Source organism: Antechinus flavipes, chromosome 3 (assembly GCF_016432865.1).
Source record: "Antechinus flavipes isolate AdamAnt ecotype Samford, QLD, Australia chromosome 3, AdamAnt_v2, whole genome shotgun sequence".
In the NCBI taxonomy this organism is placed as follows: domain Eukaryota; kingdom Metazoa; phylum Chordata; class Mammalia; order Dasyuromorphia; family Dasyuridae; genus Antechinus; species Antechinus flavipes.
Window position 1 is genome coordinate 70,549,079 of NC_067400.1, and position 288,358 is coordinate 70,837,436.

Below are 288,358 nucleotides of genomic sequence, written 5' to 3' on the forward strand. Positions count from 1 at the left end.
TAGTTTATCTCTCAGACTTGTGGAGGAGAAAGAAATTTATGACCAAAGATGAACTAGAGACCATTACTGATCACAAAATAGAAAATTTTGATTACATCAAATTAAAAAGCCTTTGTACAAACAAAACTAATGCAAACAAGATTAGAAGGGAAGCAACAAACTGGGAAAACATCTTCACAGTTAAAGGTTCTGATAAAGGCCTCATTTCCAAAATATATAGAGAACTGACTCAAATTTATAAGAAATCAAGCCATTCTCCAATTGATAAATGGTCAAAGGATATGAACAGACAATTTTCAGAGGATGAAATTGAAACTATTACCACTCATATGAAAGAGTGTTCCAAATCATTATTGATCAGAGAAATGCAAATTAAGACAACTCTGAGATACCACTACACACCTGTCAGATTGGCTAAGATGACAGGAAAAAATAATGATGAATGTTGGAGGGGATGCGGGAAAACTGGGACACTAATGCATTGTTGGTGGAGTTGTGAACGAATCCAACCATTCTGGAGAGCAATCTGGAATTATGCCCAAAAAATTATTAAATTGTGCCTACCCTTTGATCCAGCAGTGTTTCTATTGGGCTTATATCCCAAAGAAATACTAAAGAAGGGAAAGGGACCTGTATATGCCAAAATGTTTGTAGCAGCCCTATTTGTAGTGGCTAGAAACTGGAAAATGAATGGATGCCCATCAATTGGAGAATGGCTGGGTAAATTGTGGTATATGAATGTTATGGAATATTATTGTTCTGTAAGAAATGACCAGCAGGATGAATACAGAGAGGACTGGCGAGACTTACATGAACTGATGCTAAGTGAAATGAGCAGAACCAGGAGATCATTACACACTTCGACAACGATATTGTATGAGGACATATTTTGATGGAAGTGGATTTCTTTGACAAAGAGACCTAACTGAGTTTCAATTGATAAATGACGGACAAAAGCAGCTACACCCAAAGAAAGAACACTGGGAAACGAATGTGATCTATCTGCATTTTTGTTTTTCTTCCCGGGTTATTTATACCTTCTGAATCCAATTCTCCCTATGCAGCAAGAGAACTGTTCGGTTCTGCAAACATATATTGTATCTAGGATATACTGCAACATATCCAACATATAAAGGACTGCTTGCCATCTAGGGGAGGGGGTGGAGGGAGGGAGGGGAAAAAAATCGGAACAGAAACGAGTGTCAATATAATGTAATTATTAAATAAAAATTAAAAAAAAAAAAAAAAAAAAAAAAGATAAATGACGGACAAAAACAGCTACACCCAAAGAAAGAACACTGGGAAACGAATGTGATCTATCTGCATTTTTGTTTTTCTTCCCGGGTTATTTATACCTTCTGAATCCAATTCTCCCTATGCAGCAAGAGAACTGTTCGGTTCTGCAAACATATATTGTATCTAGGATATACTGCAACATATCCAACATATAAAGGACTGCTTGCCATCTAGGGGAGGGGGTGGAGGGAAGGAGGGGAAAAAAAATTGGAACAGAAACGAGTGCAAAGGATAATGTTGTAAAAAAAAAAAAATTACCCTGGCATGGATTCTGTCAATATAAAGTAATTATTAAATAAAAATTAAAAAAAAAGATATATCATACATAACCAAACTATCTACCTTTCTATCCAATTCTACATACCTATGACTTATTTACCAATAAGTACTTATATGAGTCACAATAATGTATTAAGTATTTACTAAGTATTAGGCTTTGGAAATACGGCATTTGAATTTCTAATGGGAAAGATAATGTGCAAAAAAAAATCATATATATAACACACACGCACACACACTCACACACACACACAACACAAATAGAAATCAATCTTGGGAAGACCTGGAAAGACTTCTTTAAAGGGGTAGGGTGTGAATTTAGTTTGAAGCCAGAAAAGCCATCAGGTAGAGCTAAGGAGTACTCTTCAGGTATAAGGGACTTCCAGTAAAAAGACATGGAAGTAAAAACAGGGCTATATCATTGTAACAGACATAAATGGACCAAAAAGAAGGGAAGGTGCATCTAGTGCTACCAATTTCTAGGACAGTGTTTCTCTTATACCAATGTACAAGCTAAAGGCTATCTCTGTTCTTCATTGTGACATGGATATAATCCTGGGTTCTCAAAGTCATCACAAGGAATCATGAGCTCTGGCAGGTGCAGAAAAGCTTTGAGTCCAGAAGCAAACTATTTCCTGAAAACTAACCTAGCCAAGTTCACAAAGGTTCTTCACTAGAAGTCTGACCATTGAATAACTGTCCCCAGAAACTCTTTTACCAAAGGATGTGAAGGGATGTAATCTACATCTAGCTGGAGTAAACACCCTATTTACATAATAGATCTCAGAAGAATTTAATAATGCTAATAACAAATCCTTTAAAATTAATATGCATGCATCAACAAAAAGCTTAGTTTTTCAAACTCCTTAAATTACTCTCTATTCACATGATTTATATGCATTTTTGCCATTTGCAAAATATGTTTAACATCCTTATTAATTACACTGTTAAAAGTCAGTTAGTCTAATTCCCTTCATTTTGTGGTTGGGGAAAACTGAAATCTAGAGAGATTAAATGACTTGTAAGATCACATGGGTAATAATTTACAGAACCAGGATGTGAACCTGAATTCAATTCTAGGGCTCTTTCTACCATGGCCTACATGCTGCCTCCATTAATCAATTAATCAATAAGCCTTTCATTAATCACTTTCCATGTGCTAGTTATTGCTCATAAATTTGTATATCCCCTCCTTTGGGACTGTCTTGGATCACAATATTGTTGAGAAAAAGTAAGTCATTCACAGGTTTTAATTGAACAGTATTGCTATCACTGTGTACAATGTTCTCCTGATTCTGTTCACTTCACTATGCATCAGTTTGTGAAAGTTATTCCAGATTTTTCTGAAATCTTGTCCATTTCTTACTACTTGTCATTTCTTATAGAACAATAATATTATATTACAACTATACCACAGCTTGGTTAGCCATTTCCCAATTGGAAGCATCCTTTTGATTTCCAATTCTTAGCCACACAAAAAGTGCTTGCTATAAATATTTTTAAACAAATAGGCCTTTTTTTCCTTTTATTTGATCTCTTTATAGTTCCAGCAATGGTATTGCTGGATCAGAGGATATGTACAGTTTGGTTGCCTTTTGGGCATAGTTACAAATTGCTCTCCAAAATGGTTGAATAACTTCATAACTCTGCTAACAATGTATGGGCGTTCCAGTTTTCCCACATCCCCTCCAACATTTACCATTTCTTTTCCTATCATCTTAGTCAATCTGAGAGGTGTGAGGTAGTATCTCAAAATTGTTTTAATTTTCATTTCTCTGAAGTTATCTAGAGAATTTTTTCATATAATTATAGGTAAATTTATTTTTTTTGTCTAAAAACTTCTTTTCATATTTGTGGGCCATTTATCTATTGAAGAAAGACTTGTGGGTTTTTTTCTTTTTTAAATTTGAATTAGTTTTCTATATATTTGAAAAATGAGGCCTCTCGCAAAAGTACTTGTAAAAATTCCCCTCCAGTTTACTACTTTCTTCATAATTTTGATAATAAGTGCAATAACTTAAATTGTATATAACTAAATTTATATAGATATAATCATATAATTTAAATTATCTATTTTATATTTTGTGATGATTTATCTTTTTTGGTCCAAAATTCTTCCCTTACCCATAAATCTGACATAAACTATTCTATACTCGATTAATTTGCTTAAAATATCACATTTTATGTATAAATCATGTTCACATCCCATTTTGACTTTATTTTGGTATGTAGTGTGAGATGTTGTTCTGTACCTACTTTCTGCCATACTGTTTTTTACTTTTACCAGTAGTTTTTGTCAAATAATAAGTTTTAGTTTGAAAAGCTTCGATCTTTGGGTTTATCATATACTATGGTTGTTTACTATAATTTAATCTGTATTCAGTCTATTCCACTGATCCACTCTGCTATTTCTTATCTATACCAGTTTCTTTTAATAATTACCACTTTATAATGCAGTTTGAGATCTTGTACAACTAAACTACCTTCTTACACATTTGTTTTTTGTAGAGGGCTAAAACTCTAAATAGGTGCACTTGAATCAGACAAGGAAGTACTTATGGCTAATTACCTATTTGGTATGAGACAATGACTCTATTAGCATATGTTTGGATAAATGGCTCTTCTCAAGGTTGATGCTGACTGATTGTTTGGTTTTAAAATAATCTAGGCAAGGATGAGAAGGCAGAGGGACAGAGGCCAGAGTCACTTTGCAGCAGGACAAGGAGAAAAGTTGGTAACTTTGAACTTGAGAATCCAGGAGACATCATTGGCACATCTTGTGGCACTTTGTCACTTTCACTTCTCCTCCTAAAGACCAAGGACTTTAATTATCCCAACTCTGGCTGATCCTGAGGCCTTCCAGAGAGTTAGCCCAGACTTTACAATTTTTCACTGATTCACTTGACATCCTTGAGTTTTTATTCTTCCAGATCATTTTTGTTTTTATTTTTCTAGCTCTATAAAATAATTTTTTGACAGTTTGATTTGTATGACACTGGAGAAATTTAAATAGATTTATCCTTTTTGTTATATTGGCTTATCTTATCCATGAACAATTAATATTTTCCCATTTGTTTAGATCTGACTTTATTTGTGTGAATTGTGTTTTATAGTTTTTTTCACATAATTCCTGGATTTGTTTTGGCAGGTAGATTCCTAAGTGTTTTATATCTTCTATAGTTATTTTAAATAGGATTTTTCTATCTCTTGATACTGGATTTTGTTGGTAATATATAGGAGTACTGGTGATTTATATGGGTTGGGCTTGTATCCTGCAACTTTGTTGTTAATTTCAAGTAGTCTGTTATTTGATTGTAGAATTTTCTAGGTATAAAATCATATCATCTGCAAATAGGGATAATTTTGTTTTCTCATTGCCTATTCTAATTCCTTTAACTTTCTTTTTTATTGCTTTTTATTATTAATTATTTATATATTTACATATATAATTTTGTATATAACATAATTAATAAAATATTAATATTTTAATAAAATATTAAATGACAAAAGTAATAATGGGTACCCAATTGTATTGGGAAGGCTTCTAGCTTGTCTCCAATATAGATAATGCTTGCTGATGGCTTTATATAGACATTACTTATCATTTTAAGGGAAGACCCATTTATTTCTAATGCTCTCTAGTGTTTCTAATATAAATGGGTTCTGTATTTTATCAAACCCTGTTCTGTATCTATTGAGACAAGTGTATGATTTCTGTTGGTTTTATTATAGATAAGTTCATTTGTGCTGATAGCTTTTCTAATATTGAAACAGCCTTGCAATCCTGCTAGAAAGCCCACCTAGTCATAGTGTAACTTTGTTATATGTTACTGTAATATCTTTGCCAAAATTTTTATTTAATTTTTTTGCATCAGTATTCATTAGGGAAATTGTTCTGTAATTTAATTTCTCTATTTTGGGTATCAGCACCATATTTATGTTGTAAAATAAATTTGGTAGAATTCCTTCTTCACCTATTTTCCCACATAGTTTATATAGTATTGGAATTCTTCTTTAGATGTCACTTGTGAATCCTTTTGGTACTGGTGATATTTTTCTTAGGAAATTCATTGATGGCCTGTTCAATTTCTTTTTGTAAGACTGGGTTACTTAAATATTTTATTTCTGCTTCTATTAATCTGAGTAATTTATATTTTGTGTAGATATTCACCCATTTCATTTAGATTGTCAAATTCATTGGCAGACAATTGGTCAAAATAGCTCATAACAATTGTCTTAATTTTCTCTTCATAGGTGTTAAGATACTAACAACTTTTCATTTTAACTAGTAATTTGGTATTCTTCTTTCCTTTATAAAATCAAATTAATCAGTGGCTTATCTATTTTATTGTTTTTTTCATAAAACCAACTTCTAGTTTTATTAATTTTTTTAACTTTCACTTTTATTAATTTCTCCTTTGATTTTCAGGATTTCCAATTTGGTTTAATTCATGAGTTTTAATTTGTTCTTTTTCCGGTTCATTGTTATTGTTGTGGCATGCCAACTCATTGATTTGCTTTTTCTCTATATTTTATTGATATAAGAAATTAGAGTGGATAGAACATCAGCCCTAAAGTTAGGAGAACCTACGTTCAAATCAAGGTTCAGACACTTAATATTTCCTAATTGTATGATCCTGGGCAAGTCATTTAACCACAATTGCCTCAGTAAAAAAAAAAACAAAACAAAACAAAACAAAACAAAAAGAAACAAACAAACAAAAAACCTAAAGGCATAAATCTGATATTTTTCATTTTATAAGTCCATATTTTCCTCAGTCCATTGGCTTATCTTTTCCTATATCATAATAATATTTCAACCATATACTGCCTATTATTTTAAATAGTCTAAAACAATATTTAAATGGCTGATATATGGTATAGTTTCCCTATTTTTTCTTTTCATTAAATATATTTTAGTTTTAACTTTGTCTGAGATCACGAATATAACCCTTGCATTTTTAATCTAATACATTCTATTCTGATTTTTATTTTATATTTGTGAACATCTCTTATTTCCTATCTCTCATTTCCCCCATTCTTTCCTCTTACCCTCTTATTTCTATCTGAATTTAGAAAACTTTTATAACCTTCTAGACATAGACACAAACGCATATTCATACATACCCTTATAGACAGAATCAGAGACACAAACATACACACACACACACACACACACACACACACACACACACATTTTCCTCTTTAACCCATTCTAGATGAGAGTAGAGTTCCAGAACTACCAGCCCTCCTCCACCATTTAATTCCTATTGTTAGTTCTCCTTTTCACACCTCATTTGTATAATTACTTTTTTTTTTTTGCGTTTTTTCACACTGTTTTGCTTTTTAAAATCACATCATCTACCCCAATCTTTCTTTTGAACTACCCAATACTAATGATAATCTTAGAAAGACAGTTCACATTTCCATGTATAAAAAATAATGTTTGTCCTTTTTGAGTCCCTTGTAATTTGTCTTTCATATTTACCTTATATTTTTCTTGGATCTTGTATGTCAAATTTTATATTAAGTTCAGATCATTTTGCAACAAAATCCCCAAACTCTGGCAATTCACTGAATGTCCATGTTTTTTGTTCAGGATTAAGCTTATCTTTGCTAGTATGGTATTTTCAGCTGCAAGCCTAGTTTTTTTTTTTTTTTTTTTTTTTTTTTTTTTTTTTTTTTTTTTTTGCTCTTTGATAGATAAATGTTAAGACCTGCAGTCTTTTAATATAACCACTGCTAAATCTTATGTGATTCTAATTGAAGCTCTGCTATATATTTTTTCTCCCTTTTTCTTCTGGCTCGTGAAATTTTCTCCTTGATCTTGAGGTTTTTGACTTTAGTTATCATAGTCCTGCAGGTTTTTCTCATGGGATCTCTTTCAGGTGGTGATCAATGGATTTTTTCCTATTTCTTAACATGTCAGGACAATTTTCTTTAATTACTTTTTGTATTATATCAAGATTCTTTTCTTCATTTGATTGTAGTTTTCAGGGATTCTATTATTTTTATGTTTTCTTTTCTTGATCAGTCTCCTCTATTATTTTCATTCTTTACATTGTTTTATTATTTCTTTGTTTCTTATAACTTCACTGGCTTTCCCTTGCCCTATTCCAATGACTTTCTTCCTTAAGATTCTAGATCTTCAGGGCAATTAGGTGACACAGTGGAAAGAGCACTAGCCCTGAAGTCAGGAGGACCCAAGTTCAAATCTGGTCTCAGACACTTAATACGGTCTACCTGTATGACCCTGGGCAAGTCACTTAACCCCAATTGCCTCACCAAAAAAAAAAAAAAAAAGATTCTGTATCTCCTTTTCCATTGATTGATTTTCTTTTCATAATCTTCTTCTTCTTCTTCTTTTTTTTTTTCTTTTCTGGATTGTTTCCCCTCTCCCCCAATTTTTCTTCAGGCTCTCTAATTTGATTTTGAAAGTTTTTTTTTTTTTTTGAGTTCTTTGATAAATTCTTTTTGGACAAACAACTATTTGAGTAGGAAAGTTCTTTTTTCACTTCAATATCTTCTTCTGAAGATGAACCCCAGTCTTCTCTTTCCCAAAGAAACTTTCGGTGGTTGAATTATTTACCTTTACCTTGTTTTTTAATCTGCAGCAGATTGTTGGCATAATCACCTCTTGCCCTACGGTGTGAGGAATGTTTTCACTGGCCTCAGGTCCTCCTTCAGTTCTCCCCCTCTAGCCTAGAACAAAAACAAAGAACTCTTTCCTCCTATAAGTATCCACAGCCAGAAGCATTCCAGCCCCATTGCTTCGGCACTCACAGGGAATATATGGATTCCCTCTCACTCAGGGTTACCTATTGGCAGCCCAGTTGGGTCTGGCATTCCTCATTAGCAGTGGTTCCCTCATTCTTCTTCTCCTAAGTGCAGGACATCTGGGAGATGAAAGTTCGAGTTGCTCTCCTAAACCAGTTAGCCTTAGGACTTTTTTTGTGTGTGTCAGTGGAGCCAACCTGTTACACTGCCCATGGGTCAAACCTCCAACCTAGTATTTTTCTTTGGATATTCTCAGGTTTTAGCACTCTATGTTTGCCCGTGGTACTATTTTGTTTTGTTTGTGAGGGAAATCTGAAGAACTCATAATTTTTTAATCTATTCCACTATCTTCCAAAAAAATGTTATGTTGAATTTGAGATAGTGGCAGAGCCAAGTAGGAACGTTCAGTGGACAGTTGGACATGCTGAATGAGAACCTAAGAAGAGAAAGAGAAAAAAAAAGAGATTTCAAAAGTCTCCAAGTAACAGGAGGATATTGTTGGGAGAAATCTTCAAATTTAAAGAGTAAGAAGGAAGAGGAGCAAATGAGACAAAATATGTAATAAAAGCTGGATATTTTTCCTTACTTGTAAACTGAGGTGGTTAAAAGTGCTATCTATGGAGCAGAACCAGGAGATCATTATATACTTCGACAACGATATTGTATGAGGACATATTCTGATGGAAGTGGATTTCTTTGACAAAGAGACCTAACTGAGTTTCAATGGATAAATGATGGACAGAAGCAGCTACACCCAAAGAAAGAACACTGGGAAACGAATGTGAACTATCTGCATTTTTGTTTTTCTTCCCGGGTTATTTTTACCTTCTGAATCCAATTCTCCCTGTGCAACAAGAGAACTGTTCAGTTCTGCAAACATATATTGTATCTAGGATATACTACAACATATCTAACATATATAAGACTGCTTGCCATCTAGGGGAGGGGGTGAGGGAGGGAGGGGAAAAAATGGAACAGAAAACGAGTTCAAGGGATAATGTTGTAAAAAAATTACCCTGGCATGGATTCTGTCAATATAAAGTAATTATTAAATAAAATAAAATAAAATATTAAAAAAAAAAAAGCCTGTACTGGCAAAAAAAAAAAAAAAGAAAAAGAAAAAGAAAGAAAGAAAGAAAAGTGCTGTCTATGATCTAAATTCTATGAGTCAGAATGATATACTGGAAACAAGTTTGGAGTCAGGCTCAAATGACACCTCTGATACCTACTGATTTTTGGCAAGTCATCTATCCTTCTGGGCCTCAATTTCCACATTTGTCCAATAAAAGAATTTCTATAAAATGACCTCTCCAGCCTCTTTCTTTGATCATAATATAGTAAAAGCCAAATTTTAGTTTTAAGGAATGAATAATTGAATTGAATAGAAAGATGGGACTGAAAAAAAAAAAAACTCTGGAGAAGCCGTTTTCATTATCAATGGGGGATGAAAATCATATGACAAAGGTATCAAGGATTGAGTGAGAGAAGGGAGATAGAATAGAGGAAGCCTTAAAAATTATTTGTTTTAAGACCTAACTCTGAAGGGAAGGAAAATTAAGATGACATCTAGAAAAGATAGTAAAGTCAAATGAATGTTTTTTAAGATAGGAAAATGACATATTTGGAGACAGAGGGAAACAGAGATGATAAAAATGTAGAGTTTGATGTTGTAAAATAGAGGGATGAATTGAAGGACTAAAATCCCCAAGTTATCAGAAAGGGAAAATTTTAGTTATAGATGAAAAAAAACTTTTTTAAAAAGCAAGAATAGTTACTTGAAACTTTAGAAAATATACAAATTCTGTATTGCTCTTTCAATAAGTTTACATCTGGAGGAGAAATTTCAGTGAGATTCCTTCATCATTTTCCTTTGAGATAAGATTTTCATCATCTTCCTTAGAGATAAGATAGACAGAAGAAGATCAATGCAGAAACAGGTATGTTGAAGTTTAGAAGCTACAAACTAAGAAAGGTCAGGCTGGATGGGCATAATCTCAATAAAGCTAGAGGTATGGGCACACTTCAGGAGGGGGAAGTTTTAGAAAGCTCATAGCTGGGAGTCTCTCAAGGAATTAGAAAGAGATTAACAGAAAGATTACAAAATAGCAGAGAGAAGTGAAGACCTATTTTAAGTGTCTGCAACATAAGTACTAACCAATGCTTATTGGTTGACTTATTGACTATTAGGAACGAAGGCTGCTGTGGCCAACTGAAAATGCAATTTTCTCCAATAATTCTTTGTAGGATGGGGAAAGAAATTAGACAATAGTAAGACTAAAAGGGTAGAACTGTTTGATGAGTGAGGAAAAAGATTGAACAGGACATTGTATACAAATAAGTCATGGCACCATATACATTTCCTTGTCATATAAAATTGTTTTATGAAGGATTAGTGTCTTATATCTTGTAATCAGCAAAACATTCTCTTCCTGGGAGCCAGATTCCCTTCAATGCCAGCAATCATAAATCACTCCTTTACCACATTACCACTTCCAGGTTCTTCACAAATTTCCAAAGAACAATTATATACATTTCAAGAGCTTTAGCCAAAAATTTCCTCTTGGAAGATTCTTGGAGGAAACAAACAAAAAGAAACCTTCACAATCCTCTGTAAATCAATAGGTCCCACTTCTCTCAGTTTGCAAGCAGTTCTTTATTTCAAATCCTGATTGCTTTCTAAGTGAATATGCATCCCTTCTTAAAACTTTATTGAATGGGTCAAAAATGAAGTATTCTCTGTTCCCCCTCCTGGGCCTTTCCCAGCCCTCTTAATTTCAGTACTTTTATTCAGTTGATTATTTCCTGTCTATACTATATATAGCTTGCTTTAAATATGTGTATGTGTTTACACATACATATTTATACATGTATAAAATATGCAATGCAGCTATGCATAGATAGCCGATATGCATATGTGTACATGCATGTGGATTCATGTGAATAATATAGATATACATAGATTTAGCCATATTCTACATGTGTACACACATGTGTGTACACATTACATATATACACACATATACATGTACATACACATTGTTGTGGTTATTTTTTCTTTGTTTTCAAAGAGTAAGGTAACATCAGGGAGATGATGCCATGACGTGCTAGTGAATTGGGTTTAAGTGAGGGAGGATTGTACAAAGTCACCTGCCCCACTTATCCCTCCAGAACCACGAGTCCACTGGCAAGATATAGATCAAGATGACTGGAAATCACCCTGGATGAAATGAGATCTTGGACTTTTTAAACTAAAGTCTTCAACAGATCTCAATTTGAGTGAGGCTGCACCCATTCAGTGATTAAGAATATGAAGCAAAGAATCTCCTCTTTCACATAGTCCAAAAAAACCCTAAATAAATCAATAAATAGGGGAGAGGCCCCTCTATTTCTGGCCAAAGCACAAATGGCTGCTATTTACATTCAAAATGAATCAACCAAGACTGTCTTTTATCTCTTTCTATCCTCAGTGCTTGACTGGTAGTTAGTAGAGATTTAATAAATGTTTATTGAATTGAATAGAATTGAAAGATAAGTTCTGGAGAGAATACTTTGAATGCAGCTGTATCATCAAATATTTTACTATTGTTACTTTTAAAAATTTTATTTGGAAAAAAGAGTAAGAAAAAAATAGAAAAGAAATTTTAAAAATAATAAAGCAAAACAAAAGAGAACATTGTCATGTGCCCAGCAGAAATCCAGGGAGGATTCAAAATATATAACAACAAATTACCAGATCAAGAATATATATATATATATATATATAGGACATTTATGAATATATAATTTCTCCTACGTAGGAAATTATATATTCATGAATGTCCATTTTTTCTTTATTTCCTTGTAAAATGTTCTGTTGTTCTTTGCTGAGCACTTTATTTTTTCCTCCCCTTTTTATCCCCCCTCAAACAAACTACAGTTAAGAAAAGATATATTTATGTAGACATATATATGTCTATATATACACATACATACATACATACACCTCACACATACGTACACAGACATGTTTTTCCTGTTGCTGTTATTCTAATTAAATTCTGTTCCATAATTTTCCTTGTTATTACTTAACCTCCCCGATCCAAAGACTCTTCCCTTGTCTTCTTCCCTCATCCTTTGCTTCCCATCCACTCATCCCTCCCCCCTTATTTCTTTATAGATTTTGAAGGGTGCTATACTCTTCATAGTATATATGTAGTGTTACCTATTGAACTCATTCCTGCTGTAAGTAGGTTTTCAGAACTACAAGCCCTCCCCTCCCAAAGCTTCTATGTCTTTTCTTCCTCTGCAACTCATTTGTATAACATGATTACTATTTTTACCTTAACTCTGCCAATCTTTATTTTGAGCTAACTTATTAGTGATGTGAATGTTAAACATATAGTATACATTTCCCATGTAAAAAAACAAACTATTTGTCCATGTTTAAACAGTTTGTTCATGTTGAGTTCCTTAAAACTGATCTTTTAATTTTGACCCTAATATGTTAAATTTTCTGGTAAGTTAGGGTTTGATAGATAGAAAGTCCTGAAAATTTGCAAGTTTGTTGAATGTCCATTTTTTCTCATTCAAAATTATAAATAATTTTACTGGATGTGATATTTTTGGCCACAGACCTAATTTTTTTGATTGTTGGTAGATATGACTCCAGAACCTGTACTCTTTTATTATAGTTGCTGATAAGTCTTGTGCAATTCTAACTGTAGCTCCAGTGTATTTGATTTTTTTCCCCTTATTTCTTGCAAATTTTTCTTTTTGTCTGGGGGTTTCAAAATTTGGCAATAGTATTTCAGTGTGTTTTCCACAAATTATCTCTTTGAGGTGGTAATTGGTGGATTTTTTTTTTCTATTTGTACTTTCCCCTCATGTTCTATCACTCCAGAACAATTTTCTTGGATTATTTTCTGCATTATTGTGCCACAACTTTCTGGCAGTCTTAATTATTCTTATATTTCCCCTTCTTGATTTGTTCTCCAGATCTATCATTTTTCTTATGTTTCACGTTCTGTTCTATTTTTTTCATTCTTTATAATTTGTTTTGTTATTTCTTGGTCTCTCATAGCTTCACTAACTTCCCTTTGCCTGATTCTAATTTTCAAAAAAATTATTTTCATCTTTGAAACTCTGTACCTCCTTTTCTAGTTGGTTAACTTTTTTTCATAACCTTATTTTTCTTGGATGGTTTTTACTCATTTTTAAATTTTTGCTCAATGTCTCTCATTTGGTTTTTAAATTCTTTTTTTGGGTTCTATGAATTCTTCCTGAGTGGGGAATCATTTCACATTATTCTTTGGGTTAGAAGCTTTTTTTTTGTTGCAGTGTCCTCTTCTGAAGATAAACCCCAATCTTCCCATTTCCACAGTATGTTTCAATGGTGGGATTCTTTCTTCTTTGTTGGTTCATTTTTTTTTAAATAAAGAGATATTAAACACCTCTAATTGTGAGGGGAGGAGGATGGTGATTTTAGCTTCACTTCAGTTCTCCCCTATGACCAGGAACCTAAACCAAATGTTCCCCCCTCCAGCAAGTGCCCACAACTAGCACTGTTCCTGCTCTACTGCCTCTGAATTTATGGTGTGCTAGTTCATTCTCATCCAGGGCTGGTCAGCAACACAGCTGGGCTTGGTGCTCCTAATCAGTTGAGGATTTCTCTGTCTTCCAAGATTCAGACTCCGACTCTATATTCTGTCCAGGAGGTAAAAATATCTGTGGTTCCTGCTGAGGCTCCAGGCACACCTAGCTAGCCCCAGAGGTCCCCCCTTGATGTTTTTGCAGAGCTAGTCCAGAACTGTTTACACTTCATACAGGTTAATCCCCAATGGAAGACTTTCTTTAGATCTTCTGGGGTTATATCAGGAAGACCCCTGTTCTACACCAAGTCTTCTTGATTTTTCACCTCTCTATGTTCACCCTGAGGCGCAGATTTGTTCTATTTGTGAAGGAAATCATGTGAGCTTGAAATTTATCAAGTTATTCTGAGATCTTCCCAGAATTCTAGCTTTAGTGGTTACTTTTATGAAAGCAAATAGATGCAGTTGTCTGCACAAAGTTGTATTCATATAAATGCCAAAGAAAGTGCTTTTTTTTTCCAATTAAATTTTAAAATAAACAACCTGGTGATTTAGAAACCATATTGGTTTTGAAGTCAGAGGACTTGGGTTTAAATTCTGACTAGTCCCCCTGGACAAGACATTTATCCTTTCCTAGTCCCTACTGTCTTATCTTTAAATAAGAGAGTTGGGCTAGATGTCTTCTGAGATTCTAAATCAGTTATCCTGAGAATACTTAAGCCTAAAGTGTTGTTTAAATCTATGATGCTATGAAAAAAAAATTGAAGAAAACAGGTAAAAGAAATAATGAAGGAATGACAATATCACTGTCAATTCAATTTAGCAAATCTTTATTAAACCACAGTTGTTTTCAAGGCACTCTCCTAATCCTGGATTAGCTAGACAAAGAAATAAAATAATTCATGGTCTCAAGACACTTATATTCCTCTGTGGGATCACAATTATACAGAAGTTTATAAACACAAAGTATATATAAAGTAATTTTAAGAGAGAGTGACCACTATCAAATTGGGGAGAGATCAAGAAAGGTCTTGGGCAAGAAATGAGGTTTGACCTGTGCTTGGAAAGAGGGAGGGAGTCTACAAGGTACAGACAAATGGGGCTTGGGAGGACTAAATGGACAAAGGTATCCAATTCACTAATTAGCATAAAATTACATTAAATAATGACTTTGCTAATAATATTTCCATATTTACAAATACTTCCCTAAATTCAGCCTCTAATAAACTGTACCCTACTCTTAAATTTTACAAACCATAGAACAAAAACATAAAGTGATTTTCTAAATCCAGGCTTTGGAGAAGACCATTTCAAGCCAATAAAGATGAGGATTGATCATTCTAGCTTAAAAACCCAAAAGCTGTCCAAAAAAGGAAGTTGAAGAAAATCTAATTGTCTATTTTGGAATTTCTTTTTTTTTTCCCCCCCTTTGGCAGGGCAATTGGGGTTAATTGACTTGCCCAGGGTCACACAGCTAGTAAGTATTCAGAATCTGAAGCTAGATTTGAATACAGGTGCTCTTGACTCAAGGGCTATTGTTATAGCTACTATGTCATCTAACTGCCCCTATTTTAGAATTTCATAAAATTAAGTTTTCCTTTTTTTGTCATGTTGTAATGCCAGAGAAACTGAGGCAAGATAGAGATTAGAGAGTTTTAATATTTCATTTTTGGAGAGTTTAATTGATTTACTGAACAGGACTCTTGTCTCAAAGTATCCAGTGGTGAATGTGAGCATCTCAGGGTTTTTGTTTTTGTTTTTTGTTTTTAATAGGACTGTAGTAAGAAGAGAAACAAAGGCAGGAAGAAAAGAGCGGGAAGTCTCAGGACCATAAATTTGGTTCTAGCAGGATGGGGGGGAAACTATAAATCCTTACTAGGAAGCCAGAGTCAAAATGTCTGAATAAACAGAAGTAAAGATGTCAATTAGGTATCTGAGATAGTCTTATCTTTTGGAATGTTTAGAGAGGGTAGAGCAGCCCTAATGGATGGGAAAAAGGGAGGAGGGGTTGAATGCTGACTCAGGACAATGGAGATATAATTTAGGGAAACTAATGCAGGGAAACTGAGGTAGAACAGTTCAAGGAAGCTATGGCATAACAATGTGTCTTATTCTTCCTCAAAATTCAGTGGGAAGATCAACTTATCATAGACTTTAAAACTGAAAGGAGCCTGACTCAGTGACTGTCTAATCCAATTTGTAGCCTAAAAAAATTCCTACCACTTGAGTATTCATCCAACCTTTCCTTGAAGCTCTCCAAGAAGGAAAGATGTCTTACTTCCTGAGGCAACCCATTCTACTTTTCGATAGATTTTCTTGTTATAATTAACAATTTTCTTGACATCAAGCCTAAATTAGCTTCTGTACAAATTCTGCCAATTGTTCTGTCCTGTGAGGTTGGACAAATCTAATTTTATTTCCATGAGTCCTCTAAAGACCTGATAGCAATTATCATGTCCTCTTTCTGTCCCTTCCCCTAATCTCCTCTTTTCTCTAATTCTAAACATGTTCTTTCAAATAATTCTTACATGGCATAGAATTAATTCTATTCCTCCACCCTACCTCATGGTGATTTGCTCTCCTCTGGATAGTCACAATTTTACTAATATATTTCCTAAATTATGGTGGTCAAAGTGGAACCCAATATTCCAAATGTGGTTTGAACAGATTAGAGTACATTGAGATTATTACATACTTATTCCCAGAATCTGTCATTCTTAATAATTCATTAAGTTTTTTGTTGTTGTTGCCGTATCATTTCATCTATTTTCAACTCTTCTGATGCAATTTGGAGTTTTCTTAGCAAAGATATTGGAGTGAATTGCTATTTCCTTCTCCAGCTCATATTACAGATGAGAAAACTGAGGTAAACAGGGTTAAGTAACTTGTCCAAGATCACACATCTAGCAAATGTCTGAGGCTTTATTTGAATTCAGGAAGATAAGTCTTCTTGACTCTAGAACTGGCAAGTATCCATTGTATCACCTAGCTGCCATTGGTTAGTTGTTTTTTGTCTGTCATGTTATGTAGTTATGGATTCATAGTGAATTGTTATCCAGGGGTATTGCTATATCTTTTTTTTTTGGATTGCCTTCTGGTCACACACTTCCTCTCCACCCCTATTTGGACTTGTGAGCTGATTGTTTGGACTCAACTGTAAGACTTTATATTTATTTCCGTTAAATTTCATCCTACTAGATTCAAAACAATGTTCTAGCCTATAACTATCATCTAATATGTTACCCCTTCCATATTTGCATCACCTACAAACTTAATAAACTTTCAATCCATGTTTTTTTTTTGAGAAATTGATAAAAATGTTAGATAGTAGAGAGCTGGATATAGATTCCTAGATCACTTCACTAAAAGTGTCCTGCCAAGTTGATTCTGAATTATCAATGGCTCTTCCTGAGTTGGGCCATTCAAACAGTTACAAAAACATCGAGCTCCATCTTTCCATAATATATTCTTTTAAATGTCTTACTAAAATCTAGATAAACAATACCTAAAGCATTTATCTTATGGTTCAGTAACTCTGTCAAAAAAAGGAAATAAAGTTACTCTGGCATAACGAGTCTTGGATAAAGTCATGTTGGCTCTTTGCAGCCACCACTTCCTTTTCCAGATATTCAGTAACTACTTTGCTAATCACACATTCTAAAATTTTTCCAAGAACTAAAATCACATTCATTGGCCTATACTTTGCAGATTTTCTTTCTTTTTTTTTTAGAAAGTCACAAAAATTTTCTATTTCTTCAGGCCTGTAAAACCTTTCCCATTTCAAAATCACTGCCTGTTGGTCTTGTACAAGGATAGTGAGGCTTTCCTTTCTTGTTCTCCCTCACTCCACATAGCCAAGCACTTTGCTGAACCTTGTTGTCTCTATATCCACAGTAGGCATCACTTTTGTTCTATTCTCACCACTCACAAGGCCATTAGCTTGATACAAATCCTCATCATCTATTTCATAGACAGTTACAAAAGCCTCTTAATTAGTTTAGCTGGCTTAAGTTTCTTCCCCACTCAAGTCCATATTCTATATAGCCTGCAAAGTTATTTTCCTTAAGCATAGAATCTGGCCATATCACTCCCCTACTCAATATACTTCAGTGGTTCCCTAATCTCCTATTTATCCTTTGGGGGGGGGGTGAGAAAGGGACATTGTAAATATTCAATTGAAATTTGGTTTCTAATTTTCAAGATGACATGACAAATGTCAATTATATTCATTAGAATACATTTCAATTGGGAAAAATAATAAAGCTATAGCTTTTAAAGCTTTTTTAAAAAAAATAATCTCACCTCACAATTCCATTTCCAGACTCATTATACTGTTTATCATTCCTTTTCCTGTATTCTATTGTTCAGTAAAACTGGGCTTATTTTTCTTCATATGAGATACTGTGACAGCCACCTTTAAACTGTCTTCAATGTCAAGAAGGGTTTCTCTTGTCAATTCCTCCTTGTTGAATCCCTTATTTTCTTTAAGAATCAGTTCAAGTTCAACTTACACAAAACTACTCCTGATCCCCAAAGCACTCCCTCCCTAAACTACCTCCTCCTTGATGTAATGAACTGATCCGTATTTTCTTTGTATCCCCTGGACTAAGTGTGTTTCTGTCATATTGTAAGTATTTAATAACGTTGTTGATTAATTTATCAGTTATGTGACATTGAGCAAATCATATAATAGTCTTAGTCCTGAATTTTGTCACCTGTATAATGAGGGGGTTCGAGTAGCATTTCTTCATCTTTAGATCTAGGATCCTATCTATAATTCCTACAGTTTTGGACAGTTCTCTATATCTACAATTTTAGTTTCTGTTTTCCAAAATTTTTGTTTTCCTATTTTTTACATCTCAAAATATAGAGACTAAAGCTATACATGGTACCTCACCAAGATTTTGATCAATCATTACCACAAATAATAGACAGATTAATTTATTCCTTCATATCTTTATGCATGTAAAACACTTATTGGATGCTTTCTGTAAGTAGATGGGTATTCTAAGTAATAGATCAATTAGCAGTATTTATAGGCTATTTATACAGAGTCCATACCCAACATTAAGCACAGGGATAAAATTATGGTCACAAAATACAGACTACATTCCTCTTCCTTTCAAGAATCTTATATTCTAATTAGAGAAATAGCATATATGCATGAAATTATATTAATTATATTAAGGCTAATAATACAAATTAAAATTTTGCAAAAACAAACTGTCTACTAATCCTAATAGCATACTAAATAGAGGAACAGTCCAGTATAGTTAACAAGAGAAGGCTTCCTGGAATAGATAAATTTGTAGCTGAATTTTGAAAACGGCAGGCAATGAATTGCCAGAAAGAATCTGGGAAAGAGAATTCCAAGTAGGAAGGATGGTAAATGGAACATATTCCTGTTAGTACATATAAATTTTATTTTGGAATTTTAAGTGGGATATTAATGACTCATGCTGTTAGTAGCCCAGTGATTTCATCTGTCAGAGTAATATTTCATCTCTTAAAGAAGTAGTATAATCACATTATCTTTCACCTTCTCTTTGATTGACCATTTCTTAATGGGTCAAGGTCACTGTGAATTGTATTCCTATATTTTAAGAGGTTATAGCTTAATACAGCTAGGGTTTCTCTTTACATAGTGATTAAGCTTGAACAATCTGTCATTTAAAAACAACTGAATAAATAGGCCAAAGGACTATATACCAATCTGTGGTACCCTATTAAATATTTTTATCCAAGACTGATCCCTTATAATAGATCTCACTTTTCCTTGTAAACAAATTTCAATTCAACGTGTACCTCACTTTCCTAAATTATTAATTAAACTATTTGGAATAGAATCAAATGTCCTTGTTCAAATAAACATTTTTTCAATGTTATCTGGCATTTTAAAAGGAGAGTAGGAAACCTCTTTATTAAGGGTTAAGTGGTCTAACTGGTCTATGAGTAGGAATTAAAACAAATTAAGCAATCTGTTGTGTTTTCTAGGGAAAATAATATTTTTTTTGTTTCCTATGTCAGCAAAACTTGAGATTTAAAAACTTACAAATATTTAATAAAATTGCAATGCTAATTCTGGGCTAAATCTGTTATTCATGTAGAACTAAAGAAGAGGGTAGTTAGTTCTTGCTAGCAAGGCACACTTCAACTTAGCATCACATGAAGTAGGTCTGAATTCCAGCTTTGACACGTCTTTGCTGTGTGATTTTTGGTACAACACAACTCCTGTGAGGCTCAGTTTCCTCTTGGATAAAATGGTGATAATCATATTTGCACTACATACTTCACAGAGGCCTGATCTGTAAAGGCTTTGTAAAACTCAAAAGGTTACACAAATGTAGTAGATGGGTTCCTGAAAAACTGTAAATTGAATTATATTTTAAGCACACTGTGATATAGTGGACAGATAGCCAGTTTGGGAGCCAAGAAGATATGAGTTCAAATTCTGCTTCTGCTACCTATGGATTATGTGGTCTTGAGTAGGTTCTTTCTCCTGAGTCCAAGCAAATTTTGAAGCCTGTTAGTAGCAGAGAATGTCAGTTTGGATCAGCAGAAGAAATTTCTTCTTCCAGGAGAAGGTGATAGATAGCAGGGAAATTACAGGTCTTTGCTCTATTACTTTAATGTTCAAAGGGAGTTAGCTACTTAAAGGATTCCTAAAATAAATAATTTCAGAGTGAATATCAAAAAACTAATGTGAATAATCAATTAAATTTTCATGCTAATTACTAAAAGTAAGCCTAAAGTCTATGCAAAGTGCCTCATCTAAACATATATAAATGACATGAATTTATGTGATTATAAAATGAATGTCTCCTTTACAATCCTTCTTCATCAACCTTGTTATCTTAAATCCATCTGTTACTAAGAGCACAAGTGTGCTAGAGAATGAGAATGATGTGTCATCTGATGGGATTTCTTGTCCATCTTTAATACAATTGCTTCCCCTGCCTTGGGGATGGAATCTGGTGAGAGTTTTCCATTCAATTTATTAGGAAGGCTTTCCTTTAGCTACCTTGGCACTGTAGGGGATCCAAGGGTACACAGGCTATCACATATCAATCTTTTGTTCAACCCCCAAAACTAAATTAATTCTCTCTCTCTCTCTCTCTCTCTCTCTCTCTCTCTCTCTCTCTCTCTCTCTCTCTCTCTCTCCTCTTCCTCCTCCTCCTCCTCCTCTCGCTCTGTTTGTTTTTGTTTTTGAAATTATGTGTAATAAGAAGTTGGCCCCAAGCAAGAAAGTAGAAAAAAAAAGTATACTATACTTTCATGTTCAGTATTTTAACAGCATTTAGTATAGCACAGTATTATGAAGTTATAGAATTATAAGAAACCTAAATGATTAGTTTAACCCATGAAAAATAATATTGTCTCTCCAGAGTTGTGAAAACAGTCTCATAAAATTCCAGAATGGGTCCTAACCAAATTAAAAGGTAATTGGGAACTGTTAAATATATAATAATATAATACAACAGAGATGTTATTCTATATTTTCTGAGTTAATATGTAGCCCTCAAGGATCCATTTCTAGTTGATTTTGACATCATTGCTTTATGAACCAATCAACCTTCATTAAAGGTAATTAATGTAAAGAAAACCTACTCCTAATAAAGCACTTCATTCTACTTTTAGACATTTTAGAGTTAAGAAGCTTGTCTTTAAATTAATCCTAAATTTGTCCCTTAGCAACTTCTAACATTGTTTTTCTTTTTTACCTCTGGGGCTAAGTAAAGCAGCTCTAATGCTCATTTTATTTTTGTTGAATTATTTTCACTTGTATCTGACTTTATCTTTTTGAGTTTTCTTGGCAAAAATACTGGAATGATTTGTCATTTCATTTTCCAGCTCATTTTACAGATAAAGAAACTGAGGCAAACAGGTTTAGATGATTTGCCCATATTCATACAGTCAGTATCTGAGATCAGATTTGAATTTAGGAATTTGAATATTCCTGAGTCCAGGCCTGATACTCTCTATCCACTGTGCTACCTGGCTGTCTCCAATACCTATTAAAGTCTTTGAAATATTTGTAGACAGCAATCATGTCCACCTAATACAATCTTTCCTTCTCCATGCTAAACACTCCATTCAATCTTGGGTCTTTCACTGTTGTGTGTATCTTCTTTTGGGCATATGCTAGCTTATTAATATCTTCCCTGAAATGTGGAAAATAGAATTGAGCATAACAATCCAGATGTTGCTCTTCAAAATAGAGTACACCTTATTTCTCTTCTACCTTTATTAAAATAATCCAAGATGGTATCTTTCTCAGCTAATATTTAATATTGTTGATAGTAATGAACTTGTGATCCACTAAAACCTCTCATCTTTTTTTCAGATGAACTTCAATGTCTTCCTTATTGGTATAAAAATGGTTTTTTGAACTTATGTGAACAATTTTATACCAATTTTTGTTTTATACTGTAATTTGATATCTGGTAGTACAGGTACTTCTTTCCTTTTTATTTTAATTTCCCCAGATATTCTGGAGTTTGTTCTTCCACGTGAATTTTCTTGATTACTGCCCCGTTCCAAATGCTAAACATGATTTACCCATAATTGGCCATATTGCAGGCTCCTCTATCCTGTGATATTATATAGTAGCCAATTCCCCATTCAGAGAATCAAAATTTATTATGTGTCTTTTGAAACATCTCCCAAAGATTTATATTTTTCATAAGAAATGAAGAAGCAATGTTTACATTTCAACAGTTATTTCTATCTCCCACCACTTTGGTTTATCTGATTTAAAATCTCAACTCCCCTCTCCCCTTATTTTTTTAAAGGGAATCACTACTCTTATCACAATTTTGACACAGAACAGGATATTGAATCAATCTCTTAAACATTAGTGTGAATTAAACCAACATTGTACCTATCTGTTATTACAATGTCAATTACAATTTCAGGCATTTCTAATTATGGAATTTAAAAAATGCTCATTGGAAAGGGATTATAAGCACCAGATAAGGAAAACAGTATGGAAAGCAGAATATTATTTTCTGAAATACCTAAATTCATACTATTTAGACCACCTATTTGTGTCTAGCTTGGTGTGATTTTTTTCTCAAATTCTTAAGTCTTGTATAATTAAATTAAAAAGAGTAGGACTTGATGGGCTAGAGCTAGAAAAGTAGGGGAAATAGAAATAATAGCTGGGAACTCTACTGGAGTAGAAGAAATACAAATAGCTGGGAATTCTACTCTACCCCATCCCATTTGAAAAGAGTTCTCAGGTTAAAAGGGTTAGGAGATTTTATGCTAACTTCTTTGAGAACACTTGAGCATTTAAAAGCCCCACATTTTAAGACTTGGGTCTGTTTCTTTATTGCTTTTGTCTCACAGGGCCCACTCAGATATACAAAAAATAACCAAGAAGATGGCAGTCTATTGTTTTTCATTGGAATAAAATTTAATGGTTTACTTTAAAATGTTAATAATAATTATCTGAATAAATAAACCAAACAAGCCATTTCTTTTAAATTATTGGGCTAACATGCTCCCTTGAGAGGAAAGATCATTTATGGCAGTGATTACATTTGTAATCTGCATATGGCACAATAAATAAATATAAGAAATATCTAATGATTTAATTAGCAGCCCTAAAATACTCATCCTTTGAAATGAAAAAAACCTTGTTTAGTTATTTTTTACGTCATGTCTAATTTTTTGTGATCCATTTTTAAATAGTCTTGGTCATAAATACTCAAGTGGTTTGCCATTTCCTTCTCCAGTTCATTTTACAGATAAGGAAATTGAGGCTAATAAAGTTAAGTGTCTTGTCTAGGGTCATATGCCTAGTGCTTTTGGCCATTTTAACTCTGGTTTTCTTCTCTTTAGACCTAGTGCTCTATCTCCCTGCCAATTAGCTGCCCAGAAGAAAACATCACAATTTTTCAATACCTCCAGTGACACTTTTGAAAACACAATTTCTAAAATCTGAGCAAATGAAAAAATCTGAGTTTTCCAAGCCTTTCCAAAGGGATACTAGATTATAAAATATTAAACTAAGGAAAAAAATAGAGGAAAAGAAAAAAAATGTCAGCAATCTCTCTGGTATCTTTCATCAATCCTAATGGTTTTTTTCTCCTTTATGATTTATACTTATTTGGATAGTAAAACTATATCAAATAGAGTCACTTTTGGTAGTCAGTTTGACTCACAGTTTCTCACTTTGGCATGAGAAATAATTTGTTTCTAGAATATAAGAATTAAATGTGCTGTATTTCAAAACTTTTATTTTCATAGACATTTAAAAAAATAACAGCCTATTATTTGGCTTTGTAGGAATTTCTTTAATAATGTCCACAAATGTTAATTTTCAGAAGATCCTGATTTCCTTACTGTGGGGACTCATTTTATTGATATAAATCACATCCTTTTCACATGTTATCAGATGGTTTTTCTAAATTGCTGTGGAGACCTAACAATTGACTGTGTTTATGATCCAAAGATCCAGGCTAAGTAAGCATGGTGAGGTTCATCATCAGAAGTCTGGTCCTGAGGTAATGAATGTTCTATGAAGTAGCTCATAATTGCTCTTATCTGGATCATGTTATACCTAAAGGGTTGGAGTAATTTGTAACATAACAAAAATTTTTAAAAATCACAAACATAATAAGTACATAATAAGGCTGTTTCTTTATTACCTTGATCTTTTTATATCTTGAACATACCTTAATTGTAGTAAGCTGGGAACTTAAGAGTTAGAAAACCAGGAAATATGTAATGTCACTGTAATTTTTGTTCATGAAGATGAAAGTAGAGATTTCCAAACAGACCTGGTTACCAAAGAATAAGGTATTACACCAGCCGGGTAACAGATCTGTCTGACTCTTTGGGGATAGAGTAAAAACTATGAATAAATGCTATATTTGCCAGCTAAACAGACTAATGAGGGACAGAAAGTCAATTATTGAGGTGCTAGAAGCAAGAGGTTGGTTAAACAGAGTAAAAAGAATAAAATATTATCAGATGGGGGTGAAGGGAACAAGTAAAAAGACAGTGTCTTGAACAATATGACTAATCAATATGTGCTGAAAAGAAATGATGAGATGAGTGTGTCAGTAATATGTTCACTAGGTAATCCAATGGATCAAAAACAATGCTCTTTAAGTCAGGCTAGTGGTAAACAAACAAGCAAAATAAGGTACCACCAATAAAGTAGATATCCAAGTAGATTTCGGTTTGAAAAAAAATTAAATACAAATTTATAACTATGAGTGCAAAAAACATTTTAGCATCCTTTTGAGCCCTGCTATGTGATGGTAGCCTTGCTATCGCTGCTTCTCTGAATGAGCTTCAGCTGTGGACAGCTCCCACTCACCACAAGGATTTCACACATGGTAGGTCTACATATTATATATTCTGGCAAATCCCATCTGATATCATGAAGTGATTCATGGAAACCTTACTAGGCAAAACAATGTTACAATAAGTTAATTTCATAGGAAAGAATGTGATAAATGGCAATAAGCCAAATGGAGTCACAGTAAGGTTTCATTGGAATCTGATTATTATATATTAAAGATGTTAGGACAAAGCTACTCAGGATGTACATTATGTTTCAAGTACACAGAAAAGAGATGTTGAAAGAAATGCTTATGAGTTAAGTTTTGTACAAGGAAAACTACTATAATTTGCAGAAGGGCTCCCTTGCCTGAATCTTTTGGAGTTACTGCTGCAAGACTTCAGAAGCACCAGAAAAGTCTCAGTATAATAACTGTAATTACTGATTTACATTGTGGCTAGTTATGCAACATTTTAAGGATCTGAAACTCTCGTTAAAGAAGAAAAAAGTTGTTACAAAAGAAAAACGGTTTTCAGTGTTTTAATGCTTGAAGGTGGTCTCCTACTGCCATAAAACTTCTGTGTCTGGGATCTGAGTTCCAGTGTTCCAACTGAGGGACAACCCTTCATCCCTAGGCCTGGGAATGAAAGAGCAGCTACATACTTAACCACTAGAGGGAGAAAGTGTGCCTCCAATGACCCCAGAGCCAATGAATCAAAATAATACAATGGACAGCCTTTGAAGGGAACTAAATCAAGCATGAAGCAGCCAGGGGCCAGGACCCCAGTAACATGGCAGCTTTGGGAAATTTTGGATGAATTCTTAAGACTTCAAAATAGAGCCAATCTTAGCATGGAATTAATGGCTTAACTTAGTCTTATATATGTTTTGAATGATCTTATCTGATTTCTCCCTTCTTCCCCATACATTTTACATATATTTCACTATGGAACTAGTTGGGAAAGGAGATTATTTTGTAGTAAAAGGAAAGAAATTAGACTGCAGGGAAAACTTACTGACTTTGAGAGTTCTAGAAACCTAGATTTTTTTTTTAACCAAAAAGATAATGTAGAGCAGTCTTCTTTGCATTTTTGCATATTATTCAGAGGAATTGTTTCCTGCTTTTCTGAAGGATAATTCAAATTTGGTCCAAGGGAATAAATTAGATGAATTGCAAGGGATCTCATTCTACCTTTCACAATATGATTCTAAGATAACTTATTTTTATGTAGGTTACAGCAGAAAACTACTAAAATCTGTCTTACCACCATAAAACTAAGAGGCACTAGATTCCTTAAAACCATAGTAATTTAAAATCATATACAAAGCTGCTTAATTCCTAAATTCAAATATTTATTTTTCCAATAGAAATAATTTTGTTTTTACTATGGTGTTAGACACAACATAAAAATGAAGGTGATTTAAAAAAATAAATACAGTATCTAATCCTTAGGAAATGAACTCCCAAAATTTTTAGAATTTCAGAATTTATATAGCAATATTGTATACAGCATTTTAAAAATCAACCCCAAAGGAAAACTATTAACATGAAGGGGAAAAAGGAATCCAAAGGAAAAAAATTGCTATGTTACAAACCACATATTTCTTTTTCATTATATTGTCTCTTATTCTTTAGCATAGAAAACTATGCTTTTCTGGAATTCTTGACACAGCCTGGTATTCCTACTCCCTCAACATTGATTTTCTCCACAATCTATGATAAAGCATCTCAGAAGTAGTGTTTGGCAGGACTGATAATTTTTTCTGTTTTAAAATCTAAGTCTACATTGTACAGTATTTTCCGTTCCTTTCAATTTCCTTTTTCCTTTAATTATACTGTGATTACATCCCCTCTGTTTACAAATGTGGGTCTGGAAAAAGACTAAATGCTACTATTTGTAGAAAGTACATTTTGCTCTTCTGATTCAAAGTTCTCACCAAAGAAACAGGCTTTGCCTTAACATATTCCATGGGGAATGTGGGGTTTATAATTTCAATGAATAAAACTGGCCAATCACAACCTTTTCTCTCTGATTTTATTGTCGTTCATAATTGGAAAAGCAAACAAACACTATACTTGAAAGGTGAAAAGACTTTGAAAAAGTAGTAAGTAGGCTAAATATCAGACCAGATTCTTTTCTGATCCCATTTCTATTGGTAATCATAAACTTACTTGTGTTCCATGGTTTGAATTTTTGTTTTCTGAAAGCTGAAAGAACTTTATTTTCCAAATAGCCTCAACAAATATATTACTGAACATACACACATGAACATCAATTACAATAATACTACACATTTGGAGCCACCCTGATTTAATGAACAGGAGGCTGGCCTTGGGGTCAGGAAGCCCTGGACTGAAACCCTGCCACTTACACATTACTGGCTACTTGACCATAGGCAAGACATTTAACCTCTCTGTGCCCCTAGGCAACTCTGAGACACTAAAGTTACAGATAAATTGCTATTATGCATCTGGTAGAGGGAGTTCCCACTATGAAAGTTCCCCAAGCTAATGAAATCTCGGAGAGACAAAATGAGATTAAAAAAAAAAAAAATCATACAAAGTATCTAATCTCTCATATATGTATATTACAAACATAAATGGATGTTCCTGGCAAGATACTGATTTTTAAAAATGTACACGTATAACATATTTAGTAACTGGAAGGATTTTAAAAAAAATACTTAAGTAGCTATTACTAGTACACCGTGTTCCTGAAGACAAAAAATAATTTTTAAAAGTCCTTATTTCTTAACTGATTCATAAATCTGAGTTTAAAAGGCAACTTCACAGGGGGCAGAAAGGAACCTCACATCCTTTTAATACTTCTTTCTGTGCTGGAGGAGTAGGACTTGTACCTCGGAGTTTGGGGGTGGAGTGGAGTGGGAGGAGTGACCATCTGGCTGGCCGAATGCCCCCTTGCAGACCAGGGTAGAAATAGGAGTGTTTTGGGGATCAGTTCGAGGTAGGAGAAATCTTGACTGAACTTCATCAACTAAAATGAGTGAGTTTGTGTGTGTGTGTGAAAGAGAGAGAAGGAGAGGGAGAGAGGAAGGGGGAGGGCGGAGGAGAGGGAGAGAGAGAGAGAGAGAGAGAGGAGAGAGAGAGAGAGAGAGAGAGAGAGAGAGAGAGAGAGAGAGAGAGAGAGAGAGAGAGAGAAGGGGAAGAGAGGAAAAGGGAGAGAGGGAAAGAGAGGGAGGAAAAGAGAGGTAGGGAGAGAGAGGGAGAGGAAGTTTAGAAGAGAGAGGGAGAGGGAGAAGAAGAGGAAGAGAGAGAGAAGAGGGAGAAGAAGAGGAAGAGAGAGAGAAGAGAGAGAAGAGAAGAGAAGAGAAGAGAAAGAAGAGAAGAGAAGAGAAGAGAAGAGAAGAGAAGAGAAGAGAAGAGAGGGAGAGAGAAAAGGGGGAGAGAGGAAAAGGAGAGAGGGAAAGAGAGGGAGGGAAAGAGGTAGGGAGAGAGAGGGAGAGGAAGATTAGAAGAGAAAGGGAAAGGGAGAGGGAGGGAGGGAGGAGAGGGGGAGGGGGGAAGAGAGAGAGAGAGAGAGAGAGAGAGAGAGAGAGAGAGAGAGAGAGAGAGAGAGAGAGAGAGAGAGAGAGAGAGAGAATGTGTGAGTGAGTGTGTGTGTTAGGGAGCAGCAGAAGCAGCACTTGTCCTGTAATCGATTGCCGAGTGTGCTGAGCGGCCCCGAGCGCAGACACACACACACGCACACACACACACAGATACCCACTCACCGGGGGCGCGCGCGTACTCTCTCCTCCTGGCTCTCTTTTTCACACTCTCACACACACACAGACAGACACGCTCACGCACGCACGCACGGAGGCACCCTCGCGGCTCCTGCCCGCCTGCCCTCCTCTCCCCTCCCCTCTCCTTGTCCTTCCCCTCCTTCCCGGTGCCCGCCCGCTCGCCCGCCCTGCGCGTCCAGCCGGCGCTGGGGGAGATGGGCTCGGGCTTGGCAGCCGGATCGGTTTCTCGGGGTTTGACCAGCTGTCCCGGGCTCACCCTGCTCCTCGCTGAAGATGGAGGAAGTAAAAACAGGATTACCCTCCGCTCCAGAGCCACTGCCTTAGTTTCCACAGCCCACCGCAGTGCCCCAACACACACTGGCCACCCAGGGACACCCCGAGAGAGACCCACACAGAGACACGAGAGACCCAGACAGAGAGAGATACACAGAGAGAGGGAGGAGAGGACTCACTCACAGTAAACACAAACAAAAGGGGGATGGGATTGCCTCCCTGCGTGTCCTGCTGAGGTAAATCTCGCTCGGCGCTGGCTGGCATGGTGGAGAGAGCGAGGAGGAGGAGGAGGAGGCGAAGGAGGAGGAGGAGGAGGAGGAGGAGGAGAGGAGGAGGAGGAGGAGGAGGAGGAGGAGGAGGAGGAGGAGGAGGCGGCGGCGGCGGCTCGGCCGGATCTGCCCTCACCCGGCCCCGACCGGGGGGCAATGAGCGGAGCCTAAAGCGCGCGGGGGCAGGAGGAGGAGGAGGTGGAGGAGGAGGAGGAGGAGGAGGAGGAGGAGGAGGGTGGCAAAGTTAAGGGTAATTATGCAGCCTCGTCTGCACTCGCCGGCTGCGGGTCCGAGGACTTGTTGCTGTTGGCCAGTGATGAGGAGAGAGATGAAGAGAAGGAGGAGGAAGAAGAAGAGGATGGGGGAGGGGAAGGAGTGAAGCAGGGGGAGGGGAGGAGAGGCTGATTAGTGATAATAATAACAATAATACTTCATTTGCTGGGAAGGGGGGGGGTGATGCTGGTCGGGAGCCCAGCTAGGATGGCTCCCAGGGGTGCGCGGGGGATCGGATGGGAGATGCCTTCTTCTCGATTTTAATTCCTCCTCTCGGATGATCTGTTTCTGGGATGTTAATCGATTAATCAGTTCTCTTCGACTGCTGTCACGGATTGGTGGTGTTTGTTGGTTGGCGTCTGCTCGGTGTTCACTTGCATTTTGCAGCGTGTGTGTGTGTGTGTGTGTGTGTGTGTGTGTGTGTGTGTTGGGGGGGTAGGATAAACTGTAGTCTTGATAGAAGGGGAAGAGCCTGTTGGAATTTATTTTAAAAAATACACACATATAACAACAGCAGCCAACAACCACCTGGCATGACACATGTAAAAAGGCAGCAGCTAAATCACTTTGACAGGTTCTAGTGTCTGAGCGAGAGAAAGAGATGGAATTAAGATTTGTGTGTGTATGTGTGTGTGTGAAAATTTTGCCAAGGGCCAAAAAAACAGTCCTGTGAAGTTGGCCTAGGTCCCTCGCTAGGTTTTGCCTGACTGTCCCTCCCCCCTCCTCCTCCTCCTCGTCCCTTCCCCCCCCCCCTTTTTCTTTCAGTTTTCTTGTCTTAGCTTTTGGTCGATTCTTAAGGAACCGGTGGATCAAGTTTTTTCTCTTCTTGTTAATCGCATTGCTGTAGCACTGACTGACCTCTCTCCCTCCCTCCCTCCCTCCCTCTCTCTTTTTTTTCCTCTTTCCTGAAAGTACATAGTGCCATTCCTGAGTGACTTTTCCTACTAGACCATCCCAAAGGGAGGGGGAGGGGTAGGAGGAGAAGGAGGAGGAGGAGAAGGGGGGGTGTTCCTTCTCTCTCATTTCTTCATTTTGTTTATCAGACGATCTGTTTGCTTGATTTGGGCTCCGAATGACCCACCTGTAAAGTGCCTTCCCTTCTTCCTCGCCTTGAACTCTGCAGGGGGCTTGGCTTGGAGGGGGTAAGGGGCAGTGGGGGGGAGGGGGGGCAAGAAACTTCTTTCTTTCTCCGTTTATCTGTACTCCGACATTGTCATCTCTTCCTTAAGGAGTTAGAAGAAGCTGAGATCTCCCGACAGAGCTGGAAATGGTGATGAATCTTTTTTAGTCAAAGGACAATTTCTTTTGTATGTACATTTCGTTCCTGTGCCTTTCCTTTCCTTTTCTTTTCTTTCTTTCCCTGAGGGTTAACTATTTCACTGATGGGGGATACTTTTCTGTTCCCCCTGACATTTCTAGCTTTTTAATATATGTGTGCCGGGGAGTACTGTTTGAAAAGATAAACTTATGTATTTGTAAAAGATCTGAAGAACCTGCACCCCCTTTAAACTTTATAGATCACTTTCTTTAAAGACCTTATGTAATCAGTTATTTCAAAGAATTTGATAACAGCATTGCAGGTTGAAATACGTACTGAGCTGATAATTTGATCTGACTATACCATAAAGAAAAGTTTTTTTTTTTTGGGGGGGGGAGGAATTAGAAAGGGGGGAAGTGGTTTTGGAGACAAGAAGTGAAGCTGCCTGTTTTCCAGTAAGTAATGGAGAAATTCCAGGAGCCAGGGCTAAATATACTTGGCGATCAATACAGAAATGGCTCATTGTGAATAATTTAGCTGCTGGTGCAGTGAGAGTTTTGAAACTAAAGGCAAAAAGGACCGGAGCCAAAAGGAGAAAAAAAAAAAAGTAAAATTCTCCTATGGACATGTCAGTTCTTTAAACTTTTCCCATTAAAGAATACAGTTAGATTATTGATCTCTTGTTTTCTTTATGTGAAATAAAAGCTAGGGGGTGTCATCTCGTAGGATTTTTTATGTTTCTGGAGCAGGAGACTTATGTTTTATGTTTATAGCATGCATAGGAAAACAATCTCAGAAACTTTTTAAAAAATTACCAAAGGCCACAAGAGGTTATGAATATTCAAAATTTAAGATGTATTAGATATAGCATTCAAATCCATGATCTTTCAGGAAATTAATATTACAACGCACAGGTGCTCGGACAGATCAAGGGGGCGGGCTGAAATGTCAGTACAAGTGAGAAAGTTGGAAAAGTGCTGCATAAATCTGTGAAACAGACTTGGGCACCAAGTTTTTTTTTTTTTTTTTTTTTTTGTTTTGTTTTGTTTTGCTTTGTTTGTGTCTCACACCCCATTCCCCCCTTGATTAGAACATGATGAACCAACTTGCAACAATTGTGAATAGAGCTATCTGTTAACTTTGTCGTCCTCAAACCATAATTTGATTGTAGGAACTAATAAATATTAATATATTTAAGTCCTAGTAAAAACTGGCATGATTGAAGTGTGACTCTCCCAATTAAATTCATTAAACTAGGTAAAGTATTCTGACTTTAAGAGGCATTCTTGCCCTGCTATAGCTTTAGATGCACCCTTATCTTCTCTACCCTATCTCTAGGAGGAATCAGATCATTTGCAGAAAGAGTTCAGTGACTTGCAAATGAGCACATACAGTACACAGTAGTATGTGTCTTGGGCACAGGTTGTTGCAGCAGAGCCAGCAGCAGCAACAGCAATATGGGCTAACTGCTTAGAGCTTCAAATAAGTTAAGCATTTAATGGCAGATAGTGAAAGGAATCATTGTTTTAAGGGTTTACCCTTTTGTTTTGTAGCACTGCACTTTGACTATGGAAACTGAGGCTATTGATGGCTATATAACATGTAAGTACTTATTTTCATTGATTTATTAATTCATTAATCACAATCACCTTGAATTATCTTATATATTTGCTGAATTCATTTGTAGGTATCATTTATAGATTAGGGATCTTAATTTTATTGCCCATCTGGTCATAACTTTATATTGAAGATAAGTCCAGGAAAGAAAAAAAAATGAAACACGAAAACTTTAGGCAAGAGCAGAAAAGAGTAAAGATAGACATTGTTTGGTAGTACAAGCAACTCATTTAGATAACTAGTTTGGTGGAATCAACACTTTTCTGCTATAATTTTATTTCTTTCCTTTTTTATTTTAAATTAAGGAGACAACAGATTATGTGTGTTTACTAGAAATTTTCTTTGGATAAAAGTCTTTTTCCCCTAACTTTCATTCATGTAACGTGAAAAAAGCACATTTAATGTACTTTGGAAAATGATATCTTAGAAAATGCTTACTGTAAACAGTGTAATATCCATTTATTTAAACAAAATATTAAAAAGAGAGGATCTTAGAACTGGAAGGAAATCTTAGAGATCATTTTTGCTAATCCTTTCGGTTTATAGATGAGAAATTATACTGTGTTCCTTTTACTATGGCTTTTAGAAATGTGTGATATTTTCAGTTCACTCTTATCCCCCAAGATGTCTTTTTTTGACTTTCTATGAATTTAGTTCTGTTCTTTTTGGGAAATAAAACCCCCAAAACATAACAAAACAAAACCCAAACCTGTGTTTAAATTTAAAGCTGTGAATACTTAAGTATCCATGAGCAAAAGTTGACAAAATTGAAATGTTATAATTGTATTCTATATGTTAAGAGAGTCTAAAAGATTTTATTTTCGAAAGCAGGTGACAATGAGCTTTCACCTGAAAGGGAACACTCCAATATGGCAATTGACCTCACCTCAAGCACACCCAATGGACAGCATACCTCACCAAGTCACATGACAAGCAGTAAGTCTTCTTTTTAAATGATTCCCCCCCCCCATTTCTCTAGTGGCAGATTTGGATTTGTTGGGTCTGTGGGGTCCGTTTTCTGGCTGTGGTGCACCTACTGCTATAGATTTAGCTAGCTAAAGAAGAGAACAACACAGATTTATTACTGTTCATACTAGTATCTTATTTTAAGCATGAGCTTGCTTACTAGTTTGAACTATCCCAAGGTGGCTTTTGGGAACTGGTGCTTACCTGTATCAGGTAAGAAATACTAGGATTTGCTGATAATTGGTTGCCTTTCCAGATATTTAAGAATAGATTTTGTTGTTGTTGTTGTTAATAGGGGAAAAACGAAACAAAATTTAGAATTTTTTTCCTAGTTAAAACGATATGCATGTTATATTACTTTGTTATAAGTCTGTTCTGTTATTAGGGGAGAATACACCCTCCAGGTATAGGTACCCATATACCTTTATATGTGGTACCTATACGTGTATACATCTACATATTTGTATGTGTATACATATCTATCTACCTACCTAATTATCTATCTATATTTCTTTGAAAGTTCCTTCTACAAAGTCTGGAAAGTGGAGCATAAATGAAAATATGTGGCATTTACTCAATATTCATTTGTTTAATAAAGTGAAAGGGTTTTGTTTTAGAATGTCAAGAGAAGGACTAAGGAAATATGAGAGGATGTATTGGGCTAGCACTAATAGCCAATTTTAGCCAATATTTTTGATAAAGGATCATTCACACTCATATTGTTTTAAGGACTGTTGGAGACTGTACAAAGATTAGTTTGCTTATATTTATTTTCAAAGGCAACATACTTTTATTTATTAAGATCATGGTTTGTTTCTTGATTCTGATGTTTTATCATCGCTTACCAAGTCTAAGTGCTCTATTACTTAGATTCAAAAGTAATTTGAAGTATTTTGTTTCCATGTGCTTTCAGTAAGTGGGTTGTCTTCTTTTATAGGAAAGACATTTTAATTTTTGTAGATAGACAAAGTTGTATAGTTATGCAGAATTTGAAGCAAGGGATATTTATTCTTTCCAACTGATTTCATAAAGAAATTTAACTTATATATTAATCTATTATACATAAACATATTCATACATTTCTTAATATCTAAATGAGTGTATCTGACACTTTATTCTTCCAATTTTCAAACATAACTCAGATTATTGTAAGCCTTTAAAATCTATGGGAAGTTGTGTTATTTTTTTAAACCCTCAGTTGTGTATATACGGCAGTAATATAAAGAATATACTGTACTGAGTGAATATTCTTGTCTCATGTATTTTGCTTTAAATATTCTAACTGCTGTTTGGTAATTTTTACATATTTTATTATATAAGCTTGTTGCTTATATTTTTTGCTTTATTTCCTTATTAATTAATGAAACTTCATAGAAGAATCTAATTACAAAAGGTATTTTAAATTTTCTGTCGTATATCAACACACCAATTCCAGTAAATGAGTGGATAAGTTTGTGCTAAATTCAGATTCAATAGAAATAATATATTTTAGCAGTTTTTTTTTCCTATCTTGATTGTCTGTGTATTTGGAGAAATATACTTATTCTCCAAGGCCTTAGTTTTCTTATCTGTAAAATGTGAGGTCCTGTTTTCTACCTCTAATATCATACTTCAATGGCTTACATTCTCATTATTATATTGTATGTGAGTCTTATAGAAGCAGATTTATTTCTCTTTAACTTTTAAAAAATCATATGCATATTTCCTTCAAAGACTAAAAAGGTATTTTTATATCAAAATTATCATAGTTAACTGTTTAGTCCTTGGATTAAAAAAAACAGTATAAATTTGGATAGATGTTAGCTGTTGGTCCGAGACTCCGGTCAAATTTGGGCCAACCAGTGGTTAGGATCCACAACCACTGGCTGAATTTCAACCGTGAGCTTGTTGTTTAATGTGATTGGTCCCTTCAGTTTTGAATTTCATTTCAGCCTGACATATGCCTAGTTCAAACAAGCATTTTACCTGTCTCTTTTAAGTAAACAGTGCAAAGACCAGACATGATGATTTGAACAAATGAGAGCTGTGCTATTGAAACATTCCAGGTTTTCTCACCCAACAACAGTAAAATTATGTGTTTGGTAAGGAGATTTTTATTTATTAGCCTGTGGCAATTCCATGTTAGAAGAGTTTTTGGCTAGGTCACTGATGTTTTTGGGTTTTATTCCAAAGGGTTGCAGGTTAAAAACATTGGCTCTTACTTCAGAGATGTCTGTTGCATCCTTTATATAGCCTCTATTTACAGTATCTAGGTTACCCACTTAGGTGTTAGATGGAGGAGATACCCATTTTTTCACTGTGTTAAATCTAAGAGAATAATCAGTATTTTAAATTGTCAAGCACATGGTAGCAGAGAAGAACAAAAGCATAGATTATCAACTAGAATGGAAAGTTTAAAATTAGTTATTTTAGTGATTTTGATAAATTTTTTCCCCCAGGTGATTCAAACCTTGACTTTATATGAAAACATTTATGTTTTAGATCTGAATTTCCCCAAGCATTTTTATAGTGTACATCTGGATTGTAATTGTTATTAAATAACAATACCTTATGACCTGTAAAATGCATTTTTAGCTCTCCATCATATTTCTTTATGGTCAACTTATTTTAATGATTTAATTGTGATTTTGTAAAAAGACAATATAATAAGAAAAAGTAGAATTGTTTTGTCCAAATTATCGTGCAATAAGACTGTTTTTCGAAATGGCACAGCCAATACAAAACTACAAGTCAGAGGGAAAAAAATCCACAAGTAATTTTAAAATAGTCAAAATGCAGTTAAAGAATTCTATTCAGCAATTTTAACTCATTAACAAAAGTTAACAAAAATTAAAGTTAACTAAAATTAAATAACTAAAATTATTGTTTAGTAGTCAAGGCACAACATTATCAGTTATAGCTTAGAAAAAGTGGTCAGTGTTACCATAAGGCCACCATGATTTGTTTAATTTTTGGTGTTTAAGTTGAGGAGTGACTACAACTTGCTGCTTAACGATCATGTTTTTTAAAATGGTACGACTATCATTATTTGACAATGCTAGAGGAGATAACAAATGACTGGAAAGAAGAAGTGCTATATTTCCCTGCACCTTTTTTATTTAAAGTACAGTTTAATTCTAAAAATAAGAGCTATTACTGAGTATAACATTTAACAATTAACATTTTCTTGTTTCAACATTATTTCTTTTTAGTATTAGGAAAATCTCTGTGGCAGCAAAAAAAAAAAAAAAATCTTTGATAAGAAGATGGGCACAATTGCCCAGGATCATTAGTGTATACATACTGAGTTTTCTGACACTTTTCAAATGTCATGGATGACAGTATATTCCTTGATGGCTATTGAAAATACACAAATAGTATCTGGAAGTTAGAATCTGAGACAGAAGTCAGCCAAAATTATATAAAAGCAATTTTTTTTTTGTTTTGTTTCTGTCTGTTGGAAGAGGCTGACTTTGTATTCCATCTTGTTTCTGTGTAAATATCTTAAATTTCTGCATAGTAACTTCTGATTTAATATTAAACTGTCCCATTGTGTTACTTATGACATTTTATAGATATGAAAGATTATGATTAATCTTCTTTCTCACAGTTTTCTATTTTTCAAATGAATTCTACATAAGTCTTCTTTATTATTTAGGTTTTCTTAAAATACATATAAAATGTGGGAAGTCGCCTTATTTTATCATTTTAAAAGCTTTCTGTGGTTGAAGAGTTTACCCCATTATTCATCAAATATCTTAATAACCATAAGATATAAGAAAAAAGTTGCTTTCATTTTATAAGCAATTTACCAATAATTAGGTCATTGGATTAAGTTTTGCTTTTACAAAATGCTTCACATTTATTTTTCTTAACTAGTTCTTAGAACATAGGGTCCTCTCTCCCTCTCAAAAAAATTAAAGAAATTAAATAACCTAAATGGCTAGTAACTGAAGGAAAATGTCAAAATGAAAACTTAAAACTTAGGAGTTCCTTTTTTGTTGCTTATACACTTTTTAATAAAAACATTATTATAAATGTGGAAGGACATTAAAATGCTATGATACTAGCAGATTATCCTTTTGCCTTTTTACTATAGTGTACTTTTAAAAAATTGACAGTAGATTTCATTTACTCAACATTTTCTTTTTCCCCAATTTTTAACACCTCCTTCCTTATCTTTCCCTGCCTAAGACAGTAAGCAGATATAAGTTGTACATGTACAATTATTTAAAACATTTCCATATTAGTTACTTTGCATAAGAAGACAAATATAAAATGAAAGAAAGTGAAAAATAGCATGCTTCAGTCTGTATTCAATCAATATTAGTATTTTTGTTGTTGTTGTTCTTGTTTTTTCCTGGAGGCAGATAGCACATGCTTCATTCATCATTAGTCCTTTGGGATTGTCTTGGGTCATTGTTTGCTAAGAATAGCTAAGTTATTCAGAGTTCTTCATTGAGCAATATTGTTATTACTGAGTAAAAAGTTCTCCTAGTTTTATTCACTTTACTGTGCATCAGTTTGTGTAAGTCTTTCCAGGTTTTTCTATAATCAGCCTGCTTGTCATTTCATATAGCACAGTACTATTCCATTACAATCATATACCACAGGTTATTTAACCATTTCCCAATTCCTTTGATATTCATGTCTTAGCCACCACAAAAAAAGAGATGCTATAAGTATTTTTGTGCAAAGAAGTCCTTTTTCCTTTTTTGGATGGCTTTGGGATAGACCTAGTTGTGGTATTACCACAGGATCAAAAGTATGTACAGTTTATAGCTCTTTGGTCTCATGTCCTTTTTTGAGACTGTTTTATAGGACTCACCCGCTCTTCTGAATCTTTTTTCTATATTCTAATTTGGCTGACATACATGCTTAGACTTCATTTGTAACAACCTTGATATTATGCCAAATGTACTAAACAAAAATTATAACCTTAAAATAATTTGGCATTTTTTATTTATGTATGTATAAAAGCACATTAAACAAAATGAAAAGGCTATCTTAAAGTTGTCACAGAAAAGAGTGATAACTTCTATCTAGCCTTTTCAAATCAACAATAACAGAAACAAACCTTTTTTCAGGTAGGAGTAAAAAAAAAAAGCTCTTCAGCCTTTTTTTCCCTTAAAATTTCTTCCTCTGCTTTTTTTTTTGGCAGACTCGAATATAAAGATCTGTGTACTTACAATAAGAATACATATGTGTGTATTATTATTATTATTATCTTAGAAGACAGTTTGCTATCTCCAACTTGTACGTATTTCCCTTCCCTTACTTTTGCTTTTCTAGTTTTGAATAAATGATTGTTATATCTGTTAGATTAAGTTTTATATGATTTTCCAAACAATTTCTAAGTGTATATTTTATGTCTTTTAAAGTTTTAAAAGCTCTAAATGTTTTAAGAATCCTAAAAACAAAATGAATTGTCTCATATATTTTCATTGCCAATTCCAGTATCAACATTGATGCTGTTTAATGATTTGTACCTAATTGAATCCCTGACCTGGGAAGAAGTAATATACATTTGATTTTTTTTTCTTTATATCGAGACAGCAATGTCAAATTTACTTCTTGATTATTTTATTATGCCTTTATGTTGATTAATCTGAGAAAATTATTCAGAGAAATAATGGATATTTATTTCTTATTCTCTCATTTGTAATATGTGTCAACCTCTAAAGTAGGAAAAGAGTTCTCAAAAGGATCATATAGTGATTCTCGGAAATTTATGTTAAAGAATTAAGAAAAATACTACAGCTTTTAAAACTCTTAAGGAAACTTTAGCTAAATAGAATATAAATTAGAATTGAAAGTACCTTTTAAAAAATTTCAGAGACATTGACTTCTGTTATGTGTTTTTTGGACGTATGTGAAGGTTATCTATTCTACCATCAGTGTTCTAAAAATACTGGGCAGTACGAATGGAAAAGGAAAAAATACCCTGGTAGAGTAACCTATCCCATGTTCAGAGCCACTTCTTTCTTAGATCTTTCCCATCTAAAATCTAACCTTATTTGACTTTCCTCTTGATACTTGAAATTCTCTTTCAGTGATCTGTGATAAGTATATATCCAATTGTATATTTGAGGAGAGTAATATATAATATGAAGCTGTCTTAAACCCAATGAAATCTTAAAATACAACAATTGCCCTTAGCATATGATAGTCACATAATGATATTTGTTGAAATTAAAATCATTGAATAATTTATATGGACAATTTCAATTTTTCTCTCTGATATATAATCTTATCTTAAGAGTTCTTAAGTAGATGCACATTTTAACATTTATAAAAATCAATGTTTAATTTAATTGAAGTTTGTTTTTCTCCTTTATTACTTTTTCTTTAATACTAGTGAAATAAACTAGTTTGCTTTTAAAGTTTATGTTAAGTAATTATCACATCACCTGATCAGTGATCTTATTTCTACTGCTCTAACATTCTGTTTCCTTAATTGCACCATTAAAGCTAAATTCTATATTGAGACATGTGAGTGCTGCCTTCATTGAACTCTCTTAGCTTGATGCAACCATTTATACTATTCTCAGAACTCTGGGTAATTTATATGGCTGACTAACTGATTCTGAATAAAAACATAGTAGTATTTTAACATAGTGACATATTTAATGTATTAACTTATCTGGTAACAGTAAGATAATTCATAAACTCATATATGCCATACTGTTCAGCATGGAATCAATCATAATCTAAGCTATATTTCTGCTATGTGTCTTTGCATGTGAATATGCAATTTAAAACCAGTGTGGGAGAACTTCTCAGCTACATATCATTTTATTTCATATTCAGAGGTATAGAATAGAATATTACAAGAACTTCTTTGGAAAACCTGAATAAAATTCTTAAAGATATAATATGTATTACCTGAAATTGATTTGGAACATAGAATGTGCATTCCTTGTGTTTCTTTTAATAATTTATTTATTCAACTGTGCCCCCTGTATAAGTATGTTATATAGATTTAAATCAAACAGCTTTAAGCAAAATATCTGTGATTACCTACACAATCTTAAAATATCTATGTCATTATTTATTATTATTATTATTATTATTATTATTATTATTATTATTTTTGGTCAGGGTCTGTGATTTCTTCAGAGTATCAAACTCCTGGTCAGGAAATTCCCTTTACCAACTCAAATCAGCAACTCTTCTGGAATTTAATAGTTTTTAAAGAATTCTTGGGGTACTAAGAAATTAAAAGACGTCCAGAGTAACACAATCAGTATTTGTTGGAGTCATACAAACTCTAAGGTTAACCTTCTATCTACTAGCTACAACACATTTTCTTATAATTATTTAGAGCCACTTTAAAAAGGTGCTTACCCAGAGCACCTAAAATAGAAAATGCCTAATCTATGGTTTCCTGTCTATATAATTTCAAAATAATGATAAATGGCCTGTTTAGTGATAAAGTAGTAAATAATAAGGGGTGGGGATTATATTTCTATCAGGAAGTCTCAAACAAATCAGGTATTATTATTATAGATCAAAGCTTCTTATATTGTGGGTTGTGACTCTATATGGTATCTCATAATCAAATGTGAGGGTTACAAAATTATGATTTATTGTCAGTAAATTTTGATTGTATACCTATTTTATATGTCTAAATACTTAGGGTCATGTAAAAATTTCTGGAGCAAAAAGGGGTTGCAAATGGAAAAAGTTTAAGAAGTTTTATTATAGATGATACTAAATGAATGTTATAGCTTGGTATAGGTGAAGTAGTAGTAGATTTAGAGTCAGGAGATGTGTTAGGATCTTGGCTCATCTGTGTTATTTTAGGCATGTCACTTTACCTCCTTGTAGCTCAGTTTTTCCTTCAGTAAAATGAGAGAGTCGTATCTAAGGCTACTTCCATCTCTAGGTTCTATGACAACATCTTACATCTATGCTTTGAGCAGTGGTGAATATTAAGAATACAAATGCAAAAATGTAAAAACAATCAGCTGTGTCATGTTCTGTTGGAGAATACAACATGCTAACTGTAGAAAGAACACCAGCTTTGGAGGCAGAAGCTTTGGTTTCTAGTGCCAACACTGCCACTTAAAACCTTTGTAACTGCGTAAGTCACCTAATCTCTCTGAGTCTGTTTCCTCTTTATAATTTGTGAGGTTGCTTCCATCTCTAATTCATGTTCTCATGAGCCTCCTGAGATGGGTATATAGAGAATTTGGCAAGGTGGAAAGAAGTAGTTATTATCAAGAAATGAGAAAGAGCTTCCTGTAGAAGACGACACCTTCACTGATCCTTGGTGGAAGCTAAAACTTCTTGGAGTCAGAGGGAAGGAGAGTGTATTTCAGGCCTGTTGTGGGGAGTGGGGGTTGGGGGACAACTTGTGCAAAAGCTCAGAGAGGAAGTACTTGGAATTCTGAGATCAGGGAATAGCAGTTAAGCTAGTTTGACTTGAATAAAGAGTACCTAAAGGAGAGCAAAGTGAATAAGTTTGTAAAAGTAGTCTGGAGCCAACCAGCTAGTCAATCAGTAAACATTTATTAAGTACCAACTATGTATTAGCCACAGTGCTATTAATTAATATTAATTAATAAAGCTAAAAGTCAAACTCTAAACTCAAGTAGCTCTCAAATAGGGGAGAGAACATGTAAATAGATATGAATAAATGAGCTATGTATAGGTTAAAGTAGGAATAATCAACAAAGGCAAAGCACTAGAATTAAGGGAAATTGAATAGAGACTTAAAGGAAGCCAAGGAAGCCCGTAAGCAGAGATGAGGAAGGAGATCATACTGTGCATGAGGAATAGCTAGTGAAAATGCCTGGACTTAGGAGATGGAGTTCTGTTAGTATAACAGCGAAAAAGCAAATGTCATTAAATCAAAAAGTAAGTGGTGATGCACGCATGTATATGTGTGTAGTGTGTGTGTGTGTGTGTGTGTGTGTGTGTTTTAAAAACTCCGAAAAGATTGTAGACTAGGACAGATAATCAAAGGCTTTGAATTCCAAACGGAGAATTCTGTTTGATTTTGGAGGTAATAGGGAGCTATAAAAGGCTTTAATTGAAAAACTGAGGAGTTGTCTCATCCTAGACAAGTCTTAGAAAACTACTTAGGTTCTTGAGTAGAGGATTGATATGCTCAAGCATGTGGTTTAGGAATATTAATTTGGAAATTATATGGATAATTGATTGGAAAAGAGATAGACTGGAACCAAGTAGCTGGTTTTTACATTAAGGTAAGCAATGCTACATTCCTAAATTAGGTTAGTGAATGTGTGAGTGGAAAGAATAGAAAATGTGTGATTTTGTAGGGTTAGAATCAATAGTACTTAAGAACAAATTGGAAATTGAAGTAGAATAAAAGAAGGAAGAATCAACAGTGATTGAGGTTGTAAACCCAGGAGACGGAGGGGGATGGCAAACATCAACAGAAAAAATTGAAGATAAGGATTGTAATTATTTTTTTCATATCCAAGTGACTTCTTATGATCTGCTTACCATATTTTTTAAATGCCTCTCACTGGATATGCCATAAATTGCCTTCTTGTTCATATATAGTGTGAACTTGATGGGCTTAATGTCCTTTTCAAGTCTTAATATTCTGGGATTCTGATTGAAGATTCATAGAAATATCTCAAAAGTTCTTTATCATCTAGTTTTATTTAACAAATGCTTTAAGTTATTATAAACTTCAATCCAGAATTTACCCAATTGGTTACAAACTTATATTATACTTAAATTGTAACAAACTGAACACAAGTTCAGTTCAGGCACTGAAATTTTTGTTTCTATGAAATCCTGAATTATTGTTGTTATTTAGTTGTTTTTCAGTCATATCTGATCTTTGTGGCCTATTTTATAGTTTTCTTGGCAAAGATACTGGAGTTATTTTACATTTTTAGATCATTTTATGAATGAGTAAATTGAGGCACACTGGGTTAAGTAAATTGCCCAGGGTTATACAGCTAATAAATGTGAGGTCAGATTTGAACTCAGGAAGAACAGTTTTGGCTTTAGGTCCAGTACTGTATTCATTGTGCTACTAGCTGCCTGTGAAATCCTGAATTAGCAGATGCTAATTTAATGTAAAATAATTCATATGGACAATTCTTAGCACTTATTCTTTGCCTTATGTTTTTAAAGCCAGTTTTCTGGTACTCACTTATTTGAAGCTAGTATCAAGAGCATGCGAGATTGAATAATACTTCAATTAGCTTTTCTTTACCATTTTGAGGAGAGATTTAATCACTATAAAATAACATTTTAACAAGTTAACATTTTGTAGATCTTCAAAATCGTCACTTTTATATTGCTATCTTATATAATTGAAGACATACTTTGAAATTAATGACAGTAGCCTTACCTGATTTTGACCAACTTATCAGTTTAAGGGAAGTAATTTGGTAATATTTCAAAGAAGTATGACCTCACATCCCTTTTTCACTATGGAATATTTCTGGAAGGGCCATTTATCAAAGAAATTAAAAGTCCTAACTCCATTTCTATTCTGGTCTCTATAATTAATATCTTAGAAATAGTTTAGTGTGCCATCCATACCACTATGTCATAGGATTCTGGTTCCCACCATTTCTCTATATCAATCATCAATAATCATGTTATCAAGAATCTGTTTTGTATTAAGTACTGTCCTACAAATCCATTAAATGGAGAAATTTCCTACTTTTAAGAAGTTTAAATTATAATAGGTAATACAGGTATGCATGTAAGTAAATACAAAATAAAAAGAAATATATACATTATGCTTAAGGAAGGAGGATACTAGCAATTGGGGCTGAAAACTGTTGTATGTGTTGATTTTAACAGATGGCTGACATATAAGATTGCTATGTTGCAATTAGAAAAATTTTAAAAAAGCAATAAAATTTTATTTGTGTAAGACTAAGAACTAAGAAAATAGTTATGAACTCTATTTCATCTGTCTTTAAACTCTCAGAATATAAATTACTATCTGTCTTTAAAAGCATAACAGAAATGATAGACTTTAAGTTCACTTCTTCAAAGGCAAAAGAACTTATCTTTCTAAACGAATTCTTATAGTATAACAAAACTGTGAGACATAACTTTCTAATTACATTGATTACTAGTCTAATTGACTTGTAGATCAAGAAGATAAAAATAGAAATTTAAGCAATTTGTGCAACAAGTCATCTTATTTTTATGTTTGATTCAATTTAGTAAAACAACCCATGTGATCTACAAGAAGGTAAGAGAGCACTTCAAGAGGAGGGAAGTAATAGTAACATATTTCACAAAAATGTAATCTTCAACTTAGTGCTATATTCTCACTAAAGTTTGATAAATGAATATTTTCTTTTAAGCTAATTTGCCATTCATATTAAATACTTAAAGCCACAATTAATTAATTAGTATTAATAACATACCCTTCCAGTCACCAATATTTTCAGTTTCAATGTATGTTTTTCAGCTTTGTCCATTAATATTTTTAAACCATTATTATAAATTTGATATGGGTAACAAAACCATAAAAGAAGATAAAATTGCAGAAAAGGACATTATCTTATCCCAAATCTTTAACAAGGCAGAATCAAGAGAATTAATAAATAACAGCGTGCAAAGACATTCTCTTGTGTGTCGCTTTCCAGGCTTGCCCAAAGTTCTGGTCATTTTTCCTTTAAAAATATCAACACCAAAAATTTAGCTAGAATTAATGTACATTTTAAAGTTCTGTTTCTGCTCATTTTACGTTATGTCATTCATATATATCTTTACATATTTTCTTTACAATTAATCTTTATTTTTTCTGGCAGTATAGTATTTGAATACATTTATATATAAGGCAATTTCTTAATTGACATGATACTGTTACTTTTTACTTAAAAGGCATATTTTTAGAAAACATATGTAGAATATTTAGATAAATATGTAGAAGTAAAAACCTAAATAATATAAATATAAAAGATTAAGTATTATGTTGAAGGATTAGATTTGCTCTTCATGATTCTTGATAATAGGATGAAGAGAAATCCATGTAAATTGCAAAAAAAAAAAAAAGCCTAACTTCAACTTGATTTAGCTAACCAAATTCAAATGGGCTGCCATAATAAGAAATGAGTTCTCCCTTACTAATCATCTTGAAGCAAAAAGTGAATGATTGATTATCTTTATGTTGTCAGGGATTTTTGTGGGACTAGATGGCTCTTAAGATCTCTTTTAATTTTGATATTCTTTGACTCTATAATGACTTTGAAATACCCATGAGGAGGAATTATTGCAGTCTATGATACTTACAAATAAATCTAGAAAAGTGTTGTTTGTGATCAGCAATTATATCAAAATTTTGCATAAATTTCTCTACTTTTCATATTCATTGATTTTAATTTGCTATAAATCATACCAGTTGAATTTTAAGCTTGATTTTTAAGAAATTCTGCAGATTAATACAATGTGATATGTAGTTAATTTGATTACCAAGCTTAATTAATTTCATCATGTCTTATTGATTAAGATATTATTAAAGTGTTTTTTGGTTTAACTTTTCACAGAATATTGTAGGAATTGTAATTTTAAGATATAAGATTTGAATAATTCATCAATATAAAAATAATACTTAAGTTGCTTCTGTTATCTTCTTTTTTTTAAATAAAATGAACCAAAGGCCATATGATTAATGATGAGGAATGTTATAGAATGAATTATCATTTGAGTTCAATCTAGTTGGACTACATGACCCCTAAGGTTCATTTTAATTTTGTGATTCTGTAATGACTTTAGGAACCTACCTGGAACAATTGTTATAGCCTGCAATACCTACAGAGCAATATGCAGTAATTTTGGTTGTACTGAACAACCTATGCCCTTTATGTTTATCAATTTAATACATTTAAATTTGATTGGTATGTCAGAACCAAATTTCATTAATCCACATTCTTCAACAATTGTTCTTTAATACCTCTCCAGTATAATTATCATACATTGTCATATGTTAAAGGCATATGGATATGAGTCTTATTCCTTTACTCAGTTCAAATCCCATAAAGGTAGAGATTGAGCCTCATATGAACTGTCAAGTTTTGTGATCTGACCACAGTAGTGCTTTAAATAAGTCTTTGTTGACTTCAATTATTTGTGGAAAAACTACTGAAAATGATTAAGAATTACATAGATCACTGGAGATGAAGGAATATTTGTGACAATCTTAATGGGAAGTCTTAAATATTTTAATGGCTTTCCAGTAAGCGTCAGTGGGAGTTGCTTTTTAAATATATTTTATGAATTCTTAAACAAAGGTATAGGAAAAATAGGTAATAGCCAAATTCAAAAGAAAAGGAAGGGATTTTGCTCCAGGTTTTGTGGCAGAATAGTAAAGAAATGAGAAAGTATTTGTAGAGAGAATACTGGGCAAGAAAGGAAAATAAAACCCATGATACTCCATGAGATAGAATCTTAGAGGGAAAAAAGTAGAAAAGGTCTCAGAGTTTGAACAAAGAAAGCAAAAGAAATTGAGAAACAGAGGAAGGGAAGGAGAGAGAGGAAAAAAAGAAAAGAAAATAAGTAAAAGGGGGAAAAAGTTGTAAGAGGCAGAAAGAGGGATACAAAATGCTCTATCTGAACTATAGTGGCAGAGGATAGAACCTGTATGTCTTACTAGATACAAGAGGGAAGAATATCAAGATACTTTAATGGAAAGAACACTTGTTATGTTGAAGCTTGAGAGAAAAAATGGAAGGAAAACCAGTAAGTATTAGGCTAGAGTAGCTGGGGGATATGTTAATCAAAATGCACTGCAGTTATCTTAAAATCTGTGCACTTTTTATAAGAAACTAAATGGTGGTTTTTTTTAGTATATCTAGGAGTAGGTACATTATCTTATTCTTTTATATCCAAGAAAAGAAGTTGAAGAAGGTAACTTGACCTAGGAATAGAGAATGAAAGAGTTCTGGACAGCAGTCACCCAGAGGTTAAGGACTAAAGAAAAGACTGATGTACTAAAAGGAGTGATACTATGTTATACCTGGAAAAATATATTTAGCTGTCACCTATTGGAGAAGTAGGGCTTTAATCTGGAGCAAAATTGATTACCAGTGAAATGTAGATTTCTTCACTATTTGAACCCTTACATTTTCCTATACTGGAATAATAAAGTTTAGTTCTATGTACTAGGTTGCCATGGTCATTCAAAAAACATGAGTATGGTGAACAAACTTTTAAATTGCTGAAATAGTAGAAACACCAGTGTAGAAGAATTAAAGACACTCTTACCAAAATCTTGTAGTAACCTCATATATTTGTAATTCTATGAGTATATGATATGTAGTCATAGAATTATAAAGAAATATAATAGAACTATGTAGACAGATAAGTAAATAGAACTATATTTATAATAGAATTATATATATACATATATATTATATATATACACAATAGAACTTTTCTACCTCAAGAATTTTATAATTCTATGACTATATACATCTATATATTTACACATAGTGAGAGAGACACACACACATATACACACACATAGATAATAAAATTTTTCTATCTGGTCATAAGACAATATTGAAGCAATGTGATTTAGTGAATAGAGAATTGGAGAGTTGACCTCAGAGTGAAAGATGATGATGATGATGATGATGATAATGACGATAAATAATAGCACTTTTAGGTATGCAAAGAAATTAGAGGCAGAATCTCTTAATTTTTGCAAAAACTTTTTGCAGTAGGTCCTATTATTATTCCCATTTTAAAAGGAAAATTAGTTTCCTATACCAGTAAAATTTCATATTTGATCCAAAAACAAAAACAAAGCAAAAAAAAAAAATTCCAACACAATCTACTCTTCTGAAATATAAATGAATAATAGTACACATGTATACAATATGTTTTAAGATTTGCAAAGTAAATTTCCTCACAAAAGTACTGTGAAGTTTAGGTGATAAGAATAGGAAAAGTATGATTTCCTAGGCATAATGCCTTAGAGAGCTGCCTGAGACACTAAAAAATTAAATGACCTGCCCAGGACCATTCAGCCAACATATAGTGAGGCAAAACTTGGAGCCTGATTTTCTTGACTCTGAGAGCAGCTCTCTACCCACTACACTTCACTACCTCAAAGTAGTTGAAGTGTTATTCTCATTTATCCTTACTTTATAGATATTAAGGTACAAAGAGGATGACTTGCCTATGATAAGACAACTAGTAGTGCACTAAGGTATGACATAGAATTGAGTGCTTTTTCCTCTTCATTCCACAGATGCTCTTCTTTGCTTAATGAAAACACTTCATTTACAATCCAAAGATACTGAATTTGTCATAATGTCATTAAGATTGGGTTGAAATTTCCTATTGATTTTTGGCTCAGTATTAATAAGCAAATTAATAATGGGAACAAGAGCAGTTGTGAGACTAATCTTTCACATATTTAAGCTAAACTACTTTTCAGCATTTAAATTAATAATTCTTAGTTTAGGATTTCTAAATTTTATTTTAAAAAATATTTTGGCAAAAATATTTTAAAATAATGGGTTTCCTTTGCAATCCTGTGTTCTTCATTTTTTTGCATTTAAAATTATTATTTTGGGCAGGGGCCTGTAACACAAAACAGATTAAGAATCTCAGATTTAAATAATACTTTGTATTTCTATGAAACTCTTTTTTTTTCAAATCAGAGTTTCACTTATTATGCAAACAGTGCTCTGAAGAAAATTAGGTCTTATCCACTCATTAAAGCAGTCATTGAAGTACCATTATTTAACAATAATTTGTCAGTATTTAGTTTGAATTACTACAAAATGATAAAACTTTATTTTCTTAGCTAAGTTTGGAGAGACTAATCACAAACAGATTGTTATCTGTTTCTGTCTATCATTATCATTAACAGATAATGAATTCTTTGATCATGACTTTTAATAAAATTTTGTAAAAATACAAAATAGCTCTCAATATGGGGGGGGGGCTTTCTTCCTTGGAAATAATGGTGTTAAGACTAGTGGAAAAGTGGATGAGTGGTGCCAAAAATAACATAAACTTAACTGTGTATAAATAGAATTTTTTTTCCATTGTCTTAATACTTCACTGGTGGAAGAAGTAAACTACATCCATGTTACTACAAAGTATAAAAAGAACTAAAGGAAGTTATCCAGTACATATGACACACCTTTAAGGAGAACTCATGGAAAGACATGGATCAAAATGGCACAAAATAGCCTAAAGATAAGATTTAATTTGCAGCAGTAGAGCATACCCACATAGATTGATTCAGCAAAGATATTCCACTGGTTGACCAGCTAACTTTCTCTTCATCTTTTTCCCCTTGTCTTCTCCTAGTAAGAACAGATGAGATGTTTGCCTTTAGCTATAATTTTAAAAATCCACCAGTAATTAAAAATATTTGTTAGCTCTTCTGTGACTTAAAAATTAATGTAACACCAACCAAGTAGTTTGTTAAAGAGCCTTTAATTCTCAACTATAGATAAAAATAAAGCAGCTTTATGGAACTTAAATCAGCTAATATGGAGATAAATCATAGCATTCACAATTTTATTCAGGCAGTATTCATGAGGGATCTGTATCTAGTTTTTTTTTTTTTTTTTTTTTTTTTGGTTATCACCGGTGTTAGTCTAAAACAGACTATAGTTTGTATAATATTTAACATATGGAAGATTGATTTTTAAAAATTATTTTCTTATTTTATATTTTGGTGCTATTTAGACAGGACCTCAAAAGCTTGGTTTTGAAAAATGCTTAGACATGAGACAATTATTAATTCTGTTGTATTCAAATCAATTACCAAAGAAATGAAACTAAAATTACCTAATTAAAGTGAATCACAAATAAACCTGCTTTGTTTGTGAGGGGAATAATTGAAATGGTAATTATGCAGTGATAATGCATTTCTTGTGAAGATGGCAATTTAAAAGCTTTATTTGGTGGCTTTTGTTTGGTGGCAGTACTTGGATGGGAAACTTCTGATTGGCTTCTTTGTCTAACCTTGTTCAGAATGCCTTTTTAGAGTTAACCCTTTTACCAAAATTATCCAGAGGGAACTTTAACATGATTCTAGTGTCTTTCTGGGATTTCTTTAGTTTGAACTTCAGATAACATGCTTCTTATACCATAATTAGTTTTTCTATGATCTACCTGGAATTCTCAGAAATATAAAATAGATCACAAGTATAATCCTTTTTTCTAGTGACTTATGTATATTTTGAGAAATGTATATTATCCCATGAAGTCTTTGTAGTAGAGTGATTATATGTTATGCGTAAGTATACTAGGAATGGAATATTTGGTAAAAAGATATATATATATATATATATATATATATATATATATATATGTATATATATGCATATATACATATATATATAAAAGCATTTTAAACATAAGCAGATAAAATTACATGCACATTAATTTCTGAAGTGTAAGTTTTATTGATCTTGTTCAAGGTAGACAATGCCATGGTTTTGATAAAGTTGAAAAAGCAATGCCTAAAATCAAGTGAAACTTAATATGTGAAACCTTGGTTATTTAGGGTTTGGTAAACCTAGAATAACCTCACTTGGTTTCAGTACTCCAGTTACTCCAGATACTTTAAGAGTGGATCAAAATCCTTAGGGCCTACAATTATCTTGTCTTCTCTAGGTTCTTTTGAATCATTGGAATAGTCCTTTACTCTACAATTTATAATCCTAAAGAATTTCCAGATAGGGGTCTCACATCAAATTTCACCATGTGAAGGACTCAGATATTTTTGTGACAATCAGTAGACAGTTTTTATAAGTCATCTGTTAAAATGTTGATAGACCCAATGATGGGAAGCCGCTTTTTGCTCTTGTAACATATGAGAAGATTATATAACTACATACTTAAGATAGCTTTAAGATTAGGATAGTATTAATGAGAAAAAAAAACAGAGAGAGACAGAGAGACAGAAAGAAAGAGAGAAACAGACACATACACACACACAGATTTTAGAGAAGAGTATGGTATGATGTACAAGGAACAGATTAAAATCTAGAAATACTTGAATTCTGGATCTGCCTGTGACACACACACTGAACACAGTGACTGTGTAATCCTGAGAAAGTCACTTAATCTCTCAGTGTTTTGAATAACTCTCTAATCAATTAATTAACAAGCATCTACTAGGTGCCAGGCACGATACAAAGCACTGGGACACATCAACTGGAGAATGGTTGAGTAAATTGTGGTATGTGAACGTTATGGAATATTATTGTTCTGTAAGGAATGACCAGTAGGATGAATACAGAAAGGACTGGCGAGACTTACATGAACTGATGCTAAGTGAAATGAGCAGAACCAGGAGATCATTATATACCTCAACAACGATACTGTTTGAGGATGTATTCTGATGGAAGTGGATCTCTTCGATAAAGAGACCTAACTCCGTTTCAATTGATCAAAGATGGACAGAAGCAGCTATACCCAAAGAAAGAACACTGGGAAATGAATATAAACTGTTTGCATTTTTGTTTTTTTTCCCGGGTTATTTATACCTTCTGAATCCAATTCTTCCTGTACAACAAGAAAACTGTTTGGTTCAGCACATATATATTGTATCTAGGATATATTGTAACCTATTCAACATGTAAAGGACTGCTTGCCATCTTGGGGAGGGGGTGGAGGGAGGGAGGGGAAAAATGAGAACAGAAGTGAGTGCAAGGGATAATGCTGTAAAAATTACCCTGGCATGGGCTCTTGTCAATAAAAGTTATTAAAATCTCAAAAACAAAAAACAAAACAAAATAAAAAAAAAAAAAACAAAGCACTGGGACAACATGTTCAGAGAATGAAATAAACCCCATTCTTCATTTAATAGGAGAGAGAAGTATACACACATATACACCCACACACATTTATACAGCATATATATATACAGTTTATATACATCCGTACATTTTCTATATATGTGTGTGTCTATATATATATATATATATATATATATATATATATATATATATATATATATATATACTCACAAACACATAGACATACACATAAATATACATACACACACATACACACACACACACATATATATATATAAAGCTAACAAATCCATACACACAAATAGAGATATGCAAAGTGGTTAAATATAAAATGAAATTTGGAAAAGGGGGCACTGGCATTTGAAAGGGAGAATCAATAATAGTTTCATACAAAAGATGGTACAGGAGCTTAAGGAAGAAAAGGACTTCACTGTAAGGGAGAAGTGATTAGGGAATGCAATATAGGTATACAGAGTAGACCGTGCAGAATGATAGAGATGGGAAAGTATGAAGAACAAAGAGAAAGCTAGATTTCAAAGAAGAGTTAGAAGATGACAGTCTAAACTGCTAGTAGGAAATCATCTGGAAGATTTCCATACAAATAAAGTAATAGGTCCAACCCATTGCCTATCTTAACAAATTTTTTTTATCCCCCTTCTTCTAAAATTCTGAAAGTATAGTTATATATTCTATGAAATCTTGTGAAATTTAACTTGCTTGATTTATGGTTTTTTGGATCAAATCTATGCCATATAACTTGGATTCTTAAAAGAAAGTCACTTCCTATAATATATAGCGGAAAAGAAAATACCTCTATCTATATAGTAATGCTAGAAGATTCATGTAGGACTTATATACTTAATGACAGTAGTCCCTGTTAATTTTGATGCAGAAAGAATATCCTTTTAAATAATCATTCTATAATTTTTATTTGTTGTTTTTAGAGTCTTTTTGATTCTGTCTGACTCTTTATGATCCCACTTGGGGTTTTCTTGGAAAAAATACGGGGGTAATTTGCTATGTTCTTCTCCTTCATTTTATAGATGAGGATGCTGAGACAAAATCACTTACCCAGAGTCAAACCGCTAGTAAATATCTGAGTCTGGATTTGAACTCAGCTCTTTCTGACTCCAGGCCTGGTGCTCTATCCACTGTGCCACTAGAATATCATTTTATAATTCTCAGCTATAGTGGCTTAAAGTCAGTTATGTGTCCACATGAAGTTTGGCATCAATATAATGATCCTAGGGAATGAGGATCTATCAGAATGCCTTTGGAGGGACAAACTAATCTAGGTTAGAAATGGCATGTCAGAAGTCTCAGTCTGGTCAGGAGTTGGATTTGGCTTGGGAGTGGTCATTACACTCTCAACATGGATGAGATGGAGAGATGTAGTCTCACAATAAAACCATGCAAAAATAAAACAAAACCAAAAACATAAATACAGAAAAGGAAATAATCCCTTCTCTCAAAGATTTTACATTAATATGGGGATGGGCAGGACAACAGATTCTTAATATAAGAATAAATTGGTGTAAGGAAGTTAAATTCAAATCATTGCAATACAAAAAGACTTCTTGCTCACAGTAGTACTTGAGTGTATCTTTAAGAAAGTGAAAGATGTCAAGAAATAAAATGAGTGTTCATTTGTGGGGGACAGAAAGAAGGTCAGTTTATTGGGATCAGAGATCTCAGGAGGATGAGTACTGAAACTGTTCTGGAACTGGATAGATGGTTGAGTCTAGGTTGCTAGTCATTTTTATCAACAAGCAATAAAGTTCCATTACATTTTAGGGGAGTAACATGATCAAATTTAAGCTTAAGGAAAATCACTTTGAAGCTGTGTGGAAGATGATATTTAGAGTAAGGAGAGAGTAGAGGCAGGGAAACCAAGTAAGAACTGTCTAGGTTCTAGGTTCGTTTCTAGATCAGGATTACTAATTTAGAACTGGAAGGAACCTTGGAAATCATCTTGTTCAAACCACTAATTTCTCAGATGAATAACTGATTCCTAGAGAAGGGAAATAACTTTTCCCAAGTTCACACAATTAATGAGTAAGTGCTGGGATATGAACTCACTGTGTTTTCTGGCTCCACAATGAGCATGCTTTTCACTGAACAATACTACCTCTGATTTGTTGGGAGAATTTGTAGGTGGTAGCAAGGACTAGATTTCAGCTACTGATTGAATCAGAGTTGAGGCAGGGAAAGAGTGGGAGTCTCCATTGTCCCCGTGAAAGAGGGGAAAGAAAAGAATTAGGGCTGATATCAGAAGAATGATGAAATAGTTTCTAGTATCCAGTTAAACACACAGATTCATAAAGAAATATTCCTTTTATTATGTCTGATGTAGCTTGTTCAGTGTTTGTTCGAGGTCTTTTACATTTTCTTCGAATATTCCTATTTTATTTCTTTTCTTGTCTTCTTCTTATTTTCTAGCATCCTAAAATATCTTTCTTCCCCTGACCTTATAGTTGATTTTCCAGTTACCAAGCCCATCTAACTTTCCCTATCTCCTCAGTCCCCTCCCCCATTCCTTCCCAGTTCTCAGGATACCAAATATTGTTGTAAAAATTAATGATACTTTTATGATTGAGTTAGAATTCATGATACATAAACTCATCACAACCCTCTGTGCACTCTTTTAATTCATAAGGACAACACAAACTGTTTTCAAATTTGTACTCCTTTCAAATCTTCAACTCTTATTCCAACCCTGTTCTCAGGGGTGCCCTAATTTTTAGAGAAGATCAGTTATCTTATATGAGATAACTCCCATATTTCCATTTTTTCATGCTTCTAGAATTTTTCTTCTTTCCCTTTATTCATCTTCACCACTTTCTTTCCTTTTCTCAAAGAAAAAATAGTCCCTCTTTTTGTCAGATCATTCCCTTATTGTACCTTTCCTCCATCTTGTTCCCATGTTGTCTAGGGTCGTCTTCTGTATATCCTTTCTTCTTTCAGTCATTCAACAAGCACTTATTAAATATTTATTGAGTTGCAGGTACTGTGCTAAGCAATGGTGACAAAGAAAAAGTGGCGTTCTTCCTATGGAGAGGTGTTTACATTTTAATGGGAGAACATAACACACAAGATATGTACACGATAGCTTTTTTGTGTTGTTTTTTCTATTTCCATCTGTGTCCAGGTTTTTGTGACTTCATTTGGAGTTTTCTTAGTAAAGATACTAGAATGGTTTGCCATTTCGTTCTCAAGCTATTTCTACAGATCAGGAAACTGAGGCAAACTAGGTTAAATGACTTACCTAGAATCTCATAGTTATTAATTGCCCCACAGACCAGCTAGATGCTTATTTTAGAGAAGACATTACCAGCTCAGCTACGACTCAGCTAGGAATGAGAAAGAGCTCCCTTAGAAGGTAATAAGGTGACTTGAGCTGTGAAGGAAGCCGGTGTTTTTACCTACAAAATGTTCCTCCATCCAACATTCCATTTTGCACAGTAATTTCAAAATAATTTTCCTAATGCATGAATATATTCATATTATTGTCCTTCCCATAAACATTAATTGGTTTCTCAATATAATAAACAGATTGGATTCATAGACTCCAAACTCCTTTGACATTCAAGACATGTCATAATTTGTCCCCATTTCCATTTTTAACTTTGGCAATTTATTGGGATACCACTCTTCCCTTTTTCATATCGATTGCTTCAACTAAACTAAGTTATTTTCTATTCCCAGAAAGTATTCCACGTCTTCTTTACTTTATGTTTTTGTTTCTAGCCTTCCTCATGCTTATAATAGCATCCTACACACTCCCATTTAAAATTATGTACATTCTACAAAACCCAGGTTCTATGGAGATTCCTCTGACCCTCTTAGCCAGAAAACATCTCTTTTTTCAGCTTTTATAATACTTAGTCCTACTTTAATCTACATTTACAATCTACAGTATAAAAGATTTATTTGTGAATGTCTTTCCTCTTCCATAGTAAGACTCTTAAAAGGAAGGGACCAAATTTTCCTTATTAATCTTTCTTCCTTCTTTGACATTATAGTGTCTTATCCACAAACATGCAATAGATGTTTATTAAATTAAATGTAGATACATGACTATAAAAATAAATTGGATAAAAATTTTATTTGGCTAGATATCATGTTGTATCATATGAGTTCCTGCATAGTAATCTTAATCTTTCAAAATGTAACCTATTTTGAGACCATGGCTTTATCACTTCCTGTCTTTAATCAACATTACATGTAAATTAGACAATTAATATTTAGCTTCAGGTTTTAAAAAAAACCCTTTTTTCAGTGTCATTATTAAATGTTTCATTCAGTTCTCTTGTTTGGCTTTGACAGTAGTTTGAGAGGCAGCATGTTGTAGATATGTTGACATTTGAGACAGAAAGATTTTGGTACAAAGTCCTGACTATGCCATATAGTGACTGTGTGTCTTTGGCCTTCCTTGATCTCCATGTCCCCAAGCAACTCTCTAAGACACTAATAACAATAGCTAATATTAATCTACACTTTATGCATATTATCTCATTTGATTCTCAAAAAGACCTCTATGAAGTTAAGTGGCATTATCATTTCCATTTTAGAGGTGAGCAAACTGAGACTTGAGTGACTTGCAAAAGCTCATATAGCTAATAAGAACCTCAGAAGGGTTTGAACTAAGATCTTTCTGACTCTACAACTGGCATTCTGATTACTGGTATAATATTTTCTGGCATCCTTGGATGTTAAATGACTTGCTTCGGACAAGGTTATAAAACTGATATGTGTCAGCCATAGGATTTGAATTCAAGACTTTTAGCTCTAAGGCCTGATTTCTTTCATTTACTACATCTTCTTGCCTTTATTTTAAAATGATTTGTATAATTAGCTTAAAAATTTGATATATGTGGTGGTATTTTAATTATTAGTGTATTATTATGATTCTTTAATAGCCTGTTAATTCTTTAATGTAGAAAAATGCTTTATAAATAAAATCATTCTTCTTGGGAATGTCTGTTATATGCTGCAAAGGCAGATGGCTTTTTTTTTTACAAAGAAGTTATTTCATCAAACATGAAAACCATATTTTGTGCAAATTCTTAGAAAACAAAAATGATTTTCATCAATAGAATTTACTGATGATAGACTAAGATCCAAAAAAAAAAAAAAAAGAAAGAAAGAAAATCTATATCTAAGTATGCAAGTTATAGTTCTTAACTTTGTATTTGTTCATCTTTGTCATATAGATGTATACACTTTTTTTTTTCCCCTGAGGCTAATTTTATTTTTTTTTGCTGAGGTAAAGGATTTGCCCAGGGTCACACAAGCTAGGAAGTGTTAGGTGTCTGGGATCACATTTGAACTCAGGTCCTCCTGACTTCAGGGCTAGGGCTCTATCCACTACGCCACCTAGCTGTCCATGTATATACATTTTAAAAAATGTACATATGTGTACTTGAAAAAAGTTTCTCAGAGTGAGAATACTCAAATGAATGAGAAATTTGCATCTAGAAGAATATAATGTCATTTAATTATCATAGTTTGAAAATATGAAAACATGGACGTTTAAATAGTATAGAATTCAGTTGAATAGTTGACATTTATTGTTATTTAATTTATTTTGTTTTTTATTAAATTTATAAATTTATAATATAAAATTTATTAAATTTATAATTTACTAATAAACTTTAAAATTATTCATTGAAGTTTAAATAGTATAGAACTTCAATTCCAGAAAGTAGCACAGAGTAGGCATTTATTAATAAAGGCTTGTTGATCAATTTCCTGAGATATAGGTAGTGCTATAATGTAATTCCTTTTTCTACACAATTGTCAGATCATTGGATAAAACCACCTTGTGGTATAATATTCCATTGTGGGAAAAACAGTTGTTAGAATAATAAAACTATGTCTTCCAAGAAGAGTTTTAAGGAACAAGGAAAGGTCTTGACCTTTCTCCTTCTTTTACTCTTTTGTTAATAATATGCTACAGATTAGAGCTCCTCAGTAGAGTTAAGAAAGGGTTCTAAAATATGGTGGAATAACAAAACAAAATGTCTTTAGGTGTCTTTCTAGATCCCTTCTTACAAACCTTCCATTAGTAAGGAATCTGTGAGTATAATTGCCCATTTTTCTGTTTTTCTTCTTTAATGATTAAGAAAAAGTCCACAAAGACCTGATTGTTTATATCTCTAATTATAATTTATAGATGTAATATGCTGTGGCTGATATAAACCATGTCTAATAATCTTGTTTTAAGTAGTTGCTCACCATTTCATATTGTGGTTGGTACTAGAAAAATAGAACATTGGCCATTTCCTGGAAGATAGCCGTAAGTTTCAATGCAGTCAGAACGCTGTATATACTATGATAGGTTTATAATTATTATCCAAAGATTGATGCTTTTTCAGTGAGTGTAAATTTGTGCAGCAGTAATCCATTAAGAAATCAATAATCATTCCATTCTGATGTGTAGTTCCTATTGAGTGTTATAAATGTACACCCAGACCTAAACCCACTACTTCCCTCCTCCCCCTGAAATCCAGTTGCTGTTGAAAATCAGGGTATTAGGAGAATTTTCTCTTTTCTGCAAGATCTGTTTCTCCTTTCAGTGCTCTTTTTTTGGATAGTTTATTAAGTTATCTTAAAGACTGAAGACTGGCATATTTCTGTATATAAGTGTATATATGTATGTAAATGTAATATATTTATATATGTGTGTGAACATATACATATCTCATTTAGGCAGTAGAGCTTGAGAAATTTGGTGGAATGATATATACTAAGCTACAAAAGTTTTGTGTTCTTTTTAAACTTGTATGTGTAGTTATTTGACCTTGGCCAGTCATTTATGCTTGAATACCTCAGTTTCTTTTTCCTGCAAAATATGGTGAATCCAGCACTTCATGGACATAAGAGATATATTATTTCTTTATTGTCTCTTGCCAACATTATTCTAATGGCACTCATCTTTTTTGCCTTCTTTCTTTCCCTCCTGGCCATGTTATTCCCATGGTCAAACCCAGCTATTCAAGGCCTTTCATGGTCTACCTTTCTAGCCTTAACACTTCTTTCTTCATGCACCATACATTCCATCCAGAACGAATTACTAGCGATTCTCTTCCCTTCTTCTTTAATTGCATCTACCTTCATTCATTCTTGCAAACTATTTCTTATGCTTAGAATGTATTCCTACCACATAACTACCTTCATGTACAATTTATTGAACTTTCTTCATATTTCTTATAGCACTTTGATTAGAATTCTCCCTTGCCCATAACACAGTATATTTTGAATCACAATTGTTTATGTACATGCCTTATTCCTTTAGTAGATTTTTAAGGTCTGGAAGGATAGGGACAGCAGATAACCATTCCCACCCTTAGGCTTATCTATCTACTTGCCTCTGATAACTCCCACATGTGCTGTTAGATTATGAGTACTTTACAGCAGGAGCTGTCTTAATTCCCAATTTCACTTGTACTTAGCACGGTTCTTTGTACATAGTCAATGCTTATTAAGTGCTTCTTCATTCATTCAATCCTTTCAACATTTTCCAATGCTATTCATACACTAAATACTTAAAAATTGTTGATTTTAATTTTATTAGTTGATTAGTACTTTGTATATAATATAATGTAATACTTTAAGGTTTTGCAAAATATTTTTACAAAATATATCATCTCATTTGATCTTGTAGCAACCTTGTGAACTAAAATACTATAATAATATTATGTCTTTTATACAGATGAAGATATGAGGCTTTTAGAGAGGCGAAATGATTTACCCATGGTTACATAACCAGTATATATGAGCTGAATTAAACACCATTTCTTTCCTGAAGGGCATTTAGTGTATAATTATAATATTTCAGAGAGAAAATTGTTTAGCTGTCTATCATGTTTATCCACCCTTCATTCCTTCCAGAAAACATGGGCATGAACACAAATATAAAAGTAGAAACAAAGCAATTCTCCTTTGGAGATGATGGTAAAGGAGAATACAGGACTTTATTTTTTCAGCTAGAACAAAAGGATCTTTATTTTAAAATTATTTTTGACAGACTTGGGTGAATGAAAAAGTTCTTCAGTTGGCTATGTATGGGAATGAGAGAAATTAATAAATAACATTGGTATAACAGATCTCTAAACAGTAATAATGCATTGGCAAAGTGGACTTAACCCAAAATATTACCTTCTGTTTATTTATAGGTGAGAAGTGATTAAATAATGCTAATGTAAATTTTATATTGAGGACACATGAAAATCTTATTTGAGGTTGTTGTTTTTGTTGCTATACAAACTAGGAATCTTTATTCTGAAGAAAAAAAGTTACTGGTTCTTCTCTGTAGCTCAACCCATATAAAGAATTTTGAAATGGGAAATAAGTAAAATAAAAAAAAATTTTTTTCTATCTCCCAGTCCTTTTGTTAGTTGCAAGTAAGGAGAAAATGAAGGGAACAAAATAGATAAAATACCATCAAGTAGAGAAAAACCACTTTCTATGCCACAAATCAAAAGTTAGGAAGGCTTTACTTGAAAATTTCTGTTAGGCTGCCTTCACTACTTAAAAGTTGCTAGGCAAGGTTTGAGGATAGAGAACTACTTATACCTAATCCTATTACTCTTTTACTGCTTTAGCTTTCTCAAGGACAAGGACCAGAAAACCTTCTTGCTTCCTAAGTTAAAGTAGTGATGAGCCCTTGGATCTGTCATCTGATAAGCTTATATACTGGAGCTAGATGTTTGCTGTATATAATATTGTCAAGAAAAGCTGCAAGTTTGGTACGAATTTGTTTATTGCTATACTCTGGAAACCACTAGGTTTGAGCATTTAACTGTACTGCTGTTCTATCAGATGTGAAACTGGCACATAGTGAAGGCTGGAGGAAGGTAAAGATGATGACCTGACTTAAAACCATATATTTTGAGCCCTGTGTAAAGGAGTGTGTGTGAACAATCTAGGGGTGTTCACAGAAGCTAGAGATAGGGTTGTGACCACAAGGCTATGGCATCTATTCCTAGGAACCTCTCTAGACATTTGTATCTCGAAACCCTTTACTATCACATACTTCTCCCCCACACTCTCTTTTAAACATAGAGTAATCCTGGGGTGGACCAAATCAGACTCTCCACTCTTTCCAGAATAGAATAGAACCTCTTCCAGTGATTGGAAACAAGTCTTTTAAAGAGTCCCCAAATGCTTTTGGCTGTTTGTTTATTTTAAGAAGAATGTGGTGAGCTGTCATCCCCCCCCCCCAAGTTGCTTATTTTTGTCAACAGTTTTAATTCTTTTTATCACTGAAAATAATGCCCTTGATTGTTTTTTCTTTTCTTTTCTTTTTTAATTAAGAAACACTAAGGATTTGAATGGAGTTTAAAATGAATAGATTAGATTTTTGTATTTCCTTTTGTAAAACAGAGTTTTGCAGTGTCATCCTTAATGAGTTTCGAAGACTAGCATAATTACTTCTTAGGAATGTTGTTACTGATGGAATGCTTAGCCCATTCCTCCAATCTCCCTCAGATCTCTTGCTCCAACAACAAACTTAAGCAAACAGTGTAGGTGTGACAAACCATTAACCCATTTTGAACTGAGCATATTTAGAAGTGTTACTTTCAGATATTTTATTCATAATTTATCTTGAGACTATTTCCTTTTAAAGTTCAGATGACATTATGGACCAAACAGTACTGCACTTAGAATCCATGCATGTATGGAAAAATAATTTAAAGTATTATTTTAAAATACCACAAGGAATAAAAACTAGAAAGAATTCTCTAGGGGGAAAGTAGGCAAAGCAGTGTGAGTGACCATTTGAAGATCCCAAATCAGTTATTTGTGCTTTAGAGTTAAAAAGACTTATTGATAGACGTCTCAAAAACTCATAAAAGAAAATAAGATCATCTGGTTTCAGGTGTGCAATTGACACATCTACAAGGCTTCTGGCTTTCTACAAGACTCAGTGCTGAAATTCCCCAGGCGTGATCACTAGAATTCAAAAAATAACAAATTAATTTAGAGATCCCTGCAAAGGGCTTCAGAAGCTTCTGAATTTATACTCTCAAGGGTGTAAGCAACATCAGAATTAGCTTACAACTTCCTATTTCTGCTTTATATGAGTGGAAGTTTTACTGCCCTCTCATTAGTTTTACTGTTGTAATTGAGTTTGGAAATATGCCTGGAGGCATTATTTCAATATGTGTACCTTAGGAATCCAGAAGACTTGAATGACTCACTCATACTTAGAGGGAAAAGTGGTTAGCTTGGATTTTGTGTTTGGGCTGTTGACATTGGCTGTAGAGACATCATCAGTATCCTGGGTCAACTTTAACAAAATGTAGGCATGTGCACTTTAGAAGGACTTATTAGTCAAGTATGGCTAGCTTCTGTCAGTCAATGGCTGTTCCTTGGAATATGACTTTTGGCAGATAAAAATTTTCCAGTGAGAAAATCTGCTATATTTCCAAGGTTTGCTCGTAAATTTAAGAACGCCTTTTCAGCACATTTAATCATTTTACTGCAGAAATGATGAGAAGGCAGCACAGTATAGTGAAAAGGGAATAGTGCTTAGAATTTGACCTCCTAGGATCATAAATTTAGAATTGAAAGGGACTTTAGGAGCTATCATCTCACTTCTTCACTTTATAAATGAGGAAACTGAGGCGCATAGATTTAGATTTCAGAGGCAGAACTGAAATTCAAATAAAAATCTGACTTCCAGTTTATCACATCTTTACTGTGATTGGAGTTCAGATCATAGCTGTACCGTCATTTGTCTCTGTTTGGTTGTTTTGTCATGTCTAAGTCTTCATGACCCCATTTGGGGTTTTCTTGGAAAAGATACTAAAGTGGTTTGCCATTTCTTTCTCCAGCTCATTTTGGGAAATGGAGGAAAACGGAATTAGCAACTTGTCCAGGCTCACACAGCTAGGGTACGAGGCTGAGTTTGAAATCTCGTCTTCTGATTTCAGGCCCTGCATTCTATACACTGTTCCACCTAGCTGCTTTGTCTACCTGTGTAATGTAGGCCAAAGAGCTTGATATCTCAGGCTCCAGCTTCAATAAGGGGACTGGACAAGTTATTTTTGTTCTAAATCCTCAGTTTCTAGGATCCTTCCACAAGTGCATATAATGACTAAAATAGGGGCTTATTTTCCAGGTCTGCTGTTTTTCTTTAGGCACTTGTGACATAATCAAGAAATAGGGGTCACAACGTGCCTATGCAAGCATCCATTATTTTGTCAAGAAAGAAACATGTTCTAGTAACTCACAATGTCAGTGATGTCTAGCTCGGTTTTTTGAAGTCTTTTGGTAGCTCTATTTATTTCAAGGGATGTTGTGAAATTATGAGAGAAAAAATCTTCATAGAATTGATTGGATATTTATAATAAATATGACAATAAAAATAGTTATGAATGAAAATCATGGATCAAATAAATGTTAGTCTTTTGAAATCCCCCAATAGATTATAAATTGCTAAGTATTAGTAAAGGAAAAGTGAGTATCCTGTTTATCTTTAAACAAATTTCACCATTGGCTACTGAATCTTTATAGTAATAGTGAACACAGTAGGGTGGTTAGCAATATGCATGACAAACTGAAAACTTTGAAATTTGCATTTTATATTGGTCTCCATGACAATGAATTGAGAAATGAATCTAAGTTTCTCTTCCACTAATTAAAGGAAAAGTTTAATGATAAGATTCATTAGAGAAGGTATTTGAGCAGGAAGGATACATGCAAGACCATACTAACTTTCTTATGTGCTATAGAAAAAGGGTATTATGTTTGTACTTTTCTTCCTCATGTCTAATTTTTTTTATTGTCCCTTTTCTGGTCATTTAAAATATTCTTCTGCTCTGTTTTATAACACATATATAACATTTTTGCATTGTCTACCAAAGATACCTATTTTCTCTCTCTTTAGCTCCACTTTTTTTCAGATGTTCCCTTGGTTTGTTTACCCCAAATAGACATAGGTCCCTGTTTCAGTCAGGGAGGTTATGCATCTGTTGACACTTCAGGAATAATCAGTTTAGATTTCAGCAGTTGATTAGGGCAGCCAAACTGAGAAGCAACTGTTAAACATGGCAGTAAGTGTTACTCTGGAATTTTCTGCATAAAAGGAATATAATTCAGATCATTTTATTGAGAGTGTAGATTCTAAAAGGCCTTGTTTGCTGGTTTTGATAGCATTTAATTGCCTTATTTTTCCCCTTTTGGTACCATGAAGTACTTCACTGTACAATTAATTACCTTCCTGCAGACAAGCATTAGGCATAAGTCAGTGTTTCATACAGCCAAGACATTTTCATTAAGGGCCAGTTAATTTCTATCTGATTATGAAGGTGAGATAAGGAATGCTGGGGAGAAATTCAGGACTATTCTCTGTGACTTGTCGGATCATTTCGCAGTAACTTCAGCTGCTCCTTAAACTACCCCTGGAAGTAAGAAATGTGAATAGTGATACCATGTGGCACCCAAATACAGATTTGCTCCAGATAAGAAGCTGTATCCCTCTGATCTGGAACTGAAAGGAAATAGGAGATGCACATTTCAAATGCAGATACTTACACGGTTGACCCTACACTTTACCAGTAGTCAGAGAGAAATGGAATCAACCATTATAAAACAGATTTATATGGTGGATTTATAACAATTTTGTATATAGAAATCAAGCATTTAGTTGGTACCTATTAAGACACTTGGCTAGATACTCTGAGGGTACAAAACAGTTTAAACAAGTTTATCTTTTAAGTCCCAGACAGTTATCTTAAAGCATAAGACTGTTTTCAGCCTCAGTTTGCTTATGATTTATTTGGATAGAGAAGTTATAAATATTTGAAAAGTTAAATCCCTTTTGAAAACTTAAAAATCCAGACAGCCATACAAGGGACAGTTTAAGAAAATCAGCTTCTTAAGTATAAGATGTTGGTATAAGATAAGGGTTAGGGAGAGGTGACTTGGTTGGATACCAGTTTGTTCCAAAAGTTCTTATGTGTTAGTGGACCATAAGTTCAGTATAGAGCAGTAGTATGATGAGGCAGTCAAGAAAACTAATCTAATATTTAGCTGAAGGAATCTGGAGGCAATAATTGTTCCTTTGAGTTTTGCTCATCCTTATCATGCTTGAAGCAGTTTGCTCAGTTCTGTGCAATATGGCTTTTAGAAGTGGCATTGGTAAGTTGGAGGATGTCCAGAAGAAGGCATCCAGGATGCTGAAGGGGTTCAAGTTAATTCACTATTAGCTTCATTTGAAGAAACTAGGAATGATTTTAGCCTGGAGAAGGGAAGATTTGAGTGGAGGCAGTGGGAAACATGACTACTCTTTTCTAATATTTGAAGGTCTGTCTAAGGAAAGGATATTTATTTTATTCTGTTTGACTTGGGGGAGCAGAAATATGGGCTTTGGGAAGGATGAAAGTTGAAAAGAGGCAAATTTGAGCTTGATGTAAATGAGGAAAAATTCCTGATGATGGGAGTCACATACGAATGAAATAGGATTCCTTAGGAGATACACTTCAAATAAAAAAATGAGAATGACTTACTGTGTATGTATGTCTCTGTGTGTGTGTGTGTGTGTGTGTGTGTGTGTGTGTATGTAGGTGTGTGTCTACAAACACATTTATTACTATTTTAAAAAAATATTATTTGTTATATGAGATGGCTTTTAGAGGGAAAATATACCAGGAGAAATTTTCGCATGTAAAAAAAAAACAATAAAATGTATAAAATTTCAATATATACATATATTTATACACATGCATATATATGTACATATGCACATACATGTATATATCTTTATAACATTTTATTATGATTTTTATATATTGAAATTTATGTAGTTTCCCTTCTGAGAGAACCATCCTATATAATAAATGTATTTTTAGAAATATTAAAAAAATAAGAGAATAAATTGACAAAAAAAAGCAAGCAATACACAGGAAAAGTGTGAAAATATATGTACTATACCATGCCCATAGATCTCACCTTTGCAAAGAAGTGGGATGCAGGGTATTTTCTCATGTCTCTTCTTTGGTACCAGACTTATTTTTTGTTATTTTTCAACTTTCATTTTTTAATTGTTTTATGATTGTTCTTTCCATTTAAATTGCTGTAGTCTTTGTTTATGTTATTTTCTTGGTTCTGTTTACTTCACTGTGAATCAGATCACATAAATCTTTCCATGCTTTATGTTTATCATATTTATTGTTCTTATAATACAGCAATATTTCATTGAGTTGATGTATCACAATTTATTTAGCTATTCTCCAGTTGAAATGTGTCCCACTTGATTTCTTATTCTTTGTTACTATAAAAAAAGTGTTATCATAAATATATTTATGTATATGAGGACTTTGTAATTATCAGGGACTTCCTTAATATGTACTAAGGTGATATAAGCCTCTGAGTGGAATAATGTGCCAAAGGATATGGGACTTTTAGTCACTTATTTGCATAATTCTGAAATTGCTTTCCATAATGGTTGTACCAAACCACAGCTCTACTGACAATGTATGAGTGTGCCCATTTTGCCACAATCCCTCCCACATTGATTTATTCTAATCTTTTGATTTCTTTGTCAAATATATTTTATAAAGGATCTTTTTTTAAGGTATGGGTTAGACTACATGATGTCTGAGATCCCTTTCAATACTGAAATGATATAATTCTGTGATTCCTGGGGAATTCTGGTCCAATCATGTCATTATCTGACTAAGAAAGCGTTAGTGAATCTCTGTTGCCTCTCTAATTGAAATACAAAGTCTTGTTTGACATCCAAAGACCTTTATGATCAGGCTGCAGTCTGCCTTTCCAGACTTATTGCATATTACTTATCTTAATGAACTCTACCTTAGAGCAAACTGGTCTACTTGTTCTTCAGCGTATACAACATTCCATTTCCTGTCTTTGCGCTTTTGTACAGGCTGTCCCAAATTCCTGGCATGTACTTCCTTCTCCTAGTTTGCTTCAAAGCTCAACTCAAGCTGTATATGATCTTTCTTCTGTCCCCTTCCCCACATTATTACCCTCATTGCTTTGTGTTTTTTTTAATGCATTTTGTATTTACCTATATGTTTGTTTAAGTGATTCCCTCTGTTCTTTTTTATAAAATATAAATTTGTTGGGGGCAAGATATGTTTTTAAATTTTTTTTAAATTCTGGATCTACATAGCCTATCATGACACCCCAGCACATAGTAAGCATTTAATAAATGCTTTTTTTCTTGGAGATAGCCAAAACAGTATACAAATAATTAATTGCAAGATTTTATAAATATATTTAATATAGTTAGATTTCTTATAAGAAATTCCTTGTATCAATATAAGCAAAGATTTGGTCCCCAAACCTCAAACCCCAATAATACTTATAATAATTAAAGATAAACTTGTCAGTGTATTACACAACATTTTCTAGTTTCTAATTAACAGGCAAGCACTACTTCCTATGATTTAAGTTTAAATTATAATTAATTGAAAAAATATTAGAGTTCACAACTAGCATATGTTCATTTCAGGCATATGATATATTTAATTTCTCAGTGACAGAAGAAGCTTTCCTATTTGCCACAAAAAGTAATCAATTTAGCTTCAATCTAGTTGTTCAGGCAGAGACTAAGTAAATAAATTATGTGTCATCTTTTTTCTTTATATTCCTAGTGTCTTGTACCATACTCTGCACATAGCCATTTAATAAAGGTTTATTGAGTTGAATAACCACTTGTCTAGGATATAATAGGTTGGTAAATTCTTAAGAGAGAAAGTTGGTCTAGATGACTTTTAAATTTTCTTGTATCTCCAGAATGTGTTGATTCTATAGGTTCATGGAGTTAATTGATAGTCTCTTTTAATACTGAAATCTTTATTGACTATTTCTGCCTTTTTTAACTAAAGGAAAATTAGATGTGACTCTAGATAAATCATTTAACCTCTCTAAGCCTCGATTTCCTCATCTGTATAATGAAGATAAAGATTTTTGCTCTAGGTAGCTTACAGGGTTGCTATGAGCAACATTCTTTATAAGTTTTAAAGTGCTATAGAAATGTAAGCTATATTTAATAATTTCAGATTTCATATTCCAAAGGTAGCAGGAGAATGGAGTTTGAATTCTGATTGGCATTTACTGTCTAGGGAACTCTGGGTTAGAAAATGAAGTATTCTATACCTCAGTTTCTTTATAAAGTGGAGATATTTCAGCATATCCCTCAGGAGCTTGTGATGAAAATATTTTGGTACCCTAAAATACTATGTAACTATTATTATTACCTATTACCATGCAGTTGATATGTGTACCCCTTCTGGAAGTCATAGAGCTGGAAGAGACTTTTGAGATCATCTAGTCTAATCCATTCTGTTCTACATATGAGAAACCTGAAGTTTAGGCAAATTGAGTGACCTGCCCAAAGTCATACAAGTAGCATCAGAAGGGCTTTTTAGTGGTTACTTTTGGCTATTATTCACAAATAATTACTTTTCCAATGACATGGATTTAGGCTTAAGGGAGGGGGACTATTTTAATGGATTCCCTTCATCCCTAAGACTCTTGTAGTTGGGGGAAAAGTGAAGCTAAGCATCTAGGATAGAGATATAGTATGGATAGAGACAGCTGACTTCAAAGCTAGGAAGGCCTAGATTCAAGTCTTGCCTTTGACACATACTGTCTATATCACACTGTACAAGTCATTTAACCTCCAAATGTTATGGGTAACTCGTTAGATTTATAAGGTATAGAGAAGATGCCAGTTAGCATCAGTGAGTTCCCTGTACTAGTGAAATCACAGGTGTTGAGTCTCTCTCTAGCCATATATGTTCTTATTGACTTTATATCTATATAGCCATATCTGTGCATACATGCATGTGTGTGTGCACATGTATAAGCCTTTCACATACAGATAAAATTTTCCACTGGATTATTCTTATTGTGTGGCATTTGGGAGAATGGGGACCCAGAGTCCTTTGCTTTGGGAACTTCTGCTTGGCTGCCTAGCAATTCAAGGAAGCAACCCTTTCGATTTCACACACCCATTGACTTTGCATCTCTTCACAACTAGGTGGACAAGCCATGATTGATTAGGTTGGAGTAAATTTGGTGCCATACACATACCCTTTGGATAGCAAATGCTCCTTTTTGTGACTTCTCCCCTTCAAGCTGGTTCTTGTTGTTCCTTTTAATTTCATTCACCTGTAGGAAGATTGAGGTGGGGATAAGCACTTACCAGTTAGGTCATATTTTCTTTATTCATTGAAGTGAACCTCTGTTATGTACTGGGGCCCTGGCCCTAGGCTGTGAATACTTCTGTGGTCAAAACTTGAACCCCAAGGTTTAGGACGAGAAAATCTTGACACTTTCAATGGCCCTGTGAAGCAGTCTAGTAGGCTACTTTATAAGGAAGCTCTGTGTACTTCCTGACCTCCTGTCTAATCTACAAAGGGAAGAAGTGAACCCAGCTTACATTTTCTGCACTTGATTTTCTCTTTATTGTTCTCCTCTTCTATTTTTTTTTTAAATCTTTGTTTCCATTGGTTTATAATATTAGTTTCTCAAAAACTAATTATTAAGGAGATTTACTTCAACTCAGTAATTAACCCTTCATTATACTGGCTTTTTTTTGCATATAAAATGAGGTAGTAATGGGTCTAGTGCTTATAATACAGGAACCAGACTACTATCAGTTCCAAGCAGAGATCAGCCTTCAGAAAAAAAGAGGTAACTAGCATATTTCATCCAACCTCACTTTTCAGGACCCCTTTTTTTCTTTTGGCATTCCCTCTCTTAATGCTTAATTTATTTTTTTACATCTCACCCAGGTTTCCATTTCCTGGAATGCTTCAAACCCAGATCCAACTTCTAGATGTATTTACTTATTCTAATTGCATTTTACCTTCTCCCTCTTTTCAAAATTTCCCTCTTTTGGGTCTCATAGATCCAGACTGATGAAGAAATTCATCTACCTCGACCTTTACAGGAAATCTCTGAGTGAGAAGGAAATTTCTTACTATTTGTATCTGCAACTGATTTGCCTTTGATCATACCTACTTGTTTGTTCAGATTGGACTTGAACACTGATATATATGAATTTCAAGGCCAACCCTATCTATATCAACAATTCATTTAGGTTAAGGATTTTGGGGCTCAAGTCACCAAATAAACATATTTTAGGATTTAAAAGGGAACTTCAGTGGCTATTTAGTTTAACCCATTCACAAGGGGAGGGGATACAATGTACCTGACAAGTAATCACTTGTTCAGCCATTGCTTAAAGACCTGTAGGGAAGAAGAACCTGCCACCTTTTGGTGTAGCCATTCCCACTTTTATACAGCTCTAATTGTTACAAGTTTTTTTTTTTCCCTAACATCATAATTAATTTGGAGTGTGTGAATCATATACTTTTCTTGCAATCTTCATGAACTTAATTTTTAAAAATTGTTCATTTTTATTTTATTCTTATTAATAATCATTTGTTTTCTCTCTTACCTATAATTTAAAAAAGATAAAAACAAACTTTTGTAACAAATATGAATAGTCAATCAAAAAAAATTCCCACATTGCCATAGATCATCTTGGAATTGCAATATAGATTAGTAGCTCAAGATGAGCAAAATAATACCTTAAGGAAAGCAGAGAAAGGACCAGAAGAAATCAGCAAATGGCTTTTAAGTCATTATAAGGTCATTATTAATAAAAAGTATAAGAGAGAACCAGAAATGAGAACATTTCAAATCACATCTTTTTTCAGTAGGAGTTCTTGGGCTTTTTAGTAAGCTATTTTCATCAGGCAAAGATTTTTACACATTTAGATACATACAGCCAATCTATGTTTATATAACCCATCCAGATATGACAGCAAAATTTAATTCATCTATTTCTAGAATATGTCATTTCCTATATGTACTTTGTGGTAGTTTGAAACTCATCTAAATTATCTGACTCTGAGCAAGCCTCGATTTTCCCATCACTAAAATGGGAACATTACTGGTAGCACTCATCTCACAAAATTGTGAAAAAAAGTTTTATATATATAATACACACATATAAAATGTCTTATAAATCTTAAAACACTATGTAAATGACAATTATTATAAATAGGAGTCATACAATGGAACATCAGAATCACCAACAACCCCCATATCATTCCTGCTGCCATTTCCTGTAGAACTTAGGATCCATCCCCTTATTTTTTGGAGCTCTCAATTCCAAAGCCTTTCTCCTACTTCATTAGTTATCATGGTACTTTATTTGTATTATTATTTAAAAGAACTTGAAGACTGGCATGGGGAGTTGCAATCCATTTACAATTTTTAGATTTTGAAAGTTGCTATGAACAAAATGATTCAATGTATTTTGTATTTAGCTAGGCTGATCTCTCATAAAGGACCTATAGTTTGTCTCCAAGCCCATACTTAGAGCCTTTCCATCTTGATAAGACCTGCCAACACTTGCATTCTGATACCATAGCCTTAAAAAACCTAAGATTACCTCCATTCCTTGAGGGGCATCAGAGTATGACCTTACATACAGAAATGCATCCATATTTTATATGTATCACATATACTTATAGGAAAAAAAGAGATAGCTGGCATGGCAGAGTGGATAGAGAACCATGGTGCTAATGAGTCAAGAACATTCAAGCCTTGTCTCTGTCAGATTTTGGATATTTTCTCTGGTAATTTCTATCTATATCCTTCTATTTGATTGAAGGCTCTTTGAAAGCAAGGCCTATATTCTAGTTCATTGATTTCCTGCCCTAGCACAGTGACATTTATGTAATTTGTACCTATTTAATGAATGTTTGTTGGATTCAATAATTTAGACTTCTTAAATAGCATTTTAAAACTGGATGCTTTGTTAAACTTTTGACAAATGGATTTAAGATTCCTTTCTTCCCCTCCTTCCTTTTTTTCCTCTTTTCCTCCCTTTTTACCTTCTCCTTCTCCTTCCTTCTCCTTTCCAAAATCCATATAATTTGAGTCATAGTGCATTTAGATAAGATATCTCAGTTGGGTTTTCTGTTGTTTGTTTTTTTAGGCAGGAGATCATTCTGATTGATGGGTTTCAGGGTGTGAACAGCAACCTCTTATTATAATTCTGGAGATATGGGTATCTAAAGTTGCCTGGCTTGCTGTAGGGCTGGTTAGCCAGGCAAACAGCTATTATCTTGAGAACTTGTACCAATTAATCTGCTATCCATTAAAAAAAAAAATCTAACTGTAAAAGCATTCATTTTCCCAAGGTGGCAGAGATAGAGATTAAATTCCAATATGAAATCTAGTTCTTAAAATATCCTAAATTATTATAGTTGCATTTGATTGCTAGTAAAGTATTTTATTTAGGTGTAAGCTAAGAAGGGACTAAGAACATCTCAAAATAAGAGAAAAAAGGAGGAGGGTTCTAAGGCTATCAAAATGTCACATTAAATGTGTTAAGTACTAGATTAGATTTTAAAGGCAACATAATGCATGAATAGTTGTAATTTATATTATTCATTATTATGACTATTATTGGTAATTCCACCTTAGCCTGTTGATGAGTTTATTAAGAGTTAGAATTAGGGTAATTTATGTAAGCTCTTGGTATTAACTCACATACATCTCCTTTAACTTCAGAAACTTTTTCCATGTTAAGTTTATGCTGTAGTGCATGGGAAATGCATTATTTCAAAAGAATTCTTTTGGAGAGAGTGATAGATATGAATGCATGCAATGGAAATCTTTGTGCTTCTGGAAGACATAAATGCTAGATACATACTCTCATATTGTTATTTTTTTTCAAAGGAGACATTTACTTCATATAAATAATACCATGTTTTATATTATTTGTAGTTTTACTGCTGAAGTAACATCCTATATTGGCATTTAAAATACACATGAATGATGTAATTTTTGTAAATTCTTATCATGTAAAGAATTCCTATTTAGAATCAATCAGATCAAGAAAATAATTTTGTTTCCAAAAAATGTTGAATATGAGATAAATGACTTATCTGTATAATGAAGGATAAATCCCTTTACTGTCACAGTGTTACAGATAATAGTAGGATATCCATAAGCCATAGTAGCTTTACTTGGAAATCCAAAAGCTGGATATACCTTTTAGAAGAAGAAAGACTAACTTTTTGATAATGCCATGAGCAACAGGCCATTTGTTCCAGTGCTGATGCCATTTAGACCATGTTAATCTAGTGAGCTTTGAAAGTCATTGGGTTTGCTATCCATTATCTACCCAAAGGTTTTTTTTTACTAGAAAATGTGTAATCGTAATTGGTAAATGGATAAAACTGGGCAGCAAGCAGGTTTACTTGAATGATCATACTGCTATTTATTCTAATATAAACTCAAGATATAACATTGCTGAAGTACTTCAAGAAGAAATTGTATAGTAGGAAAAATATTGGATTGGAACTTAGGTGATCTGAATAATAGTTTTGGCTTTATTATTAACAAGCAATGATATTTTATAAAAGTCGCTTGATTTGTTTGGCTCTTAATTTCTTTGTCTATAAAATGAAATAACTAGATGACCCCTTTTTTGTGATTTGGATTAATGAAGATAATGGAAACCCAGTTCCAAATTCCTCTTTCTCTTTTCATTCCCAATGTGCATCTTGATTATTGTACCAAGATGTTGGACTTAGGCAGATTAATTAAGGATTAATTAATTAACTAATGAAGTTAGCTTCATTAAGGCAAAGAACAAATTAATGCCCCCAAGTACCTGTTGCTAATCCTAATGCAAATATGCTAATTTAAGGGTTGATATTCTTCAAGGATGCTGCTAGCTGATGCTGGACAAGTATTATTGGATACAGTTTGGGTGACAATAGTTATCATCAAGCTTTCCTCTACCACTCTCTCCTTATCATTTTCCTGTTGTGTTTCCTTAAAAAAAAAAAAAAAAGAAGAAGAAGAAGAAGAAGAAGAAGAAGAAACCTTAATAGTGGGTTGGGTTGATATAAATTTGGGCTGCTTCAGTTCAGCCATCATTGGTTACAAATGCCGTATTGTGCCAAACAGCATTCTAGGTATGGGGATACGAAGGTCAGATTTAAATGCTCTTGCCCAAATAGATGAATATTTCCCAGAATTCTGTGAACTGAGATCAGCTAGGTAGGTAATAACAATATTTGGAGTTCTGGACCTATAGGCAGAAAGACCAGAGTTCAGATTTGGTTCCATTACTTACTGTGTGACCAAAGCCCACACATTTGCGTGATTCAGTTTTCTCATCTGTAAAAATGGGTATAATAATAACACCTGCCTCCCAGGATTGTTATGAAAATAAAATGAAATCATGTATGTAAACTGCTTTGCAAAACTTATATTAATTCTGTTATTATTATCATCATCATATTATTTTCTAAAAGCCAGAATTTTTTTTTTTTGCTAAATCATAAGCATAACAGATCTCTACTTCACTAACCATTTTCTTAAGAAAATTTGCTTACTAGAGATCATATCAGGAAGTGCAAGGCAATAATTATTCTCTCATTCTTTTATTTCTTTACCTGAGTAGCAGCTACTATTAAGTATTACACAGTGATTCCCTGAGATACTGAGAAATGTAATTTTTTATTACCCTTTCTTCTTACTAGTCTTCAGAAAGAAAAGGTAAACCTTTCATCTGATTGGTTTCAAAGTCTATACAAATATAAATTATTATTGTTGTTGTTGTCTTTTGGGGAAACCTCGTTATGCAGTTCATGTTCTGAACTTTTTATTTAGTTCTAAAATATAGAATTACCATACCTGGCACACAGTTCAGGTTAGGATAACAAAAGTTAACAAAAGCATTTTATTAGAGTCTGAACCAAGAATTTCCTTCTTCCTACATACATGCCTTTACTTAGCAAAGCCCCAGGGATCTTCAGAGATAAACCATAGCATATAGTTTATAACTGAATATTTAAATTGCCAAAAGCATCTTTTGTTTTTACTAACTTTCATTAATTTCTTTTTGGGTGTAAAAATATGAAAATCACTACTGTTATTTAATTCCTTTTACCTATTTAACCCCTGAAAGAATACCTTTCTGTCCCAAGTCACCTCTTCCTTCTTATTGTTTTAGTGAAGGATATTTCTATAAGTATGACTGTTGGTGTTTATAAGAATGCTAGTTTCATCCATATTGACAAATCAGTTGCTATCCTCAGGCATTACTTCATCTACTTGCATTCCCAGGTGCTGCCCTCTTAGTCCAAACCATTTGCCCAGTTTCTGCTTTCCTACTTCCAAACAGAGCCATATTGTAGATTTCCTGTTTTCTTAAAGTATTTCAGTGATGGCATCACTTGTCATTTATGGATCAATAGGAAAAAAAATCCCTATTTCCCAAACCAGACTCCAGCATGTCTCAACAAATAATTTTTTGGAAATATGAGGAAATAAGTGATTGAAGAAATGTCTATAAATTTCTTTATTCAATATATTGGCAATAGTAAGGAAAGGCAATTTTGTATTGCCTGTGGGAAGCAAACATTTCATTAACATATTCAAGGAAAAATATCTAGCCATTTCATTTAATACACAACATTTTCATATTTTTATTCTTATTGAACATATATGTTCTTTCCCTATTAAATAAGCACCAATTTTTAAGAAATATTATTTTAGTAAGATTTAGTTGTCTTTGCCTACCCACCCCCACAAACAAACAAAAACAATAGCAGCAGCAACAAATATTCTAATGAATCTGGTCTGCTTACATATAAAATCTTTATCCTCACCATAATTTCTAGTCCTTCCAACTCTTAATGGAAATTGGAAGGACCCTTTCTATAAATATATTTTTTTCTTTTTAATCTAAACTTTATACGTAACTAATTCTGTTATCTACTTCCTTCTTCAATGGACACTCTTTCCCCTTTATCCTAATACCATTCATTAACTTGGACAAAGTCTAACTTTATGTCTTGGTACCATTTTTTTTTATATTTTCCACACAATTGTCTTTACTAATCTCCTTCTGAGTTTTAATCTCTGATTATTTTTTGCATGTTTTTTCTGATGCTTACAAGTATGCCCAAGATTTCCTATCCTATAAAAAATGCACTTGATCCTATCTCATCCTTAGCTCATAATTTTATATCTCTTTTTCTCATCCAAATCCATGGCAAAAGCCATCTCTACTTATTGTTTTCACTTTGCCTTTCACTCACTTTTTGACCTTTTTGAGTCTCTTTTCTGGCATTATTACTCAATTGAAATTATTCTTTCCAGAATTATCATTGATCTCTTAATTGCATAATTTGATGGCCTTCTCTCAGTCTTCATCCTTTTTGACTTTACTGCAGTATTTGACACAGCTGAACATCCCTTTCTTGTTGATAGTTTATCCTTACTAAGTTTTCCTGACACTGCTCTCTTTGCTTATCTTCCTATTTGTCTCGTCACTACTCATGTTTCTTTGCTGGATCATGATCTGTGGTGTACCTCTTACAGTGGATACCCCTAAAAATATCCCCATCTCTATTTCTGTATGTATGTGCATATATATATATATATATATATATATATACACAAATATATGTATATATGTTAAATATATACATATATATGTGTGTATGTGTATGTGCACACACATATAACCTTTTTTGTGTGTATATATATATATATATATATATATATATATATGTATGTATGTATGTATCCTTGCTTGGTAATTTTATTAGCATCTGTAAATTAAATTATCCTCTCTATTCATATGACTCTCTGGTCTACATGTACATATCCAACCTTAGCCTCTCTTCTGAGCTCCAATCCTAGAGCTAATTCATTCATTTGGCAAATATTCATCAAGGATCTGCCATATTCTAGATGCTGTGCTAGATTTGGGGATACAAAGACAGAAATGAAACAGTCTCTGCCCTCAAGGATCTTGCATGCTATGTTATAAAACATATATGGATGGAGCATCCATTCCATGGAAAAATTATAATCAAAAGCATGGATAGAAAATTGAAATAAATGTGTGGTATAAGTTTTAAACTTAAACTCTCTAGTCTTAAAACTTAGTTGTTGAGAGATGCTGTTTTCTGGCTTGAGATTGGGGATTTTTTTTCTATTGTTGTGCCAATGACAGGTGATGTAGTTTGACTGAAATCATTTAAGAAAACAGGAAGTTTCCAAGATGGCTCTGTTTGGAAGTGGGAGAACAGAACCCAAACAAAGTTTGAATTAAGGAAGGCATAGCCTAGAAATTCAAATATGTGAAGTAATATCTGGAGTAAAAACCACCTTGCTTTCATATACTTCAGAGTGTATGGAAGCAGTTAGTGATTTAACAAGAGTTGGAAGTTAGTTTGAAATATTTAGGATTAGATATTTTTAAATGGATTGTCTTATGAGCATCACAACTCAACCTAACAAGAATTGTTATTCTTCCTAGAAGCTTTTCCCTCTTATTCATTTTTGAGGACCTCATCATTGTTATGCTCAAAGAACTTTCCAAGTTTGGATTTATCCTTCTCCCTTCCCTCGAGATGAACAGATGCCAAGTGCTATCAGCTCTATCTCCATGGAATTTCTCACATCCATTTCATGCTCTGTACTCACAAGGACATCACCCTTTTTCAATAATATTAATAATATATTTTGAAAATGGTGATGCTAATAATATTATTATCTCAATATTAATTATGAATTATAATAGTTCACATTCATATAGTGGCTTAATTTACATTCTTACTTCACTGTATCCTGACAACAACTTGGCTATTCTTCTTCTTCTTTTGTAAATGAGGAAACTGAGGCTGGCAGAAATTAAATGAGCTGATCAGGGCCACATAGTAAGTGTCTAAGGTGAGAATTAGAACTCAGGTCTTCCTGAATCGATTCACTCTCTATTCACTGCACCACTTAGTTTGCTCATGTGTTTAGATCCCAATTGCCTCTTTTTATCAACTATTGCAGGAGCATTTGAACTAGTCTCCTTGTCTGTAGTTTTCTCTCTAATCCAGTATTTACACAGTTGATGAATGATTCTTAAGAAGTCTGATTAAATTACTCTTTAGTTTAAGAAGCTCCAGTAATTCCTCTCTGTCTTTAAAATAAAAGGAAACTTTTATTAAAGCCCACGTATTACTTGGCTTCAGTCTATCTTTGCAAGTTTGTTGAATAATTTCTTTTACATGTTCTATGATCCAACCAAGATGGGTCATATTGCTGTCCCTCCATTCATGACACTCTATCTTCCATCTCCCTGTCATCCATGCCTGAATGTTTTTTTCCCTCACTTCTGCCTCCTGTTGCCCACAGTTTACTTCCAAACTCAACTCAAGGAGTGTTGGAGGCATATTTGAATTTACCTTTCATTTAATTGTCTGTTTGTTGTCTTTTCCCAATAAAATGCTTCTGAAAGTCAGAAACTGTTTTGTTGTTGCTTTTATCTTCAGGCCCTATCTCATTGCCACACATGTAGTGGGTACTTAATAATTGCTTTTTGAACCCAAAGAAATAAAATAAAGAGGTAAAGTACCCCTGTTTATAAAAAATAAATATGCAGCATTATTTGATATAGCAAATAACTAGAAATAAGACGTATCCATTATTGGGAAATGGTTAGGTAAATTAAGGCATATGACTATAATGGAATATTATTTCACCCTAAGATATGATGAAAGGGATAAATCCAGAGAAGATCAAGAAGACCTGTATTAAAAAACTACAATATTGTAATGAAAAAACATCTTTGAAAGACTTCATTCAATGTATTGAAAATCCCTCATTGCAGAAGATGCATAATGAATCAGCCTTAAGATATGGCCAAAGAATAGATCTTTTTTGCTTATCTATACTTATTGAGAGGGGGGAAGTGGAAGGAATTAATAAGGAAGTAAAAAAGAAAAAACCTTTAATGAAATATACCAAAAAACACACAAAAGATAACAGAAGGAAGTTCACAAAGAAATACAGAAAACCAAGACAATAGCGGAATTACCATTTTCAATTCATTGTATATATGTGTATATGTAAAAACAAGTTGATAATTGAGATTTAGGATTTCATAATTTTTTGTACTTAGAATTGATGATGTTTATTGATGGTTGTACCCATTCATTCTGAGTGTTAGACTTGGACTTCGGAAGACCAGCTGCTGCTTTAGGTACTTACAAATGACCCTGACCCAGTCACTTACCTTTCTCAGCCTTAGTTTCAACATGTAATGGATACTTAATAAATGCTTGTTGAACCCAAAGAAATCAAAGAAAGAGGAAAAAGTACCCCATGTATAAAAATAAATTTGCAGCATATGTATTTTTTTGTCTGACTTTATTCACCTTTGCTGGATTTTCTTCTGTTTCCCTGATTTGTCCTGTACCTTCTTTTTCTATACAATCTTAGTGATCTTATCATAGGCCTCAATTTATTATCTTTATGGAGGTGACTGCTAAATTTTTATATCTATCCCTAATCTCTCTTCAATTTCATTGTGGCATTACCCTACATGCTGAAAAACTTGACAGGCATGTCCCATTGGCATTTCAAACTCAATAGGAAAAAAATAGAACTTACTATTTATCTCCATAAACCTGCTTCTCTTTTAAATTTCCTATTCTTATTGAGAACACACATTCTCTTTTTTTGGAGATTGCATTTGTTTTATTTTTTAATTAAATCTTCATTTTTAATGTATAAAAATCAGTTTTTTCTCTCTCCTGTTATTCTCACATTGGGAAAAAAAAAAAAAAAAAAACTCTTGTAACAAATACAAAACCAAATCCCTACATCGACCATGTCCAGAAATTTTATTTTATTCTGTATCCCGAGTCACTCACCATTCTATCAGGAATTATATCATGTTTTATCATTAGAAAAACACCATGATTATATTTTTTTTAAATAAAGATTCAGACTTTGGAGTTATCCTGAAATCTTCCTTATTACCCAACCTGCATCTTCAGTCAGTTGTTCTACTTTATCCATAACCCATTTCTGCTTTTTTCCCCCAGAGACAGTATTCAAATGGAAATTCTCAGCTCCTCTCTGCACTATTGCAATAGCACCTTTGGAAGTCTGCCTCTTTCCAGCTTTTTGCCTCTTTATTCCATCCTGCACATAACTGTCAAAGTATTCTCTAAGGCAGAGTTCTTACCTTGTCACTCCTCCCGCTCATCAAGCTTCATTAGCCGCCTGTTGTCTCTAGAATAAAATGCTTTAGCCTGAAGGTACCTGGTTCCACAGTCTGACACCCACATCTGACTAGTTTTCTAGACCTGTTTCATATTATTCTCCTTCATGTGTTATATGTTTCAGCCAAAATGATCTGCTAGTTGTTCTATTTCTCTTCTGCCATATTCCAAAATCGTGGCTTTGCCTAGCCTTGATACAGGCTGACCTCTCATGCTTGTGATGTACTTCCTCTTTCCTCTATCTCAGGCCCATTAGTTCCTTCAATATTCAACTCAGTGGTTGCTTCCTATGTGAGGCCTCTCTTTATTTTCCCAACTATTATAGTTATTTCTTTCCTTAGACTTAACTTATATTTTTTAAAATGTGTTGCATATTGTTTTTATGGATTGGGTTACCATGGCCAAAGAGGTCATTACCAAGCGACCAGCTTTGTGATTAAGCTAACTCTTTATACTTGGTCTGTTGCCAGTTCTGGTTGTGTTATGTGTGCTGCTCTCTTCCAGTGCCTACAAAATGTATCAAAACGAATGTGTGTTACAGTGGTATTTTGAATTAATTGCTAAATGTATCAAGCACCCTTACTTCTATTTGGGTTTAGCTAGTTCACTCTAACCTGCTTTCACGCTAACAGTTTTATGTTGTCAGAGAGAGACTATCACAACCGCATATATATTCAGACTATTTCATGGCCCTGGGCGCAATGTTGTTGAGAGCAAAATGTATTCCCCTTAATCACACTGCTAATTGAGCCCTTAGTGTGTTTTTTTATTTACACAGTCAGCCACTCACACTAAAGACACTTTGGCACCTTAAAAATAATGAGTGATTTAGTGAGAAAGAAAAAAAGAAATAATAATAATAGTATAGTTAATGTATAAAAGCACGTACATAAATGAAGAAGTAAAACATGAACACATAAACAAACCCTGATCACATTCTTCATATAGTATACTGTGCAGTTGTGGTGAAATGTGCCAAGCATAAGTCAGAACTCCACACTGTAAGCTTCAATAGTATTAGCCCAGGCAGGAACATTTGCTCCACATGAGATTACTTTTCTGCATACTGCCTGACTACTGATCCTCATCACCCCTCATCTGGGGAAATCCTCTTTCTCTGCATTGCCTATAAAAGTGCCTTCAATTAATCATTACCCTTAACTGGCCACTTAACAAGGGTTGCATTTTAAGTGAATAGCAGCTCTCTGTAGGCCACACAGCTGCCAAGTTCATCAGTCTGGCTATCTCCAGCTTCCCCAGTTATTCACCCAGATGTTGATGTTGCACTGTTCAATTAGAATCAAAGTTATCACTAAATACTTGAGGTTCACCCTTGAAGCTGTTCAACAGGACACCAGAGCTGAGTCCCCTCTGCTCTTCCTGTTCAAACTACAGCTGCGGGTAGAGAGCAGCATGCCCTGAATGAGAAGATTCACCTTTTTCCAACTGTGGGGAAGAGATGAAAGATAATAAGCTGCTCCTGGATCTCGTGGCTTGTGAAAGCAGTGTTCTCTCACCAGTCAAGAGGTCTGAGCTGTTTTCTGTGGTCCTCCTGTTGTTTTTAACCCACTTTCTCTGGTTCTTCTTCCTCTGCCACTGTTTTGTGGGATACCCTTGTGCTACAGATGCTTAAATCAGAGCCTTTTCATGCTTGTGAACTTTTTGTAACTCAGAATAAACTTCAAATCTTCAGTGACTCATGCTGCTAAATAAAAATCATCTTTTACTTTAAAATCCAGAATTCCCCAAATTTCCTCTTTCAAATTCAGAGTTGTCCAATGAGATGATCCAAATCTTTTCAATTGTTTAGTAATGAAGAGAACCAGCTACACCCAGCGAAAGAACTATGGGAAATGATGTGGACCACAACATAGCATTTCCACTCCTTCTGTTGCTGTCTGCTTGCATTTTTGTTTTTCTTTTCAGGTTGTTTTTACCTTCTTTCTAAATCTGACTTTTCTTGTGCAGCAAGATAACTGTATAAATGTGTATATACATATTGCATTTAACATATACTTTAACATATTTAACATGTATTAGACTACCTACCCTCTAGGGAAGGGAGGGAGGTGAAGGAGGGGAAAAGTTGGAACAGAAGATTTTGCAAGGGTCAATGCTGAAAAATTACCCATGCATATATTTTGTGTAAAAAAAAAAAAAAGGCTATAATAAAAAAGAACACCCCTCCCCCCCAAAAAAAAATCAGAGTTGTCCTTTTTGGGAGATCTAGATTTCTCAGTGACTAGAATCTAGAATACCTGGGGAGTAAAGATGACTTATCTTTGTGAATTCAAATCCAGCCTTAGACACTTACCCGGAAAAAATCTGAATATAACTTTGTGGGAATGATAGTCTCCTTTTGACAACATAATAGCTTTGTTATCCTGGGAAAGCCATTTAACTCCATGTGTCTCAGTTTTTTCAACTGTAAAATGTGCTAGAGAAGGAAATGGCAATCCCCTCTAGCATCTTTGCTAAGAAAATTCCAAAAGAGATCTTAAAGAGAGAGACACAACTGAGCAACCTCACCACCCTGTTTAGTCAATAAGCCTGTGTATGCAAGTTAATTTTTATCAATTTATTATTTTTGATTCATCAATCAATTCTTGCCTATTGAAATCTGTAATAAGGTACACTTGAAAACACTTGTTTACAGTTATATTTTTCTAGTTTTAAATCATTTAAAAATACATATTTTTCTTTGCCGTCATAACACCAAATTATTCCTACATAAGTAAGACATTCTATGTTAGCAAAGAGACGTAAGACAGTAGTTTTATACTACAGATCATTTTCTCTCCAAAACTGTCTAGCTCTTGTTTGAAAGCTTACATTGTTTCAAACATAGTAAAATGTTAGTTTTATATTAAGACAAAATTCTTTTCCCACTTGTATTGAGTATCAATCCTTTCATCCTTAGTGGCAGCCATATCTAACATTATTTGACAATTAATATGCATTTCTTCCTTTACATAAAAACCTTTTACATCATTAATTGCTTCTTATGTAAAGGACCTTAGGGGAATAATGTATCTTATATCAGTATGATGCCCCCAACCATTCTATTATGGTAGGCCCTGAGAAAACTTGAGCTGTGTATGATCTTTAAAATTCTAGGATCCCCTTCCACATGAAAATGAGGTATACCAATGTAACAGGAAGTCATCTAGATGGCACAGTGAATAATGTGTAGGCCTAGGAGTCAGGAGACCCTGTCAAACATGACCTCAAACATTTAAAAGCTGTGTGTACCTCAGCAATTTTTTTTTTGCCTTAGTTGCCTCATCTATAAAATGAGCTGGAGAAGGAAATGGCGAAACGCTCCAATATTTTTGTTAAGAAAACCAGGTAGAGTTATGGCAAGTTGGATATGACTGAAGTGACTCAATATAACTAAATTTAACTGGAAAAAAAAGATGAAACCATGATATGTTGTAGAGAGAACAAGGGACAAGTAATGGACTAGTTTATGGGGCACACTGTACTTCAGATAGGAGAGTCAGCTGAGGAACAACAACTGTAAGGAGTATGATTTTTCATAACAGACAAGTGACAGTTATGAACTCTACAAAGCCACTGATCCCATTGATTTCCATGTAATGTCAGTGTAGTATTTCTGGGGCTACTTTTGTAGCTCATACTTAAATTGTAGTCCTGGGACCTAGTTGACTATTCCCAAGTCTTCTTAGAGTAACCTGGAGGTTGGATTTCTAGTACTGTGAGTCATAAGTTTGTAGTTCTGTGTTTACCACTAACAGTCAACCATATTTAATTAGGTTTTTAGCAAAGATATTTCCTAAGATAGTAGAGCAACAACAATATCAGTTTTTTTAAAATCCCAGCCAACATGTCTTTTATATTCTTTCACAGACATACATAGAACCCATTGTGAGAGTGTGTTTAATCAAAGCATAAAGATGTTGAAAGATGTGGAGAAAATACACATATACACACATATTTATATGTATGTATGTATGTATGTATATGTATATATAGTAAAGGGGAAAGGGATAATTCACAATTTCTTGTTGGATGAGTAAAAACCCCTTTCTTCCTTTGCAGAATCTTCATGAAGTTCCATTAGATATAATTCTCAGATTGTTTCTGGGGATCAGTGGCTTTGTAGAGCTCATAACTGTCATTTGTTTCTGCTGTGAAAGATCATACTCCCTACAGTTGTTTTTCCTCAGCTGACTGTCCTATCTGAAGTATAGTTTGTCTCATGAACTAACTATTCCTTTCTAGATTCAATGAGAGAAAGTTATAGTATGTACATATGTCAGGTCCTTTATGATGATTGTATTTGATGAACAGATATAAAGTGTTTACAAAACAAAGATCCGACTTCCTCTAGGTTTTTCTTTTAGTAATTGTAAGTTTGAGAAAAACATTTTATCCAGTATTTATGTAAACATCCAGCCAAATAGACCAATTAGTATACTCAGATTCCTATCAATGCAATTATACTAAATACTTTCTATTAATCTTCATTTTTTACATAAACTTTAAATTACAAATTTTTTTGAAATATAGCTATTGTCCTGTGATCCTAACATGTAGCATTAACATTATTATCTGTTTTCACTTTGTTTTGGGATTGTTACATAAAATCCAGAATAGTATTAAAATATTTATGCTACAAAATGCTTCAGGAATGCATGCCTCTTTATAAAGTAGTGTGACCAAAAATATCAGAGTATTCCCCACTGTACCTTATCCATAGGATTGTAAAATAGCAAATAATTTTATTAATAATTAATTTCATTAAACATGAATTATACTATTCTACTGACCTCATTTTCAATACTTATTTGCTCTTGTTTTTATTGCCAGTGCTTATTATTCTGTCTATTAAGTTTTAATATTATCAGTTTAGATACAAAAATATATAAAATGCATAGGCATAATTATTAATTTTTCAGTAAACTTAAAATCAAGATTATAACTTCTTAAAATGCTGACAATTCTTTTAAAAATGAATTTGAAAAAGGACAGTCCCATTAATTCTTATTTCAAAACTTTGTTGTTTTTATCATTTACACTTTGGAATAAAACAGCTTAAAAGTTAGAAAGATATAATAAGAAGCAATTTAGAATTATATCAAATATGTCATGAAACTATGTATAGCTTTTGATACAGTTATCTACTACTAAGCATATACATATCAAAGACAGAAGGAAAGGATCCATAAGTACAAAAAAAAATTGTTGGTTTTTTTTTTTAACTTTATAGCAAAGAATTGGAAGCAAAGAGTATGCCTATCATTTGAGGAATGGTTGAATAAATCATGCTATATAGATTTAATGGAATATTACTGCACCATTAAAAATAAATGAAAAATTCAGACTTAGAAAAACTCAGGAAGATTTGGATGAATTGAACAGGATGAAATGAGAACTGGAACAATTTATAAAATACACACAGTGTTATAAAGGAAAATAACTTTGGAAGACTTAATAACTGATCAATGTAATATGTTGTCAGGACTCTAAAAGGCTGCTAATGAAGTATTCTTCCCATCTGTTGGCAAAGGAATAGTGAAGTATATGTTATTCAATCACTCAGTAAGCATTTAAGTGCCTACCATGTGCCAAGCTCTGGACGGGCACACACACACACACACACACACACACACACACACACATGTGCGCGCACGCAAAAGACAATCTCTGACCTTGTAGAGTGTATAATTTAATATGCAGATGATATGCATTTTCAAACATAACCAATGTATTTCATTAGCTACATTTATTACTTTTGGAAGAGAAAGTTGGTGAGGTGGGAAGAGGGAGGTTAGTGATAATTTTTGTTTGTTTGTTTTGTTTTCTTTTTTGAAAAGGAGAGAAAGGGAAAGACATTTAAAAACACAGAAGAAAGTTCAAAAAGGGACACAGGAAAGTCGTCTTACTACTACAAACTCAAACATATGCTTAAAACACATCAATAAATAATACAGAGTCACCACTCTATAGTGGATAGTAGTCTTGCAGTGTCATGAAGTTTATTTAACATGTTGGCTAATAGCAAGTCTTTTTTAGAGATGAAGCATTAATATCTTTGGCATTGAAAGTAGTGTTTGCCATGTGCATTTTGGTTAGGAATAAATGAAACACAAAGTGTAAAGATTTGTAAATTGAAGTAAAATTTAAGGCAGAACATGGAACCTGTTCCTAGGAACCTGTAATATGAATTGTGAAGATATCATCCCTTAATTTATTTGATTATTCATTTATAGGGCAGCAGTTTTTAAAGATATGTTAGCCTTATATAAACTCCCAAGGGAAACTGACTGGAAAATGTTTAGTGCTATAAATTAAAGTGTCACTTGGAATTTATATCTGCTGATAGCTTGATAGGAACAACTGTTTAGAATTGTCAACAAAATAATCTTCTAAAGCAGAATCTTTGTTTTATACAGAGTAGTTATTGTTGAGCAAAAACTTTTTAAAAGTCCAAAAAATAGGCTGGTTGTGAGAAGATTTTGCTTAGAAGCACAAGCAAACTGAAGGGACATGGCTGTCCTTTTTAAAGAAAAAAATTCAAGGCTATAGAAATCTTGCTGGGGAATCTTATTTGAGGCAAGTCAGAGTTGGCACCTTATGAGCACCCTTGGCACACTGTGGTATCGAGGAGGACTTCTTTTAGGTAAGATAACCCTAGCACTGTAGATTGATGGCTGCTGCAGTGGAATCAGATCTCAGGTCATATCAGTCCAATAGCTCAGTGTGTAGCCCTGCCGACTGGATTTGTGGGGCACTTTCAACAGTTGAGACCTGAATAGTCCTGGGCCAGTCTATGTAAATATGCCAAATGCAGCTCTAGATATGGCAATGGGATAAATACTGGTTAAGTTATTTCAAGTGGGACTCATTTCCTGAACAGTAAAAAGAAGATATTTAAGAATGTGTGAATAGTTCTGAGATGTTGTTATTATTTTTTAAATCCTTCAGATATGAAAACAAGCCCACTTTGGAGTAAGAACATTTCTGAAAATCCTTCCTCTTAATCAAAAATTTAGATTTGTTAGAATAGAATGGTCTTTTCAAAATATACATAATTTTCTGCTATCCCATTTTTTAATGCTGAACTGAGAAAATCCTTAAAACTTTTCCCATCTCTCTGATATTATAATTATACTGTTTTTCTTTTCTCTTGATTCCTGCTGATTTTTATGAGTTTTAGGCCTAGATTCCTAAATCCTTTCATGGATAGTTTTGGATTTTTCTTTACCCTAAGAATGCTTCTTGACCTCATTCCTGACTTCTTCAGCTAATAAACCCAAAATAACTTTCTTGACTGTATGTAATGCTCCAAGATGCTTAGAGTATTTATAGACTTGGATACATATGTGTGTGCTCACAACTCAATTTTACAGACATTTGTTGAGGTTCTGATAGGCTTTAGGTCCCGTTTTAGATTCTTGGAATTCAACAGCTAAAATGAAATAGAAAAACCCTTATCTAATAAGTAAAGACAAATCATATACATTACATAGACATGTTTTTATAAATGTATGTATTTTACTCAGTGTATGAACAAAGGTGTGTTTGTTTAAATGTGAATTATGCATGCATATATGTTCCTTTATAATATAGTTTATTATGTATTCTTCTAACATCTGAGAGATGGGTATATTAGATAGCACTGCATCCATTTTGTTAGTAGAATGATTAAATTTAAGATATTAGTGCTATTAAATGATTTAGAGGCAAGTAATGCTTCAGTGGAAAAAGAGAATATTGTATTTAGCAAGGAGTGAGTTCAAATGCTCACTTTATTATTTACTTCATAGATTACCTGAGACAATTAAACTTCTCTTGATCTTAGTTTCCTCATGTATAAAATCAGGGGGTCAGAGGAGAGGTTCACATGAGATTCTTTCAGCTCTAAATCTTTAGTCCTCTGAGTCTGTGATTTAAACTGTGACCAGGTCTCAGATGGCTTACGCTGTTCTGACCTATATGAATCTAATTTTAAGTGGTTAGTTTGGTCCAAATTCATTAGAACAATTAAGGTTATTCAGATAGGATCATTCCAACAAGGAATTAATGTGGCACAATGGAAAACATTGCTGGGCTGAAACTTAGCAGACCTGAATTCAAATTCTGGCTCTTTTACTTCCTATCTATTTGATCTTTGTTAATATATTTATTGGATAAATTTTGAGTTCTTCCTTAAGAACAGATTAATGATAGTTGTACTAGCTACCTGCCATATATGATTCATTCATTTATTCTCCTGATGTTCATTGATTCTTAGAAGCATGTATTCTACTTGCTAAGAGTGTCTGGCTTGGAATAAGGAAATGTAAGCTGTGCAGTTGATAGAGTACTGCACTTTGAGATAGTAAGCCAAGTTCAAATTCTGTCTCAGATACTTATTAACTGCCTTACCTTGGGCTAACCGTGTCACCCTTCTTTGCTTCAGCATCCATAATTGAAAAAATGAGAATAATAACAACATCTATTTTGGGGGGTTTGGTGAGGATCAAATTAAGTAATAATTAAAAAATGCTTATTTTATTAGCACAGTGCTTGGCACATAGTAAGTTCCATATAAATGCTAAATATTAATATTCTTATTATCGATACCCTTTTTTTTTTTTTTTTATAGATGAGGAAAACCCAACCAAGGAAACTTAAATAACTTGCCCAAAGACACATAAGTTGGTATCAGAGGACAAATTTGAACCCAGGTTCTTGGAGTCTGTAGTGAACATCCCTCCTTTGCACTATGTAGACATACTACTTCTTACAGAAAAATGCTTAATAAAGGCTTGTTGAATTGAATGACTCCTTTTGCCATTCACAGAAAAATAAGTTTACCCCATACATTTCCTCCATGTAGAACATTAAATTCTTTCCCCAATTTTTTTTGCATTAGGTTATGCAAATAATATGAAGTTTTATATAATATAACCTCTTCTTTCATCTGCTATAACTATTGACATACTTTTGAAGGCATATTCACCAAATTTCTTTTTCTTGTTCCTAGGTCTAAATAATTTGAAACTTGCTCTCATTCATTAAATAATTATTAAATATTATATTAATGTATAACTAATATATATTAATCTCATATAATATGTATATGTAATTAATATTACATATTAAACATTTACTATGATTGGCATTGAGGATAAAAACACAAAATAAAACAATTCTTGCTCTCAAGAAGTTTGCATTTCAGTGGTGATGATAGGAAACAACATGTGTATAATATAATGAGAAAGGAAAAAATATGTGCCAAGTAAACACAAAGTAATTTCCAAGGATGGACACTAAAAACCAGGATTAGAAATGCATGTGGGCTTTAAGATGGGTTTAGAAGGATCTCAGGGATCCTGCAAAGGGAAGGTGAGAGAATATATTCAAGGCATAGGGGCAGTTTGTACAAAGGCATAGAGACAGACATGTAGTGTTGCATAAAGAGGACAGCAAATGGGCCAATTTGGTTGGCGTGTGAAGAAGAGTAATGTGCAATAAGGTCGGAAAGTAAAGCTGGAGCCAGATTATTAAGGACATGACTAATTATCGAAATGGAATACAATTTTGGCAGCTGAGTGGATAAGAATAGGCTGCAACGTGGAACCAGTGAGGAATTTTGAAGAACAGGAGTTAAGGATGTTTTCAAATAATGGTATAATTAAAAGAATAAAATGAGCTGCTCATGTGGTAAGAGCTAGTAGTAAAGGGATGCCCAAGGTGGGTGAGCCAGATCCTCCATTGCAACTCGCCAGATACACAAGAGTGTGGAAAAACTCACAACTGGTTGGATAGAGCTCCTGTGGCAAACTTCTGTCAACTAGGGATGAAGGCTTTACATGATGGACCAGGATATATGTGTTGTGATCATTAGAACATCCAAAATGATGAGATAACATCTTTGAATATTTGAGAATAATGAATATGTTGGAAGGAAGAAAAATGAAAGGCAAGAATAATGGTCAGGAGACTAGCACAGAATTTAGTCAAGAGGCAATGAGGACTTGAACTTGTCATCTTGTGATTAAAATAGATTCAAGAATTAATGTATACATAGGATGAACAAGACTCTTGGAAAGAATTATTTTCTTAAGGAATCTCCAAATAACATCGAGATGCTTTGTTTTCAAACCTGCCTTTTCTGCAAAAGACTTTAAGACATTTTAGTGTCAGAAAAAGACATAGTTCCCTCCCCCCCCAAAAACAGCTAGTCATATTGCCTCATAAATTACACATCTTCTCTCCATATTCAAGGAATTTTTTTATATTATTCTTAAGATATTCTATCTTTGAATAATTCTATTGTGAAAACCAAAGAAGAAACAGGAGGAAAAAAAAGGATGTTTTGAATATTAAAGTTCAGATATTTTGTGGGAATTTGAATGTACTCCTTTTCCTAAATGCTTAAGGGATTAAATAGGGGTGAAGAGATATAATTTTTGTTATCAGATGTTACTATGTAGAAATTGATACTCTAATGAATACTTTGTCATGGGGGATTTATGCATTCATTTTCTGCCTCAGATACTCTTTTTAAAAATTCTCCAAAAGACATCCCAAAGTTAAAGCACTACAAAAACTAATTTCAAAACTCTCAAATCATAGTGCAAATGTAACAAAATGACAAAGACTTTTCTAATCCATTTTATTTAAAGTGAACTAAAGCATGCTTTTTATTTTTTTTTTTAAGGATCTGATTTCCATTGGTATAGGTACCCTTATACTTAAATAGGTTGCTTGTCTTTTACCCAAAGAATTTTAAGTATTTTGAACATTATTAAAAATTGTTCAAGAATTGTAATAACTAAAAAAACACATTCCTTTGTGGGCAACTTGGTAATAGGCTTTGGTGAATTAAATTAACTAGACTTTTCTTCAGGTAACAAACATGAATTATGCTACCTGTGCTAGGAAACCTTTCTACATTTGTAGGACCTACCATATTTGTAGTCTATTCTTTGGCTTTTAGGAGTCCAGGATCACAGATAAGGCATCAAGGGAGGCCTTTTGTGGACAGTGGAGTTAAAACAGAATTTTTAAAGTTTTTTAACCAAATACCAGTAAATCAAAGAATAGTTTTGACTGAGTGTTTTTTGTAAAGTAATTGAAGATAAATTGTTTTATAACCACAAGAATCTTTCATGTGCATATTTTAAAAAATTTAAAACACACCATCCTATTTTGATAAGTTTATTAAATGTATATTGTTTATTTATAAAGTTATGTTTATATAAAAATGAACTTTTTCAGTTATAGCACAAAATTACTTAGTTACTTAGTACATAGACTTTTTAAAAATATTGTATAATTTTTCTTCTCTAGTAGTATTCCCCCTAGTGTATTTTTATTGACAGTGATGTCAAGTTCTTTGGGGAACAGTTGGAAAAGAAAACAGCAAGGGAGAAGAGGATTGGATCTTTGGGGACTGTGGGGAAGGAAAGCAGTAGAGGGAATTGGTTTCTATGGGTAGCTCTTGGAAGAAAGATTGTAGTAGGAAGGGAATTAGCTCCTTTGAGGGAGATTTAGGGAATGCAGAGGGGATTAGAGTGAAATCTGGGAGTCATTGGGAGTGAAAATGGCAGTCTGAGAGGGATGAAAAAATCCTTTTGGGTCTCTTTACAGATGATTGTGTGACTTTGGGAATCTACTCCTTAGGGAGAACATTAAGATGAAAGTAGGAGTAAAAATCAGTTTTGCTCTTTGGCTCTACTTAAGTGGGAAGTCCTTGATGTGAGGAGGGATTTTAGTAGATGTGATTACATTACAAACCTTCTGGCTGGGTAAATGTAATTGGTGCTGTGAATGTAGCAAGTTCTGATTTCCTTTTTTTTTTTTTTTTTTTTTTTTTTTAATGGCCTTATCAGAGTATGGGAATGGCTGGAGGCTTTATTGCTATCTCTATGTTGCCTAGTACTCCTGATCTTTTAAGGTGTGACCTTATCAAAGCTGGAATCTAAATGCAAAGTAAAATGCTGGGCAAGCTTGTTCTAGTTAAAGTTCCTGTTACCAGACCATAGCAATGTGGAACAATGGAGACATTACCTGACTTCACTGGATGTAAGCAGTGCCCCTGCTTCCATGGATGGCCTTATCATGATTTTAATGAGCTGAGTAGCATAGTGTACTGTCTATAAAGAAAACCCCTCCCATCACCACTTTTCATATCTTTATGGATATGATTTTGGTAAGAATTAGGAAGAGCTAGAAAATGCAAAGATCATAAAGTCAGGATTTCTTCCTCCCCCAAGAGAATTAAAAATTCCTTTGGCTCTAGAGCCTTGAAGATTAGGGGAGTTAGAATAATGTAGACAGGTCTAGTCAATGATGAATAAGTTTGTTAAGGAACAGGCTAGATTAGTGTAAGTTTGCCTTCAGCTCTGTGGTTTTCAATTGTGATTTATATGTGTTCTTAGTTCCTTGCAAATCAGAAAAAACATTTGAATCAGACAGTAAAATATTTTACTTTTAGTATTATTATTTTTATTATTTTAGATGTAGTCTTGCCAAAGGGATTATCATGACAGGTCTGGCCACATTTTTTTTTTTTTTTGCTAAGTACTGCATCAATTTTAGAAATGATTAATTAGCATACACCATTCTCTGTAATTTCCTTTTCTCCATTGATTCAGAATTTTGACTTGCCTTCATGGTACCATTAAAAAAAAACCAGTAGTCATAAAATTCACCACTTACATGTTGCAAATACACAGGGCATATTACTTCAGAAAATGAAAAGTTTCTGAGTGTGCCATATGACATAATTAACATTACTTTAATACAAAAATTTTCCAAATGAAATTGCTTGTTACTTTTTATATATGTTATCTTTTTCTTTTAATCAACTTAGGGTGATCTTCTATTTTTAAAAAGCAGCAGTTGAATTTTAACTATTAAACCACTGTAAAAACCAGACAATTTGAAGTTCTTTGTTTTAGATTTTTTGGTAATAAAATGTTTTTCAGTTACTATGGCAAAGCTTTTTTTCAAATTGAAGTTCATTACATAAATTATATATTTATATACATGTATACACACACTTTTGTATATATACTTGTCCCTAAATTGTAAATATTTTATATTTTCAAATATGGTTAGTAGAAAGAACTTTAGGTTTCAAATTAGGATGTTGTTTTTAATAATCTTAAAATCAACATTTGCTGCAAGAAATTTTTGACCTTTCAATAGGAAGAGATGGTAATACAGTTTTAAAAAGTATTTTTTTTTCTCTAGAACTTCCCTTTTTCCTCTAAAAATGTTCTAACAATACATTTTTATCTAGTAATTTAAACTTTTTGTCTTTGAAAATCATGTCATATTCTGCTAATCCAATTTCATTTTCTATTCAGAATGTTAATGACTAGAATATTAATAAAACATTTATAGGATTAGATTTTTGTATAGGTTCCTTTACTCTGTTGTTTGTTAGTAAGGATAAGTTGAATGCTAGGGCTCCTACTGTCCAGCTCCATAAACTTCTTCAATCCTTCCCCCTCACTTTTTAGAGATAACTCTAATTTACAACATTAATTCAGGATTTAAACACAGACACACACACACACATTAATTTCTTATTGCAATGACAGACTCTTCTCTAAGACGGTAGATTCTCCAGTGATTTTCTGTAGGTGACTTGCTTCCCACTTTGTTTTTTTGCATGTTCTTGTTGCTGTAATAAAACCTTAGAAATTTCCCTCAGTATGTTTTGCCCTGATTTTACTACAGGACTTAATCTAGACAAACTAAAGAGCGTATCGGTCAGTCCCTATTCACATTACTTTTGTCTGCATTGTAGATTGATTTTCTTTTGGCATAGTAATTGACAAGTTTTTAATTTATTGTTTTCTCATCATTTTATTTTATTTGTTTTCATTATTCCAGTTGTACCTTATATTTATGGGGAGAAAAAAAATTCAATCTGGCCTAAGTGAATCCATTCTTCTCCAGTATCTCTTTTCATTTATTTTTGCATGAATTCCTGGAATTAGTCATGTACCATAATGTACATATCAGCCAAATAGTGAAAATTTAATTTCAGGAACCTTACTTTTTAAATTGTCTTTTCCCACAGCCTTGTGCTTTGTGAGCTCATTACCTTTGCTCCAGCTGGATAAAAGTTGGGCAAACAGACACCTTGACAACTGCCAACACTACCACACCTTGGCCTTCCTAGGTACAGAAAATAATCAATTATTTCTGGGATATACTATCTTTCTCTTTTGTAGACCAACTCAATTCTAAAGTAGTTGAAATATGAAGATCAGTGCAACTCAAAAAAAAAAAAGGGGGATTGTTTTCCATATTTTCCAGTTTCATTAAAAAAAAAAAAAAAAAAAGACAACAAGAGAGCTAACCAGCTGGGTGAGGCAGATCCATGACTACAACATGAAAATTGCTTCCTGTTAGTTTTTATGATCACTGTTCTTTTGAGAGCCTCATAACGGCCAGATTTTAATGTTGGCTCTTTAGAAACCGGGCTGTGCATCAGCTGTCTGAAACTGGCAGGTTTATTTTGTAAACCTAAAGTCAGCATTCTTTCATTTTGTTCCTGATGCAGGTATTTGAATGAGAGCAGGGTGGTCCATAAGCTGGTGGAAAAGATATAAATTGCTGTTAATCATAGTACCAGTGTTGATTACTATACCTCTCCCCAGTAATATCTTGCACCAGTAGTGGCCCCCAAGTTGGAATGTTTCTCCAAATTGATTAAACATGAACTCCCAACTAAAATTTATATTCTGTTGGGCACTAGAATCTTTCCTTAATTAATAACAATTCATTTCCTTTTTGATTTCTGATTTAAACACTATTTCAATTTATATACAAAAGATAGTTTTGTGTGAGAAGATACCTTCTCCTGCTTTTTGTTAGTAAGTCCAAGTCACAAGCATTGATTAATAAGCACTTTGGTAAGTACTGAGCAAAAACATCCCTGCCCTCAAGTGGTTCACCTTCTTTTGAAAGAAATAGCATGTAAGTAACTAAGTACATAAAGTTAGAGACAGGTTTACAGAGGGTGAAAGTCTGTGGATGTGGAACAAGATATAGAATCAGATTTTCAATACCTTGATGAATTTTATTTTTTTTTAATTTAATTTTCTTTAATAATAACTTTGTACCGACAGAATCCATGCCAGGATAATTTTTACACAACATTATCCCTTGCAATCACTTATGTTTCGTTTTTTCCCCTCCCTCTCTCCTCCCCCCCCCCAAGATGGCAAGCAGTCCTATATATGTTAAATATGTTGCAGTATATCCTAGATACAATACTTATTTGCAGAACCGAACAGTTCTCCCGCTGCACAGGGAGAATTGGATTCAGAAGGTAAAAATAACTCGGGAAGAAAATCAAAAATGCAAATAGTTCACATTCATTTTCCAGTATTCCTTCTTTGGGTGTAGCTGTTTCTGTCCATCATTTATCCAATGAAACTCAGTTTTAACAGTTTTATTTTCTTCTTAATTTTTTGTTGTAGTCTGTAACTGTCTTGGATGAGGCAGGGAATGTCCACCTGGTCATATAACAAAAAGGATCAATACAATTATTTAAAAACAAAAACAAAAGATGTTTCTGTGCAATGACAGTTGGTTAACCTCACTTAATTGAATTTGGGTATGGGGAAACGTTTCATACCTTGTACTATTATTTGTATCTCAGAAGCATTCCAATAATTGGCAGCTTCATCAGAGTGCTTCAGAATGAAGTGAATTCTTCTGTATCCTCATGTCCCCAACCCAGACTAAAGGCAAAATAGGGTCAAAGAAAGACATTATTATATTATTTATAACTATGTGGTACATTTTTTAGGTAGGAGATATTTTCAGTTTGACTTGAACTCTATTAGCACACACACACACAAATACACATACACACACACACACAGTTTTCAGGATTTTTTTTTTAATGGAAATTTTGCAATAGACTTTAATTAGAAGTGACTTATTAGCTGATTAGTTGGACTTCATTCAAACATTTTCTCTTTCTCTTCTCTCCTCCCCACCCGTGTTGTTATTACTCTATGGTTTTTCTTTCCTCCTGGGGATAGAGAATACAGAACGTTTTGTTTTCACTACTGTAGAATAGAGGTATATGCTTCTACTGCTGTTGTAGCTTTTGCATGATTTAGCTAAGATCAGTGGAATTTGGAACCTTTTCCATGAATACCAAACGGTAAAAACCTGATGTCACAACCATGGCAAAGATGACAAAGGGGAAAATAATAATGAAAATATTCTTTGGTATATTTTCTTTAAGCAAATTAAATGATAGTTTTATAGGGGAACTTTATTTTTTAATGAATTAATCCCTATTCAGTTGAATGCTTTGCAGAAGTAATGAATATTGACTTTCCTTGGACATTATCTTTGTGACTTTCTCCCATAGCTGTGCTTAAGTAGTGCGAGAGATTCATGTTGCAACACTACGTAGTGAAGCCATCTGAGCTTCCAGGTATGCCAGATTAGATTATCATTACTTGATGACACACTCCACATAGTAACTTAATTGTAAATCTGTTATGTTTCTGTGATTGGCTTGTAGTGCCCAGTTCAGTGAATAACCTATAGAAACAGAACTGGTCAGAACTCCTGTGTTATCTTGTATTGTATATGTATAGAATGCTATAGAATTTTAAAAAAAATAATAGCTTTTTATTTTTCAAAATATATGCAAAGATAGTTTTTAACATCCACCCTTATAAAACCTTGTATTCCATATTTTCTTCTTCTCCCCCTTCCCTACACATGCTATAGAATTTTTAAAAATATTAAATAAAAAAGAACCACTTCTTTGAATTCAGCCTAGGTTGTGCATTTATTTCTGTCTTCTTCTTCTTATTATTATTATATATCAGTGATAATCTATGCTATTATTGTCAGTAAAACTTGTTTTTTAACTTAAAATTGGAATCTCTCTTTAAAAATTTCACAAAACATTTCACAATTTTAACTATATGATTGTTATATCATTTATTATTTCACATATAATTTAAACTATGAGATAATTTATGACTATTTCTTAAGTTGATTCAGAAGTTTTCTATATGGCTATTTTTAAAGTAAAATTAGGTTTATAGTAGAAATAACTTATTTGAATTAGACATAGAAATGTGCCACTATATCTTGTTCTTTAACAAGGTATTTTGTTATATTTAGTTCATAGCTTTTCATATTCTTTAGAATGACTAGATATAACCTCTAGAAATTCTGTAAAGGTTTTTTTGTTTTTTTAAGAAAAGTATAGTTTTTAGTCTTATGGTTTATATAAATTTTGTTTAAAATTTTTTTGAAATATGGTTAGCACTTTTCTTTTTAATCATATAAAAGAATGCTAAAGATGAAAAAAGAGAACCTGTGATGTGTTAATAATTTTAAAGATTGTAGTATCTCCCATGTTTTCTCTGTATATTATCTATGTAATGTTAGTTTCCAATAAAGTAATATTTCAGGTATTTTTTCTTATTCCCCCTTTACTAATTCTATCACATTTTTAGTTTCTTCATTAACCATGGGAGAAAAATAAAGGGAAGAAAGAAAAGGACCCTCAAAACTAATGAAGACTTAGGGTTTAACTTTTTCCTCATTTATATATAACCATAGTCAAATGAACATTCCACCATGTAAGATTTACTGTTTCAGACTGAAGTAATGGTAGTCTGTTCTATACTTCCACTCTGAGATCTACCACTTTGTTGTCTTTGCAAATCACATAATTTCTCTGAGACTCCATTTCTTATGCGTGTGTGACCAAGCAACTGATCTTTAAGGTTCTGTACAGTTTTCTATATTTTGGGATTCAAGGATTCAAAAATAATAGCTATAGTTTTTAACAGCAGCAAACTGATTACATATTGATCTAGATTTAATATAACTGGTAAATCCCAGCTCACGGATTAAGATAGTATTGCTTCTGACTCTCTAACTGGTGTATGATAATTTTTTTGGCTATTTATCAAGGATTAAGTGAAAAATATCCAGGACAGAATAATTGGAACAGGCAATAGATTCCTTGTTTCTCTGTTGCCCTTGAAGGTCCTGGATAATAAAGGGACAAGTGCTTACAAGTGTTGGATTTTGTTGGCTGGATCCAGCTCTAACATAGAGGCGAGAGAGGTCACATTAGTACCCTGGAAGTCTGGGAAAGCTAGAACTGAAGCACCTGAGCCAATCCCAGACAAACTGGTTTAAACCAGGACAAAAACAGAAAATGCTTTGCTTATGAGAATTATTGTATATTGCCTGAGGCAATGGAGTATTTGATTTCCTATTCACCTTTTTTCCTCCCTGCTATCATCAGTTCATGTTTTCTATTGAACAGATTAGTGATGACTTATTTCTCTTAGTGAGACAAACCTATAAATTGTAGATTCTTTCATAGAGCTATTGGGATTTCCCCCTTAAAGTTAACAAAAAAGGGAATAATGGGAAATCGAGGCACATTTTCAAGAACATGGCTGTAGAGCCAATCACTACTACACTCACATGATTAAAATTTATTGAGGAGCATATAAACTTAAATGAGAAGCAATAGCTATCTGAAATTTCCATTTTCACAATAATTATTATGAAAACTAACTTTTATATACCACTTCAATGTTTACCTTAAATTCATTTTCTCATTTGATTACTTACAAAAACCTTGTGGTCCATTTGGAATTATATTTTCTGACTGTCCCTTATAAAGATTATTTGATAACAAGAGATAAGAGTTATAATCTCAGATATTTCGCCTGATTTCTTGTGCAAGCTTTTGTAAATCATTTTACTTTTTTGTATCTATTCATCTTGAAATATATACATATAATGTAGCTTTCGCAACATGTAGGATTTTTCAGTCCAGTAATTTAATTCAACAAACATTCATTGAACATTCTTACCTAGTATCTGTAAGAGCGCATACTAGGAAATGTGTGCATAAGGAGTGGAGTCTATAGAAAGACTAAAAGATGACTTCAAAGAGTTTAAAATCAATTAAAAGGAGAGATTTGTTCCCAATTAACTGCAAAAGTAGGAAGATTAAAAGTGTCATTAGAAAGATACCTAGTACTGTGACAGAGAAGGGCTAATTTACTTAAAATAGGAGATCATGGAAAGCTTCAGAGAAGGTGGCATTTCATTCAACGTATGAAATGATTTGTGCTTATGCACAGTAAGAAGGCATATTGCTTATATTAGTGCTTAAATTACTAAGGTTCTTTTGCTTGATATAATCCAAGTTCTATCATTTCTGAAATGAATGAATGAAAAAAGTATTTTTCATGGGCTTACTTATATGCAAGGATTGTGCTATGTATTAGGAATATAAATACAAAAGCAGACAAATCCCTCCCGCCTCTCAAGAGGTACCAGCCAAGGAATGGTATGTTGATTCAGAAATCAATAGTTTTGATTAATAGTCATATTTGAATATTTTCTTCCAGTATTGATTTGATTTTGGAAAACTGGAAAGAGTATGGAAGAAGGAATAGCTAACTAGATGTTAGGAAATAAAGAGAAGACTGGCTAGATAAACTGAATATACTAAACACAGTGAGGCACATGCCTGTGTCTTCTCCCACCTCCAGATTTCCCTAGTTGAAAAAGTTTTGTTTTCCAGAGCATTGTTTGTGGTCAAATTATACCAGCACAGGATAACTGTCAAGAAGAGGTATGTATCTAAGAAGTGGGAAAAGGGACATTTTCTAATAGAAATGAGCAATAGAAAATAAATATTCAAATCATAATCATATAAACAATAAAGCTAATCCATTTATTACTAATCTAGGTATTAATTGGGCATTGATAACAATTAAACAGTTATGTTTATATTATATTATTTTCCAACTGATTAGTTATCAGCTATTCATTAAAACAATCAAGTACCTTTGAATACCTACTTGTCCAAAGCTAAGCTAGATGCTCTCAGATATAAAAAGTCACAAGACCCAAGTCTGTGTTAAAGAAATGGAGAATGACAAATAAATACATGAGTGGTTCAGATTAAAATGCTGAAATTATATTTGAAAAGATATGTTTCAAATATATATAAATGCAATTTAATAATTAACATTTAATTGCTGTTAGTTCAGTATTTAGTTTTTATATTTTAGCATAAAAATGTTTATCTTGGAGTAATTCAGATGGGTGTTGATGGATATAAGAATATTTGAGATAGAATAGAATTGCCCGAAATATAACAGGTATTTCATAAATGTTTATTGATTTGGTGATTTTACTAAATTCAGTGAAATGCAATTCAAGAAAAATTTGCCAACATAGGGAAATATAGACACAAAGATATGAGTCTTACCCTCATGGAATTACAATCTAGTAGGAGAAATTAAGCAGCAAGTATTTATTTATCCAGAGTCTCAGAGGCTGGATGTTTAAAGATGAAAATGAAATTCTCCCTGTGCTCCCTGTTGGTAGAGACAACATATATGTATATACATTTTAAAAATACAAGAAAGAGGCTAGGGGAATTTGGGGAGAGGGACTTGTAATTAGAGAGATTAGGAAAAGATCTAGGTGGTACCTGAGTTGATCTTCAAAGAAAACTAGAGATTCCAAGAGTTAGAAGTAAGAAGGTAATGTATTCCAGGCTTGGGAAGCAAGCTTGTGAAAGACATTAACAGAAATAGACTGCACTCTCTCCCTTCTTAGTAGTCTGATATTATAAATGGCTGCCACGGGGGGAGTGGGGGGGAAATTATCCTTCAGTGACTGACCTTCTGATGATGAACCTCTGTGCTCTTAATGAGGCTAAGCTTTGAGTAATGGACATACATATGTCCTGTTGCTTGACCTATATTTGCTACCTTTCTAGCTTGAGGGGAATTGCCATTGTTTTGCACTCTGGTGATATAGCTTTTGAGAACTCAGTGTTGCCTTCACATCATGATGAGGTATCAAAGTTAACTTTAGTGGAGAATATAATAAATCGTAATATAATTTAGTGTATAAGAGGTACAGATTAAGGTCTATCAATTTTCAGCAGTGGCAGAAAACTTTTGGCTGGGGATCAGAGAAAGATTCAAAAAGGAAGAGTAATAAAAATAGAGCTTAAATAATTTGTAGATTTCCATAACTGAAGATGGTGATCTATTCTAGGTTTGGAGAATGGTATGAACAAAGACTTGAAGATGAAAAAATCTAGTTCAATATAGTTCATTTCTCTCATTTTACAAACATGAAATAAACCATGGCAAATTAAATAATTTGCCTAAGAGCATGAAATGCTGCAAATGAAAGGAAGAACCAAGATTTGAATCCAAATCTTCTCAGTCTTAACCCAACATTATTTCTACTAAACCACACTGCTTTCCAGGAAGAAGAGGTTGGAAGCTGGGCATGGAGATTCTAGAATGCTATGCTAATCAGAAGAGTTTAGCTTTTATCAGGAAGTGGGCAGTGAGGAGCCATTGCAAAACTCTTTTTAAGTGGTGAAATGCTATCATCAGCATTGCACTGGAAAATGAAATGGTAGATTCTTGGCTTCTTTTTGACTATTTAATAACATTTAAACCTTATTACATAATAAAGAATGATTTCCAAGATTTGAAATTTTTCATGTTCAGAATAGTTATTCTATTAGAAGTTTTCTAAAATCATTTGATTGTAATATTGGTCATTGTAGTGACTTTTTCCAACAGTATTTATCTGGTAATTATATTAAAAAATTGAATTTCTCTGAAGACAAGAAATTTGTTGAAGAGAAAATATTTTTTAAAACCTTATAATTTATTATACTGATTGATTACAAATGTGGTTATTTGCAACTGCTACATGAAATATTACCTTAGTACCATTTTAGCTAACTTAAATATTTTAAATGAGCTTTCTAGGTATGTTAGTTAGTAATTGTATATCATAAAGGATATTGAATTCAGAGATAGATTATCCTGGGTTCAAATTATTGCTCTGCTGATTATTAGCTATTATGACCCTAGGCAAATTACTTAAGGATTCAGAATTGGGGGGGGGGGGGTTGTGTGTGTTTTTTTAATCTGTCCAGTGAAAGAATTAGACTAGAGGATCCCTAAAGTTCCTTTTTCACTTTTGATGAGAAGTTCTTAACCTCTTTCATGTTATAGACTCCTTTAGCAATCTGATGAAGCCTGTGAATACCTCAAAGTGTCTTAAAATATATGACAAAAAGATATGGCATTACAAAGGAAGTCAGTTATATTAAACAAGTAGGCAAATTTTTTCTTCTTCTCTAAATTCATGGATCTTCTGAAACCTGTCCACAAACTCTTTGATAATCTCTTTTCACAAGGCAAATAACTCTTGCTGTATCTACATCAGTGATTGTAATTTTGTTTCAGAGAAATCCTATTATAAAAACATACCAAAAGCCATGGTTGTCCTCTTAATTCTATGTATTGTGTCTAGGTTTGTTATTTAAAGGCAAATATAGTTTCCTTTTTGTTATCAACAAAGAGATGATATTTTAAGAGATTATTTTTTTTCAACCAAGAATTCATACCAGAAAGGAAACACCTCAGATAAGGAGTATTCATAGCTTTTTTTTTTTTCAAAATATAAAATAAAAATTAGCACGTCATCTCCATCAGCAACTCCTTCTCTTTAGGTCAGACTAGTTTTTCAAAGCTTTCAGTATATTTTCTGAATGTTAAGCTAATAGGTGCAGTTTTTGACCGTGGGACTTTTGGAGATCTGGGCCTCAAAATGACCTTTTCCATCATGTAAAATTCAGATCTAGTTTGGAGCAAGATACCCTTCTGTAGCTAACATTTCCTTGGCAAATAATTGCTTACTTTTAAAGGTTTCAATTACTCTTTCTACTCCAGAATTTCTACTCATTTGCTCTATGTACTTCTTCCCAAGTTATTTCTCTTTAATACTGCTTTATAGTTAAAGTGATTGTTGTAACTGAATGATCTTTGTTACTTTGTTAGACTCTTTTAGTGGGATACATAAATTTATATGTAACTCTGTAAGCTATTAAAAGAAAATCAGACAGCATTTCCCCTTCATTCTGTAATGTTTGCATTTTATATCAAATTTCTTCAGATTCCTTAGTGAGCAGAACTCACATTCCCAAATGAACTAGAAGTAGGAAATTAATAACTTATTCTGAGTTTGGCTTCTTACTGGGACACATAAAGAATTTATTATTAACTTAACTCATAAAATATCAAAGTTTAATTTAAAAAAAAAACATCCCAGTGTATTTCTGTCAGTTTTTAATTCAACCAAATTTGATAAATATTCTTTTAGGCAGAACATTTTTAACATGTGTAACCTGTGTGAAAAATGTGTAAAAAATCCTTTGAAAACTGCACAGTGCTATATAGTGCCAAATTTTATTATTATAATTAACGGCAATAAAAATTACTTGTTATGAGAAGCAGATCATAGGAGGCATTGTATGATTTTTCAGAGGCAATCCACCCTGCTATCTTTCCTCTTATCAATGCTGGACCTAGTTCATTATCCATTTGCACTGTCTGTACTCAATGAACTGCCCATGTAAGTGTATGTCACAATCTGAGCAATAGGCATACTTTATCTAGTTGGTGGATCAGGAAACCGCCTGTATTGAGATAATAAAGGAAACCATGGGAGTTAATATGATCATCAAATCATAGCAGTATTAAAATTTTAAAAAGAAAACTAGAACTGAGACTTGAGGAACACCTACTATGGGTATGAAATGGATGAAGATTCCATAAAGGAGACTGAGAAGTAGATAGGTCAGTAGGAGAATCACTAAACTGAGACTGCTATTTCCAGAATGATCAATGAGTTCCTAACAGTCATTTTGATGGCCTATAGTCTTTTATTGATCCTTGTCTTTCTCTATCTCATTTAATACTATTGACCATGTTCTTTTCCTGGATAATTCTTTCCTCTCGGGTTTTCCTGTCTTACCTCCATTTTTAACTCTCCTTTTTTGGCTCATCATTTATATCATGTGTCCTAACTATGGGCATTCCTCAACATCCTGTCCTGGGCCCTCATCCTTCTATACACTCTTTCACATTAATCTTATCAGCTCTTATGGGTATAATTATGATCTTTGATTCATAGGACTCCCAGATATATATATATATATATATCAAGCCCTAGACTCCCCCTACCACACCCTGGACCTACATCAATCACCAATTGCCTGTTGGATATTTCAAACTGAATGCCCTAGAGGCATTTTAATCTGAACATGTCAGATATAATCTTTCCCGTCAATCATTCCCCTCTTTTAAACTTTACTATTTAAATGGGACGTTTCTATTCTTCCTTTTGCCTAATAACTTTGATATTAAACTTTATCTCCTCATTATTCCTCACTCTGTGTTGCCAGATGAGTTGCCAAATCTTGTTGTTCTATCCTCACAATATCTCTAAAATTTAACCCTATCTCTCAACTCATATTATGCTCTCATTAATATAACAGTATTCTAATTTTTTTCTGCGTCAAGTCTCTCTCACTATTGTAGATCATTGTTTACACTGCCATCAGTATAATTTCCCTTAAGTTCAAAAAAGACAATGTGACTACCCTGTGACTAAATTCACATCAGTTGTTTTCATTGCCGCTTTTATAAAATATAAGTTCCCCAGTCTCCCTTGATCTTTCCAGCCTCATTGGACATTATTATTATATCACCCTTATTCTGAAATTCAACCAGACTGCCCTTCTTTTTGTTTTGTAACCCATCACTATTCTTTTTTGCTGACTTTCCTATCTGCCTTATTGTACTCCCTTTTTATTTCCACCTCATTGAGTCTTCTTCTTTACTTAAGATGCAATTCAAGAAAAAGCTTCCATTGCTAGTGTCTTCCCCAACCATTTTGTATTTATTTTGTATTGCATTTTGTACTTAGCTTCTGTTTGTATTTAGTAACTTTATATTTATGTTCTCTGTGTATGTATACACACACATATATAGCTAGATGAGGGTACTAAACTAGATGATTTCTGAGGTTCCTTTTAACTCTGTACTTAGCTTTCAAGATTTGTTATTTACATCTTTTGCCATCTTTGCCAATCCAGTAGATTTTTAATTTTCATTTCTCTTATTAGTGATTCATAACAAAGTTTCTTAAACTGTGTGCTTTAACTCTATATAGCAGAATGTGGAGGTTATAAAGTTATGATTTATTATTAGTAAATGTTTAATTTGTATGCCTATTTTATATACTTATATACCTGGAGTAACCTAAAAATTTCTTAGCAGAAAGGGAATCTTGAGTGGAAAAAGTTTTAAGAACTCCTGATTTAGAACACTTTGTATTATTGTTGATAATTTGCATTTCTTCTTTTGAAAAATTTCTGTTAAATAATTTGATTTTATTGGGGAAATGTCTCTTTTTATTATATATTTGTATTGATTTTCAAAATTCTGCAGAATGACTTCTTAGTTCTCAAATCTTTATCAAAGTTATTTGATATAAAGCTTTTCCCCAATCTTAGCTTCTCTTGTTATTCTGATTTTATTATGTTTGTGTAAAATCTTCTTAGTTTTATGTAATCAACTTTTTTATTGATCTTTAATGAATACCTCTTAACCTTTGTTTGGAAATTATTTCTTTACCATAGGTGTGAAAAGTATCCAACTTAATTCTTCTTTATTTTTTTATAAAATAGCTTTTTTATTTATATAGGAAAGTATCAGAAATGAGAAGGGGAGAGAGATGATGAAAGTGAATGTAGTCTTCTGGAAAAGAGAATAGATATTGAAAATATGTGTTACTTTAGCAAAAAGAAGGGCTATCTTTTAAAAATAATGTCTGTAATTGAGGAAGAGATATTGGGCAATGAAGTCAGAGGAATGTTAAATGAGGAGGAGTTCTTGACAAATGGATTCAGTTTTGTGTGTGTGTGTGTGTATGAAACAGACAAACAGAGAGGCAGATGGGGGGCACAGAGAAACTGAAATTTGTATCAGTTAAATTAATTTCCTACTAAACGTCAACATGTATCAATCAGTTGCAATAGAAGAGACCAAAAATACTTAGATAATGATGATGATAATGATGAAAATGATAGCATTTAAATATTAATTTAAGTATTGCAAATATTTTACATATATTAAACAAACATACATACAACTTTGATTATAGTCAGAGTTGAAATTGATAGCCTGAGAAAATACTAATGGGGAGGAAAGATTAAGGACACAGTGAGGATTCATATAGTTTAGAGGTAAAAAAGACATAGGGAGAGATGAAATGATAAAAGATTTTGATTGGATAAAGGAATTTCAGGAATTCTTAAATATAGAAATGGAACATTTGTGAATAATGACAAGAAGAAGGAATTGGCCATCCTGGTGTAGAGCTAAGGTAATTTGGAGAGGCTTAGAAAAGTGGAGTAGTTTCCTGATCACACAAGTTGTAAGCAACAGAGCTAGGATATAAACCCAGGTACTCTGATCTTGTATCCAGCATTCTTTCTACAGTGCCAGTATTACAAATTTGGGAAACTGGGAGAATGGTGGTTTGCATGAGAGAAGGTTTTAGGTGAAAAAACAGTGATTTCTGCTTTGGGTATTTTGAATTTGATATGTATACCAGCCATCTAGTCCAAGTGGATTTTATTGTTTAATATAATAATAGTTTTTTTTAATTTTTCAAAGAACATGCAAAACTAGTTTTTAACATTAACCCTTGGAAATCCTTGTATTCCAATTTTTTTTCCCCTGCCTCTCCCTCTCCTAGACAGTAAGTAATCTAATATAGGTTAAACATGTGCAGTTCTTCTATACACATTTCCACATCAAATGGATTTTAGAACTGGAGCTCAGGCAAGACACTAAAGAAAAAAATATGTTGTCTCATAGAAATAATAATTAAAGCATAGGAACTGAAGGGGTCACAAAGAAAAGAGAATGAAGAATGAGAAGAGAGCCAAAACAGAACTTTAAGAGACATCCACAGTTAAGTCTCTTTGATGAAGATCAAGCAAAGTATTTGACTGAGAAAGAACAATCAGACTGAAAGAGAACCAGAGAAATTAGTGTCTTAAAGGCCCAGAGTAGCGAAGAGGATACACTATCTATTCTAGGTGATCAACAATAGCAAATTCTGCAGAAGTCATAAAAAATAAAGTTTGAGAAGAAGTATTACCTTGATTTGGTCACTGTGCTGCTATTAATACTTACATTAATGACAAGATGGCATTGCCATTTTAGTTAGCAGTGTCATATTTTTGTCTCATGTTAAGTTTAGTATGGCATTTAAGGCTCTTCCATAGTTTGGTGTGTCACCTTACTTTTTATGCCTTATCTATTATTACATCCCTCCATTTCCTTTATACTTTAGAAAAACAGAAAATTAAATTTCCTTCTACATACTTCATACTTTCCTGCCTTTATACCTATGCTCAAAATATTCTCTGTTTCTAGAATGCCCTTCTCTCTATACTGAATGTGTTAAATTCTTGTCCATTATTTAAATCTCAGCTCACATGTCATCTTTTCTAGGAAGTCTTCCCTCTAATTACTAATGATCCATCTATCCTCATAAAAATAACAATTTGTTTGCATTTCTTTAGTGCTTTTATCATTGTTGTTTGTGTCTTCAAAGACTCTTCTGGACTCCGAATTTTTTAAGCTTGTATCTGGCTTGGCCAAGGTTTCCCACTGCATCTGGAACCATCTCCAGTTCTCCTGATCTACATCTTACCACTGGAACCAGATGGCCCTGTAGGAGAGAATGAGGCTGGTGATTTTGCACAGCCCTTGCTTACTCAAATGCAATTTATTTGCAAGTCATTTCTGTCACCTTCCTGTTACGTTTGAGATTGAAGGGCAAACAACAAGGTTTAGCTTGTGCTATTCAAGTAGTTTTGTACCTAATAAGTACTTAGTGAATTGTAGTTATTTCAAGTTTTTTACTTTGATGAACTATTGTCAAGATAGTCCTCTTTAATCTTATTGCCTTTCCTCTGAGATTATCACACACAGACGCGCACTCACACACACACACACACACACGCAAAACACATATGTATATCTGTATGTGTGTGTGTGTGTATATCTATGTTTTGTTTACATTTTTTTTTGCATGTTTTCTCCCTCATTGGACTATGGAAGTGGGGTCTGTTTTTATTAGTCTGTTTCTGATTTTGGTTTTTTTTTTGGACCCCAGATTTTAGTTAAGTATTTGGCATATAACAGGAATATCATCAATTCTAGTTAATGGATTAAATGACTAATAGTTGTTCATCTTATTCTTATAATTGTTTTAGTATATATAAATACACAAATGTATTGTTATCTATTATATCATTTCACATTTGAAACTCAACATTTTTGCTGGGATCTTTGAGAATCTTTATCTTCCCATTCTTTCTAGTTACTATCCCTCCTAGTTTAAGTATGGTAGAAAAATATTCACCCAAGTTAGTAATAAAATGTGGAATAGAGTGGAAATGAAGATAGCCATGTGGTACATCTCCTACTGCATCAACACTGATCTCTCAATCCTTTTAGTGTATCATGGAATTAACTAAGAACTTAATCAATATTTTATTATTATATGGAACCTATTTACATTATTTTATCATTGATTATCATTCTTTACCTTAATCTCTAAGATATCATAAATTATTTTGTCAGCTGCCTTGCTGAAATCAAGAATTGACAATCTTTATAGCAAGCCCTTCATGAGCTAGTATACTATTCTGGTGGATCCCATTTTCACTGGATCCACTATAGATTGCCATCCCTCTTCATCCTGTATAATTCTTATTAATTTCCCCTAAATACTTCATAGATGGTCCATCCAAATCTATTTATGGTTTTCTCCTTGTTATTTTTTTCTGTTTGTAGAGAGGGAAGTAACAATGTGTGGCCAGAGCCAGGCATCTGGTCTTTCCTATTCTTGATAGATGGACTTTTTCCTTTTCTTTTCATACTTAGGTTCTTGTTGATACTTTTATATTTGTTCTTTATTATAAGCTCTTTTTGTTCTCATTTTATAGACTACTACTCACTACTATCTTTTAATTGTCCTCGTCTGTACATACCAATACTGAGAGAATATTTTCCCCCAAATTGATGGGCTTTTGCTGCACTGAAAACACTGTTCATACCACAGTGGCAATAGCACTGATTCAGCAGTAAGAGGGTATAGGTTCAAGTTCTGTGTCTACTACTTAATACTTATGTGGTGAATCACTTACCCTCTTTAGCCTTAGGCTCCTCATGTATAAAATGTAGAGATTGAACTATGTGGCCTCTAAGGTTCCTTGTAGTTGTCAAGTACTATGATCTTGTGATTTTTTTCAACTCTAATCTGGTCCTAATGCTCTTCCTGCTGTGTTAGCTATCTCCTTCTTCTTATAGGATATAATCTCTTTAAGTACAGGGGCTCATTTTGGTCTTATATTCCTACTTAGCATATAGTGCCTAGAACATAGTAATAGTTGTTGAATAATTTATTTCAAATGCTTGTTGATTGATTTGTCTAGAGAACTGTAATTTATTTCAGATGATCTTTTCTAATTTATTTTTAATTTTTATATAAAGCTTTTTATTTTCAAAACATTTACATAAATAGTTTTCTTTTTTATGTTCCAATAAAACTTTATTTAAAAATGTAAAAGTATTCTGAGCTCTTGAGTTGTACAAAAATAAGTAGCTGAATGGATTTAATCTATGGGTCATAGTTTGCCAAACTTTGCTATAGCCTATCAAGTACTTTTTTTTAAAAATTAAAGCTTTTTTGAAATGAGCAGAACCAGGAGATCATTATATACTTCAACAATGATACTGTATGATGATGTATTCTAATGGAAGTGGATTTCTTCAACAAAGAGATCTAACTCAGTTTCAATTGAGCAAGGATGGACAGAAGCAGCTATACCCAAAGAAAGAACACTGGGAAATGAAAGTAAACTATTTGCATTTTTGTTTTTCTTCCCAGGTTATTTTTTACCTTCTGAATCCAATTCTCCCTGTGCAACAAGAGAACTGTTCGGTTCTGCACACGTATATTGTATCTAGGATATACGGTGACATATTCAACATGTATAGGACTGCTTCCCATCTGGGGGAAGGGATGAAGGGAAGGAGGGGAAAAGTCGGAACAGAAGTGAGTGCAAGGGATAATGTTGTAAAAAAATCACCCAGACATGGGTTCTGTCAATAAAAAGTTATAAAAAAAAATTAAAGCTTTTTATTTACAAAACATATGCATGGGTAATTTTTCAACATTGACCCTTGCAAAATTTTCTGTTCCAAATTTTTCTCTCCTTCCCCTAACTACCTCCCTAGATGGCTGGTAGTCCAATACATGTTAAATATGTTAAAATATATGTTCAATCCAATATATGTATACATAGTTATATAGTTATCTTGCTGCACAAGAAAAATTGGATCTAAAAAGAAAAAAAATCCTGACAAGGAAAACAAAATGCAAACAAACATCAACAGAAGGCATGAAAATGCTATGTTGTGGTTCACACTCAGTTCCCACGGGCCTTTCTCTGGTTGTATTTGACTTTCTTTATCACTGAACAATTGGAACTGGTTTGAAGAAAGCCATGTCCATCAGAATTGATCATCATATAGCCTTGTTGTTGCCATGTATATGATCTCCTGGTTCAGCTCATTTCAGTTAGCATCAATACATGTAAGTCTCTCCAGGCCTCTCTGAAATCATCCTGTTGGTCATTTTCTTACAGTACAATAATATTCCATAACATTCATAAACCATAATTTATTTAGCCATTCTACAATTGATGAGCATCCATTCAGTTTCCAGTTTCTAGCCACTACAAAAAGGGCTGCCCCCAAAATTTTTGCACATGTAGGTTCCTTTCCCTCCTTTAAGATCTCTTTGGGATATAAGCCCAGTAGAAACAAAGGATATGTAAAGTTTGATAACTTTTTGAGCATAGTTCCAAATTGCTCTCCAGATGGTTGGATCCATTCACAGTTCCACCAACAATGTAGCAGTGTCCTAGTTTTCCCACATCCCCTCCAACATTCATCATTACTTAATTTCCTGTCACCTTAGCCATTCTGACAGGTGTCTCAGAGTTGTCTTAATTTACATTTCTCTCATCAATAGTAATTTGGAGCACCTTTTCATATGACTACAAATAGTTTCAATTTCTTCAACTGAAAATTGTTTGTTCATATCACTTGACCATCAATTGGAGAATGGCTTGAATTCTAATAAATTTGAGTTAATTCTCTATATATTTTAGAAATGAGGCCTTTATTAGAACCTTTGAATATAAATGTTTTCCCAGTTTATTGCTTCCCTTCTAATCTTGTCTGCATTAGTTTTGTTTGTATAAAAACTTTTTAACTTAATATACTCAAAATTATCTATTTTGTGATCAATAACAATTTCTGGTTCTTTTTTGATCACAAATTCTTTCTTCTTTCACAGATCTGAGAGGTAAACCATCTTATGTTCTTGTAATTTGTTTATAATATCATTCTTTATGTGTAGATCATGAACCCATTTCGACCTTATCTTGATATATGGTGTTAGGTGTGGATCAGTGCCTAGTTTCTGTCATACTATTTTTCCAGCAGTTTTTGTAAAATACTGAGTTCTTATTCCAAAAGCTGGGGTCTGTGGGTGTGTCAAACACTAGATTTCTATAGTCATTGATTTTTTTTTAGTTGATTCTCTAGGGTTCTCTAAGTATACCATCATATCATCTGCAAAGAATAATAATCTCGATTCCTCATTACCCACTCTAATTCCTTTAATCTCTTTCTCTTTTCTTATTACCAAAGCTAGCATTTCTAATACAATATTGAATAGTAATGGTGATAATGGGCAACCTTGTCTAACCCCTGATCTTATTGGGAATGGTTCCAGTTTATCACCATTACATATGATGCTTGCTGAAGGTTTTAAATAGATGCTACTGACTATTTTAAGGAAAAGTCCATTTATTCCCATGCTCTCTAGTGTTTTTTATAGAAATGGATGTTAGATTTTATCAAATGCTTTTTCTGCATCAATTGAGATAATCATATTTTTGTTATTTTGGTTATTGATATAGCTAATTATGCTAATAGTTTTTCTAATATTGAACCAACCCTGCATTCCTGGTATAAATCCTACTTGGTTGTAGTGTATTATGCTGGGGATAATTTTCTGTAATCTCTTTGCTAATATTTTATTTAAGATTTTTGCATTAGCATTCATTAGAGAGATTGGTCTATAATTTTCTTTCTCTGTTTTTGTTCTACCTGGTTTAGGTATCTGTACCATGTCTGTGTCATAAAAGGAGTTTGGTAGGACTACTTCAATCCCTATTTTTTCAAATAGTTTATTTAGCATTGGAGTTAATTGTTCTTTAAATGTTTGGGGGAATTCACATGTAAATCCATCTGGTCCTGGGGATTTTTCTTAGGGAGTTGATTAATAGCTTGTTCTATTTCTTTTTCTAAAATGTGACTATTTATGTAATTTATTTCCTCTTCTGTTAATCTGGGCAATCTATTTTTGTAGGTATTCTCCATTTCATTTAGGTTGTCAAATTTATTACTACTCTAATTTCCTCTTCATTGGTGGAAAGTTCTCCCTTTTCATAATGATTTGGTTTTCCTCTTGACTTTTTCTAATCAAATTAACTAAAGTTTGGTTATTGGTTTTTTCATAAAACCAACTTTTCATTTTATTTATTAATTTAAAAGTTTTTTATTTTCAATTTTATTAATTTCTCCTTTTCTTTTTGGATTTAAAATTTGGTATTTAATTGAAAGGTTTTAATTTGTTCTTTTTCTAGCTTTTTTATTTACAAGCCCAATTCATTGATTTTCTCTTTCTCTATTTTATGCAAGTAACCACTTTGGCTGCAAACCACAAATTTTAGTATGTTGTCTCATTATTGTCATTCTCTTGGATGCAATTACTAATTGTGACTTTGATTTGCTGTTTCACCCATTCATTCTTTAGGATGAGATTATTTAGTTTCCAATTTTATTGCATCATGATCTCAAAAAAAATGCATTTACTATTTCTGACTTTCTGCATTTGATTTTGAGGGTTTTATGCTCTAATATATGGTCAGTTTTTGTGTAAGTTTCATGAACTGCGGAGAAAAAAGTAAACTCCTTTCTGTATCCATTTACTTTTCTCCAAAGAACTATCATACCTAACTTTTCTAACATTTTGTTTACCCCACCTTCCTTCTTATTTATTTTGAGTTCAATTTATTTCTGAGAGAACAAGATCGAGATCCCCTACTAGTATAGTTTTGCTGTCTATTTCTTCTTGCATCTCTCTTAATTTTTCCTCTGTGATTTTCCATGCTATATTACTTAGTGCATATATGTTTATTATTGATATTGCTTTATTTTCTATGGTACCCTTTAGTAAGATATAGTTTCCTTCCTTATTAAATCTATCTTTGCTTTTACTTGATCTGTCATCAGGATTGCTATCCCTGGGTTTTTTTTTTTCCCCTCAGCTGAAGCATAATATATTATCCTCATGCCCTTTACCTTCACTCTGTATGTATCACTATGCTTCAAATGTATTTCTTGTAAACAACATATTGTAGGATACTGGCTTTTAATCCAGTCTGCAATACGCTTCTGTTTTGGGGAGGAGTTCATTCCATTCACATTCACAGTATATTCTATATTTCCTGGTATCTTATTTAACCTAAATTATGTTTTTCTCTTTCCTATCCTCACATCCCTCCTTCCCAGTATTTTCCTTTTGATGACCACCTCCCTCAAACAGTTCTCCCCCTTTAGAACCTTTCTCCCTTTTTACATCTTTTCCCCTAATTCTTCTGTCTTAACTTCTATTAGTTTTTCCCTTTCTTCCCCCCCCCCTTTCCCTCCTACTTCCATATAAGGTGAGACAAGTTTCTTTATGATACCAAATATGTATGATATTCTCTCTTAGAGCCAAATCTGATGAGAGTAAGATTCACACAATGCTCATCTCCCCTGACTTCTTTCCCTCAATTGTAATAGGTTTTCTTTGCCTCTTCATGGGATATAATTTCCCTTGTTTTACCTTCTTTTTTCTCTAGTTTCTTTTTCATACTATCATAATAAAGTCAAATTATACCCTCAGTCTCTAAGTATACCCATAACAGAAATATAGTTCTCAGGAGTTCTTTCCTTTTTACCTTTTTATGCTTCTTTTGGGTTCTGTGTTTGGAGATCAAATTTTTTGTTCACTTCTGGTCTTTTCATTAGAAATAGGTGAAATTCACTACGTCATTGAATGTCCATCTTCTTCCCTGAAAGATGATGTTCATTTAAGCTGGATAATTTATTCTTGGCTGCAATCCCAGTTCCTTTGCTTTTCGGAATATCATATTCCAGGCTCTTTAAGATGCAAGCTGCTAGGGATTTTTTCAATGGCTATTCTACTTTCTGATTCTAAAATATCAGGGCAGTTTTCTTTTATGATTTCCTGAAGATAATGTCTAGGTTCTTTTTTTCATCATGGCTTTCAGGAAGCCCAATAATCCTTAGATTATTTCTCCTAGATCTGTTTTCCAGGTCAGTTGTTTTTCCTAGGAGATAATTCATATTTTCTTGTATTTTTTTTCATTTTTTTGTTTTTGTTTGACTGATTCTTGAAATCTTATTGAGTCATTTCCATTTATGCAATTCTAATTTTTAATGTATTATTTTCTTCAGATACTTTTTTTTAGCTTCTTTTGCAATTGGCCAATTAATTTTTGTTGTTGTTGTTGTTGTTCATTGCATCCCTTTTCCTTTTTTTTCCATTCCTTCTTGCAATGATCTCATTTCATTTCCCTCTTTTTCTTTTAACTGTCTTTTAAGATCCTTTATGCAATCTTCAAAGAAAGCCTTGTGAAATGGGGACCAGCTCATATCTCTCTTTGGGGCTTCTTCTGGAGTTGTTTTGCCTTTAGAAACCTCAGAATTTGAGGTCTATTCTTTTCTTTCTCCATGAAAGCTATTTATGGTGAGAGCTCTTTTTTTGCTTTTCATTCTTTTTTTTTAAGGCTTGAGGTCTGTTGAATGCAAATAAGTGACAGCTGCTTTAATTTGCCCTGGGGCAGTTCTGCTGATTAATTTTCCTGGGCTGGCTAATGACAGCTAAGTCCCCTGTTCTTCTAGGGCTCAGAGGTTTACAATTTGTCTTTTACAAAAGTCAAATCTGTTAAACCATCTGTTTGCAACCAGGACAGAGTGGTCTAAGAGGCTCACAGAAGATTCCTAGGTGTGTGGAAGCTGCAACACTCTGACTCCTCCACTCCAGCTTCTTGCCCTGGTCTCCCTATGTTGCAGACTGGCTTCAGCAGACTGTCCCCTTGCCTGATTGAAATAGACCTGTTCTGAAGTTCTTCCAAGCTATCTTCTTCTAGAAATGTGTTGCATTCCAGATACTTGTGCATTCTTTGACTTCAAAACCAGTTTAGAGGCTTAATTTGCTGTTAATTTGAGAGGTTAGAGGAAGTTACAGAGAGTCCTATCTGCTCTCCACCATCTTGCGCATAGTGCGTTTTCAACATTCACCCTTGCAAAACCTTGTGTTCCATTTTTTTTTCTCCTTCCCTTCCCTTTACTCCCCTCCCCTAGGTGGCAAGTAATGCCATATATGTTAAACTTGTGCAATTTTTCTATATATCTTTTCACAATTATGCTGCACAAGAAAAAATCAGATCAAAAAGGAAAAAAAAAAGACAAAGAAAACAAAATGCAAACAAACAATAAAAAAGTGAAAATACTGTGTTGTGATTCACCCTCTTTCCTTACAGTGCTCTCTCCGGGGGCAGGTGGCTCTCTCCATCACAAGACCATAGAATTGGCCTAAATCACCTCGCTGTTGAAAAGAGCCATGTCCATCAGAATTGATCATTGTATAATCTTCTTGTTGCTGTGTACAATGTTCTTTTGGTTCTACTCATTTCACTCAATTTATGTAAATCTCTCCAGGCCTCTTGAAATCATCCTGTGGATCATTTCTTATAGAACAATAATATTCTATAACATTCATATACCATAACTTATTCAGCCATTCCCCAACTGATGGGCATCCACTCAGTTTCCAGTTCCTTGCCACTACAAAAATGACTGCTACAAACATTCTGCACATATGGGTCATTTTCCCTTCTTTATGATCTCTTTGGGATATAGGCCCAGTCCAGATACTTCTGAATCAAAGGATATGCACAGTTTGATATCCCTTTCCTCATAGTCCCATATTGATCTCCAGAATGGTTGGATCTGTTCACAACTTCACCAACAATGTATTAGTGTTTCAGTTTTCCCACATCTTCTCCAACATTCATCATTATCCTTTCCTGTCAACTTAGCCAATCTGAGAGGTGTGTAGTGGTACCTAAAAGTTGTCTTAATTTGCATTTCTCTGATCAATAGTGATTTAGAGCATTTTTTTCATATGACTAGAAATGGGTTTAATTTCATCTCAAAATATTCTGTTATATCCTTCAATCATTTATCATTTGGAGAATGGCTTATATTCAGATGATCTCTTTATATTTTTATCATGTCTTTGGCTTTAATTTCTTCTTAATAATGTTTGTTCCTCTTATTTCATTTTGAATGTTGTGCTCCTTAATGAAGAAAACTCTTTCTCCTTATTGATGATCACAATACAATTTTCCCTAAGCCTTCCTTCTTAATCATGTTCTGAATATAATTTTTTTTTAAAAAATTCCTGTTTTCATCATCATTGTTTGTAAGTTATAGCTCTTTTAAGACTTTATCCTGACATTTTTCTTATACTTTTTTTCCTATTGCAGCCACACACTGACTTCTTTAATATCTTCCAAGTTTCTTTGTCATTTCCATCATTCACAATGACACATTTAATTTCCATTCTTCTTTATCCATATTCTATTTTCATTTTTCTGTTCATGGATTTGTATATTTTATTTCCAAGATATTTTTGAAATCTCTTTTCTTAAATGCTAACATATATTTGTGGCTGTTGCCAGATTTCTTTTCCTTCGTTATTTTAAAGATTGAGGTGACATGGTGATTTCCTTTCAAAGTTCTTGTCACCTTCATATTACCAGTCAATTCTTCCTTGGTCAGAATTAAACTCAGAAAAGTAATTCTCTTCAGTTCATCCCATATTTTTTGAACACAACTTTTAGTAGTATAGATTAGAAATGCCAGATCATGGGATCATAGCACTATACCCAGTTTAGAGTAACATGAGATTTCCAATAAATGTTTATATAGTTGAAGTCCATTAACATTACCAAATATCGCCATCTGCATCGAAGTAGCATCAGTAATATCCTTTATCTAGCCAGTCTTTCTCATCCCTGTCTTCATTCTCCTAGGAATCAAATAGACTAGGATTATCAAGTAATTAAAAAGACCAGTATTGAGAAAAGAAGCCTGTCAAAAATGGGACATGATCCTGGCCTTTCAGGTAACATATGCAGAAGTATGGATAGTTAAGAGATTAAAGAACAGTAGATTTCTAAGAGCAAAGGTTTTGAAGGTAGATTGTAAGTTTAGAAATGTTCGTGTATAGAGTAATTAGCACTGCCAAGTAATCGGCCAAGACAGTTTATAATGGCTGGTGTGCTAGACTCACCTCAGCCTCATTTTAGCTTATAGCCACACAACTACACACAGCTCAAAGCATATACTTATAATGATATTTATTTTTTTCCTCCTTTCCTTTTTCCTCATGCAGAATTATGTTTCTTGATTGTCATATGGTTATGTAACATTTTAATGTTTCACCCATTAAATTATATGTTCTTTCCTCATTGTAGATATTGCAAGGTTCATTATTTCTTTTGCTTTATAATGTTGAATTCTATTCTGAATACATGCTTACCTGTTTCTTTGATAAAATCAGTTGTCTTATCATTAGAATGTCTCCTTTACCTCTTAAGAAGCTTGTGCTTCCTCCAGAACATCCCTAAGTTTTTTTGACTTACACAATTAATATCATCTCTGAAACTCTATGCAAACATATATAAAACCATGTTTCTTATTTATAGATAATGTTGTAATTTATATTAATCTGATAATGTCCAAAAATGTCTGAAAAGCAAGCATGATTTTAAACTTGCCCATAAAATTTAATCTGTATCCTTTTCTTTCATCTAAGTAAACAACCATTGTGATTTATTTTTGTTTGATTACATCATCAAAAGCAAGAATTAGGAAGTTTTTCGAACATTGAATAAATACTTTTTATTCAATATACATATGCATATGCCTATTACACTATTTCACTTAGAATCATAGGATTTTAGAGCTAAGAGGAAGAGACCTTAGAAATCTCATCCAGCTTCCTCATTTGACAACCAAGATAATGGAGACTCTAAGATAAGGTCTTAAAAGTCCAAATGAGATTGACTAAAAATGATAAAAGAAAGAAACAGTTGTAGAAGCATTAACAATTCTCTTCCATGTTATGTTAATTTGTCATATACACGATTCACAATTACATCTATAAATGTACTTGGGATAAAATGTCTTAGTTGGACCTCTCACCAAACCTTCTATAGAGCTGTTTTAACCTTCACTATTTTATATGTTTCATGTAGTAAAACTGTTTAGAATAAATGATTGAGTTATTCAATAAATGAAAAAAATCATTAAGTACTTACTAAATGAAGTGCACTGTGCTAATTTGTTGCCATATTGTTTTACAAATGCATTCAGTTTGTTTTCTGAATTCTTCATTTTTGTAATTGCTTTCTACAGTGGTCAGACTTTTGCAGGAATTGAGGAAAATCAAGATCTATATGTTGTGTCTTTATTCCACTTCTTTTTGGGGAGCCATCTATGGTTTATTTGTTTGTTTGTTTGTTTATTAGGAAATAGAGGAGATTGAAACAATTACTGTCATATGTAGTATCATCTTAATTTTTTTCCTTTCTTCTACTCTGATATTGATTTTTGAACTTCATTCCAACCTATTTATTGCATTGAAATCATTTTAAATCAGTAATCATTTCCATTCTCTCTCTTTAGTCAAAATTTTTTCCTTGTTTATTATATACTTACCTATTATACCTTAGGAATGTATTCTGGAAGAAAGTGATCATAATATATGGGGATGATGCTTCTGAGTGGCCTTCAAACTTTTGGCTTTTTTACTTTAATTTCTTAACTTTGAATTACATTTACCAGCATACTTTTCATTATTATCTCTTACCTGCTTTCACACTGAAGTCATTGACCACCAAAGTACAAGTTAACTTGGTTCAGAGGATTTGGTCATGCTCTTTGTAGAATTTTACTACCTTATCATCTATTTCAACAGATGTTGGCACAAAAGCTGCAATTATCTTCATGGTGGTCTTTTTGTTTATGCTCAACATAAAACACACTGCAAATCAAAGTAGTATAGGAATGGGGATTGGACCTGTGATTTTTTTTTTTTTTTTTTTTTTGGTATGGGGAACCCCTAGGTGAGGAAGCTGCTTCTGTCACTTCGTTTGTACTTTCTCGACAACTTATATCCTTAGATTTTTTTTTAAGAGCATAGACATCAAAAGTGGGACCCAGCCCCCATTGGCTAGTAACATTGCAATTAGAATTAGATTAAAATGTAATTGAAAAATATTTAACAAAATAAAAATACAATAAAATACTAGCATTACTTTAAAAAATAGCACAGGGGTCCTTGTATACAGATTAGTGGTTCCTTTATTTATGTTTGATACATTGATCTATCAAAGCATTAAGAATTTAAGTGATTTTCAAAAGATTACTAGTATTTCTCAAAGGAGCTTTAACCTAAAATTAATCTATTCTATATTGTTATTATCTATCTCTAAATTCTAATCATAGAAAGAACAAAACACATACATTTAAACTATTGTTTCTTTTTAAAGTTGATATAAACTAATTAATATATAAATGGTAATTAATATATAAATTATATATATAAAATATATAAATACCATTAAAATATAAGTGATATACTGTGCAAATAGTATATATAAGATATTATATAAATACCCTTCATGTTGAAGGTTACTTAAGTTGATCATTTTTTTTCAAAGAAATATTTTATTGAATTAAGCAAACATTTATTGACATCTTCATTGATTTGATCAAGTTTCAAATTATGTGGCTATTTACAATCTGGTCCAATTGTCTTCACTCCCTTTGGCTCTTTCTCCTCTATAAAATTAGGGAAATAAAATAGATGATATTTAAGGTTCTTCTAGCTCTAAATCCAATTAATTATAAATGTTGGTTACTTTTTAAAATTTAAAACTTGAAGAATTAAAATTTTAATTGTATTTTCATGAAAGAACTTCCTCAGAATTTAATGAGTGGATATTTAACTTCATTAATGTTTTATTGGATACCTACTAAATTAGGTACTGGCAATACAAAATAATAGATTGCCCTTGATTTTAAGAAGGTTTATTCCATTGAGGGAGAGAATATGTACATCTGCAAATAGTATAGTATTATAAAAACAGAAAAGGTAAATTAATTGACTATAGTAACGGAGTACATTAACATTTGGAATTATGAGGAAAAGCACTGTATAGAAAGAGATTTAGGCATGAGGCATAACCAGTGCAAAGATGTAGAGGGGAGAGATGTCCTACCACATTTGAGAAATAGAGTGATGCTTACATTGATTGTACTGCAATGTATGGGAAAGAGAGTAATGCAGGGTGAAGCTGGACAGATGGTTTAGGCCAGCTTTTGGCCTTACAGCCAAACAAGAATTTAATTTAATTTTATAGAAGCTAGGGAGCCACTGGATTTATTGAATTGTGGAACATGGTCATATTTATGTTTAAGGAAAATCATTTTGGTAGCCTTGTGGAGGATGAATTAGAATGGGAAAATCATGAGACCAAGAAATTGTCAATATAAGTGAAAGGTGATGAGAACTTATTTGAATAAGATAGTGGTTGTGTGTAGAGAGAAGCAGTCAGATTTTATAGAGGTAAAAAGGGCAAAATACAGCAATTGATTATGTAGCATTAGATAAAAATGAAGTGAGAACTATGGAGAATGAGAATGAGAAACTCTCAAACCTGAGAGAAGGGAAGGATAGTGAGAACCTAAGAAAAAATAAGGGTTTTGAGAAAACGAATGATGTTTGAGCTGTAGAAATCTCTGAAACATGTACTTTGAAATATCTAATAGGATTAGGGGAGGAAGACTAGAGCTCAGGAGAGAGACAGGGTCTTGACATATAGATTTGAGAGTCATCTACTCTTTGAGAATCAAATTAGTTAATAGCTAAACTAAGTTAATAGCTAAAACTAAAAAAGCTAATAAAGTTTACTAAGAATGAGTGTGATATGGCTATTCAATCTCCCCCCCACCAAAGATCCACTATTGATACCTACTTAACACTATCTTTTGTACAGCATCTATATTTAAAAACATGTAAAAAACCTAATAAAGAAATATAAGAATATAGTGTATGGTAGGGAACATTTTAATCTGGTTTCTATTATTAACATCAAACAAACTTTTAAAAATCTTAGAAAGGCTCTGTAATATTGTTTTTTCTGGTTCCAGATAGACTGATAGAACATAATATTTTATAAAATGAAAATTTCTTGTGAATTGTTCTATTATAAATACATTTTGAATTTATCTGATTCTATAATTTAATTAAACTGAATACTGAGTTGAAAATTTATTTCTTTAAAATTTGATATTCATTCACATTTTCCTGTATTTCTATATAGAAACAGCATCTGTTTATGTGCTTCAGGAAAAATAAATTAATTTGAGTATTTTAGCTTTTAAGCCATGAATTTTGGTGTTGTGGAGTCAGCATTTAAATCAGGAGTTCTTCTTTTTTTCTTTTTGTTATGGACCCATTTGGCAGCTCCATATTTTGCTAATATTACTTAGTTTATAAAATACATCATAATAGAAAGAAATGCTACATTTCAGTTACAGGTAATTTTTCCTAAGTTCCTAAGTTTCTTAAGTTCCTAACATCTAAATAGGGAACCCCCTTCCATGTATTCCAGGTTAAGAACCTCTGATATGGAATGATAGTTGTGGCAGTAGTTAAAGTTCAGCAATAATTATTTACTCTACATCTCATCATTGTAGCTCTGCATTTAGCTTTTAATGATTCCCTTCTCATATTTAAGACCTTCACTACTCTGGTTCCCAGGCTACCTTGATGTCTTTCAAGTAAATATAATCTACTTTTTCCAGTGATCTTGACATCTTCAATTATTGTCAGCTGCCTCCTTAAAGGTAACTAAGAATGGCAAGCTTCTCTTTCTGTTTAAGTAGTAATAAATTAAGTAAGATTGTTGTTGGAAATGATATATTTCTTTTATTGACTGCCTTATATTATCTAGCAGTTTAGCCCAACTTCATTTTTGTCGTCTTCAATGTACAGATTATATTGTGGGTTTCAGGTGTTTTTCTCAGGTCAGTTTCCCTATCATTAATGCTGCAACACCTTTGCTGAGTAGATATCCACTCCCCATCCTTCTTTTATTACACCAATGTGAAACTAGCACTCCTGAATCTTATAAGGTTAGTGAATTAAGTCCGGTTGGGTTTTTATAAATGAATCATAAAAGTGATTTCTGGACTGGAATATAAATTCAGGATATTCTAGGTCAAGTGGCCTTCTACATGTAACTCAGCTTTGAATGGATTCACATTTGAATATGTTAACATGATCACTATCCTTCATGGGCTTTTAAGTTGATCCTGTTAATGGTGTTACTTTCCATGACTACCAGTAAACTTGGCAAGCTAGATGACGTGAGCATTAGTGTTTTCCATATGAAAGCATATGTTGTCAGAAAAATGGCTATTCATAGAACCTAAAATGAGAAAGGAGTTTAGAAATGATCTATTCAAGTTCCCTCATTTTACAGACAAGAAAATTGAAGTCTAAAGAAGAGAATACAATTTATTGCAAGGGACACAGGGAGTAAATGACAAAATGAGAATTGGAATCCTTTATTTTGCAAATTCAAATCCGTTGTGTTTTCTGTGATCCTACTCAAATAGTCAGCATTTTTTATTTTAAAAAACAGAAGTTGAAAACATATGAAAATACATTTTTAAAGAATTAATAAGTAAAATTATTTTTTATTTAACCATAGCCTTTATGAAAAACGATAGTGATAATTTTGAAATCACTAGTTTATGGGCCATTCCACTAAAGAATGAAGACAAATCTAATGGGCAACTAATTAACTGGGTAACAAAGGAGAGAAGAAACCTAATCCAGATGGATTTACAAGTTAAATTTTGGATAAATTATCAGCAAAAGGATTATAAGAATATTTAAAATAATTCACTAATTTACAAGACAAATGCAATGACAATAAAAAAATAAAATAAAATAAAGGAATTCACTATGTCGAAGTTGAATTTCAACCAGGACTGCAAAGAATGTTCAACCAGGAAAGCAATGAACATAATTAATTATATAGACAATATAAAATATACAACAAAGTCATGTTGTTATATCAAGGAACCTTTGAGAAAATGTAATAGTCACTTATGTTTAAAAAAACATAGGATTTGTTAGTAATATGATCAAAAGTATAGTTGTCAGATCAAGAGCTGTACTTATTTACAATGGAGAAACATAGAAGCCACTTCAATAAGTATAAGAGTAAAAGCATGGATACCTCTTCTCTCTTACTATTTGAGTTATTTCTATAAAAGTTATGAAGAACTGTAGTACAAAAGAGAAACTTTTAAGGTATAAGCATTGGCAAAAAAGAGAAAAAATTATGCTCATTTGCAGGTAACATAACAGTTTACATAAATATCAGCAAACCAGTGAAAAACTAATTGAGGCAAGCTATAGTTCCACAAAAGTAGAAGGATACAAAATAAATACACAAAACCAATTGATATTTTAATAATATAGTGCTGAAAAATACAACCTTAAAATATATGAAAACACATGTAAAATACATCAAAGTGGCAAGTGTCTTTTTTATTTTATGAAAAATTTCACCATAAGCAGTAGTAATACTTTTAAAAATCACCAGGAAGAAATGGTAAAGTTCATTGAAAGTAAGTAAAAAATACATAAAATATTTGGTAGTGAAACTACTAAGGCTTTTTCAGGACTTTTATAAACACAATTCCATATCTGTAATTTCACTCTCATCCACAAAATTAGCAAAACTAATAAAAGAAAAAAGTCAACAACAGAGAGACTGTTGAAAGATTTGAAAAGGCAGATACAATAATATACTATTGGTGGAGGAATAAATTGGCTCAACAGTTGTGAAAATAATTGCAGATTGTGAGAAAGTCATGAAATGATTCATCCATTTAATTCAGCAAAGCCTTAATCTTACATTAACAATGAGCTATGCATTAATACTTAGGACAATGACAAAAGGAAATATCCAAAAAATCCCAAAATTTTCATTAATAAAAATAGATGATCCTTGATTTGGCTAAACAACTAGTGTTATAGGAACTTAATGGAATTTTGTTGCATCTTAAGAAATTAAAAACATGAAAAATTGGGAGAAATATAGAGGGACCTGTTTGAACTTAAGAAAATGTAAATATGAGGAATTTGAAGAAATAGAGAAAGCCATGTTTAAGCTGAATGATTAAAAAAAAAGTGGAAACAGGAAAAATATGTGTGCATAAAATACATATTTATTCACTCTTTGTGTAAATACATATGTATTTGTATATGTCTATATAATATGCACACTTTCTTTACAAATAATTAAAATGAAAAGGTATCTGGATTTAGATTAAATTCAGTGAAATCTATCTTGGTCTTTGAAGACAAATGATGAATTAACTAACTTCTCAGAAAAGAAGTGGCAGCTTTTTGAATAACTATCAGAAATAGTTACTATTAGTTCTTTATGTTTAAAGGAGAGTTTCTATGGAGTATTGCCTATTAGGAAATGACCATGATATTAAATCAATAAAGTTTTAAAATAAAATATAATTAAAAAGTGAGAAAAATTCCAGAGATACTAGAAGAAATTATAAAGATAATAATTAAAATGTTGAAAAATCGAACATCAGCAAAGGTTAAGTTAATTGTTATTGTGTTACTTAACGGAGTCTCATAATAATTTTTCAGTTATAATAAGGGAACATGGAGAAAATGTAATCTGCTTTTCATATTCATGATGATAGAATAATAGGAAATAAGATTAAATTTCAGTGAGGAGTTTTGAGATTCAATAGCAAAAAAAGAATATTCTGAAATTTTGTTTTGTTGATTTTGGAAATATATTAGTAAAGGAAATCATGAAATAATCATCTCTACATGTCTTTAAAAATAAAATATAATTCCCTTCCTGGGGTCCTTTACTGCCATCCAATTTTGTAGTTCTACATGAGAAAAAATTTTATGTAGGCATTCTTGCTTCTGCATTATCCTTACATATTCAGTTTTATTATGGGTGGAGGATCCCATACTGAGTATTTTGAAAATTCTGAAATATAAAATTAATTGGTAAATAGTAATTATTTTAATTGTACCCATTATTATGAAAATCACACTGATGAAGCATTGAAGGAATCACCTAACACATGGCATATGTATTAGTATATTAAAATTATCAGGTCAACTCTAGAAATTAAGTACTTTGGTCAGGTTAAATTTAGAATTTAATACCACTTGCTCTTTTATTTTTTTAATAGTTTTGCATGTATATGGTTCATTTATTCTAAAAGGTCCCTCAATTTTTTTTATAGAAACCTCGTATATATAAATTATCTAACAGATATACTATGAAAAATGTAATATGAATTAATAGCAAACGCAAAAATAGTATTGAGGTCTCCAAATCCCTTAAGCCCTATTAAAGTCACTTTGTAACTATGAATTTTACCCACAGTACTTTCTGACATTCACACGATCGCTAGTCTCGCAATCTAGCACAGTTAGTACATTTACATACAGTTCAAATTATTTTTGGTATAGCTCAGTTTTTCTACCAGACTAGACTCCTTAAAAGCTCTGACTGTGCCTTAGTCATTTTTATATTCCCAGAACTCAGCAGTTTTTTGCATGCTTGAGGTGATTGATATAAGTATTTACTAAGTTAAATTGAATTAAATAGCCTACCTACTAAAAAGAACATGAACTTTATGAAAAGGTCTCTTTGCTTGAAATTTCCTTTAGTTCAGAAATGTTGCCTAATGAAAAACTAGGCTAGTAATAAAAAGTATTTGTAGTTGTGTGCTCTCTGCCTAGAAATTCATTCATTTATTGTAAACTTGGTCAAAATTATCTGAAGTGCTACATGAATCCTGACTGTTGTTGTTGTTGTTTTAATTGTATAGGTTTTTAAACTTTAATTTGTATGTCTTCTATTCAAATTTGAAATTTCTTGAAAGTGGGAAGCTTGTTTTAGTGATTTCTTTGTAGCTAAAGCACTTTGAACATATTAAATGCTTAATAAATATTCTGTGAATTGTACATGGATATACCTTGTATCCAAACATTCTTATAAATTGTGCTAAAAGAGATAATATAATAAATCAGTCTAGCAGGACTATTCAGAATAAATTCTTGAATGGATAAATAAATAGTTAGGTATTAGAGAATGTATATATATATATATATACATACACATTATGTATATATTTTACAGAGCTGCTGATTTCATCAGTTTATGAGTTGCTAGTAAAAGCATTTTTCTACCAGTGAAGGTTAGTGCCTCATTGCAACTTGGAGTTTTAGAAAATTTACTTGGAGCACTGAGAAACTAAGAGTCTAAGAGACTTGTCCAGGATCCTACAATTAATGTGTCAGAGGCACATCCCAGTCTTCTTGGTTCCAAATCTAATTCTATATCCACTTCTTTTCATACTATTATTACTCCTCAGTGATTATGATGATAATGTTGTCGACAGTGATGATGATAGATCATGGAACAGCTAAGTTCCATTGTGGATAAAGTCTTACAGTTGAAGTCAGAAAGTTCTTAGTTTAAATCCTGCATTGAAAGCTTATTAGTTATGTGGCCAGGATAAGTTCCCCAATTTCTCAAAGCCTCAGTTTTCTCATAAATAAAATGGTGATAATAATGGCACCCACTTCATTGAGTTGTGAGACTCCACTGAGACCTAAGCAAAGGCTTTGCTAATCATAAAGTATTATTATAATCTGAACTCTATAAAAATATGAGAATGAAATAGTACATAGCATTTTAGATTAGTAAAATGTTTTAAATATTTGATTCCCAGCACAGCCCCATGAGGTAGGGATCCCATTTTACAGATGAAAGGGTCACAGTGCTAATACGTGTAAGGCAGCTTTTTAAGTTAGGCTTCCCTGACTCCAATTCTAGTACTTAGTCCACTATACCAAATTTGCCTTCTTACCCTCAAATTGTCCCCAAATTTGCCCTCAAACTCATGTCCCTAGGTTCCCCATCACTAAGAAATTATATAAAGATGAACCCTATAAGTGAAATGAGCAACCAAGAGATCATTGTACACAGCAACAACAATATTTTATGATGATCAGTTCTGATGGATATGGCTCTTTTCAATAATCAGATAATTGAGGTCAGTTTCAGTGATCTTGTTATGAAGAGAGCTATCTGCACCCAGAGAGAGGACTGTGGGATCTGAGCGTGGACCACAATATAACATTTTCACTATCTTTGTTGTTGTTCACCTGCATTTTGTTTTCTTTCTTTTTTCTTGTGTAGCAAGAGAATTGTATAAATATGTTTTCATATATATTGGATTTAACATACATGTTAACACATATATATTGGATTGCCTGCTATCTAGGGTGGGGAGGAGGGAAGGAGAGGAAAATTTGGAACATAAAGCTATGCAAGAGTAAATGTTGAAAAATTATCATGCATATGTTTTGAAAATAAAAAGCTTTAATAATTAAAAAATAAAGATGAAGCCTATATTAGTATATACATATTTGAAGAAAAAAAGCAAATCAGGAGTTCATTAAACTTTTAAGTGTACTAAATGCTGTAATTAATTTTGGATCTAGAAATATAAAAAGCAAAAATAGTCCATACCCTGAAGGAACTTTTCTTCTAATGGAGAAAAGACCACAAACCAAGGAGAGCAGTGGTGGAGTTAATTCTTTGGTCTAGAATATTAAAGAGATGATGAATGGGGCAATAAAAGAGTAAATTGACACTTCCTATCCAGGAACAATGACAAAGTTGATATGATCATATTTGCGGTTCCAGATTTGGGGAATTGAGGAAGCATAAGGGTATCTAGGATGGGCCAAAGTTCACTATTAAGGAAATGCCTGGTAACATGGAAGAGAAATAAAGCATGGTTTGGGCTTTTCTTAAAATAGTGACCTATCTTACATAGAAATTAATCCAAAAATGGAATCACAGGGCAGGTATTTCTCTAAAATGAGAAGGCAATTGGAGAAGCGATAGAAGAGGTGATAAGAAAGTTGGTAGGGAAATGAAGCAGCAGAGGGACTTCTGAAATAGTACATTAGGAGAGTTACCTTTCAGGAGAGCACTTTACTGCAAATTTCTCTTGGATAGGAAGGCATGTTTTTCATTTTTCTTCACATCTTGGTTTCCAAACTCTTAAAATACATTCCAGGTTTTCAATTTTCTTCAGAAGAAAGGTGCCTAGAATTGGACATAAGAATCCAGATATTTCTTAACTAGGGAACATTATAATAGGACTGTCATCACCACTCTTCCCCTACTTGCCACTTTCTGGACATTATTGTTTTTTCACTTGATGCAACCTAAGAACATGTTGCTCTTTTGGATTCTCTGACCAACTATTATTCAGAGAGAAATTGTGGCCTGGGAAAGACCTTAATTTAAAAAGTCAAACACTGCATCTTTGGTGCTAGTCTTGACTTTTGTTTTGCCATTGGATTTCAGGGATTGGAGGAGAAAACAAGGCTGAGTACTTTGTGCAGCTCTGCCTCATTTAAAATCAATTCACACACGTCAAGACATCAGCATAGTTTTTCCATTAGTTCTCTTCAAAAATGAAAAATGCAATAGCAACAACTCATCTTGAATTTGAAGTTGTCCTATCTTTCCTACTCTTACTTACTTTTTGCAACTTTTTCTGTGTATATTTACTTTTTTATTTAGGTAATTTATTTTTAAAATTAAAGTTTTGGATTTCACATTTTACCTGTTTGGCTTTTATATTACTAGAATAGACTCATTATTTCTAGACTATTGAGATGTTTTTGGTTTGTTTTTGGGGTTTTTTTTTTCCATTCTTACTTTGTTTTACAGTAAGTTGTTAATTTCTATTAACTCTGGTCATCTGAAGATTGGAAAGCGTGACCTCCATCCTTTTATCCAATATCATGGTCCCGACCTGAGATAACATCACTGTAAAGATGTGGAAACCCATCCATCTATGAAGATGGGTGTCTTGTCTAAAATGTATCATTTTAGGGAGTTACACATGGATTTCTTCAACTAAAAAGACAATTTACACACAATTATTTCAAACTACAGAATTTGAAGGATAATAATATGATGTATAAATGCCAGAAATTAAACTGATAATTAAAAAGCTAATTAGAAATATTTTAGTGGAATATTGACTTTACAGATAGAAGTAGCCTTATGTCCAGGCAGAAATAATTGACTATCTGTATGGTTAGAATGAAGTATTTTAAAATAAATTGATTTTATTTTAAATTTGTTTAAATTAATTGATTTAATTAATTTAAAATAAATATTCTGCTTCATATAATCTTAGATTTTGCTAGAACTATGGATATGGTCTAGTTCATCTTCTCAGTAGGATAGTCCTCTATAATGAAATTGACTAGTGCCAATTATGTCAGAATACTACTTATAAACTAGCTGCCTACTGCTTTGCAAGGCACAATCTTCCATTATTGGACACCGGGAAGTGTTAGAGATCCTTATTTACAAAAAGCCAAAATTTATTTCCTTAATAGTGAACTTTGACCCCCTAGATACCTTTATGCTTCCTCAATTCCCCAAATCTGGAACCACAATGCTTCCATGCGTTGGTTGTGATCTTATCTTCTGGGACTATATAGAATAAATCTAATCATTGACAAGGCTAGCTCTTTGATGAACTGTGAAACTAATCAGGTCCAGCTTACTCTTATAGCCCCTATATTTTTTATCATAGTTTGACATCTAGTAACTGAAACAAAGAGTATTAATAGTGGCAGATGCTCAGATTAAAGATTTTAGTGGAAGCCAAGTGGTCCAAGGCTAAGAAGCCATTACCTACATATGTTATGCTCAAAGAGCTTGCATAGGATCCAAGGGTGTATGTTTGTTATTCTGTCTGTCTATTCTTAGATATGAGAAAATTTTTTATTTATCCAGGAAAGACCTTGGTTGGAGTAAAAGCATAGAATAGATTTGTGTGAGGATTTTTGAAGGCTGAATCTGTTCATTGTAAACCTAGAATTTGAGTTCTGGGCCACAATTTTTAAATGGTTCTTAGTGCTGCATTATGATTTTATTCTTTATATACAGGAAATCAAATAATACATTTAAGAAAGTGTCAGTTCTTCTGAAGAAAATTTCACAATGAATGAAAATATTAATTTATATTTGTAGCCCATATTTGGGATTCAACAAGTAGATGCTATAAATTATCATAATATATCATCTACTTCTTGAATTCCAAATATGGGCTACAGATGTAAATATAGATACTATACTTAGTTTCTTTGGTGCTACAAGGATCTGAAATACCCTTTTCCTGTATATAAGAATGAAAGAAAGCAAAAAAAAAATTATAACACAAACATTGTTCTTGTCCATTCTGATGTGAAATGTGACTAATGTGAAATGAGAGTAAAAAGTCTGGGTGGAGCCAGAGCATAGAGGATCTCAAATATTTCATTTTACTGTTGGCATAATTAGGGAGTCACTGATGTTATTGAGTTGGAAAGTTGCATGGTCAGATCTGACTGAGATTTAGGAAGATGATTTTTGCAATTATATAAGAGATGAATCAGAGAAACTATTGGCAGGGAAAATAACTAGGAGAATAATAAAATTATCCATGAGAAAAATAATGAGTGCCCAAATAAAGCTGCTGGCTGTGTAAATAGAGGGAAGAGATTGGAGACATTTTGTAGAATTAGAATTGACAAGATTTATCAGTGGATTCTTTATAGAGGAGAAGAAATGTTAAAAAAAGTAAGAAAAAAAGAAATGAGGAATCAGTGCATATTTGCTTTTTGGGAAGGACTTTGTGAGGGAGGGGGCTTAGATAAGGACAAAATAATGAGCAATAAGTGCATAGACACAAGAAATGGACAGTAAAATCCAACTTGTTGGGAGTAACAGTAAAGACACTGGATTTGCAAGAGAAAAAACTAAATACTGTGAGGATCCTGCATGCTGAAGGACCTTGGACTTAATATAGAAGCTACTATAGATTCCATAGTGAAGGCAACTTAATTATAAAAGTGATGTTTTGAGAAGATGAACTTAGAAGCAATGTACTGATTAAATTAACTAATTTAATGAGACATTGAGTAAATGAGATCAGCTAGATCTCTATACAAGTCAACTAGAATTATATACTTGAAAGTATGAAAACCTGAAATAACATTATAGGCATTGTGAATTAGAAAGAAAGGGGATAAACTCAAACTGCAGGTTAGAGGAAAAAAATGACAGTGCTTATTGGGAAATTTAAAAGCAAAAGGGAATGGGAGAGTCATCAAAATGAACATCCTAAAGTATCTTTGCTAGAAAAGTGTTTAGCTTAAAAATAATGAATTATTAATTCATTTGCTTCTTTCTTAAGTTCTAAGAGTTTGTATAATAGTCTATCTAGTGCAGGGGTCCTCAAACTATGGCCCGCAGGCCAGATGCAGCAGCTGAGGAAGGTTATCCCCCTCACCCAGCTATGAAGTTTCTTTATTTAAAGGCCCACAAAATAAAGTTTTTGTACTATAGTCTGGCCCTCCAACAGTCTGAGGGACAGTGAACAGGTCCCCTATTTAAAAAGTTTGAGGACCCCTGATCTAGTGTATCTCCATCCCCATTTTATAGATAAGGAAACTGAAGCATAGGAATAAAATGAAAATTTATTCTATTTAAATAGAATAAAATTTAAAACTTTTTTTTGATGGGGGGAACTATTATTAAAAAGTTCCAAAGAAAAGAGAATAAAATGTGTTTCTAAACCATAGAGAACATGTTTATGGTCTCTATAGTTGAACAAAAGGAATTACTGAAGAAAGAAATCAGTAGATTTGATTTTGCAAAAATTAAAAAGATATTACTCAGCAAAAAGAAATCTTTGAAAATTAAAAGAAAAAGCATTGTGAAAAATTCTATCAATAAATATGTCAAATCAAGGTCTAACATATGGAATCAATATGAGGATATACAGTTTCCAAGTTGAACAGTTGTCAAAAGGCATAATCAATTTTGAAGGAAGAAATGGAATTTTAATAACCAAAGTGTCCATTGAGACAATTTCAAGTTATCACAACATTTGAATTTGATGGACTTTCACAGAAATGGTAACAGCAATATATTGTTGGTTCTGTAGAACACATGTCATAGAAGGCATGTCTTGAACTAGAGAATGACAATAATAGTAGCCATTTCTAAAACTTTAAATTTCAGAGAAAATTCAAAACAACAGTGAAAGGAAGGTAGTTTCTTCATCTAGACTTTTCTTAACTAATGAATCATACATTTAGACCCTATCTAATCCATGAATTTTTTTTATTATAGCTTTTTATTTACAAGATATGGGTAATTTTTCAGCATTGACAATTGCAGAACCTTTTGTTTCAACTTTTCCCTTCCTTCCCCCTCCCCCTTCCCCCAGATGGTAGGTGGACCAATACATGTTAAATATGTTAAAGTATAAGTTAAAATACTATATATATGCATACATATATGCGTATATATATATGTGTATGTATATACACATACACACACACACACACACACACACACACACACACGTCCAAACAATTATTTTGCTGTGCAAAAAGAGTCGGACTTTGAAATAGTGTACAGTTAGCCTGTGAAGGAAATAAAAAATGCAGGTGGACAAAAATAGAGGGATTGAGAATTCTATGTAGTGGTTCATAGTCATCTCCCAGAGTTCTTTTGCTGGGTATAGCTGGTTCATTACTGCTCTATTGTAATCCATGAATTTTAAATAGAGATGATAAAGCCACAATTAATGGATTTCAGATGATTTTGGAAAGGATCATAAGAGCAAATAACTTTATTAATTCATTTGCTTCTCTCTTAAGTTCTAAGAGTTTGGATAATAGTTTATCTAGTGTATCTCAATCTCCATTTTATAGATAAGGAAACTGAAGCATAGGAAGCATTATAATTTTCAAAATGTCAGAGAGGAAGTGTCAAAGATTATGGTCACCATATTTATAATAATATATTTTAAAATAAGAAATCTTAATAAAATTATTCTAGGATTCAGGTTGTCAAAATATGTAGAAATAATGCATTTTTTTCAATTAATGAAAACTTTCTGGATGTTGATAAACTGATCAGTTTAATGCTTTGTATAAAATACCACCTCTGGATAGCTAATAGTGCTGTATCAAGGAATCCTACCTCTGCTAAATGGATCTCAAGAGACCTAGTTTATTTCCTTGATGTAAGAAAATCAGGAGATGATTTTTACTTAATAAATGGCTTCAAGTAGAGTTTTCTTTTGAACTTATCATTATAGTCATAGCTAAAGTCCCATGTTGCTCTTTGATAATGTATATTTTATATCTGTAATTGAAGTATTTAATTTTTTATAGGTAATAAAAATTTAAAAAGAACTTATATTAAAAGTTGTATTTTAAAAATAAATTTTGTTGATTGTTTTTGCACAACATAAGTTTCCCCCCATTACCCTCCTACTCCTCCTTTTCTCAGAGTCATCCCACATGACAAAAAAAGCTTATGAAAAAGTGAAAAAGAACAAAAACTCAGCAAAACCAGTCAATCCATCAAAAAATAGAAAATATTTATGAAGTCCAACAGCCCTGGACCTTCCATCTATGCATATCATATCTTTTATTTGGGACCATGTTTATAATTTTGCAGCATTCATTTCGGTTGCTTTATGATTTTTTTATTTACGTTTATATTTGCATTCACATAAATCTGTTTCAGTTCACATAAATCTTTCCATGCTTCTTTATATTTAGTGAACTTGTAGTTTTTTAATAGGACAATAATACTCTATTCCATTCATGTATCACAGTTTGTTCAGCCATTCCCCAATCAAGAGAACCTACTTTGCTTCTAGTTCTTTTTTGAAATAGAAAGTACTGTTATTAAGTATTTTGGCATATATGGGGATTTTGTTTTTATCTATGACCATCTCTGAGTTATATACCTCTCAAGGATCTCAACAGTCTAATGAGGGATACAAGAAAACATGGCTAAACAAGTATACAGGATTCACCAGAGGGAAAATGCTAACATTAAGAAAGATGGGAATGGCTTGTTATGGAAATTTAAATTGGACCTGTAGGAAGCCAAGAAGCAGAAATGAGAAGCATTTCAGGCATTGGAGACAGACAGTGAAAATACTTGGAGTTAGAGCAAGGAATATCTTGTTCAGGGCTTAGCAAGGAAGTTGGTATCAGCAGCTTATAAAATATGTGTGGGGATAGAGAGGAAAAAATGTAAGACTGGAAATACAAGAGGGATCAGGTTGTCAAGGGCTTTGAATGCCAAACAAAATTTTCTATTTTCTGTTGAAGATGATAAGGAACCCCTGGATTTTATTGAATAAAGAAGCAATATAGTCAGATTCTCAGTTTAGGAGGATCACTTTGATAGCTAGGTGGATGATGAACTATGGGAGGAAGTGACCAACCAAGAGTAATTTAACTGGTTAGATGTGAGGTAATGAGAACCTGCCTTTGGCACCAGCATAGTGGCAGTGTCAAAGAAGAGAAGGAAATATATACTAGAAATGTTACAAAGGTAAATTTGACATGACTTAGCAACAGATTAGATATTGGAGGCTGAGATGGATAAGAAAGTGAAGAACTAAAGTTGGCAGATTAATTGTAAGTCTGGATGTCTGTGCAATGGTGACTTAAACAGTAATTGGAAAGATAGGAATAGGGGAAGACACAGGCATAAAGATGTAGAGTTCAGTTTTGGACAAGTTGAAATTAAGGAATTTGTGAGATATGCAGTGTTAATAAGAATAATTGTTGTGATTATGGCTTGCATTTATTTAATGTTTCATAATTTACAAAGTTCTCCACAAATATTGTCTTATTTTATCCACACAAACTATCCATTTTTACAGAGGAAGAAATTGAGGCAGAGAAAAGTTAAGTAATTTGCCCAGTGTCACACAACTAGTTTCTAAAGCTGGATTTGAACTCAGGTCTTCCAGTCTTCAGGTCTAGTCCTCTGACCACTTCTACAAAAGGTACCAATTTGGGATGTCTAAAAGGCATTTGGACATGCAAGTCTGGAAGTCAGGGTTAAAAAAGTATATCTGAGAGTCATCAGCATAGAAGTGATAACTGAATCAGTGGAAACTCTTTAGATGATCAAGCAGGAAAAAAAAAGAAGAGGGTTGGTGGGGGTGGGGAGGGAGAGAGAATCTGAAGCTTAAAGTTTAAAAAAATGTAAAAAATTGTTTTACACGTAACTGTGGAAAATAAAATTAGTAAATTAAAAAAAGAAATATAAAAAAATTATATATGGAAAAAAGAAATGATAAAGGAATGATTTCAAAAAATCCTGGGAACACTTGTATGAATCTGATGCAAAATGAAATGAACAGAATCAGGCAAACAATTTATATAATAATGATATTGTAAAGAAAAACAACTTTGAAAGAGTCCGCAACTCTGATCAACACAATTACCAGCCACAATTCCAGAAAACTCAAAATAAAGCATATTCCCAACCTCCTTATAGAGAACTGATGAATTCAGAGTACAAATTAAGGCAAAAGTTTTTGGATGTGATTCATGTGGGAATTTGTTTTGCTTAATTGTACATGTTTGTGACAAGCTTCAATTATTTTGCTTTCTCTTTAAAAAGAGAGAAAGAGAGAAGAGGTGCTGGACAGAGTCTTCGAGGACATCCCTAACTTTAATATAGCATTAAGACCGTAAATTGCCATTTGTAGAATTACATTCTTTTTTTCATTATATTGGCAAAGTCCAGCCATGAACATTGAATATTTCTCCAACTGTTAAAAGTATTCTTTATATTTTAAGTAGGGGTTTTCTGGTAAATGAATCTATACCATCATTTTGCATGCATTAGTAAATAAGTATTCAAATATTTTACACAGTTTGTAAATATTTTCAGTGATAATCCCTTTTAATCATTGCCTTTTGGGTTTGATTTTTATTATTATCAGAAATGCTATTGATTTGTGTGTCCTGATTTTTGGTCTGAGACTTTGCTGGAACTATTAATTTTCTTAATATCTTTGCTAATTTCCCTGGGATTCTCTAAATAAACTATTATATCATCAGCAAATAGGGATAATATTATTTTCACTTAGAGTGTCTGTACATATTTAATTTCTTTCTTGTCTTATTCCTATTGCTAGAATTTCCAGAGAAATATACTATATAATTGAGGTGAGAGAAAGCATATCTGTTTTACTCCTGTGTTTGATAGGAAATCTACTAGTCTATCCCCATTGCATATGCTTATTGCTTTTAGTTTTCAGTAGATATTGTTTTTGATATTAAAAAATATCTCTTACTTTCTAATGTTAAAAACTATTTAAAAACTAGCAATCTTTTGAGTTTTCGTACTTTGGTAGAGACTTTTTCTATATCTATTAAAATCATCATAAGGTTGTATAGATTGTTGTTTTTGTTATAATTAATTATATTGTTTCCCTAATGTGAAACCATCCTTGCAACCCTTCATATAAATCTAAGTTAGTCATATTTAATGATTTCATAGATAAAGTAATGGAGTCTATTTTGTAGGATTTTATTTTAAAATTTTGAATGGATATTCATTAGTGATATTGACCTATAGATTTCTTCCTTGTCTTTGAAACTTTAAGAAAAATACATATTTAGCTTAGTTATAAGAAAAAAATTCAGCTAAATGATTTTTAATGGTGTCATACATCTTTAAATATTTATATAACAATTCATAAATATTTATCTATCATGATAAGCCATGTAATTTTAGAGATTATCAAGACTGTTTTGTACAATACAAGAAGAAATTGAAGTCCTGAGAGAGCAATTGATTTTCCTTTTCCACATAACTAGTTTTGGCAGAGTTAGACTAGAACCCAGGTTTCCTGACTCAATCTTTTTTTTTATTATTATTATTTTCAAATGACTCGGTTTTTTTTTTCCTGCCTCATCCCCTATTCCCACATCCATTGAAAAAGCTCCTGATTCACAGCTTTTACAGTACTAATTTTCTAATTTATCCTCACTAACAGCATCCATGCCCCCACCCCATCCCTCATTTTGTTGTTTCTTATTCAGAACTAGGTGCCCAAAATCTATTTTAGCCCCAAACTGAGAGGTCTTGAAGTTCCTATAGACACATGAAATTCTGGGCAAGTCATATCACCCTGTTTGCCTCAGTTTTCTCATCTGTAAAATGATGCAGAAAAGGAAATGGCAAATCAGTATCTCTGCCAAGAAAACCCCAAATGGGGTCACAAAGAATCAGAAATGATTGAATAACAACTGAACAAAAAAATCCCATGGAGCTCAGATTTCTTTTGGACTTGCCCTACATTTGGACCTGCCTTGGAGTATGAAAGAAGATCCATCACAGAATCTCCAGAGATGTATGTATGAGACATTAAATGCATCTAGTACAATTCATATCTGGGGAAGAAGAACCTTTTAAACCTTTACTCTCATTTGTAGTTCTGTTCCATTAATGGTCATATTTGGAGGAGGGCAAGAAGAAGTTCAGAAATAGAGAGAAAAATAATTTCATGACCTTTGTAAGCTTAGCTAGGGGCTTTGGTCATGGCACATACTTTTTATCTCTGGAGGTCTCTCTTCTCCACGCTCCATGGTTTGGGCAACAGGGATCATAATTTTTAGGAGTCTCTTTATGTTCACCTCCTCTTAGGTCTCAAAGCTACTGATGAAATGATGAAACCAATGGCCAGTGAGTAACCTGGAATCTTGTTCTCTTGCCATACAGAAAATTAAATTTTTTTGACAAGTAAAATTGCATTTCTATAGACTCATGATTTTAATAGAGTATGTATTTTTAAATCAAAGGTGCTCTTTCAGAATATTTAATAGTGCTTCTCTGGATCACTTGCATTAATGTTAAATGGATGTGACTTCTAGCTACCATTTAACTTTGACATTTCACTTCTGTGCTTCTGTTTACTTTTTTTGGTAAAACTAGTAATAGGAATACTTTTACCATCAACCTCAGAGTGCTGGTTTGAGGGATATATTGTAAATCCGAGAAGCCAAAACTTTTCAGTCAACATGTTCAGTCCTCCTGAACAGAGAACACATACGAACCTCAGACACATTTGTTCTAGAAAAAAACCCTGAAATTCTCACTCAACCTAATAATGATCAAGGAGTTCAATGAGAAACTACAGTAAGGGATTTCTTCCCAGAAGAAACTATACCAGAAATCCATGAAGAAAATGAAGAGGGACCATCAGCAAAGCCCACACTAAGGCAGGCCAACAAACAAGGAGCCTGTCAGCATGACTACAGACAGGCCAGAGACAGATGTCTGCAAGAGTGTGTGCAGATGCAGCAAGAGTGGACAGTTTCCCCCCAGAAATGACTTATAGTGACGAGAACTCAAAAGCTATTGGTATTAAAGTAACTGATGTATCATCATATCACTCAGACCGGGGCAGCCCAGGGACTCAGAGGGGTCAAGCATTCTGAACTCCAGTGCAAGAGTTCAGGTGACGTGAGGTAAGAATAAAAAGGACTAAATATCCAAAATAACATCAGGACACTGAGCTTGTCTTGGTGTAAAGTCTTTAATCTGGAACCAAAACAGGAAAGATAACTAAATGAGACAGCCACCAATTCAAAAAAATTATTATAAATCTGGGGGTGACCAAAAATCCAGCCTAGGAAAAAAAGTAACACTATATCAAATACAGTTGGAGACTTAAAGAAAAATATGAATTTTGCTAAAAGGACTACATGAATATTTAGAAAAAATGAAGTATGAGATAAATAAAAACTCCTAAGGAAAGAATTGGAAAGAAGATAAATATTTCAACTGAGAAAGTAACCAATTCTTTAAAACCTAGACTAGACCAGAAAAAAAAAAAAACTAATAAATCATTGAAACAAAAAGATGTTAGTACAAGATCAAATGATTGAAAAATAGGGAAAAATAAGAAATCCAATATTAAAAACAATCAAGCTAGAAACAGAGTCAGGGAGAGAGAACTGAAGAATCATTGGACTTTTGAAAACCATGATTAAAAATATTTATGCATTAGATTTTAGAAAATCATAAATTAAAACTGCCCAGATATATTAAAATCAAAGGGCAAAGTTAAGATAGAATTAGGGAAATCACTCCATGAAAGAAATATTGAGAAAAAAAGTATTAAGTTTGAGATAGCCAAAATCTAGAACTTCATTGTAAAACAAACAAAACAAAACAAAACTTCAGGCATTCAGAAAAAGGAAAGACTTCAAGTACCAAGTAGCTATTTGGGACCACACAAGAACTGGCCACTTTCACTAAAAAATAAGAGGATCTCTTCAATTATACTGTTTCATCAGGCTAAAAAAATATGCTTACAGCCAAGAATGACTTAGCCTGCAAAGTTAAATGTATTCTTACAAGTATCTAGGAAAAGATGTGGAGAAAGAAGCAGCAGATGAAATGCGGGTACATGCACGCGCACACACACACACACACACACACACACACACACACACACACTTACTTTGGTATATAAATACGTCAAACTCAAAAGGGAAACAGGCAGCTAAAGGAAGAATGTTACCAAGGAAAGAATAATCTCAAGTGGGAAAAAATGCTCATTTTCAAAAGGAGGTATTAAAGAGAAAAAAAATAATGAAAAGAACAATTAATGTAAATTAATTAATATAAATTAATATAATTAAAGATATGTCTATCATTTGGAAAATGGTTGAATAAATTGTGATATATGAATGTCATAAAATGTTATTTCATGCAAAAGGATGATTTCAGAAAAGCCTAGGTAGTATGAACTGATGTAGAACAAAGACAGAAACAGAATAATATATACCTGGTTAACGTCATTGTAAAGAAAACTAATTTTGAAAGATTTAAGAATTCTATTCAGTATAGTCCTATTATTCTTGTTTTCTTTTCTTTATCTGTTTTTTTTCAGATTTGCTTTTTTTAAATGTCACATTCAAGATGTCACACATTCTCTTCATTTTTTTTCATTATTTATATTTTGTTTTATTATTTCTTGGTATTATAACTTTATTGGCTTCTCCTTGCCCAATTCTAGTTTTCAAGGAGTCATTTTTTTCCTTAAGACTCTGGATCTCCTTTTCTGGTTGATTTCTTTTCATAATTTTCTTCGATTGTTCTAATTTTCTTTTAGTTTTTCTTCAATCTTTCTCATTTAATTCTTAAAGTCTTTTTTGAGTTCTGTGATTGGGGGGGGGGGTAGATGACCATTTAATGTTACTCTTGGGGTTGGAGAGATACTTCTTTTTTTACTTCATTATACTCTTTTAATGAACCCTAATTTCCCCTATTCCCATACTGATTTTCTATGATTGGTTCTTTCTACTTTGCCTGCTCGTTTTTTTTTTTTAATAAGAAATTGTTAATATAATCACCTGTAGCCCTGGGATGTGGGCATCTGGACTCAGGTCCTCATTCAGTTCTACCCCCTGGACTGGAACGAAAAGCAAGAATTTCACCCTCCTATAAGTGCTTACAGCCAGCAGCTTCCCTGCTCCACTGCTTCTGCAGTCACCAGTTATATTGGTTTCTTCTCACCCAAAGTCACTTCTTAGAAGCACAACTGGGCCTGCCATTCCTTATCAGTAAAGGTTCCCTCAGTCTTCTGGAACTCAGACCCTGACTCCCCAAACTGTCCATGGTTGGGCCAAGTCTGTCTCCTAACCCATCTAGTCCCAGGGGAACTAGCCTGGAAATGTTTACTCTTTACAGGCACCAAACCTCCTTCTGGTATCTTTCTTTGGATTTTCTTGGATTGTCCCAGGAGACTACTGTTCTATTCCAACTTATTTGTTTTTAACTACTCTACATTTTCCTTGAGACACAATTTTGTTTTATTATGGGGGGAAATTTTGAGACCTTGGAATTTTCTGACCTTCATTATCTTTCCAGGATCCTCTCGTATTCTATGCTTTTTTAAAAGTAAATGATGTGAAATGGATATTTATACTTTCCTGTTATAGTTATCTTCTATGTTTTGTTATGAATATGAACATGATATTATAGAATAAAAATAATTTTAAAAATAAAACTTATTAGTGCTTTAGTAATTGGGAATTATTGTTGCTATTTAACATAACTTTGGAGAAAAGATTTTCTCACAGTTAAATGATATGTCACAATTAAAGGCTAAAAATGTCTGTAATAAGAAAGAATAATTAATCTTTTTTAGACTGACATTTATCTTTCTGTGGCAAAAGGCAAATAATTCATTGTAAATAAATTACTATTCTGATTAAAACAATAATATCTTTTGAATTTAGCATGTATATTTCAGAGCATTATTTAAAAATCCCTCCATATTTAGCCTTAGTGATACTTAATATCTGTACAATCTTTTTTTTTTTTTTTTTTGGAGAGAATTACTCACAGCACTTTATTTGTTGCATTCTTAACTATAGAGTGAACAAAAATGATAAATATATTCTCCAAGATGAATTATGTGGTAGGAATATGAAAACAGAGTGGGAAGACCATACTCAGGACACACTTCGTCATGTGTCTTTGTATACTTCTAATATCTAAGAGTGGTAATTTCTGTCATTCTTAAGCAGCTACAAGAGCCTCCGCAATTTTCAGTATATTTTATTCTCAGTGTCTAAAAAGCCTTAGTTTGTCTGGGTCAGGACTGGGACTATAATTTTATTGGTGTAGAGAATTGCCATTGGGAAATTCTCTTTATGAATGCAGATTGGTGTCTGATTTGTAGCTTACAATTATGAAGAATTTCCTGAGGACTGGGAGATTAAGCAGGTTTGCCTGTGGTCGCACAGAGGTGGCTCATGAATCTAAGTTTTCCTGATTTACATGTCCAAATGTCAGTTTAATATTGGATGCTGATTTTTAATTTAATGGATTTTCCTGAATGAATTTTTTTCACAAAGGCTTGATCTTTGATGTCCTAAAATGACATCTCATGTCATGTATGAACCACACCTTTTATTTCTAAATTGTCCTAACTTTTAAATAACGATCTATACATAAATGTATCAAAGATTCTCTCTCTTTTCCTACATTCATTATTTCTACCTATATATATATATCTGATGCTAATTAAATATATAAATATTGTAAAATAAAATGAAAGCTAATATTGATTTGTGCTTTACAACTGTGCAGTTTCCTAACAAAATCTACCCCTCTTCTAAATGTTTCTATTTATGTTGAAGATAGCATTTTCTATCTATTTACTAAGGGTTACAAACAAAAATTATCCTGATTTTTCACTGATTCTCACCCTACTTATCCAATCATTTGCCATTTTTCATCCATTCTATCCCTACAGTATCTCTTACTATTCCTTTTTTTCCTACTTATATAGTACATATGTAAATTAGATTAATTTTCATTTCCTTCTTAGAAATCAGTATTTAGTAATTGAGCATATAGTTGATGTTATTTATACATTTGTGTTTCAAAAGTAAGAATTAGCAAACATTCCATTTTTCTGTTGCCTTTTAGTATTCATATTCCATTTTTGTAAATGGTAGCAATTTAGATGGAGCTCCTCAAAGTCTGTTTTTCATTATTCTACAGTCTGTAATGAAAGTAACTTATACAAGACTTTAATAGCTTAAAACTGTAATAAGACTTTTAGAATACCTGGTGTATGAGAAACACTTTACAAAAGGAATTTAACATCTCTCATATCATTTGAACCTGACAGCAATTATGTTCCCATTTTAAAGATATTAAATAGAATCTATTATATTTTTTCTTTTGATCAGTACTTATTTTTTTGACATTTTCCCCATATTGACAATGACTAGTTATAAGAATCAATTGTTTCCACATTCCTTAATTTGCCATCCTTATCAAAATCATGCCAACTTGGTTTCTGGACTAAGTTCATCTTAGAAACATTACTATTATTTGCCCAAAGCAGGATATTACTATATATATATATATATATATATATATATATATATATATATATATATAATATATATATATATTTTAAAATAACTAAGGAGCTGTTTGTATATATATATATATATAAAATAATTTAAAATAACTAAGGAGCTGTTTGCTTCTATCCTGTACTTGCCAATTAAGTTTTCAGGATCATCAGAGCAAAAATTTCGTTAATGCAAATTAAATTTTCCTTTTTTAGGAATGCTTTGATTTCACTTCAGAAGTGTAATGTTTCTTAATAATTCTTAATTTGGACACCTAGGTTCTTATTAAATTACAAGCACAAAAAACAAATTTCAATTTTTAAACAAGGACATATGTAAAATATTTGTCAAATAATGTATTTTGTTTCTGGCCCCACTGCCAGTTAGTCAGGACAACCAGATTTACACTCAAATAATTAGTTTGGCTGCATTTGCCTGTGAATTCCTATGTGATATGAAATGTTCCATGTTGTCTACAAAGTATCAGAGAAAGTCTATCTTTGGCAATCATTCATTGTCTGCAGTTAATTTAAAATGGTTTAAGAAAAGCTCATTAAAAGTAGGATTATATATGTTATATGTACCCATCATGTATAATACCACATAAAGTTGAATACTGTTTCTTTTTCTTCTTTCTTTCTCTTTTTGCTAATGAATCAATAGTAATTTAACAAAAATTTAATCTGAGAAAGCCGCTCTTTCTTCCTGGATTCTATTTTAAAGCATTAATAAAGCTAGACCTGTGAATAGAAAATTAGCAAAAAAAAAAAAAAAAAAAGAAAAAAGAAAAAAAAGAAAAGAAAAGAAAAGAAAGAAAGAAAGAAAATCTTAGATAAAACAATTTGAAAAAAAAATTGTACCAAGCATTAAATTTAAGTGATTATATCGAAATAAATTTGGAATAGCATCTAAAAGTTTATTCTTTCTGGGAACAAGAGACATATAATTTGTTGCATCATCTTTTAGTTGACTCCTAGAAGAGAAACTTCATAAGCAGATCATGAAATGCCTAGAAGTTTTAAGAAAATACCTTCATTCCCAGAAGCAATGTGCAGGGTTTAGTTCATTGTTGCTGCCTACTAAAAGGTACATGACAGGCATCCGGGATTAGTGGATAGAGAAATGGCCTCATATTTAACTCCCATTTCTAACACAAACTAGCTCTGTCATTCTGAGACAGTTAATCTAACCCTTTCGTGCTCCAGATAACTCTGTCTATACATTGCAGTGCTGATCCCTAGTATCATTAGTCGATAGTTTTCTTCATTAAAAATCCCTAATAGTAATGAAATTAAACTTCTAGTCCCCTCACAAATTAAATGGTGTTATTTAAAAATTGTTTTATCATGTTGAATAAACCCTAATAGTTGAAAATCTTGCAGATTAGAACCATCAATTTAAGTCATTAGCTCTTTGCTCTAATTAGTTGATAATCTAAATATAAACAGATTCCCACATACGGAAATTTTTTTTTTCTTGTCATTGCATAATTTTATTTTTAGTAATGTTATTCAGTTTTAACTTACAAATCTTACAAAAGACTGTTCACATTCTTCAGTAGTAGTAAACAGCTATCTTGTAATATATATGTAGAAAAATAGAAACAGAGGTTTAAATTATTATATTCATAGAGCAACTAAGTGGCACAGTGGATAGAACACCAGTCCTGAAGTCAGGAGTACCTGAGTTCAAATCTGGTCTCAGACACTTAACCACTTCCTAGTTGTGTGACCCTGGGCAAGTCACTTAACCCCAATTGCCTCAGCAAAAAAAAATAGTAAATAAATTAGTATATTCATTTAAGTAATTAACACATTTTAATTAACAAATACTTATTTCTTTTCCATCCTCCAACTTAAAAAAAGAAAAACCTCTTAATAAATATTTGTAGTCAAGCAAAATAAATCCCTATATTTACCATGTTCAAAAATAAATATATGTTTTTTATATGCATTTTGAGTAAATCTTTCTCTGTCTCTGTCTCTTTCTTTCTCTCTCTCTTTTTCTGTCTGTGTCTCAAAGTGGGTATGCTTTATCATCTGGAATTATGGTTGGTCACTGAATTGAACAGAAGTCTTAGGATTTTTTAAATTGCTTTTAAAGTGTTGTTATAAATCTTTCTTTAATTGATGCTGTATTAATTCATAAAAATCTTCTCAGGTTTTTCTAAAACTATTCCTCTTATAATTTCTTTTAGTGAAATTATGTAATATTACATTATTTATTATAATTTCATAAGCTCATTCCCCAGTTAATAGGAATCCTCTTAGTTTACAGTTCTTTGCTTACTTCATAGAGATTTTGTATTTGTTTATAGGAGTCTTTTTTCTTTTCCCTTAATCTTTTTGTTGGTTCCAGCCTTGTAATGATAATGCAAAGTTAAATAATTTTGGCAGTTTAGTAACTTTTGTGACAGTTTCAAATTGTTTTCCTAAATGTATCAGTTTATAGCTCTTTTTAATGTTCCTCCTTTTCCACAATCCCTTCAACAGTTGCCATCTTCCTTTTCTGCTGAGACAGCCAAATCTTATGGATTTGATCAACTGGTAGATTGATCATCAATCTGTTGAGTATCAGTTTATGAACAGAACTGTTTTGATTTATATTTCTTTAATTATTAGTGATTTGGAGTACTTAAATTGTTTTCATTCATTTTATTTTGAACTTAAGAAATAAGAATTTCTATAAGAGAATAAAAAAATCATTTTACATGAAACTGTAAATATTTTGCTGTTCTTTTAAAACATATAATAAAGTTATTATGTAACTTTTTTTATCCCTCCCACATCCTTGAAAAGGCTACCATTAGGCACAAATATATTTTTGTATATACACACATATGCATACGTACATATATATCTAAAAACATTCTATACATACTAATATTTATTAATTTTTTCCTCTTGATGCAGTTAGTATTTTTCCTCACCTATCTTTTATAGTTAATTTGGTTATTTATAATAGTTCAAATAACTTTGTTACTCAAAGCTGTTCTTAAAGTAATATTGCTTTAGTGTGCACAACATTCTCTTTGTTCAGCTCATTTCACTCTGTTATTTCATGCAAGTCTTTCCGTGTTTTTTCTAAGATCATTGAGTTCATCATTTCTCATAGCACAATACTATTCCATCACGATCATATCCCACAACTTATTCAGCTGTTCCCCAATTGAGGGGCATCCCTACAGTTTCCAATTCTTTACCACCACAAAGAGAGTTGCTGTAAATATTTCAGAACATATAGGTTCTTTTTCTTTTACTTTAATCATCTTAGGAAATAGACCTAGTGCTGGTATTGCTAGTTCAAAGGGTATAGGCACTTTAATGACTCTTTAGGCATAATTCCAGATTGCTCTCCAAAATAGTTGGAGCACTTCACAAGAGCACTTTTTCATATCATTGTTGATCCTAATTGTAAATTTAATTTTAGGCAGTTGAAATTAAGTGATTTGCCTAGGGTCACACAGTTCGTATCTGAGACTGGATTTGATCTCAGGTGCTCTTGAATCTAAAGCTGGTTGCAATTTGTAAACATTTAAAAGATGGCTATCAGTGAATATCATTTATCAGGTTACTGGGAGGAAATTTTTCTTTTATTTGTCATATTTTGAATAGAAATGGGCAGGACTTGTAATAAGAAATAACTACTAGTAACATTAAAGGTTTTAAGTTTTAACAAACACTTTGAATTGAATGCAAAAGTTTTATTTGTTTGCTTTTTCTGGAAACCACTGGCATTAATTTGTGCTATTTAGATTATTGCTTTCAAAATTTGCTATGAATTTGAAAAGAAATATCTTGTCCTTTCAGAGATAAGACAATATTATCTACCAAGGGGTTGCAAAACATTGTCAAATCAGTGCAGTAGTCTTAGACACTGGAAATTGAATCAGTGGAGCTAGAATTAATTTTCCAAACTCCCTGGAGTTTTTGTGGTTTAATGAGAGCTCTTTAGACTATTTGGCCTCATTGTTTTTCAGTGTATGTATGATTGTAGGCTTATAGGGCTAGCTGGTTGGATGGAAGTTGTAATTCTGGTTGCAGTACCCTGGTTTGCATTTCATATATTTAGAGCTGGGTACTGTATTTGTAGAAGACAGAAATGAAGGGCAGGCATAGAATACAGTTTTGTGTCATTGTAAAGATATGGTCTATTATATAATATTGTTTCTAAAAACTTGCTTGTTCTTTCTTCCATCCTTTGTCACCTTCCATACATACATAAATTATCATGGAATTTTTGTAAAGAAAGGAAAGAAAACATATATTATAATGTAATGATTACATATGAGACATTTATAATAATGAAAATAAATTTTCATTAAAATTTTAGTAATAAAAAGGTCTATGGTATTTTCTAAGCATTTGGCATTCTTACCTGATTTAATATTTATTAAGAATCTCTTATACCATTTCTACTTCCTCATGCAACATGTATTCAACCATATTAGAACCAATTGTGGTTAGCACCATGGCCATCATGGAGAAATATATTTTCTCTAGAAATCTTGACAGGTCTTTTCCATATTGCATCAATTTGTTGATTTTCTTCCTATGTTATCTTTAAATATCCTAAAGATTATTTGGATTAACTAGACTTTTGGTCAAACTTCACTGTACTTCTTGTGTTTTAAGGCTAAACTGATCATAATCTTTTACCACCTTTCTAAGATTCAACAACAAGATTCTAAGATTCAATCTGCATTCTAAATCAGTGTCGCTTTAGCCACTATATATTTTCACTTGATACAGAGTTTAACTTTTTGCTCATTGAAGCTATTTTTGAACTTATTCTGAGGTCCTCATTGTGACACTTGATGCTCTTTGGGTAAACACTCTTTAAAAATGGGTGGTAGTCTGTGTTCAAAGTTCTTTTATTTATTTTCCAGTTTTTGATGTTAGTAACTTGCTTAAATAAAAACAAATGGGCCTGCCTTATTTGTACAGTTGATGTTTTTATTTCTCTTTTTCTTATTTGGTATTGATTTTTATCCTTTCTCTTATCAGTTGATGATCCAATTGTACACAGATACTTCTATCAGTAATAGTTTGTTTTCTATCTAATAGTGTATAATGGATTTTATTTTTATAATGCTATTCATGTTCACACTTCTGTTCAATAATTGAAATATATGGCAATTGTATAGCACTTTAAGATTTGCCAAGTTTTTTGTATATTTTATTTCATTTGATCCTTATAAATAGTCCTGAAAAGATAGGTGGTACTATTATTCCCATTTTACAGTTAAGAAAACAGACTAATGCTAATTCCTTAAATTAACAATGTCACACAACTATTAAGTGTTTGAAGCAGGATTTTTAAAATTCAGATATTCCTGAGTCCAAGTCTCTCTAGCATCCAAGATGTACATATATATGAGATTTTTTGTATATTTCGCAAGTTTATGGACTCTTTTTATTTCTTAATACTGAATATTTTCTGACACATAGTCTTATTGCCCTTACTTATGTCCACTTTTGTATTGCAGACACCAAATATTAAAGAATGAGTTGAATTTCTTTTAAAAAATCAGTCTTCATGGAATTTCTTTTTTTCATCCTCTGTGATAGATATTGTGTTGTTTCATTTAGCTTTATGGTAGTCCTTTTTTGTCTTTTTTCTTTTTGCTGAGGCAATTGGGGTTAAGTGACTTGCCCAGGGTCACACAGCTAGGAAGTGTTAAGTGTCTGAGACCAAATTTGAACTCAGGTCCTCCTGACTTCAGGGCTGGTGCTCTATCCACTGCATCAACTAGCTGCCCCCCCTTTTGCAAATATTTATCTGTCATAAACCCTACAACATAAGATGAGCTAGTCTCTCATAAAAGAAGTGTCTTTTTCCTTTAGAGGCATGATAAACCACATTTGCCATTTCCTTTATTTGCCTTTGAGAAGAAATTGTTAGCTGTTTTTTCATTCTGCCATATATACCTCTTGTCTTCCAATTTCATTTCTAGTGAAAAATGTCAAAGATTAATATAATTCTGTTCTCCTGCAGTCATTTCTTCATTCACTGGTCCATGAGCAAATCCTTCAAATTTATTATAGTACCAAGAAATATACTAATGTTTATAGACCATTCGAAAATCTTATGCCCTCCTTTTTGATACTCTATCATGTTTATTTCAGGAGAAACTAGCCACACAAGGCTGAGGGTTGGATCATTTTGGATTTTTTGTTATCATATTGGTTACTATAGCCAAAGACAGCCTACTGGTGAGTCTCTCCATGCTTAGCTGCATAAGCCCATGAAAAGCAAACTTTTCAGAACTAGACTCAAAGTTCTAACACTCAAAATGTGTTAAAAACTTCCAAAGCTTACACTTTGCTCTGGCATAGATAAAAGAAAGCAGGATCACTTGCATATTACTAAGAATAATCAGAGTAAGATTTTGTGGAAAGATTTTTTTATCATTTTTTTTAAAAAGCCCATTGATATATGCGACACCATAATGTGAATATCTTAATTCTAATTCTACGATCTATTCACAGCCTCTTACCATGTTATCCAGAGATTTTTTTAAGCTAAATTTTCCATGTTAATTCTAAAGAAATATAAAAACTTTTCCATTGTCCTTTGCCATCCTATTCCCAAACATAAGAATTTAAAAGTATATTTTTTATCATTATCTTAGATTTCAAATTTCTCAAGAATAAGGGGACCCTTCAACATTATTTTCACTTTTTCAAAACATCCAGTACTGTTATTCAATGATATATATGTAGTAAATGATTAATATTGTACATAGGTTGTATTGTATGTATTGAATGAATATAATAGTTATTCTTTGCTAAGTACATGGAATTATAATTAAGCCTAGCTACATACATGAAATGTAGGTTATACCTCTAAAAGCTTATAACCTAGTATGGATTTCATTCTCTAGAATTTATTCCTTATTCACATATCATCTAGGTCATTTTGAGTTGATTTTGACTATATTTAATTTTTTCTGGGCTCAGTGACAGCATTCATTTATTCAACAAAAATTTATTATTATAATTACTTTGTTATGAATAGGAATACCTAATGAGATGAGGCAGCTTAGTTTATTGATTAGAGAATCAGCTTGTGGGAAGTATAGGAAAAAGGAATGATAGATGTCACTTAATATTTAATATTAAAAATCAGTCTAATTATTTAATTTTCATTTTGTACAAATTAAAAGTTACACACTTAGAGAACCAGCAAAATTGAATTCTGTTATGCTATAAAGACCATATGTCTAATCCATGGAAACCACAATTCAAAGAATGGAAAATTTGCATTCTGGACACTATTCACAGTTTTAGTTTCCTTTACCTTAGTCCCGTTGTGCAAACAAATCTCCTTAGTCCCGTCCAGAAGCTGGGATAACACTGCCCCTCATATTCAGCAGTTTATTCATTCAACTTCCTTCATGACAGATACAAAACTAATCTCTCCAGGAAACATTCTCTGTCAATCCTCACAACTCATGGTTTCTCTTTTCACTATATAAGATGCTTTGCAATTACTGCATTCTTTGTATTGTACTCATATTAAATAAAACATTGATTTATAAATGTATTGTATTTTAAAATGTATGTATATATTTATACATTGCTTTAAAAGCTCATGATGGTGGGAGAATCTTCTATCTCTGCTTCTTCATATTTCCTAGGACAGAATTAAGGTGTTCTCTATCATAGATGAATTTACACATCAGTCATTAGTAGGCTTTGTATTTTGTATTTCTAGTAGTGGTGATGATTTTACACTGGTTCATCCACACACTCTCACTTAGTCCTTTTGTGACATATACCTTGTTTTTAAGGCAATTAGCTACCTAGAGATTTGGGGCAGTAGAATCTGGCTAGAGCACAAAAAGGAACTCCTTAGTTCAGGTGGGGATAAAATCAATGCAGTTATCCACAGATAAGTGAGTTTATTAGCTCTAGAAATATGGCCATGAATATAACACACAAAAGGGTCTATAAGTAGTCTTAACTGAATTGTTAATTCTGTGCCATTCTGCTGTGTCATGAAAAAATAGTAGGAAGAATGGCCACTGCTACAAAGCCAGTCTGTACAAAACGTAGAGCATTAAACATCTGAAAGTAGTCTCTGCATAGATTGCTCGAGATCATGAAGTGGAATGGCCTTTGAATGATCCTAGTCTAAAAGCTTGCCAAGAGTGAAAATGCTAGCAGATAACTTTTTTACATAACTAAGCACTACTTCAATAGAAATACACTTCCTCTGGAGTCTGAGGACATAGACTGAATTCTCCCCACTATGATTCTTTCAGTGTCAATTGAGATTTCAGATCCTCAATGAAACTTTCGGAAATTAGGTTCATCTTGGGAGAGGCCCATTTTTTTTTTTTTTGCCTTAGAGTAAAAGGTACTCACTTTTTTGTGTCATGAACCACTTTGTAATCAATTGAAAACCAAGGACTCCTTCTTAGAATACAGTTCTTAAATAAATAAAAATTATATAGAGGGAAAGCTTCAAAAGAAACCAAATACTATGAAATAGTTATCAAAATATAGTTAACAAAAGAAAGAATCTTTTGTGATGAACCTCTTTTCTTAGAGGATAATTTTCAAATTAGAAATACATAAAAAGACTATATTGCTGATCAGTGGAGTTTGTGAATTGATTCTTAAATTCATTTGCAATGTATTCTGGTAACCTAAATTGATACATGAAAGGAATTAGAAGACGCCTGAATGAAGCTGTCAAGGGACTTACTGGAAGCAAATGTTAACATTCTAAAATGAAGTAAGCCTTAATTCTAGAACATATTTATATCACTGACTTGCTATAAATTACACTAAAATGTGGTGCATTGTTAAATTAGGTAACATGGCCTGATGTGAATTAGCTGATCTTTAAACCTGATGAGACATCTTCCTGAAATTTACCATCTTTTTGTCTTTGCGCAGACTCTCACACTCTCCCCCTCTCTCCCAACTCATTCTTTTAATGAACTCTCCTCATTTTAGGCTTTTAGAATCCTTAACTTCCTTTAAGGTTAATCCCAGTTACTTCATCTTTATTAAATCTTTCCTTTTTCTCTTTCCTTCTTTAGAACTCTCTCCATCCTAAAATACTTCACATTTACTTATTTGTAAATATCATTCCCCCAGTACAACAAAAGTATCTTGAAGGCAGATACTTTTTTCAAACTCCCCTCCAACCCCATTTATATCTCCTGCTGCATAGCTATGTGCTGCACCTTGAAATCTAAGCACTGAAAAAAAATTTTAATTGAAAATACAACCATAGGAAAGATATCTAGTCATCACTTGTATACGTTAGTCATAAATTGTTGTTAAATGATCAGAAACTACAAAGAAGAAAGTAAAATGAATGTTAAGTGTGGATTGATTAGATAAGGGTTAGGGAAAAAAGGATCTACTTCCAAGAACATGTTATTAATGTTATATAGGGTAGAGATTTTATATTTTGTTTTAGTTTCAACTTATCCCAGAAGGTGCTTATATTGAAATGTGTTTCAGCATTTGTTTGGTATTAGATGAAATGGATGAAACTCCAAATGTCTGTTCATGTGGGGCAAGACAAAGAAGCTTAGTATGAATTTCTAACTGAATGGTCATCTTGACATTTGGAAACAGTCAGTCTTGTGTCATTATTTCTAGAAAGCCAAAATAGAGAGGAAGAAAGCAATTTAAAAGTTTGTTTAATGGCAGGCTCTCCTTACTGACTGTAGCTTTGAGTAAGTACTATTCTTTTTGGGTATGCTGGACAGGACAGATAGGCTTTGTGAGAATCAATTGTAAGTTAAGTTTTCACTTGTTTTGAAGAACATGATTAAAAAACATGATTAGGTTCCTATACTTAATGCTCTGTGTATTTTCAGGAAGCAAAAATACAAAACTGGGTTGATATGTGTATCCATGTGACGTATGACTGGATTAGCAAAGTCTAGGTAAAGTGCTGAAGAGATCCCTAATGTAGAAGCATTCCCCTCCCTGGAAACCTGCAATTTGCCATAGTCCCAGATGGGGTGGAAACCTTGCAAACAGCAACAAGCCTTAATGATGGGGTGTAGAGTCTGGCAGGAACAGCATTAAAAAAAAAAAGAAAAGAAAAAAAGTCACATAAAGTCATACTATTCTAATAGTGAGTACTTTAACAAGAATCGCTACTTTTGTTTTTAAAGAATTTAGTTTGGAAGACCTAATCTGTAAAAAACACAGGGATCTCTTTATCTTATTTTGTTGTGTCTTCTTCCAGGAAGTTAACCAGTGTTTTGCTGAAATAAATACATAAATAAGGAAGATACATTACTTAGGTTCTTTAAATTAGGTTACTTAACAGCAACATTTAATGTTTGAGATATGTTATAAATATACTTAACCAGAAACTGTATAATATGTAGACATATAAACAGATATCTTTTCTGATAGAATTCAAAATATAAACAGACATAGAAACTTTAAGATTATATACTAGATTAAAATTAAATTAGATACATTTGAGATAAAAATTCAACAAGATGATCTAAAAGTTAAAACTTCCCTCATAATTTGTAATCTATGTGAATGTCTGTTAACTGAATTTAGCATCACACAAATGTAATAGATAATAATATCAGCAATAAAAATATATAATTTTGAAATAGAAATAATAGAAAGGAGGATCATTAGGGAATACTCAGTTCTTAAAACACATTCATTATGCTCTTTTTGGTATTATCTTTAATGCATATTTGGTGACCAGGTGAAATAAAAGGCCTGAGGTTCTCCCTAGATTGTAGCAGTTTTTGTCTTAGTTACCACCAAAAAAGAGATTTTGTCCATTGGAGCCTTTTTGTCAGCTCACTCAGTTCTGTCTCAATAGCCAATATTGACCACTCAATAGCTTATTGACCCTCTATACTAAGCTAACAGGAAACAATGAAGGGTATACTTGTCCATGTTCTGAAATGCAGAAGCAAGAACCCTCACATCGTATCACCCCTTTTCAGAAGCAGATTTTCCTAACTTCTGTGTGAGTTGATATCAGGCAGAGCATATGCTCTAAGGCTGAGATTCTTAAAATTTGGTAGTCTGGTAAATTCTAAAGATTCTTCAGAATCTTTCTTTTAATGCATAAAGTAAAATATATAATATTGCAAAGGAATTTATTTATACTGGGAGACATCAGACTATTTAAAGTACAAGTTCTTGGACCTCAGATTAAGAACTCCATTCTTTGGACTTTGTCCTCATTGGCCAATTCTGTCACAGTAAACAGCATCTTTAAAAAGCCAAAAGTTGTTCTATTATAGAATATAATTGAAAGAATAGCAAGGAAACTAAAAATGGCTGTCAGGTTCAGACTTATGCCTTCAGGAAGTTGTATATCATTTTTATCCCCATTCTACAGGTGAGATAGCCAAGGAAGAAAGTGATGAACTGACTTGCTCATGGCCTTATAATTAATTAAGTGGTAGAAAGAGGACAGAAATCTATTCCTCCTCAAATCCATATAGTACTTTTCCCCATTTTGTACTATGTTGTTTTGGACATACTAAGGAATTAAAGGAAAGTTACATAAAGTTAGTAATCTCAATGAATGAGAATCACAAAAATATCTGAAACAATAAGAAAAAAAGAGACACTAAATGCATACTGGTACAGTGAGAAAAGATACTGATCATGGAGTCTTACCACCTAGATAGCCTCTAAGGTCTATTTCAACCACCAGATCTATACTTTGATGATTGATTAATGCCTTTGAACCATATTTAATAATTTAATAATTGATTTGATATTTTAACTTATCTAACACAATGTTATGTGTATATAATATACATGTTTGGTCTAATAATGATCTCCAAAGACCTATCTCTAATGAATAATTTGAAATTAGATGGTAAGTCAGAGAACACACTGGCTTTTGACACACAAAGAGGTGACCAACATAAGAAGAATTTTCACTTTTGTAGAAAACATATGGTTTGGATCAGTGACTGTTTACTATTTCCTGATAGCATTGATTTATTCCATTAAGGCATTTTAGAAAATGTAGTATGAATGGTATTATGAATTATAATGAAATTAATGAAAAACCCTATACATATGAAAAACAGGATGCAGTAATCAAAAGCCTGACTTTGACAGAAGCCAAAATTGAGATGTCATCAGACATAGAATAAATGTGGGGGAAAAGGTGTTTTTTTTTAGTTACCAATTTTTTTCCCTTTTCATTCTGATGAGAAAGTCAATACATTTATTTTGAAGTATGGCAAGCATTTTGAGTACATTAATAATTTCTTTTCAAATCAATTGCTCCAAAATGTTGCTCTGACTCTAGTAGGTAAGTAGGTGTTCACTATGATCTTCCTCAAAGAACATTAGACACTACAACTACTTGTAGATAAGTATTAGCAAAATAAAGAACAGATATTCTCTTCTCTTTTCTTTCCTTCTGCAACACTTTCTTCTTATTCAGTTGCTTTGCATTTTTTTTCCTTTTCTTTTTCCTGAAAATTAATTTTCATTTTGGTATAATCCCTTATATTTCAGTTGCCTCATTAAGATTTCTTAGTTTATTTCAAAAATAATTTTAATGTCTTCCAAAACCATGGTATTTCTGAAGAAACATTTAGTGGAGTGGAAACCTTGCAAACAGCAAGCCTTAATGGCAGGGTGTAGAGTCTGTCTCCCAAAGCAGAGTATTTCCTTGTCACATAATTATATCTTATCTGTAGTTTTTACTTAACATCCTCTTGAAGTATCTATTGGTACGTTGCATAAAGTGCTGAGCCTGGAGTCAGGAAGCTCTAAGTTCAAATCTAGCTCCATACACATACTAGCTTTCATTTAATTTCTGTCTGTTTCATTTTTGCTGTGCTATAGTCTATGGGATCACAAACATTTGGACAGGACTCTCATTTTCTTTATCCATAAGATAATGATATTTATACCTTGTAGGGTTTTGTGAGGTCAAATGACATATTAGTTTTTAAGAGGTGGTTAGAAGGGTGTCTGGAATATAAATATTTATCCCTTTTTCTTCCCTTTTCCTTTCCCTTCAGGACTAGTTTACAACAATGGACTTTCCAACAAGCACAAGTTTACAAAAGTTTTTTTTTTCTTTTCTTTACAACTCTTTATATAACTTGACTGAAGGCAATTTGTTGCAATCACCAAAAGGCATTTTGATTTTATGTTGGATAATGGCCCAAATTTAGGTGACATGATAATGTTATCACTGAAATGTGTCACCTTTTGGTATCATTCATTGTGTAAGTTTTATGTCTATTCTTGGAATGACTATTGTAGCAATGGTCATATATATATAACATTTCAAGACTTTGACCAAATGGACATGTCACTGAAATTTTAAAGTTAGAAGATCTGGGTTTTAGGTCTAGTTCTAATATTTACCTTTTCTTTGGGTCTCAGTTTTCTTATCTGTAAAATTAAGAGTTTGGATTAATTGAACACTTCAAAACTCTACAGTTCATGAAGTAACTCAGGGAGGTTCCTCATCAGAATAACAGTCCTTTTCTTTTGCTTTGCTTTTGTTTTTTATTTTCTCTCAAGCATTCTCCCACATGTATTTCTTTCACAATTTTTTACATGGGTTTTGTCAGGAACAATGTAAAAGAAAAGGCCTGTTTCAGAAAGATTAAAACATTCGGAATCTTTAAGTATTATATAAAGTTACTCCAATTAGCTCCAATAAAATTGATGCCATCATCCATGATATGCCATCTTGTAGTACTATTCCTTGAACTGAAGTTGTTAGATCAGGCATATCCTAATAGGTAAATATTGAACACTTGATTTTTCCTGCATATTTTTCTTCAGATTTTATTCTTTAAATGTTCCCCCAACTTGATAATATTTTGTTTTTAAAAAATTTTAGTAGCTAAGCTTCATTTATTCTAAATAATTTGGTCTCACTCTCAATCTCCTACATGTATGTGAGCATATCGGCCTTGTTCTTACAGTCCTTTTGCTGTTGAGTCTTTCCCACTTCCCTTTTCTGCCACTTAGAGAAGTAAAATTCTATTTATCCTTCATGAATCTGCCCAAGAACCACCTCTTCCTTTTAGGAAATATTTTCCAACTTTTCCCTCTGAAAATTCTTTGTCCTGAATTTTTGTAAAATATTATTTATGTACTGTATGTAACATTTGTTTTTAACTTGCCATTGACATGTATGATGATTAGAGCACAGAACCTGGATTCCAATCCTATCCCAGATCTCTATTATTAGCTCTGTGATGCTGTGCCAGAATTAACTCTTTAGTACCTCAGTTTTTTTTTCACTATAAAATTAGTCTTTGACTCAGTCACTTTTAATCTCCCTTCTAGCTCTAAAATCTGTGATCCTATGATCTTGTGTTATTAATGATAATTTTTACACAATTTATCCTCCCAACTATATTGCAAGCCTTTTAACAGCAGAGATTATATTATACTTCTTTCTACTCTCATCATTTATCCTTTGGGTGCTCCATATAAAGATAAGATGGTATGTTAATTATTATTTTGGGTTAATCCACTTGTCATGGTTGTTTCATATTGGCTTCTATTTGCTATTACAAAGGCAAGTTTAACTTGGTAATAAATTTCTAATTGATTAACCCTAAATATTTTGGACAATTATTTATTTGATTCTAATAACTAATAAGTAGGGTTTACTAAAAACTTCATAGGAAATGCTTGACCTCCTGTTGCTTTATCCCCTAGCCTTTGTGGGGCATAGAGAACTAAACTTGTCATTCCTGATCTTTGAGGGAGCTCTTGCACTCTGTGCCCCTCAAAAGCACAAAGGAAGGCATAGGAATGATTGATATAGCTTTGACAACAACCAATAACATAATCTTATAACAAAATCTTTCCTCTCTTTCTTGTCCCTGCTGCCTTCTGACAGCACTGACTTTTGTGTTTGGCTAAATGACCCCTAGTTAATTTTAAGGTGGTATAGGCAACTCAGAGAGGTGGATACTTGAAACTAATCTAGAAATTCTATAACTTATACCGCTCATACTAAGGAGGTCATTTCACAATGAAATTTACTTTTTCAAGCCTTCTGCTGTCATGTCAGGAAAGCAATGGGTAAACACAAGTTCAAAGTGAATTGTACTTATAGAAAATAAAATCTACACTTAGAAAATTTATCTTTGTTAGATGGTATGCTTTTAATAGTTATTCTTCTAGATAGGTTTATCATACATTTGTGAATCTAGCCAGTATGGAAGTTTGTTTTATTTGACTGTACATATTTGTTTAAAAGTATTTTGTTTTTCTTCTCCTTTGGAGGGGGAGGGGAATAAATAGGAAAGAAATAGGATTTTCTCCCCTCTCTACAGCTAAAATGGCAGAGTAGAAGATGTCCATCTCCCCAACAACTATTCAAACAAAGATCTAAGGTGTCTGTCTGCCAGACCAAGTAGTAATAAGGAAATTTAAGGAGGAGCCACGATAGAGCTTCTTTCTAGTCTAAGATCAGAAATTCCATGTGTAGGCAAGACACCAAAGCAAGAACAAAGGAACTATGGGGGGCGGGGAGGTGCACAAGGATATTGGACTCAGCCTTGAGTCCAATCCAATAGATATAGGTCTTTCAGAGGAGGTAGGATTACAGAATCATCCTCCTTCTCCCTCAGTCCCCAGCACAGAACATGCAGTGAGAGAAGGAAGCCCAGAGCAGATTGAAGGCTCAGCCTCCAGCCAGGAACAGAGTTTAGGCTAGCTTAACTGGTTGACCAACTTGGGTTTCCTAGAATGGCGTGAGAATTCAGAGCTTGGTCAATGTAATATAGAGTAACCTGGACCTGGTTTGAATTTAGACCAAAGCCAGGAAGTACTGGATATTCCAGAGGGGCTAGTTGGATGGTACAAACCTGTTGGAAATAGCAATCACAAGTTTGTTTTCTTTCCAAGGAAAGTTCACATTGCAGGATGATACTGAGGTAATCTGGAAGGTGAACCTGGAGGATTGTACGGGGTCTTGCTTCTAAAAAAAAGGTGAAACCTGCCCAAAATGAAGAAGAGATGTATTGACTTTATGTCACCTAGTTAGTAAGTATCTGAGATTGATTTGAATTCAGGTCCTCCTGGCTCCAGACCTGGTGCCGTATCCCTAGTATCACTTAGCTGCCCCATGTTTTAGGTATTTTCTATGGGCTGTAATATATACTATTCTGTATCAGACATTCTATGAACACTTTCAAAGAAACTAGTGAACATTTTACTTGCATTTGTGGAGAGCTAAAAACAAATGTGTATTCCAGTTATAATCAGAGATTTCCCAGAAGAAACTCTGGATGCTGGTGAAATGATCAAAGAACTTATGATTGAGATTGTGAAGAAGGACTGATCCTGGTATTGAACTCAAACCATATAAACCTAGAACTTGGGTTCCTGAGCCACTGTTATTATAACTGTCATTATGAATGTACTAATTTAATATATAGTTATTTGTTCCCCTATTTTTCTCCTTATTAATACTGCTTTAAAGTTTCATCTAGTAATTGGATGAGTTAGATGATGTCTCTGAATCAAAAAGAACCTGAGTGTAAATCCTGCCTTTATGTTGCTTAGCTTTCTGAAATAAAACAAAAATCTGACCTTTTCTGATAGTATTAGATATTTACATTTCAGATATTTTTGAAAGTGACAGAAGCACACACACACACACACACACACATATTACAAATTATGCCAACTGGTAGTTGATATCATTAAATTAGAAGGCTGGCTTTTGAAATGACTTTCTTTATGTACCTTTATCCATTCTCTACCTATAGGAAAATTAGAGTCAATTTATGTCATTTTAGTATCTTTGAGAGTTGAGTAGTAAAGTGACCAATGCACACATCTGGATGTAATCTTTTGAAGTATGCTCCTTTCTTTGTGTTGAACAGTTTTCTATCTCATGTTCGCCTCTCTAAGAAGCATCATGTTAGGCATACTGTGGCTCTTTTATCATTGACATCATGTACAAATTTGATAAAAAATAAAGTGAAGTAAATGCCAGTTTCCATAAGAAGCATCTCAACTTTTTAGCTGTTTTTTAATTTAAATTTTGTTTTTAATCTATAGATAAAACAAGCATTTCCATAACATAGTATAATAAAAAATGATTGCACATGAAGCTTCAAATCTACTATGTATAATTTGCTCTTCCTTTAAAATATACAATGAAGTCATCATGTACATTTCTTTTTTTTTTCCCTCTTCCCTCGTTCACGCTATCTACCCACTGTAGAGATAGATAGAAATTTATCTCACTTCCAAAACTTCATAACAACTTCCCGCAAAAGACATAGAGGATTTAATCCTTGCCCTGCCCAGAACTAAAATGCCCATTGGACCAAGAAATCCTAATTGGGGTTGCCTCTATTTTCCCACTCCATATATACTGGGGTTTTATTTTATTATTTAGAGGTCTTCTGAATAGCTTGTACTCTTTCCCCCAGTCCATTCAATTTTGTCATTGTTTCTACAAAGATTTGTGTCACCCAATTCCCCTAATGCTCCATTATCCAATTCTATGACTTTCCAAACAAAATGATTCCTTTGAGTCTGCCTATATGTTTCTTTATTAAAATATAAAACTCTGTGAGGGCAGACACTCTTTTTGCTTTTGTATTTACATTTCCATTCACATTAGGCTTAATGCTGGACACATAATAAACACTTAATAATGAACACATTTTTGTTTATTTTTTTTGTTAGTTAATAATTTTAATCAAGATGAGCTTTTAATTTTTTATTATTTAATGATAATGTGTTTTATCCTCCACAAATGCACCAGAATTTCACTTCTTTCCTTTCACTGCAAGAACTCCAGTTCCACATTTTTGATAGTAATATAATAATAATAATAATACTCACAAATTGGTCAACTGATCAAGGAAATATTCTTCATAATAAAAAATACATATATGTATTCATGTAAGATTAATTTAATTATATCTGGATTTTACCCATCTATAGACTGGAAGATAGGCCTATCCAATTGACAATGGAAACTTTATTCTGAGCTTTAAAATAAAATTAATAATAATGGTGAGCATAACAATAAGAAAAAAATTTTGAAAGCAGAAAAATACAATTGAGTAAAACTATAATTTTTAAATTTAATCAATAGTCCATAAAGAACAAAATTAACTTTCAATGTTTTATCAAAATTTTCTTCAAGATTTTTTGCTAAGTTTTTAAAAACTGATTTGGAGGGCTAAAAAGTAAATTTAAAATATGTTGGCACATTTTAAAAATGATCTTTCTGTGGATTAGGCTTCTGAGACAGACACATACATGCATAATTTTATTGTTTAGGTCACTGTAGAGGTGGGTAGCTAATAGTGCTAATGGGTAAAATGTTGGACCTGGGATCAGAAAGAACTGTGTTCAAATCCCAAGTCAGACTTATAAACTCTATGGGCTAATTATTTTAATATTTTTTCTGCCTCATTTATATCAACTGTAAAATGGGGATAATAATAGTACCTATCTTCCAATAGTACTTTCTGTGACGATCAGTTGATGAAATTTAGAGAATTCTAAATATAATTTTTCAGACACAGTAGGCTCTTAACATCCTTCCTTGCTTTTCTTCTTTTTATATGTCTTAGAAATCAAAAATGTTTTAAACTACATTTTATGTACAAAATTACATATGTAATTTTTTGGGTACTTTAGTGATAGCACATGATAGTTTTTTAATTCTTAAAGTTTCTTCACTGTGTTGTACATATGCATTGCTTCCATCTATAGCTTGATGTACAAGCTATATTTCAACAACTGTTAATGAGAAAAATCACATCTTACCCATATTTGATATCTTGTTTGTAGGCCCTATTATTATCTTTTCATCAGGGAAAAGATAATGATTATGTGTTCCAATACTAATTCACAGACTTTATTAGTATACTAATTCTTAAAATTTAAATAAAATATATAATCTTTAATACTAATAATCTACTGACCCTTCCCCTATTTAGGTTTCAACTTTCTTAATTATAAACATTTTTCTTTTCTTTCTCTACTATGTGAGGGAAGAAAGAAAGAACTAGAGGCCCTTTGAGTATTTCTCTAGAGGAATATGTAGCATATTCACCTGTCAATTAGTGCAGGAAAATACATTCTATCACTTTGTGGAGGTGTCCTTCTGTAGGACAATATTTAAAATAAATTTGCAAGCTATTTTGCTTCTAGAAGTTGGATGATGTTTCTTTGAAAATATGTCCCTATGTACTGCTCTAATGTTTATTTTACACTAATGTTCTACTTGAGGCTCTGGATTACTTTGGGTGGCCAGTGGTGTTCTTCATTAATTAAGAAATTTCGTACAAAGGAGAATGGTTTTAAATTGTGTCCTAATCTGTGGGAGGGAGATTGTTTGTTGAGGGAAGGGTGTGGAGCAGGTGATTCCAGAGAGGAAGACAGCCTGAATATAAGCTCATAGGTGGGGCAGGGTGGAGAGAACATACACTAAGAATGGCATGAGTTTGCCCAGCTTAGGTAGTCATCATAACTGGAATTAAAGTAGAAGATGAGAGGCATCTAGAAAAAACCTTCAGATCTATAGGCAAGAGTATTTGTTTCACCTGCATGGCAATGCTAAATGAAGGCACACTGTGGTCAAAATAGCATCCCAATGTGGCATGGTAGGCAGAACCCTCAATTTGGATTTGGGAAAATCTGGATTTGAATCCTGCCTTAACTCATTAAACATGTGAACCTGATCAAGCCAATTAATTTCTGTGACCATCAGTTTCAAATCACTAAACATCAGTAAAAATAATAGCACAGTCCGTCTTGATCAATCTCTTGCCACTGGACCCAGATGACTCTGAAGGGAAAAATGAGGCAGGTGACCTTGCCCAACCCTCCCTCACATAAATCCAACTCACTTACATATCATGGCATCATCTCCCTGATGTCATGGTCCTCTTCAAGAATGAAGGACAAACAACAGCAAAGATCACAGTAACAATGACAATAGCACCTATCTCATAGGGTTCTTATAGAGATTAAATTATGTAGCATAAAGTGTTTTACAAATTATAAAGAGCTATATAAATATAAGCAATGATGACATACATATTGGAACTATAGGAGAAGTTAGGTATGGAATGCTGCATGCCAACAAGGTCATAGCATCTTGACAAGGTGTAAATAAAAGACAGAACTAAAAAAAAAAAAAAAAAAAAAAAAGATTGGAGAGAAATCAAGAACAAATGTATCCTCTTATTTTGCTTGAGGGATAAGGGTATGTGGATACAGAATGTACATTGTGTCAGTAGTTTCTTCTGTTTTTTTTTTCTTTGTTGGAAAGGTAGGCTCACTGGGATGGTTTAGTTTATGAGAATATATTCAGATATGGATATTAAGATGAAAACAAGAATAGAAAAAACATGTAATGGCCAAATCCTGGAGATTCTAAAGAGAAAAAATGCCAGAACTTAATTTTGTCCTTGTTTAAGAACAAAAGATAGTAGACAATCTAAAATTTAAAAGGCGACAGAAAGAAAGCAAGGAGGGATTGCCAATAGTAATAAGTACTTATGCTAGTGAGAATATTCAGTGCTTATAATTTCTCCATGAGAATTGTATTAAAAAAGAACTTTTTCCTTTTGAGGGAAAAACATTTCATCTTATTCCAAAAGGATCAAATGGTTTACTTTTTACCTAGTTACCTTGATCTGAATTCTTAAGTCATTGTCAAGATCATTATGCCATGCATTTTGCCCTATCTCTGTCTTGTGAAAAGACTCTGTCAGCAATCCAGAATTAGAGCTATACTAACAAAATTCCATTTTTTTTCTGTGGGATGATCCAAGAACAGCAAACAGAAAGCTTTAGGTTTCTTAACTATCACAAGTGTGTGCATGTATGCTCTACTCGTCTTGTCATTCACTACATTCTGATACACAGATGGGAAAGATTGGAATACTTTGCATGGTAATAATATGTTCCATATAGTAAGTAATTTTTGATGCATAGCAAAGAAAAAATTCATCTGATGTTTGATATGATCTGCAGAGCAAATTAGCCCTCCTCAGCCTTATTTGTTTACTCTTACGTTAGAGCTCCTCATTTGACATGGTGTCTTCATATGTATAAGGAATTTTTTTTTAGCCAGAATATCAACATTCACAATCGTCTCTTCATCTCAGTTTTGAAGCATGTTTACACAAGTACTCTGGTTTAACATAGAGCTTGTGATACATATATACATACATACATACATATATATAAATATAAATATATATATATGCATATATATGTGTGTATATATATACATATATATATACACACACATATATATAATCACCTAGATGCAGCGTGGCTCAGTAGATCAAGCAACAGATAGTAATTTAATTTTGTCTTGGTCCATAAATTTGCTGCACAAACTCAATCAAATCATTTAATTTCTCTTAACCTCAGTCTCCTAAATGAGAAGCTAAAGAAGTCATTCTAGCACTTCTTTTTTAAAAAAAATTAAAAGTGATGTAAAAGTAAATTTATTTCAATGGGTTATGTTTATAAACACAGAAAATTGAAATTAAGAAAAAACATTGAAGCTCATCTAATGCAACTAGCCTCATTTAATACAGAAGCAAACTGAAAGCCAAATATTCTCAGTAACTTGGACAAGGTCTCATAGCTAATAACAGGACTGAATAATTTGATGTTTGGAATCCTTTTGTGTAGAATGCCTCAATTACTCTTCTTGATTATTTAAAATCATCTTTATTTGTAGTTAGATGTATATTATATTGCATAATGAAATCACTCAACCAGCAAACATTTATTTTGTTTGGTCATTTCAGTCCTGTTCAACTTGTTGCGATTCCATTTGAGGTTTTCTTGGCAAAGATGCTGGAGTGGTTTGCCATTTTCTTCTCTAGCTCATTTTACACATGAGGACACGAGGCAAACTAGGTTAATAAACTTGCCAAGGGTCACATATTTGATAAGTGTCTAAGGTCAGGTTTGAACTGAGGAAGAGCTGTCTTTTGACGTTAGGCCTGATACTTTACTCACTTTGCCACCTACCTATCCTAGCATTTATTAAGTGCCAACTACATGCCAGACAGCTTTGATAGACTCTGAAGATGACCAAGAGAAACAACTCTGAGGGAATTTATATTTTATCAAAGGAAACACATTAAACTTTCACGAGTATAATATGAATAAAAGTAGTAGATACCATTCATTTTAGGAAAGTAGGACATTAACAGTTGGGGGATGAGTCAGACAAAGCTTCACAAAAAAATTAGGGATTGAGCTGATTCTTGAAAGAAATAAGGAATTACATGAGGCAGAAGTAAATAGTGAATGTATTCAAGGAATGAGAAACAAGGGGAAGTTTTATTGCCAAGGAGATTGGAAATATAATGCCATGTTTGAGGAATAGTGAGAAGATTAGTTTGACTAGACTTAAGTGAAGGAAGGAATGCAAAGTATAAGGAGACTGGAAAGGTTAGGGACAGGTTATAAAGGGCTTTAAAAGCTAAACAAGAGTAATTGAGATTTTATCCTCCTGGAGGCCATAGTAAACCCATGGGGTTTCTGGAGAAGATGACATGCTTAGAACTGCACTTAAAGAAATTTACTTTGGCAATCATCTGGTATATGAGACTTGAGAGAGGAAGACCAAGTAGGAGACTATTGCAATAGTCAAGATGGGAGGTGATGAAGGGATGGAATAAGGAAGTGGCTTTGTGAGTAATGCAAAAAATCACTGTGAAGGTAAAAATGTCAAGATGTGGCTCTTATTTGGATATGTAGGGCGGGTGAAAGTGAGAAGGTGAAGATAATACCAAGGTTGCAAATTGAAGCCTGTAAAGTGTTGGAACCCTCAACAAAAATAAGAAAAATTGGAAGAAGGGCATATTTGAGAAGAAAGATAATGGATTCTGTTTTGGAAGTGTTGAATTTGAGATGCTTATGTAGTATCTACTTAGAAATATTTAATAGATGATTCATAAAGTAGACTAGAAGCTAAGAGGAAAGGCTATATATATATATAATATATATATATGTATATATATATGAAGATTTGAGAATCATTTAAGAAATGACAATTAAACTGAGGCAGCTGAAGAAAATACCTAGAAATATAATGTAGAACTAGAAGGAAGAAAGAGGTCCAGGAAGTCCAGGCCTTAGAGAGGTGTCAAACTTTCAGTCTCTAGAAAATCAAATTAAAATATAATTGGAGAAAGTTTAACAAAATGGATAAAAATACAACAAAAACGTCTTTTGTGGCTTTCTTAGTCAATATGTGGCCCACAGGGATCCATTTTTCTTTGAGTTTAACATCACATTTTTAAAGTACATTCACAATTAGGAGGCATGATGTAGAAGGAGAAGTAAGAGAGACTATTCTTTTGTTATCATATCAGATGCTTCAGAGAGGTCAAGAAGTATGAGAACTGAAAAAAAACCTATCAAATCTGTCTTTATAATGCATATATTTTCAATATTTAATGGTTTTTTTTTTGTTCTCTTTTAAATCACAGCAAATTCAGTAAAGCTAGAAATGCAAAGTGATGAAGAGTCTGACAGGAAACCCCTGAGTCGGGAAGGAGACCTCAGGGGCCATGATGAAGGTAGCAGCCTAGAAGAACCCATTATTGAGAGCAATGATGTGACTGACAACAGAAAAGTCCAGGACCTTCAGGGCGAGGGAGGAATCCGGCTTCCGAATGGTAAACTGAAATGTGACGTCTGTGGCATGGTTTGCATTGGGCCCAATGTGCTTATGGTACATAAAAGGAGCCACACTGGTAAGCAGCTGAAAGAAAACCTGATGACTGCCTATGGCATCTGATGCTTATATTACCTGACAACTATTCTCTTGCCTTTTTATTCAGGGGTAGAAATGGTGAATGGGGAACCTAACTTTTTCAGAACTCTGCTAGTACTATATTGTTGACAAGCAGAAAATAATCTTGGTTTTGACTTCCAGCCATGGAATCTGAATAGTAAATCATAAAAAAGAAGCTGGAATTCAATTTTCATTGTGCTTAATACAGCATAATATGCTAAGAGTTCACATGGCAAAGGACTTACATGATCTTTGCATTTTTCTATGCACATTTTACCTTGCCGTGGACAGATGAACCGATTTGCTAGTGGAGAGTTTAAGATATAAATTTAGTTTACAGGCATTTGTATAGGAGGGAATCATTTTATATATTTTTAAACCTTCTGTAGTTCCTACCTGCCATAAGTTACCTTGACAATTAGTGGTAGAACACAATTGCCAGTTAGTCATTGAAGCATTAAAGCACTTAGCACAATGCTAGTAAGCTAGTCAGTATATAAATGCTTATTCTTTTTCTTCCCTTCCCGATCCCTCGAACTATATGCATTCTTTAGACCAAGATAGCAGAAAGGACAGGAAAGTATCCCTGGTAAAAGATTTTTTTTTCTTTAAACAGAATCTTCTCTAAATTGTTTTACTTGTGTCAAGTTTAAATTTTTCTTACCAATTGTAAAAAGCCACATTCTACACTTATATAAAACGAACTGTTGAAATAAGTTAGGTACTTTTGGAACATCAAAAATTTCTTGTAGTATTTAGAACATAGTGGACATTTAATAAATGTTTTTGAATTGAAAATTAGTGAGCACTACACATATGAGTTTGTTATCAAAGTTACTTTGACTTGTTGACTAATTACTTTGCCTATATTAATCCCATCTTTGGAAAGCACTAAGAAAGCTTTCAAGTCTTCAGTTTAACTTACTGTGCTTATTGTTGGCTTGGGTTTTCACAATTTATTCTATATAGTAGAACTCTGCATCACTAGAGTCCAAGAATAAGTTGCTGTGTAAATAACTATACATGTAGTCCTGTAGTCTGTCTATAATCTGCAATAGCTGTCTAGAACTGACTTCTGCTATCCATACTAAAAAATGGATGATAGTAATTCATTGTTTATGTAGTGCTTTCAGATTTATTAGACTCTTGCCTCACAATAACTTGATGAGGTATATAATGCAATTATTTTCATCCTCATTTTATTAATAAGGAAAATGATGCTCAGAGGGGCAAAATAAGTTGTCCATGGTCACAAAGCTAGTAAACAGCAGAGCTGGGACTTCACATCTTCTAGCTCTCTGATTCAGTATTAACACAATATTGTGCTACCTCTCAGTAACCTGTGCTTTTTGATAATTATGGTGCATGAGTTTGAGAGCCTCAGAAGTATGAAGAGACGTTATTATTTCTAATTTCGTTTGACTGACAGCAGATGTTGCCATATCAAAATAATTTCTGATCTTGATGGTAGCAAGGAAGATATTTACCGAGTGGGAAGAATGGAGTACAGTTCAGGAGATTACAATAAAGGGAGTAGGTGAAAGCCTTTCAATTAAATAAATAAACCCTTTCAATCTTAGAGAAATAAGAAAGGTTTTAATTGCTTTAGCCATGAATAAACTGTCCTTTACCAGAATTAAAAGTTATTATACAAATGAAATCATGGTAAAAAAAAAAAAAAATGAGGGTTACTATTCTTGTACTCTGACCAAAATATTGCAAGTTTGGAAATATAGCAATAGATAACATTGTTAAGGTATAAAAAAGTTACAAGAATTTATAGTCTCAATAACAGTAATAATAGCAATAATGATGATATATTTGGCCTTTCTCTAGATAAAGTTTTAAAGTTTGCAAGATACATTACAAATATTATCTCATCTTATCCTTAGAAAAACCCTATAAGGGAGATGCTATAATTATTGATGACAAAACTGAAGGAAACTGTGGTTGTGATTTACCCAGGATCTCAGCAGGCCTTTCTGATTCCAGGCCCAGTGCTCTCTCTACTGCCCTACATTTTTAGGAGAAAGATAAGCCACACCAAAACAAAATGACATTGAGTCCACTTCACCATACATTGGCTGCTGTATGTGGAGTGGTGTACCAAGTCCTATGTAGGATCTAAGGAAGAATAAGAGACAGTTACTACCTTTAAGGAGTTTGTCATTTATGAGAGAGAATACGTGCACATATAAATATGTAATACATTGTCAACACAGACACTATTATAGGAATGCAGAGAGGAAAAAGGTAAAGCCTGCAAAGAAAAATCAGGGAAGGGATTATAGAGGCAGTAATATTTGAACTAAGGAAAACTGTACAGGATTTGACAAGCAATAAAAGGGAGGTCACCAAGTAGAAATAATAATGTTAGCAAAGGCACAAGAAGCAAGGAAAAGCCTGAAATATTTAAAGAATGGCAAGCCATATAGTTTGGCTGTATTTCAAAGCCCCATCTTATGAAGATCACTTGGAGTCAGTTGCCATTCAGCTCAGTCTTCTACCTCCTATATATTTACAGTAATGAACAGTCAATAGTCATACTCAGAATGATCAATAGATAAGATCCTCAGGGTCAAAGAAATATTAAAGTCTGAGGTATAATTATAAAGTAATATAACAGATTTTAAAATAAATAGATATACCAGAATAGTTATATATATATATATATATATATATATATACACACAAATATATGTATATTCTGTGTGTGTGTATATATATATGTATATGTACATATATATACACATACACACTCATATACTCTGAAATGAATATTGCTACCACAAAAAACCCCTACTCATTTTATAACCTCAAAACATTTTGAAACTTCTTCCTTAAAGTGAATTGCCTTTAGAATGAATGGCAGATTATTTTGGACATTTTCAGTGGCAGCAGATTTTTGCCCTTTCAGAGTAGATTTGATTTTAAAGTGATTTGGTGCTAATTCATGTGAATAAGACAGATAGCTCAACTTAGAAGTACCATTCTGACTCAAAAGCACTCTATATTGATAAAGTAAAGAGGTTGGGGTTTTTTGTATGACGTATGAACTGATTCTGAAGAGAATTCAAGAGAAGAATTAGAAAAATATCTTGAATAGCGATGGCATCATTAGAATAAGTATATCCTGTTAGGCGGACTCTTTTGAAGGATAGCCATTGATTTGGATGCATAACCTCTGACATGACAGCTTAAGAGTACATCTCACTACTTGTCTTCCATTCAGTTAATTTACCAAGACACTAAATACATTTTAGAAGCATTTTCAACAAGGGTTGAAACTAAAAAGGGTTTTCAGATTTTAACATGAATATCTAGTTTAACAGTTAATCTTTTCCTTTCTTTAGCATTATGAGGTTGAAGTTATTTATATTGTAGCCATCATAATTTTTGACAGACTCTCTTGTTAATTTGTTTCTTATAGTTGCTTAATTTCTTCAGTTTCTTATTATAAAAAACTTACTAACAGTAGTTTAAACACAGCATATTAATCATTAGTGTTCTGATAAACATATACTTGAAAATTATTTTCAAATTATAGCAAAACTTGAATTATGTAGATTCACAATAGTAATTATTCCCATTGATCTGAAGCTACTTTAAGTGTAGTCTTAAATATTTGCTAGGTAACAGACAAAATGTTCTCTCAAAGGTCACATGAATTTTCATCTGTTGATTTATAGTTAATTGGTACCACTAGTAATGATCTTTGCAGCTTTCCCAACAATTAAAGTTCTGGTTAGAATTTTTTTTCCAAGGTCAGCCTGAAAATATAGAAGTGACATTTTTCCATTTCATTTTATTTATGATGACCTAAAATAATAATTCTACCAAACCACTACTTTTCTGTTTCCATCTAAGACTCTAAGTGCATTTGGATTTTTTTTAATTGTGAGCTTTACTTAGGGTAGGGAGAATAAGAAACATTCATTTACAATTTAGTAATTATAAATTAATATCATCTTAGTGAATAATTTAAAGCAGAATTTCTTCTTCAAATTTATGTATGTGTAAATTAAATATTTTAGGGAAAGTTCTTTTATTTTTCTTTTCAACTAGCAAAACATTAAATACAGGATTGAATTTAAGAATGATGCTTAATCATCTAACTCATGACACTCATATGGAGAATCAGATCTAATTAGCTTCCTCTTTTTCTTTTTCCTTTTCTCCTAAAGTGCCAATTCCAGCATCTTATTCATGGTGTGGGATTTTTACTTTGGTATTGCTACTTTAGCCAAGTAATCAGGTAATATGATCATCGGATTCTCTAGGCACTCTTCATGGAAGATATTAAGAAAAGGAAAACAAGTAGGGGGAGTGAAATCAATCATGTAAAACTACTGATCTGTGGGGAGATCAAGAAAGTGGTAATCTTCTTAATTTTGACCCTTTATGGGAAAAACACACAAAAAACACTTTTTGCTTCCAGCTTTCAGTACCATGTTTAGTACATTGTGGCTTTTTGGAGTCATGCCGTTGCTCCTTGATGGCTTGTTCATCACAGTATTTTGACTAGGAAATTCTGCATTTGTATTCTGCTCAGTATGAGACCCTTTATGTAATATTTTGCCTCTGTTTAACTAAGGCATATAAATGTGTGTATGCATTCCTGTTGCATAGATATATTCTGCTTATCTTCATGCATGTGCTCATGCATGTCTATGCTCAAAAACACACAGATTTATTTTATGTTAATAAGGCAAATAATACAAATAATCCCAAGAATTAACTGTAAATCCTCCTGAAGTGGGTGAAAATTTAGAATAAGTACTACAATGCTTATTTCTGTCATAATTCTTCCCCTAGAACAAGCAGTTATTTTTACAAGAAATAGCTTTAGCTCAAAAAAAGTTTCCTATGACCAGTTGTCATAGTAGGATGGCATTCTATTTGGATTTTTTAACTAGATTACTCTTCACTGTTGTTATGGGGACTTCCTAAAGTTGTAAGATTTGTTCTGCATCAATATATGAATAAGAAAGCATTCTAGTTTGTGCTTTCTCCAAAGTACTAAATCTTCACATAAACCAATTAATTCAGCAAATGTAGCTTATTTTAAAAATCAATACAATGGGGAGAAAAGAGGTAATATTGGTTGCAATTATATAAGTAAATTTATTAATTAGTGGGTATCTGGATAGAGATGATTGATTTGATGGAATGTTTTGGTTTGCAGAGCTGATGAAATATTTTTCAGGGTCAGGACACATAAAGCAAGGTAAAGAACTCTTTTGAAAATAAATAAAATAACATGGAATACAAACTTTTTTTTTAAATTGTGGCTTAGTAAAACTCAAGATATTTAGAGATTAGTCATTGCCTCTATAGCTATTAGAAAAAAGTTACTTGGCTACATCCTTACAAAAGTGTATACTGTGGGATATAAATAATAGTTTAAAAAGTATGCCAAAACCTGAATGACAAATGTAACTTCTCATGAACAGATTCAACAGTATTTTTCATTGCAAAATGATGAAACCTTTATTTAGATAAAAATCTAATTCATATAGCAAGCAGATAATAAGAGAACTAAAGCATAGGGAAAGGAACTGAATTTGTGGTTTCATTAGGATTAGAAATTCTGGGTGAGAAATTCCCTTTACTATGGGAAGTTGGCACCATCTCTACAACTCGTAGTCTTAGAGCTGTCTAAGACACTAGGAAATGAACTGACTTGGCATGGATCACACAATTAGGATGTCTAAGGAAAGACTTGAGTCCTGGTCTTGCTTTCTATCCATTATATTACTATGACTTTCAGAGACCTAAAACCATATAGATATAGAAATGTTTAGTCCACTAATTGCAATATGCTTTTTTCTTGAATGTCCTAATTTCTGTCCTTATTTTAGCTATGTTTACAAGATGTTAACATAGCTTATCAGTTTGGTCAACTGTATAACCCATTCAAGTAGTTTGTTGTTGTTGTTTTGTTTCTTTGTTTAAATCTGTCAGCTAATAAGCATTTGTTATGCCACTGCCAGCTACTGTAGTGGGTTCTGGGGATACAAATTCAAAGAATTCCTACATTCCTACATTCAAGGCATTTATATTTTAAGGTGGTGACATAACTCCAAAGATAGATTTCTCAGCTTGAATCAAGGTATTTAGAAATTAGTCATTGCCTCCACAGTTATTAGAAAAAAGTTACTTGGCTACATCCTTACAAAAGTGTGTACTATGGGATAAAAATAATAGTTTAAAAAGTATGCCAAAACCTAAAGAAATGACATAACCCAATGTATCTTATTTAGGACAATAATTATATATTGTCAACACTTATATGCATTAGTCCAAAGTGCTTTCATTTCCTTACCTTTGGTAGTTGACTTGGCCTGAACACACACATCCATGGAAATAACTACAGACATGCCTTTTCAGAACTTTTACTTTCTTAGAATCATAGAATTTTCAAGGCTCAAACTTCCATGAAATTTGAAACAGACTTAAAGATGTCTTTATCCAATTATTTTTCACTGTAGCACTATATATGTTCACTGTAATGTTTCATTGTAATACTATATATGTTCCAGATGAAATTTTTAAATAATATTTAAACAACTCAAAGTAAAACTTTGAAAAGGCAACTCAATGTCTAATTAATGATTTATCTTTAAATGTGGAAATGGTTCAAATCATCCAAAAGGAAGTAATTTTTGTGTTTCTTTTTATATGCTGAAATTTAAAATGATAAACTAAAAAAAGAATCCATACTTAGCAACTGATTGGTTTCATATTTTTTTTAGCTCTAAGTATAAAATTGCCCAGTTACTGTAAATCTCTTAGAACAGTTACATTTTTAAAAAATGAAATGCAAAATTAGTTACATTAATTAATGAAATTATTTTTCAAGGTATTAATAGACAAGTCCAAAGCAGATGATTTTGTTTTGAGGCAAAATGTTTTGATTCACCTTTCATTGCAAATTAGAGATTTATATGACAATATTAGTTAGCATTTGTGTGAAGAAGAGTTTTAAGAAGATAATTTTATTTGTGGATTAGAGATGGAGGTTGACAGGTTTAAAATGCCAGCATTTCAATAGTTTTATTTTGTCATTTTCAGCTTCTCACTTTCCCATGCATCTTACCTTATTGACATCATCTCTCACATCTTCCTTTTTCATTCTCATACAACAATACTGCTTAGACATCATCATCATGTACCTGGACTACTGCAAAAGTCTTCTGATTGGTTTTTCTTCCTCAGATGTCTCCCCTCTTCAATTGATGTTTTATGTAGCTGCTAAAATGATCATGACCATTGTACTTCCTTGCTTTAAAAACATCAGTAGCATGCTGTTTTCCTTTAAAATAAAAAAGAAAATCCTTTTGTATTTATATATATTTTTAACATTTCTACTCCTTTCTAGCCTTATATTCATGATATTCCTTTCCATACAAAGATCCAGCTAATTTTGTTCTTTTGCTTGTCCTCATACACAATACACCATCTTGGCCTTTGTAAAAACTTTCCCTCCATTCCTTCATTGCCCTCTCTCCTTACTTCTCTCTCTTAGAATCCCTAATTTTCTGCAGAGCTCAGGTTACATTCTACCTCCTATATGAGATCTTTTCTGAATTCCAGCCTATTCTACTGTAGGGACTTATTTCTTACCATTACTCCCACTACCTTTTCCCTTCCCATCAAATTACTTTGCATTTGTTATTTATGCTTATATGTATATATGTTGTTTCCCTGAAAATAATGTGAGCTTCTTGAAAGCAAGGGATAAATACATTTTTTTCCTTTGTATCCCCATTGCCCAAGATAGTGCTTTACACTTAGTAAGTGTTTAACAGATGCTTAAGTATTCATTAATCCATTTTTGCCTATTTATCAAAATAATTTGAGGTGTTTTGTTGATATTTGTCTTGGTCCTGTGACTCCTTACACAATGATATTCAAGAAACTGGAGATGGACCTTAGAAATATTGTTAAAGATATAACCATAATTGACTTTGTAAAACAAAATTAGTAATGCCCAGGCCTTTAGTGTTATATGCCAAAGACATGAGGCATTATACTTACTGTCTAGTTAATGCACAAGACTATTCCACAGATATACAGCACAGAATTCTAATGCAGAAGAAACCACCCAGATAGTCAGATACTACTTGATTGTACTAATATCAACAAGCATGTTTCATACTTGATCCAGTGAATGACAGTCAACTCACAATAATAGATCAAGGTGCAATAAACCTAAAATTGTTAATATTACATCAGAGTTTCCACAAAGAAAAGCCATATTATAATGGAAAAATGTAAGTATGCCTGGTATGGAAATGTTTCTTAATATTTTTCTTTTTGTCTCTATGACTATTACATAAGGATGACACAAATTTGCCAAAGAGTTGTTAGTGACAGGTTTTCATAATGGAATTGTCACTGAAGTTGTTTTGTTTTCAGTCATTAAAATCATCAGAAGTGAAAAATGAATTTTAAATATGTCACTTGGGACCAGGGTTCCACATAACTTACATAAACTGGCATACACAGAAGGCTTTCTGCCTGCAGGATGACATGGTTGAGTGATACTAGCCCTGCACCATGAATCAGAGTTCATCTGCACCTACTATAACCTTGTGAAAGAAAACCCCTTAATCTCTTTGGACTTTACATCTTTTACCTATAAAAAGACGGGATGACACCAAATGTTCTTAATATTGCTTCCTAATAAAAAATGCTATGAATTCAATGAAAAACTTGAGTTATGTTAGTTGCATTACTAAATTGAATGGTCAGGTTAATAAAATTTTTCGATCTGGTAGACCTAGCCTTAGTCGAAGCAATGGAGCACTACTGAATTTATATGAGGAGGAAAAATGTCATGGATGTGAAGCTTGAAATCCTACCATGATCCAGTCCTACATTTTAAGGAGACATTTGGAAAACTCATATCGGAAAAGAGTCTACAACAAACTTTTGGCATGGAGAAATGGTACGAGTTAGCAATGTGTTGGACTTGAATCACTGTACCATAACTTTTTTAATGCCTTCCTAATTTCTCCCTTCCTAAAGGTGAGCGCCCCTTCCACTGTAACCAGTGTGGAGCTTCTTTCACTCAGAAGGGCAACCTACTGAGACATATTAAGTTGCACTCTGGGGAAAAGCCGTTCAAATGTCCCTTCTGCAGCTATGCCTGTCGGAGAAGGGACGCCCTCACAGGACACCTCAGGACACACTCCGGTAAGTTCCCTCAGGTTATTTGTTCCCTTAATTCTTCATCCAAATCAGTGGCCATGAGATTAGTTCAGCCACTTTTCCAGTTGGTCCTAATATATTTCTAGCAGCAACTAAATTTCTTGAATAGCTCCTATAAAGTGACAAAACTTATCTAAGTCATAAAATGGTCTGTCTTCAAAGAAGAGCTAAAAGCAAAGGAAGAAAGAACTATAGAAAATACAGTTGATTAAAACTTGGTGTGTAGTCAGGTGACTGTTGAACTATATGACTGTGGTACTTCGTCTATACTGTTGTTGTTGTTGTTTGTCCTTTGTTCTCAGAAAATTATGACATCAGGGAGGTGATAGCATGAAGTAAATTGGATTTAAGTGAGAGAAGGCTGCCTCACTTTTCCTTTCTAAATACTGTGGTAAAATATAGATCTGGAGAATCAGACTGTTTTTGCTTTAAGGCAGGGTCCTTAAGAAATAAATCTGGCCAGTATACCCATTAAATAAAAAAGAAGCAAATGGATTCTATGCTGTGGACATGTCTAGTAGACCTAAAGGGTCTGAGCAAAAAGCACTGAACAGGGAAACTGGGGACCTATCTGTGTGACCTTGTCAAATCACTTAAATTTTTCTTTCTACTTTCTTCATCAGTGAAAATGATATTGATTTACCCTCAGTGTGATTATGAGAATATACTTCACCAAATTAAATATGCTTTGAAAAGTCAATCAAAGCATTCAGAGTTCTCCTTGTTTCCTTCCTCCCTCTCTCCCCCCTTCTTCCTTCCTTCCTTCCCTACCTTCCTCCCTTCCTTTCTTTCTCTTTTCCCTTCCTTTCCTCCTTCTCTCCCTTCTTGCTTTTTTTTTTAAAATAAGATGAGCAGCCCAAGTGAACAATATCAGCTAGATATGCTGTTATTTGTGGCAAGTGAAATAAGAAAAAAAAAAGCATAGGTTATGCGAAACTCTATGGCCTTTTTTATTTCAGAGAAATTGTGATAGTCCATCCAAGATAACTGTAAACCTCTTAGTGAAATAAGAGAGAGTTGCCACCATCTAGCTACCATATAGAGGGGTGGGAAAGCCCTGGTGTTTCATCTTTAACTCAAGGCACAGGTGACTATCAGAACAGGAGTTGAGCACTGCATTGGTGCTACTGATAAACAATAAAATGCTCTTCATCAGAAAATTGGCTGTTAAAAGCACAGTTGTATTAGTTGTGTGAGTCTTTGGCTCTGTAACCGCTGTCAATATATGGTCATGTATCTGTATCTTTTTCCGGCTTCATACATCATCATAAAAATAGAGAATGAGTACTTAATTCCAGTAATGCTAAGAAGGAAAAAAAAAAAAAACATAGCTCAGTGTTTTTTTTTTTTTTTAAACTAGTTTCAGCTTGTACTTACAGGACTGAATGAATCTCATTTGCCTTTTAACATGTTCAGCCTCAACAAAGAAGTTAGAGGAAGAAAATTAATAAAGAATCCTGTCATACTCATTTTATATACTCCTGTCCATCATGACACATTAAATTTTAATTTTAACGTACAGACATGATGGAAGTGCTGTTTTTATCTAAAATGACAAGTGCTGTGGTTTGTAAAGTAATGCTTATATTACATTTTAAAGATTTTTCCTGCTGTACCTGGACTTTTAACATGAATGTAAGGGAATTACAATACTTTCACACTTTAATTTTGGGATGGTCTGATGTCAGAAAAGTTCAATCAGCACAAATGAAAGTTGAGGTATAGAAAAAGCATAATATGCTTTGAATAAATTCTTTTGCTTTGCTATCTGTTTTAAACTGCCAGGTGCATTTCTAAAATATAACATTTTATATGAGGATGTAGTTAATTTAAGAAATCCTAAATTTCGAAATTTCAAGAAAAAATTGCCGAAAATTTTCATCTTATAAAAATAAGAATAAAGAAAAGACTGATTGTTTCAAGTACATTCACTTTTTTTTTAAAAAGTAGTTAGTCACCATGGATTTCTTTTGGACACATTCACCTTTTTATTTAAGTTATCATTTGATTTGAATTATCAAAAATAATGTACTAACTAGTATAGAAATAAGTCAGTAAATTGTTTTTGGTAATTCAAATCAAATACAGAAATGTAATTGTTGCATAAAATAGGATACATATTTTTTGCCTCCTCAATAATATCTTTTAAAATGTTATTACTTTTAGTTTGTAGCATTAGAAAACTTTATTGTTACACTGTTAGAATACTTTATTGTTATTTACTGCTCATGATATGCTCTTCTGATATAGACATGATACTTATAATTATGATGCCTATTCTACATGTGAAGCCAAAACAGATGCTCAAGCTTCAAAGAATTGTTCTTTTGGTACTAGTTTGTTTCCTAATTATTGGTGAAATGTATATTTTCAAGATATATGCTTGGTATATTGATAGATTAGGTTTTTTTATAATCTTATTAACACTTTGCATATAAGCCCTGTTTGTATGGTTGTAAAAGATTTTGAAATTTGTGTTTTTTATGGTGTCTTTTTTTCTTTATTTCATTTATTTGGCTTTTTATTCCCTACAATTTATCTCTCACTTTACATGGTTTAACTTAACTCTAATTACTAACATTATAAACATCACCATTGTTTCTCAACATTCTTTTCTTTAGAACAAATGCACTCAGTGCATTGTTCAAGTATGTGTTGTTAGTATGTTGTGATGATCATCATTACTTAATAAATCTGTGAATTAAAGCCAATGCTATCTTCTCTTCCTCTTTCTTAATCTCCTTTGCAGTGCTAAAACTGTAATTGTTCCTGTCCATGAGTAAAATGGTGATGCCTTGATTTAATTGAACAAAACTGTAGCAGAAAAATAAAGGATAAAATGTATGATTAAGCTGCTTAAGTTTATTATTATATTTTATAAAGAAATATACCTTTATATTTAAATTATAAATTTTACAGAAATAGACTGGTGTAAACACTGTAGAAATTTTAATGTATTTTAGAAATAATAACATATCTCTATAGAAAGAAAAGTATAAGCATAATTTAAAAAGTAGTGATGAAGAAAGTCAGTAGACATGAATTTTAGTTCTCACGAAGTCTAACCAGGTGGTAAGTTACAGCTTCTTAAGGATTTGGGTTTTTATTTGTTAAGTTAGAGAGGTAGATTAGGTGATACTTAAGATACTATCCAGCTCAGAAAGTCTTCAGTGGTGATGATGTCCTTTTAAATATTAAACTTATTTTAGTACTCAAATCTTAAAGAAATAGGAAATACTGATTATAGTTACTAGAATATATACTTGCTTATAATGGGATGTCAAAATTTATATAGAGCAGTTTTCATTCATTAGACTCATCTGTTGATAATAATTATAAAATGAGATATATGAAAGTATAAATTATAAAATTACATATGTAAAGTATTGATAGCTTTTTATTATGTGAACCTGGCTCTTATTTTTGTTTGTTTCAGTCAGGAAAGCCTTAATTTTTTTTTTTTAATATGTAGTTCTTCAGGATTGTTCTCAAATCTGCTTGTGACTTCCTTCAAATTCTCCTTTATAAGCAAGCACCACTAATGAATAAAAGCCTTGCTTTAGCTTTGCAGATCCTTTCAGCCTAAGAGTAGAGTTAAAGGCTTCACATATTTACTGTTGAATGGAGAAGATATTTATTCACCACCTGCTACAAGCTAGTTCTAGCTATCTATTCGTTGCCTATAAACATCTTCATTAATTCCAAATCCAAACCTTGTGGACCTTTTTATTTGCCCTTTTTTCCTGTTACCAAAGGTGGAAAAAAGCAGGAAATCTTTGCTCTTAAATTGTCCTTCCTCCAGTCAAGGAATCTTTAAGACTTGGAGCTAATTGATAGGGAATGCTATGATTACACTTCAATTAGATGTTTAACCTTAACTTCTTCTAAAATTCTTCTTAAATGGACTTTACCTTTTAATGTTTTCATAAATATATTAAACACATTGGAAGAAACAAAATCATTTTTAAACAATATTTCCTTATAATTACCATGTTTATTGTCTTTTACTTAGTCTGTTATTCCTTATTGTGATATTAGTTCTCTGATTTCACTTATGACATGTATCTTGAAATATTCTAAATAAAATCTCATTTGACAAGCAAGGTATTAGTGGGAGAAGAAAATCTTTATTAAATTTTCCTTAAATACTTTGTAATACCTGTTAAGAGTTCATGGTTTTTAGGAACTCTTTTTCGGTTTCTTTCTTTTTTCTTTTTTTAATATTGTTGATTCAAATCAATCAAAACTTGACTATTTGATTTAATAGACTATTTCAACATTAAAATTTTTATTTATTTTATCATATATATTGCATTTGTTAAGAATTAGGTTATTTTAAAATATCTTGACACTTTGCAAATATGGTTTGTTTTCAAATAACAAGACATTTTCAGCACTCTTTTAAAAAGACATTTTTAGCAAGTTGCCTCTATTTATATACAGATTCTTAGTATAAGTAATTTACAAATTGTTATTTTACTTTTTCTACAGATTTTTCTAGTCATGTTCTTTATGTGAGAATAAAAATTTAATTTTTAATGTATTTCCTTGATTTATGCCATTTTGTTATTTTGTTGAGATGTACAGCTATGAGCTCCATGTGATTTTCTCATTTACCTAGAATTTACCTAGAAATTCATTTCATTTTGACTTGACATATTTTCAATTCATTTCAACAACAACAAAAGTTTTAATTATATACTATGTGTAAAGCATCATGATACATACTGGAATATCAAAGAACAATAACAAAAAAGATCTGCTGCCTTCAAATAGCTTTTATTCCACTGTATACAACATGTAGACAAATAATTACAGGGAGATTTGAGGAAAGAGACAGAGCACATTTTTGCTTTCATTAATAAGAATTTCTTTTTTATAGCAATCATGAATTTTTTGTTAGCATAAATGTATATGTATAGTGCTACCAACTTCTTTGTTAGAGTATAACAGCAACAAAATCAAAGAACATGGATGTTTGTGGTAAAGATTTCAATTATTTTAAATGTAAAAAAAAAAACTTCTTGAAAACTAAGTAAATAGCTTGTATATTCTTTATTTAAAGAAACACTAGATAAACACACTAGTAAATAAGTCCACAAGATAAAAGCCTCAAGATAGCTTTAGGTTTTATTAAAATATAGAATGATATTCTAAGCCTTTATCTTCCCCTGCCCACACCAGCTCAAATTCATAATGTAAAAATTTTAATCAGATTTGAAAGTAGGAGATCCCAAATTTGGGCATTTATTGGCCTGAGAAGATAGGCCAAGTCAAAATGAAAAGATCATGATATTTCAGATCTATTTTTTGTACACAGAATGTGTACAGAAAATTATGTGGATTTTCATTCCATATGAAAAATATACATTTTCCTTTTCAAAACATTATCATGACAAAGTTATAGAATTGGGATTGGGAAAGTGATGCAGCCTATGTCATTGATTCTTCTTATCTCTAAACTTGGATTTGACCCACAAAACTTAAAGCTTAAATATAAATATCTAATCTTATTTTTAAAATGTTTGGCTTTCCTCAACAATTTCAACACTATTACCTTGTAGATATTACACTTGTTTTTTCCTTTTTCTTTTCCTCTTACTCTTAGAACTAGCAGTTGTTTATTTGTTAAAGAGGATGTTGGTAGGGATATTCCTATGTGCCTGATTGTAAAGTTGGTTATTAACCTTTATTTTCCTATATGTTTGTTGTTGTAATGGTTGTTGTTTTCCATTTGCCATGAAATTTCTCTTTGGGTCCATGTCTTCTTCTTCTGATTATCTGCTGCCTCCAATTCTCCTTCCCTTTAGGTAGAGAAAATAGTCTTTCTAAATTCCAAATTCCTGAAGATTATTATCATTATAAATGCCTTACGTTTTTTAGAATATGTCTTTCTCCCATGAAAATATTCTTTTGTAGCACTGTCTTTTAATACTAGTACAAGATTTCTCCATTTTCCCTCATCTTATTTCCTCCCTTTACTCCTTACCCACTTTCCTGTAGTCTTTCTTTTTTCCAATAAGTTGTTTTTCTTTCATTGTTAAACTTTGACCTCACACATTGCTGTTCATTATTCGCTTTTCCTCTCTTATGTGTCCTCCCATTCTGTAGTTTAGTCCCACAAAAAAGCTTGGTTCACCTGTGAACAAAATTAGATCATGATATTTCAGATCTATTTTTTGTGTACAGAAGTTCTAAAAAGTTGTCATATAATTTCTTGGATTAAGATGTTCAGGTTTTTTTGAGTCTTCTTCTGGGAGATTTATAACCTTTAAATTGTCTGTATGTATCATTCTTCAATATCAATGTGGTTTGCTTATATGAAGATTTTTTTTGGTATGAATATTATTGATTTTGCTTTTCTTCTAGGCTATCTTTTATTTTTATATATTTGCATTCCAATCAGTTTTCTCTTTCATTTCTTTGATGAGATTTACCATTGTGGATTAATTATTTTTCTTTTGTCAAGTTCTACAAAGACCACAGATTCTGTTTTCATAATTCTTATTTCTCTTTTAAACAATTTAGATTACATTCTGCTGCAGTTTTGTGTTCTTTTGTGAATTGGCAAAGATTTCCACTTATCAGATGTTAATTCATTTTTGTTTGTCTTACCTTATTCATTCATGGAATCTTTTAGTTGATCTGGAAACCATATCCCCTTATACTGCAATATCTTTCCTATTTATCCTTATCTGTTTACACTTAAGGGTGTTAACTGAATTTTCTCCCTTTTGAGAGCTTTGTTAATTTTTGTCTTGTTTCTTTATGTTCCCCTTTTGCTCATTTTCTGACTCTTCATCCTTTATTAAAGTTTCTATGGAGACTAGATTTCAAAGCCACTAGATTTAAAAGCCATCTTTGCCTCTTTCCATTCAGGGCAATTCACATTTCACCATCAATTTGTGCCCCAAATGAGTTCTGAGTTTATAGTCCTGGCCCCAGTTAGATGTTGAGTCCTAGTGATTACTGAGGTCCTACCATACTCTAAATTTGATATTTTTCACATTAGTGTGGGCATTATCATCTTGTAAACATTGTACCATGATTACACTATGCTCAAATAAAGGAAGAAAAAAAAAACTAAGCAATTATACCGGCTACTGTACTAAACAGCTTTACAATATTGTTTCATTTGATCCTATCAATAATTGTAGAATTGATAGAGATGTGATATTATCAGCATTTTGTAGTGGAGTAACTGAAGCAACAGAAGTTAAGTGATTTAAGTGAGGCCTAAATTGAATTTAGATCTTCTTAACCCCAAGTCTAGTGCTCTATACATTTCACCTTGCTGTGGCCATTACAACAAAATATAGTACAAGTTTCCACTTTTTTTGTCATTTATGCAAATCATATTTCATTATTTTATGTTGTTATAAATTCTTCTTTCACAGCCTTCATAGCAAAAAGAGAGGGACTCCTTTTGGGACTCACATAATTTTGAAAGTTAACCTGTTTTCTTAAAAGTGAGACTGTTGATCATCCTTAATCTTTTTAATTTTCCAAAATATTAAGGATATTTAAATGATCAAAGATAGTTAGTTGAAAAGATTGAAAAATAACCAACTCATAAATAAGTTTTTGTTACTCAGCTAATTCTGTGAGGGAAAGAATCATGTGGTATCTAATTTGGGGGGGGGGTCTCTCCCAGAACATAGTATATTGTTCTAAATGCAATCCATACTTGAAAAACTCACATTTATTATGTGTGTCAGGTTTTGAAATCTTATAGTTACAAAAATTTTGAGATGATTATCATTTGAAAACAAAGAAGTTGTTTATTTTTTACAAAAAACTAACCAATACAAAAAAAAGTCTGAATATGTTCAATTTATTAAATGCTTAGATTTTCCATCTCTGTAAAGGGATGAGTTTGGAATGATTTTTGTAGTCTTTGAAGCAAAATTTCCTTGTAAATTTTGTAACCTATTTGTACTTTTTTGCTAATTATAATTTTTGATCAGCTATCAATTTTAGATGTGCAAAATTTATCCTGAGTTTTAAAAAAATTACATTCAGTATTTGTGGTTTCTGGTTCATATCTATTATTAAATACTTTTGTTTTTAGCTTTGTCAGAGATTCTTAAGATCCATGATTCTTAAGTAAATAGTAAAACTTTCAGAAGATATTTATTCCAGTTGTGCCAGATTCCTGCTCACTATTCACAAGTAATTTACAGAACCCCAAATGTTTAAAATGACAGATTAAAATGTCATTAGACAATTTTTAACAAAATAAATGCAAATAAAATACAATGGAGATAATGGTCATTTGTGATTTTCTAAGTCAGTGCATATCTAACAGGGATCCTGGATTGCAGGTTTGAATTACTCTGGAGAGATATATACATACAGACATACACATCTATACAGACATATATGTAAATACATACATGCACATATAGGTATGCATACATGTATATATAGTTGTAGTTTATTTCTAAAGCCCTGTGTGGGCATTGTTACCTAGCTTTGTGATATTTTTGATGTTTAGCATCTTACTTTGGTGTTTCCCCCATTTCTTGGTATCCAATCTGATTTAAATCCATCATGTCCTTACGAGGAGAACTAGACAATAAGCCCTCCATATTCCTGTCTATTGAATGACTGTCATCTCTCTTTTGGATTTTAATTTTCTTAAAAATGGGGGTGATCATTTCAAAATGGCACAGAGTTTTACATATAGTAGCAATAACTATTGAATGACTACCTAAAGCCATTCTTGTCTAATAATGCACTAACTTACCTATGTAACATCAATAGGGTATTTACATTGAAGTTTGTTTGTTTTCCTCTCCAATAGTGATAATGGATTGGAGATAATTTGTGTTACTTTCTAGATCAGTCCCTCTGTCATCAATTTTCATGTTTTTAGGCTAAGATTCTTGTTTGTATCTTTTGAACAGACAAAACTAACTTATTTGAGTTATAAAGAGGCTGAACATGAAACTTTGGCTGACCAATACTATGTTCCATCACAATGAGCTAACCAAACATTTATTCTTTCTAGGCTAAATAATATCAACTTATTTACTCTTTCCTTTAGATCCTGTTCTCTAACCATTTCATTTTGGAGTTTTGGTTGTGATAGTATATATGTTTTCTTTTCTTTAAATCCTTTTCTAAGCTTACTGCATTTTTGGATTTTGTGAAGTGCTAGACTGAATATCTTATGAACATGAATGTTTTGAGTAGCCTTGGATGGAGTGGTTTAATTATTTAATATGACTGCAACATTAGATGAGGTATTTCTATACTTAACCCTGGTTTGCAAAATGTAAAGTTGTACAGTGTTGTGGCTGGATTAGGTGATCTAAAACATCCCTTCAGATTTAAATACTGTGATCCTAGGCATGTGGTAATTACTGTACAATTTATTTATTAGAATGAATTTAATAAATTATTTTTGTGGTATTATCTTTAAAGTAACGTTACATAGTTAATATTTAGTTGCTGATATTCCATCAGAAAATTTAACTTCTTTCCACAATTTTTTTTTCATTTTATATTTGTGATTTAAAAAAATTGACATCTGAATCTGATTAGAGTTTTAAGCCCTTTTTACCTAATTTTTTATTGTTTGACAAATTTGATGATAATACTACTAACTTATGCCATTGTATTACTTACATATTAAGTAGTATCCAACCTTATAGAATACAAGTTGATGTGTAATATTTCACCATTTCTGAGGGAAGGAACTGTTTTCACCTTTCTATACTCACAACTTAGCATGGAGCCTGGAACATAGCAAACACGTAAAAAATGTTTCCTTACTATCTGACTAGCAAGTCACTTGGCAGTGTGATTCTAAGCAATTTTTCTTGGTCAAGTGAATTGTAGTATATAATGTTGATATGGATGGAAATAGCAGCTATTTTGCCCTTATTTTAGCTTTTTAAATAAATTTCACCACTTTCAAGTATTCAAGTAGTTGTTGGATTAGATTTATTCCAGTATAACACAGAAGCAACAGAATAAAATTTTTTCTTCTCTGGAGAAAATTTGCTATTTTCTTAAGCCTAGTTCCAGGACTGATTAGCTTTGTGACCATAGGCAAGTTACTGAATTTTCTAAGCTGTGAAAAAATATATTATAAAAATGATGGTAGCAGTGATGGTGGTGATGGTGGTGGTGGTGGTGGTGGTGCTAATATTGAGGAAGGTGGCATTTGTCTACAGCACCTTAAGGTCTGAAATCTACTCTATACATTCTTATTTTATTCCAGCCTCACTAGATCCCTGTTAAATAAGAAGACACTACTGACTTAATTATCTTTATTTTACAGATGAATGAACTAAAAAAAGCTACATGTCACATAGCTTGTAAATGTCAAAGATAGAATTTATACCTACATCTTCCTAACACCAGCAGCTAGCATGCTATCCAATACTATATTGCCTCAAGATAGATAATAATTATTACTTACCTTACAGGATTGTTATGAGGAGAGCACTTTGAAAATCATAAAACATTATGTAAGTGTAAGGTTATACTCTTTAACTTCTTATTAATCATACTTTTTAGGGCTTATAAAGCACTTTTTCCTTGAAATTATCTCCTCTTTTAGAGGAGTAAATATAATTATAATAATATGCATGGCTCATTCACCTTTAGTATAATGTCAGTCAGTTAACAAACAATGATTAGGTCCTATATCATGTACTGTGTTAGACACTGAGAGGTAAGAGGAAAGCTAGTTTAAAAAAAAAAAAAAGGACTTGGAATGTTTCTTCATACCAGTAGAAAATAGTTTTCAAAAGCAGTGTTAGTTTAGATTAATATAAAGGTGATTTGCCTTCTTTGTTGAATATATGATACATATTATAGTTTTCAGTAGTCTTACTTGAGATATGGGAAAGGATAAGACTATTGATTCACCAGAAATAATGTTTTCCTCAATATGTTTGCTCTTAATTCTAAAGAAGTGATTACCTCAGTCAGATTATTGGATACTTCATGTATCTGACTTTTTTTTTCACTGTGGAAATTCCTGTCATTGATATAGATCATAAAGTCTCTATGACTTAGAATATGGTATATTCACAGAAGTTGCACAGATTAGAATATAACAGAGAACCTACAAGAGTGAATTAGATCTTTACATGACACTGAAATGAGATTTCAACTCAGACCAAGAGAGAGATGACTTGAATCACCCAAGAAATCATCTCTCTAAAGTTTTTAGGGAAGCTAGCTGTAAATCAGAGCCATATTGGGAAAACAGCTTTTCCTATGTCCTAACTTGCAAAATTTTTCTGTATCGCTACCTACCTTACTTAAATAATGTCTGAAGCCACACGCATTTGTTCCTAGAAGTTGTGGCATCAGCTCCATCCCTTACATAGGTATACAGCAATCCTTCAACATTCTCTCAATTAATGTGGAACCTCATTACCTTCCATATTCCAGGAACACCCAACAAAAATTACAGCAACCTGCAAAATTCATCAGGGGGGAAATAAAAATAGAGGAAAATGTATGATATACCATAATCAAGTCAATGGTAAAGAATGAAGGGAAAATAGTTCCTGTAGTTTCTCAGAAATAAACGAAGAAAGTATTTACTAAGCATTTACTATATGTAAAGCACTATGCTAAGCAAAGGAATACAAACAAAACTAAAATAATTTCTCTTTTCAAGAACAAACAGGAGTTTTGAGCTGCAGGTTAAATGGAAAGGTCCCATGCTCCTTAAGAATGTCGTGCAAATTTGTACTAGTTCCTGATTTTGAATGATTTGGCAGGAAAAAAAAGGGAGGGAGGGCTACAGAAGAATGGGTGAAAGAGCAATTTAGAAGGATTGAAATAGGAGAAAGAAAGAGGAAAATCTTGATTCATTGGTGGAGATCCCTTGGAAGAATATTCACAGAGAAGGAGAGAGATAATCTGTAACAGGAGATGGACACCTTATAGTGAGTAAAAATATGCAAGGATTTGTCCTCAGAGAGACAACAATTTCCAAAAGAATGTTGTATCTGCAAGGGAAGCAGAGCTCATAGGGAATACTGATAATCAGAAGAGTAAGAGACATGGGCTCTTAGAGAAGAAATCACTGAAAATGGTAAATGAAATAATCATGGGAAGTACTTGGGGTGGGGGGAGAAATGGACTGCAAAATAAGAAACAAAACAAAATCTTTACCATGAGGCCATAGTTATGTGGCCCATGCAGGAATTGACACTACTAAAACAATAGAAAAAAGGGGAGAATGAGCCAACTGACAAGGTAATAATATAGAACTTGTTTAGAAGAAACTCAAAATGGATACTTTCAAAGCTTTAATCTCATGTAGAACAGAGACTAAAGAAGGAATAAATAAGTATAAGGACCATGTACCAAAAAGTAAAAGTTTAATATATACAGAAAAATAGGAGAATCAATAAATTAATGAAGTGAATAATGGAAAATGAATGAAAAAAATTTCTTTTAGAAGGTGAAACTCAGGAGAAGGAGGATTTTACTTAAGTTCTTAACTGAAAAAGAAAAAAGGTGGAGAATTACATAATGTTCATTGTTTGAATTGAAATAAATTCTGTGGAAGTAAGCATTATCACTTCTTTCTGAAATGTAAAAGAGAATACTATAAAGTAGTCAGCAAATGAACAGGATTTTAAAAAAATTATGAAGGACGAAGTTGGGGAAATGAAACACATTCCATATATGAGAGATAGCCAAGTCATTTGGAAAGATCAGTAGTCCATGCTAGCTGGAATATAAATTTCAAGAACAATATAAGATAAGGCAAGGAAAAGTAGGTTGGAACCAAGTTGTGAAAGTTCTTGAAAAATAAGCTGAGATATTTGAACTTCATTTGTCGAACAGTAGAACGTCACTGAAAGTTTTTCAGTGAGAGCATGATGTTATTAATAGCCCCATATTAAGATAAGTTGTGTCATTCCTATATTACTATTCCTCCCTTCTGTCATTGCTTTAGCATGCTATGCAGGATTTCTCAACTATATCATCCATTTTCTGATGTACTTGAAAGAAGAAATATCACAAGAGACCTGTAGACCTTTTAAAACATGGACATTACTGGAACTTATAAGCCCTTTTAGAATATAAATATAAGCCCTTTTTATAGCCTTTTTAGAATGTGGAAGTTACTGGGAGCTATATTATTGTCTGTTTTTTATGAATATTTTAACACAAAAGAGTCAATATAGCACTTGACTAGTAGATTACGACAGGCAGCTTTTTAAGAAGATAATATTTTAAAAACCATTAACAGAACTATTTTCTATAATTTTTCTGTTTTCTATGTTATTTAGCAGCTATAATAGTATTAGAATAATCTAGGGCTAGCTTACTAATGAACACCAGTGGCTCAGCTTGTACTGACTCAGAAGTCAGTCCATGTGTGTCTCACTGCTTGCCTTGTAATAACCCTATATTGAGTATAGTAAAATTTGTCCTGGAGGCTTTCCATGAGAAGGAACTGTTTTCACCTGATCTGTAGCACTGGCATCTGACCAACTCACTGTTTGATCTCCCAAGTGTGAACTTTCCCCACCCTCTGCCCCTCCTTCCTTCCTGGAGGCGGCTGGTGGAGGTGGATTACACTGAGCATTACACAAGCAGTGTCGGTTGCACACATGATTTGCATAACTGTGCTGTGCTGATTTCACACACCTAGTGTACTCTGGAGTCAGTATCTTCAGTCTTTTCCTGTGCTCAGTGCAATAGAAACTGCGGGGGGAAGACTAACAGCTTCATTTCTGCTCATATTTTAGGTCAGACAGTAAAATAATCCCAACCTTCCAAAGCAGTAAATAACTTTTTTCCTTCTTCTCAACAAAGGAATCATTTTGTTGCATACACACACACACACACACACACACACACACACAGAGAGAGAGAGAGAGAGAGAGACAGAGACAGAGACAGAGACAGAGACAGAGAAGAGAAAGAAGAGAGAGACAGTGAAGGAGACAGAGAGAGACAGAGAGACAGAGAGAGAGAGAGAGAGAGAGAGAGAGTGTGTGTGTGTGTCTGTGTGTGTGTGTGTGTCTGTGTGTATGTGTTTCAGAGGTAAGATCACTGTCTCAAGAGGGGGAAAAACCAGGAATGAAAAGACTCCAATTTCTGACTTGTACTTACTTTAACATAGCCTTTTCAATATGTCAATCAGATCAGATATAAACTGGGATCTTGATTCTATATTCCCATAACAAGGAGTTCAAAAGCAAAAGGGAGGCATCATAAAGCTCTTTATTCTTTAAAGTACTTTTAGTGACACTGCTTTTGCCAGCTCTATTAAATCAAAATGTTTGGGAGCATTTCTGAAGTTACACACGCTCTGCCAGCATGAGCATGGGCAGCTCTTGGATACTGCCATATATTTCTTTGTTTAATATCTTCTTTCTGAGCATTATTTTCCTCATCTGTAAAGTGAGGAAATTGAACTATATAATTTCTCAAAAGTCATTCTAATTCTGAATCCTGTGATTCTATTTGAAAAATCTTCCACTTTTCCTTTCCAGAAAGCTGAGTCGGCAGGTTTGGCATGCTTGGAACTCCATGGCCTAGTGGTAAGGCTGAATGCCAGGTTCATTACTCACTCAGTACCAGAAGAGCACGTCACATTTTTTTTGGTTGTTGTTAAAGCTAACCTCCACCCTTTTCCTTTATTTTTCCTATTTGATCCATGTATATGAGTCAAAGAAACCTGTTCATCCACAGCCTGTACTATCTTGCCAGATCTTGGAAGTTTCCCATATGGCAAGGGGAAAAAATTAGGACAGATAAGGAAATAAAACTAAATATTAAACATTTGTCTGCAAGTAAAAAAGTAATTAGACCATAATTATCACCTTTTAAAGTATTGTGAATTTAATGCTGTAATAGTGGTAGTAAAGAAGTAACATAGTAACATCATTTTATTTCAGATGTTGCCTAGTGTTTGACAAATATTTAATAAAAGTTTCAAATCAAATATACTTGCCTGACTAGAAGTATGTTCTCCCATGATTACTCAGGTTTGAAATCTATTTTAGCAATACATGATCTTGGGTATATCTGGTGGTCTTACCTGTCTTTAAATATAAAGCCCTTCTTAAGTCCTCCTTCATAGCACTTCATCTCCTATTTCAAAAACCAAGCCCTGTGCCTGAAATGTATTCCCTATTCACTCATCTTTACCTCTTATAGGCCCTCATTTCCTTTACAATTCATCTTAATAATCATTTGTACATGAAACATTTCACAATTGATAGTACTCTCCCAATACTTTGTATATATTTCATATGTGTGTGTATCTTATAGTAAATATTCTGTACTCTAATAACCAGAATGAAGTAGCACTGGGATATGGAAGGGAGAAGGTAGAAAAAGATTGGGAAAGAACTCCTGGAGAAGGTGGGATTGGACTTGAATCTTGAAGGATGCTTGGGAAGCTAGTGGACATAATGGTATGGAGATAAGAAAACAGATATTCTAGATCTTAAAGAATATGCATCGGGAAAGGTAAAATATAGGAAGATAGGAAGGAGACAAGTTATAAAGGGCTTGCCAAGCAGTAGTATATTTTGTCTTAGAGATAATAGGGAAACATTGGAGTCTATTTAGTAGGTAAATGATATGGTCAGACTTAAAGCATTTGCATCAAAGTTCTGTATGGAGAGTAGAGACAGGTGGACATATTGAGACATTGTGAAAGTAGAAATAAAAAAATTTAGCAACAGATTGGATATGTGGAAAGGAGTCAACATGATACAAAGATTTTAAGTGTTGGTGACTAAGTAAATGGTACTATACTTGGCAGTAAGAAGAGAGGATAGGGTTGGGGGAGATAATAAGTGCTGTTTTGACTATCTTATGTTTTGAGGTGCTTACAATATACACAGTTCAAGATGTCCAAAAGGCAATGGTGATGTGAGACTAGAACTCAAGAAAGAGGTTATGATTGGATATCTAGTGAGTCCTCTGAAGAGAGTTAAATATTGAATTATCACCAAGAGAAACAGTATAGAAAAAGAAAAAAATGACCTAGATAAAGTTTTAGGAACACACAGATTTAGTGTGGATGAAGAATCAGCAAAGGAGACTGAGAAGCATTGGTCAAGTAGAGAACCAGTAGAAAGTAGCATCATGATGACCTAGAGAATTAAAAATATCTAATAGAAGGAAGTAATTAAAAGTGCCAGAGATTGTAGAAAAGTCAAGAAAGGTGAGGATTGAAAAAAGGCCTTTTATATTTGGCCACTGAAATCACTGTCAATTTTGGAGTAAGTTCAATGATCAAGTTGGAAGCCACATTGCATTAGGTTTAGAATCAAGTCAGAAGAGTAGAAATAAAACCATTGTTTGTAGACAGCTTTCTCAAACAGTTTATTTGGGAAGGGGAGAAGAGATATAGAATCAGAGCTACCTGAGATGGTACAATCAAGTGAAGGCTTTTTAAGATTGGGAAAAACATTGTTTTGTAGAGTAATAGAAAAGAAGTCAGTAGTTAAGGAAAACTTGAATAGTAAACAGTGAGAGAGTCAGGATGATAGTAGGGTCTAGAGAAGAATGGATGGGTTTAGATTAAGAGTTTGCCTTGTAAAGGAAAAGACAAGAGAGAGAAAATAGGTGACTGGTGTGAGATAAGAAGGAAGAGAGAGTCGTTAGGGAATAGACTCAGGTTTTTTTTTTCTCAATGAATTTATGAGGTGAGATCCTCAGATGAGGAGACTAGAGAAAGAAGGTCTGCGAGAGGCTCATTAATGATGAAATTCAATGTAATCTAACCTCCTTGGGGTAAAGATTTCTCACTTTGGTGCTTTATATAAGACCCGAAACATAGGTGCTTAATAAGTATTTGTTGTGCTTGGTTTTTTTTCAGTCTTTTTTTTAGTTTTATCTAACTCTTTGTGACCCCATTTGGGGTTTTATTAGCAAAGGTACTGGAGTGGGTTTGTCTTTTATTTTCCAGCTTACTTTACAGATGAGGAAACTGAGGTAGAAAGGGCTAACTGAGTTGTACAGGATCATACAGCTCATAAATGTCTAAGGCCAGATTTAAATTCAGGAAGGCAAGTCTTCCTGACTCCAGGACCACCCCTCTAAGCACTGCTTATACAGCTAGGATATGGTTGGTGTGGGATAAATCTCGAACATGGTAAGAAATCAAATAGATTTAGTAGGGAGCATAGGAAGAAAGGTAAAAGAACAAAATTATTCCTAGAATAGTATGTATTCATAATATTCTAAAGATTCCACATTCTCTTGTGTATGTTATTTGATCATTTGCATTTCAAAGTAAATCTATTATGAGAAGAATTTTCGATAACATCTCAGATATAATACGAGGGGGGAAAACAAGCAAGTCCTTATCACAAGGAAAGTTAAGTTTGGAGTAATAGTAATGTTGGTTTTTGTATCTCATTTTCTCAGAAAAAGGTCCCTAAAGAGCTTGTGGCCTAATTGTTATTTTTATTGGTCCAGAAATTAGCACTCTTACTTGGCAAAATACCAAAGACAGGGGAAAGTCTATGCTTGATTATTACATATAAGCATATATTTCTGTATGGCAGAATTATGGCAATAACCACCATCAGGTATTTTAAATTATTAACACAAAGTTTTGAGGATATTTCCTGGCTATATTTTCTTTCTTTTTCTCTTTTTATAAAACTATCCTTGTCCATCTCTTAACTTCTAGTACTAACTTAGAAGGCATGGTTGTGGTTTTCAAGTAATTTTGATTAATCCCCTATTTTATTATTTATATTGAAATTTTCCTCTCATTTTTTCAATGTAAAACCCCTTTAGGGGAATCACACATATCATGAGTGTATCTGATGGTTTGAATTTTGGACAGTTATCTGAAGGGTTTTCCCCTCCTGTTGAATATGTATGCCGCACTTACCCTATTGCCCTAGTTGAAATTTTTGTGTACATTTTCACTGGAAAATTTTGGCCATTTCCAGATTTCTGCTAGATTTCCTTTTTTTTTTTTTTAATTGACAGTCCATTTTGCGTGGAGCTGACCTTATGTTTCAAGTACTATGGAGGAAGTATCCCCAAACCAATACTGACACCCAGGGCCTATTTTGCAGGGTTTGGGGACTATTTCCCATGAAGAAACCTTGGTGGGAGCTTTCTCTACAAAATATCAGGGATTTTCCCCTGTTTTCTCCTCTCTTCAATTAGAATCGAAAAGGCAGGAACATTATGTAGGAAATACTAAGAGTTCTAGCACATTAGAGCAGGATAAAAGTTTAGATTGACTATTTGTTCCAAAGCTCTCATTATAAATAAGGAAATTCTGGCCCAGAAAAGTGAAGTATTTTAAGTTGTACAAAATTGTAAATGGAAAAGTAATGATTTGAATCTAAATATTTTGTCTTTTAAGCATAGTAAACTTTCTACTATACTACTTTGGAAAGATAGGAAAAAGTGAAACTGCTATAAGAACTACAAATGAATAGCCCAGCTATAAAAAGGGAAGAATTCTTCTAAATATGAATTCCCTTTTCTATCACCTTTCAAACAACTAAGCAAAACATTTGTAACACATTTTGAAAATAAACTTATATTTTTACTCCTAACTTTCTACTTCACATTTGGTCTTGGGATATTTGCTATATTTTAACTCTATACCTTGTTTATAAGTGACCCCATAATTGAGACCTCTAACATTTATGAACTGTCTTAAACATTTCAAATTTTTAAAAATAAGAGTTAAACATAATTTATTAAGTTTTGACTTTTTGCCTATACATTAGAATGTAATAACCATTGAAAAGTTTTTCTTTTGAAATTACCCCAACTCCATGCATTAGTATTGTAATTTTAGGGATTCTGATAATAATTTTTATCTTCATAGTTTCCAAGGATTTTGATTCAGTTTATCTGGTAGATCTTATTTGGATCATTTGGTGGAATTTTAGTTCTATTTAACCTCATCGATAGAAAAGGAACAAAATGGATTTAATCATCAGCAATTTCTTTATAATTTGATCAGGCAATCTTTTTTTGGCATTTTATTTAGGGCCATCTACACAATTAAAACAGAAGAAACTTGTTTTTTATTCTTATGTTTAGACCATGTATATTGTAGAAGGCATATGATGAATAAATTATTTTCCTCTTCTTTTTATCAGGGCTTAGAAATTCTATTTTATAATATGGTTAAAAAGTGTCAGTATTAATTAGTAACCTAATGTTTTAACATTCCTGATTGCAAATGATCAAGAAAGGAAAAAAATGTTTATTGCCCAGTGTGTTAGTGCTAATCTGTCTTCACCTTTACAATTCTGTAAACAATTGGCAGATAAAAGCAGATGTCAAGACTGTTGTTTTGTGCCATGTAGGTATTTTTAGGAGAAATTGCATGAAAGAAATGAACCAAGGATAATAAAATAGGTTTAAAATTTGTTCTGCTATTGATTTTATTAAATAGCATGTCATATGTATGTCCATATGTGTATGTAGCATGTGTGTGTGTGTGTGTGTGTGTGTGTGTGTGTGTGTGTGTGTGTACTGAATGAAATGCCCTAAAAATTGCATGGAGAAAATTTTATTATCATACATGAGTTAGGGGTTATTTTTCTTTATTGGTTTCAATAGAAAAAGTCATAAGATTTTTCCAATAAATATAAGGGACTAACACAAAGATGTTTTCTGTTCCTAAAGAAGATTTTACGGATTATGTATAAAATATTCTTATTTGTATAGCTTTATAATTCTTCTGACTAATTATTCTGTAAGACAATCATTTGAAGTGAATATAAGGGATGTCTTTTTCACATTTTAAAAACAGAAAGTTACTCTTCCTTCCCTTCTAAAAAGTACAAGTGCTAAATTTATTTCAGAAACTTTCAAACTCCATCCATTTTTTAGGCCATTAAAATACTCTTATGATAATAATGATAATAGATGTGAAAGACAGTAGGACTCTGTACAAAAGATTAGTTTCTTCCTATCCTAGAGCTGTTTATCATTGACTAATTCTGTCTTTCTAAAGCATTTGACCTCAGTTTCCCCAATATCAAACGAGGAGAATAGAATAGGTAGCATATATAGTCCATTTCAACTTTTACAATTCTGTGTCACAAATGATTTCTGTTGTATAATACTTGTACTTGTACTTTCCATGATTTTTTTTTCACTTTTGACTTTACAATTCAAAAGTGGGTTAAATTCAAGTTTTAAACAATATTCAGTGCCTACAATATACATAGGATTAGGTTCTTAGGGGTACAAAAATAAAAAATAAACAGTCCCTGTTCTAAAGGAATTTATACTCTACTAAATATATAAACCAATATAAGTTAATAAAAAAGTGGTTTTTGGAGGAAGTTTGATAAAGATTAACAGCTAAGAAGGAATCAGAAGAGAGATGTTTGAGTTGATTTCTGTTTGGCAAATATAAAGAGCACAAGCAAAAAAAAGTGACTTATTCAGCTTTATCTAATATCTGGAACATAAGTATTTTACTCATAGGAAGGAGATGTAATGTGAGGGTCAGAGAACAGATCGTAGTCCAGTTTGAATGGAGCAGAGTGTTCTTGAAGGGAAAAGATGTGAAATGTCTAGAAAGGTAAATTGAGCTCAGATTATGAAGGTTGTTGAAGTAACAATAAAAAGACCTGAAAGTTTTATTTTTGTTATTGTTTTTCTCAGCATGGAAATAGCATGGTCCAATTTGTCATAAAGTCTATGAGGTTAAAAAAAAAAAGCTTTGCAGTGGAGGGGAAGAGAAGTGGTATTTTAGTTCTTTCTATTTAACCTCATCGATAGCAAAGGAACAAAATGGATTTAATCATCAGCAATTTCTTTATAATTTGATCAGGCAATCTCATCAAAACTGGCTCAAAGAAGAGACAACATATATACTCAATAGAGTATAGAAATCTATCTACCCTGCAGGAAAATAAGAGGGAAATGGGATATAGGAAGGGAGGATGGTGATAAAAGAGAGTGCATATTGGGGGAGGTAGTGGTCAATATCAAAATATTTTTGAGGAGGGACAGAGTGAAGAGAGAATAAATGGGGAAAAATAATTAACAATAGTAATTGTAAAAAGAATTTCAAAGCAAGTTTCTTTGATAAGGTCTCATTTCTCAAACATAGAGGGAACTGAGTCAAATTTATTAAAAAGTAAGAGCCATGCCCCAGTGGATAAATAATCAAAATATGTGATTTGTGCCCAAAGAGCTATAAATTTATGGATATCCTTTAACCTAATGATATCACTAATTAGCATGAATAGCAAAAGAGTTTTTTTAAAAAAGGAAAATAACATATATACCAAAAATATTCATAATAACTCTTCTCAGGACAAAAAAAAATTGGAAATTGAAGGTATGACTCAATAAAGTGTGGTGTGTACTTATGATGGAATATTATTGTTTTATGGGAAATGATGAGTATGATGCTCTCAGGGAAAAAAAACTGGAAAGTCCTTCATAAATTCCAAAAAAGTGAAATGTATACAAATAGCAATGTTCTCTGATGATCAGCTGTGAATAATTTTGCTATTCTCAATAGTACAATGATCCATGAATACTTTGAAGGACTTATGATGAAAAATTCTATCCATATCCAAAGAAGTAAATGATTGTGTCTGAATATAGATTGAAACATTCTCTCTTCCTCTCTCACTCTCCCTTTTTAAACTTATTCTTGAAAGTTTTTATTTTCTTTAGGGTGGGAGATCTATGTTTGTTTTATAACAACTTGACTTTTATGGAAATGTTTTGCACAACTTCCCCAGTGTTTCTTAATTATGGGTGGGGATAAGGAAGAGAATCTACAACTCAAAAATTTTAATAACAAATTAATAGTAATTTTTATTTGGAATGTAACTGGGGAAAATATTAAATAAATAAAATAAAATGAGGGAAAAAATTCCATAAGGAAAGTAGAGTGGAGAGGAAAAAGGACTTGGAAGCTAGAAGCCCAGTTAGGAAATGATTTTTAAAAATCTGAGGACAAATGAGGTTCAATGGTTTCTGTTAAAGTCAAGAAAGGGGATTGAAGGACAGAAATGTACTAGAAGTGTAATTGCTAAGACCAAGCAACTAATTTGATAAAAAGGGAAGGGAGAGCAGCGTCTAAATTACTTTGAATATCACTTTTGGCACTATGTTTCCATAGGTTTTACTCTTTCTGTGTATAACTAATCCACTTACTTACGGTTCCTATTGTTTCCATTTTTTAAAGGACTATCTAGGTGAGATCATATATAGAATATGTGTGACAATGACAATAAGTGTTTAAATTGCTTATGGGGCTCTCTCCTATCTTAATGATCTTACCCTATTAATATTTTAATATGTCTTCTTAGAATTAAAGTTAAATAATTTCTAGGAACTGTTTTGAAGGCTCCCAAATAGTCTGGTATTGAAACTTTGAAAACTAGGTTATCAAGTATTTATTACTTAAGTGAATTAAAATAGCAATGTGCATGTGTATAATTTCTTATAGCCTACATTAATTAAGCTTATTTTTCCCACATTAAAGAAATAGGAATTGGAATGTGTTTGCATTATATTAGTCACATGGCAAAATAAGCTTTTCTCCAAAGAAATTAGATAATTTAGAGAAAGAATTGTGTCATTAAGATTTCTCTCTTTATAGTGTACTATCTTAAATTATTAGGAGATAGACTCTAAGTGGAATAGCCTAAGTCATTAGGTGATAGAAGTTAATTATGGAAGCTGGTTTGATCTTTGTAAACAGAGTTAGTAAAATTGTCAGTTTATTTGGAGAAGAAAGAGGACAAGTGGACAGGTACTTAATCCATTCATCTGTAACCCTGCCTAAAGACAGTTGTTGTCTTAACAGTAACATACCAGCGTCTCTTGAGAGAATTCTATTTTTCCTTCCATAGTGGTGCTCTGTTCTTCCTTCCCACCCTTATCAGAATTTTCCAAGTGAAGAGTAGTATGTATAAAATGATACCTTTTTTTCTCTTCTGGCTTTTTTTCTTTTCTCATGTACTCTAGCCAGGTATCTGGTTGAATAATTCAAGCTCTGAGCTAATGGTATATTGTTTGGCACTTCTCTACGTAGTGCAAATGTAGTTGAACCAATAACATTTATATTTAGCTTTGGGATAAGACATTTTTATTTTAAAAGTAGAAATTGTTACTTTGAAAGCTGATTTGTTATAAAAAAAAAACTCTTTCAAACCTTTCCCCCTTCCAACATTTAAAAAAAAAAAAAGACGTAGCTGACATAATGTAAAAAAAGGACTCAATTGAAATTTTGTTAGGTGAAATATCTTGAGCTAGATTAATATTTGTTAGTACTGAACTGTTTCTGGACATATAAAAGATGTGAGAATAGCCAGTGCAATTGATAGAATGCTTAATTGAAGAATAAAAAAAATTTTATACTGAAATTAGGCAATTTTTTTGCTGTATTTGACATACATAATTATCTTGTTTTATAAAGGCTAGTAATAGATTGAGTTTATCATAAGACTTTGTGAAATTAAAATAATAATAACATAAGAACTTTATGATTCATTAAGGTATGCATGTAACATTTTAAGAAAAACCAACAATGCCTTCATAGATAGTATCAGAGTAGGAATAGAAGCCTGGATTCTTTTATCTCCCAACTGAAAACCACTTTAGGTGACAATCTGACTAGACTTGGCTTTTCTCCTCTATAAAAAGTGGAGGTTCATGCTCTCTCTGAGACCCCATAAACATAAGGAGTGTTCTACCTGATTGACTCTGAGGTAATAAAAATAGCAGACAGAATGGTTTAAATCTAATCTCTGGTTCTTATCACATATTATCTTGGAATAAGTCACTTGGTCTCTGTTTTCTTATCTAATTAAATTGAGAAATTATTGTCTTCACATTTTTTGTAGTTTATTTGAATGTTTATAATACTCAGTACAGTCTAATCACAGATATTCTTTGAACAATGTGCTATCACTTTATATAGTGTTCTCTTGATACTACTCATTTCATTCTTCATTATTTTATACAAGGCTTCTCATGTTTTTCTAAAATCAACCTGCCCATAATTTTTTATAGCACAAGAGTAATCCATCGTAGTCATATACCACAACTCATTTAATCATTCTCCAATTAATGGGCATCCCCCAATTTCCACTTCTTTTCTTGCTACCACAAAGAGAACTGCTATAAATATTTTAAAATATGTAAGTTATTTTCCTTTTTCCTTGGATCACCTTGGGAAACTGACATAATAGTAATATTGCTTTATTGTTTTATAACTCTGGACATAATTCCAGATTATTCTCCCAAAATTTGGATAAATTCACCATTTATTATTTTAATCAGTCTGAAAAAGTATTGTTTTAAACAAAAACATACATAAGACTCATAACCTATCATTTGTGCTACAGAGATAAATAAAAAAAATTCTAGGGCATAGAAACTTTTACTACAGACAGTTCTAAGATGTTTAAAAATTAAATAGCATTTTCGTAATATGATATATAACTTTATATGGGTAATATATGTTAATATTATATGTAATATATTAACATAATATATAATATCTATATCATCATAACAGATTATTAGGATAAAAACTTTAGAAATTTTCTTAAATTTTTCTTTTAGCTTTCAAAAACATTTTCCCCCAATTTTATTTCTTTAAATTTTTTTCCTTCTACTTATAAAAAAGGGGAACTTACTTTACAGATTATGACCTGTTCAAGTCTGAATGGAATAATTAATTTATTTATAGGTTAAAACATATACACTGACAAAACCCCAAAATTTGTTGTTTAGAAATTCAAAAGGTAACCAAGAGTCTCTGTTGTACTAATTTTTTCAAGCAGCACTATGTAATTTTACTTTCCCAGGGGAAAAAAAAGACAACCTGTAAACTTCAATAGAGATGTTTAAACACCTCATCTGGGCCTTGAACAGAAGAGAATGATTCTGTTTAAAGAAATATTCTGAAGAACAGTTAGGATTGGTATAATGGGAAAAATTTTATAATGGAAATACTATTATGTGCTTTTTAGGTGATTGAGTAGTAATTTTTTGAAGAATAATAAGGATTATTATACACACAAAAGGCAGGTAAAATGATCACTAGATTCAAGATTAGTATTGTGCATTCCAAAATTTTGCCACTAATAGGAGGGAGAAGGTAACAAACACTTTCATAGTGCTTTCTAGCACTGGGCTAAAGTGCTTTACAAGTATTATGTCATTTAATTCTCATAATAACCCTGCAAGATATACTAGTTTTTATTATCCCCATTTATAGTTGAGAAATATGAGACAAACACCAGGTTAAATGACTTGCCCAGGGTCACACAGCCATTAAATATGTGGGACTGGATTTGAACTTCGGTCTTCCTCTCTCCATTCCCAAAATTCTATGTACTGTGCCACTTAGCTCATAGTTTCTAACCTTATTTTTATGAAGAAGTCTTTTGCTTTCTTCAAGCCTCAGTTTCTTTATAAAATAAAGATAATATACAGTGTTACCAATCCTTTAGGGTTCTTAGGAGGATAATGCCTTATAAATTTTAAGTACTACATAAATGTGAATTAGGAAGTGGTGGAAATTTTTGAACTTTATCTAGCTATGTTGTAGACAGAATACTCTTAGTTCCAGTTGGACTGGATGAGTTGTGGATAGATTGCATGTTGTGGGCACTCTGGAAATAGTTGTTAATTGGCCCAGTGCAAATCTATATCCATTCATAAAGAAATAATCCAAGATGTCTGACTTACTGGTGGTGAAGTATTATTAACAACATCTTTGTTCATAGATATGAGAAGGGTATCAATAAAGATACACATTCTCGTAGAATTTAATTATATTATGCTGCATATTTTGGATGGAAGTATCACTAAACATTATTTGTTGTATATTATTCACAATTTAGGGAGAAATGATAGCTATTTATAGGGTTTTTTTTTTCACCTAGAAAAGTGTGAACTGTATTTTAATCTTTATCAGGAACGGGTAAAGTTTGTGATATCATGACAAAAACAAAGTAGAATACATGTTATTTGGATGTTGAAATTTTTCAACATTTTGAATGCGGGATTATTTTGGTATATGTACAAAGAATTATTTTTCAAATATGAGGGCTTTTTTCACATTTTTTATTATAGCTTTTTATATACAAAACATATGCATGGGTAATTTTTCAACATTGATCCTTACAAAAACTTCTGTTTTAACTTTTCCCCTCCTTCCCTTCACCCCTCCCCTAGAAGGCAGATAGTCCCATACATGTTAAATATGTTAAAGTATGTGTTCAATACAATATATGTATACACCAGTATGAGTCTAAATGGATAATTTGTAGTCCCTTAGTTCTTCCTTATAAATAGTTTACTATTGCTGTTAAGAATGTAATTTTAGCCCAGACTGGAGGTATGTTTCTCTAAGCAAAACTGATTCCTTCTTGGAATCAAACTCATGTTCTTGTTCTGATTGGTGCCAGCCTAAACATCTGAAGTGACTGATCAAGATTCCCTTAAGGCTTTTGTGGTATTTTTGTCAAATTGAATTTCTATCTAAAACCAAGAAGTATAAAAGTTCTCTTTACCTTCCTGAGAAGTTCCTATACTTTGAAATGTATTTAGCCAATGTTTAGGTTGATTTTTTTTAGAGAAGGTAAATTACTTTTAAATGTGTAAACCAAATAGGTGATGATTCTGGCAATTAAATGATGAATCTTCATTATACAAAATGTCCATATTCCTGATTTTATTAGAATAAGGACATAAAGAGAATCTCTTCACTTAGTTCTACTGCAAAGTTGTTCACATTTGACTAAATCTTACTCATTCAGAATAAGGAATAGAGAAGAGACACTATTATTTTCTATCCTCTTTTTTTCCTCATTTTATTTTATTTTTTCATTTTTATTCTGCCTTACATCAGTTTTCTTTAGCAAGGTTTCCTGTTTTTTTGCAAGGAGACAATCTTCTCTATTATTATGTAATTGCCAAAATGAATATTTCCTGTTCTTAGATAGGCTTGGAATCTAACACACATATAAGATACAATTGTAATGAAACATAGAGTGAATCTTTTTAATAGAAAAACAAGGAAAATATCAGTAGAGTTTAAGTATCTCTGGAGTTTCGAGGAAGGAAAGGTCATTTCCTGATGTTCCTGATTTGACTCATATCACAGTAAGAGAGACTAACAAGAACCACTTCTGGAATTATCACTGGGAACAATGTGAAGATATTTTAAAGAAAGTTTTATCTGATTGAACAATCATGACATGGGATTTAGTCAAAATATGAACTTGATTCAGGATTTCCCCTATTACCATAGGTACCGTCAGCTTTATAAACTGTCATCTTTTTTCTTTTTTGTATTTGTGGAGAATGATACTATACGTTTGCTAGTGTGGGAGGAAAGGTCTGAATAGTAAAGGCATTTGTGCTTAAATAATATGTATAAGTGCCTTTCTGGACTACAATAAATCTAAGAACTGGTTTGGTTTTGGAGGAGACTTGTGGTATACTAATGCTTAGCTCTCTTCTTTTTGCAGTGGGTAAACCTCACAAGTGTAACTACTGTGGACGGAGCTACAAACAGCGCAGTTCACTGGAGGAACACAAGGAACGTTGCCACAATTATCTTCAGAATGTCAGTATGGAGGCTTCTGGGCAGGTCATGAGTCACCATGGTGGGTGGAAATGACATTCAGGACTTTTTATTGACTTCTCTACCACGATTTTTGTTATTATGTTTTTCTCATTTAACTTATTTCCCTAAAGATACAAGTAACCTCTAAATCTGTTAAATAATTAACATTATAATTCTTTTAGAATATTATGTTCTTCTGGTAAAATTTCTCCATTATATATTAGAGGTAAATTGAGTCTTTGTATTCTTTACAAATAAGTTACATATGTTTTTGTGATTTTTAAAAGGTAATATAAACAATATGATGGGTGTGCTTTTGACTTTGAGATCTATAATGGTACCTCGGGATTGCAATATGAAACTAAAAAATGATCATACTTTTTTCCTGTTGACTGAGAAACCATGGCCTTTAGAAATATTGCCAAACAAGTCTTAAGTTTTTCAAAAGAATGAATTAGTTTAAGATAAAGTTTATTTATGTGCATTTTTTAAACTATCTCAGTTATCCTGATGACCAAAGATACAACAAATAAATTTCACAACTTAACGAATTTTTGAATTATTGTGTTTTTTTGTGAAAAATGTAAATTATTTAATCAGTTTATTTTATTAGAATCAATACACATTATATCCCAGAACTGGGCACCCACACAAGAAATTAAAGACCAGAACATCTAAAACAAAATGGTGAAGTGAGTTGGTTTTGGGTTTTTTTTTTGCCAATAATGAAGAAAGAATATCTATATAAATTAAAAGAAACTTCACATCTTTAGATATGGAGACTTTTGTCATCTTTTTTTTTACTCCTTGGCTACCAAAAATTGATATCTTTTAATAGAAAAAATCAATATTTTATATTTTAAATTGCTTTATTACATTTTAATCTTTTTTGCCTTTGATTTATTTAGATTGGAATAGAAGACTTTTATTTTTAGTGGCATTTGTGAAGATCAGCTATAAAATCTGGTTGTTTTGGGTCTGTTACTCTCAGGGATATTCTTTTTTCCTCTTTAGGAAAAGTTCTGAAATTTAAGGGGAGGTTTCTTCTCTTTGGTAAAATACCTGATAGGGAACTATGATATAATACTGTATATAGTTACTTACATATGAGATAATGTATGCAAAATGTTTTGCAGACCTTAAAGCACAATATAAATGCTATTATTTGGATTGAGCAACCAATGATAAGCTGTTGGCATAGAGTTATGTTTGCCTATCTTAAAAGACTGAGGATTATTTATATGATCAGAAGAGACACACTGGGCTTCATCCTTCCCTAATAACTAGATCTGTTTGTAGTAGTAAACTAAATATGAGTGTTAGATTAAACTTCTAGGGTAGCCCTTATACAGTGTAATAGTTTTTGAAAGAATTTTTCTTTTGAAAAGAATTAATGCCACCTATCTTACTACCTGTGAGTACTCTGGAGAAAATCTGACATTTTGTTTTTGAAAACCAGATGGTTTTTTGACTACATATAATTTGGTTTCCTTTAGTCCTCTAGAATTTCCTTAGAATCCATTACAAATACCAGTTATCCCTAGAGGAACAGATGTTGGAAGATTCTTGGAATATTTTATTCCTTTCTTTGACCTTAGGAGAATCTGAAGTCAGCTGTTTAAAAACTCTTAAGGATTTATGTTGTTATAACAAGCTTGGGAATACTTAGAAAAACAGTCTCACTCAAAGATTGTTACTTGCATACATATTGACTGTTACAGTCTCATCCCCTAAAAAGTACTACTATATAGATTTTTACTTCCACCCAGTCCACCTCTACTGTATTCTTCTCTCTGCCTAGTTTATTATCCATACTTGCACTTAGGAAATACTAAGTCACTGTTTGTTGAATTTGGATAGTTTTAGGAAATTCAGGGAAGTATAGTGTATAGTATTGGATTTGGAGTAGATGACCTGGGTTTGAACTTTGTTTCAAACTATGAACAAATTATTCAACCTCTTGAAGCCTAGGGAAACCTTAAAATATTATTTAAATTATTATTTTGTTCAGGAGGATACGAGAAATCTTGTGTTATGTGTCATAGTGACATTCTTAAGCAAGAAGTGAAAGACTACAGCTGAGGAAGAGAAAAAGAATGAAAGGGGAGAGGGGAAGCAAGCAAGCATTTCTGGCTACCTGGCACTTCCCCATGTTCCCCCTTCATGAATATTTTTCTATATAAGTAAAGGTATCACTACACGGGATGGAAATAGATTAAGCAGGAGATAAGAAACCAAATTAGGGATTTAACTGTGAAATAAAGCTATTTTTGTTTTGAATTTTTTTTTTTTAATGTGAAGCCAAAGTACTTCAGACATGCATAAGACTCGTCTCAAGTTTATCCACAAGTTCTCCGTGGCAAAACTTTATTAAAGAGGTTTTTATTGATTATATTCTGGCTCTGTGTAATTATGTATAGACTATTTATTGTTTCTTCCACAGAGAATCATAGAATATTAGAGCTGTAAGTTGTAAGTAGAGAGCAAATATCAAGTCGAGCGGTTCTTGGACTTTTCTATGATGGCAGAACACTTGGCCACAACATTATAGAAGGATCATGTACTAAGACACTGGTGGAACCCCAGATCTTTTGAGGTAGTTTAAGTTATCAGAGAAGTAAATCTACAAATACGTATGACCATTGAAATACTTTTAATTTTCTCAAAGTTGCCTGAATGTGATTGATAAAACAATGCTTCGAGCATTCTGTTTATCTCACATTTAACTGTATCTGAATTATGCACTTTATTATTTTATTATTTTTCAGTTTATATATATATATTTTTTTTTCTATCAACCCTTCCTGTCTAGCATTCTTTGGGGCTACTTTTCCCCATCATCAGTTGATGTATACTCAAGGAAAACAAAAACTCTTTTCAGTGTTGCCAAACAGAAGAAAATCATTAAGCTAAATCAGCCCATTGATATAAGTAATTTATAACTGACTCAGCTTTTATTTTGGGTATAATTTGTTTGTTTATCCTACTCTTTACATTGTTCCTGATTATCATTGCATAGTTGTAAATATTTATCAACTCACCCAAAAGCACATTTTTTTTTCTGCTATAGCTCTTGCTACCTCATACTAGAGTAACAACTTTACATTTTTTCCTTTCGGATTTTTCCATTTCATCATTCAATCAAGAATATATTAAGTACCTACTATGTATTAGGTAGTGGGAATGCAAAGAAAAATAAAATAGTTTCTGCTCTCAAAGTTTTACATAGTATATAGAGGAGATAATGTGTACATATTAATATAAATGGTATATATACTAAATAAATACAAAACAAATAAAATATGGTTCAATACAATGTGGTCTGAGAATGCCAAGGATCCTTGGCATGATCGTGAAAAATATGGGTGGTTATGCTGAGCTCTGAAGGAATTTAGGGATTGGGATGAGATTTGAATTATGGTCTAATGAAAAGACAAAGAGAATAGATGAAGTACAAATGTGTGAAATGGAAAAAAAAATATCCAGTTTTTCAGGACCATGGATTTAAAAAGATGGAGTGGTTTTTAATAAGGCTAGTAAGAGAATTTAAGGCCAGGTTATGAAAAACTTTAAAAGTCAAGCAAAGAAGTCTTATTTTTACCTTATAGACCGTAGAGACATTAAGTGTATTAAAAAGGGAAGTTACTGAAGTGCACTAAAGAAATCACTATAGCAGCTCTATGGAAGATGGATTGGAGTGGGGAGAAGCAAGGAGAGCAAATAGGAAGCAATTGTTTTAGTCATTAAGATAGATGAAGAGATTCTAAACTTAGTATCTGTGTGAGTACAAAGAATTGAATACAAAGGATGTTGTTGAGGTAAAATTGGGAATATTTGTCAGCTTTTTAAATCATATGGGATGAAAGAGAATGAGGAGTCAATTAGAATACCATTGTTTTCAGTTGGAGAGGGAAGCATGAGATGACTTCTGTTTTAGACATGTTGAGTTTGTGATGTTATCAGTCCATCTAGTTTGAAATATTCTGTAAATAGTGAAATGTGATTAGGAAGAAACTTGGGTTGTATACATATATGTATAAATATATACATTAGGAAGAAACTTGGGTTGTATACATATATGTATATATTTATACATACATAAATATATACATATATGTATACAACCCAAGTTTCTTCCTAATCACATTTCACCATCTATTATGTATGTATGTATGTATATCTGTGAGTCCTTCTCCCTAGACATAATTAAATCTATTGAAACTGCTGAAATCACCAAAAAAGAATGTAGGGACAGAAAAGAAGAGGATTTAATGTAGAGCTCCAGGATATACTCACAGGTAGGGATGTGATGGATGATCCAGCCAAGGAAAGAACTGAGTCTAGTGTCATCAAACTCATAGAGGAAAAATACCTAGGAGGAAAAGATGGTCAATAATAATAGCAATAAGAATAATAGTTCTATATAAATATCTAATTTAACTGTTATGACAATCCTTTGAGATATATTATCGGTATTTCCAATTTAGAGTTGGGGAAACTCGAGGTCACACAGTAAATGTATGAAATGGCATTTGAACTTAGATTATGTTGATTCCAAGTATATCACCATACTGTAACTACTACTGTTAAACTGCCTTGGTCTTCAAATAAACCAAACTGTCAAATTCTACAGAAAGATTGAGACTAAAGAAGTTTAGTTAAACTAACAAATCTGACAATTAAGAAACTGATCATCTATCTTTCTAGTTAAACATTTCATTTAATATTGAGAGGAGAGAGAGAGAAAGGAAGAGAGAGATAAAAGAGAAACACAGAGAGATGGATGGATAAGATAAATTAATGATTCATGCTTTTCTAATGTGGCATTAAAAAAAACAATTCAGGGTAAATGTTACAATGTTTGAAGTTTGTATTTGAATTGTTTAGAGTAAACTCTGCCTATCATGTAATGAAAGAAAGTCTTGACATAAGCCTTTCTTTTCATGTATTCTCAATGTTCTCATAGTAATAATAGAAAAGAGGGACCATGGCATAACAGATAAATAAAGGGCCAGTCTAAGAGTCAAATCCCACCTCTCATCTGTGTGAGGTATGTGCCCATGTGTAAGTTACTCAGACATATTGACAGTAGCAATAAGTTACAGAGTTGTAAATCTGCATTGCTGGGAAAAGTTTCTACATTGGGAATTCACTACACTGATGTAATCACTGGTCCAAACCAAACCTTCACCCAAAACTAAAATAATATGCAAAAAGTGATTGTTTTGGCATCTTTTCATCTTAGAAGTGAAAATGTGTTTTAAAAAGTAGGCAATAAGAAAATATCTTTATATGAATAGCAGAATTTTTGAGCCATCTTTAGATGTGAATTTGTATTTCATGAAATATGTGTCCCTGAATATCCTGATGAGGCATGTTGAATTATCTGAAAATGAAAAAAATAAACTAAGTTGTAGAATTTATACTGGCCTTTCTTAATGGTGTATATAATTACTTGATCAACAAGATCAGTCATAATAAGTTTTGATATAGTAGAAACAGAATTAACATTAAAATAATTAGTCAGGTTTTGAGTGAAAACTAAGCAATACTGCAGTCTGTGTTCAATTCATGAGTTTCATTGTAGCTAAGCTGAGTTTAGTCTTTGTGGATGATTATAGTGTGTTCAGTCCTATTCCATACTTCTCAGTTTCATTTTGAATATTGGGCTTTTACAGATATAAAAACTCAAGGCAAGATTTGTACAAAGCTGTCCATTTTTACATTATTCATTTCAAAACTAGTTAATTTACTTAACTTGGGACAGGCCTCAAAAATCAATTTTGTTACTTTTGAGAAAAAGAATGAATTTGTGTTGTTTTTCTCTTCTATCTCAGGACTTCATTAGAAACAAAAGTTTATAGTAAAATTGGTTCATAAACTACACTGTATTTAGGAACTAACCTGCCAAGTATTGTTTTGCCTCTAATTTCATCATGAGTTTTCATTTTCCAATTTGCAGATTTCTTTGTCCTTCATGATCTTCTGTAAAGTGCATAGCAGCAACAAATATTTTTAACATCTTATCAGAGTGCATATTGGTTAGTCAGACTTAGATAAAATGAATCTGGGTTCCCTTGAACCTGCCTCACATTTAAAAGCCTTTCCCCAACTCCACTTTTGATTTTGGCAAATTTAGTAATCTGCATTAGCTATTAAATAGGTCACCTGCATTGTGCAGTGAATTTTCTCAACTTTCGTCTCTTGCTCTCTTGCTTTTCCACTTCATTTTTGCTGGTGCCAGCTGGATTCCCTTGCAAGTGAGAAGCCATTGTGTTTCTCAGTGGGAGCATCCTGTACAAATGAAAGCAGTGGAGTAAATAATTTTATAGTGCAGGCTGAATCCTGAGGCACAACGCGCATGGTTTTCCAAATAGGACTGGCACAAGAGCAAGCGGAAAGCCTGGGGTTGGGGGAACTAGATTGTTAAGACTCTTTATTGTGAATATTAGCTGTGAAAAGTTGATCTGAACTGCTCCAGACGTTCATCTGTTCCTTCAGTTAAGGTTCTCTGACAGTGCTGACAGTCAAAAGCAATGCTTTCACTGACACTTTCTTTGCATTATATTGTGCCAACAAACATCTGCATGCTTAAGGTCTGGGTACTAGACCACAGTGGTTGTGGAAGAAGAGCTCCAAGAAGAAATGAAATAAAGAGAAATCAGCAGGGAATTTTGGCTCCAAGAATTAGAGCAGTAGTTCAGTAAACCAATGCTTCATTTCAAAATATATTATTTTAGCCTGTTTAGCTTTTCTTTAATGTAAGCATATTATTATTATTATTATTATTAAGCATAATAACGTAGAACTAGAACTCTTTCATGAAGACTGCTTTCTAGAGATTTTCAAATCACTGGCAGCAGGGCAAAGACCCTGCAGACTTAGACTTTGGAATGGTGAACTTCTCTTTCCATTAGGAAACACCTGAAAGGTAAAATTACACATGTATTGTGATGCTGTTGTGTATCACTACAAAGTTTAATCAGTTGATATTAATTCTTTTTGAAATTAAACTCCCAAACCTTGAAAACACTCTCAAGTCTTAAAGTAGTATTAATATTAATCGATGTTTAAAAAATTTTCAGAGAAATAAGATGAGAAATAAGATGAATGGCTTTACCACCAATAGAGGTAACAATTTATATCATTGATGCAAGAGATATTGCTAAATAAAAATTGCTTTCTGTGTATGTTGAAACATTGGAAACCAAATGTATATGTTAGTGTATACCTTAATGGACAGTGTTGATTTCTTGTTATTTGTTGAGGGTAGGGGGACCCTTTCAGCATTCATATCTTTGTAGCTATTTTTTCACAGTTTTCTTTCTTCTTTTTTTTTATTTACAAAAAGATTTATGTGCTGTAATTTTTTGGTTTTATGTAGTACCTCCTATGGAAGACTGTAAAGAACAAGAGCCTGTGATGGACAACAATATTTCTCTGGTGCCTTTTGAGAGACCTGCTGTCATAGAAAAGCTGACAGGGAATATGGGAAAACGTAAAAGTTCCACCCCACAGAAGTTTGTGGGTAAGCTTATCAAATACTTTTTACAATGGTAACTTTTAGAAATAATAAATTAATCTCAATATTCAAGTAATTTTTCAGTTTTAAGTAGATTCAAATCTATTAAATAAATACCCTTTCAACAAAATGAAGTATATGAGTAGCATGAAGTAATAAAGGTAGGATTAAAATAATAAATCCCTCTCAAATAAAAGGACATTTGAGCAGTGACCTAGGATAAGTAGTATATATAAAAAACATGAAGAAACCATATATTTTCTGAATCTGTACAAGGAAAAGGCCTACTAAATACATGTTCTTTGAAATACTAGTTTTAACTCTCATGCTTTATAAAGATCATATTTTGTAATATTTTCTATTAAATGGAGAACAAATATAGGCTATCAGCTTAAAACCTGTTGAAAAGTGGATCTGAATCTAATGCATTAACATATATCTAAGATATGTCATACTTATATGTCATGCATAGAAACAAATTGTTTTTTAATTAAATGCCTTTTATATACATAAATGATCATCATAAAATCTTTTGACTTAGATATACACTAATGGCAAATTTAATAATGAGACATATCCCCAATTGCTATCACAGTACCGTTTTACTCTTATATTAGTACACAGGAAGGAGAAAAATAGTCTGAATCTATCCTTTTCCTCTGCCCTGGTCAATATTATAATTGTTATTGTTATTGTTGTTTGTCTTTCGTTCTTGAAAAGGACCATGACATGCAAATTAGTTGGATTGAAGTGAGAGAGGGCAGTGCCCCTCCAAAGCCATCTGGTTCCCATGGCCAGGCACAGATCAGGACAAGCAGAGATGGTCTTAGATACAGTGGGAAATTTTGGCCTTTTTAAGCTCAGGTCTTCAACAAGTCTCAGTTTGACTAAGGCTGCTGTCATTCAGGGATGATGGCTAGGATGCATGATGATAGTAGGCCTATTTTGCCTAGAATGAATAATTCTGGTTCAGTCCTTCCTTGTAGCATCCTTGTACAAGGAGCTACATTTTCCTGACTCCCAAGATTCTGGTGGCTTGTGTAAAGACAGGAATGAACAGTAGGAGGGGATGGAAAGATAAGTGGAAGTTCCTAGCAATGGGAGTAAGGATTTGTGGAAGGCTTGTTCTTTTTTTTTTTTTTTTTTAACTTCCATGGAGACTACTTATTCCAGAATTATCAGAGTCTTTCTTCTCCAGTCTCCCCTGTCTTCTAGCTTGTTTTTGGTTTTCTTCCCAACTCACCATATAATAGAATCTAGTGCTAAGTTTCTCCCTTGCTATCTTGACCTTAAAGTAAGAGCTCAGTTTTGCTGAAGTTTTTTTTTTAACTTTAGTAGGAAATAATAATAGTGTAAAAGAGTTCTTAGTCTCCACATACTCTTCCACTCACATATTTCTACTTTTCCCTCAAAGTCAGAGAAAAGGGAAAGAGAAATAAAGGCAGTACTAGGTCACAACAGCATGGACAACTCTGCCTGTTTATTAGCAATTATTTAACTTTCTTTTCTTATTTTTGAATTTGTTGATTACCACTCTTCATGACCACATTTCAGTATTTTCAGAGTCTTAGAGAAAACATAGTACCAATCAAATGTGATCACTTGCCTAAAAAAACATTAAAAGAAATAGGTTCTTTATTTGTTGCAGTATATTCCACAAATAATTATCATTTCATAATTGTATTTAATGAACTTCTTAAAAACTTTTTTACTTTCTTATATTAGTTTCTACCTCCAATGCTATTTCTTAGCCATAATAAATGTTTTTTCTTTGTCCTCTAGCTTCTTAACTTCATAACTATAGATATATATGTAAAATTACTAAGTCTTATGAATCTATTCTTGGATTCTTTGAAGCCTATGGCACTGAAGTAGCATTTGTCAGAAGTCATGCTGTAATTTAATATTTTTTTCTTTAATTTTATTTACTTTTAATCCCCACTATAAGATTCTTTCCCTAGGAATAATAAAAAGGATTAATTTATATCAGTGTTTTTGGGAAGAATTCTTTTGTAATTCTTTCATTATGCAGCTTTCTGGACTAAAATTCCAGCAAGTATGGCATCTTTCCAAAATAGTATACTGACATTTAGAAGATCAGACATATAATAAAAAGTGCAAATATGTGTGTATTAAATATCCAGTATCTCTGCTCTTTGTAGTCACCAAACCTCTGAGGATCCTGAATTATAGACCACAATCTGTTTAATTACTGATTTTTTAAAAGATGTAATAAATTATCCAGAAGTAATGATCACTGAAAGAGAGAAATTATTCTTTAAATCAAGCATAGATTTTCTTTTTCATTTTATAAAGCATTTCTGGTTCATATATACAATTATATAGACATATATACTTATACATACCTATATACTTATGTCTGTATACTTACATATACTTACATAGATGTATATGTAAAGTCATTTGCATATCTATGCATATTGATATATAAACTATATTTTTCAAATATGAAAAACATTTACAGTACATTTGTAATATATACACTATCACATTTATGGTTCTGAATAACTACGGCAAAGTATAGGAAATAATAATGCTTTTAAATAATTGAGTTTCAAGTATATTTTTTTCAGTTACAAATTAAATAGTAAGATAGCTATACACTTTTCTTCTCATTTAATGGAAGATTTCATTTTTTAATTTTTGTTAATGATATTATTCAATTTTTATAAGGAGGCCCTGATTTAAATACAATCCTCTCATAAGAATAGCTACCCTAATATAGTCTTGCTGGGAGTAGGACTAAGGAGTCCTCCTTCCACACTGATTTTGATACCATTTCCAGAGAGGCTAAGGATGGATCTTGGGAAGTTTTAAGAGTGAGGGCAAAAAAGCAGCTGCCAGAGTGCTTACATTAGCTACATCTTCTCTTACATACCATGGAAAAAGCAATAGTCAAGTTCCCTGTACTGATGTTCCCTATATATACTTTGACTATATTGCTAAGTTAGTTGACAGAAAGAAAGCAGCAAAACCAGGTAGCCTGGCTGGAGAGCCTACTTACCTAGGTGATTTTCCCTATTTCTCCAGTTAGTGTGATACCTACTTTTGTTCTCTCTAGGTATTGAGCTGTCCCTCCTATCATTTATGTGTATCCATTTCTTCATTAATTCAATACATATTTGTTAGGCTCTTATAATTTATGAAACATCATAAGCTCATTTTATGGGATAGGAAACTGAGGCAAACAGAATTAAGTGACTTTCCCAGGGTCACACAGCTAGTAAGTTTCTCAAAACCAGTACTCTATCCACTGCTCCATCTAGCTGTGTCCTGCAATATATATAGCACTATAAGCTGGGTGGTTAAGTTTTAGGCACAGAACACATCAAAGGGTGAGAAAGTAATGAAATTATAACCAGTGATATGTCCTTAAAATGACATTATGAGACCATATTGTCTTAACGTGTGCGCTGATGAAAATCCTAGAAAGACTAACTAACAGGATCCTGTGATTATTGAGAGAATAGGAAAGAACTTTAAAGTATTATTACATAATGTAAAAATTATTAAATTTACTAAGTAAAACTTTATTAAAATATTATTAAATAAATAGACATCAAATAAAATATTACTGAAAACAGAACTGTGACTGATATACTACAGTCATTACTCCTACTCTGGAAAGGTCCAAAAAGACTATGGATCTACAAGCATCTGCTCATTTGTGACTGGTTTAATCTCGTTCTGGGTTCTGCACAAGGAAGACTTTATTGTGATGGTGGTAATTGTTTTCCCTCATTAATCGCTTCTTTCTTCCTTGTAATTCATGAAAATTAATTATATTTAATTACTTTACTGAGATCTTTTTTTCTTTGTACAAATCTGTTTGAATATTTCCTCATAATGTATATTGATTCTGTATTTCATTAATGACAACCTGGTTTTTAAAAAGTATTAAATAACATATTTTGAAAACTGAAAATGATGGCATAATACTAGGACTTTTGTTCTTTCTCTTGTTGCTATCAGCATTCATGCAAAATGCATCTTTAAAGGGGGTATTACTTTAAACACAAATGATTATTGAAATCTTATGACTTAATTATACTTTTGGGTTAATCCAATATAGAATAGAAGTTGTTCATTTCATCAGAGTTAATTGAAGAATGGAAGATAAAATATTCTATGAAATTGGAGAGTCACGTTGAATTTGCCTCCTTTCAGTAATCTAAAACAATTTTTTTTACAATTTGTTGTTGTTGTTGTTGTTGTTTAGGAGAGAAGCTCATGAGATTTGGCTACCCAGATATTCACTTTGATATGAACTTAACATATGAGAAAGAGGCTGAGCTGATGCAGTCTCACATGATGGACCAAGCCATCAACAACGCAATCACCTACCTTGGAGCTGAAGCACTTCACCCTCTGATGCAGCACACACCAAACACAATTGCAGAGGTTGCCCCAGTCATCAGCTCAGCTTATACTCAGGTCTATCATCCTAACAGGATAGAAAGGCCCGTTAGCAGAGAAACCTCAGATAGTCACGAGAACAACATGGATGGCCCCATTTCTCTAATCAGACCAAAGAGTCGACCCCAGGAAAGAGAGGCCTCTCCCAGCCATAGCTGCCTGGATTCTACTGACTCAGAAAGCAGCCATGATGATCGCCAGTCCTATCAAGGAAACCCTGCCTTAAATCCCAAGAGGAAGCAAAGCCCAACTTACATGAAGGAGGATGTTAAGGCTTTGGATGCCACAAAGGCTTCTAAGGGCTCTCTGAAGGATATCTACAAGGTCTTCAATGGAGAAGGAGAACAAATTAGAGCCTTCAAGTGTGAGCACTGCAGAGTCCTATTCCTAGACCATGTCATGTACACAATTCATATGGGTTGTCATGGCTACCGGGACCCGTTAGAATGCAACATCTGTGGCTACCGAAGCCAGGACCGTTATGAGTTCTCATCACACATTGTCCGAGGGGAGCACACATTCCACTAGGCCTTTTTTCTTTCCAAAGGGGACCCTTATGAAGTAAAGAACTGCACATGAAGAAATACTGCACTTACAATCCCACTTCCTCAGACATTAACTTAACCTTTATAAAAGAAAAAAGAAAAAATATTACAGTCAATAATTCTTATTTAATGGACCCAGTCTCATTTGCTCTACCTATCAGGAAGGAAAAGAGGGAGGGAAGGGATGGAGCTAATATCTATTTTTTTTGTCACTTGGCTTATTTTGTGGGAATTGAAGGGCAGTTCACTTTTGTAGTGGTTGACTGTAAGTTATATCTTGCTTTGAAAAAATCACTCAGCTTACATTAGGTTCAACTAAAAGAGGCTGATTTGCCATTCATTTTTAGGATGGTGATCTTGGACAGGAAAGTGGAGAGTTTTCATAGTAAGACTTTATCATAACAAAAATTTAAAAAAAATAAAGAGTACAAGAAATTTTTACTCTCTAAAGAAGAAAGGTTTTCAAAATATAAATTGTTTTTCTGTAAAGATCTTGGATCATAAATCAAACACAATGTTCTTTTCAATGATATTTGCTAGGATGAGCTATGGTCATGGGTTCTATGTTTACTTCACTTTCTGGAATTTCTAATACAATCTAAAGAACATTGTACCACTTAGCAGTTTCATATTACAAGTGGTTAGGACCACCTACAATACTTTTGAAGTCCTGCTATCTTATTTTTCTAAACTAAAAGAAGCACCTTTTTAGACTTGCTGTTTTTCCATAGTTTTGGGGACTGGTATTTTGTAGACACCCTGACAGCCTTACTTTTAACATGTTTTACGATTAACATTTTTATCTGGTTTTCAGAGTAATACAGCTTAGGAATGGCTACGGGGCAGTAGTTTTCTAGAGAGGTTCTTCTGCTCTTTGGAAAAAAATAATATTTTTTTAAGTTATAAACTATGTCCAGGTAGTAGAATATGCTTTTTTTTTTAAGGTATGCATTCAATTGTGATTTTATCAGCAACAGTGTTAAACCAGTCAGCAGCATACACTATTATAGCTGACAGTCGGGAGAACACTAGAAACCTCTTTTTTCATAGTGTATTAGTTTATTAAATTTGCAACTACCCAGTATTCTGCTCTATAGTCAAGTCTTTTAAGTCTTGCCTACTGAATAGATATATTTCTTGCCTTCTGAATAGATATATAGAATAGAACATTTCTATTCTATAAAACTCCAAGGGGCAATGCTAAGTTTGACCTGAATGTGGTTATTAAAAAGATGCAATCAAAAACAAACATAACCCCTCCAACAACATATGCATAGTGCTGATACCAACTAGGGCTATTTATTCTATTTTTTCCAGAGTTGATATATAATACATTTAAGTTGAGGAAATTGAAAACTGCTCTACAATATTTTGGTTGGGCTGCAGATTAAAAACAAAATAAAAAATACTAACAAAGTCTACTTTCACCCTTTCTTTGACCCAGGATAGGAACAGAATTATTAAATGATTTCTAGGCCAAAATCATTTACTTCCTGTTGGAATACACGGGAGCCACCTGACAGTGGCTATTGGAGATCCAACCCAGAATGAATCTCGTCTTGTGAGAGGATTATACAAGGAGATAGAGAGGCAGTTGCTGTTCACTGACCTCTGTAACTGAGAGGCCATTGCTTTGTCTGACCTTAGTGCAGGAGGTAGGAGAGCCACCATGAGGTTGGTCAAAGATAGAATATCTGTTGCTGATTTTGTCCTCAGTTTAAATACCCTATTACAATTACATCAACTAGAACCATTACACCACCATGCTAAGTACTAAGTATATGTAAACTAGATAACCATTGTCTCATCAATTCCTCTGAGTTAACACCTTGTTTCAAGTATACTTCTTTCAAGTATACTTCTCCAGAGTTCTGTCTCTCTACAATGTCCTGTTTCCTAATAGCTTTCAACAATTATTTCCTCTATTACTTTGACTCTGTGACATATGACCTATAAGCCTTTAATACCCTTCTTTCTTCTTTTCTATCTGTGCTTACTACACATTGATATTTTGCATAGATAGATAGATGTTCTTTGAATTTATGAGGGTGCTAATTTTATTCAACACAGTCCAACAGCATTAGAAGGGAACAGCTGAGTGGTATAGTGATTAAAATTTTTGTTTTAATTTTTAAATTTAATTTGCCAAGGGCAAAAAGAACATATAATCTATGTTTAGGAAGGATGGGATAGATGGTGGTCAGATTATACCTGATAGCCATTTTTGATATGAAATATCATTAAATAGTAGTTGAAAAGTACTGTAGAAATTCCTTGGATACAATGCATTTTTTAATAGTATAATGTAAGAATGATGATGAAAAGAAAAGCCTAAACATGAATAGGGCTCAGACATTAAAAAGCTGCTCTGTATTACTCAACTTGGTTTTCTATCTTCTAGTTCTTATCCAGATAACTCCTAAATGCTCATACAAATGGAGTTAACACAGAACTAGGGAGAATTGGTTAACTCACTTCTTCCTTCTCATCTTTTTTGTCTCCGAGATCTTGACAAAATTAATAAATTGGTAATGACCACTTTTTAAATCCAAAAGCATCCATCAAAACATAATTGAAAAATATACTAGAATGTCAACTTTAGCATTTCTTCTGTGCTTTATGGTAGTGAACATCAATTTTATTTTACTATAAGATCTTGAAAAATGAGCCACAAAAGAAAAAAATATTTAGCAATTATTACTTGTCCTTTCAATTCTTCCTGATACTGTTTTTCACATTTCTGGAGAAGACCAATTTCTCCAGTGGCCAATAGTCAACAGTATTGTAGTAAGTTGGAAGAGGGGTGCATGTGGTAATCGTTTTCATTTAAAGAAGCACTTTGGGCAGCAACCACTATGTTAAAAACAAGTTATTTGGACATTTTTGCTGACATTGCTTGTGAATTTTCCAGCTTTTTTCTTTAGTTCATTTGGTCATCTACAAACTTTTTTTGTGTGTATAAACAGACCCCAAAGAATTATATATAGGTCCCCCAAATCACTCAGGCTTTACTACTCCTTCTAGTCTGTATTCTTGAGAATATGGCTGCTGCAGGCATATTGTCTCCTTACCCCAAAAGGATGAGGATATAGATAATGAAGGTGTTATTGGCTTAGGTACGGACAGTGGCAAATAGATTCAGGAGCATTGCAAATTTTGTAGGTAGAAAATATTTTGGGAGAATAATACTATGGGATAAGGCTCTGAATGGCTCTATTTAATTATGGCATTTTCTATAAAGAGGTAAAATGACTAAATGTAGTTGTGACAATTAGATACCAAATAATCATGTAGGAAATTTTTTTATAGGCATTGTTTACATATACTTTATTTCAGTGAAACTATATGTCATAGAAAGTACTGAAGAGAGAATTATGGGCAATCTTCTGTACTTCCTTTTTTGACAGAAATTCAGACATTTCTAAAAATTGATCTATATTCATTTAATTCCAGTTCTTGTTTAAGAGGGGAAATAATGTGCCAGAGCCAGGACAAAGCAAGGGTGGTTGTGCCTGAGGCAAGGTTTGAAAATGGCACCCCTTGTGTATTACTTTCTAATCAAGGCTGTGTCTTTATTGTACCACATGGGACTTGTCTTAAGGAAACAAATACATGCCACATATAGTACAGTTTCCTGGCATTAAAAATGGGCGTTTATGAAAAGTAATATTAAAAACCTTGGTCACCAACTCGATCACTTCTACAAGTTGCACCATAGGCAGCTACCTACTTTATGCCCCACCTAGCCTTTGCTGTGTGCTTCCTATATGTCGACTGGTGATAATTTCCTCTAAAAAGAAAATTATATTTGGCTGTCACCAAGTGAAAGTCATCAGCAGGCTAATTAAAAGAGATTTTTGTATTGTTTAAAAAATTAATTGTTGAGAGTTTTCTTGAAGGAGAAAATGGGATTTATTCTGAGCAGAATTTATACCCAGCTGCAAAGTAGGGAGTGCCCCTCCTACATAAGAGCAGTTGGTGAGCGTGAGTCAGAGTCACTGGATTTTTTTTTAGATATGGATGAGGGACATAGACTTTGATAAGAAATTTTTAAAAAACTTTTTGATATGCAAATATAGTTGTCACTGGGAAATATACATGGGAAAAAAACACCACCATTGTGACTGATTCCTGAGATGTTTAATTATTTTCTTTCTCTCTTTAATTTGCTAGAGTGTAACAAAAATTATTGGAGGAGCTCTCAGCACACAAAACTTTCATGAGCTTTTTAGGATGAGTAGTGATTATTTATCTATTCAGTCACTGTCTTGTAGAAAGATTTTCTGCAAGACCAGCTTATTACTCAAATTCAAATCTTTAAAATTTGATCTCCTGAGGAGAGCCCATCAAAATAGAAAGAAATAAGGATCCTTATTTCTCTGCTGATATATGGAAAAGGGAGCAATTCATTCATAAATTTTATTGACTTTTACCTCATATATTAGTATCTGAGCTAATTATTTCAGAAACTCATTCAATATCTATTGCTATTTCCAAGTGAAAAATAGAATTTATATCAGAGAAAAGGTAATACTTGTGAAATCATTTTTTTGGTGTGATTTAATTAATATCACCTCTAAATCACTATCTAGGGTGTTTGGGGAAAAAATGAAAAAACAAACAAGCAAAAAGTCTAGCAGCTATTACACCAAAACATAATTACCATAAGAAAGATTTAACATATTTCCAAAGTACACATTCTTTACTCTGGATAAAAGAATGAATAGCACTTGTGAAATTGATAATTCAGTCCTACAAGTTACATGGCTCTGCTCTGAATGCTCAACTTTTATATGATTTTCTTGAGAACTGTTTCAAATGAGGCTGATCCTAAAATAGAAATTTCCCCAACACCCCCCAAAAAATTTGAGTTAAAAATTATGTTGGGTTTTTTGTGTATTTTTTCCTAATAGTTTGAATAGTTTGAATTGTGCATTTTTGTTTTTTAAACCCTGGATTTCTACAAATTAATTGAAATCTATAGTAACTAGAATCTTAAGATACTGAAATTTAATGTATTAAATATTTCCAAATTTTAATTATATTTGTGCCTTTCAAAATACATTTAAAAAGTCAGTTATCCAATTATCGGTCTAAACAGCTTTAATATATATATATATATGTGTGTATATATATATTTTAAAAATCACTTAAAAATTGAGTACCATATATTTCAGCCTTGACAAATAGGACAAAACTACTATGGTAACATATGCTTGCAAATGCAGAAATTTATTACTCAACTGTCTAAAGAAAATAACTTTTAAAACATTTTTAAATATCTCAAATGAAATTTGATGGTATTTCAGAATGACCACTACCTACTAGATTGTGCAGATGAGATTTGAGGTGGAGAAAAAACTTAGCTGTGAAATATTATGCTGTGTGATTTTTTTTTAGGAAGAATGAGTTCTGTATCATAATAAGGTTTTATTAGTTTAATTCTTTGTTGAAACAAAATGCAGTATTGTATTGGTACTCTCAGAAATGGACTAGTATTCTAGTCATGAGTCCTCAGTCTTCTAACTGATCTTCAATAGAATAGTCTTGAAAAGTCAGGTAATTCACTGTCCTTGAACAAAACTGAATAGAGCGAGCAGTCAGATCACATTGTTATTACCCCCAAATACAAGGTCAGTGGGAGATATACGGTTGTTATATAGTTATCTGCTGTAGGTTTGTTTGTGTATGACAGCTTTTTTAAAATGAGCTGCTGGTTATAAGAAGCTAACAAAATATGACCAAGAAGCTGTGATATGCTAGTGTTCATCTGCATCATAGTATATTGTTAGGCCAAAATAAAATGACCTTATAAATTTTTATTATGCTTTCAGAAATTTAAAATTGACATTTCCATATGGTATTTTAAAAAAAATTCTTTCTGCCCATTTAATCTTCTCTTGCAGTACTGTAAGTTTGTGGTAATCACATGCACTTTCTGCCTGGGAACATATTCACAATTCTATTTATGGGCACTTTTCCCATACAACACTGTAAATGTGTGTTCTCTGTATAAATTTGTGAATTAATCTTTATCCCATACAAAGAGTGGTACAAGGATAACTAGTTTTCTATGGTTTTCTTTTTATTGTGAATAAAATATAAAGTGGAGAGGCCCTCTGCTAAGCACCACAAAGTACAGATATGACTTCATGTAAGTACAAATAAGCCAGCTTGCAGTGAATTGGGCCCTTCGGATTACCTCAAGTGACACACAGTAAGAAAAGCTTCTTGAACAGGGGGTAGAGGTCACTGAATCCCCTACTATGCACTTAACAGGATTTGACATTACTTACTGGAAATGGATGTTTGTTTTTTGTTGTTTGGTTGTTGTTGTTTTTTTCTGAATATACTGTAACAAGGGAAGGAGTTGGGTTTTGTTGTTTTTTGTTTTGTAGTAGCTAAAATTCTGAAACTGTGATCAACAATTTAAATGACTGTCAAGCACTCTCGAATCTTGAATATATTCACTTCCTGTTCCATGTAGCAAAGTTCTCTTTATTGTTTATGTTAAATTATGTAAAATCTCACCCTATTTCTGTCTCTTTACCTCAGTTTGAAGACTAGGCTACCTATTTTTTCAATTATTTCCATCTCTGTGGTTCCCCCCCCCCTTTTTGTTCATTGGCTGTATAGTCTGTTTACATATTTTTGTACTCAAGTGTAGTTTTATATTAAAAAGAAAAAAAAGAAAAATAGTAAATTTAATGAAAAATATTAAGGTACGTAGTCTTTGTAACACTTTCATCTTCACAAATAGGGTACCTGAAAATATAACTCCATAAATTGTAATTTGACCTATGTTATGCTTGCCTTTTTTGTTGGTTTTTACTTGCTGGTTGTCTTTTCCCCTCCTCCTTACCCCAAATATAAATTGTTTTATGAGACACTGGAAAATTTTCATGCAAATGTTTAGAAAGATTTAAAAATTGTAAAGTAAAAAGTCTTTAACTTTTTCTGTGGGAAGAAAATGCTTTTAAAAAATATTGTTATTGGTATTGCAGGTTGGGGATTTCCCTAGATCTTTTGCTTTTCATAGTTGGACCTTTCCAAACATGCTGTTTGAAAATTCACAATGATTGCTTATGCTAGTCAGTTCACAATATCCTTTCATTTTATTTCTGTTCAAGTGCAATACTTTCCAAGAAGTCTTAAAAAAAAAAAAGAGTCTACTTTTACCCCATTTTTGACCTACACATTCCTTAGTAACTAAGTCACAGTTTCTTAAACTTCAAGTTTAAAAACCTTCAAGTCACAATATTTTAAAGAACCATAAATAATATATAAAAGCAAAGAATTAAAAGAAAGCATTCAATAGTGAAAAGGTTATAGAAATTAAGTGTGGAAGATGCAGTCCTAATTTCAAAATATATTTATTCAGACTGAATTTTCCATTTAAATATGTGGGATATTAGATGAACAAATGGGCCTGAAAGTTGACATTTTAAAATTTAAAACTTACTCTCCTACTTTGACTCTTGTCCAATGTTACAAATTAAGAAATGCTTTTTTTTTCTTTTTAAAATAACTTTTTTAAATGTAAAGAAAAGCACTTAACACATTTAAAATATATATATATATATATATATACATATCGTCTCTCTGAGAGTACAGAAAAATTTACTTGGAGCAATCTCATTCTCATAAATTTAAGTGAGGATTATTTTACATATCATACATATTTATATGTAGTGTGCTGGGTTGATTTTTTTTTTTTTTTTTTTTGGTGTGTGTGTGTTTTTTACACCTGTTTCCCTGTAGAAAACTGCTCTTATGTAAATACATGATTAGTTAAAATATAAATTCTGTGGCATTTCTTTTAAAAGCAGTTTGCTACATTTGTACAGTAGCCATGTGTCTTGGCCATTTTAGATTTATATTTTCTTTTAACAATACCAAAGGTAATTAGACTATGTTACAGACTAATTGCTTGACAAATTTCTAGGATTTTTGAGTTTTAGAAGCAAAAAAAAAATAGTTCAAACCAGTAAACCTCATTTTTTCAAACTAATTTGGAAAAAAGAAAGCCTATTGTTTATATATATTATATATCTCTATGTCTATGTATGTATGTACCATAGATGTAGACATATATGTATAGATATGGATATATACATGTATATCCATATCTCAGACCTTGTCTGCCAAGCTTCTTCAGTTTGGGTGTCATTTTAAAAAGGCTTAAATATTTACCTCCAAAGATGAGGTTTATTATGTAAGTTCAGATATAGCCTTTGCAGCCATGTCACAAGTCACCCTGTTCTTTATCCAGTTTGAAGACCTCTGCTAAATGGTTTTATCACTGCAGACTGAAATGTGGGATTTGTATTTTTCTTTACTTTGCTACACATGCATACATGGTTTCTACATGTATGTGTGTACTGTATATGTGTATGAGTGTTGTACATGCATGTGTGAGTGTCTGTATGTGTGTAAAACTAAAGAATCTGCAGAAACTTTGTAATACTTTGTGAAAAGGATTATATTATAAAGGTTTGTACTGTCTGAGTGCACAGCTACTGGAATAAATTTAGGGAATCTCAGGAACAAGCTTATAATTTGTCCAAGATTTATTTCTTTTCAGAAGTGTAAGTGCAGTTTTTAATTCTGTATATTATTTAATATTTTACCAATAAAAATAAACTTCTGACATAAAAAGGCCTTTTTATAAAAAAACAAAAAACCCTCTGGTGAAAATGATAGTCACACCTCCTTCCTTACAAAAAAGTTTGAATTATTTGATGGTGATAGGCATGTTTAGAATGAATCAAATAGAATGCTGTCACTAACTGAGTATTAATTGAATATACATTTGTTTTCCATGATGGATGGTTAGAAGCATCTGCAAATATTAACAGTTCACAACATTTTATCCACTTTTATTACATAGCCCAGAAATCCCCTATAACTCAATGTTTGATGTTGTATAGCAATTTAAGGTTTACAAAGCAATTTTCTGTGCCTAAAGGAAGTGAAATGACCCAATGGACCTGGAGTCAGAATGTCCTGAATTCAAATATGTTCTCAGACATTTAGCAACTATATTAATTACCTTGGACATATGTGGTATATATAGTTGTGTATTTATATGTGTGTGTATACAAATTTATACACACACATATATAAACACCTTATACACAGAAAGACAAGAAAAAAACTAGCCCAAGGTTTCATTAATTCCATTAGCCAATTACTTCATTAATTATTATGTCAATGTTTGAGATAATAACTTCTTTAATAGGAAAAAAGATACACATTTTCAATACTGATCTTGATATTTTTGAAGTTCATGTGGCCACTTCTTCCTAGTTATGTTTTTAAAACATAATAGCTGATAACTGAGGATATTATCTTTTGTATCCACTCCACTGCAAAATCTCTTGGGTCTTTGTTTCAAAGATGAGGATAAGATTCTCATAAATTATTGTTTATCCAAGTTCACACCACAAGCAAAGCAAGCATAATGATGGAACTTGAACTCAGGACCTCTGATTCCAAGGCCAGGGCATTCTACTATTCTATGCTGCCTGCCCAAATTCATTAAATGATGCTTAAAGTCTTCAATTTGTAAAATCCTAATGATCTATTTCTTTTATAAGGAACTATATCCATATATAGTTATATGGATATGAAGTCAAACTTTTTAATGACTCTTATATATAAGGCACTGTGCTAGGCATTGGAAGTTGGAAAACCAAAACAATAGTGTCTCCCCTCAAGTACCCAAGAACTACTTTGGAGAAATGAAAAAGAACCATTTGAAGTGATGTTCAGGATAATAGCTCCATCAGCAATAGCTCTGTAGGTCCATTTCTCCTCAAATATTCAATCTCAACTTCACCAGCACCACCCCTTAATCTCACATCATTTGAAAATCCAATGAAGGATTCTCCCAGAGATAGGTGTATAGACACATAATTGGTGACCATAGCTGTAAGTATTTTATTTTAAAGACCATAAAACATTGGATATTCAAATAAACTTTTTTTTCATTGAATATCATCACTTTTAAAAAGAACTAAGATCTTAGGCATCCTAAAATAAGAAGTAAGTTGCGACAAAACACAAATTGTCCCACTAATTTTTTTTTCTGCATCATCGCCAAAACATTTATGAAATTTTCATTTAGTTCTTAACATTATGAGAGAAAAGCAATCAAAGTATATAGAAATATCTCTGAATTCTTTATAGTTATAGGGTTAAAGAGCATGAAAAATTGAAATGGTTGTAATTTGAAGAATCATTCTAATTGCCATACCTATACTGGTTTATGAGTATTTTAGGATTTATGTGCAATTCTCTTGTATGAGATTTGAGTTAGATACACTATTACAGTGAATGTTTCCCTTGTTGAATTGTGTCCATATGTCATTTGACCAAACTTTAATCTGAGATAATTAGCAAAATTCAATGTTTTATTTTTCTTCTCTGATCTTCCATGGAAATGAGATTGTAAAATGCCTAGTAAGAAGATGATAGAAAAGAAAAAGAAACCTCATTAATATATTTTAAACATCAAATATTAGGTTAAAGGGGTCATTCTGCTGGAAAATTTAAAATAGCATAAATAGGGTATCCATTTGTTCTGGAGTTTTTTCTTCCTGTCTTGGATGTATATGGTCCTGAAATTTATCTTAATTGTGGCCTCCTGGTTCTAGCTGATGGTTTCTCAAATGAGAGTCTTGAAATTCCATGAAGCAGAAGAAAGCGTGCTTCATGCTAGCATAGACGTTCACATCATAGTGAATCATGCAACTCGAAAGAACAAAGGGAACCAAATCAAGTGTCAACGATAGAAACATCTACAGAGGATGGGCATCTCCAGTGTTCAGGTGAGAGCAAAATGTATGGAGAGAAGGAGTTAGGGGCTATGAGTACAATGCAAGTGTTCTTAGTCAAACCAAATGGGAGTGGGGGAATGTCAATGGAAATTATCATCTAGGGCTCCAGTAACTCAGGAGTTAAAAGATAAATATTAGAGTAAAGATTTTCTTCAGTGAGATCCTAGCAATATTCTTGAAAGAGAAAGAAGAAAAGTTAGAGGTGAGGATGAGAGAGATGCCTTAGGTACCTGGATTATGCAACTATAGAGGATATCAGGTATAAAAGAAATTGGAAAATATGCTTAATGGTTGATGGACTTTAGGTCATCTTCAATCTTCATGATTATAAATAGCAATGAAAGTTGTTTTTAGTAATAGTTTTAGTAAAAATGACTGGAGTCAAGATAAATCTAAATACTACATAAAAGAGCTTTTAGACTGTTATCCATAAGAGTTGGGGTTTGAAAGGAGAATTCCTTTGTTATTAAGTTTATACTAGGGAAATAATAACTTATCAAGTAAGGATGATTCAGTCAATCTCACATTGAAATTCAGGGTTGAAGATGATAGTGAAAAATCTTGACTTCTGAATCCTAGCTCATTATCAATCAGCAAATACTTTAAAATACCTATTAACTTCCAGGTACTATGCTAGTTGTTGGTTATACAAATATAAAAGAGAGTTTCCATACATGAAAGGGGATATTGAACTCTCCTCTGTCTCATATTTCTCACCATCTGTCTAGTTTCCATTCCTATTAGCTCTATCCTATTTCTAATTTGCCCGAGCCCTCCAATTTTTCTCTTCTCTTCTCTCTCTCTTTTTCTCTCTCTCCACATACACACACACATACACATATTTTCTCCTTTTCCATCTTTCTCCTAATCTTCTTTATTACCACATTTAGGTGATCATAAATCAATTTTAATGTGAATAATTTATTATGTAAGCAAAATAGAACTCTTCCTTTATACGTGCAGATTACTTTTCAAATAAATACAACCTTTGGAGGATACATATAATTCACCCAGTATTCTTGGAAAATATGGAGTGACTCATTGTATCTTTTTATTGATGAAAGAAAAGTTTCAGAATTGACTAACTGAATTTATCCATGGTCCCACATGGAATTAATGAAAAAGCTCTTATTAGATCATATTTTCAGACACTGCAATTCCATTTTTCATTAAATCACTACAATTAATTCTTTATTGTTTACACTAATAAAAAGGCTCTGTTCTATGGAACATCTGTTCCATGGAGGATCTCTAAAGTTCCAGGTCTCTGATTTTGGAATCCATCACATGATTTGGAAAGGTTGATTTATTTTGTAAATGGTACTTTTTTATTAAGCCAATTGCCTAAGCATTTCAAGTGATTTGATTCCAAACCCAGAAATGATAAAGAAGGAGCAGAATAAATCCAGTGGGGAATTAAATTTTGCTTTAGAAAGTCATAAAGTGGATTGTCACATATGATGTAGATTTTCTGAAAATAGCCCTATGTTTAAGGAATAAGAGTTCCATAATGAATTGCAATTGATGCTTTGGAGCAGACACTTTGAAAAGATTGTGAGGGTGGAACTGAGAATGATTAGAAGAAAGTAAAAAACAAGAGAAGTAGAAGCAGAGCTGAGGAGTACAAAAACTGGCTTCCATTTGGGGAAGAAACATGTTAGGGAAACATTGATTCTCTGGATTTTTTCTCAGGGATTTCAGAGACTGTGAAAGCAACCAATTTCCACTATGCTTCCAAGGGAGATTCAGCCTGAATGATCTGGTGCTGAACAAACCTTCTTCATGAGAGTAGCTATTCTCTGCCTTTGAAATCAAAAGTACTTAGCATTGGTTACTGAACTACCAATGGACTTAGCTGGCAGGATGTTCATATTTCTCTTCCCCCTCATGTTTTCTTTGTTACTGATTATACTCCATTAGATAAAAATAGTTTAATGTGTTAACCTATGTTGAGTTATTTGGTAGCAAAGGAGGGTAGGAGAGGGTGAGTCTGGAATAAAAACTGGGATCTTCCAATATATAGGGAAAAGAAGCAGCTGAAAAATGAATTCTTCTTTCAAAGTAGTTACTAAGCAATAACAACTTTTAGCTAGTCCAGGATGATAATAAATGGGAGAAAAAGCAAAGACATATTTTAATCTGTCATCACTCCTCTTGACTATATATGTGTTTATATATATTTATATATAAAATATATTCCCAAGGTTTTGGTGCAGAGTTAAGTTCTAATAACTTCAAAAATATGAAGACTTCCAACTTAAACATATATATCATTTAAAAGTTTAATTATTTAAATGCATTTAGTACTTATTTGGTTTTATGAATTTTGAATAAAAAATTTTCAAAATGTATTATTAATCTTAAACTTTCAGGTTTTTAAAAAAATTTTGAGTTCCAAATTCTCTACCCCAGCCCCTCCCCCCCATTGAGAACACAAACAATATGCCATCAATTGTACATATGAAATCTTGAAAAAATTTCCATATTGAATATTTTTAAAATTTCAACAAAACAAGGCACCCTATCATTATGATTTGCATATGTGACAGTTTCTGAATGACATTTTCTCAAACTTATGTCTTTAAAGAAAGAAGTTTGTCTTGTTTGACCATCTTGGTCACCTGATCTATCCTCATTAGACTTTCTTTTCAAAGTCTTGTCAAAAAATGTTGCCTATTCATGAAAAAATCATTTTTGTATGATTTTAAAGCTAAGATTTAAAATGCAATAATTTCAATCACTGAACAGCAAAGAATAAAAACTTGTACAAAATTCAAAAATTGACTTGAGTGATGGTTTAGCACAAGATGATAGTTATCTTGAATTTTTATAAGAAAATACCAATATATTTAAATTAATTATCCTTTCAAACACTATTTTTGTTTGTAAGTTTTAAGTATTTATTCTTCTGATTTTATTAAAACTTAAGACTTTCCTAAGACTTTTAGAGACATCCTTTATATCTATCTATTTATCTGTATTATGAATGTCTTTTTGGCAGTATAAAGCCAACTACAGAAAGGAGATAAAGTAAAGGGATTGTACTCCCTCTCCTTGGTTCTTCTACTGTCCAGTATATGCACTACACTTGAAGGCTTCAACTGAGTATCACAGTATTTTTGGCATTGTGTTCCAGATACTACATGTAGTAGTACTTGGACTATTTTTCTTTCTCTATTGTTCCTATTCATTTTAAAGACTTGGAGTCTTTTTTTCTTTCTCTATTGTTCCTGTTTATTTTAAAGACTTGGAGTTCTAATGATCATTTAAATTTTAATGTAATCACTATATAAGGTCTTTCTTTTCTGTGAAGCTGGCTTGGATTTGAGAATTACTTTACTGATTTTCTGGAATCTGGTTTGTTTTGATTTTTACACATTGATATAACTATATATATTTTTTTCTTTCAGCAAAACACTTTTAGTCCTTTTGGAGTTATTTCTTAATGTCATGTTTTGCTTAGAAGACTTTGCCACAGAAGATTTTGCCTCCCTACTCTCTGTAGAACCCACATTTTGTTTTTCTTTTCTTTTCCTCTAGTAAATAGATTACCCCACTGGGTCTATTGAAAACACTTTTCAATTTTCCTTTTTTTTTCCTTTTATTTCTTACAAGCATATTTAACCTTCCAGTTCCTAGTTATATTCTGAAATTGTCCACCTCAGGAATATTCTAAGAAAGCCCTGTTTATTCCCTATTTGATTTTTTAAAAAATTTATATGAAGTATTTATAAGTCTTTCTTGATGAGTTTTATATCCCCTAATCTATCTGCTCACATAAAAATATTATTATTCAGTATATCTGTGACAGAATTGTGATATGCAATGTGGTTTGTAAGCAAGTTCTGAATACCTATTCTTTACATATTTATTTTGTATATCTTGGTACTTTAAAATTATTCATACTATTTTAGTGATTGAGTTCCCGACTATTTCAATGACTTTACTTTGTTTTATGTAGTTTGTTGATTTCATAGAAGTTTTGCTTACTGTAATATTGAACAGTTTTATTGCTTGACTCAAAATTGTAGGGATTGATAACTTTTTTACATAAAGATGGATTTGGATACTAAAGCAGTTGAATTATCAGGTATTAAAATCATATAGATAGTTTAATATTCAAAATAAACTTAAAAGGATACAAATGTTTTAGGAATATTGCATAGGACTGTCAATGATTTGAAAGATTGCAAAGTTCAGCTTATTAATATAAAAGATGAGAAAACTCAGGAAGTTTTATAAATTTTACCTGAAGCATTCATATCATGCTTGTCTTTCTAAGGAGTTAACAAGAAGAAATAGTACCTGCAAGCCATACACCAGTATGCTCTTTGAAGGAACATGGGGCCCTATTGATCAAAGAAGGCTTCCTTACAAGAAAACTGAATCTTACATTCAAATACAGAAATAATGTTATCTATAAATTATTCTAAAACAAGTATTTTTATGGCAGACATATTTTAAGGCAAAATCCGGCATCTTCTCTGGAACCATAATCTTCAGGAGACGATTAGTCAGTTGTTAGAGATATTCCAACAATGGAAGGCAGAAGGACAATAAGAAGAACAGAATTTCAGTGAGACATCTTTTGTCTTTGTTTAAAACCTTATGACAAGACTGCCTAGATTTACCTGGGAGCCTTATCTCCAAATTTAGAGAACAATTTCAAGATGACAAGATGTTGTTTAGTCTTCCACTTGTCCATACTCTGTAAACCACATCACACCAAAATTTTCTTAGCAAAATTATTGGAATTGTTTGTTGTTTCCTTCTCCATTGGATTAAGGCAAACAGAGCAATTACCCAAAGTCATACAATGAGTAAGTCAATCTGGATTTCAGCTCAGGTCTTTTCTTCTCTTTCTCCCTTCCTTCCTTCCCCCCTATTTCCTTCTCTTCCTTCGTTCCTCCCTCTCTCCCTCTTTCCTTCCCTTCATTCCTTTATCCCTTCCTTCTCTTCCTCTTTCCCTCTTTTTCTTTCATCCCTCTGCACACATAAGGTATCATATCCTTACCTACAAATGTTCTTAAAAAGCATTTTTCCCCTTTCTTTTGCACCTCTGGACCCTCCCAAGATATCTTATAGTTTACTGGTTAGATTTCTTTCTTAAGGAATTTGCTTTAAACCAAGACCAATCTGATTCTCTTTGGCCATCAAGAGGACCACTAATAGATCCTAAGCCAAGCCTTGATCATTGTTTAGGTCCTTATTGACTCAGATTGAATGCAAATATCAATCATTTCTGCTTTGAACCTGAGGGCTTTGTTTATTTAGATTTTTTTTGGACTAGGTGAAAGATTCTTTGCCTAGGCTCAGTGTTCTATCCACCAAACCATCTAGTTGTCCCCAAAACAGGAAACACTATTTAGCATAAAGAAGAAATGCCTACAGACTTTACATTCAAAGGGGATAATCACCTAAAAACTTACTACATAAAAGAACAGCACAACATGAGAAAACAGATCTAACCTACCACAAATAGGTGAAAATACAACCATGACCCTCAATTGTCTAAAGATATCAGTAGAGGCAGTTAGATGGTGCAGTGTCTGGAGCACCAACCCTAAAGTCAGGAGAACTCGAGTTCAAAATTGACCTCAAACACTTAACACTTACTAGCTGTATGACCCTGAGCAAGTCACTTAACCCCAATTGCCTTCCCCCAAAAAGGGAGATCTCCGCAGAGAAACCACCGCCAGCATTCTACATACATATACTCACACACACTAACAATCCACATAAACTGTGTACAGATTTACAAGAAGCTAGAAGCAAGAAGTACCACTCATTGTTTCTATAGCAATGGCTTTTCAAACATAGGACTTTGCATCCTGAGGCCTTAATAACAGTATGTAAGGATCAGTTGAGGCTGAATTTGAGAAAAAAGGCAGAATTGTTTTTTCTTGAATGAAGAGGAAATGGGATGTGCCCAAGAGAAAAAAAAAATCTAGAATCTAACTCATTAATTTTTGACCATTCCAGGAAAGATTTTGAAAGATTTCTCTATTTAATTTGGAATACCTCAGAAATCATCTCAAAGAACTGCTTATTTAGATATTCTCATCAATAATGGTGGTATCAAAGAAAAATAAAAAGATATAAATACTAAACTTTGAACAAAAGTAAATCAGACTTGTATGCCACAGGTTCAAAATGCACTGGATTATCCCCTAGGCAGCCAATGGTTCTCAATCTTTGACTTGTGTAGGTTGAAGAAGTCAAGGAAAAAACTCTCCAGCTGGATTTTTTATCAGTTTGATTGTATACCCCCTCTCTGAGGCACCTGCCATTTTCCAGTAATTGCTAGAGAAAATAGATGGAGATCTGAACTACTTAGATATAGTGATATTTTTTGGACAATATTGTTTTTGGAAAGACAGTGGAAGAACATGAAAGAGTCATGAAGCATTAATAGATAAGTGATGGCTTTGCAGACTTCCATCAAGTGTGTGGAACACATTATATCTCAACAAAGAGTTAATCATTATTTTAAGAAAAGTAGAAACACTTCTCTATTGGTCATGCTCATGGAATTTTATAGGCTTAAAAATTTTTCTGGGATTTAGCAGTTGTTATTGCAATTTTGTTAAAAAAAAAAAAAAACAACACACATTCTATTGCTGAACTACTGAATGGCCCCATTCATGCATAGAGGATCAAAGAGATTCAGAACCAGAAGGGCAACAGATGTAATATTATCTTAAAACCAATAAAGTTTTTTGGAAATCAGTGGTTGGACAAATGGCACAAAGCTTTCCAAAACTTGATCTAGGACAGTATGAATACAAGTGTTAGCCTCTGCAGAACCAAGCAAACCTTTTGTTCTCTACAAAGATGCCAGTGTGGAAGGATTGGGAGCTGTCTTATACCAAGAGGGTAATAATCACCAGAGACCAATTCTATTTATCATTAGAGAATTGACTGACACAAGGTGGACACGTGTTACTCCATCCATAAGCTTGAGTTCTTGACCTTGAAATAGGCTATCACCAAAAAGTTCACAGTCTGTTTGTATAGTTCAAAATTCAAAATTCATATGGTAACAATCCTTAACTTACATTTTGACAAGGCCAAATTGGACAGTGATAACAGCACTAGACAGTTGATACTTCTAAATACAGTACAATCCATGGGATATTAATGGGGATTCAGGTGCTCTATCCTGAAACCAAATAATACCAAAAGATGAGATCTATATGTAATTCTTAGTGATGGACTATATTCACATGCAAACTAAACTAAGAATTTGGGACTCCTATCAGATGGTATGCCAGCTATATGTGTGTTTCATTGTTTCATTGAACCAACTTTCCCTTCCTTAATTTTTTGTTGATGATTGGCAACCAGAATGGATGACTGATGAAGGATTAAGAAAAGTGATAAAACCCAAAAAGCAAGGAAGTAATGCTAAGGAACAAAAAAAGTCCTGTCTCCAGAAGGATCTTTGTTATAGAGACAATGGCAAAAGGTGGATCTCTGTAAGAGTGCTATACCAGACCATAATCAAGATGCAATTGGGATTATCCAGAGAAATTGTTAAATTGTGAAAGCATTAACCGTGAATTTGAACATATAGATCAATTTGGTAAGAAAGAGATTTTACTAGTCCCTGAATGACTGCTGTTATTACACAGAAATGTGAACCTTATGCCAAATGTGTGCAGAAAAAAACATTAACAATTTATGATGCATATTTAATCCAAAAAAAAAACCAGTAAATTTTTGGAGCTTGTATGCATTGACTTTTTAATGTCTGGATGAAGATAATCAATATACAAATTATATCTTATTGTTGATTGACAATTCAGCACATATGCACAAACTTACTTTGACAAAAACCAGAAAACATCATGGTTGCTCAACTATTGTAGGAAAAGTTTTGCTCATAAAAAATTCCTTTCTAGGGTCTATTCTGACTAGGACAGATATTTTGAAAGCAAATTATCTTAGCAAATGTTGGGTTTAATATGTATCAAAAAGTCTAGAACTGCAGTTTATCTTCCATAGAGTTCCACAACTTCAATGTATGTTGTTAACTCTGAAACCAGAAGTGAAATTAGTTGAGTCAAAATGTGCAATTTGTAACCCATATAATTCAATTCCATCAAGAATGATGTAATAGATTTTATACCCTACTTGATCATGTTTGGACAAGGGTCATACTTATATTTCAACTTAGATTTGTAGTTTCAGATTAAGGTGATAATATAAATATTTACAATCAGTACATTTCTCAACTGAGAAAGATATTAAACTTATAAGCTACAATTTTGGCCAAAAAGAGCTATGTCTAAAGCAAAAGATGATATCATTTAACAATCTATCATCACGACTTTCAACAAAGAGACAGATCTGTTGAAAAACCTTAGTATCAAAGAAACTCACAGGTTAGCTGACCTACAAAATACCAAACCTGTACAAATTTAGTGAGAGGTATGATGACTTGGCAGTTTGTAGAATTGCTTCCACATAATAGAAAGGATCCTAGACAGATAATTCACTGCAACAGCTTATTATATGTAGAAGAAATAGTTGGACTTTTCCAATGAGTAGGTAGAAAGAAGTGATGGACAATTATCTACTCGATACTAAGTTAAAATGATAATGTATTAGTCATATCAAGACTGAAATATCCATGAGTTCTGAAAATAATGTTTCCAGTGAATTTCCATATTATCACCTTAAAACAAATGCGGACAGGGCAAGAAAATTGCACCAGAAATGACCCCTTTATTTCCCAGAACTGCAACTATAGAGACTAATAGGGTAAAGGCACCATCTAGATGTCACAAAACATCTACAGAAAATAATTTTCTATGAATTTGCATGGAAAGTAGCAAATCTATAATGAGGATGATGATGAAAAAGAACCCATAACAGTTATTAGCTTTTGAATAAGAATAAAGTCAGTGGCAGAGGAAATTGACCTAGCAGCCAGTAACTAAACAAAGTTGATGCTATAAGTAAACCTGGCATAGTTACCCACATTTCCAATGACAGTATTATACATTTAGAAATTGCCCATGTGAAGCATTTCCTGCATCAAATTGCATGTTTGTTGCCATAGAAGTAACATATATTTAAGTTATCCTTATTTTATTATGTTGCTGTTATGTTCATTTTCCTATGTTTTCATGTTGTGTTTATAGTATAGCAGTATCTATTTAATTTGTTTTAAAAACAAGTTTAAAAAAAACACTTGTTTTACTCATAGTTATGCCATCTTGATAGGTTTTTTAAAAATTAATTTTTATCAAATGTATGTAATCTTAAGATGTTAATGTAGTGTTCCCTACATGTAACCAAGACAAATTACCAACGAAATATCTTTGGATCAAAAGTATCAAAGTATCAGAACAAAGGTTTGTACAATATCATGTCTATTGCATGCACTGTTGAAACTTTTTCAAATGTATCATAAGCTAGGATTCCAGGACAATCACCTTTTTTGTCAGAAAGTATTAAAGTTTATATTTACGCTGCATAGTAACAGGTGCCAAGCATGCCTTAACTATCCTTTTGTAAGCAACTGTAAATTTTCTGATTCTGGAGAGGAATGATGAACACAGCCTCCCAAAATGCACAGCAAAGATATTTTGGAACAGAGGCTTTGAGAAAGCTGTATATGGAGATGGTACTAGGAATGGTTCACAGAAACTTCTGGGAAGAAGTATGTAAAAGAAAAAAGTCAGAGGCAGAATTTTTTGGAAGGAACCTATCACGAAGACATTGATTCCCCAGATTGCTTTTCTCTCATTGCTTTCAATCAGAGAGACTATGAAATAATTCACTGCAACTACTTCCAGACTATTGAAGAGATAATTGGAATTTTCCAGTGAGCATGAGGAGAAAAGAAATGGACAATTACCATAGGGGATGCTGAACTAAAAAGATGATGCACAGATTATACAAAGGTGGAAACAGCAATGACAACCAATTGTCACTGTCATGGGACATGGTTTGAATGATGTGTTACTAAATATATCTGGTTTATGAGATTTTCACCCTCAAAGAAACTCTCCTTCCTTCTGTGATTTCTCCAAACTGTGGAGAAAGTCATTTGATAAAACATCATTTCTGGGATTCAAACGCTGCTTTTAAAAGCAACAAAAGCACTTCACATTGGCTGCTCTATTGCTAATGGGCTGAGTTATTTCTATTTCTTTTTCCCTCATGTTTTCTGTTTTTCGTTCTTTGATATTAGATACCCTCATTAGATAAAAGAATTCAGTGTGCTAACCTTTGTTGAGGTGTTATTTGGTAGCAGTGGAGGGTAGGAGAGGGTAAGTCTGAAATAAAAATTAGACTCATCTAATGCCCATTATTGAAATTGGCTTTGGATAAAGAAGCAACTGAAAAATGATTTCTGCTCCTCCCTGCACTCCTGCCCCATACAAGCAGGTATTACTACCTAGTGATTCCTCAACAGTAGCAGCTTTTAACCAATCCAAGATGCTTCCATTGAATAAGAAAACAATGGTAAAAATAGCACCTGGAATTAGCAAACAAGGAGGAAAGTTTAGGCAAAAAAATTAATATAATAAAACTTTACCATATTTCAGAAGAAGTCATATCAAATTATTTCATCACCAAAAAAGCTTATATCACAACAACAACAACAAACCTAAGTAATACCAAATAAACAGAAATAAAAGCAGAGGATTATTCCCTTATATAACTGCATATATGTGTATGTATGTATGTGTATATATATATATATATATTGAGATGAGCCCTAAAACCAAGTTTTAAGGAGAATTTGCTGCAGTGGGCTTTTCTGGATACCTCATCCTTCACCACCTAAGCCTATGCAAAGTAATTATGGGCTTTCACTCACAACATTGGTGATATGTTGAAAGTACTCCATGAAGATGTCTTTGCCTAGGTGATTCAAATAAATTTGACTATGGTTTCTGTTGAAATATGATGTTTTATTAAATTGATTTTCATTTTGCATACCTAAACTTCTGTCCTTGCTGACTCATCTCCAGATCTTATTTTTGCCCATTTTCTCATTTCAGTGGAGGTAACTGCTCTCCTTTGTGTTTTTTTTTTCTTTCAGACCTAGATATTCTTTCCATTTCTTAAACTTTATTCCCTCAACAATCTTCACTAGTTGAAGCAGTTTCTGTTTTGATCTTGCTCCAAATGAGTTACAGAAGTTAAGAGACACTGAATTAAACTATGCTACCTTACCAGCAACCTGTACTTAGTGATATGTTCTCTATGACTTTTCCTAATGCTAGCTGATGTTTTTTCATCTTTAGTTTTACCCCCCCAAAAAAGAACTTCCAAATCCTTCTCCTCCCTATTCACTGTGAGCTGATATATTTACCATGAACCCAACTTCATGCTTTCTGTTATAGGAATAAAGCCTAGCATTGTTATGTGAAGGTTTTGGAGTGGAGCCTGATATACCCCTGCACATCTCTCCAGTTTTCTACCATAGACTTGGCTACTCTTACTTCTGCACTGTAAGTAACAGCCTGTTATTTTGGCTTTAAAAGTCTGTTCTTTTGTTTCCCCTTCCCCCTCCCCTTTCCCCCCTTTCTCATCAGATTGAAACCTGCATATATAACACTATCATTTGATAAGACTCAGAGGAAAAAAACTGGGACAGCAGATGACTCATGTTTTTTCCATAGTCTTAGCCAAATTACTTTTTAGTCATCTTAACAAATGGTAGTTTGGCTATACCACAACTATAAGCATAAGCCTAAAACCTTTTGCTTTCTTCTTTATTGCTTTGACAAGTCTGATTAAACAAGTAAATTGAATTTGAATATCTGTTTACCATGAGGAAAACAACTAATGTCTGGGTGATGGAGAATATGCTCTGTGGGACTTCTTACTTTTATTTCCTAAGTTCTCAGGATAAGCTGTTTGAATATGAGCTTGAGTCATTGGCCTTATTCTGTTAAATAATAATGAATGGTCATAATTCCTTTCAACTATGAAATGCTAACATTCTTTTATGCTTAAGTCTCTGAAACTTTCTAAAGTAAAATGAATGGAAATTCTGAAATAGTCACACAATGAAGAGACCTGATACTAGATTTTAATTTGTTCATGCACATTTAGCAATTTTAGCTAAAGACATTTTTTGTGAGCTTGCCTTCCTCTTCACCCTTTTTGTATGTTGTCTCTTGAAAAATTTTAAAAAGAAAAGTATGAAGATATCGCTCTACCCTTGAAAAGTTATTCATATTGGTACTTGCTATTAATGTGTTTTGTATCTACCCTTAGACTTCTTAAACATCTTTATTCTTTAGGATATAGCCTCAACCCTCTAACACTATCTTTTCCTCCAGGATTCTAGTATGATGGCTTTGAGGTAATTTGTAGTGTTGCCAAAAACACTTCTAGCACTTAATAAACATTCATTCAATGTTTGTTGAATTGACTTTCACCATGAAAGCTGTCTTGTCTCTTACTGAAGTAGTACACTTGACTTATCATAATTATGTCATGTCACTTTGTCTATTTAGCATTAGCCTTATATCACTCTTAGTAAAGTTCTATATTTGATATATGGACTAGGAGACATATATATATATATTCAGAAAAATAGGGTTCCCACATTGCTTTCTGGTAGCACTGTGTTCATAAGAGTAATATTAGGTAATGACCAAGGTGGGAATGAAGAGTGTGCTTACAATTCTGCATCTATGCATTGTTCCTACTAATACTGATAGGTAGCCACTATCATACTTTCAATGTGTAATCCACCTACTTTTACTAATAGCTATATTGTGGACTTTAGATCTTTAAAAGTGGCTCTGAGTAACATAACCATAGCAACATAGCAACTGTCTATTTCTGGACAGAGTATTACTTCTTTAAAAGGGGACCAGGAATGGATTGAGGAATTGTTTAGATAATCTATTTATAGGTTTTTAAATTCTCTTTTTTTAAATAATTTTTTATTGATAGAACGCATGTCAGGGTAATTATTTAAGCATTATCCCTTGCATTCATTTCTGTTCCGATTTTTCCCCTCCCTCCCTCCACCCCTTCCCCCAGATGGCAAGAGTCCTTTACATGTTGAATGGGTTGCAGTATATCCTAGATACAATATATGTGTGCAGAATTGAACAGTTTTCTTGTTGCACAGGGAGAATTGAATTCAGAAGGTATAAATAACCCGGGAGGAAAAACATAAATGCAAGCCAGTGTTCTTTCTTTGGGTGTAGCTGCTTCTGCCCATCCTTGATGAATTGAAACTGAATTAGCTTTCTTTATCGAAGAGATCCACTTCCATCAGAATACATCCTCAAACAATATCATTGTTGAGGTATATAATGATCTCCTGGTTCTGCTCATTTCACTCAGCATCAGTTCATGTAAGTCTCGCCAGTCCTCTCTGTATTCATCCTGTTGGTCATTCCTTACAGAACAATAATATTCCATAATGTTCATATACCACAATTTACTCAGCCATTCTCCAATTGATGGACATCCTTTCATTTTCCAGCTTCTAGCTACTACAAACAGGGCTGCCACAAACATTTTGGCACATACAGGTCCCTTTCCTTTCTTTAGTATCTCTTTGGGGTATAAGCCCAGTAGAAACACTGCTGGATCAAAGGGTATGCACAGTTTGATAACTTTTTGAGCATAGTTCCAAATTGCTCTCCAGAATGGCTGGATGTGTTCACAATTCCACCAACAATGTATCAATGTCCCTGTTTTCCCACATCCCCTCCAACATTCCCCATTATCTTTCCCTGTCATTCTAGCCAATCTGACAGGTGTGTAGTGGTATCTCAGAGTTGTCTTAATTTGCATTTCTCTGATTAATAATGATTTGGGTTTTTAAATTCTCAATCCACATGTTTTTTAGTCATTTGTTTATTGGACTTTTGAGTTTTTTGGTGAGCTAAGTTATGAATGAGCCCCAGTATTTACAAGAGGCAACTTTTTCAATGATTCATTTTTTTTAAATAAGAAGGTAGGGATGGGTATTAGAGAGAAAGACAATATGTTATTTTAAGACTTTTGAGAGTAGATTTGCCATACCCAAAATATTGATCTGGTTCATCATTTATAATGCCTCAGTTGTTACAGTAGATGAATTCTGAGTCTATCTCTTCTTATGATTCATTCATACAATGAACATTATTAAACAACTTTTAGGTACTAAGAACTGGGTTAGACATTGAGGCAGACATAAATAAATAAGACAGGATTCCTGCTCTCAGTGAGTTTATAGTTTAAGTAAGGAAAATTATTAAAACCTGACATAGTAGGATTACATTTTAAAGTAGTATTGGAAATTTTCCTCATCTATAAGATGAGGGAGTTTAACTAGATGACTTCCATGATCACTTAAAACTGTTGATCTTATGGTCTGTGTTAGCAATATTCTCATCATCTTCTGCCGTAATGAGAATGAGACACATAGTATATGGCACAGATAGCCATGAATTGATATGCACTATCATGTAATCCATGTATAGATTTTAATGGACTTTTACTATCATTCTAACAACATCATATCATTTTAACAACATCATATCAAAGGAAGGGTGTAGTTTTCAACATAGATATGAAAATCAATTATGTGGTTGAATTTATTGTGCAATATCAAACATTTAGTTAGGAAAACATTCACTCATTCAGATGTGTCATCACTTGACATGATGAGAAAGTAGATTTATTTAAGAAAAATGATCATCTTGTGCTGCTTTCATTATTGTTTGAAACTATCACAGCATTGTCCCGTCCACTTGAATTTTGGGCTTCCTGATTAAATCCTAATTTGGAATCCATGGAATCCATTTTCTAAATTGAATACATTCTGTACATATGTTAAAATATATCTAGATTTTAAAATCTGGATTTGATTAATCTAGTCCTGCTATTAAGAAGGGAGTAAAATGCATGAATTCTTTAAGTCCCTAATGATCTATCAAACATAACTTTCCAGAAAACTGGGGAAAAATAACTTACCAGTGGAAAAGATATGAAAAATGGGGAGTGATTGATTCCAGCTTATTTCACATAATATATATTCAGTTTCCAATCAGTTTGTTTATATATAAGCATATACCCATGATGTCAAACTATTGTCAACCAACATTTATTCAGTGCTTACTAGCTTTGCTTACTAAGGGCTAGAGGTACAAAGAAAAAAAAAAGATGAAAAGGCAGTCCCTATTATCAAGGAGTCCACATTTTAATAGGGAAGACAACAATATACAAATAACAATGTACATGTAAGATATGTAGAGGGTAGATCAGAAGTAACCCCAGGGAGAAAGCATTAGCAGTAGCGGAGGAGAGAAAGGAGAGGAAACACTAGAAAAGACTTCTTGCAAAAATGGATTTTGAGCTAACTGTATATTGAAAGAAACCAGGAAAGCCAGGAGGTCGAAAGGGGTGGGGGGATATTCCATGCATGGAAGACAGCCAGTGAAAAAGTATACAGATAGGAGATGGAATTTTGAGGGAGATACAACCAAAAATTGTATTGTAATTTTGGATTGGATCATAGTAATCCACGGAAGGAAATAAAAGATAAGAACATTGGAATGGCAGGAAAAGACCAGGTTGTGAAAAGGTTTATAAGCGAAATAGGATAGTTGATATTTTATCCTAGATATAATAAGGATCCACTGGAGTTTACTGTACAAGGAACTGTGGTCAGATCTATATTTGAAGAAAATCATTTTTTGGCAGCTGAATGGAGGATGGATTGGAAAAGAGAGAGATCTTCTGGAATACTGTTGCATTAGTTAGGGTGTGAGGTGATGGGAGACTATAATAGAGTGACTAACTGTGTGAGTGGAAAGCAGAGGATGAATATGAGATATCGTGAATGTAGAAATGATAGGACTTTGAATATATTTGATATGTAGGATAAAATATAAGTGAGAAATTAAAGATAATAATATCTAGGTTGCAAGCTTGAGTAATTGTAAATATATGTGGTACCTTGAATTACTAGTCAATAAGGGAGTCCAGAAGAAGAGACTATTAAGAGGAAAGAAAATGAGCTCTATTTTGTATATGTTGACTTTAAGATGTCATATACAGTTTTAAATGTCCAATAGTCAGTTTATGATGCCAGAATGCCAATTAGGAAAGAGGATAGGCTTAGATAAATAGATTTGAGCATCCTCTAAATGGAGATAACAGAATACTTGGGAGAGGATGTTATCATTAAAGGAGCTAGTATAGAGGGAAAAAAAGAGGGCCCAAGGACATACCTTTTGGTGGACACCCACAGTTAGTGGGTATAACCTAGATAAAGATCTAGCAAAGAAGACTGAGAAGGAGTGAGTAAACATGAGAGAGCAGGAAGAGATTTGTGTCATGAAAACCTTGAGAAGAGAAAGAAACCAAAAAAAGTAGGTGATTGAGCGAGATAAGGGAGGAAAAAATCAAGAAGGATAAGAATTGAAAAAAAGACTAAGAGAAGAGCAAATAACAGATCATTGTAACTTTGGAACAATTGGTTTTAAACCTATATTGGGATTAGAAGCCAATATATAGAGTTAAAAGCAAATGAGAGGAGAGGAAGGGGAACCAGTGACTATAGATGTCTTTCTTGAGGAATTTAACCAGGAAAAAAGGAGATAGGTTGATAATTGCTGGAGTTAGTAAGATCAGGTTTTTTTTTAAGGATAGAGTAGACCTGAGTAGGTTTGTGGGCATGAGATAAGCAGTCAGTAGACAGAGAGACTGAAGATTACTGAGAGAGAGCATGATTTGATGGAGAAAAAAGGATGCCATAACATAAGGAGTGGAAGTAGAAGAGTTTTCCTTGGCAGGAAGAGAATTTGAAATGAAATGAAATTGGAAGAAGGAGGAGATAGTGGGTGACTTTTGAGAAGATAAGCTATGAAAATAGAGTATTTCAAGATATAACATTTAAATCTGTTTTGAGACAAGAGTGGCAATGGATTTGGAATGCTTGGGGAGATTTTGTACCTTCCCCCCATTATTTTCTCTTTTGTAAATTTTATTTCATTTTTTTAATGTCAGTCAATTGAAATAGACATTTAACTTAATTGGATGCTATCACATCATGATCTCATGACATGTATATGCCTGTGTTTTCTAGATTAACACTGTGTGCAATGAAAACTTCACTGAGATGTTTACTCTGAATTTGGATATGAAGGAAAGAAAACAATATCAATGAAATAACACATTCAATCCAAATAAGTAAATGAATGAATGAATGCACAAGGAACATAGAGATTTCTTTTTTATTGAAGCTTTTTATTTTCAAAACATATGTAGGATAATTTTTCACTATTGACCTTTGCAAAAATTTGTGTTCCAATTTCCCCCTCTTCTCCCTACACCTTCTCCTAAATGGCAAGTAATTCAATAGAACATATAGATTTCTAAGAAAATAACAGAAATTATGACCAGAACACTTGGTTTATAGTCAAGAAGAACTGGGTTTGAATCCCAACTTAGATAATTCATGATTATATGTTATGGAAAGTTTCTTAAAGCAAGGTGAGTCCTTGTAAATTCCATAGAGAACAGTTGTACAGATCAAATGAGATAATGCAGATGAAGCATTTTGTGAACTCTTTATAAATATATACTGGAAATACTAATCTATATGGAATTCCACCAACTAGCCATTTAGGAAAGATGCATCCTGCATGTGTTAGATTCTCCTTATTAAATTAGTATCCTGCTAAGGCACTTTTAAAGGAAGTTATCATGTAAACTAACTCAGGGATAGTAAGTACAGTGTAATATATAAATAGTCAACTGAGAAGCAGTGTGATATAGTAAATAGAGTCAGCTCCAGAGTAAAGAAGAATTTTTCCTTCTCTGAATCATACTGACTGTGTAACTCTGGGTAGCTTAACCTTTACATGTTCCAAGGCAACTCTCTGAGACTCTAAGGAACAGAGCAGGTACAGATCTGATTGTTAAATGAAGTTTCCTTGCTGGGGAGTTTCTACACCAATGAAATCATTGGCTCAGGCCAAAAACATAAAAGGATAACAAACATATAGATATCTAAGAGGATCATTTCACATTATTATGGAATATGATTCCTTTTTTCCCTCTATTTAAAAAAAATGGCAATGCATTTTCAGTGAATTTATTCTTTCATACTTGCTAATCATAAGCCTTAGCATTTTAGACCTTGAATAGATCTTGAGATCATCTAACCCAAATATTTCATTTTATAGATGAGAAAATTAGAGCTTCTAATACATAAATTTATTACATACTACATTTTCTTCCTTATAACTAGTTCTAAAATGACTGAGGATCATCATAATTAAATAATGGTATGATTCAAAGACGCAAAACTTGCAACATTGGACTGTACATATGTCACAGCTTTCATAGCATTATTTTTTTCTCTCTGGTATTAAATTCCAACTATGATTTATATTGGCATTCATTAACAAACTTTTCCTATTTCTCATCATGGTAGTCTTTATTTAACTACTAATATAGCGATGAAAATTGGACCTAACCAATCCATCTATAGATACCAATTGCCAATAGTAAAGTTTCTAAAGCTATTTTCACGTGTCATATTAAGAGAAAATTCTCAATATTTTATATGAAAAAACCTTTAAGATGGAACTCTATCAGAATAATAGATCATTTCAATTTAACAGCCCTGTGAAATAATATTCTATTAAAATGTGTTTGGCGCTTTATAATGGCTTTGGGGCTTATAGGACTAATCAGTAATGAAGAGATTTTTAGTAGTGATGAAAATGAAATTGCATGAAAATCCTTCATGATAAGTCCACTTCTTCAAATGGAATCCATTCGATAACCCATGCTTGTTCTTTATAGTTTGCTTGAATAGATAATTTGATATACTTAGATCTGTGGTCTCATTAATGTGAGTACTTTTTCTAACACATGGATCATAACTCATCCTTACCCTCACATCAGACGTAATTTTTGACTATGTCCTCCTGTAAAACCATGGGGAGGTCTACCCTGATTTCTAGGGGCTTCTAGCTCTTGACATTGTAAAGATGCCAGTGCAATATAAAAGCTGTCTATCAATTATTCCTCATCCCTGTAATAATGGTCCTGTTATCTTTTCCAGTCAATCACTTTTCTCCACTGTTTATGTTGAACAGTCTAACTTATTCATGTAATAAACTGAAAAGAGCAATGCTGTCTAGTCTTGCAGTCCTTCCTTTAAACAGAGATCAAGCCTGGAATGTGAGCAGCCTGAAACACAAATAATCAGGTGTTTTAGCCAAGTCCTAATGAGCATCTGTTTGTCCAGAGGCTCCCTGCTGCTCCCTCTGCAAAGCTCCCTGACCATTTAAGAGAACACTACTGCCCTTAAGTTACCCTTGGTGAGACTCAGAAGAATAAATTAAGGCCAACACCCAATCGTCCCACTAAGATAAAGATGGTAGTAGAAAAGTGATTCCTCTAGTGCTTGCACCCCTTTCCCTGGAAAGAGTTTCATTTTGGGGTAATGGCAGGTTTGTTTCTTATTTCATACCCATGACCAAACTTTTTTTAGTAGTGCTCTACTTCTGAGGGATGTACAAGTAGAGAAAACACCATATCATGAGACTAACTTTACTTGAATTAAAGTGTCAAGGGAACAAATTTTGAACTGATATACTAAAATACTCAATGTAGTAACTGTGGAGCTTGAACTTCCTAGCAACATCTGTCCAATGCTATGTGAAGTAACAGACTAGTTTAGTTTAGTTTTTTTTTCCTTTATTCTTTTTTTTAAGTTTAAATGTTATATAATGTTTTGAAGCTCATTTAAATAAAATGGGTTTTCAGAAATGAGAAAAGAAAAACATCAGCATTGATATACTCTTTAGTAGAATAAGAAAGAAAGGAGAAAGAAAAAAATGAGAACTTCTTTTCTAGAAGAAAATGGCCAAACCTAATTTTTTAGGGATTACACTTAGTAGAAGGGTAGAGAAAGCTTCAGGTTCTAAATAATCTACAATACATTCTGTAAGACTCTCCTCCAATCTAACTATCTAACCATTTGGACTAATTAGGGTCTGACTTCTGTAAAGTCCCAAAGAAAAAGACTGAAACTTCAGCGTTTTGTTTGTACCTGCTTCATTGTGCCTTCCCTATTGTTAATCATTCTGTGGGCACTCAATAAATCCCAGTTGAGTTATTTAATAAGTTATTTAATAATAGATCCATTCTAATTTTTTAAAAAGCAAAACTATTTCAAATCTTTAATAAATGCCAAATCAAATAATTTTAGAGGTTTTCAAAATACTTAGTTAATTTTCAAAATTGAATTTAGAGTTACAAAGACTCTTAGAGATTATTACTTTTAATGTCTTTGTTTATGTCAGTTAGGAAACACAATATGAGCAGAATTGTAAAAAATTCTAGGAATATGAAGAAAGGCAAAATCATGGCCATAGATCTCAAAGACCTCAAGATTTCTGTCTAATAGGAAAAACAATATGCAAGCAACTATGTACGTATATAATATATACAATGAAATGAAAGAGATCTCGGGGATAGACACCTAATAAGAGAAACAGAGAAGAAACTAGCAAGACCTCTTACAGAAGGTCTTCAAGTTTTGAAGGAAGCCTTGGAAGGGAAGAGAAACATAAGGAGAGAGAACATTAAAAAGTGTAATAAGACTAGAAAGATAGGAAGGAGACAGATCATAAAGGGCCTTAATAAAGTTGATCTTAGAGGTAACAAAGAACCTGATATAGTGATACTTGTGTTTAAGGAAAATCATTTTGGCAGCTGAGAGGAGGATAAATTGGAAGGATCAGAGATCTTTTTTGAGGTTTTAAAACCAATCAGAATACTGTTGCCATCATCAAAGAATGAGGTTTTGAAATCCTGCACCCAGGATAGTGGTTGTATGAGTGGAAAGAAGAGAATGTATATAAGAGACATTGTGAAGATAAAAAAAAAATGACAAGATTTGGCAACACACTGGATCAGTGGGATGTGAGTGAAGAGTGGAGGATGATACCCTAAGTGTGAGTTTGGATAGGTGGGCAGATAATGGTGCCCTGGATAGAAAGAGAAAAGTTTAGAAGAGGAAAGTGTTTAAAAAGAAAGATAATGAGTTCTAATAGGTATCTTTGGAATTTTACCTCTATATCTATCTGTATCTATATATAGATTATATACATATATATATATATATATATATATACAACTATCTATATGTGTTTGAGGTGTCCAGCATAAGAGTTAGTGATGTAATAAGGAACCTTCACTTTCTTCATTGAAATAATTTTGGATGACTTTGTATATTCTTTTTCATTTACTTGATCACCCTAGGCAAGTCACTTTGCACTGTTTGCCTCAGTTTGCTTATCTGTAAAATGAGCTGGAGAAAGAAATAATAAGCCATTTTAGTTTCTTTGCCAAGAAAACCCCAAATGGGGGTCACAAAGTCAAATAAATAGAAGTGACCAAACAATGACAACAGAACTCCTTATGCATATGAAACCTTTTGTAGATGGTTTGATAATTTTAAGGCCATTGAGGAGTTTTAATTCCCTAAAGTCACTTGAATAATCATTAGAGGAACTAAGTACCTAGATTTTCTGACTCTAATCCAGCTACCATATTATGGTATAAAATGCTGCCCCTTTTTCCAGGACCCAACTGAATACTTTTAATCATACAGCCAGAGAAGAGAATTCTATATCTGTTCCCTGAAACTGTTTTAAAAGAGTTATCTCATTTTAATGGGTAGAAATACTATAGGGTATGCTCACTGTAGCAGTTTGGATTTGGAATTGAAGAAACCCATAGAAAGCACAAACTATTAACTCACTCATTTGTGCACTTGGTGGTTTGCAACTCATAGCCACTTCTTCTCCCTACCCCCTCTCTCCTCCTGGGCTATACACAAACAAGTTCTCCAATCTAATGCTTATCAAGATGGAAACAAGGCCAGACCTGCTCTTCTAGATAAAATGCTTTGGCTTCTAACTGCCTGGCTGCTTATCGTTCATCTTGCAGTGTTAACCATAACCCCTTTCCTGACCTGCTCCACTTCTTGTTTTCAGATGAGCTGTAAGGACAAGGGGAAGAAAAAAAACCATGCTTGATGAACAAGTTCACTCACTCTTGTGTTTCCCCTTTCTGCTCCCTCCCTTAAGAAAATTGTTCATCCTTTTCACAGTCATAAACTGGGAGAAGATTGTCTACTGGAAATCCATAAAGAAATCACTTAGAAAATTAAGATCTTGACCATCCTGTATATATTTTGGTTTATTTATGAATTTTTTTATTTCATTTTACTGTTATCCTTATCACTATATTTATATCTTATCACTATATTCTTGCCTTAAAAGTGACATATCTATAAATCCATACATTGATCTTGTGGATCTGTTTACTTGTTGTTGATGATGAGCTTTTATCCCAGTCCAAGAAGGACGAGTAAATATAATTTCCTCTCTTTTCCTCATCCTTTTTCTTCTCTTTCTCTCTTTTCTTTTCCTCCTTCAGAATCAAATAAGCTGAATCACCTTCTCATTCATAATATTTAGTTTGGCTTACCTAAATTCCTGCTTTCATCCAAACAAAACATTGTTTCTTCATGCCCTTTGCTTGGCATCTAAAAGTGAAAATAGTAGGGGAAGAGCAGTCAAGGTTTCTAATTCTTAAGCACTATCAATGACTTACTATCTAATCGCTATTTTGTGTAAAATATTTCTTGAATATAAATTGGAAATGACAACAAAAAAAGATCCATTACAACCCCCTTCCCCAGGAATGTTGGAATTCTCTCAGTTTGGTGCTTCTTGGTTTTGAAAAGAATGTAAACTGTCTTTTATGGGGTTGCCAGGGGCCGACATGTTATAAACATATTCAATGAACCACCATATTCTGGTTTATCATACCTCTATCCCACAAAACTCCATATGTCTGAATTTACATGCTCTTCAAAAAATATGGTAGAGTAGCCAAAAGAATTGAAGCTCTCTGGAAGATTTAAGCTCTGTCAGTTAGAATAAAAATTTGGGCAAATGAATTTCCTTATCTTGACCTCAATTTTGCCACTTATAAAATAAGATCATTAGACTTCATGATCTCTGAAGTCCTTTAGAGCTACAAATTCATGATGCTATGAAGCTGTGTTACAAATACAAAGTATTGGTGTGTGTTTTTTTAAATATATATTTTGTTCAGTTTCTCTGAATTAGAATATAAGCTTTTGAAAGCTTGTCTTCCTTGTTTGTATTTTTATCACTCGTGCTTACTTAGCACAGTGTTATATACATAGAAGTGCATTATACATGCTCTGTCTGTCTAAATATGGGATCGCTTATTGGTCTTATAAGGAAGAGTTGGACTCAAGACTTGCTCTTTTAACCATGGACAAGTCAATTAAACTTTTAATGTCTTTCCAGAAAATTCTGTATTATCCTTAATTTCAGATAAGTTGCTGACCTGTATTAGTGAGATTTCCAAGCTGAGAGATCTCCATATTGATTTCTTGAGGTGGGGGGTAATTGGGCCCCCCTAAAAAAAGTACTGCTATGAGACCAAGTATTCATAAATTATTTTAAATTGCTTCCCAGAGAAAGTTGTTTTCCAGTGGTCACTGTTCAGACTCAGGCCTTTTTTATCTCTTTAAATTATGAGAGAGAGAGAAAGAGAGAGAGAGAGAGAGAGAGAGAGAGAGAGAGAGAGAGAGAGAGAGAGAGAGAGAGACAGACAGACAGACAGACAGATATAGAGAAAGAGAGACAGAGAGAGGCAGAGACAGAGACAGAGAGAGACAAAAGAGAGAGAGAGAGAAGTGGGAGGGAGGAAAGAATGGAGAGAGAGAAAGAGAGGCAGAAGTAGAGAGAGGGAAAGAGGGAAGAAAGAAGGGATGAAGGAGAAAGAAAGAACAGTAGACCCAAAATCAGAAATGACTAGTTTGAGTTGCAGCTCTGATATTTACATTTATATCAATTTGGGAAATTCTCTTACCCTATAGAAGCCTATTTCTCAGCTGTGAAATGAAGATAGTTAATATCTGTACACCCTTCCTCACAGGACTGTTGTGAAAAAAGCACTTTGTAACTCAGTGTTACATACTAATGGGTTAATAATAATTAAAATAATAATATAAGGAAACAATGTTATATAGGGTACAATGGATTTATCTGAGAGAGGAGAAAGAATAAATGTCATAGAGAAAGTTCCCCAACAATAAAAACTTATAGATCTAGCATGTGTTACTTTGAAAAGTAAGGTCCTTTCTTCTCTAGGAATCTTTAAAGAATAATATAGTTCTTAACCTAGCAAGAAGGAGTTGTGTGATCCTTCCATACTAAATGGCCTTCTGCTTTTCTTTCAATCCCATGAGGCTATTATCACTAACTCTTTGCAGCCCTACCAAACTATGTGCATCAGAGCAGCTGAGTGAATTATCTTCAGTACCAAGAGGGAAAAAAAGTCCTTCCTTTAAATATCTTGGCAAAACTAGAACATCTATCTTGCAGCTGGCCTCTGATAAAAGAAGACAGATAATAATGACTGCTTCCGAAGCCCTTTGTCCCAAATCCAAATATAGGGTGTTCCAAAAGTCTGAGTGTAGTTTAAACTATTAAAACTGCACTCAGACTTTTGGGACATCCTGTATTTTGTTTTGTTTTGTTTTGACTAATCTTTCAATCTTTTGATTTCATGGAGTCAGAGTGGTTTAGAAGGGAAGTATGCGTAGGGGTAAGTTGATGTGCTTTTGTGGTATAGGTTTGGGGGAAATACCATGAAGATGATGTCCATAATCAATTTGAGAAACACTGACATATGCTCAGTTTCTTACCTGGACTTTTATTTTTAAAATGCCTTATATATGTTTATTTTTGTTTCTTCACAAAAAGCTGGCATAATATAGTATAGCAAAGTTTCTCTTTAATGAGGAATGGGAAGGGTGAAAGTGTATATGTAACCAAGGTTGGAGAATTAATGCTGTTAGCTATCTCTATTTATGTATATATATGTATGTACATATATGTGTGTGTGTTTCTGTACTTATATATGTACACATATGTATATATGTATGAGGTAGCAGGAGGTAAACCATGTCTTCTCTCTCTAGAAGTTGGCCGTCAGAAGACAGAGATTCTTCTCTTCAGCTGTCATCAAGTCCACCTGTGCACTGACCATTGAAGAATCAATATCTATTAATAATAAGAGTCTTGTCTAAAAGATTCCTACAACACTTTGAGCCAAGGAATATATAGTCTTAGAAAAGTTTATTGAATGTCTTTCAATTAAACAAATATTTATATGTACCTACTATGTGCCAAAAAGTTCTGCACTAGACAGTGTTGATACAAAGATAAAAACAGCCATATCCCTCAAAGAACATATCACGACCAGTTTTATTAGACTTGTGCACATTGAAATAAATATAAAATAATTTGAGTAAGAAAAAAAAGAACTTAGGGCTTGGTTGGATCCAGAAGAGCCTTTATGGAAGAGGTAATACCTGAGCTGAACCTTAAATTATGTTAAGTGTAACAAGATGTAGAAGTAAATGCTTTTTTTGTGTGTAAAAGGCAGAGATAGAAGATGAAAGGTTAAATCTGAGGAATGTTTAACAGACTAATTTGCCTGAATCATTTCTCTCTCTGTGTCTCTGTCTCTGTCTCTGTCTCTGAATTTATTCAGAAAAATAGATTATGGAGGGCTTTAAATAAATTAAATAAAACATGGGGGTGGCACAAGAGCCTCTCTTGCACTGTTTTGTGCTAAGATCAAAAGGGAATTGCTGAAGATTTTTGTGCTGGGAAGGTAGGGTTGATATGGCCATAAACATCTGCCATAGACAACTGAGGAATATTACTTTGGCAATTGTGCAAAAGACAGATTGAAGAAGGGGATAGACTGAAAGCCATGACATTGATTAGGAGATTATTGCCATAGTTGAGGGGCCATGAAGAACCAGAATGGGGTCAATGGTCATGTATATGGAAAGAGGACAAATGTGAGACATTTTGTGGTGGCAAAATAAACTCTCAATTAAATGCCTTTTTGAATATATAATTGTATATTATGTGGTAGATGTTATTAGACCATAGAAAAAATAACTCTTTCTAAATACCAGTTTTATTCATTGAACATCCCAAAGACTAAGTAAAACTTTAGTGAAGACCCACTTTTAAACACTTCAATTGTCTTATGTTGCCACTCCCTACACTGCTTAGGAATTTAAAGATCACTAGAATTCAAAAATTTTAAAAACAAATGTGAAAAAAAAGGTCAGATAAGAATGGAGTGGATCTCTAGCTCTAGTCCACACAGTCTACACAGCCTCATATATGTGAGGAGGTTTACTAGGTTAGAGCCTCTGCAGAAAAACGGAGTGTGTATATATATTTATATATATACATATATATATATATATGTGTATACACACACACACACACACACACACACACACTATATATCCCATATGGAATTGATGTTTCTAAATTATCTACTCTGTGCAGGCTTTAGAGGGATTACACAATAACAGTAGTATGAGGTTAACATGTAATACAGTTTGAATCTCCACCTTAACATCTGTACAATCAGGGGAAGATTGAGCACAAATTTTGTTAAATATTACTTGGTAATGTGAAAATACCTGGGCTATTTTAATAAGGACTCAGTTTAGTTAAGCAACAAAATCACAGTTTACTTGTATATAGTTAAAGTTATTTCCAGGAGATACCGAAGTCTGGTATCTTTAAAGAGTTAAATTACTTTACAGAGATGAACACTTTGATTATAAAGAATGCTTGAGTCATTTTGAGTCAGAGGATCAGAATCTATACCAAGAAATTCAGAAGTATGAGTTTATCATAGATTTCCTGGTTCCAGATCTCTTATATGCCCTAAATAAATTTGACTTTGTCCTTTTGCCTAGAGAGGCAAGAGATCATCTCCTTGACTCATTTCTTCCCTCTCCAATCCATCCTCCACACAATTACCTAAATTTTAAACTGTCCATGCCTTTCACCTTCTCAATAAATTCCAGTGGTATTCCATTGCCTCTAGGAGAAAAATCTTCTGACATTTAAAACCCTTCACAAGTTGGCCCCCAATGTATGACTTTCTAGCTTTATTATAAATTCAAACCTACTTTCCTTACCATATTTATCATCTCTGTACCTTTTGTATACTATATACTTGGAATGCCCTCCTTCTTCACTTCTGCCTCTTAAAATCCTTAATTTACTTCCTCTTTATGTGAAGCTATTGCTAAGCAACCAACATCCCAACTGCTAGTACCTTTCCTTCCCCCATCAAAAAAATTATCTTTGTATATGTATATGTACATACATGTATGTATACACATATTTGTAGATATTTTCAATATATTACATAATATTTATTTTATGTCTACCTATTCATGTTTATTATGTTATTACCTATTGTTTTTTCCTAATACAATATACGCTGCTTGAGAGTAGGGACTAAAGTCTTTGTAACTCCAACAGCCAGCAATGTGCCTGGCATGTAGTAAGTACATATTAAGTGTTTTTTGATTATTGATTGATTGGTGTAACTTCCAGAACTCATTACTGTCTCCATGCCATGAAGAGACACTAGAGTAGGATTCCCTGGAAAAGGCAGGTTCCAACAATGATTACTGATAAAATGTTTCCCAGGGTATGCCTTAGCTAATAGGCAAAAATGTGTAAGGAGCAAAAAAAGTGAAAAATATTAGTAGGGGGAATGTTTTTTTTTGTTGTTGTCGTTGTTGTTGTTGTTGTTGTTATTTTGAAAATTAGGGGAAAATGAAAAAAAAAGAAAAGAAAAGGTTAATCTACCTTTTAAAGGTGATAATAGCACTCAAATCAAGTTCAGTTATTTTGGTTATCAAGTCTTGTGAGATTTGATCTCACAATCAAATATTGTGAGAATCTAGAGCCTGGTACAAGGGAGAAAATGATTTGATTTCCCAGTGGTACTTTGGAAAGCATCAAGATCATCATTCCCCCTTGTAGCTAGCATGTATAATGTACTATAAAGAAAAATGGACTTATAGAATCATGAATTCATAACTGGAAATGATCTTAGAGAATATCTAGTTAGTTAAATGCTCTTTATTCAGGTGGGGAAACAGAGGTCCAGAAAAATTACATACTGACCCAACCACTCACAGGTGCTAAGTAGCAGAGCTGAAATGTGTACCCATTTCTTTGATTCCAAACTCAGCATTCTTTCCACTGTTCTTTATTCCTTTAAAGTCAGAAGACCTGAGTTTGACTGTGCTCAATCACTTGATATATGTATACAAGTCATTTCAGTAGCTATATGGTATGGTGCCTATAGCACTGGGTTTGGAGTTAGGAAGAACTAAGTACAAGTCCATCTTCAAATATTTACTAGCTGTGTGATCTTAGGCAAGTTTCTTAAGTTATATGTGCTTTGGTATCCTCAGCTCAAAAATGGGGATATATTTAATAATTATATGCCTTCTAGGATCATTGTGAGGATCAAATGAGATAATATTTATAAAACATTTGGTACAGTGCCTGGCATTGTGATGATATGATGATATCAGGGTTATTTTTATGGTCATTATTATTAAACCTCTCTGATCTTTAGTTTCCTCATAAATTTAGGGGTTTGACTTAGATTATCTCTAAATTTATATGAGGTAAATATAGATGAACTACTTGAAATCATCAAGTTAGATGCTTTAGATTAGCAAGGAAGCTGTTTCTGTTTTCCTTTACATTGCTAAATCAATCAGAAAATCAGCGAAAATGAAGGTAGATTTGGCAAAATATATCTAATTCAATAACTTTTTGTCTTTTAGCTTTACCTATCCTACTCAAACTCCCATTCACTTGTTAGCATTTAGCACTGCCCTCTGTTTGAGGAACAATATTCTAAGGGATGAAACAGATGTCAACTCTTGCTCATTTTTTTTTTTGCTCTTTTCTCTCTCTTTTTTTTTCTTCTGTGGGAAGATTTGTTTCATGCTGTCATTTAGAGTAGGTGGGTGTGAATTTATTCTTCATTTTTACTCTGGCCTTCCAGGATTAAATCACATTTCTGTAGGGCTTTAAGGTTCAAAAAGTATTAAAATTAGGAGTCATTCATTTCTCAGGGCCACCTACACATAAAAAATCAGATGAGCTCACCTACTTCAATATAGAACATTAATTTCATAATTTATTTGGTGATTTCCCCCCTCTATATCTTAGTTTTCTTAGCGATAGAATGTGGGAATTTGACTATGAATGATGTACTATCATCCTCCAGCCTCCCCAGGTTCAAAATATTGGTGTTTTCGTTAACTCCTCACTCACACTCATCTCACACATCCAGTCTGTCCAAATCCTGTCATTTTTACCTTCCCAGCATTCCTGGTAGATATCCTTTTCTCTGAGAAAATAAACCTATACTGATTTTGACACCAACTTAGTGATTTTCCCCTTTCCGTGCCTCTGTTTCCTCAGCTCTGAAATATGAAGGTTGGATTAGTTGATCTCTAAGGTTCTTTCCCATTGTACAATTCTGGAAGTCTTTTTAAACTGGGATCTAAATATTAGAAAAATTAAGGTCTGGACAGAAGCTTCTAAATAATGTTAACAAAGTTTCATTGGTGAATACATCTCTCTCTCTCTCTCTTTGCTGAAACAAATAAGAATTAAGACCTCAGGATATAATATTCTGGAAGGAAAATACAATATAGAAACAGTCTTCATGATGCTAATGATTACAGATACAAAAGAATGTCAATTCAAGTTCCATCAATGATAAGTTCCTAGAATAAAATTGGGAAATGATATGAGGCACAGAGGTATTCTAGAAAGAGAACTTGATTTGGAAACTGAGGTCCTGCATTTTAATTCCAACTATGGACCTGAAGTTCTTTATCTATAAAATGCAGTAGAAGGAGGAGTTAGAATATATGACTTTTAAGGGTATTCCCATTCCAAATAAATTAAGAAAATGAATCCTATGAATCTTTCCAGCATTCTTAATACAGATGACAATTCTGTTCTAATCATGCAATCTTAAAAAAAAGAATAATAAACATCAATCAGTCAATCTGGATTAGGATTCATATGAATCCCCTTTTCTTCTAAACCATTCAGAGATTAGAAGGAAGAGCATATTAGGTGGAGCCAAAAGATAAACAAAGAAAATATATATATATATATATATATATATATATATATATATATATATATATATATATATATATATATATAGCATGTATGGACATGATTTAGACAACTAATATATATGTGTTTGGAGATAGGAAATATATTTATAAAAATTTTTCTAAAATGTTTTAATATTTCACTGAAAGAAAACTATATCTTAAATTATACGAGTAAGTTATTATGTTCAATTTCAGCTTTTGCCAAAAAAAAAAAAAAGTTTGGCCTCTCCTAAACTTTTAATCCTATTCAGTGTAACTCACAGGTGAACTAACTAGATAAGAGATTCTCAAAACAAAGCTGATGGGTGGACTCCTGGTCTGAGCTGAGATCTTCCTCCCTGTTACCCTCAATAGAACACAAAATGCTTACTTAGAAATTTTGTGTATGTGAAGCTCTGTGAATAGCTTATATAAAAGCCATTTTAAAAGGCTTTTAAAAAAAAGATGTCATTTTAAAAAGTAATATTCTTCACATGAAGAAATCCATAGACCATCTGTGGCAAATTTTGAAATCTGCCTTTAACACAAATTGTTAACCACTTATTTATTAACTCATGCATACAGTCATAGCCTTTTTCTTTTCTTCCTCCTTCTAATTTTTAAATCTCAAGACACACATGTAAGGCAAACTACATTTATGGTGCCATCAGCTTAGCATTCTGAAGACTCCACTTTGGTTTCCATGATATAAGATAACTTCATTTTCTCAGCCTCACACATCTGCCTGAATGATATCAAATTTATTACCCCACTTAATAGCTAATGACAAGTAAATTTATGTTGCCTGCCACAAGTAGGGCAAATTATCAGCATTCTTACTCTAAAAACAGTCTTGTATGAGAAACAATTGAAGGAACAAAAGGATGCCATACTATTAGGTTCAAGAGGCTAAATTCTGTTTCTCTGCCATGGCCTTCATTTTCTTCCTAGCTGCTAAATCTTTCAACTTCCTTTTATGTATAATCTTCCTGCATTAGAATGTAAACTCTTTGAGGACTGAGATTTTTTTTTTAAATTGGTTTGATATTTCTAGCTTTTAACAACAATACCTCATGCTAATTTAGCACTTAATAAATAAATCCTTGTTGACCGAGTTAACTCAGCTGTCAAAGGAAAGTGCTCAAAGGTGGTTTGATAACTATCCACATATTCTTTCCTTTATTTCCTTTGTGAGGAGTTTCTTTACCAAGAACCCCTTTCTTTGGAATTGAATTGAATTAAATTTCTTTAATATTTAATCTGTACTTGCTTATAATCTTAAAAATCTAAGGGTTAAACATTACAGCAATCTTTTGATAAATTTCCTAAAAATTAAGTACAGTCATTGAATGATGGCAAAAGGAAGTGAAAGAATGAATGTAAAAACCAATTTTTTTTCTTTTAGTAAAAAGTCAGGGGATGGAATTTATACTGAGTCTCTTATCAGCTATGTGACATTAGGACTTTGGGACTCAGTTTCTACACCTTTGAAATGAGATTGAATTTAAATGATCTCTAAGGTCCCTCCCACCTCCAGTAAACCCACAAACATTTATTAAACATCTGCTATGTTCAAAATGCTATACTAGGCATTACTATACAGAACAAAAATGAAATAATTTTTACCCATATGAATACATTCTGTTGGTATATTCGGTGACATTAAGTTAAAAAAATAGTTTAGTTTAGTGAAAAATAGCCACAGGGACTTTCTGTCCATGTTTCAAATATCAAGATTTTAACTTAAAAAAAAAAAACACTTTTTCTGGGTAACAAGCTTACCATCAGATATTGAGATTGATATGGTTAGTTCACCCTCATCTTTTCTAGAATTTCTCTGTGGAAGGCCAAGATGAAAAAAGACCATAGACCTTGGACACTGGAAATCCCTGTTGTAAGGCTTACAGTTTTACGACTTAGGTAAATTAAAACCTCAGGGGAAGGTTAGGAAGTCAGAGCTTATGAATTTGCTTGCCTTTTCTACCACATTCCAGGACAAAAAGACAGGATGGACTTGTATTTCTCATCACTGTGGTATGTGAGAAAAAAGTCCTCATACATATAAGAAGGAATATAGGGAGTGAGCTTCAGATTAACCTCGCTTATGAGAAACAGAAAAAAAAAAAAAAGAATTATCTATACATACACAAACAGGTATAGAAATGCATATAAAAATCAACAGGGAAACAAGTAGAATTAGTAAGTTAACTATTAGGAAAGAGGATATTGCTGTGAAAGAAAAAGCTACAAGTAAAACATACTTCTTGATCTGGAAAGCAGATATTTAAAAAATAAATAAATAAAAGTACTAAAATCTAACATATTAGAAAAGAATTGGAATCTAGTTAGATTGTCTCTTAGACAATAGTGGAATGGCTGAACAACTTATGGCATATGAATGCCAGTAATATTCATACTAAGTTTTAAGAATAAATAAAAGACATAAATTTCAGAGAATACTAGATAATATAAACTGATTAGTGAAGTGAGCAGAACCAGGAGAATAATTTATGCAGGAAAAGAACATTTGAATAAAAACAATTTTGAAAGACTTAAAAATTCTGACTAATACAATGATTAATCATGTCTCCAGAGATCCTTTAGTGAAGTTTATAACTCACCTCTTGACAGAGAGGTGACAGACTTAAGTAGAGGAAATTATAATTTTGGATATGGGCAGAGGATAGACTAATTTTGTTTTACTATGCTTAATTGAGAGAGACAGAAACAGAGATACAGAGAGATAGAGACAGAGCTATTGAAATATTTTTAATGTGCACAGAAGAGAAGATAAGGAAGCTTAAGAGGAAATAGGCAAATTATTTGTATGGCTTGAAAGTAATTTATACATGCATATATAAAAATAAATACGCACTTGCATGTATTTCTACATCAAGTTGTTTGTATATATGTGTATACGTACATACATTATGTGTGTGTGTATGTATATAATTCATTTTGTCTGCTTCTCACAAGTGAGATTGATCTGATGTTTGCTCCTAATATTCCTTCTTTGTAGACTTTTTCTCATATATCACAATAATGAAAAATAGCAAGTTCCATCCCCTTTCTTCCTCCTCTATATTCTATATAGTATATTCCTTTTATCTTCCCTTCTCTTTCCTTCCTCTAACCCTCAGAAAAGAACCGATTCAGCTCCAAGAACTACACCTCTTAATAGCTTTTGAAAACATTAAGGTCCTGAAGGGACATTTGTTTCTTCTCCCCATGTACTAATGTTAGTACTACCTCATCACATAGTCCCTTCTAATTTTTCAAATAAATTTACCTTTCTGGTTTCTTTGGATTTATGTGTTTGAATTCCAGAGTTCCTATTAAGCTTTAATCTTTTCAACAGAAATGCTTGAAAGTCTTCTATTTAATTAAAGATCTATTTTTTTTTCCTCTTGTAGGATTATAAACTCAGTTTTGCAAAATTCTCAGCTGTAAGTCTGTGTTTTGCCTTTTGGGATATTGGATCCCAAGAACACCTTTACATTAGAAACTTATCTATATTATGTGATCCTTACTGTGTTTCCTTGCTACTTGAATTCCTTTTTTCTGGATGATTTTATAGTATTTGTTTTTTGATGTGGGATTCTGGAGTTTTTCTTGGAGATGATTATTAGTCTTTTTTTTTTACCTTTACTTTACCTCTAGTTCTAATAGATCTGAGCAATTTTCCTTTATGATTTCTGGAAATATATAGTCTAAGTATTTTTTTAAATCATCATTTTCGGGAAATACCATAATTCTTTAGTTATCTATCCTTGGTCTGCATTCCAAGTCAGTTACTTTTGATATAAGATATCCTACACATTCTTCTATTTTTCAATCTTTTGATTTTATTCCAATGTTTCTTGTTGTTTTATGAACTACTGATTTTTTTGGTCTATTATAATTTTCAAGGACTCTTATGTGGATAAAATATATGTTTCTTTCAATTCTTTCCTCCAAAACTTATATTTAATTTCTTAATATTTTGTTTCATTTCTTCTTGGTACTCATGCAGTCCTTATGGAATATCCATTCCCCTCTCTCTTTGAATCTCTGCTTAAAGTTGTTCTAAAGTTATTTAGTTCTTCTTTGGGGGATATGTAGATCTATACTACTTTTATACTATATATACTATAATTTATATAAGCATAAATCTTATATAGTTGGCATTTTGTGGATTTGCACTTCTCTCCAAGTTGAGTTCTTGAATTTGGGGCTTTATGCCAAAACTAGACTCTACCCCCAGCTCTACCTCACCTTAGGGCACAGGGGTTCCTTAAATGAGCCTCATCTTCTGGTCTGAAAGTTTCAGAGATATAATCATTCCTGTGGCCTTTTCCTTCATCAAAGCTGATTCTATATCTTGAAGATTTCTGACTTCTCTGGAGTATACTCAGAGGATCCTTCAGTTTTTGCTGCCTCAGGACACATGGCTTTGAGGCTGTCTCTGTCTTTGACCTGGTTGCACTGGGATACTGAGTTTGGTTGTCTCTACGACTGCTAGCTTTATAGGTAACTATTTTCTGTTCCTCAAGGATTTCAGGCTTATTTTTAGTAGAGTTCTGGGGTGTAAGAAGTCACTAATTATAGTTCCTCATAGGATTTCCCGATCATTATTCATCCTGGTATGAATTTCAGGCTTTTTTTGCTGGAATTAGCATGTGAAGCTAAATGCTCTGCCTCCATTCATGCCATAAGTCTTACAGTGGGGAACTTTAGAAACTTCCTAGTCTAGTTAGTCACAGAAGAGAGGCTCCACAAAGAGTCATTCCAGTTCCCAGGAGTATTACAGTAATGGAATTATAGATTGTTAGAGGTAGAAGAGACCTCAGAGGTCATAAAGTTCAAACCTCTTCTGACAGAGAATGCTATAAGACCTAGAAGGGGAGTCACTTGCCCAAGCTTGGTGGTAACAGAGCTATAACTTGGATCTAGAGAGGAAGATAAGAATCAACAAGAAATTTGCTTTGCTTCATTATGAATTTTTTTTTGTTTCCTTAGAATTAAAGATATCAAACTTTGGAATTTTTAGAGAAGAGATCAGCAAAAAAGAATGTATTTAGAAATATGTTGCCTTTTCTAAGTTTGTCTTCTTACATCCTTTTGTCATGAAATATATTCTGAGAAAAAAAGAAATTAAAAACATCACCAAAAAGAGAGCACCACTGACTCTATAAGAAATTAAAATAAGAAAAGTCAATAAAAAAATCAGTCAGTTAAGATAACTGATTGCTTTAGAAGGCCAGGACACCTTCAGTGCGACCACATTACACCTCATTAGCTCCATTAATTGTCTGACATTGTCATCATTCCACCCACTTCTTGCTAGGTACAGTTTCATCGTGTCAGCTTTGATTTCCCCTGTTCTCCCCACACCCTTCTCCTGCCAGATTAGAGTTATTATAACAGCTTCCAGGATCATTGATTTTAAGTCAGGTGTCACAAATTCCACACTCATCATTTCTTTGCAAGTATAAAACTGATTGCTGCACCCGCATCCGCACCCTTTCATTATTTCAGTGTTAATCACTCTTTCCTGCTGGCCAGTGCCTAACTTGTTCCTTCACTCAGCATTTCATTTTTAAGTATCTGAACTTTAAAAATGGAAATAACTTCCAAGTATGATTCAGGAAATGCAGAATGAAGTACCAGTCCTCAGAATGAATAGGTCATTTGGGCACTCCATATGAGTGCCCAAACACAACATCTAGAATACATCCTACAATGTGGGCGGTGTTCAGAAGGAAATGTTGCAGAAAGAAGTATATACTAATAATTTAAAAAAAGAAATCCTGATTGTTGAAGTGACATCTTGGAAAGCAGCAACATACAATGGCAACCAAAATGTTCGTATAACTGTCATGAGAAGAAATCGCATGCCATGACCAACGATGCTGCAAACTCCTTAAACATTGATAAGCTACAAGACTGCTGACATATTTTTTTATGTACAGCATATTCTTTTTTTCCTCTAGGGTTATACAAATTGAAATGGCCTCTAGCAGAAATTCCTAGACAAGAGTTGTTATTCAACAATATGATCTCTGAAATGAACAGCAGAAAAGTACTGCAGGGTGAAACAGAGGAACAAATTCACTTGACTAGGTCACTTACAATTCTTGTTAGTGTTGGACTAGCATATTCAATTGAGTTCAAACATCTTAAGCACCTTTTATTTGCAACATATTAGGCAGTGAGAAAGAAGGATTATAGGCTATTTATGGACTTCATTTGGGATTTTCTTGGCAAAGATGCTGGAGTGGTTTGCCATTTCTTTCTGCAGCTCATTTTACAGATGAGGAAACTGAAGCAAACAGAGTTAAGAGACTTGTCTAAGGTAACACAGCTAATGTCTGAGGCTGGATTTCAACTCTTGGTCTTCTTTATTCTACCCAATACACTTCTAGCCCTAAACATAAGACCCTAATCAGAAGCTCAATGCTCTGAGATCACCTATCTGTCACCTAGCAGTCCCATTCTTGTCATATAAAGATCAATTGAAGGTACTGAGGATGGTTAGCCAAGAAAACAGAAAACATGATAGCTGTTTCAAGTATTTGAAGGACTTTCATATAGAGTTAGAATTATAGACTTATTCTCTTTGGGACACAGGGATCTAATTCAGAAATTTAAAAAAAAATTATAAAACATATATACATGTATGTTTGTGTATGTATATAAGGATGTGTGCATATGTGTATAGATATACAACTATATATAACTCTTGTCTATATCTATATATATTTATGTATGTATGTGACTTGGCTTGATGTCAGGAAAAAAGACAACACAAACTAACTTCCTTTACTAAAAGTGGAACAGGCTGTCTCTTGAGGTAATGGATTCCCCTTCTTTTAGAGCTTTTGGGGATGGATGACGCTTGATCAGCTAGATTATAGTGGAGAATTCCTTTGAGCTTGACATGACACCTCTTGAAGCCCATTGTAGTTCCAAAATGATTCTAAAATAATCAGAGATTTCTTTGTCTATCCAATCTAGGTCAATAGTTTTGTTTTTTCTATTCCATCTTCCTTTCCCAGACTCACTTCAATTTTATTGTTTTATCTTTTGTATTTAAAATGACTTATACTTTCTTCTGTATAAAAGTAATCAGGATCTAGTATTAAAAATACAAAATTGGGAGTCAAATAATCTGGATTCTAATTCTTATTTTACTGACAGTTAGCTCTCTTTTTTGGGGTGTGAGAAGAGTAACAACTTTTATGTTATGCTTTGATTCTTACAGCTAAAACATGAGAATAATTATGGAACTTACACATACCTACTCTATCCAGATGTTCATGGGAAAAAAATAAGGTCACAGATTGAGAAGTATTTTGAAAAACTAATTAAAACATTAAAAATAAGGTTCAATAGAATTATTCTGTTACTTTGACCATTTTCAAATTCTTACTTCTTTCCTGCATGATTAAATCTTGAATGATAGAACTCTTATACTGTGTTTCTGGGCTAAATCAAAATTCAAAAGAAACACTGTTGTTGGGGAGCAGAGTAAATTACAAGAGTGAAGAAAACTAGAAAGTTGAGGGAGAAGTTAAGATCTTGGATTTCCAATTCAATAGTTGAGAACTATGTTTCCTCAATCCATTTCACATTGCTTAGTCAAATTCCTCTGAGAAAAGTGACTTGAAAATGGCGAAGAAGTACCATATTGGACAGTGTTGTGTCTGGATTCAGGAAGAACTGAGTTCAAGTCCAGCCTTAAAAGCTTACTAGCTGTGTGAATCTAACTAGACAAATCACTTAATCTTTGTCTCAGTTTCCCTATCTATAAAAAATAGCAACTATTTTCCTTGGTTGTTTTAAGAATCAAATGAGATAAATTTTATGAAGTTGTTGACACAGTGCCTATCACACTCCAAATACTATTTAAATATGAATTTTGTTGTTATTCTTATTTTTTCCCTTTGGGGCACGTTGATACATCATTGATAGGCAAGGCTATTCTGAAGTTTGGATTCAAACATGAGTATTTATAAACATGTCTCTGCTATATCAGTGTCAGTTCATCATTAGATATTAGGAGATAATTTCTTGTATAATTTCATTTCTGGAAGTTATCATTATTCTCATTTCCTTGACCCTCATACTCAATAACATAACACTTTGATAAAGACCTATCCCGCTTCAGCTTCCTTTTAAGAAAATTTCTAGTTTAACAATTAAACTAGTTACTGGATCCCATAGCATAAAACCAGCAATGTGCAAACCTAATTATTAAATAGTAATGTGATACAAAAATACAATAAAACTATAAGAAAGAGACCTTATTTGGGGCATAGATTTTATACTTTTTTAGAAAATAAGTATTCTTTCATTTGTGCCTATTGCTTAAGACAGAACCATTATGTTTCTTGCCATTTGTATATTAGGCAGGAATTATAATATTTAATATATTTTCATTTACAATACCCAGTCAGCATGTCACCTAGAATTCAGTTATTTATTTTGAATGATGGCAGACCTTTCTCACCCACTTGTATTCTTAGGGACTCTCTGCAGTACAGCTCACATTAGGGGGAAAAATGAGGCTGAAGAATTAATTCACTGTCTCTTTCTTTTGGAATAACTGCCTTCAGCTCTCACTGGAGAAAAATGAATCTATGTATCTTTCAACCTGATGCTTATGGGGATCTTTTCAAATTCAAAACATCATTCCTGCATGACTGGATCTCCCAATAAGAAAAACCCAAAGTAAGGGCTGTGTCTATAGTTGCCAGTGTTTTTACAGAAGTGTGAATCTTGCAAAACAATGCCATTTCATCTATGCTAATATTGCTCAACATTCCTAATCTTCCACAAAATTTGGCCATTGCTCTCCACTAAAAAAAAAAAAAAAAAAAAAAAAAAAAAGGAATAAGTGGTTGCAATACAGCCTCAAGACAGTTGTTCATTATTCAAAGGGTTATAGCTCTCCAGTCTCAATCTTTCCTGTTGTCCAGGCTTGTATCTCCTTGCCCTTTGCAGGACATCTTCAGTTAGATACTTGCTGTTATCTTAAACTCAATTTGCCAAAGTCATAATTCCCTATCTTTCTTACAAAGGCCTCTTTCTACTTCCTAATCTCAATTGGTCTTACTTCTTGTTTCTCAGACTTATTCAGTGTTACCATAAAGCCAACACTGACATCTTATTCCTTATTTCAAGCAAGAGAACTCCAAACTTTGCCACATATTCTTATATGTAGTAAGTTGTATTACCTAATAGTAGAGTGCTTTTAACCAATGCTTTCAAAGACTTACAGAACAGTGATAATTAACATTGATAAAAGCATTAGACAATACCTTTGCAATCAAGAAAATAATATTAAATTACATTCAGCATAGTTTTGACCTTAAATGCATTTTAATTCTTTGAAAATTTAAAACCTTAACCAGATTGAGTTTTACATACTCATTTTTATTTTCATTTTCATATCCCTCACCTAAATTTTGATCATCTCGTTCTTAAGATGATCTCTATCTCTTTCCTGATGATAATGTTTCTTTCCTGAGACATTACCTTCCTGGCCAATCTATTTTAAATATTATTGTCATTCTTATGAAATGTGCCACTCTTCAGAATATTCTAGTATATCTTCAAGATAGTTCTCATTAGGTATTATCTTCTTAACAGATTTTTAGATGACCTAGGAACCCTTCTGAGCTTGTGTCTCACTTCTGCTTGACCTTCTTTTAGCTTTAGTCAAACTAATTTGCTCCTTGGTTCCCAAAATGCTTCTCCAACTTTTGGCCATAAGCCTTAATCCACAGTAGTTTCCAAACTTCCCTCAAAGTTCATTTCAAAGTTCACTGGCTTCACAAAGCCTTCCCCATTTTCATAAAGGCTAATATTGTCCATGAGTTATTACCATAGGAACTGATACTACCCTGGGTTTCAACTTGATCAAAGTGCCCTGTTTCCTACCCAAACTACAGGAATGGGTATGTTTTAGGAGTGGGTATATTTTGTTGGTGAGTGTAAATATCTTTATTTGGATTTCTGTTTATCTAAGTTATTTCAATTATGGAAATAGTATATATCAATTTTTATCTATGATAATGTATATCTTATACACACAAGCATGCACGCGCGCACACACACACACACACACACACACACACACATACACACACACATACACATACACACACATACCCTTACTGCATTCCTCAATAGGTACTAAATACTTAGGATATTTGTGCAGAAATGGAGACCACTACTCTCTCTTATACCTTAATAAAATATAACAATAAACTTCTGGCAAGAATGCAGTGTAGTAGAGCACTGGGTTGACAGTCAGCAGACTTTGCTCCTGCCAGTAACTATCACTTGATGTCTCTGATTCTTACTTTCCTCATCTGCATTTATGTTGTTTAGATGAGTATCATATTAGCTTCATCACAAAAAAATTAATAACATTTTGAAATTCTGAACCTGAAGTTTCTTACAGTTTCTGTTACTAGAAAATAAGCTCTCCAAGGTCAGGGTTCTTGTCATCCATCTTCTATCTAACAAATCTAACTAAATCTTTAACACAGTCCTATAGCAGATGTAGTAGGTACCCATGTATTTGAATAAATAAATGAAAAATCATAATAAACAACAATAACAACTACTATCTAGCTAACTTTCTCTTGAGCCAAGAGTTCAAAACATCATTAAGGTCACCACTGAAATGCTAACTCAGTTGTATAGATAGGTATCTGTTTTATATACTTTTCTTTTTAAAATTTTTCTTTTTAAAATTTTATTTATTTTTTCCCTCTGAGGCAGTTGAGGTTAAGTGACTTGCCCAGGATCACACAGCTAGGAAGTGTTGAGTATCTGAGACCAGATTTGAACTCAGGCTCTCCTGACTTCAGAGCTGATGCTCTATCCACTGGGCCATCTAGCTGCCCAAGTTTTATATACTTTTCAAGAGATACGCAATTTTCCCTTCAAAATCATGAATGAATCCAGTAGAATCCAAACTTCTACTGTTCCATTCAACTGCCAAGATGGATGAAACCCAATGTCTCTTTCCCTTTTCTTTTATTGTTGAGATTATCTTTATTTTCTTCTGCCCTCTCCTGAGAACTGGCAGACCAGAATGGGCTGCCCAGAGTGTCAAGAGCACCCTATTTGCTTCTGGCCAGTGCATTAGTAAAAAAACAATCTGGAATAAAACTCAGTGTTTACTTTATGTAATGCCCCCATTTTAACTGGTATTTGCTTGCTAAGGGATAGGAATACTTTCTTTCCAGCACTTGGTTTTCTGCCTTTGCCTTTGTTACTCTGGAAGTCATATCTACACAATTATCTGGTTTAATATATCAGCCAAAGGTGGCCCAGCACTTGGCTGTGGCTTTGGAGAGCTTCTAAAACCCTGGAACTTGTTAGAAGATATTACCAACTGATTCATAGGAGAGAGTACTAGTTACTAACTAATCACAGGGCTGAAACAACTTCACTCAAAGTAGTCATTCACTTCATAACTCAGAGAACTTCTATTCCCTTTATCGTGACAGGCTCGAGACTTGTTGTATATTTTGAATTTTTGACAATAGTTTCTTATATATGGGACCTGGCTTCAACTGGGGAACCTGAAAAGGTCAAATGTAGAAACAAGAATGATTGCAAAATTGGGAAATAGGATGGCATCAGGGAGTAATTGAACAGAACATGAGTTGTCTGGATAAGATCAGAGTTCCTTTTTCAGTTGATACCAACTGCTCAGATGGGAAATGGTATCTTACTGTGGTTCTGTGCAAGCCTGAGACAGTTCTTATCTCAGGGACCAAAGCATGAAAGCCTTTAAAACAGACTTGGGTTCTCCTGGGGAGGATTTTAACAGAGAGGATGGGGGGAAGAGCTGGTGCTCCAGGAGTGAGAGCTAGATTGTCACCTCAAGTTTGAGGTATTTTTGAGTGATGTGCAAACTGTGGCAATACAAGCTTTGTTATTCTTCAAGTCAAAGATGTCCTCCAGGATGGAGGGAGGTCCAGTGAGGAGCTACACACAACTGTTTTTATTCTTTTAGGTTCTTTGGAAGATGATTAGATGAAAACACACAGCTCAGAGGAGGAAACTGGAATCTGAGACCAAAAGTCCCTTTTCTCACCAACATCAACAGGTATTGAGGTCTAGAACCAGAAAGTATGGTGAACACAAGGCATGATAATGTAAAAAGTAAATAAAGAATAGAAAGTTACTCAGTGACTGAATGAATGAAAATAAGATAATTCAAGACTGGAAAGATAAAGGAACACTGAGTTGTGGAAGGTTAATAGATTTAAGCCCATGAAGTTAAAAAGAGGGGAAAGGGAAATAAATATGTCTTTATATAATGCCTACTTTATTTAACATTAAATTGCTCCTTCATTGTGCCATGTCTATGCTAACCACTTTACAAATATTATCTCATTTGTTCCTATAACTACTCCCCTGGGGGGATGGGGGGGAAGGGAAGGGAATAAGCCTTTATCTAGTTCCTACTATATACATCATTTAAAAAATGTAGTATCCGTTATGACACTAAATATTTTACAAACATCTCATTTTATTTTCACAACAACTCTGAGAGATAAATATGATTATTATTCCCATTTTACCATTGAGGAAACTGAAGCAAACACAAGTTAAGTGGCTTGCCCAGCTAACAAGAGTTTAAGACTATATCTGAATTCAGGTCTTGCCAATGCTGCTATCTAAGATGCCAGACTAGATCTGCTGCCTCTGAGGGGGTAACATACTGTAAGATAAAACAATTTTGTAAGACAAATTCTTTCTAAAAAAATAGATTGTCTACTTTAACTTCCTCTTATGACTATAGGAGGAAAGATTCATTTGGGAGAAAATTTCACTCAATATAACTAAATCTTTTTGTTTGTTTTGTTTTCTGCTCATTGAAAAGAAATGGAGGTGATTGACTCAATCAACTCAGCTTTTGGAAGCATAGGCAAATCAGCCACAATGCTCTTTATCTAAGAATTAATCAATCTTCCTTGACACTTCTATGACTTTGATCCATTCCCTTTCTGACCTTCAGATTTTTCATCTGTAAAATGAGAGGGAGTGATGATATTGTCTTGTTTCTATTTTTTTTGCCACCACAAAAAGTGTTATTTCATTTATGATCCCTCACACAACTGAACCTTCCGTTGCCTTTAGGCCTTCTGTCACTCATTATGCTACATAAAATATACTGCTTCTCTTCCTCTTCCTCTTTCTCCTTTCCCCTTTGACATATCTACTTTTTTCTCTAAAATTCAACTTAAAAATCACCTTTCATCAATCATTCCCAGTATAGCATTTCTGATCACTTCATCCCACCATCCTTTGAGTACTTATTTATTTGGAGATGGGGACACAATGAATGGAGAGAAAATGAGCACAGACTGGGATCACTTAAAATTATCTTATTTATGGATAAAGCAGGAAACAGAAGGTGAAAAATTGGATACATTTTGTTTCTCCTGTCTTCCTGGGATTTTGTATGTAGTAAGAGAGACAACACACAGAGACCTCAGTGACCATCTAGTCCAATCTAGGAGGTTAAAAGAAAAGTCCCAAATAAAACTTCTTGACTTAAGATTCACCTCAAATTTAAAAGAACAAGAAAGCAAGTGATGTCAAAAATCTATGCAGAGGTGTGATAGTGGGAGAACATTGAAAGAAAAAGAAATATTGAAAGAATATAGAAATATTCTAGTATGTCTACTAAGTGTGGTTCTTGTACAAGACTTTAAAGGCTTCTCTATCTCTTCATCTAAACTTGTAACCCATACCTCCAGAATCTGTGACCCCAGTCTCTGGGGCTAGTTAGTCCATTTATCTTTGGAGTTGTCTCTTTATCAATCTACCCAGTTAATTGTAACTGAATTAATGCCAACTATCTAACATTAACCTAGTCTATTTTTTTAAACCAGGCTTTGTTTCATTTTCATGTTCCATTTAGTCATGGAACCATCTACTCTGTTCCTCTTTTTATTCACTGGCCTGTCTCTATATAAAATATCCTCTCACCCCTTTTCTTTCCTCTCTCCACTTCCTACCAATGTCATTATTTCTGGGGAGGGAATGTTATCCATATTGATTCACCACTCATAGGGGGGAAAAATTGCTTTCCTTATTTACCACTCCCTTATGTGCATTTTTTTTAATGTTGAAATGTAAGTTTCTTGAGGGCAAGAATTAATTCTCTCTCTCTTTCTCTAAGTCTCTTTCTCCTCTCACTCTCTGTCTCTCTCTGTCTGACTTATTTATATGTATATACACACACACATATGAATACACACACACACACACACACACACACACACACACACATATTTGTCTCCCCAGTGCTTAGCCCACTTGGTACTATTTGATTGACTACCATATTATTGAAATCACAGATCCACTGAAGTGTCAGGAAAACATCTGGTAGTAAGAAGACAAAAACCAAAATGGATCAAAATGACAATTTAAAAAGGAAGATGAAAGCCTATTTCTACACATTGCCTAGACTCTGGTTTTCCTGGCTCTGAGCTTCTTTGATTATAGCAATTTAGAGTCTATGTAAGTATTCATATTTCACATAATTCCTTTACAGTAAATTGCACATAAGATTATATAATTTAGCACTGGAAGAGACCTTAGAGATTATTTAGCCCAATTTCCCTCATGTTATAGATGAAAATGGATCTGCCTTATGAATGTTATAGAAAAAAAGAGACCCAACAAGATTAAATGGCATTTCTGATGTATTTATTTTGGCTCATTAAAAGAGGCAAGATAGTATAATTCATTAGTGACTTTTGGAGAAAAATTGACTAATAGAAATGACTTGGTTTATGGCTACATCCTTTTTGCTAGGCACCATTTCCTCTTAAAGATTACTTTTTAATCCTTTACCCAACTCTTCCTGGAAATATGATTCTAAAAGGTCTTAAGTAAGGGAAAATGTGTAGAAAATGGTATAGTTTCCCCCTTATCCTCCCCATCAAAATTATTACATGAAATCAAGGAAAGTTTCTGCTGTTAGCAAATGTTAGATGGTAGATCATGGAATTTTCTTAACATATCACTTAGTCATCTGCAACAAGAATCTTGTTAATCCTTCTTTCCTTCCTTCATTCTTACTCCTTTCATAGTCCATCAACAAATATATTTTGAGCACCTATTATGTTCATTGCACTTAACAATTGCAAATTTTTTGGAAGCACCTGAAATTTAGGATAGCTCATTTGCCTTCAGGTTTACCTGCATGAACAAATCCTCATTGGGGTAAAATGTACAGCAAAGCTCTTTGGATAACATGAGGGATCAGGCAGTTGGGCAGAGGGAGTGATATATGATTGAGTTAGGGTGTTGATCCAGTGCTGGAGGCCATTTGACTTTTTTTTCCTTAATATTTTTTCTGGCAACTCTACCCTCCTGTTCTTCAATGTCCCTCAAATTTGTAGCATTTCCCTCGAAATGGTGTGACCTATAAATTGCACACGCTTTTGCTTAAGGAGATGTCCAGGAGATGCACTGTTTTCAGGAACAGATCCTACCAAAAAGAGCATCCAGTCTAAAGAGGAACATTGTATGGCAATACCCAATCCTTCTATTGCCTGATTGATATTAAAGGCTTTGGGCTCTCCTGGTCTCCCTCTCCTTCTGCCACCTCACCAGCTCTCAAATTGCAGCTACTTTAGTTATTTGGGGAGGAGGTGGAGGGAGAAAACCCAGAGAACAAGGAGAAGACCAGAGGGCTGCCGAAGGGGTGGACTCTGCCTTTTGTGACCCCTCGGTAGTAAGTGGCAGGAGTCAGGAGGAGAAGAGACAGAAGCAGCTGAAAGATAGCCTCCTCCTCTTTTGCTTGTGGCAGAAGAAGGTCAGAGTTTTCTCATCCCAGGAAAGGTCTGTGAGCCTGTGAAAAAAATTTTACAAAGAAACCATATGAACAGTGAGTTCAAGTTACTGTTTAGCATTCAACGTTCTTCCTCTTAAGAAGAAACGGTTAAGGTTTTAGCCCAAGTCAAGAAATCAGCTGGCAACACTAACATTGCTAATAGCTGATCATAATTCCATGTATACAGTATATAAAGAACATCTTTTGTTTGAGGTATTACTTTTTATCCTCATACCAACACTAAGAGAGAGGTAACAATCACAACAATAATACATTATGTAGCATTAAATTTGAGGTTTATAGAGTAAACATTATATCAACCAAGTATCATGGTTAAAGATAATAATAGCAATAATAAGTATAGAATAATAACTAGAATTTTTAGAGTATTTTAGGTTTGCAAAGTACTTTACAAATGTTACCTCATTTGATCTTTGCATAACCCTAGGAATTAGATGCAATTATTATCCCTGTTTTACTAATAAGGAAACCGAGGCACAGAAAAGTCAAATGACTTGCCCACAGTCACAATAGCCAGTAAACGTCTCAGGCAAAAGTTCACTTTGGTCTTTTATACCATCAAGACCAGCAATCTTTCTGCTGTGCCAGGCTGCCTCTCAGTGATTTTCTAAATTAAGATTTAAATAAAGATGAAAGGAGGAAACAAATTAAAATGGGCTTAAAAACAATAATAGATCTATATCTAAAAACAGAATTGATTACAGCTTCTGCCTAAAGGTTGTCGTCTTTACTGCACCCAGGACCCTAAGTAGGGCATGCTTTTTGGGTCAGAAAGGTTACTGTTTGAAGGTTGTAGTCGAATGGGTTGCACTTGTTTCATTTCCTATGCTCTTCACATTCATGAGATGATTATCATGAGAAAAGTTCGTGTTTGCCATTTCCTGTTCTTGTTACAGTCTTTGTCATGAAAAGAAGGTACCCAGGTTTTCTCGCCTGGTGATCTATTTAACCTCTTGATTATTTGGGTTGTACCCTGGCTTTTCTTGCCATGCTTCCTTGGCACAGCTTAGAGACAGGGAACGCGTCATGCTTTCCAAAATTTCATATCATGACATGCAGAATCACCTCAAATGCCCAAAGGGCATATGCCTCCCCTCTTATTCCAGTGCCCTAATCTCACCTCTTGCAAAAGACAAATTTATGAGAGACCTTGAGCCCATTTCTGGTATTTTCTCAGTCTCCCCTGATATCCCCTTACTCTCCTTATGGCCTTGAATGGCACTTCTACATGGCCTTTATGTGGGTATGCTGAAAGGGTCAGAGCAGAACGGTTTCCAATTATCTTCAAAGATTTTCACTGGCATTAACCATTCTAAAGCATCAGTCTGTTGATACTGATTTTTAATCAAAAATAGAACATGGTATAATAAGAGTCTTTGCTTCCTGGCATGGACTAGAATCAGAATAGCTAATGGTACCACACTTTCATGCTCTCCTTTTTAAAAGCGGGTTTAGTTCATGTGAAAGCTGCTGAATTGACAGCCAGAGAGTCTGTGTATAGAAAAATGAGAAGCTTTTTTTCTCTGAGTTTTTCCCAGGATGCCTTCGGCTTGCCCTGGAGGAATAGATTCTAGAAGAGAAGAGAGAGGTTAATTCTTTCTCCATGTACATTTAATCTTTGAATTTGGGAGTGGGAGTGTTATCCAAGCTGCTGATTATAGAGGTGTTTTCAGATGTGGCCCCTCATTCACTATCAGCGCAGCTAAGACTGACAGGTCATTTCATGTTGAGCTTGGCAAAACCAACCAGCTTAGACTAGTTTTTGAATCCATTTGTATCTTCACATTTTATGAGTGTTCTCCTGAGCTAGCCTTTTCCAAGTTGGTTTTTGAAGTTTTAAAGAATGGCAGTTCCTAGGAAGGGCAAAGAGGGACATTCACCCCATATCGTGAACTCTTTAAATATTTCTGCAATCCAGTAACACTTGCCTTGTTGATGTTCCTTAGAGAAGACATTTCTTTTCCCAACTTCAGGCATTTTTCTGACTATAACTACTATCTGGAATAATCTCCCTGCTTATGTTTGTCTCCTGACTTCTTTTACTCCTCCAAAATCTCATCTAAAATCCCACCTTCTATAAGAAACTTTTCTTGTTCCCCTTTTATACAAATACCTTCCTTCTATCAACTCCACTTTATCCTGCTTATATCTTGTATACTGTCAACCCTACAGTACCATGAGCTTCTTGCAGGCAGGAACTGTGTAGCTGTCCTTTGTATTCCCAGGCTAGTATTCCTATTTTGCTAAGAGCAAGTGCCTGGTATAGAATGGGCACTTAGAAAATGCTTATACCCTCTTGCTCTTGCTCTTGCTGGCCTGTGTTAAATTATTGGCTAACACTATGAAAAAGAGCTTGCTTAGAGAATTCTAAGCTGTAAATTCTAGAAGTGTATATTGATGGCAGACCAGAAATCTAGTTTGCATCATTGACCTTCTTTGTTGAACCTCTCTGAAGCTCAGTTTCCCCATCTGTAAAATGAGGGGCTAGGACTAGATGACCTCGAAGTCCTTTTCAGTAATAGATATTATCTTTTAGTGAAATCCTATGACTTAGCTAGGTAGTACAGTAATTAAAGCACTGGATTTGTAGTCAGAAAGATCTCATTTCAAATCCTGTCTCAGCTTCTAGCTTTTTGATCCTAAGCAAATTACTTTCTCCTTGGTTTTCTCATCTGTAAAATGTAAATATAAATTGCATCTACGTCAAAACTTCAGTATTATTATGAGAATAAAATGAGATTTTCATATACACATATACCATATATGTATATACATATAAGTATATATACTTATGTATATGTATATGTGTGTACACATACACACATACACACACACATATATCTATATATACACACATGTATTCTGTGTTAGTCTTAAAGCACAATGTATAAAAAAATATATATATTTGTTCAGTCATTTTTCAGTCATGTCCAACTCTTCCTGACCCCATTTAGGGTTTTCTTGATAGAAATACTAAAGTAGTTTGATATTTCCTTCTCCACCTATTTTAAAAATGAGGAAAGCAAGTGACTTGCCCAGAGTCACATAGCTAGTGAGTATCTGGGGCTGAATTTGAACTCAGGAAGCTGTGCTAATTCAGCATTCTATTCACCAAGTCACCTAGCTGTTCTATAAATACTATGAAAATAGACCAGAAAAATGTTTATACTTCATTTAGGCAGATGTTCTGCTCTGAATGTGGTGGGGGAGATACAGAAAGAGAGAACAAGAGACAGAGAAAGAAAAAGAGACAGAAACAGAGAAGGAAGGAGGGAGGAGAGAGGAGAGAAGAGAGAGAGAGAGAGAAGAAGAAGAAGAAGAAGAAGAAGGAGGAGGAAGAGGAGGAGGAGGAGGAGGAGGAGGAGGAGGAGGAGGAGGAGGAGGAGGAGGAGGAGGAGGAGGAGGAGGGAGAGAGGGAGGGAGAGAGGGAGGGAGAGAGGGAGGGAGAGAGGGAGGAAGAGAGGCCAGAATGAAAAAAGAAAAGGGAAAAAAAAACAAAGGAAAAAACTAGCTAATTTTTCAAATGTTCTTATGACAATTTGCTATTCTCATATTTTTGAAATTATTGGAGAATTTATTTGTTTGATTTTTTTGGCATGTGTTTGCACTCTTATGGATTTTTAAAAATTTAATATCCTTGAAGATAGAAATTCTATTATCTTTTTTCCTTTAAGAATTGTTTATAATGGCATAGACACTATGGCCATACTCCCATCGGCCTTTTCCCTATCTCTTCTCCTACCCCCTCCATGCATCAATTACATAGAAAGAAACGTAGATTTCCTTTAGTGTTATAGCAGTTGTGATGAGAAAATCTAAGAAAAAGGAACAGTACTTTTTTTTTTTTTTTTTTTTGAAATGAAGGGAAAGAAAGTTCAACTTGAAAAGACTGGAATTTTATTATCTAATATGACAATTCTTCAATATTTGTCCGTGAATGCCAATTTAAAAAAGCACATAGCAAGGATTCTATAATTTTTTTCTAGCTAATGTTGAAGAGAAGAGCCCCTCCTTTTTCTCCTAATATTGTTCTGGGGAGTTCACAAGGTCAGGAACTTGACACTGGTTTCGAGTGCAAGCCAGTCAAGCAGGATTTCTTTGCCCTCTGGACAAATGGTTGGCCTAGTTCAGGAATTCTGAATAATTATCTCTGCTTTCTTCAGCCAGGAGAAATATACCTTTCACAGGGATCAGGCCTTATGGCATGATCATAATCCCATTGCCTGAACACACAAAATACAGCTTTGCTCAGTAGAGGAATTGTTCTTAATTTATGTGAGCAGGTCACTTATTTCCTTGCAAATCTTTGGTCTTCAGGAAAACAGGGAATCCACAATATTGCTAAGAGCCTGACATCATAATTAGTGCTTTCAACTTCCCAGGAAGAAATGTGCTCCTAAAAATAAAGGAAGAGAAAAAGGGGGTCCCTTCTACTTGAGCTGAATTTAGCTTAACTTTTTCTAAACAGAAAGCAGCACTTAGAATTCTGAGATATTTACATTTATTAATTTCCCTTCAAAAAATTACTTTTCTAGATAACCTTTAAATGATGTTTACAACATTGCCCTGCAAAGGAGGGAGAAGTGTTCTGTTTATACTCACTCAGTGCCCTTCTGCTTTGGCCTTGGCAAATTTTCCTTCTGGAAAGTTCAATTCTTCAGTATTTAGGCTGTTGAAAAACTTTAGCCTCTAATTGTCTCTGAGCATTCTGGGAAACTGGAAACACCAGCCTATCCTCACAGCACCCTTCATTTTCACCAGAGAGACTCAAAATCCCCTCCATTTCCAAGCCCTTCTTCCTATGTCCCAGTGAGACATTGTGTTTTGGAATCATCCTCTATAATACACAAGTACTTTTCCCCATAGAGAATTACACCTCTCTATTCCCAGTGAAAGAGAGCCACTGGAAATATTTTCCATGTCTGCAGAGTGACTGTGCAATGCTGGCTCATTTCTGGAGTAATTTCCACACCAAAGGATGCCTGAGTAACTAGCACCTTAGGAATTATTTTCTTTACAACTGGAAGCCAATCAAAACTGAGGCAGACTGTATTCAAGCAATCAGATTATAATTGGGCCAGAAAAGAGAAGCAGAAACAACAAAGTAAAGCTACTGGTGAAATTATTTTTGTTAGTTTCTTTCCTGGACAGCTGTGTGTTTAATTGTAAGGTCTGCCATTCAACAGTTGTTTATAGGGATCCTACTACAAGTAGTGAAAAGTATAATGAAATTTTATGGATAAGGAGTAAATACAGAGATCTTAGTACAAGTCATACTCAGGTTTATGGTACTGGGAATGGCTCTTAATCTCTCAATGCTTTAAACAACTACTGGTGAAAAAACAAACAAAAATAAAAGCAAAAACAAAAAAAAATCTATGAATTGCAGAGATTTACACTGGTAGAGAGAGTTTCTTAACTTTCTTAACTTGAGGATTCTGTATATTGATAAAATTCTAGGTCCCTATCCTTAATTCCACAGTTAGCTAATCAGTAAACCTAAATTGAGAACCTATGTGTTAAGCAGTGTGCTATTGTACACAATAGAATTGTCCTTGATAACAAACACCATCAGTATTTTTTCCTCTATTACTATTCGTTTATCTATAATACTTATCCTAGTACCTCATAAATAATAGGATTTTAGAAGAATTGAATTGTTTACACTAGATTATGTACAAATGCTGACTGCTTTCAATATGACTGTGAATTTATTGTATCATCTTGAAGAAATCATTTCTCCATATTCCTCACAATACTTTGTATAACTACTTGCTGATTACATTGGATTACCCTTTTAGTTTGTATATTTTTTAAGCTGATGAGCCAAGTTTTTTTTTTTTTTAATGGTTGTGCAAATTGTCTAAGGGTTTATCACAAAAATACTTTTAAGGTACAGCTTTAGATAATCTTTTTAGGGATATGGAACCAGAAAAGCTGGGTTTAATGCTGTTGATTGTATTGATTCACCCAGTTCTTTGAATTTTTCTGATAAAATCTTATAGGAAGTCTGTACCTGTATAAGAGGTCCCAAGTGTTTGGAAGTTCAGGGGGAATGAGGGAAATCAGTGACTGAATAATGATGTAATGGAAAGGGTTCTGGACTTTGGAGTAAGAAGGCAAGTCTTTGCTTACCACACCTTCGTGACTTTGGACAATTTCTGCTGCCTGTCTGGGTTTCAGCTTCAGCAAAATAGCTTCTTAGGTCCCTTCTAGCTATCAATTGATAATTAGCTCAATAAATTTGAAAAACATTTTAGATGCTACTTAGGCAGAAATAGGGATAACAGAGATAGGACATAGGGCTTGTTCTCAAGTAGTTTAAAATCTAAAAGGAAATAATGATAGAGAGAAGGACAAGGATACAATTAAATTAAATACTAAGAGAACCCAATAAATACAGAGAAGCAGGAAAAATGTTACAATAAATTTGAAGAATAAATTCACTTTCTACTTGGAGGCTTTAGGATAAGTCTTTTTAGAGGAAGTATTTTCCAAGTAGCACTTTAATGGAAAGGAGAAACTAAGAGACAAACATGTGGAGTGGGATGAGGATAAAGTCTCCTTCAGGCATGGTGAATGGTAAGACCAAAATCACAAAGACTGGGAAGATGGTAACAGGAGGAGCTAGTGTCCAGCTTGGCCAGAATATAAAATACATAAAAGAGAACCAGGTAAAAAATAAGGTTGGATTGCAACTGACTTTGACTAGGATTTAATTATTCAATAAACCTCCTTTTTTTAGAGTCAAAAGCCAAACTACAGGCCATCTCAGCATCAAAAGACCTCGTGCTAATTTCCTCCATTCACCAGTGGCCTTCCTTCTTTTACTGATAATGATAATTTTTACTGTATTCATCAGAAAAAAATTTTAATTTCCTTTTCCAACATCTTGATTTGCTTCTTTCCTTGTATGGGGTAGAACTCCATTTGTCTATGTTACTGTGTGTATAAAACAGCATGAATATTTTATTTTTCAAAATCTGAAGGAAATAGTTTTTCACATTTTACAACATAAATACTTTTTGTTTCTTTACCAACAATTCTAACTCTCAATCTAGTTCATACACACACACACACCATCTTTTAAAGGAATACAACATTTTCTATAGCTGAACAGATCAGAAAAGGCTTCATATAAAAAAGACTTTTCCCAGTGGAAATGCTCCAACTATGAGTTCTCTAATTGGGATGAATGCCCGGTGCTTGGACACATTAAACCCTATCTCTTTATTTAGGAAACCAAAATTTGAATACTAAGATTTAACAACAAATGGAAATTATTGATGACAACAGCCTTGAAAAGGGATCTTTAGGAGCAATTTCTGAGCATCCAGACTCAAAATGTATTCAACTCTTTGTGGGATATAAAGGCCTCATTGTAAACAATCTAAGTTTAAAATTTTTGAATACAAATATTTTTTCTGATGTGTGGCACTATGGAACATTACAATTCCTGAAGAGTTAAAGATAAGGTGATACATCTGGGCAATTTTCAGTCATCTGATCTATCTCTTGCCACTGAACCCAAATGACTCTGGAAGAGAAAGTGAATAGGTGGCTTTGCACAGCCGTCCCTCATGTCAATCCAATTCACTTGCATGTCATGGCATCCCCTCTTTGAAGTCATTGTCCTCTTCAAGAAAAGAACTTCTGTGAGAAGCAGTAGGATCTGCCCCACTGGGGATTCAAGTGAAACTGGACAACATAGTTCGGGTTTTTTTCTCTTCTCTTCTCTTCTCTTCTCTTCTCTTCTCTTCTCTTCTCTTCTCTTCTCTTCTCTTCTCTTCTCTTCTCTTCTCTTCTCTTCTCTTCTCTTCTCTTCTCTTCTCTTTTTTCTTCTTTCCCTTCCATTTTCCCTATTATAACTTCATCTTTAAGTGCTCTGCTCAAAGAAATGTAAATTTTGATTGCTGAAGCCTTCCAAGATAGCTTAGGACCATGCCTTAAATCCAAATCATTTTTGATGCTCAATGATTGAACAACTGTTGGTCCCAGGCCAAAACCCACTTAGTAATTGTTTGGCCCTTGATTAGCTCAGATTGAATTTCTTCTGTTTTGGCCATAATCCTAAGGGTCTTCTCCTCCCTTGATTTTTTTTTCTGACTAGGGAAAAGAGGTCATTCTCTCCCTTATTTCTTACCTATCCTTAGTCAATCACTGGTCTTTGCCTTGTCATACCCTTAGATCTGGGAAATATCTTAAAGAGACCAAGATCCCCTACTTCATCCAGGGCCATCTTTAGTCATCCTGTTCTGTATTGGCTCTGGATAAAGTGAAACTGGTGACCTTGCATAGGCCTATCTTACTTTAATTTAATATACTTGTGTGTCATGACATTATTTTCTTGATGCCATGGTCCTCTTAAAGAACAGTACAAGCAGCAACAACAAAGATAAGATTCACTCAAACATCAATTTTGATCTTCTTGATGTGACCAGGCTATGATTCATTATATGAGAGCAATTACCTAAAAGATGTAGTATGAATGATGTTATCAAGTAAATGTGTAAGTGAAAAAATAAGTAGAGTTGCTCATATTGCAATAGTAAAGGATGACTGAAAAACCACATGCTTCTCTGTATTCTCATATCAAAAAAACTTAAAGAAGATCCATACATCTTGGGTAGAATCATTGTGGCAAGTTCATGAAGGATATTACTTAAAGAGAATTTTATTATTATTGAAGGGAATCCTGCATTAACAAGATTATAGATTCAGTGGGATATTGGGGTAACAAAAGAGAGATACATTTTTAATTTGCCAATGATTACTTCCTAAACCCCTTCAATATTATAGGCAATAAAACATTATATAAAGAATTAAAAACTTTAGTGCCAAAAAATAAAATTTCCATTTTAATTTAGATTATAATTTATTTCCCATAAGAACATGCATGCTAGAAATAGTATATGCTTTTTGTACATGTAAGCTCCAAAGCTACTCCCTCAAATTTCCATCCACACTATCCCCAAAAGGCTATCAAAATGTACATACTCTTTTTATTATTTTTTTTTATTATTTTATTTTATTTTTTAAAAACTTTTTATTGACAGAAACCATGCCAGGGTAATTTTTTACAGCATTATCCCCTGCACTCACTTCTGTTCTGATTTTTCCCCTCCCTCCCTCTACCCCCTCCCCCAGATGGCAAGCAGTCCTTTATATGTTAAATAGGTTACAGTATATCTTAGATACAATATATGTGTGCAGAACCGAACAGTTCTCTTGTTGCACAGGGAGAATTGGATTCAGAAGGTATAAATAACCCGAGAAGAAAAACAGAAATGCAAGCAGTTTATGTTCATTTCCCAGTGTTCTTTCTTTGAGCGTAGCTGCTTCTGTCCATCCTTGATCAATGGAAACTGCATTAGCTCTCTTTATCAAAGAGATCCACTTCCATCAGAATACATCCTCAAACAGTATCGTTGTTGAACTATATAATGATCTCCTGGTTCTGCTCATTTCATTTAGCATCAGTTCATGTAAGTCTCGCCAGTCCTCTCTGTATTCATCTTGCTGGTCATTTCTTACAGAAAAATAATATTCCATAACATTCATATACCACAATTTACTCAACCATTCTCCAATTGATGGGCATCCATTCATTTTCCAGCTTCTAGACACTACAAACAGGGCTGCCACAAACATTTTGGCACATACAGGTCCCTTTCCCTTCTTTAGTATCTCTTTGGGGTATAAGCCCAGTAGAAACACTGCTGGATCAAAGGGTATACACAGTTTGATAACTTTTTGAGCATAGTTCCAAATTGCTCTCCAGAATGGCTGGATGTGTTCACAATTCCACCAACAATGTGTCAGTGTCCCTGTTTTCCCACATCCCCTCCAGCATTCCGCATTGTCTTTCCCTGTCATTCTAGCCAATCTGACAGATGTGTAGTGGTATCTCAAAGTTGTCTTAATTTGCATTTCTCTGATTAATAATGATTTGGAGCATATTTTCATATGGCTATAAATAGTTTTAATTTCTTCGTCTGAGAATTATCTGTTCACATCCTTTGACCAAAATGTACATACTCTTTGATCCAGCAGTGTTTTTACTGGGCTTATATCCCAAAGAGATCTTAAAGGAGGGCAAGGAACCCAGATGTGCAAAAATGTTTGTGGAAGTCCTTTTTGTAGTGGCAAGAAACTGGAAACTGAGTCAATACCCATCAGTTGGAGAATAGCTGAATAAATTATGCTATATGAATGTTATGGAGTATTATTATTTTATAAGAAACTATCAGCAGGATGATTTCAGAGAGGCTTGGAGGGACTTATATGAACTGATGTTAAATGAAATGAACAGAACCAGGAGATCATTGTACATGGCAACAACAAAATTATATGATGATCAGTTCTGATGGATGCTGCTTTTTTCAACTATGAGATGATCCAGTCCAGATCCAATGATATATCAAGATTAATTATATAAATATGTATGCATATATTGGATTTAACATGTATTTTTACCATGTTTAACATATATTGAATTACTTGCCAACTAGGGGAGGGGATAGGGAAAGAGGGGGGAATTGGAACACAAGATTTTGTAAGGGTTAATGTTGAAAAATTATCCATGTGTATGTTTTGAAAATTAAAAAGTTTTAATAAAAAAATTTCCATCCACATTGTCAGGTCTTATCTCCAGAGAGCAAACTGCCAAATATCTCCTTATAGTTTTAGGAACAGCCCTGAAAAACTAGAGATGTCTTTTTTTTATTGTTGTTAGTTCATGAGCTCTTAATGGCTCTCCTATTAATCATTGACATATGGCTATCAAATAGTCAATCAGCTAATTAATTAGATTTTTGTAAAGGTCATTTACTAAGGTGTTATAGCAGACCAATTGTTACAAACTAACCATTCCAAAGTCTTTTCCACAAATATGTATAAAGTCAAAAGGAGAACGGTCTTGAGCTTAGAGCACATGTGGTAAAAAGATGACTCACAAATCTGAGAAGTCCTTTTGTTCAATTATCAACATGTTTTCCTTAGGTATGTTGAAGTTTTTTGGCTGGAATTTTTGTAGAACTTTGAATCTGCCTTTCCTAATCTATCCTAGGATCACAATATAGACCCTACAGAAGATGATTCCTCCAGGAATTTTGCTGCAATACTAAATTGGAAAAGTTGTAATTTCTTGGTCTTTCAAAGTCCATAGTTCTTTTCTAGACAAGGGCAGAAGCTGAAACCTAAGGCATAGACCAGACTTCTCCACTCCAATGATTCCTTTTCAAAGGTTTTAGCTAAAAGATCTTTAATTTACCATGAGCAAAACAAAACAAAAACAAACTTCAAAACAAAAACTGGTCAGCTGTTTTAGAAAAGACTTGTTGCTTGTAGCCAATTCCATCAACAAATTCAAATAGTTTAAATTGATTGAACAAACCCTGTTCACACTTAGATCACACTTTCAACTGATTGATTCAAAGATATCTGGAATTAGTGTCTTCTTATAACTTTAAGGGAATGGAATAATTGTCTAGGCTAACCCTACCTTCTCTCTTAAATATTCATTGAAATACCAGCTTCCATGAAAACAGTCTATGTCTCATTGGGGCACAGAGTTCCTACCGGGCTTTCATCCTTCTGTAGAGAATACACCTGGAAGTTTCTACTAAACTGCAAAGATTATGAGTATGAGCAGATGGATGGCTATGTACCTATCATATGAATAATATCCTCATTAATATTCTACTACTTACTACACATGTGACCTTAAGTCATTTCATCACTTTGGATCTCAATTTCTACATCTGTATTATGAGGGAATTGGATTAAGTGATCTCCAAGGTACTTTTAAATCTATAATCTTATGATCCAACAATTCTAATTGCAGATGTGCTTATTACCAGAATGATAATAATCACTGATGAATGTTTTTGGCCATTGTGGGGCAACTAGGTGGTTGATACTGGAATTAGGAAAATCAAGTTTAAATCCTACCTCTGACACTATGTGATCCAATGTATTTCCTCATCTGTAAAATGATGATGATTGTAAATATCAAATGAGATATTATCTCATTAGCACAGAGCCTAGAATACAATAATTAATCATTATTATTAATTGCCAAAACACGGAAAGATTGTAATCCTCTTAGAATATATAATCATGGAGAAAGTGACCATATTAATAAAATTACAGATATTATAATGTCTTGATATAATAAAGATCCAATGCCATTAAATATCATTGTTTTTGAATATCTACTATAGTTTTCCCTCATTCCTGTTCCCTAGTAACAAGACTTAGGTTGATTGTCCCTAAAATGTGACAAAACAGTTCCTGGGCATATAGACCCCTAGATTTCCCTTGATACATCTTCTTAACAGTCTAAGGCATATTGATGAAGATTCCCATTACTTAAGGTTATAAAAAGGCCATTCATATAGCCCTTTCAGATTTTGTAAATGTCCTGAGATCATAGGAGTCACTACACCTTCTTGACTCAAACTTGTTTCCATAAGAGATAGGGGGAAGGGCAATTGAAGCTAAACACTTTTATTCTTGCTGATATTTTTTCCAAGTTATAGCTAAGTAAATATCTTTTTGTTTATTGTCAAATAATCTATTAGTATCTCATTTCATCCCAACACTGAACCTGAACTAGGAGTAGCAGTGTTATCATGGCATATTTCCTGAATATTTTCATTGGCAACATAAAGAAATAGAATTTGTAAGGGCCCAGAAGTGCACTAAATTTATTTCTCCAAAATTATGAGTTTATATATATATAAAGATTATCACTTAAAGTTGGAAGTCAGCATAATAGATTATGGTATATGCTTTTCACCTTTTTCCAACTTGTACTGTAGTTGACATAATGTATGTATCATGTTTTTCTTTCTTTCTTTCTCCCTTCCTTCCTTCCTTCTTCTCTCTCTCTCTTTTTTCCCCTCCCTCCGTCCCTTCTTCCCTCCTTCTTTCCTTCCTTCCCTTCTTTCCCTTCCTTCTGTTTTCTTTGTCTCTCACTCTCTTCCTTTTCTTCTTTCCCTCCTCCTATTCCTCCTCTTTTCCTCCTTCTCCTCCTCTTCTTTGTTCTTCTTCTTCTCTCTCTTTGTCTCTCTGTCTCTGTCTCTCTTTCAAGTTTCTGTGCATCCTGAGAAACCTACGTCTCATATTGCAATGCTTTAGTAGAAATCCTGTGGGAAATCTGTTAGTGTATTAGACTTTAAGTACTAAAAATCTACCCAAGAACAGAAAGAAACTGTGTTGACAGAGTGTGTAAATGAGATCTGGCCTTGCCACCATTCAGGAGCATTGGGTTTATTCAATTCCAATTTTCCTTTCATAGAAACAACTGTGTGTGTGGTGCAGGTGGGACTGTCAACTCCCACAGGAATGAAATGCCTTATCATTCAACAGCAACCACTTTGGCTGAGCAAAGAGTGAGATATCGATGGGCTTTGCACAAGAGAGCAAGGGAATGGCATCCAAAACCCTGAATGAAAACGTTGTGATGCAGAAAAAAGGAAAGGATAATAATAATGTATCGTGCTGACTGAAAACACCTTTTCTTTGACCATCTTATGGTCTGTCCTCAGTTCCAGAAAATAGAGAAGTACCATTCTGCTAGAAAAAGAAAAGCAAAATGGGCTCATGAAGAGTCATGGCAGAGTCTTGAGGGACAACCATGGTTAGTGGGCAAGACTTAGATGTCAATCAGGAAATATTAATCATATGTTGTCTTAAAATTTGCTAAGTATTTTACAAATACCTTGATACCTAGGAGTTAGATAGTATTATTATTTTCATTTTACAGATGAGAAAACTTATGGTCTCACCATTCGTGTCTAAATCTGGATTTAAACTTAGGTCTTGCTCTATGTCCAGTGCTTCATCCATTTGACCCCCCTACCTATTTTCCTTGAAATCAGGAACAATTTCATATAGAAAGTTTTGGATGAACTGAACTGAATTGTAAAGGAACCAAAGGATTAGGGAGGAATATGAGAAAAGAAGGATGTAGAATGAGGACAAAGGCACTAAGATGTGTGAGGAAAAATAGGGAGAACAGTTTGGCTGGACTGTAGTATGGGAAGTAGTGTGTAATAGGGCTGTAAAGATAGATTGGGGTCAGGTGGTAAAGGGTTTTAAATACCAACAGGAGCATTTATGTTAGCTGCTAGAAGTAATGGAAAGCCATTGCAGTTTATTGAATTGTGGAATGACATAGTCGGACCTCTGCTTCTGGAAAATCACTTTGTCATTTGTGAAGAGAGGATGTATCAGACAGAGCCATGAGGCAGAGAACCTAATTAAGAGGTTAGTTATTGCTCTAATCTATGCAAAAAAATACTATAAGTCTGAAATAAGATGTTGGCTGCATGAGTAGAGAGGGAAGGGATGTATATGAGAGACTCAATGAAGCTAGGAATGACAAGATTTGACAAATATCCTGAATCCTGAGAGTGAGGAATTAAGGATGATGTCAGGTTGTGGGCCTGAATAGTGGCTAATAGGGAAATTGGGAAGAGGGTTGGGTTTGTGGGAAAATAATTCTATTTTGGATATGTTGAATTTGAGATGAGAGTAAGTTTATAAACATTTATTAAGTGCTTCTGCCATGCCAGACACTATGCTAAACACTGAGGATACACAAGAAGGTTAAAGACAATTCTTGTCCTCAAGGATTCACAAACTAAAGGAGAAGACAAATATGTAAAAACAAGCTACATTTAGAAGAAATAGGAAATGAACATGAGAGGGAAGGCTCTGGAATTGAGAGGGATTAAGAAAAGCTTCCTGTAGATGAAATTTTAGTTGATACTTGGAGGAAGCTAGGAAAGTCAGTAGGCAGAAATGAGAGAGAGAGTGTGTTCTATATTGCCAAGAAATGGCTCAGAGCCAAGAGATGGAATATCTTGTTTGAGAAACACCAAAGAGATCAATGTTACTGGGTCAAAAA

At 33.2% G+C, this 288,358-nt stretch overlaps 1 protein-coding gene across 7 annotated transcripts; it reads left to right on the forward strand.

Annotated features, from left to right (window-relative positions):
- Nucleotides 1–28,799: 28,799 nt before the first annotated feature.
- Nucleotides 28,800–225,290, forward strand: IKZF2 (IKAROS family zinc finger 2). 7 transcript variants are annotated; one of them, XM_051983620.1, is made up of 8 exons: nt 28,800–29,471; nt 32,589–32,637; nt 33,484–33,588; nt 167,043–167,309; nt 176,384–176,551; nt 204,031–204,168; nt 211,513–211,656; nt 215,891–225,290. In XM_051983620.1, exons 2-8 carry the CDS (start codon nt 32,604–32,606, stop codon nt 216,613–216,615), a joined length of 1,581 nt encoding a protein of 526 aa, XP_051839580.1. In that variant the 5' UTR covers nt 28,800–29,471; nt 32,589–32,603; the 3' UTR covers nt 216,616–225,290. The 7 variants fall into 7 exon arrangements, with proteins under 7 accessions (XP_051839580.1, XP_051839578.1, XP_051839579.1 ...); XM_051983618.1 differs by lacking the exon at nt 28,800–29,471 and adding an exon at nt 30,963–31,084 and having other exon boundaries at nt 33,481–33,588; XM_051983619.1 differs by lacking the exon at nt 28,800–29,471 and adding an exon at nt 30,963–31,084.
- The last annotated feature ends 63,068 nt before the right edge of the window (nt 225,291–288,358 follow it).

Excerpts from the sequence above, each read along its gene's own strand:
- IKZF2 (XM_051983615.1), top strand. Across the intron at positions 204,169-211,512 it reads GCAGGTCATGAGTCACCATG|TACCTCCTATGGAAGACTGT; the intron begins GTGGGTGGAAAT and ends GGTTTTATGTAG. Across the intron at positions 211,657-215,890 it reads CACCCCACAGAAGTTTGTGG|GAGAGAAGCTCATGAGATTT; the intron begins GTAAGCTTATCA and ends GTTGTTGTTTAG.